Genomic DNA, 231,059 nt, shown 5'->3' with positions numbered 1-231,059 from the left:
CCCACTACGCTCCACTTTCACCGTAAGCATTCGCGATGTCACCCGTAATGTTGCACGATGGGAAAAAATATAATCATAACACAAATGTAAGGTAAAAAAAAAAAAGCAATCTGTTAATTTCTCTAAAATTTTATTGTGCACGCGGAAATATTGATTGACACAACATAGTAGATAAGTAAAGAATCATTTAATAAGAGTTATTGAATTAATAAACTTTGAACTTAAAATATAAAACAAATTTTATTTGGCATAAAACGGATATTTTTATTTCATGTTAAATAATATCTGATGTTTTAAAGATAATTTTGGTCAAATGTCCACCACAGAGTTGTTAAATCTGAGGTCCAATTTTAATTGGTTCTCTCATTAAATGAGCAAAGAAGGGTAAAAAAAATTCTACCCTGGTAACACTAACGAAATGTCCACTTTGATTTCTTCGACAATCTGACAAATGGAAAAATGATTCAATTTTTAAGTAATGTATTTGCTACTTACACATTCATTTGCTAATTACACATGAAATGTGATCTAGTCCTGTTTCTTTAAGATCCTAACAGTATTTCTGCACCTTAAAAGGACACAACACGACATAGTTGAATTCAAATCAGAAGTCGCGTTCTGAGCGACGTCTACAAAGAAACAAATGGGTCAACACTACTCATGTATGAGTAGTTTCGTCACCTTCTGTTTGATGCTCGTATACGGTTTCTGGACCATTCTTAATTCTATGATTTACATGTTAGTGTTGTGAGAGTCCTGACGAAGAGACATGTATGTCTCATGAATTGGTAAATATTAAAAAGTTAGTTCAGTGTTTTCTAATGTACCTAAGCCTATGTTAATGTGTTCGTGCCTGTCGGTGAACCAAGTAAATATTCCATTGTTTCTTGAGTAAGTACACACATTTCAATGATTTTGTTTGCAACAACTGTGTTTTGCTGGTAGTTATTTGGATCTAAATTTAACAGGTCATAATCCTTGTATATCCATAGACTTTGAAATTCCTTTCTCGAAAATGCTTTCCCTCTCTGTTGCAACAAATTAAGATATGTACAATTTTTTGTTACGCACACATGAGCAAAGTTCTTCGAAGTTGGTAGTATTGTAAATTTACTGTTCATTAGTCAAAATATTTTTTTCATCGTTGTACTGCCATCTCACGACAATCACGCTAAACTCATGAGGTTCGAGTCTTCAATGAAGGTTAAAATACTTAAGAAATATTTACTTAAACTATGTGCACACAGATGGCAGTAAAACAGCTGATTCTTGAAATGATACTTTCATAATACTATTCAACGGTTTTACATATTATAAAATATGACTGTGTAATAATATTATGTATTTGATTTACGACTTTGAAAGAGTCACGTATGTAAAATTTACTTTTTAAACAACATTCTTATGGAAAAAGTACTTAAATTTAGAATATTTTAATAAAATTGGGTGCTTCAAAATATTATGAAATGATTAACCGTTTTTAGAAGTCCTCCAACATATTCTCCAAAATTAAGCGGCATTGCCTGTAAATTTCAACATTTTATTTTATATTTACAATACTTCGGTAGTCAGATGGTAGAAGGAACCATCTGTATTTTTGTCTATGTTTAAGTTTTCAAAAGTTTTAATTCATATTTCAGTAAATACACGTAGAAAAAAAAATCAGCGTTCTTAGAATGGTAATTTATTATTGAAAAGCAACACTAAAATATTTTGGTTTGTGGAAAAGTCTTGAGATTGAGACGTATTTCAGCTCTCCTGAACATTTCTTGAAAATTACAGATGGTCCCTTCTGCCATCTGACAACCGACTTACTTATATTATATAAGCAATTAAGGTTAAAAAAAAAAAACGATTTGTAATATAAACAGGGTGTTCTTTAAACCCTGTCACATCCGAAACCACGATGATCAATACGACCGAGAAGACATATTGTCATATTAAAATAAAATTTTAGAACTTATAAAATTTACAAAAATAAAATATTAAAAAAAACAAATGGTTGCTTACTTCTGCAAGGGTGAAGCGAGGAGAGGGGAGAGGGGAGTCTGATACACCGTCAACCACATGGCCACGCCCCCTCGCTTCTCCCCTGCAGAAGTAAGCAACCATTTGCTACTTTTAATTTTTTTATATTTTTTAATTCTGCGTTCTAAATATTGTTTTAAATATGCTAAAATGTCTTCTTGCCAATACTGATCATCGTGGTTTCGGGTGTGACATGGTATAAAAAACACCCTGTATATATACAGGTATAAACGAAGACGGCTGGTCAATATAGTTCAATAAAAATATGATCTACCCATCGTGCCGATGCAATGATTGATTTAAAATTAATTACAATATTTTGATTCTGTACCAATGTTTGTAGACAAATACAGAGAAGGAAAACATGTTTGAGAAGGGAAAATGGAAGTCTAGGCATTTACACGGCTTATGATTTGTCATTGTCTGGTTTAACTGGCCACTTTACACACTGTAACATCCACCATTCTGCTCATGTTTAAACATCCACATATCCTCAACACTTCCATCTGTCGATTTTTGTGAAGTAAAAAGCTGAAACCTTCATTTCGTGGGTGAGATTTATCCGGGGATACTAAAACATGGCCAGAATGGTAAATGTTACAGTGTGTGTAAATTGGCCACTTAAACTAGCCAATAACAGGCCTTGTAAATACCTAGAGTTCCATATTTCCTTCTCAAAAATGTTTTCCCTCTGCGTTGCGACAAATTTATACTGTTTTAGATCATCTTAAATGGATTTGGTTAATTTTAACAGTGTATGGTGAATTTATTTATTAGTCCTTATGAACGGACATTAAATAATAATATTTAAAAATGTCTCATCATACGTTGCTTCTGATATAATACACCTAGATACTTTTTCAAAATAACAGTTCTTGCTTGTGTATTACATTAAAAAAAATATATAAACCATTCTTCAGTACAATGTTCGCCCATTAACACTTTTTAAAATGATTCTATGAATATTTGTGTACACCTTAAAATTAACTTAATTTAAATACAATCCCAGAATTAGTTACCTGAGTTGTGAAAATTAATGTAGTTAAAACTGCAAAAAAGCGAGAGGCCATTGTCACGGAGTTTGCCTAAAAAACAAAAGGAATAAAAAAAATTAAGAACAGGTACAAAATTAATCAAAATTTTTAAACAAATAACAAATTAAAATAAATTTACATGCATAGAAAACTATTTAATTTCATAATATAACATTTGCTTCTAATATCTGAAATAAAACACGATAATTGAAAACGTATTAATAAATTGGTCTCCATCTTTGTTCTAAAATGTTTATTTATTTTTTTATTATTAATAAATTTCATAAAAAGAACATTTAAAAAAAAATACTTTTACACATCTAGTAAATGTAATCACTGTAACTCTTCAAAAAAAGAGACTAACTCTTGTGCTTGGGGAGTGACTTACACTGTTTTAGTTTTTTATTTATAAGAGTTTATATAATTTTAAATACGAGTACATGAGAAAGAAAAATCAAAACATAGGATATTTAAAAACATGGGATATTTTTTTATTGATAATTTCATTTGGGGTGAAATCCAGTAAACATTTGAACATACTCAAAATATTGTTGATTTAATTAACTGGTCGAAGAAGAATTATATGTCCGGGACACTAGTTGCAGGACCACGACCCGGCTAACGAATGAATTGAATTAATAAATACAAATAAACAAGAAGGCTGGGAGTGCATATAGTGAATTTCTTACTTTTACGTCATTATTTAAATGAAAGGTAATAAAGTTAGTTATGATAAAAATTTAAATATTAAAAAAAAAAACTAAATCCCGAATTTAAACTATCAGTGGAAAAGGTTAATTAATATAACATATACAATAAAAAAGCATTGGAATTAAAATTTTAACTTGAAGTTGAGCAATGTTTTGAGTATTTTCAAATTTATTTTATTTATTTATTTCATGCAAAAAATACACCATTTTACATAGACACAATTATGTTTTTTATGTCCCGACTTGTTAGACAATTCCGTTCCGAAGTCGGGACTCTTCGATATATGCTTGCAGACTGGCTGGATTTTCTCCTTAGGGATTTATTCATATACATATTTGTGAAACTAGGGAGGAAATCCAGCCAGTCTGCAAGAATTTGGACATACTCAAAACATTTCTGAATAAATTATCTGGTAAAAGGAGAAGTATATAAAATAGAAAATCAATTTCAGGCGTTGCCTAGTAGGTAAATCGGTTCAACTGGATGAATCTCACCCACATGATAAAGGTTTCAGCTCTTTTACTTAACAAAAGTCTACAGATGAAAGAGATGAGGAAATGTGGATGTTCAGACATAGGCAGAATGGTGAATGTTACACAGTGTGTGAAGTGGCCACTTAAACCGGCCAACGACAGGTCATAAGCCCTGTAAATGCCTAGACTTCCATATCCCTTCTCAAAAATGTTTTCTCTCTCTGTTGCACCAAATTGAAGTTTACTTTTAAATGTCCTTTTCCGATTTACTCAAAAAAATCTAAAATGAACTTATTATCATTTAGAATCATAGGACTTAAAAACGCCTTAACCATTATACAAAAAAATGCGATTAAAGGTTCAATTGTCCGTGTCCTGGTGGATGAGGAATACAATCATGTGAATGTGAAATAGAACCAGAAACCTAGACGAGTGTTTTGAACCCGATGGCTGCTCTCGGTTAAAAATCCCGAATAAAGAAATCTAGTGGAGAAAGTCCGCATCGTAGCGTAGGGGTCGGCTCGTTTGTCTACCAAGCTTGAGGTTCAGGGTAGGTTCCTGGACTGGCACCTAAAGTGATCGCTTTAGCTTCAAATTAATTAAATTGTTCCCGGTTGGCTGTATTTGGAGTACCAACGTAGTGCCCTATGCACCACTGGTGCAAATATGGAAATGATGATGATAACGGTTAAGTTGAATCTAGAATATACAGTTATTTAAAAACTCTTGAACCAAATAATTATCATTATACCAATTCGTTCCAATATCAATAAAGGATGAATTTCTAGCTAAATTTTTTTGGTTAGTAGACCACTGTAATTTTAAGGTGCGCTAAATACCCACTGATCTAAATATTCGGGCTAGTGCGTATTTGAGTTGGAAAACTTAAAATGATTTGGGTCTAAATACACAGTATTTATTGGACTATAATTAATATTGTATTAGTTGAAGACAGATACTATTTATTTAGGCCATCGTTTCTCAATCTTTTGTATTGCGAATCCCTAGGGAGTTATCAAAATTAATATGTAAATAACATGATTATCACCATCGTCCCCACCTAACGATGCATAGGGCACTGCATTGGTTCACTGAATTCAGCGTATCTCGATCATCTGTGTCGTAAAACTAAGGTTTTTTTTATTTTATTTATTTTTCAAAAATATTTACAAAATAGTCTTAAATTAAAGTTCTGCTAAGTTGCATAAATACAATTCGTCAGCTGGTTTTTATAAATTGCATTGATTTTTCACACTTAAACTACATTAATAATCATTTTACTTGAAAAACATTACATATTACATTATGAAAAATTAAAAATCACTAATACAAAAAGCTTTTTTCTACTAACCATAATTTGAGCAAACGTCTCACTCCCATATTAAACTCAGTATTTTTAATATTGTTTGGTAACATGTTAAATATGTTAGGTATACTGTATTGCAGTGTCCTTTTGCCATATTAATTGCAATATCTAGAAACAACTAGCCCTTCCATACTAGTAAACCTGGTGTTGTAATCATGTTATGAGCGATTATTGAGGCTCTTAAAAAGCTGAAACCTTTATCACGTGGATGAGATTTATTTGAGTGAGGTGATTTGGTTCAGCCGGATGAATCTCACCCACGTGATAAAGGTTTCAGCTCTTTAACTTCACAAAAGTCAACAGATGGAAGAGTTGAGGAAGTGTGGATGTTCATTTTTTTACTTTTTTTTTTTTTTTTTTTGCACCACAACAGGCCAGGAGGCCTAATTACAGTGGCGAATTACATCACAGAACACCCGGGCTTGAGAAAAATCACATTTTAATTTTTGTGTTCTCACCGGGAATCGAACCCGGAACCTTCCGTGCGTGAGTCAAGCGTCTTGACCACTACACCGCGGAGGCCGCCAAACATGGGCGGAATGGTAAATGTTACACAGTGTGTAAAGTGGCCACTTAAACCAGCCAATAACAGGTCATAAGCCCTGTTAATGCCTAGACTTCCTTATTCCCTTCTCAAAAATATGTTTCCCTCTCTTTTGAAATAAATTTAAAAAGTAATAATTATAAAAAAGTAAAATAATCAAAAAAATGTAAGCACGTAATTACAGTATACAATACTACCCATACAAAAGTAAACATAGAAAGCATTATAATATTACAAATATAAATTACCGTTTACCATCTTTGAAATTGTTAAATAAAGCTGATTTATATAAACATTACATTATGTTAAATATATCAGCAACGTCGGAATAGTTATTGCCGAGTACATGGAGTCAGTTTAGAATAGCATTGTATGAGTATACTGTTCGCGAATTGTTGCAACTAAACGGAGGTACTTGACGACCCCTTCGTCCAGGTACCTTAAAGTTAATGAGTGCTAACAGTTTTGGGCAGTCCTATGTAAAGTTAACAACCATAAATAAATTAACACTTATTTGTTTATAAATTTGTATAAACCACTTAATTTTTTTAATTACATTTCGACCGGTTTCGAGGTTACTACCTCATCGTCAGGAATTTAACTAACTTATAATTAGACGCGTTGCTATTTATATAATAAAATATTGTACGAAATTGAAAGAAAGAGAGAGAAAGAAGATAAAATAAATCATAACGGGAATAGTTTACAAAGAGGACTCAAATTTAAATTAAATTGATTATTTTTTATTTGAATTTTTGATTAATGGCTTTACTAATTTCAAATCGTTCTAAATTATCTAAACGAAAACCATTTTTATTGACATGCAAAATTTCTACACACGTTTCTTGATTAAATTCATGGTTTTCGGATATAAGATGATTTGCGAATTCTGAAAAATTATTATAACTCAGATTTTTTTTTTTTTTTATTTATTTTTTTATACGCCTCCACTATAACTCAGATAAGTTAAATTTAGTTAAATTTAGCTAAATTTAGTTAATCCATATTATCAAAATCCTTTCGTCACTCGCAAAATAGTCAGAACTTTTAAGGATTTATCGGCTATGCAGTTTACGTAACTGACGGAAGACAACTTTTGAAGAAAGATGACACCTAAATCTCGCATTTCAGAAACAGAAACTAATTTATCGTTTCCAATAAATTAATCCAACAAGAGAGGATTATTTATTTTGAAAAATCACATGACCTGATATTTTTTAATGCTTAGTTTCAGCTTAGTTGTCGAACACCACTTAAACAATTTGTCGAAAAAATTCTGTAGAGTTTTGGCAATCATTGACAGTGTTTTTTACTTTAAAATTATCACAAAGTTAGTGCTTCAAATACAAATTTATCTATCTCTGTTTATATTTTTATCGATATCCATTGAACATTTTGAGTAAAAAATATTCATTAGCACTGTATATAAAAGAAAAATTACTAACCTTTTTTGCAACGATAAAACCACTTATACTTTTTTACGCAAAAAACACAAATTAGACGTAAAATTACAAGACTAATTTTTCACAATTTTTTCAACCGGCAGTCAACTTGACCAGCTAAGTTGATCGATAAGAAGCAACTGGCGAACTGTCTACAGTATTTTAAATATGAGAACATATTATCTAGCTCCAAACATTTGTATTGAGTTCAGCCTGTAGTGGGAGAGGTGAAATGCTTGAATTTTACCAATTAAATTATAAATTTACTTCAATTTACACATCACTTCTGCAATCCTTATCCTAGGACGTCTAGTTGGTATTAAACAAATATTAAGCATAAAGCCCTTAAATTAATTATTATTTATATTATTAATATTCAAAGAATTAACTTTGTGGTCCAACATTTTAATATTATGTTAATAAAATTTGTATAAAACCACTCACCGCCTTATCTGTCTATCGGTTTCTTTTTTTTTTTTTTGCAAATCTACTATGGTGAAGGTGTGTAGTGATATTTGCATGTTGGTGTAGTGTTGTTGTCCTGACGAAGAGACGGGTTACGTCTCGAAACCGGTAGACAGATAAGTCGGTGAGTGGTTTTATACAAATTTTATTAACATCATATTAATTATTATTTATTAACTCTTGTGTGGCAATGAAGTCACATAAGTCTATACAGAATACATCATCATTCCTTTTCCGCACCTAATGGTGCATAGGGCACTGCATTGGTACACCAATCGCAATATATCTTGTACATTTTTGTTACATGACGATAAGATGATCAGGCTTACGCTTCAGGTACCAGTCCAGGGACTATGAAATATTCTAGTGTTAAAGTTTATTTTTTAATAAATATTTCACATAAACCATCTCAGTAATCGAACCCGAGACCTTTTGCATGGTGGGCCAACGCACTGACCACTACACCACAAAGCCGAAAAATACAGAATACAAGACATGATAAATCTTTATTTATAAAAAAATTATCTGTGGGTGTTACTTGCAAACCCGTCAATATCCAATATCTTAAAAAAGGATATAAACAAAAATAATATTTTTTTATTTATTATATTTCATTTACACCACAACAAGCCAGAACGCCTAACTACAGTGGTATATTACTTTGAGGAAGTTCAACGGTTTTATTTATTATTTATTTGTTAATGGACTTTTTGACTGTTTGGTTTCAATGCGCCCAGTGCACCCAGAATGATTAGATTTATAAATGAAAATCAAGATCTTAATTATTTTGATTACAAATTGAGTTTTTTTTACAAAAAGACTGAAATAATATTCCTAGTTAATTAACTTATATTTGTGGAATTAACCAGGATTCCATAATGCCTGTCTAATGTTTTGCTTGTCTTTGCTTTTCTTTTTTGTATTGCTTCTATTATTTGTTACTGTATTACTATTGTTTTTCGTTGTATAATTTGTTTATTTATTTTATTAGGTAAACAAACAGTATGTACACAAATATATCCAATTTCTTTTGTATATTAGTCAAAGACACTCACACACACACCAAAAAAATTGTTAACACTTAATACAATAATTTAAATTATGTTCAATATAATAAATGTAAAAGAAATGATATGAAAAAATATGTATACAATTATAAAGTAAAATATCTGCTTCTCTCAAAATTTCTATAATTTTTGACCTAAAATTACATACATATCAGCCTCGGTAAATATATTGTTATATTGGTCACATGTTCTAGGTATTGTAGATTGTTTAAAATAGTTTGTTGACGCGTTTTTAGTGTAAAACAGAAGATTTTGCCTTGTCGGTCTAGATGGCACACGGAATGGAAGTCTTTCAAGTAGGTTAGGAGAATCAATTTTATTATTTATATTTAAATTGGACATTGTCCGTAAATTTGTTAAATAAATTAAATGAATAAACTAAGACAAATAAAAAAAAAAAAAAAATAGATTGTTTTATCAGCGCTATGATTTTTTTAAGTTATGTATTTCTGAAATTACTCCGCATGTCACGTCAAAGGTTTTCTTACGCTTATTCTCGGTCAGTTCTGCCGATTGGTTTGCTGGCGGTAAATAAACCGGATATCTATCACAGCTCTCTTATGACTGGTTAACTTATATGAACTGGTGACGTCGTTCAAAGTAGTTTCTTTTCAATGAAATGTTTTTTATTATTTTTTCGTATATTTTCAAGAAAATTTGCCTAACAATTGTATGCTCCAATTTTTACAGCGTGCAGTTAAACATTTATTGTATCCGATTTCCCTTTGGCCTGAAGTTCTTCATTTGAGAATTAGTGTTTCTGTGTTGACACATTGAATTTATTTATTTTTGGTTTCAACTTAAAAATTATTGACTTATTTTTCTTTTCTCCTCTGCTAGAAGAATTATCATTTTTATTTAACTATGTTTAATTTTTCAAACTTTTTATATCACTTTCAGTTTACAAAATCAAACGTGAGACCCATATTTTATCTTAAATGTCTCCGTACGGTTCTATAATATTGTCAGCTCAAAAGTCTGCTTTATTTTTGAGAATCTTCAGAAACTTCAAATTATTAGGTTTATTGCAAAAATGGCACCCTTTACTTGAGAATTGCAAAGTTGGCAATCTCCAAAAGTAAATGAATTGTTTCATGACATAATAATAACTGTTTTTTTTTTACTTATTACGTGTAAAATATTAAAAAGTTATACATAAAATATCCACAAAAGGTTAAAGTTATTATTATTATTATTATTTTAAAAAGAAATATTTGGTTTCTTATTATTTACGCGAATATTTCATTTTGAAGGCCTTTTTTAACGAGTTGTGAATGACTCACTATTAGAAAATGGCAATCAAGTTGGGGTAGAGTGGGATTCGAACCACGAAACTTTGATCCGTGAGTCAGAGACACTAGCCATGGGACCACAACCCGATTCGTACTGTATCAGTCTTTTGTGATTCACTCTAAAAAAAAAATGCCGGGTTTGTAGTAACTGTGTATCCAGTTGTTAAGCATTTATCGATACTATTCCTGGCCGATTACCTTTCGTTCCCATCCTTCCTTTGACCCATCATTATGGTACCTACCTAACAACAAGATAGAAGATATTCAGAATAAGAAGATTCAAATTTAGAACAAAAACAGAACAACATTTTTGACTTCACCTAAAATCGGATAAAAAATGGTTGAAATCGTCGCGCGTCGTGGAAAACATTGTTATATTTTATAGTTCATATTGTGATCCAGTGCCAGAAATTGAAAAACATTCAGATCATATTAAAGGTAGGTATCTGTTCCATGTTTCTATTCTTTCTCAAATATTTCCTAATAACAAAATTGAATGAAATTCGTCTTTTATTTACAGTCCGCCTTTTCGTTAACACCCGCGTAGTCTTATGAAAAGAATATTAAACAGTACAAAAATCAGTTGGATATTTGTTTTTTAATACCTGCAACTCACAAATTTTTTTTTTTTTTTGAAATTTTGGTGACAATCTTTTCAGAGTGAATTAAACTTTGGTACAGAAAATACAAGTTACGATTTATGTTCCAGGCCGATGTTTTTTAAATACTTTATACGTGAAACAAAATTTCACAATTTGTGTTTTTATTAACAATATTTTTGAAATATTTTGTCTGTCAAGTAGCCGTTTTTTGCCGTGAAACAGATGCTAGCTCTTCCAAGCATATTTTTCATGACATTTTTGAAAACTTCTGGTGTTATTTTGGCAATTTATTTTCAGGTGTTTTTCTTAAGCACCAAAATTGTAGTTGAATATTTAGATTACACCTTTCTTTTCAAGTATTCAGGACGAAAAATCGGAAGCGGTCAAATCAGGGAATCATGAGGCCAGTCGATATCATCACTTATTTACATTATTCGGCCGGGAAAAGTTGGAATCACGTGTGGTGCAGGCCCTCGATCCAATTCGTATACAATAAAGTTTTCCGACATGTCACGATAGCGATCACTAGTAGCTGTTAGGGCGTTGCCTCTAGCATCTCCGATGTGCACGGCATCGAAGAGAGGTTCCCAGACGTTAATTAAGACTATGCCTCACAGCATCAGTATTTGCTGGTGTTTGTTGGCTTCTTTGTTGCCTAGACTTTCAGAGCCCGTATTCAAATGAGAAGTTAACTAGTATAATTGAGTGTTCATCATAAAAAAAAATATTTTTGGATTATTTTTTTCTAAAAAAATGTTCAATTACGGGTTACCGACGAAAATACACAAAATTTTCATACGAATACACATATTTTCGTACATGATTTTACTTTTTAGCGTCTAGATATGGCTCATGGGGGCAATTACAAACGCTATCTTCATCGGTAGGGTATAGGTACTTACCTTCTCTACTATCTCTCTCTACCTCGGGATGCAATACCGGCTTGTCGTCTATGACGTCATATTATGAAATTCAACCAATAAATGACGTCAAAACTTTACTCCACGTTCCTTGCTTAGTGAAAATTAAAAAATGTTCGCATTCATATTTTGAATAAGCTTCCGTTATAAGAACAGTCACTTTAAAACGGAAAAAAATAAATAAATATAAATTTAAAAAAAAAAAACCTTGAAAATGATTTTTGTACGACCTTTGACAGTTTTTAACGACATGTCACTAGCATGTCGCTTTAGTGCGTATATTTGTGTACCATGGCGAACTTGTCCTCTTGGTGCATATCGATGTACCTACCAAAAACTTGAAGATAGAGCACCGGTAGTGTATCTTCATAATCGTTCCGGAAAATTTATCTTCAACCATGACGTCATGCTAAAGATATGATGTCCTTATCTTCCGATTGTAATCGCGGCCCAGGAGTGGACAGGGTTGTAGGTAACGGTAGCAATAAACCTGCGTCCATTAATTACCTTGTAAATATACAATTCCTATTGAGTCACTCGTTTACAACGATTTTGTCGTGCTCAAAATGATAATCTTAAAGGGATTGTTGTTTCAAAGTTTTTAAAGGGTAGTTTACCCGTTTGGAAGTTCGATTCCTACTTTCAAGAAGAGAGATTTGTGTGTTTTGAACATGCCAAACTTGTAAGGGCGTAAAAAATAATGTTAACTTTCTTCTGAACGTATCCAAAAGTTTTGATTGATACGAAAACATTTTGACGAAAGAAAAATAACTTCGTGATACTTTTGTAAGCATTCAATGTACTTTATCATCATTCTGGATCATTTATGCCAAATAAAAATAATAAAAAAAATGTAAAATATTCTTCAAATGCAAAAAAAAAATTATGTGCGCAATTAGAAAATTCCTTTTACGGGTGAATAAAGAAGACAATTTTGTGTTTAAAATAAAACCACAGTTTTGAAAGAGAGTTTTGACGTGTTTGGCTGCCATTCTTGAGGTATTATGTTAAATTTCTTGGAGGTTGGATAGGCAGCATTAATTTTGAAGTGCAATATTTCATTGTTTCAGGACCTAAACCTGGAGCGTAAAAATGATCACCCTACCTTCTTGTAACAGATTATCAATATACTCTGCATTTGGCGTATCAATGCAGTACCATATGCAGTAAAAGGTGCGAATAGGGAAATGATCTTCTTCTTTTTCTTCTTCCTCTTGGTCTAGGTCGTATGATCTGTTTGCGGTGGGCTGTCCTATGATGATGACATCCAGCTGTCCTTCCACCTTTTTGGCGGCCTTTCTGGTAAACTTCCGCTGCAGGGGTTTTCAGACTTAATGATTTTTGCAAGCCTGGTATTATCCATGCGATTCACATAACCTCTCCAAAAGCGCCTTCTGCATCTTCTCCACCTCATTTCGTACCACAACACCACAGACAGACCTCATGGTTTTTTTTCTGATCAGATATCTAAGAGTTCTGCCGGCGATGGAGCGTAGGGTTATCATTACCACTACTCTGAGAAGCCTTTTGGGTCGGCTCTCACTTCTATTCCGTAGGTCATGATAGGTCGAACGGTTGTATTGTATATCCTGACCTTATATTCAGTTATCGTGTTTGTTTCCCCATGTGAGGGGGTTAAATTCAAAACCGCCACTTTCCATGATCACTATTTATAGAAAGATCAGCTGGTTTTATTGGTCTTCCCAAAAACAGCGATCATGGACAGCGGCGGTTTTGCATTTAACCCCTTCAATGTACTGTCTCCTAAGCAGCTAGTTTTGGCTGTTACATGGTGATATGACAGTAGGGACACGATGCTTGTAATACATAATAATGTTCGCCATGTGGTCTAGCGCGTTTTCCTACCATGCAAGAGATCCATTTATTAATTTATTTAAACACTTTATATACATTTACAGTTTACAAACATATGCATAAGGGCAGGCATATTGCCTTAAGGCAATTTCTCTCTACCATCCCAAACAGTTCAGTTTGAGAAAATTAGTGGTGTATGAACAATATGAACATATTGTTGGTTTATAAATAATTTCATTGTTAAACAAAATATTGATGAACATATATATTTTATTAATAAGGGGCTTTTACCTTCACAATTATAATAGATGATCAATACACGCTTTCAACGATGTTTTGAGAAGGTCCAAATGTTTGCAGACAGGCTGGATTTCCTCCCTAGAGCGTCATTCAGATCTAAATTTGTTGCAACAAAGGGAACATGTTTGAGAAGAGAATTTAAACGTCTAGGCATTTACAAGGCTTGTGACCTGCCATTGGCTGGTTCAAGTGACCACTTTACACACTGTGTAACATTTACCACTCTGCTTATGTTTAAACATATAAATTTCCTGAACTTTTCCATCTGACGACTTTTGTGAAGTAAAAGAGCTAAAACCTTTATCACGTGCGTGGGTGTCATCCGGCTGAACACAACTTTCGGATTTTTATACTTCCTTTAAATTCCAGCCTGTAAATATTTTGACACACTCAACACATTGTAAAATTGACTAACTGGTATTAAAAGTATGAAAATTGGAAAATTGTTTTCAGGCTTAGCCTGGTAGATGAATTAGTTCAGCCGAATAAATCCCACCTACATGATAAAGGTTTCAGCTCTTTTACTTCAAAAAATTAATAGATGAAAGAGTTGAAGAAATATGTATGTTTAAACATAGGAAGAATTATATATTTTACAGTGTGTAACATACAGTAGCGTGTTTCACAGTAGTAGCCGCTCAATTGTGGAATAATCTGGCCACTAATGTTAGAGACCTTCTTTATTTTCATTAAAGTCAAGATTAAAATGTCACTATCTATATATTTGAATTGTTCCTTTATTCTTCTTCTTTCCTTCCCACCCCCTCTCCTCTCTTTATTGTATAGTGTTAATTTTTAATTCTATGATTAATTTTTGTTTTTGATTTTTGTATAAAATTGTAAGATTCAATATGTCCATGTATTTATAATTTTCTCAAACTGAACGGTTTGGGTAGGTAGGAAGAAATTGCCTTAATGCAATATGCCCCCTCTTATATGTATTTATATTGTTTATGTATATAAAGTGTCAAATAAATAAAAATAAATAAAGTGGCCACTTAAACCAGCCAATGACAGGTCATAAACCCTGAAACGCCAAGATATCCATATTTCTTTCTCAAAAATGTTTTGTTGCAAAAAATTTAGAATACATGCTTTATTTGATTTTCTAATGCGTGTTCTATGCACCATCGGGTGCGGATGGTATAGTGATGATGATGGGATGGTGACCATCACGTCCAAATAATTATTTTTCCATTTCTCCTTAAGGGGCAAAATTTTTGGCAATGGGAAAAGTTTTCCCGCTGTAAGACACTTACGCCTGCCCAATCCTATCATTTCTTGGCTAGAATATCTTTTTATTCCCTAACCATCGCTTACCTTCACCTGACTCTAATTGTTGTTTGAAGAGAGCCGAGCGCCATTAAGCACTCTGAATAACAATATTATGTTCTAAGTACTCGACTTTACCGCACCCCATGGGATTCAAGCTTTTTTTGTTTAATTTTGAAATAATAATAAAAAATAATTTAACTGTTCATTTATTTATTTATTCATTCATATTTATCTCTAACAATAAAATAAACAATAAAAATAATGTGACCTCACTGGGGTTACCCGTGCCGAGGACACTTAACAATATACTTTTTTGAAATGTTTTTACATTAGAGAATAAGCAAAGAAGACTGACTTAATAAACAGAAATAATTAACAAAATATTTACAATATTTGAGTTTGTCCAAATGTTCGTAGACAAAAAACTGGATTGCACCCCCTCGGGAGTCATTAAGATTAACAAATTACAACAGGGTTGGAGAATACCTTAAATAAGGGAATATGGAAATATAGGCATTAACAGGGCTTATGACCTGTCATTGGCTGGTTTAAGTGGCCACTTAACACAATGTGTAACATTTACCATTTTGCCTATGTTTGAATATTTATATTTCTTCAATTCTTCCATCTGTTGATTTTAGTAAAGTTCAAAAGCCTTGTAAATGCCTAGATTACTATATTCTCTTATTTCAAATATTTACAAATTTAAAAACGAGGTATATATGTACATCCATATTATTTATATTACAAAACGAGAAATAAAAATATATACACTTGTAAAATATATATACAGTGTTTGGCATTTTGTTCCCTACTTTGGTTTATTTTACCAATTGCATGCACTATATTTATCATGTATGATACAACCTCTCGTGTGAGTTCTTTACTATCCATCACCGATGGGATGCCGCAAAGATCTTCACCCAGGCTTCTGCATAGCGCCTCTAGCTGTTGTTTTTGAAAATTAAAAAAACGGTAATGCATCACCAGGTGAGGGACATCTTGAGGAGTTTCATCGTCGCATGGGCAGCTCTCGGAGAACTTGAAGCGATGCAGGTAGCTCATGAACTCACCGTGACCCGTGAGAATCTGGGTGAGCTCGTAGCCAGCTTTCTGCATTCTCCTGAAATCATAGGCATGGAAAATTGTAGGGAAAAACATTTCCTTATAGTAATACTTCCGGTTGGTTCACTCAAATAACGATCGTTCCAGAGTTGAAGGGTCCTGCTTCTTATTTTTCTTTTGGCAAAGCTGAGCGGTAAATCGGCGGAAATTGGTGAAGTGTACATTATAACGATATTCTTGTGACGTAAAATTTATTATTATTATGAAATATAAAAAAATATATATTTATTGCTTATGCAGATAATTGTTAAAAGTCCATTTTAAAAATTGGTAAGGTATCCAGAATGAAACACTGTTATTGGATTTAATTCTAGGTTTGATAATGTCCTAACAAGATGAAACGCGTCACATATATTAAAACGAATACAGAACGAGTCATTTCTGGTGGTATATTAACTTAAGTGCCGTTAAAAATTCGAAGTCACCGTAACTAGGAATTATTATTTTTTCATACTAAATAATGAAAAATATACTACCCGTTTTGAAATTTTACATGTAACTGAGCATTAACAGATATTGTACGTTGCATCACATTTTTATTTTTTCCAACAATACGTTTGAGTTTCCAACTTCAGTCTGTAAATAAGTTGAAGTACGTTGTTAAGAGCGGTAAACAGAAAGTTTATTCTGTAAATCTGGAGTTAGCCCAGTGCCGAAGGAGGAACGACTTTATTCCCGTATTTTCTGGTTGTTTCACCCACTTCGGGAGCCGGGAGCATTAAAAAGACATCAGGATGGCAAATTCTCTACCTCCAGCGCTCCATGTATCCCTGGCACTGTAACTTACAAAGTTGTTACACATTCGGTACTCAAAATCCACTTCAAACTTATCCGGTAAATTATTACACGGGATAGAGACACTAGGCGGAAAGCAGTCGCATTAGGATTAAATTTAATATTTCGTTGAAATATTACGTGCGGATAGAGAGATACACAAAAAGGCACAATACCTCACCAAATCGTAAATAAAAATGGGCCTTACTCATTTACTTGGAATAAAGTTACGCCTAGGCGTAGTGGTGGAGTACGGAGGGGGACACCATGCTTATTATAGTGAATGTTATTCGCATGCTACCACTATGCCAAGGCGTAACATAATACCAGGTTTATAAGTGAGGCCTAGTAAATACAGTTTTCAAAACTTTATCCCTTTTTTAACAGGTACTGTTCTTGTAATTGCACTTTATTCTTATTTTAATTTAAAATTCTCTTAAAAATATTTTGGATATATCTTGAAATTTAAAATTTTATAGACATGGACTGGATTTAACAAACATCAAAAGATAGGAAATTGAAGGAATATAAATTTTCAAACATGGTGAATGGTGAATTCTACACAGTGTGTAAAGTGGCCACTTAAACCAGCTAATGACTCATAAGTTTTGAAAATGCTTCTACTTCTATATTACCTTCTCTAACATGTTCTACATCTCTGTTGTAATATATTATAGAAATGAAAGAAGAGTGATACTTTAATCCATAAATTTGGAATATCACTGTAGAGCAAATGAATCGTTTTCATGGGAAAAAATCTATTCTTAAAAAAAAGTATTCTGCAGAAAAATATTTCAATAATTTTTATACATTATTTACATTATGGGGTAAGATTATACAAAAAATCTACCAGTGTTGCAATTAAAAAATATTACTTTAATATTTTTGATAGAGATAGTTATTAATATGATTTCTATAGATATGGTATAATACTGTATTTTATGTTTCTAATATTATGTCTTCTTACTATTTAGCTGGTATTATATTATATATTGTCACAAAACTGTTTTCTTTTAATGAACTGTCCTAAATGAGCTTTTTTTATATCTCTTGGGAGTATAATATCATGTTCGTGTATTATATTTATGTTTTATCAATAATAAAAATAAGCAATTAAAAACATACTATGACAAAAAAAATATTGAAAATAAAATACCTGGGAGACCTTAGATCCGGGTAAGTTCAATTGTTTACGTTTGTGACGTTTATTGTTCCATCTGTTGTCGGGACGAAATGAAAAATATTATTCTGTGTGTGAAAAAAAGAATCTCGAGTGTTTTTGACGCGATGGCTACTCTTAGACTAAAATTCCGAAAAGGCAAATCGAGCGGAGATAAATTTACCTCGTAGTGTAGTGAGTAAAGCGTTCGTCAACTATGCTTGAAGTCCCAATATTTAATTTTCCTGTTGTTAAGAGGTTAAATTTTAGTATAAATATCCAAAGTATTACTTATGTGAATGCGTAAATGTTCCTTAGCCTCTTTTGGTCTTTAAATCAACACTAGATATTGCCTACGTCATAGCCATTTTAGTACGGAAAGCGAACAAATTCATTAGCATAATTTTACGATGACTTGTTTGAAAATATTTTTATTAATCATATCATGGAATTGACAAGATGAGCCTTGAAAATTAATGCGAATAAAAGTTATTTTAATGCATGCGGTTATTGAGTTCAGCGATCTACAAAATATTATAATAAAATAGAAAAACAGGTGGATATACAATAAATGAAATCATGTTAGTGTTAGAACGTTGGGTCGATAAAAGGGATTTCATTTTCAGAGGCATTATAAATTTTTGCAATTTATACGGTTTTGGAATCTAAATTTGTAACAAAAATCATTTGGTTAGTGGTAAAGATTTTTTTGTTTTTAACAAAACAATGTAAATGTCGCCGTATCTAATTTTCAGGTAGCGTGATATAATGAAACTAATAAATAACTTACCTTACTTGACCTTTCTACTGAACCATACGAAAAAAAAGCAAGTTCAACAAAAATTGAGATGATGCATTGGGAAGCATACAAGACGATATAAAAAAAATGCTAAGTGCTGCGTGTTTTAAAAATAATTAAAAAGTAGATTATCAAACAAACTAACTTACCAGAGACAACCTACATTTAATTAAAACCGCATTGATTTCACTTTTTTTCTAACACAAAAGATGAGAAAAGTATCTGTAATTATTTCAATGTCATGATTCGAATACACTTTCTTCAACAGACTCGTAAATTAGGATGTAAAATACATTCCATAATCCCTTCACGAATGTCAACCTTTGTGCGTATGAATGGAAAGATCCATGAAAAAAGAAATGCGTTTCGTAGTAATAAAAGAAGGTAGTTGAGGATAATTTGTCACTGTTGTAGAACAAAACGGGTAAATTAATGAATAAATCAAATTAGAAGATAAACACCAGCCCATCGTTCGCTCACACGTATTAAGAGCATATACGGTTCGAGAACGGTTAATAAATAGGAATTTGATTATTGTTTTTATATCATTCTCTCACATATTTCTCACGTTATAATTTTTTAAATTTAATTTAAATATTCAATTTAAATTTCAATTAAATTTGTTTATATTTATGTACATTATTAAGGAGTTGTTTTGGACTTAAACTGACATACGACGAGCATATACAGCTAAGTAATTTCAGTAATTTATTAACTGTATTATCTACAGGGTGTTCTTTAAACCCTGTCACATCTGAAACCACGATGATCAGTATGGGTAAAAATACATATTGGCATATTTAAAAAAATGTTTAGAACATAGAAAATTTGTAAAAATAAAATATTAAAAAAGCAAATGGTTGCTTACTTCTGCAGGGGAAAAGCAAATTTAAAAAAAAAATTATTCGTTCTAAAAAAATATTTTAACGTGCCAATATGTCTTTTTGCTCATACTGATCATCGTGGTTTCAGATGTTACAGGGTTTAAAAAACACCCTGTAGATAATACAGTAAAAAAAATTACTGAAATTACTTAGCTTCATCAACAGAATATCCTCTGATTTTACTAATGTCCGTACAATCAAAACTCTTTATTGCCCAACTGTTCGCCCTCTTCTAGAATATGCCTTCGTGGTCTGGTCTCCATTCTATGTCGATCGTATAAATCATATTGAATCAGTCCAACATCGCTTGTTTTGAAAAGTAGCGTAGATGCTTGGACTAGAGAGAGGTAATTATTCTTATGCTGATGTAGAGTCAATGTTACATATTTCTAGTCTACAAAAACGTAGAACTAATATTGATTCCATATATATGTTCGGCATACTAAATGGTATAATCGATGTTCCATCATTACTGGGACAAGTAAAATTCAATATTCCGACTCAAAGGTTGAGAAACAATGAAGTACTGTTCATCGATCAGCATAGAACAAACTATGGCCTTAATTCTTCAATGACACGTCTTTGTTGTATTTTTAACTCAAGACGAGATCTGGACTTTTTTGGTTTAAGTTTACATGTTTACAACGATTTAAACGAGCACGAAATAAATTGTCCAGATCTTGTCTTGATGTCCCTTATTTTTGTCAATGCTTCTTTTCTTTTTTTAAAAATTGTATACATGGACGATGTCCGTTAATAAATAAATAATAAATAAATTACATAATGGAAGATCTTAATTCATACGTAAATAAATCATTAAAATAATAAGGTAACATTAGGTATATATAAAAATAACAGATAAGAAGTAATTTAGAATGCAATTCAACAATTTGGTCACCTTATTACAATGTTCATATTTTAAAGTTAGAAAGATTACAACGTAAATTTCTTAGATTCATCAATTACAAACTTAATATACCCACTGAAAATATTGATAACGATAGTTTATTATTTACACTTAATATGTCAACTCTTTGTAAAAGAAGAATTATAAATTATTTTTTTAATTTATATAAAATAGCAAATGGCGTATTGGACGTCCCGGAATGAACGAGTGTTATCAGCATAAAAGTACCTGTTCGAAATACTCGGCAGCTAACGTTTTTTTTTTGATCTCCTGGGGCTCAATCACAAATGACTATCGACGTGCTAAAAAACGTGCTAAGTATTTGAGCGATCACAACGAACAATTATGAACATGCTGAAGTTATCGCGGTCGCGTTGCAAAACGCCAAACGCCTTCAACAATTGTTTAATTTAATAGCTTTCTTAATTTGATTCAAAACAAATAAATAAATTGATGATAAATTGTGAACAAAAAATAAAACTAAATTATTCTAATTACAGTTTACGAATATTCTCCATATGTACAATAATAAAATTCAAATATGTGATTGATTATGCGTTGCAAAACGTAAATATTTTGAATTTTGACATTTGATATTAGGTGTTGCCAAGCATCAAGTTGAAGTATGACAATATTGAAAAAATATAATAATCCCGATCGATAACTTCCACGGATGTTTCATTGTGACCGCGCATACGATAAACAACCACGGTGAAAAATTGTTATCACGCCGCTAATTAGCACGTCGATAGTCATTTGGGATTGTGCTGCTGGTAGTCATAATTATTATTACAATTCACCAATACCTAGACTACACCGGCGGTGGCGGGCGGCTAGGTGACGAGTATGGTGAAGTTAATATATTTCGTCTGTCTTTATATAAATATAGGTTAAGTATTTAAAGGTTATAAATTATTCTGTATAACAATGTTTGAGTATGTCCAAATGCTTGTAGACTGGCTGGATTTTCTCCCTAGGGAGTTATTCATATTTAAATTATTTCAACAGAGAGGGAAAACATTTTTGAGAAGGAAAGATGGAAGCATAGGCATTTAAAGGGCTTATGACCTGTCATTGGCTGGTTTAAGTGGCCACTTTACATACTATGCAACATTCACAAATGTAGCACCTTATGCTGCATAAGGTGATACATTGGTACACCAATAACAGAGTATCTTGATCATTTCTGTTGCATGAAGGTAAAATGATCAGTCTTTGGCTTCAGGTGTCAGTCCAAAGACTAGAATGAAATATTCTAAAGTAAAAACAACTTTTGAAATGAATATTTCATGTCAATCAAGTCGGGAATCGAACTCGAGACCTCTTACATGGTATGAAAACGCACTGACCACTTCACTACGAGACGGGCATGTATAATTTTATGAATTTTCCATTCATATGTTTTTAACGCTTAAAACACTGCGGTTAATATTCCCTTGGCGTGCGGTGATGTAACATCGTGTTACCACTAGTAAAAGACGGAATAGTCTAAAGTTCAGACATTTGAAAAAAAAACATAAGAGACGTACTGTTTATATTTTTTTTTCAATAATTTATACAAATCAACATATAATTTTGCCCTGTTGTAGCAAAATAAATTTGAAATCATAAATAAGCCTTTCATATTACGCGCGTGCGTCCCCCGCCACTGTCATCAACTGACTGAATACTGAATCTGTTTCACCTACCACCCGCCACAGAACAGCGCCTCTATCTTCCTTTTTATAAGTTCTATCTTCGTGCTCTCTCGTATAAAGTTGTGTTGTTGAATTAGCGGACATTCATTCTTAGTGTAGCAAAGATATTTTTTTTTGTGTTTACTTCCAGCATAGTTAAACAAATTTAATTTCCAAATCCGGTGTAAAAACGTCAATTTGAAGATTGAAAAAAATATGAGTTTATCATTTTTAAAAATAAGAGAGATATATCAAATCTTGTGTCCTATGTCGACTAGTGTAACATCACAGACACACGAAAGTTAACATAGTTCATTTTGCAACTTTATATTTGTGTTATATTGTTAACGCGTGCCTATTTGGATGTCAAGAATCAGCCGTTCTATACTGAATCTCAAACTGATTATAATTAATGTACAACATTTTTTAAAATCCCAAGACTACAACAATTTAGTAATAAGAATGAAATGACCTTTTTTAATGTCAAAAGCATAATTAAAGCCAATAAAACTCAAATTATCCGGATTAATCAGTGCCAGACGTTATGCGGATATGCAGACATTTGGGAAATTAGATTTATCATTCTTCTTTTTCTTCAGCCTTGTTCTCTCCACTGCTAGATATGTAGAAATGTCTCTTCCAAACATCTTCTTTCCTTATTATTTTCCGCTTTTATCATTCACATTTTACCGGCTATTGAGGCAATGTCGTCGACCCAACTTTTTTGTGGCCATGCTGAGAAGAAATATCGGAAGGCCATAAAAAATAGATTGATTAACCATTAATTTAAGGCAATGTTTTGAAAGAAAACACCAAATTTACTTTCGATCTCTTTTTAAGACTCACTTATCAAATTGGAATCACGTTAAAAACTTACTTAAATAATATGTCCAGCAAAGTTACTCATTGCAATAATAAATATGTATTAACCATGATAGACAATGTAGTTAATACAAAATAAAACAAATCTATTCATGGTTAAATGGTGGAATTATTGTCACAAAGACAAAGCATAAGACATTACTTTGATAAAGACCGGCAGCATCGTTTTTTATTTGTCATTACACATAACTTTTATTTTTTATCTCCTGATAACGATCCGGATATTTAACAATACGCATTACTAGAGTTCGGATAGACGGAGTTCTACTGTATTCATCGTTTAATTTGTGAAACATCTGCATTTTCGTGTGTTCAATAAACCGAAATTATAATCAATTTCAAATCTTTTATTTACTTATTCCTTTGGATTAAATTCATGAAATCATATTTTAAAATTGACCTCGAACTAAATTCAACATGCTTTAAGTTATTCATACTATGTAAAATATAAAAAAAATATATTAAAACTTTCACTTTTACATTTTATCTATCTTGATCATTATGGTAATTTGGAGAGGTTTTAAAAAAGCTTTATCAAAATCGAAATTGAATATTAATAATTAACGCTTTTCATATACAGTTTTCATTTTCATACTAAGATTTAAATAGGTGCATAAATTAAAATACAGCACTCTTATGATGAAAAAATAGCTGACAAGTTATCTCTATTATTTTTTATTCGCTTTTAGTTTCATAACTACTTTTAATTAGAAACGATATATTTTTACTAAAAAGTTTTTTAAAGAATGCACTTTTTAACCTTTTACAAACTGTGCGACAAAACTCCGAGTCACCGTATGGTAGGTAACCTGAGGTTTCTTTAGGTTAATTTTAGGTAACCTGAACTGAAGTTCAGAACAGCGTGTTCGGATATATTAAAATTAGAAGCATAAATATTTATTTCATCGACTTACCAGGGTTGAATTTGACAAGAATGCATATACAAAAAAATGAAAGGATGTTGTTTGTTTATTTTAAAAAAAAGTTTGTTTTTAAATGTTGACAAACAGCATTCGCTTTTTATGGATCCTAATCAGATTCTTTCCTTACATTCCTTTTAATTTCTTCCCATTTACTTATTTTTCCTGAACTTTTGGTAAAACTAAAATAAAATTAAATGACATTCAATACATTTTTGAAAATCGCATTCATGAATAAAGTGCACCCGTGTTGGCGAGAAGAGCCAAGTTAGACATTTGCGAAAATTATTTTATATTTTAAAATCAATTATTAAATGTTTTGGAACTCAAGCATAAACGAGTAGACCTGCTTAAATTCAATATTTGAATAAAAGTAATTTTTAATTTTAGAATTCAATCATAAACAAGTACCTAGGTACCTACTTAACAATGAAAAGTTTTTTTCCAAGCTAATAGCAGGCAAGCCAACGTTCGGGCATGACAACGTCTGTCGGGTCCGCTAGTTTATGATAAAATGTATTAATAAATAAATAAAATAAATGTAATAATCACAATAACTCCCTAAGGGGCGAAATGCAGTTCATGTATACAAAATTTTGGATAAAAATATTAAAACTCGCACTTACATTGTATTAAGCAGTTTTAATGTAATGTTGATTTAAATTTTAAATAAATAAGCGCTCTAAGTGCTTGGACTTTCATATTACCCTCACAAAAATGTTCATCATCTTTGTCGAAAAATCGAGTTAATAATTCTGTGTTAATTTTATATTGAAAGATCTCCTGAGGATTTGGAAAATCGAAGTAGCTCAACATGCTTCGCAAATTCACCAATGTAGCAAAATTATTGTCTATCAATGAGTTGAATAAATATTATCACAACCCCATTTCTGTGATCGAGCGTAAAAGTTGATTATAACATCTCTGAATTATTGAAAACCACTAATTTTGTTAATAACTGTAGATATTTTAAATAATATTTGCATATTTATTGCAGTTATTATCAAAAAGATGTTCTTTCTACGCGGATACATAAATATTTATTCAAGTTCATTCTGGTGAAACTTAAAATTCTATCATTTTTATACAAAATATGTCAAATGTTGCGAAATGGCTTTCTATATAATTTTATGAACGATACTTAGTCATATTGCTTTGAAATACCAAATAAAAATCGAAATTATTCTTAAGAGGGGAGTCCGATGAACAAAAAAATATTTTTGGGCATTCCTAATTTCTTATTTCAATGCCGTGAACATCAAAGAAATAATTGGAGATTGCCGAGTAATTTATTTTGTTTTGATTGAAATATTATCTTATTATTAATTTGATCTGCATTCACTTCTTAACACAGTTTTATATCACCCGTCGATGGGAGGATTGATCTCCTTAAACTGTAGTAGTGTTCTTGTAAAATAATTAAATTGTGTAACACTAATAACAAAGTTTTATTATCATAATAATATATTATCTCGCAGCATTTGTTAATATTCTGAAAAGGTTGTAGAAATGAGCAGAAAGAATAGAAGGCCATCTCTATATATATTCAAGTACCGATTATTCCTACATTTTTTTACTTTCAACGCATTTATAAAATGATGTGTTATTATTTTGGTTACTTACCCATTAAGTCTGAAATCTTCAGTGGACAATTTTTTTTCTAAAACGGGTTTATTTTTCACACGTACATATATATTATATTAATAATAATTAAACATAAAATTAACATTACCTAGCTAATAAATTCCCTAGCTTCAGTAATCTAAACTTACCTTGCCTTCACAAATGGCACATGATTGCGCATCAATTATTTATTTTTAACTAACTTAATAATCGGATTGATTGTGCCAATTTGCTGGCTGAATTAAAATTTAATACTCCTATTGGTCATCAATATCAATTAGAAATTTTTAAAATTTGTAGAGAAGATGTACGATCTGACTTATTTAACGACTCAGCGCTCCCCTATAAACGGGATTCCGTAATAAGATTTTATTCTCATTGACAATAATAATACTAAGCCTCTTTTTGAAAAAATATATTTAAAAAACGAAGACAATATCTGCTATACATATAAAACAACCACCACATGTAACACGTATCACTTCATAAGCCACACTCCATATTCACAACAATGGAGATACCAACACAAATAGAGTCATGTGTTTTACATATTTTCGATACATATAAATAATTAAAAATAAAATTAACAAATTATAGTTAGACGTCACTCCCCATTGTGTGCACAAGTTTTTTTTTTTACGTAATGGGAAACGTATATGTATTATTTTTTTATAAAAATTGTATTGAGAAGTAATATTGTGTATTTATATATTTTTACCATCTGAATCAAGTATAAAAAAAAGTATTATATATGGTGTTTAGTACGTTATTGGTGCCGTGTTGGGTTTATATTTTTTTTGGTACTACTATCATTATATTTTACCTACATAGTAAGCACTGTGTGCACAACAATAAATATAAATGAAAAAAACAAGATTTTTTTTTTAGCTAAAATAAAGTAAAAACGTGGTAACTATTTAGTTCTTTTCATTTCAAGATTTTAAGTGCTAATAAAACAATTTAAAGTTCGTTCTCTAAAATAATTTGTAATTAGGGTAACAAGCAGGGAACTCTTTTTTCTTATTTTTTAAACCTAGTATTGTAAATTTGGGAAACTCTTCTTAGAAAATTCTGGATCTACATTCAATTTGTAGTCAAAAAGTTGTTTTACCGGCAAGACATTATACTTTCAATCTGTCCATCTTCAAGTTTTTGTTAAATTTTGCCACGTCTTTCTTGATTCAAGTTGTTTTTAAGCTCATACACATAATTTGCTTGAAGATGAGGAAACGTCTAAAAAAATTAAAGATAAGTTGGACTATTGGCAGACATCAACAGAAAGTGCTTGTCAATTTTTATCTTTCCTTCCAATGATTATTAGTTGCCTTTACTTTCGAAGGGGTTTTTAGCAAACGATAAAAATTATACCTAATGAAAGATGATACAATTATATTACGAATATCTACACATAAAAAAAACTTTACTACTATAACTTTGATATTGAAACCTTTTTGGTATTTATTTAAATAAATATTTGCTTTACATTTAAAATAAAAAAATATTTTAAAAAATAAACAATTTTTTTATCAGTTTTAAATTTCAGGTTTTGGAAGAAAACAAACATTTTTTTGATAGTTGTAAATACAGAAATATTAACATTGCTCACATGTAATCAGATAAATTAATTTGAATAAATTAAATAATTCTTAATCATGGCCAAAATAGTAAAAAACTTATTAATTTACTCAATTTGTTATCATTTATTTTAAGTATCCATTGATTAGTACCTAAACGTTGATTGGTTGGTTGGAAGAAATTTCCATTTGGCAATAAGCCCGCCAATGTACAAATAAGATTATGTACAAAAAGTTAAATAAATAAATAAACGTGACGACTCCCCCTTCAAATAAAATTTAACTTTATCGATAAAATAAATCGTTAATATGTCTTTAAGTGAATGTAAAAAACATACCAAGCGTTAAATTTAAAAAATATGAATATCGTCATCAGAGATACATAATTTCTAAAATGTGGTCAAATACGATGACAACGGCAATTTTTTTTTAGTATCCAATGGATAGTTTTTTTTTTAAATAATATATTGATCCCCGAGTCATCGTTGGTTTTATAAAAATCTGATTTTAAAAAAATAATAAAAACTTATCGTTATTAATAAGATCCACTTAGTAATCCCACGGTTAGTGCGTTTACCTACCGTGCGGCAGGTCTTGGGTTCGATTCCAAAAATGATCGACTGAAATATCTATTCAATAAGGTGTTTTTACACTTGTGCGAGCTTATTATATAGTCCTTGGACTGACATCAAAAGCGGAAGACTGATCAACTTTCCTATGCAGTTACCTATGCACCATTAGGTGAGGAAGGTTGAACATCATCATCATACATCTTGTTCGCATCATCAGGTGGCGCAAAGAGCACTGCATTGGTACACCAAATGCAGCGAATATTGACTATCTTTTACATAAATGTAAGTCTAGCGCTTCCGGTGCTTGTCCAAAAACATAAACCAATATAAAAAATAAAGGTTTCAGCTCTTTAACTTTAGAAACATCAACAGATGAAAGAATTGAAGGAATATAGATGTTCAAGTATAGGCAGAATGGTGAATGTTACACACTGTGTAAAGTAGCCACTTAAACCAGTCAATGACAAATCATAAGCCCCGTAGATGCCTAGACTTCTATATTACCTTCTTTAAAATGTTTTTAATCGTTGTTGTAATATGTATATATTAACAGCTCTCCAGGGAGTTGAATCCAGTCCTTGTCTCTAAAAATTTGAACAAACTCAAAATATTGTTTATTAATTAAATTATTAATAATTTTTAATGCGAACTTCTAACGGATTAAAAAACATAAAAACATTTATACTGCTATATATAACACATGTGGAATGTACGTTAGAACATCCTTTAATTATAGGGGATCCTATAAATAAAATATTTATAAAAAACCTAGAAAAAAATAATAATTTATTAAAATACCAATTTTATTGTACACCAAATGCAATTCAAACTTTGGCGTTTAGAAGAGTGATTGCAGATCAATTATTGCTATTTAAACGAGTAAACAACGTCGTAGACTGCCCTTTACTTAAAAGTTCTTAAGAATATCTTGTTCCCAACAGAACAAGACTCCAAACTACATTCAATTTGCAGATACCTAAAACTAACCCAAGGAAAAATGATTTTTTCTTTAGAGCATGTCATTATTATAATGCCGTTCTCCTGGGTCACGCTATACGAAATATAGAAGATTCATTTTAGATATCTGGTACGCTTGTCTAGTTATTTGATGTCAGTAAAAATATTGTATGTACATTATGTTTTGTACCTTCTACAATATTTTTTTATAATAGTTTTTTTCTCTCTTTAAATTTATTGTGTTGTATTTAATTTTTATTTTTTTACTTTTTACTTTATTAGCAATATTGTTTACCTATAAGTATATGCAAATATGAATTTTTCAAAACGTTTCTCAATTTTCAAATTACTTTTACTTTATCAACCGCTTAAATCACTGTGGAAAATTTAAATAGTTTTTTTTTTACAATTTCAGACAGGCACTGTGTAACATTCACCATTTTACCTTTGTTTGAACATCCATATATTTTCAATTTTTCCATCTGTCTGATTTTTTAAATAGCTGAAATCGTTATTGTTGTGAAGAGATCATAAGCTCTGTAAATACCTAGACTTCCATATTCCCATCTCTAAAATGTTCTCCATAATCCTAATAACTCTCAAGGAGATGAAATCCAGTCTTTTGTCTACAAGCATTCGGACAAATTAAAAATATTGTAAGAATATATATTGCTTTTCTTACCATTAAGTTGTTTTTTAAATGAAATTTTATTTAATGTCTTTTTTTTATTGATGATTCTCATCTGTTATTTTTTTAATTCCTTAAAATAAATCAATATTTTTCCTTTTTGATGTTTTTTTTGAGCATATTTTTAATTCTTACTTTTAAAATCCTTATAGTTTTTACATTTTAATTATTATTTCCACTTATATTACTTACTGACTAGATATTTAAAACGTAACTTTTTTAAATATTATAATTTTAATTTAATTTTTAAACTTCTTTCAATAATGTATTTCCTTCCATTTAATATTTTAGTTCTTGCCAAAATTTAAATAGTTATTGTATAAAATAAGTAAGTAAAATAATATAAAAACTTTGCTGATTCGAATTAAGTCGTATTTGGATACTTGAAAAAATTGAAATTAAAAAAAGAAAAAAAATACGAGGTGAACTTATCCGCACTCGATTTTCTTATTTGGGGTATTTATTATTATATTTGCTCGCCAAGTATTTTAGTTCTATTTCACACACAAAACTGTATTATTAATCCGTTCGGACACAGAAGTTTTTGTGCACAGAATTAGTTGATTCATCATTATCATTATCATTTCGTCCGCTCCCTAGTTGGAGCATATGGTATCCACTTTTGCCTCCATGCATCTCTATCGGCTGCTAACTCCATTGCGTCCTCCAAGTCAGGTTCTCGTCCCGAAGTTCTGACATAAACTGCCGACAAACAGTCAGCAGTCCAGGACGTCGAGAACCTGATGTCTTGTAAAGTAGGAAAGCGTGGTTAAGGCTCTCAGGAAGCATCCGCAGTATATGCCTAGCCAACCGTATCGCCTTCGCTTGACGACAGTTGTCACCGGAGTTTACTTCGCCCTTTCTCTCATTACTTCCTCTCACAAAAACAGATTAGTTGATTAGGCATATATAAAAAAAAACCTGTTTACACATCCCTTGTATTCGAAATTACTCTAAACGCAGACGTAAACGGGGGTAGTTTTTCATGTTTTTGTTATTAAAAACCTTTATTTACTGTCGGCTCTGCGGTTGCCGTAAAATCTCGGTGTAAATTTGGTCCAGTAAATCAAAGGTAACAAAGCAATCTTGTATACTTATTACATTCACCTTTGTTGGGCCATTGTACGTTAAATGGGTTGCTATAGGGGTTTGTTATTCGTTATTTGTTACCACCTTTACGCATATTAATTTGATGATATCTTCCCTTTTTAAAATGTGTGTATTTTATGCAAGTGTTTATATTATACAAATATAAGGGTATTCGATATCTCCACCAAAAACGGAACATTAGATATTAATTCTAAAATAAATTATACACTTAGGGATCATAGTCCATAATTGATGACACACGCGTGCTAAAACGTTTCACCTGAAAAAATGTGATGACCAGAGAAAACAATGTCATCATTTTCCATAGAATTAAATTCAACATGTTATTATGCAACTCTAACAGTATTGCACATAAATTGGGAGCATCGTTCTGTAGTACATTCACATCGTCCCTACCATGAAGAAATGAACTACAGAGGAATGTCGCCTACAAAGAGACCTCAGGGCGTGGCAACGTCAGTCAATCAGCCCAACAAGAGCAGTTCAGTTTAGCCAATCCAGTTCAACGCAGTCACTCAGTTCCAGCATGTAGTTCTAGTGCAGTCTCTTCAACCCATCACCGTCGTAACACTCGCGCAACACAATTAACTATTAATTCACCATGTAATAAATAATCATTACACAGCAACTTCGTGTCTTTTCTGTCAATCTCTAACTGGGGTAGGAACTCTCACTCTCAACAACCTAATCCTACATACATAAAAACCTTCCTACCCAAATAATAGCGAAATTCAAAACCGATTCTAAATCTTGCAAAAACGGTTTTAATTATACTTCTTGACACCATCAAAAAGTTAACCAGATGCATAAAAGACATTTAATTATTCAATAAAAAGGGCGATAAACTAATTAAAAATATGATCCATAATCAACAGATGGAAGAATTGAAGGAATAAAAAATCGTCATCGACGGCCTTCCAGACGGCGTGCTTTCCCCCCACAGGAAAAAGACTTGTCATCTCTATCGCTTTTTGCAGAACCTTCCACTGCAAAAGAAGAAAGGAGGAGTGATTAAGGAAGAGACAAAATAAAATGCTAAAAAGAAAAAAAATGAATAAATAAAAAATGTTAAGGGAATTCCTACAAAACCCCGGAATGACAAAATGTGATCAGCATAAGACACTTACCTTAATATCACATGAATCTTAAATATTGACAAATACCATATTGAAAGGAGAAGAAAGAAGCATGGACAGTTTGTTCTCGGAGGATCAGTTTGGCTTTATAAGAGGAATGGGTACAAGAGATGCAGTATTGCCTTTGAGACTTTTTCTGAAAAAAATGAACCAGAAAGAACAAAAATGCATATATGGCATTTACTGATCAAAAAACTTTTGATAGAGTAGACTAAAAACAACTTTTTAAGATATTAAATAAAATACGAATGAATTACAAGGACAAAAGAGCTATATGGAGTTCGTACCGGAATGAAATGGCGGTAATGCATAAATACAAAAGTTGGCTAAGGAGTGAGACAAGGATGTTTAATGTCCCCGGAGCTGTTTGATCGTTACATACAGCACGCCATTGAAGAACTAAAATAAGATATGGTAACTTAGTCAGAGGTGAAAATACAAGTACCGAAGATAGAGCTGATAATCAGTCACGAATTTTTAAATTACTATTTTTTACTAAAAACATTAAATTTTTTAAAACTTAACGATAGAAGAAAAATTAAAGACCTTTTAAATTTATTCAAAATTTTAAATTCAATATGGGATTGCCCTGAACCTGATCTCTTATCAGCTTCAGAGTGCCTGGAAGAATGACTAGACTGGTGCCACCGTTTTGTAGCAATAATTCACGTACAGTGTATACTTGTAATGCCGTATTAAACAGACTTCATGAACTCAGCAATAGTTGTTCCCACGTATCTGATATATTTAGTGTAGGTTATTGTTCCTATAGAACAAACCTTTTTAACTTTTTCAAAGATAATTATACTAATTTATTTATGCATTTCATATTAAATACAATTGTTTGTTCACTTTGCCCAGCTGTATGAAACACTACTTTTGATTTTCTTGTTATATTATTATAAATATTTAATTATTTAATTTGTGTTTAACATTTATTCTTGTATTGTTTTAACTTTCTTCTGAATTTGTTGTATAATTTTTTGTTATTTTTTTTTATTTGTCTTGTATAATTTTTAGTTTTAGTTTTTTTATAAATCTTGGGTAAAAAGAAATTTTCGTATAACAAAAATTATATATATTAAGCCAAATATGTTAGTATTATAGTTTAATAATGCCTTTTAGCAGATTTGCCGTCTTTGTTAATAAAATAAAATAAAATAAATAAGGTATGCAGATAATATAGCACTGTTTGCTGACACTGAAAATAAACTGAATGAAGTTTTAAGTAGAATGAAAATTACATTAACAACAAAATATAACATGACCATTGATCATAAACAAAGAAAAAACTTAATTGATGGTCGTTAAAAGAAAGCGATCAAAGACAAACACTATACTAGGTAACACGAATATTAAATAAGTAAAAGATTTTATTTATTTGTCAATCTGATATAGTAAATCTTAATAAGCCCACTCTTTTGCATATGTATGTCGACTGTATATGTAGATAAAGTGTTTAAATAAATAATGAACAAATAATTTCCTAACGAGGTACAACCTGTTTTAAGGCAGACGTTTTTTATGTGGAGCTTAATAAACAAAACATAATTAGGTAATTATTAGGTACAAGTGACATTAATATAAAATTTTACAGTACTTTTAAAATTAATATCATTTTTGTTCTTTTTTATTTACTATCTTTTAACAAATTCTCTGACTTTTCTCTACCCCAGTCTGATGTAGAGTTTTATTCTCAAAGTATATCGTGTAATGTATGAAACGTAGTAGGAGTACTTATAAATTAAACAATGATTTTGGTATGCACAAACGTTTATAGACAATGCTATATTTCATTCTCTGGGGAGTTATGAATATGGTTATTAAAATCAACAGATCGAGTAGTTGAGGAAATGTTGTTGTTAAAACATTGCAAAATGTTAAATGTTATTCTGTGTATAAAGGTACTGTGTACTAGCTACGACAAATCGTAAACTCTTTAAATACCTAGGACTCCATACTCTCTTTTAAAAACGTTTTTTTTCTCTGCTGCAATAGATTTAAATACTAATAAAATAAGATTTTTCATTGTTGATCAGTGGTTTTTTCACTTTCTAAGGTTTGTTTCAGCAGCTTATCAGCCGGTGAGACATAAAGGATATCGAAGGAAATTATAAAAAATATATAAAACTGAGTAATTCTGTTTTTAATGATACAGTAGAACTCCGTCGGTCTTAACTTCAGTCATCCGGATTGCCAAATATCCGAATCATTATCAGAAAATAAAATTCACCAATCACTCAAGTTTTTAATGTGATCTCAATTCACTGTATTTTTTCAAAACCAACCACAAGTTTATTTTAGGTTAGCGTTTTCTTTCAAAATATTGCCTTAATTTAATTTTTATTCCAATTATCCAGATCTTTGCATATCCGGTTAACGTCTGGCTCCCATTAATTCGGAGAATCATAGTTAATACTGCACATTTCAATTACAACTGGCGGAAAACGATATATGTTTATTTCAGGGATAAATAAAAAAAACATAAAAACACACGATAACTATTGAATAGCTTTATTGGTTACATAAAAGGTTACATAAAGAAAATACATTGAAAAACATCCTTAGATACAAAGTGTTGAAAAAACATTTGCAATAATACGATAAAATTATAATCTCAATTTTTACAAATAATTTTGATTCGGACGGCTTATAAATATTCCCCGTGGTATGCGTGAGAATAATATTTTAAAACAAATTACTAAATATGCACTTAAAATGCACCCTTTAAATTCATTTAAACAAAATTGTTGTAAAATTCATTTAAACAGAATAAGAATGTTGATTTTGTTTAAGCATTTGTTTTCATAATACCACTGAAAAAAAAAATTGTTAATAATACTTGTTATTTGTAATTTTTCAGATAAAACAAGTAATTATATTATGCTGACATAAATATGAAGAAAAAATATTGTGGGGCTTTACTTAACCCTGTTTGTTTGAGAAACGTGATTGGTTGTTCACACACAGACATTATGGTGATTACCTTACCAGCCAAGGAAATAAGTTTTCTATTTCTGTTGAAATAAATATAAATTTTTAGTTTATTTTTCCATGAATAAAGTTTTTGGTAACATGTTACCAACAAATTAATATTCTTCCACATTTAGAAAACATTCCAATATTATTAAAAATATAAATAAATCAACCGTCTTCTTCTATAAAATTTGTAAACACCTCAACGAAAAGCCGTTGTACAAAAAATTCCATCATAAATCAGTTTTTTTCTTCTTTTTAAAGGCTAAAAACAAAATTTTTACACGTTCTCTACAACAAAAATTTTGGATTATTTTTAAATAATATATATATATATTTAATATCTATCTTAGCTTTAAAAAACATGCTTTTAACTACAATGTATATTCAATTTATATAAATACATAATATTATTTACAAATAAGTATCATCTGCAATCATTTTTTCAATTTAAAATATTTATTTTACTCGACTTACTCGTTATTGTTTTGTTACTTCGGTGTTGAAATAAACAAACGAACATGGCGTATGGTATTTAAAGACATTTGAATAATTGTAGATTACTAATGTAGTGTGCTTAAGTCAATTATTATGATTATTTGAAAATCAGTTTGAATTCAAAATTACTTTTAATTACTTTTTTTTTCGGTGAATCTATATAAAAAATTCATTGTTTGGTTTATATACAGTAATATTTAAAATAGCACCTTTGAAACAAGTCAGTCAAAATCATTTTTATAATGTTTATGAACTAGTCCAGTACATTTTAACATATCCGTTAAGAACGTTGTACTGAAAAAAAAACTGATTTTTCTTAATTGTTTTGGTAAATGTGAAAGTTTGTATAAAATATACTTAAAATTATAACAATACAGAATCAATCGCTAAAATTGTGTTTTAACATTTAACACATACATATTATATGGTTATAAATTGTTCCTTATTTTATTTCTCTTATCTTTATACATACAAATATAATATAAATTATTCATATTTTTATTGGTATCAATTTATATTAGTACGCGTAAAAACTATAAATTGGACAGGTTTTTAAGTATTTCAAAAAGAAAAATCGCCTGACAAAAGTAAGAGTTATCGAATTCGATATAAATATAATGATATACTTAATTAAAAATCTATCGAAAATACACTTCAATTCAAAACGATTTTTATTGTGAAAAGGTAGCTATGTCTTTTATTTGTTATATTTGAACATGGTAAAAAGTTAAATCTATTTTTTAATAAAAAAAAATTTAATAGTGATAAAAAAATTCGTCTTTATTATCAATTATATGATAATAACTCTTACATATAAATATTCTTATATTTTTCTAACCAAGATAAAATGATGAAATTTTATAAGCACTTGATGTATTTCGATCAATGGCTACCAAATGAATTTTTTAATGAAATATTTGAGCTCATTTTTGTTATTGGTCAGCTCTATTTTACAAGATGTGAGCTCTTTTGATCAAACATATAATATCACTCCATTAAATAATATTGTAAAAACTTCATCGCGAATGTAATTTAAAATAAAAATTTTAAACTTGACTCTGAATTAATTGTTTGTCCTTACATCTAATGAAAAGAGTTATTATGTACAAAATAATTACCTATTTAATAAAATAATAATGGTATGTTTATGTATTTTATATAGATATAATATTTGTTATAACTAGTTTTGATGAGCAAATATGGTCAATGTAATAAAAAATTATTACATCGTTTTAATGAGTAAAGATGATTACTTAAAGATACAATAAAAAAAATTATCTTTACAATTCATATTTCTCACTTATCGCCTATGTTAACTAATGGTAAAAATCAAAATAATATTTGTTAAGCTCACATCCTTAAAAAAAAATTAAATCATAACTTTTAACTTATGTTTTCAATGTACATAATAATAACATATTACAAAAAACACAATTTGTGCAGTTTGATCAATTAAATAAAGTAAAGAAAAAAACGAATCCAGAATTTATTTTATATTTAACTGTTTTGATTATTACTTTAAAATAAAGATTATATTGTAAAATTTTTAAGTAAATTGAAAAAATAATCAATCTCAATGAAATTTTTAAAAATAACTATAAATTAACCAAAAGCACAATTGCGTATTAAGTTCAGCCAATGTCAAACTATTTGACTAAAAAATATTTTTTTTAACTGAAATAATTTTAAAAAATTATGGCATTCATTGATAACTTTTTAAAAATCTCAAAATATTGTGTGTAGTATTTAAGAAACACGTCTATTTGGAATAGTTGTCATTTAAAAAACTCGCAATAATGGAGCCAATTAATTTTACAAATAATATAAATGCTGTAAGTTTAAATGTAAAAATATGGCTTTTTAATGTAAACAAAATGAGAAATCGTATAACTTCTCAAGGTTCATAAAAACCTTAAATATTTTTCCTAAGATTAATATTTGATATAATTTTCTTAGAGTTAGTTTATAAGATATAATGGAAACCATCACCGCTTTATATGTTTATATACGGACTTATGCATAATGTAATTTGCAATATCATAAATATATGTAATATTTAACAAAACAACACAATTAACTTTATATATTTCATATATAATTATAAACATTCTGTCTTACATCTAGTGTTAAAAATATTTAATAATTATGTTTGATATTGTTGTTAATGCTAAACGCTACATTTACTCCAATGTAGGTGCGGATCGATCATTCGTCAATGTTTTTCGAAGCTTGACTGTTGCAAATTGATTAACCCTGAAAATAAAATTTTAAAATAATTATTTTACAATCTATTTGCGAGAATTTTCTTGAGGAATAGAAAGTGGCTGTCAATTATTTTAAAACCAAAAATAGGAATTGTTATTACATGATTACATGATTTTTGTAGGTTACATTGACCAGAATAAACTAAGAACACATTTATTAAATAATATCAGAAGATCTGAGACTGATCCAAGGTATATCTGCTATAAAGCAAAAAAATATTATTATTTTGTAAATTTTCCAATCGTCAGACAACACCGGCTCGGTAACAAATACGAAAATATTGTTATGTTGTATTTTCCATTCTAGAGTAAAAATTCCTACCGTGATTAAATCTAAATAATTTTCATTATTCGAATGCTATAAAAGTCATTGTGACTTTTTCTGCTAACCTAAGTAATTTGAAATGATAACTACAATGAACTTAAATTTTTGAACACATTAAATTATATACAGTACATGGCATTATATGTGTCAGCATTTAGAAAGAGACCTTCGGCTATATTCGGTTTTGTAGAGCTTCGTCTTTGTCACACACGTGTCACGTGTAATGTCCGCCAATGGTCGTTCAGCGTTCTTAAGGCTGATTGGGACAGTTTCAAATGAACTAATAATAAAATAAACTTTCAGACTAAAATGAAAACTTTCAAACTAAAAATAAAATAAGCCATCAAAAGTTTCGATAGTTAAATAACTGTCAGCATTTTTATAACTGATGACTTATGAGATGTCAAACGTTAGAGAAGAATTGATCATATATTTTTGTTCGATTTACCAATTAATACGGTATTTTCAGTTTTACCAATTAGTAACAGTTAGTTTTAGTAACATCTTATAAGTCATCAGTTATAAAAATGCTGACAGTTATTTAATTATCGAACTTTTTGATAGCTTATTTTATTTTTAGTTTGATAGTTTTCATTTTAGTCTGAAAGTTTATTTTATTGATAGTTCATTTGAAATTGTCCCAATCAGCCTTAAGAACGCTTAACGACCATTGGCGGACATTACACGTGACACGTGTATGACAAAGACGAAGCTCTACAAAGCCGAATATAGCCGAAGGTCTTTTTCTAATAATTATTAGAAACCGAAAAACCCAATTTGAGGGTAATTTGTATACATGAAAATACCATATGAATTTGTAACTCGAACAAAATCCAACAAAAATAAACTTTCTATCGTTTGGCATCTCATAAGTCATGAGTTATAAAAGTGCTAATAGTTATTTACAATGTTATTTGTTTATCTATAATGCTTACAATTATAAGTTTGAAAACTTTATTTGCCCTGCTCTAATTCGAATTTGAATCGTGAAATAGAGACGACGCTTTACAATGTCAAGTTGATAAAATGACCGACAGACTCTTTCTAAGTGCCGATGTACGATATATAATCCCGGGAACTGTACAGTGGAGTGGGCCGATTATGTATGAAGTTTTTTATTTTTTTAGACACCACCTAAAAAGTTGCATTTTGAATCACATTGAACGTAAAAATTATTAAAAAAAAATATTTCATACTTCTTTTGGCCCTCAACCGAGGTTTGAAGTGTCTGAACATTTTGTAATTAAAAAAAAAAAAAAATTATTTGAAAAATAAATATTTGCGTTCTTACGATTTACCCAAATATTGAATTTTGAGGGCCATTTTCAACGAGTTGTAAATAACTCACTATTAGAAAATGGAATCAAGTTGGGGTAGACTGGGATTTGAACCACCGACCTTTGGTCCGTGAGTCCGAGACACTAAGCCACGGAACCACAACCCGATTTAAATCTATATTGATAAATTTATTTTTTTGTAAGAAAAGATATAACTCTATCTCATTACAAATTCGAACACGTTTTACAACTACCGAAATACAAAACGTTTACACCCAGTGGAACTGATTCCGTTGAGTGCCTGGCTAATATTGACGAAAACAATGGCCCATTAAATCAATGCTACCCATTTATTACAAGACAAAGTGCAACTCACGGCCTTAGATGCTTATTTAATAAGGTTTAATGCACATTATAAAATTTAATTGTACTGATTTTCTTACCTAAATACGAAATGACAGCTGGTTTAGCACAAAAAATCAACTTTTTCGAAAACTTCAAGCTCTGGTTGAGGGCCAAAAGTAGTATCAAATATTTTTTTGAAATTTTTTGCATTCCAAGTAATCCAAAAGGCAACTTCTTAGACCCCTTTTATTTCAAAACTCGGAAAAAAATAGTTCCGGCCCACCCCACTGTACAGTATTGTATATTTATATCAATAAGGCATAAAGTCATTCAATACATTTTTTTCGTTTGTATTGTTGTTTATTAGATAAATACCAACATAATAAACTCGTTACACCATAAAACTCTTTAATTCTATACCGGTCATGTAAAAGCCCTTTGGGCGTATTTAAGTAATTAATTATTAAAATAGAATATCAGATTATCCGGAAAGATGACAGATCATCTAGGATGATTGTTGTTATTGGGCGCTACTCGTACATCGGACGATTAAATATTTCTGATCTCGGATTTAGATCTCGTGGACAAACGGACTAAAAGAACATTAAGAGTACAACCGTATTAAATGGAGGAATCTCCACTTTTACTGTGACCAGTGGGTACTTTTCTTATCTCGTAACTTTGTATTACCTTAACGTTACCCTTTACCCGTTAACCGTTAACCGTTAACCGTTATCCATCTCAATAACAACGTCACATTTAACGGACATTTCTTATCCTTTTACACAACATGATAACCGAGTTAGCCACTGGATGAGGTTGCAATACCATTTCATAAAACGCGAAGTCCACAGTCCGAGTATGTAATCTTTGATTACATTAACAAATTACAACAGGGATGGTGAATACCTTAACTAAGGGAATATGGAAGTCTAGGCATTTACATGGCTTATGACCTGTCATTGGCTGGTTTAAGTGGCCACTTTACACACTGTGTAACATTAACCATTTTGCCCATGTTTGAACATCCATATCTCTTCAATTCTTCCATTTTTTTTTATTTCAGTGAAGTGAATGAGCTGAAACTTTTATTGTTGTGAAGAGATTCATCTGACTGAATTATTTCACATACTAAGCAACGCCTGAAAACAATTTTTCAATTTTTAAACTTTTTCTTGGGCCAGTTGATTTCATTACAATATTTGAGTTTGTCCAAACGTTTGTAGACAAAAGACTGGATTTCACCCCCTCGGGAGTCATTAAGATTAACAAATTACAACAGGGATGGAGAATACACGGAAAAATTGAAAAATTGTTACTTTGTAACTTATAAAGAATCGCTAGTAAAACTTTTATGTAAACTGTTTTAAAACAGTAAAATTAATTAAATGTTTTTAAATAAGATGCAAATAAAACAAAAAAAAATTATAGAGATTTTAATTAAGTAAATTGCGTTAAAAAAAACTGTAAGCTGCATTTAAAAGTTGTCATTTTACTTACATGTTTTAGTATAATTTGATTAATTATAATACATTAATTGAAAAATATTTTTTTTTCTATTGTCATCAAAAATGATCAAAATACGCTGTGATTGGTCTACCGATGCAGTGCCATATGCACCGGAAAGGTGCGGAAAGGGAATGATGATGATGATGATTGTAATCTACTTTAAATTTATTCAGTATCTTGAAGTTGTAACTTTCCATAAATGAGACTAGTTCTTGACTTGGATAGTGGCTTATGCTGTTGTTTGGTTTTTATTGCATGTTAAGTTATATTATTTCATATTGTAACGTATTTTTGAAAATAATTTTAAATGTAGAAAAAAAATAACTGAAGTTGTGCTCATCATCGAAAAAATCAAAAAAATGTTTTTATTTGAACATTAAACAATAAAGCTTCGTTTATTTAATAGATCCATTAAAAATATGGTTAAAGTATTCACGCAAATAGAGAAGGAATTATTTTCCATACAAAACAAACTTATTCAAATAATTTTAATTGAAATATTTATATATTCAAAAGGACATAATACAAACAAATATAACAGTCAAAGGTATGCTTTGTCGATAAATTTACTGAAAAACAAACTAGCTTGCTACAAATTAGAGGAAATAACAAATAGCGTCTGATTACTTGGGGCATACCTGATTACTTTCGGGGGCTTTGTTCTCGGCCCCAGAGGTCAAACCAAGGTCCGTAGGTATGTCCAGGAACTCCCACAAAGTCATTACTATCGTGTCCCTTAGTCCTCTCTCTCGGCGGTGATCTATACTCCATTAGTCCTATCTCTTGCTCGAACTTCATCACTGTCTGCATAGTTGGCCCTACGTTATTTGCCTTGAGTAGTTTGGTTCGCGGTAATAGTTGCGGCTTCTGCTGCTCAGAACTTTCGTTGTACTTATGATCATCAGATTGCTCGGAATAGTAACTCTGGTTGTGTTTACCATTCGTGTTTGAGTGTTCGATATAATGGCGACGCTGTTCTTCTTTTTGGTCGTAATACTTTTTGCTTTTCGCTGCCTTTTTGGAATCGGTTTCGTGGTTTTGGTAATACTTGTCATCCTTTCTGGAGTGCTCCGAATACTTTAATGTATCGTTCGAGTCTGAATACATTTTCAAATCACTTTCATTATCTTTAAAAGTTTTGAAAGTACTCATTCTCTGGGGGGCGTGATCCACTTGCGATTTGGTGGTGGTCTTTTGACGCTCGGATGAAAGAGTAGCTCGGAGATGGGGTTTGATTGGTCCATTATTATCGCTATCGCTTATTTCAGACATATTGTATTGTCTATCTCTAGATTTTTCTGAAGCTTTTGTATTGTAATGAGCTTGTTGCGCTTGTAGTCTCCTATTTTCTAGCTCTCTTTGTTTCCTCAATGTCATATGATCATCCACTATTATGCAATCGTAGGGATCCGTGCTTGAAGCTACTGAATTACGTTCAGTTTCACTACCACTTACTGATTCATTATCGTTATCGTACTGTTGCAAAATTTCTTTTCTCTTGACAGTTTTCACTACTAAACCTTCGCCGCTTTCGTCGTCGTAAAAACTGTTCTCAAAATTTGTTTTGATTGTACTCGAGTTTGTTAAATCAGAATTATTAGATTGCCGATCGTTACGAGAGTTGTACTCATCGTCAATTATTTGTTGTGGTGTTGGTTTTGCATTTTTAATGTTTTTCTGTTCGACTCGATTTTCTCCCCCAGCTTGAGCCTTTTTCTCACTTTTAATCAGATTCACTATTGCACTCGAACTTTTCGACTTTTGCATTTTGTATTTTTCCATCCTATCGAGAGTCTTATTTTCGTCCACACTCATTTTGGGCATATTGCGTTTCAGAGTAGTATCACTACCTTCAGACATAGTATTGCTGCTCACATTATTGGGTCTATATTCAACTGGAATATTCATATTGTCGATATCCGTGTACATTTTACGTTTGTACTGAGGAACAATGTCAACTAAATCACGATGCTTCCAAAGACTCATGCCTTCGAGAATATCTTCGGACGTAGTGCGTCCGAATTTCCAGAATGATTTCGTTCTTTTCACTTTTTGGCCATCCTTTTCTTCAATCATAGATCGCAATATGATTTGCTGATCGTCAGTAAGATAGGAATTATTCCTCTCGTTATTGGGGTTTCCGTAACTCTGGCCATTTTCGGGTTGCCTCGGGCGTTCGCGTTGCAAAGTTTGACTGTGTCCGTTACTTTGTCCTTCGTATCTTCTTTGACCTCCGCTTCTAACATTTAAAATTAAAATAATAAATACATAAATAAAAAATAAAATTGTAAAAAGCGTACGAAAGCATTGAAAACAGAAAAAAAATAAATACCTAATTAACAAGCGAATAAACGAAAAAAACTTTTTTTTAATTCAGCCTAAATAGCAATTAAACATAAACTTGTGAGTTATTACAACACAATGAAAACCAGCATAACTAATTTAATATTACATTATACCTGATTGGCACTCTGTGTCTAGGAGCATTTTCATCATCAGAATAGTCCACTTCGGGTTGTGGCGGAGGTTCGTTGGAGAATCCACTGTCGTTAGAACTGTGAAGTGATACATTCCCTACTGGGGCAACGCCTTTAGGAATAACTCGAGCTGCTTGTCCCTGTGCCCTAGCTGGAAGAGTTTGAGGTCCAAAAGACTTCGAATCTGGGGCTGAAGGAAAACCAGATGCACTAGAAGTGGAATTCTTCATTGTGGCTGACTTGGACTGGTTTGGAGCGGAGGATTGAAATGTAGCGCTTTGGGACTGGGGGATTTTCTTCTGGCCTTGCGAGTTTTGAGCTGGGGTGGGAATAGTTGAGGGTACAGTTGGAGTTGGTACCGGAGCTGGAAGAGTGGGAGGAGGGCCATGATTGTTGGCTTGTTTAGCGGAAGTGGAAGCCGTAACACGTCGAATCTAGAACAAAATAATATTATATTATTTTTTATTTTTTTATTATTTTATTGAAATAAACGCACTTTGTGCCTTTTACATATTAGTCGCATATACAATAAAATACATACATGTAAGTGGAATTATAAGTAAAATAAAGTTTGTAAAACAAGTTATTACGTAACAGTTATTTAGTTATAAAAATATTTTAAAAAGTAAATTTTTGGTCATATAAATATTTTGAACCATTAAAAAAAAGCTGAACTTTTTCAGTCAACACATATTTATTAAAAAAATAAATCGTTTTGAATAACACGAAACGATAAAAAAAAAGTATTATTATTTAAAACTACTACTTAGGTAATTTGTATGAATATACATATTAATACAAACTGATTTTTAAAAAATGATAAAAATAAATATTTTGTATCGAATCGAGTTGTGGTCCCGTGGCTAGTGTTGCGGGCTCATGGATCAGAGGTCCGAGGTTCAAATCCCAGTCTACCCCAACTTGATTCCCATTTTCTAACGGTAAGTTATTTACAACCCGTTGAAAATGGCCCAAAAAATCAAAATATATAGGTAAATAATAAGAACGTAAATATTTCCTTCAAAAAAAAAAAGGAATTGAACGTCAGTTAGCCCAACCAAGTCAGCTCAATCCAGTCACTCAGATCCAGCATGTGGCCCGAGTGTAGTCAGTTCAATACTTAATCGCCGTAACAGTTGCGCGACACAATCCGACTCATTATTTTTTCGCCAAGTAATAAATACACATTGGAACATTAACTTCGTGGTGTCCTCTGTCTAACAAAGGTGAGTCTACTCTCCACAACCAGCTAAATCCTACATTGGTGACCCAGATATTTTTACAAACTGAGTATATCATAACTATGCACAGAACTCTCCTCTGATTTGCTTAGCGCGTAATTATAATGTATTTTTCAATAACATAGACATATTTAACTGCAGTAAACTCACTTTTAAAACAAAAATTAAAAAACTATTATATAAAAAAAAAATATGTTTCTTTATAAAAAAAATGATATTTTTTACATTATAAATTTAAGTTGTTTCTATTCACTCATATCAAACACACACTCACCCTGTCCATAAACCCACCCTCACACCCATATAAACTCACACACATATTCACATACCTACCAAAACCACACCTCACTCACTTACACACGCATCCTCACACAAAAAAACTCGCACACATTCACTTCTATGAATAAATATCTAACTGAAATGGATTGAAATAATTGTATTTATGTGGACAACTGATTTGGCTTTATTTTATGTTTTTCTGAATAAACAAAATAAAAATAAAATAAAATATCACTTTTGGATCATGATTCTGACATAAAATATTTTTTTAAAGATTTTGTTGCTTGACACTTTTTTGCATAACACCATCCAATTAAAGAGCATCGTATCATCAAACGAACGTCTTTCAGAGATTAGGATGGTATTGATTGAACACTCACAGAGCAAACACACGTCGGGAATCACTCGAAGTTCCCATGCAGCCTCTATAAGCTTAGACGGCACTTTGAACAATTATAGCAGATTGCATTAACAAACCTTAGTAATTGAATCTGTCAAATTATAGCTTCGTAGATCGTCGACAGATGGCGTTTGATTCCAATTTATATGTACCTACGAGAAACCCGATTTCAAATTACGGCTGACGATCTATACGAACGCAGAGCTACCATTAAAAATATCTTAAATAGCCGATATAAAATACAAAATAAGTAACATCAAATCAAAAAGTTATAATTCTGTGGCTTGGATCTAAAAGGACCCATGCCGTTTTTTTACATGAAACATTTTGTAGAGGGTTGAAGTCAATTACAAAAAAAAAACTATTTTATTATTTTATTTGCACAATCATATGAGGCGCTAAGAGTCAAAGGACCTTGAGTGACCTTAGAACTAGAGGTGATTTAAAAAATTCAACAATTATTGTTTGATGGTTGTTTTGCGTAACAGTTTCACGAAACGGTTTAATTAATAATAATATCATGACTGGTTTTTTGTTACAACGATGTTTCTAAAGAATCACTGTTTATTTTTTTAACCATATCTAGTTTAAATGTTATTAAAGTTGCTCTGGCTCTCAGCGACTCGTATGATTGTGCATATGAAATAGTTTAATAAATAAAAAAATAAAAAATTACATCACCTCAATAAAAAAAGTTAGCAAGGAAATAATGAAATCTGTCATAGGAAAATGCCACTCTTTTATTACAGTTTTTGATAAAATGATTACCAAACTTTTATTACCTTTATTTTTTATATAAAATAACTAAACTACTATTTTTTATACTTGATGTTATGATTATTTCTTAAATTAAATTAAAAGGAAGTAAATAATGTAAACAAACTGACATCACATAAAAATTTGACGGTTATGTTTTTATGACATAATTTATTCTTGAAACTTAAGTTTCGCCGAACATACTTTTTTGTTTATTCGATTTCCAGCTTTACTTTGGTGCTTGAGTTAGCTCAAGACTTAGGATTTTTTTCATCTAACTACATACTTAAATTAGATTGATGTTGAATGACCCTAAGGCTCATATTCACACCGCCGGCGCCTTTGTCATGTTTGAAAATATATATGTATTAGTTATCCAAAACGAGAAGGAGTTTTTACTAACGCCAAAAACGGCTTAAAAAAATTAAACCCTGTAATATTGCAATTTACTAAATTGGCCCTTTAAAATCTAAACCATGATACAAATAAAAGCATAGTATAATATTTTTGATAAACATCAATCTTCAACTGTTTTAAAAAAACCGCTTTACGGATGAGAATAAAAATTATTTTTACATACGATATTAAATCATTCTTCTGGTTTTAAATATTTATGCATTAGAATAATGCACATATTTATAATTCATTAAATTGTAAAAAAACAAAACATACATTTTTGGCTTACATTGTCTTAAAAACGCTTTTAAATAATAATCATTATAATGAATAAATTAAATAATAAAGATAATAATCTAGAATTTTAAATTTATGCGCATCAAAATGTTAGCACAAGCATTTTTTATTATTTAATATTAAATTCAATGATAAAGTTACAATAGTTACATCCATAATAAGCCATTTAAAACTACGTATTGTTAAGAAAAGCATATAATATTTACAAAAAAATACGTATTATTTATTCAAATCCTTCTTAAATGAATCACAACCACCCGTTCTAAAATATAAACATGTGTAAATTTAATTTAAAATTATATTTATTGTCTAGTTAGGTAAGCAGTATGAATTTAACTCTAATAAAATAATAAATACCACCTATCAATATCGTTAAAATAATAATCCTTCATTTAGGTCAGATATCATCTCCTTTACAAGACCGTTCTCAATTAACAGCAAAGTCGATTATTTTGAATGAATGATTTACGTAGTCTGAATCTTCTATGGGAAAATCACATAAAGTAGTTAAATAGTCAGCATATTCTGCTCTGAAGCCTTAAGGCTAGACCGGATTTCCTACCAACCGCGTACTACCAGACCATGAACCTTTAGTAACCATTGATTGAGCTTTCGATCCAAGTCAAACAGACTCGTTTGATTTTCAATGCAGTCAAAATTAAGCGCTAGGGGAAAATTGGAGCTTTCATAGAGCAGCTTATGGGTGTAAACATTCAGCGCTTATACAGCTTTTGAGAGTTTTTTGTTCTCTTTACTATTGATGAAGGTTTTAATTTGAGTTTTAGAAAATATCGCGTCTTTTTTATCGTTATTAAGTAAATATTATAAAAACCTTTATCAAAATATTAATTTCTATGCTTGGGCATTGAGTTTGTAATATTTGTTTGACTTTGGAAACAAATAAAAAAATCTTACGCTAATAGAGCCTTAGCTTACGTTTTACCTTATAAAGAAATTTGATTTTTTTACTAGTGAAATACTTAAAAATTTAATATATTATACATTTGGGAATTTTAAAGCATCTACCCACACAAATACTGCTACTACTCTGATACATTATTCAAATGATATTAAAGCGCGGAATAGGAAAATATCACATTCTACGAATACCGATAAAAATATATGAAATGAATTTAGAATAATTGACAGATTAAATAAAAACAATTATTTGTCTGACGGTCATCTGATTCTGTCCTGTCTGTTTTTTGTGTTTTAGATGTTTTATGTACACAGCATAATTTCTTAATGTTTTTATTGGATTGGATTGATAATCTTTTTTTTCGGATGCATTTTTATGTCTGGAAGGTTTTTAATGTGGCAAGATGGCTAACATTTGGTTAGGTGACTTTTGTTTTTTTATCATCTAGATAATGCAAGCCAAAGAGATATAAAAAAAGGGAATATAATAAATAATTACAATAAAATTATGGTTAAAATTCTTCTTTGTTTTACTTTTTATTTTACAAATACCAAAACATGAAAAAAGGTTGTTGTTTTTAGGAGGATAACTGTCTTAACTGCGTAAGCTGTCAATAAATTATATCTGCCTTAGTGATTTATGCTATTTGAGATTTTATTGCGAGTCAGACGACTTATTTTTGCTAACAATAAATAAATTCGATTTATGCAAATTTTTTCTGTCTAACCTTGAACTCAGAAATGAATTTTTAGTGTAAGTAACTTTTGCCTGAACGACGACGAACTGGTAGTGTTTATATGCTCCAGGTAGGGAGTGAATGTGGAAAGCTGAAGACAATCTGACAACCACTGCAGATAAACAGTTCGCAGTCAACTTCCACGACTTCAAAAACCTAATACTTTCTACATAACATGGGTATCAGAAGATATTCACATTTAATGATTTATCCGAATAAACAAAATACTGCCTTCACATACTTGAAAATCGTTTTAGAAAACCAGGGTTTCCTTTTCATTTTTACTAAAAGTAAATAAAATCTTTTTTTATGAAAATCAAGTAATTTAAATTTTAAAATAAGAAACCGCGATTTTACTTGAATTTTAATCCACTGCTAGCATTGCTCCTTTCACTGTGAGTTTGGCAAATCATATCGAGGGCTAATGTCGGATATTGTCAATCTTTCTCATGACTATACCTGTGGTGTCGCGAAAAAATGGCACAAATCGGGTTTTTTGCTATTTTGAGTTTTTACTGCCATTTAAAACTTCATTCAATGACACACAAGGCAAATTGGTACCGGTTGATGTAATCCTCATTTTTACAATAGAAACGCGATTTTACACTTAGAATTTAGTCACTATTTGTAAAAAAAAGTGTCAAAAAAGACCTAATTTGAGTTGTGTCTTCTAACGACAGTAGCTGAACTGTTTATTTTTCTTCACCAGTGCAAAATCATATGGTACTTAATATAAATTTAACAACATTTATTTACATCCTCCAACCATGTCGAGAATGCTAAGTGACAGTTGTCTCTTACGACAAGTCGGTGGTGTATACGTTCTCGTTTTTTTTCGTTCATCACAAATTCAAGTAATCTCAAAGTCAAAAAACTTCAGAGATAAGACAACCTATTTGTAATTATAAATATATCTCAATATCTACAAGCTGGAAAACTTTTAGCCTTATGAGTTTTTTTAATAGTATTTAAAGCATTAACTTGGTACTCAAAATTTTCAAATGTAAGTAAATAATTGAAGACATGAGTAGATGAAGGTGTCATCTGACAAAAACAGAGATATCTGGGATTAAACTTTTAAACATCAGAACAATTGTTATTAAAATGACACCTCTATTCGTTATCAAAATCGTTTTTCTGCTACTTTTGATGGTGTTGTTTGTTTTATGTGAAAAGGCTTAACATACTATCTTAATTCATTTCAAAAAGTATATTTGCGACAAAACGGTTTTATACACATATGTGTCCAATCGTGCGTAATTATTTTTTTTATTTTTTGCACAATTTTTTATCAGTGCAGGTTGGTGTTGCTAACGTCACGTGTCCTGTCAGCAGGGTGGTTTAATATTCAAGTACGATTTACTGCTATGGTAAAAAAGTGTAAAGTTGGAATTGCATTTTAGTGTGATTAATGTTTTAACGAAGAGACAGGTACGTCTCAAAGCCGGTACACACTGATTACTTACTAACTTAAGAGTTCTATTTTCTAAAAGCATCTAGAAGCTTCTATAGGGCTCTAACTACCTGTTTCGAGCCCCTATTGGCTAGCAGCGTGTCCCCGAACATGCGGGGTGTAAGGTCTGGCTGTGGGCGCTGGGGGACGGAAGCGGGGGCACTCTGTTGAGGGGGGCCCTGGCTACCGGAGCGCCCGCTGGAGGCCGGGGAACCGGGGGCGGAGCCTGCGCCAGCTGGCTGGATGCTGCCCCAGCGGTTCGGAGAACTGGAAAACGAAAAATAGCATACGTAAAAAAATAATAAATATCATGTATCCAGGCGGATGAAAAATACGGTTTTTTGTTTGGTAAATATAACCGGAATCCCAGTCTTACGCTTCGGGTGCCAGTCCAGGGACTTTGAAATATAATACTGTCGACTACGTCGGAAATCGAATCCGAGACCTCTTGCATAGTTAACGCGCTGATCACTACACTACGAGAAAGATTAAAATACGGTACATAATTAATTTTTTTTATATTGGTCTAGTTTGATAGTATATTACAAATAAAAAATATCAAAATACTCCGAACTTACGTATTGTCTTTTTTCATGGTATCATTAAAAAAACTTCAACTGTAGACCGCATTTTTTTTTCCAAAATTAAAAAAAATGTAAAAAAAATTTTTTTTTGAAAACTGATTTTTCATATTAAATTTTATTTTTCAAAACTTTTGATTAATTTTGTTTTTTAACCATACCAACTTTATGCACCTTATTTAGAAATGTCCCAAAGCCTTTAATAAACAAAATTAAAAACATCTGTTTAAATCATGTTTGTAAAAAACATTTATAATTTATCTAATTACATATATATTTCCAGTAAAAATTTATCATCTCTGTATATCCCTAGGGAAAATGTCGTAATAAATAAAATCCAGTTCAAAAATTTAAGTAATGTAATTACTTAAATTTTTAAGATTAAAATATTCTTAAATTTAAGTAGAAAATTAGACTTTGATATATCGTTAGTCTTTTGGAAGAGCTTTACTTGAAAATTTAATGTTTAATCAACAAAATCTCAGCTAATTTTGTTACCTACTGAATTGAATTACTCGAGAAAACTAAAATAATTATTTTCATTCGCGTTCAAGCTTTTAAGATACCCTGGAAAAGGAATTTCATGACTACCGCGTAATTTTAATTTCAGGTAATGTATGTTATTTTGTTCAAGTTGTTCGTTAAATCTTTTTCTTACACGAAAACACAAAAAGCAGGCTTATTTTGTCACAATGTTGCTTCGTTCGTCATATATCCACCTCACTCCAACGCAATCAAAGTCGTATTTTGCTCTCGTTTCCGCTCATGCGATACAATTTTATTATTACAAAAACAAAACAAATCAGTTACAGAATAAGGACACTGAGTTTATTTATTTAACACTTCATATACATATACAATAAATATACATATAAGGGCGGGCATATTGCCTTAAGGCATTTTTTTCCTACCTACCCAAATCGTTCTGTTTGAGAAAATTACAAATACATGGACATACTGAATCTTACAATTTTATACAAAAATTAAAAACAAAGACGTATGAAACATATCGACGGCTTAATTCGTGAACTCGATAACTCCAAATTTGCAGCAAAAACGAAAAACATTTATCTAATATTAAAAAAAGTACTTTTTTATCTCTTTCAACACCTTTGTAGGCATAACCCGTGTCGAGGGATTAATTTATATTATTTTTATATTTTGTTTTAGTTACAGTGGTTGGCATCGATAATAATTTATGAACATACATGTATGCACGGATGTACACATAACTGTACATTTAAAAATGTTAATTATAAAAAAGGAAACATCGAAGACAAGGGATTTACAGAAATTATGACCTGTCATTGGGTGGTAGAAGTGGCCACTTTATACACTGTGTAATATTTACCATTCTGCCTATGTTTAAACATCCACATTTCCTCAACTCTTCTATCTGTTAAATTTTGTGGACTGAAATAGCTGAGACCTTTATCATGTGGGTAAAATTCATTCGACTGGAACATTTCAAATATAAAGAAAAGCCTGAAAGCATTTTTTTCATTTTGAATACTTTTTCTTATACCAATTTGTTTAATTAACAATTTTTCAAGTTTATCAAAATGTTGAAAATTAAACAGTGTGTAGAGTCATCACTTAAACCAACCAATAACAGATCAGAATCCCTGTTAATGCCTAGACTGCCATATTTCCTTCTAAAAAAAAATCTTTCTATCGCAACTAATTTCGATCAAAATGACTCCCTCAGGGGTTAATTCAGCCTATCTACAAACATTTGGACAGACTCAAAACATTGTTAATATAATTCCAGCCAACCAAACTTATATAAAAACAACACAAAACTTTATTTTATGATCATAAGTACACTCACGCTATGTATTATTGTTTCATCATATTCTTGTGTTAAAAAAATATTAACATCAACATTGTCATTTCGTTGAATGCAAATGATATTCGAACCGGGTTGTGGTCCCGTGGTAGTATTGTGGACTCACGGACCAAAGGTTTAAGGTTTAAATCCCACTCTACCACAACTCGATTTCCATTTTTCCAGCACAAGTTATTTACGACTTTTAGGAAATGGTCTGAAAATTTAAATATTGAGTTAATAATCAGTTTTTTTTCTCTTTTTCTTAAAAAAATTAAGTTAAATACATGTGTTGTTACCTAAATTCTTATTTCATAATGTAAAATAAAAAAATAATGAAAATTTAGGGTAGATTTCTTACAGTCCACGCGCTCTGTAGCTGAAAGACGTGCTGTAATCTAGCTCCTATCTGTTGTTGAAATCGATCATAATTGAACTAGAATCCCAACCATTTACCCGCTTTGTAGCTTCTAGACGTGTTAGAATATTTATGCATCGTACAGCGCTCTTGGGGTGATTTTCACAAAAAACGGCGCGTATAAATTACACAACTATTTATTTATTTATTAACGGCCATTATCCATGTATACAATTTATGGGGTTTAAATATTACATTAAAAGAATAGTTTAAAACATAAAAAAAAGAAGAATTGACAAACATAAGGTATTTCAAGACAAGATCTGGACTATTTATTTAGTGCTCGTTTAAATCGTTGTAAACTTAAACCAAAAAAGTCCAGATCTTGCAATACGACAAAGACGGGTCATTAGAGAATTAAGGCCATAGTTTGTTCTATGTTAATCGATGAACAGTACTTCATTGTTTCTCAACCTACGAATAAAAGAATTTTAAAATTCATTTACTTCGCCTTAGTACCATAATAGAAAAGCAGCGAGTTTTTTTAACTAATATTTTTTAACAAATTTCTGTTTTTTTCCTGTTTATGTTGGCTGAAAAACTAGTTTGATTGAACATGTTTGATTGGTGTTTAAACCTCGGACTTCTTGATCCGGATTCGCAACACTACTCATGGGACCACAAGCCGTCTCTAATTCTACGAGAAACAAGTTAAAGTATACGATAACGTAATCTCTCTAGAATCTATCTACCGAGCCTTTCGTATCGCAAGTTCGTCTAACTTCTTGACTCCAGATTCTGCCCCTTGGGGTTTTCCCAGCGATTACCCTTAGTTCTTTCATCTTTGACGTTCTGAGCAGTTATTATTTTTTTATTTTTTTTGTTCTTCCATACTATCCTCGTCTTATTGCATACACCATGTTTGATCTGAAACACGTTTTGTTTATCCTAATCTTGCTTCCAATCCGTATTTGTTAATCGTGCCATACGACATTTCATGCTGCCGAGGCTTTATTCGTTTGTTCCCTCACGTCGGAGTTAAGGACGCTGTGGCTTAAGATTTTAAAACCTTAATATTTCAAACCATTTTTTTTATTATTTCTTTTGGGTTTTTTTTTCATAAATGACAACTTGTCTAAACAATTATCTTATTACACATATTTGTTTATAAATTTGTATAAACCACTTAATTTTTTTTTAATTACACTTTGACCGGTTTCGAGGTTACTACCTCATCGTCAGGAATTTAACTAACTTATAATTACACGTACTTATAATAAAAAAAAAAAATAAAGAAAATAAATGAATAATAATAAAAAATATAAAAAAAGTGGTTTATACAAATTTATAAACAAATAAGTGTAAAATGTCATACCACAAAGTGAAAAATGTTTTTGATAACAAAAATAAATTATCTTATTCCCTACCATAAACCTGCATTTTACACAACTAATAACAACGGAATATTGTTAAAAAATCATCAAGTCAAAGTCCCTAACTTTTAATATTAGACAATATTTTGAGTTTGCCCAAATTTTTGCATACAAGGACTGGATTCAACTCCCTAGGGAGCTGTTCATATTAACATATTACAACAGAGATAAGGAACATTTAAGAGAAGATGATTTAAGATAGATGTTCAAATATGGGCAGAATGGTGATTGTTACACGGTGTGTAAAGTGGCCACTTAAATTAGCCAATGACAGGTCATAAGCCCTGTAAATGCCTAGAATTCCATAATCCCTACTTTAAGGTATTCTCCATCCCTGTTGTAATTTGTTAATCTTAATGACTCCCGAGGGGGCGAAATCCAGTATTTTGTTACATTTGGACAAACTCAAATATTGTAATAAAACCAACTGGTCCAAGAAGAAGTTTGAAAATTGGAAATTTGTTTTCAGGCATTGCCTAGAATGTGAAATAATTCAGTCAAATGAATCTCCTCACAACATAAAGGTTTCAGCTCTTTAACTTTACCAAAATCAACAAATGGATTAATTTAAGAAATATGTATGTTTAAACATAGGCAAAATGGTAAATGTAACACAGTGTGTAAAATGGCTACTTACACCAGCCATTGACAGGTCATAAGCCCTGTAGATGCCTAGACTTCTATATTACTTTCTCTTAAATGTTCTTCATCTCTGTTGTTATAGTTTAATAATATTTTTTCTGAATTCGCAAACCATCTAATAGAAAATAAAAATAATTTCAATAAGGACGATGGATTAAAAGTTCATTATGATGAAAATAAAATATAAAAATTAGACAAATTAAAAAATACAAAAGCGATTCATAATAAGAAAAGAAATCTAATAATAATCTAAAATAAACAATATTGCCTTTAGTCAACTTCTATCTCAAATTACGGTTCTCATTATTATCAGACAAGGTGACTTGATTTATTAGTTCCATACGAAGCACAATATTGATATGACAAAATAGGATAGAATTAATTATTTGAGTATACCTTGATAAAAAAGCTTGTTTAGCTTTGAAAACTGTTGGTAGAAAATAAAAGAACGGTTAAAAACAACGTTGTTTTATTTATTTTATTATAAAAAAACTTTTTGTTTTACAAACTGAGACAGATATGTTCTCATCATCAGGAATTGTCACTGTCACTATGATTGCATCGTCTGCGTAGCATGTGATGTTAATGACCTTGTCTTCCTTAATTTTAGATTAACCACTTCTGTTAATTAAATATGTGTTTATAAGTTAATTTTTATAAAGTCCCAAATGAGGTTTTGTCTCCTGGGAACGTAATTGACTTGTATGATGCTTCGTATTTTATAATTTACAAATAAATAAATATATTTTTAGAAGAATAGGTACAAAGGCGTATTGATAATCAAACTATCTAGCGCTAGATGGCAGCACAAACACAGAAAAGATTTATTTTTTCCAAATTGCAATCTGTCGAACGGCAGCTGTTAAAATGTCACCCAAATTGAATCATCACAAACAACTTTTGTGTTTCTTGAAAAATTTGAAAAAGCGAATTTTGTGCAGTGATTAAACACTATTATTTGAAAGGGAAAACGGCAAAAGAGACAAAAGAAAAGCTCGATAAACATTACGGTGAGTCTGTTTCGTCAGATTAAAGGGTAAAATATTGGATTGCTGAATTTAAACGCGGCCGAACAAGCACTGCAACAATATCATAAACAGGAAGGCCAAAAGAGGTGGTAACTGAAGAAAATATCAAGAAAATCCTCGATATAGTTATGAATGATCGCTGAGTGAAGTTGCGTGAGATTTTTGAAATAGTAAACATCTCATATGAACGTGTGTTCAACATTTTGCATGAACATTTGCATATGAAAAAGCTATCGGCAAGATGGGTGCCGCGTTTGCTCAGTGACAAACAAAAACGAGTTCGAGAGACCACTTCACAGTAGTGTTTGGACATGATAAAGCGTAATCTTGTTAATTTTTGACATCGATTAATAACTGTTGATGAAACGTGGGTGCACCACTATACACCTGAAACCAAAAATCAATCAAAACAATGGGTAGACGCTAGTCGAAGTGCTCCGAAGAAGGCAAAGGCAGTGAAATCGGCTGGCAAGGTTATGGCCACTGTATTTTGAGATGCACTCGGAATGTTGCTCATTGATTACCTTAAAAAAGACCTACAATCACAGAAAAATATTATCGTGCAATATTGAATCAATTTAATGATACAATCGAGGAAAAACGACCACATTTAAAGAAGAAAAAGTGATTTTTCTTCAAGACAACGCACCGGTTTACACAGCATTAGATACGATGCTAAAATTACGTGAAATTCACTTCGAATGGTTGATCCACCTTATAGTTTAGATTTAGCTCCTAGTGACTTTTTCCTATTTCCAAACTTGAAAAAATGGCTCACAGGAAAAAGATTCAGCCCAAACATAGAAGTGATAACCGAAACTAACGCGTATTTTGAGAGTTTCCCGAAATCGTATTGTTCAGATAGTATTAAAAAGTTGGAATATCGTCTTACTAAGTGTGTCGAAATAAAAGGAGACTATGTTGAGAAATAAATGATTTTTGAAAAAAAAAAAGTTTTTTTTCTACTTAGGTACTTCATTTTTAATCCGCCCTCGTATACGTGTATAAACGTACTTTATGAATATAGTTGCAAAAGAAGTCACGCATCGTATTTTTAAGAAATCTTTGTGTTAGAAGAACCTTCTGAAGAGGGGAATCGTTATGATCTTATCTGAATTATAGTGTCTGAGACTCGACAAAATATGGAACTATTGGGTGGTTGCAAACACATTTAAAGCAAAATTTGAAAATATTGCATTTTGTTGTGGCCGAGGTCAATCATATGAATATTACGCAATTTATGATCACTTAAAACAATAAATAACATGTTATAAGTGACCATAACGTTAAAACGATATATAAAGCGATTACATACTAGAGTTTTAATTACAAATGATAATTATAATCAGTTCAACGTCGATTTTTAAGAAAGATAGGCTGGAGGTTGGGCTTATCCAGAAACTAATATACGTATAAATGATTAACATTTTACAACAGAGATGAAAAACATTCAAGAGAAGGTAATATAGAAGTCTAGGCATCTACAGAGCTTATGACCTGTTAATGGCTGGTTTAAGTGGCCACTTTACACACTGTGTAACATTTACCATTCTGCCTATATTTGAACATTATATTCCTTAAATTCTTTCATCTGTTGATGTTTGTGAAGTTAAAGAGCTGAAACCTTTATTTATGTGGGTGAGATTCATCAAATTGAATTATTTCACCTACATACTAGGCAACGCCTGAAAATATTATTTTTTCAATTTCTATACTTCTTCATGGACTGGTGTTGATAAATTACCTGGTCCATGAAGAAGTATAGAAATTGAAAAAATAATATTTTCAGGCGTTGCCTAGTATGTAGGTGAAATAATTCAATTAGATGAATCTCACCCGCTTAAATAAAGATTTCAGCTCTTTAACTTCACAAACATCAACAAATGAAAGAATTGAAGGAATATAGATGTTCAAATATAAGCAGAATGGTGAATGTTACACAGTGTGTAATGTTTACGTATAATGAGTGAGAAACTAGCTTAAATATACTCGTACCTTCTCCTTAAGACCGTCAAAATAAATTCGACCTTCTCGTCCAATTCAACAATTTTACTTCAACCACTGATGCGCCTGAACTATTGAGCTCAATAAAATTAAATATTCTTACTAAAAACCTCAGACAAAACTTACTCTTTCATACCGATAACCATAGATTTAACTATGATTTTCAATTTTCTATGCCAAAAATTTTTAAGTCTGCCAACAAACATACCAGTCTTGGTTTTTTTGATAGCAGGTTGTCTTCTTTCATACGATCACTGAATCAAATTTAATTATACACACCTCTCTCCCGTTTCCACTGCCACCAAGTCTACTAAGTACCATTGTGTCTTTCTAATTTCTTTTATAATAATTTTCAATGTTTAAATATGTCCTTAAAAATGCCCATTGGGCGTATATATAAATAAATAACTAAATTTGTTTTCTCTTGTTCGAAATAATAAAAAAGGAAACGCTGATCTAGGGTTAATCCGTATGGATCCGCTGGCAAAAAGATTTTTGAAAACCGAGTAAACAAAAAGCTTATCTTTTCATATGTTCTTTTTCATTATTATAACATTAATGTCAAATGTTTTTACATGTGGAATTATGTAGAATAGCTTATCACTGGTAAGTTTTTTCTTATTTAGTATAATGGCTGTTTTTTTATCTTAGTAAATAAATAAATGTATTTTTAATTTTGGCCTGGTAGATAAATAATACAGTTTTGAGAGTGAAAGAGAACCAGAACCTTGGACGAGCGTTTATAAATAGATAAAAACTCTGAGGTAAAAACCCTAAAAAGGGGAAATCAGGTAGAGCTAATTTCACCGTATTTGTCTACCATTCTTGAGGTTCTGGGTTTCTGGGAGTGCGAAAGTAAAATATTAATTTTAAAGGTTTTTTGGAACTGCAATATTTCATTGATCATAGACGTAAAACTGAAGCGTAAGAATTATCAGTATGACCACCTTACCCTAAAGTAACATATGTTCGTACTAAGCTGTATTTTGGTTACATTTGCAGTGCCCTATGAACCACGTGGTGTGTAAAGGGTATAAAATAATATTTTTGTCATTAATTTTCAAAATACAGATCTTTTAGAAAAATAAGTTAGTAAAAGTGTGAATAACAGCAGTGGAAATGATTCAATGAAATATAATAATCACGAATAGGTAACAAAATATTTTTTTTACATAATATATCTACTAGATGTAGGTATTTATAATATTATATGTAATATTACACAGTGCGTTGACTGGTTTGTCCGCCTCGTGGTCTTATGGTGAGCGTGTTTGCCTACTTTGCAAGAGGTTTTGGGTTATATTGCTGAAATAAAATACTTTTTGAAATATTTTTTTTAAAAAACAACAATTTTTAAATTAGCATTAGGAAGCGCATGATAACAAGTTTGACAGAAAACCATTTGTTTACATGACCCAAACGAAATTTTATGAGCTCCTCAAACCTGACAAAATCATCACGGGAGATCGATATTCACTAAAATGGATGTGTTTGAGCCGACCATTGAAGAAAAAATAGTCGCAGAACAAAGAAAGGCATAGAAAAAGTAGTTTTGTAGCATGACCCCACTCGTGACATGTTGCAAAGCCAGTCAAAACATACTTGGATGCCTCAAATGATAAGTCCTATCTCACCCGACGTATTTACTGGACATTGCTTCTTTCAATTACCACTTGTTCCGATCGATGACTCATAGTCTGGTTGAGTAACACTTCCGTCCCCATGACGATGCCAAATTGTGGATAAACCTCAAAAGATGGGTCGTCCTTTTGAGATGGTATTCGTATGCTGCCAGAAAAATGGGAGAAATTAATCGCTAGCAATGGACAATACTTTCAATGACATATTCTTTACTAATCAAAAAAATAAGGCATTTGTTTTCGCAAAAAAACAGCAAGAACTTATTCACATTCTAATAAATCATCTTATGTATGAAGCGTATGTCAAATCGAAAATATGTCATATGCAACAACTATGGGAAACAGGAGACCAAATTGACTACTACGACAGCAAAATAAAATATTGAAGCTAGTAAATGACCTCCCGTATCTTACACCAATTTAAACAAGACATAAAAATGAAGAATTATGAAAAACAAGATATTGTTTAATGGATCCACATATGTGGATGATTTTAGCGTGCTCCTTAATTCAACCGAAGTCGGATGTCATGTTAACGGCGTCTGCGCTAACAATATTAGTTATGCAGATGATATGGTATTATTGACTCCATCTATTTATTGTATGAGATTGTTGTTCAATATTTGCGAAAAATATGCAATTGACCACAAAATGATAAACAATGCCAAAAAATCTGCCGTACTTTTATTTAAACACAAGAGGTCATTTTTTTAATTCGTGCACCTATCACCACCTGTATTCCTGGACAACAACAGTTTAACCGTAACTGCAAAAGTCAAGTATCTAAGGTATATACTAACTGATGGTTGAAAAGATGATCAGGACATAAAGAGACAGAAAAGATCCATTAATGTCAGGGCCTCTATGCTAGCAAGACGCGTCTTTCAGTGCAGTGACGAAGTGAAGAAAATCATCTTTACATCGTATTTGACGTCCATGTATACAGCGGAACTATGGAACAATTATACGCAAGCACCATGGAATAAATTAAGGTTCACGTATAATAATTCATACAGGCAATTATTCGGACTGCCTAGGTACTGCAGTGCCTCCGAAATGTTTATAGCTGGACGGGTGAACACCTTCGCTGCCCTACTTCACCAAAGAGCCTGGAGCCTATGGGAACGACTAAATAGCTCTAATAATGCGTTTCTCCAAGCCACTGCAGGGTGGATCCATTCACCGCTGTTTGTTCGATGGCGGGATATGCTACGGCCACCATAAGTGCTTCACATGTAAAATTTTGTTTTATGTATATGTTTATATGGTAGAATTGACTCTGCGCTATGTAGCCATTTTACTGGAATAAAAAAAAAAAAAAACAAACAATTAAATTTTAATCAACATTTTCAACTAGAATATTTGAATTTTTTTTCACAGGTTAGCCAATGATTTTATTATAGACAAAGAATTACAACTTGAGAAAAAATGTAATAAACATGGACATAAAAAAAATATCAGAACAATATCACTTACAACATTCCAAAACGAGAAAAGGATAATGAGACAAATAAATCAGGGATTGAAATTAAACAATAAATGACTAGACAAAACTAAACCAAAGACTCAGAGAAACTTTTCAAGATTTATATAAAAACTATTACTATCAACAACAGCGTATGAATATAGAAGGAATGTATATTTGACCACACATTTTTATCGATTGTTGCGCGGTATGATCGATGATTCTGAAATTATGATGAGCATTGGTTTGTATGTTCCTGATAATTACCTAAAACAGCGTCAGCATAGATTGTTTCATATTCCGATATTCAAGACCAACCTGCCTATGGTTATGCCTGTTAGAAGGGCTACCGCTATGCTGAACAACATCGCTCTGGATATTGATCTGTTCCATGTATCCGAAGGAGTTTTCCGGAGCAGGATTCTCATACTACTTTGACATGAGTCTCTTTCGTGTATTTTTTTTTCTTTTTTATAATATGTACGTTTTGAATGTAATTTTGTTATGTATATGTTATTTTTAAAATAAATTAATTGAATTGAATTGAATTGAATATAAAATTTTATATATTTTAAATGAATGTAATAATCCGTAAGGGTCAATGAATAATTTTCAAATATATATTTTTTTAAATGCATAACTCCACTTCATTCATCATCAGAATTATTATGAACATTTTTGAATACCCTATGGTTGATAGATCCTGCGTTCTACGTATCATTCAGACTAGAGCAGTTTATTTTATCGTAGGTTTTATTTACAGGATCCTCGTTCCGGGCAGAGGAAGGGAGAAATGTTGGAATGGGAGAAGATACAGACAAGTGGTACACAATTTAAGAGAGGAGATGAGTTTTCCAAAGAGAATGCGGAATTGCGTATAAACTCTTTAGACTCTGAAGATGTACTCACACTCGTTTAGCAAAACTCATTAAAAATAGTGGAATAGTTCAGAATAATGCAATCGTATTTTTACTAGAAACATTGAAAAAGCATCCGTTTTATATCAATTTTCTCTCGAACCGAAAGTAAAAAATTGAATATCCGTATATTTATGCTACGAGGATGTTAAAAGTGATAGTATGTAATGGCAAAAGTCCCAAATTTTCGTTTTTAAAAGGCCATTTATGCATGGACAATACAATATTAAATCTCTTCGTTCTAGCAACGAGAGAACCCTTTTAATACCCTTTCATTGCTATAATTTTCCTGCCTCTTCTTTCACAGTAGTTACTGCTTGATTGTGGAATAATCTACCCACCAATGTTAGAGACGCCACTTCTTTATTAACATTTAAGTCAAGATTGAAATGCCACTATCTAAATATTTAAGTTGTTCCTTTATCCTTCTTCTTTCCTTCCCATCCCCTTTCCTCTCTTCATTGTATAGTGGTAATTTTTTGTGTATTTTTGTTTTCTTAATCTTTGTTTTAAATTTTTTATTAAATTGTCAGATTAAATATGTCCATTTACTTGTAGTTTTCTAAAACTGAACGGTTTGGGCAGGTAGAAAGAAATTGTCTTAAGGCAATATACCCGCCCTTATATGTATATAAACTGTTTGTGCATAAAAAGTGTTAAAAGAATAAATTAAATATTGTTTTGTCCTAGGAGTTGACCATTATTCACTTGTAAACAGCAATTTGTAGGACTAAACATTGTTCCGAGATATTATCATGGAGATAGGCAGGCTATCTTCGTGGAATAATTGAGCGTAAACCTGCAGAAAGCATCCAATTATAGAAAAGTGAAACTAAAAGTGAAACTTGGAATGTTTTTGACTTTGACCAACGATAAACAATGAATAAATAAGTTTTCAATATTACACACAAGAACCCTTTTATGTTTTTGACCAGTTAAATTGATTAAATATACTTATTTTATGGTATTCTATTAGATTTTTCTCGTGAGAAATGCCGTTTTTGTGATCGACACTGTTTTCAAAAGGTGATTATTACAGTTTTTTGAGCGGTCTGGCTGTTTTAAAAAGAACATTACTAAAAGACTTTACTGCACCCGATAACACCAATATCTTATTTTTCCAAAGTTGTGGACTGGCTGCTTTCAGCAGAACTACTTTCAATTTATACCCCCTCAACTGCGGGCGGCCGCATTGTCTTCCGTGAACACGGACGGAGATGACCTTATGACAATAGCGATTTGCTGTTGTCTCAAACTTGAAATGAAGGCAGAAAAAAATCATTTCTATTATTTAGTTCTTTCTTTGACATTTTTTATTTATCTTGGTATGAAATAAATGATGCGCCCTCGTGTATTCATTTTTGCAGCGCTCACGTGTGAACAGCTGAACGGTAACCAAATGTTCATATTGCTCTACGCAGTCGAAGTTGTTCTCAAAGCTGGGACAGAACAATATTGTCCTATCTTTTGCATTGTCCCCATGTAAACGATATTTTAATTACAAACATAAGTATCCAAAAATAATGTTCCTAAATATACGCACAATTAACGGCAAGATACTTTAAAATATAAGTGTTGCCTTAAAAGCATTTTTTACTATGTTTTTCACTTTGTTCACTACGTTTATAATTGTTTGTATATATAGATTAGTGTTTTTATATACATTTTTGACTGTCTTAGAACAATATAAATAACCCCGGTTAGATAGCTAAAGCAACTTTGTTCAATAAATTGTAATTATGTGTATTTATTATTATATGATATAATTTGATAATAAATAAATAAATTTTGAAAACTGTGCAGTTCTCCTTAGTACAAATAACCCTAGTGAGAAGAACTCTTAAAATATTTTTATACCAACAAAATCGTATGGGATAATCATTCAAAAAAATAAAAAATCTGAATAGTTCTCGCAATATTTTTTAAAATCAAATTTCGTGAACATCTGTGGCCTTATGCTGTAAATTATTCGTTTCGTAAATTCATTCGTATCGTATGAGACGGAACAACAGCAAAATATGGTTTTGATTGCGCTAGAATGAAATGGAACGAACAAACTTACTTACAAAACGAAATTGTGACAGAAGAAGCCCACTGACCCAAAAATCTGAAAAGTAAAGATCTAGAATTTTCTTTGTCATTACGCACACGTTTCTCTTAAACAAATGTTGTAATTTCGAAAACTTAGTTTTCGTTGGACATATTTCTATGCTTATAAATATTTATTAAATTTGCAAAAGTTGACCTCAAACATAAGTTTTTCGGGTCGGAGAAGTGACGTAAAATTATCCATAGTAGAAAAGGTTCAAAATACTTAGCACAATTGTTAAAACTGGGTCCCGTGGTAGAATTGTAAACTCACGGACCGGGGTTCAAATCCCACTCTACCACTAAATATGTTGTCCATTAAGATCTTCGAAAATGACAAGAGTACCCTGATACAATTATATTAAACATTATATTGAAAGAAAGAGATGTTAGCTAATTAGATCACTAGGCAAGACACACATAATTTTATAATTTAAATAAGGTGAAAAGAGCCAGTGATTAGCATATCATTTCCTAACCTCAGGTTCCCACACAGTCACTCAAGGGAGTTTTTTCACACATAATATTGAATGTTAAATAGAAGAAAAATAAAGAGGAAAGACATGAAAATAAAATAAACAAAACATCTTCGTTTTTAACGACTCATCTTTATTTTTTCTACAGACAAGTTTCAAAGCTAAACAAGCTTCTTTATCAAGGTAAACTCACTAATAACTTAACACTGATGAAGAAGCTTGTCTATCTTGAAAACCGGTAGGTAAAAAAAATAAAAAATAGGTGGTTAAATCAGAGCTGTTTTTATTTATTTAATAAAAATGAATAACTACGAAGTTAAAGCTTTGAATATAATTTTTTTTAAGGTCGTGATTTAAAAATGCGCTGTAATTTGGAATGGTGGAGAAGTTTTGAACAAGATGATTACATTAAACTACAGTGTTTTGAGTATGTCCAAATGTTGGATACAGACTAGCTGTTTTACTTCACAAAAATCCTGAGGAAATGTGTTTGTTTGAACTAAGGCAAAATGGTGAATGTTACACAGTGTGTAAAGTGGCCACTTAAACCAGCCAATGACTGGTAATAAGCCATGTAATTCCTAGACTTGTGTATTCCCTTATCAAACGCGTTTCCCCTCTGTGGCAACAAATAGAAAAGATGTAAAGATCAAATACGAGTACAAAATAAAAATATCTTACCCAACATCTGTTTCAACTGTCTCAGTATACGCCAGCGGGAACCACCCTGTCAACTGTGTCCTCAAATTCTCTCCAAACTGCCATCCCTTAGTGCGTTCTCCGAGCAAAGCCAGAACGTCCCCTTCCAGGAAGCTCAGCTGGTTGTCTCCCGAGGATAGGTACGCGTACAGCGCGCGGGCTAGAGGCGGCGCAGGCTGCGGGGGCGCAGCCTGCGGCACGGGGGTGTGCGCCGGCAGGGGGGCGTGCTGCCACGGAGGGCGCTGGCTGGGCAGGGCCATGGAGCGTGGGCGGCGAGTCGGTGTTGCGTTGAGAGATTCTGAAATAAATAAAAATTAGTCAGTCATAGACAATATGGAAGTTATTGGCATGATAAAGAAAAATTAATACCACAAAATTGATATTAATCATTACTACGTATTTTTTTCGCAAAGTATCAATAAAAAGTAACGTATTAATGTTTGCATATTGAATATCATATTAATATTATGATGTATTTATTATTATTACTTTCTTTACAGAAACAATCAGTCGACATTAATATAAAAACTTAAAAAAGATACTGTTTAAAGACAGACCAGCGAAGTTTCTAAATAAAAATTATACACATTAAATTGTGGTACAACAAAAGGATGGGTTTATGTGTATTTGTATGAGAGTAGGTGTAGAGGTGTGTTTTATAAATAATTAGATACAATTACACCTTCTTGTCATATTTTAAGTATTTGGTGGTACAAATAAAAACCAATAAAAGTACAAATTGTTTAACAAGTCAAAAAATCTGCTACAAAATCATTACATGTTATTGCAGTCTCTTTGTATTGCTGTTTTTGTAAAGGTTTTACTCCACAATTTCTACCTTTACAAGAACAACATGACAAAAAGACTTGACTTATTAGCTTCATATATTTTTATTCAATATAAAGAGGGCATTGTAAAAAATAAAATAGGATAATATTCATCAGTAAATTAAACCTTAGCAACTTTTAAACCTGAAATGGTTGAAAACAGAGTTGTTTTATTTTTTATTTAATTATTTATCTTTGCTGTGCCAGGAATACATGAATATTTTGTAAATTTTTCAATTGTTAGACTGCACTGGCTCAAAATGGGCGTGGAAAAATAGGTAAGCTTCGTTTTTCCTTTTTTTTCAGTTTTTAGATTAAAAATTCTTACGCCGATAAAATCAAAACAACTTGGATTATTTGAATGCTGCAAAAATCAGTTTAATTTTTTGTATTTTACTTACCTACACTTAAATAATACCGATTGCAAACTTACTTTTTTGGTCTACAACTGTTATAATTTTTCAAAAACATTAAATTTAATACCAATCTACTTTTATGTAGTATTTTATAAATATTTTAATATATAAAATTTATGATGTAATAGAATACTTTATTATTTTTGGTTTTTAAAACGTGTTTATTGAACCTACCAACCTATTGAATTGTTATAACATGGTAAAACATGAAATGTTTGAATTTAATTTACTAAAAATTAAGGTCAAAAATTAAAGAAATTTGGAGAGAAGCAGATATTTAACTTTATTATTATTATAATTATATACATATGTTATTATTTCGTTTCTTTTACATTTATTATATTGAACGTAATTTAAATTATTGTGTTAAGTGTAAACAATTTTTTTGGTGTGTGCATGAGTTTCTTACACTAATATACAAAGAGATTGGCAATATATGTGTACATACTGTTTGTTTACCTAATAAAATAAATAAATAAATAATTGACATGTCATTTAAATGGCGTATGAAATCAAAATAATTGAATTATAATAAATAAGCACAAAGTTTGTGCATGAAATATAAATTTAAAGTATTTTTAACCAATGCATATTTTAACAAGTAGTAATTAAACCGCAATTACCTATTGGCACAATGTGTACAGCAACAACGTTATTAGTTAAAAACATATTAAAAGTTGATACAGTGCTTTATTTATTTAGTTTTTTATTGCTTAGTTCTTGGCATGAACACTTGACAAACTTACTACTATGCTCTATTTTTTATAAATTTATTGATATCATTCTAACTTTGCTAGAATTCCACTCGTCCATGCGCTTTGTAGCTGCACGATGATTGGTTATCTAGCTTTCATATACCAACTTAAAAATACCTAAATTTTATAAATGGGGTCTAGAATTCCAATCGTATATGCGCTTAGTAGCTGCAAGACGCGTTGTAATCTTACTCCTTTTTATTATTCATGTTATTTTTTATTTTTTTTAGTATCATTAATACACTAAATTTATTTGTCAATTTTAAAATGTGTAAATGGGAGCTAAATTTCTAACTGTCTATGCGCTCTGTAGCTGCAAGACGTCCTGTAATCTAGCTCCTATCTGTTATAATTTTTTATTGATCTTAATTGAAAACGAGGAACTAGAATCCCAACCGTCCATGCGCTCTGTAGCTGCAAGACGTACTGGGATATTTATTAATTGTACAGCGCCCTTGAGGTGATTTTCACAAAAATGGTGCTATATAAATTATCCAACTATATATATATATAAAACTAATAAAACAACTTCGGACAAATTTTATTCTCAACACAATCGGTTATGAGAAATTATAAAACGTATTAATATTACAAGTGTATTTTGATGAATACTCTTGCGATTGAAATATTTCTCAAGTTACCATCTTCCAGAGAGTGCGTGCTGGAGTTGATGTTGAAGTCGGACTTAGCGCGGGACATGTGCGCCGGTGACGGGCTGGCCGCGCGGTCCAGCGAGCGCACGTCCAGGCAGGAAGCGTCCATGCTGCGCGTCTTGCGGAGCTGCGAGCTCATGGACAGGCGCTCCAGCTCGTCGGCGGACACTGCGCCGCGGTCGCCGCGCCCGCCGGGGCTGGCGTACACGTCCTCGTCGGCCCAGAAGGACACTTGCTGAAATCGATCGTAACGCCATATTAAAAACATCAAATTTGCCTTTGAGATGTGATGCTAGAGGCTTATACTAAGAATACCCTAGACCGCGAGACAAACCAACACCCCCATTCTTCAGGAACTGAAGCTGAGGGACAGACTCTAGACCATATACTCATATTAATGATATTATTAATCAGGCATACAAAATGCTTGGTTTTTTAATGCGAATGCGACTTCAAAAATATTAAAACATTAACACTGCTTTTTAACACATATGTGAGAAGTCAATTAGAGTGTGCTTCTATTATATGGAATCCCAATATAAAATATTTATTTATATATACGGCGAGTGTTTATTTTTTCTGGAGTTTAGCAAAGTTTTATTTAAAAATTTCTCTGGTATTTTTAATTTTTTCAAAGATTTTTTTTTAAAATTTGAACGTTAGAATTCAAACAAACATGTTTATTTTATCATTAAAAACATCAGTTTCTCAATAAAGAAATTGTCAATGATGTAAATTAACATAGCTATTTTCTTTAAATCATACTTTTTATGTTATTAAGATTTTTACCATTATTTTTCCCTAAAACTTGGAATACACCATAAAACAATTTTTTTAATGTAATACAAAATTCAAATCACGGATGTAAGGATTCATAAGATCTTCTTAGGAATTGATTTTATATTGAAGAATAATAAGTATTTAACATTACATGTGCCACTTTGGAGAACATTGATAAAAAATGTCGTTTGAGGTAATTGTGGTGTTACGATATATTTTTCGAGATCGTTTCACTTATGTAATATTTTTATATTATGTGTTTGTTTAAATAAAATGTGCTTTTAATTTTATATGAATGAACAATACTTTTAAGTCAGAAAAGTTGAAGGGCAAACAATATAGATATACGGAATTGAATGATGCACTTACTACACAAATGGGATACCATCTATTTTTCTTGCTCTCGCAGGAAAATGGCATATTGAATATAGATCATAATCAATTACTATATAAATTTAAATGCAATTCCACCACCAAATATATTTAAACCGAAAAACATCCAAATATAATAGTCGAGCACACTTGAATGAAGAATTTTGGTGATATTGCTTGGTTACAAAACCTACCCTCATTTTGCTGATGAACATAGCATCCACCGCTGGTGGAAGACCTTCGCGAGATCTTGCTGCTTCTTGCCAGTCATCAATGGCAGTTCTATATGCCTGAGCTCCAGCTGCGTGGTAGGCCATCCAGTGACGAGCAAGGGAACATTGGCGTTCCAGCACAAATCCATAACGCCTGCGTTCTTGGGTCATTGCCTGTAATATAAAAAATAAGTAAATGCAATAAAACCATGTTTCCATCATGTGAAATTATCTTTTACACTATACAAATTATTCCCTCACCTAATTTCTTTCTTAATCGTGGTACGAAAATAAGTATTTCAATGGTTTATCAGGCTTTTCTGGACACCAGTGTAACTTTCGAGAGGGCTTTCTATGTTTAAGAAGATGGTTTAAAAATACAGAGACATCAAATGATAAAGGTGGTACCTAGAGTTAACAAACCAATCGCCCCAGATTTTAAGCTTTGGAAGTACAGGACTTATCACCTTGCCTTTTAATTCGACTAATAACAAAATCCTCACCGAATGCTTTGGACATCAGCATCTCTCAAAACTGATCTGGCTGAGTTCCAACAGAGAAGTCTGGTGGAGTAGTTTTTATGATACTTTGTGCTACATTAGGAGCAAAAATAAATTATATCTCAAAGGTAAGTACTTGTCTAAAAAATAATTTGAAAAATTCTTATAGTATCAATATACTTTTACTGTTTATTCGTAGTGAGAATTTAATTCTTAAGTACCGTTTACTTGTTTTTACAATTAATTGTTATAAAACAGAAAATGCCCTATTTTTCAAGCGGTTAAAAGGTAGGCTTAATTCTTAAAATTTACCGTCGTGAAACATAAATCTTTCTTGAAATTTAAAACGCCTTTAATGAAAAAGGATGGCTAATTATTTATTGCTTTACTTAAATAAGAAACGGTTTTTGTAATGCTGATGAAAAAATATTCTTATGTTATAAATTATTTTTCTCTTCACATCCAATTTTTTTAACTACGTAATAATAGTTTCAAGAGGGTTGGCTCTTGCTCGGGTAAAAATTATAATAAAGTAAATTGAGTGGATAATAAGTCCGTCTCGTAGTGTATTAATTATCACATTTGTCTGGCGTACTTGAAAACCCGAATTTGATTCTTGAAGCTTGAAAAATATTGGTTATAAAGATGGTTTAACAAACCAATGTTTCACTGTTCCTCAACTGGCGACTTAAGCGAAAGCCTGATCAAGATGCGCTATATTTCACTAAAAAATGCAGTGCCCTATGCTAAATTGAGTGTCGATACAGTTATGATGATGATTAACTAAAATAAAATATAATTTAAGGACTAATTTAAGGCGACCATAGAATGTTAATGAACGTCAAATGATTAATCAGCACAGAATATCCAGGTTATGAGTAATTTAATCTTGGTTTCGTAATCGCCTGGAAAACAAAATCAACTTAATATCTAAGATCATAATGACAATATAAAAAAATTTGAAAAATCCAAAAACATACTTAACACTTATATGAGTAGATTTTCAAAAATGATCAAATAATTAAAAACAATGATAAAACCAAATTGAATCAAACATATTGTTTAATAAATATATTATATAAACATTGACCATTCTTAGTGGAATTCAACTGTAATGATGTAATAACTTGTATTTATATATCAGTAACAAAATAAAATTTTGAAGCTTTAAAAAATTTTTAGAGGGTCGAATAAACTGGAAGTGTACCAAGAAATTTTAATTAGTAACTTACTTATAAATATAAGTTATTAAATCATACTCTTAAGAGCTTAAAATAATTTTAAAATATCTAAATGTAAGACTTAAGTATTGCAAAAGAACTGTTAATTTAAAAAGTAAGCAAATTGTTAATAAGAAAAATATTTTAATTAACTCCCACTAGAATTTTTTTTAATATATGATAAAACCGAACAAAAAAATAAACTAAATAGACACTATTTGTCCTAAAATACAATATAAAAATCTTAATATAAATATAACATTTAACATAAAATTTTAAGTGTAATCTCCTTTTTCAAAGACAACGTTTTTTCTCTTTTTTGGAAAGTTATTACGAATTTAAAAAATAAATTTAATATGGAAATCCATTCAATCAAAATATATATTTTTTTAAATTAATATGTCTAAACTAAAATTGTGGATATTTTGTTAATAAATAAATAAACAATAAAATTAAGTGAAATCTTAGAAGAAAGTTATTTTTCCCATAAATAAAACACCCATAAATATATTTCATTACGACTTACATTTTTCAGGCTCTGTTCGCAAAAGGCATCCAATTTAGTTTTTTCCTCTTCCAGTATTTGCATGTTCTGCGGAAAAACAAATCATTTAAATGAATCTTTAACCTTGTTTTGGGTAAACATCGAAAAGGAGTTATCTATGTTTATAAATACGTTGCATAAATCAAAATGAGGGGCGATGAATCATTTTGAGGGGTTAAATTAATGGTACATACCGATTCTTGTAAAAAAAGTAACTTAATTTATAGACCTTTGAATAATTTTTAATTTATCAATGTTTTGAGTATGTCCAAATATTTGCAGACTGACTGGATTTCCTCCCTAGGAAGTTATTTAGATCCAAACTTGTTGCAACAGAGGGAAAAACATTGAGAAAGGAATATAAAAGTCTAGGCATTTACAGGGCTTAAGATCTGTCGTTGGCTGGTTAAGGTGGCCACTTTACACACTGTGTAAATTTAAATGACTTTTTATCTGGTAATATGAAAAATAATAGATTCAAAATTCATAAAAATAAAATTAAAAAAAAAAACAAGGTTAATTAAACAAATTTCTCTGACAAATGCGGATTCAGCAAGCAAAATTAAATTTGAATCATTGATAATAGCTCCTGTATTTCAGTCAGTATTTATAATTAGATTTTTTTAAATCTATGTTGCCTTTATGATAGAATGACCAAACTCTACACACCCGAAAAACATTTTTAAGACCGAGAGTCTTCTAATCGGTTACACTCGTATTAAAAAAAACAGTTTTTTTCTTTTAATTTAGACATTTATTCAATGAATTGTGAAGCTATGTGAAAAATCATCTAAGGAAATATCCACAAAAAAGCAATAATGAAAAAAATAAAACTGAGATATAAATAAAAATAAAAAATTTCTGACATAATATATACGTGGATACATTTGAAAAAATTATAGGGCAAAGCACATAAAAAGGAGTTTTTTTCTGTATTATATGTGCCCAAAAATGTTACACAAACTATGAACCAGGGGACCGGAACGCACTTTGAACCCACATATATCAGCATGTGCATGGCTCTACTAAAACGAAGCAAGTTATCGATATTAGTATTTTTACTCCAGGTACTAAATGAGAGTGGATGTGATGTTTTAAATCGCTATGAGATTGATTCCGTTATCATCCAATCAACCACGCAAATATCAAAGTTATGCTTGATACCTTAAGTTCCTTGTCCATGGCCAATCCACTAGTCTTGGTGCTCTTGGTATTCTTCTTCCTCTGTCTCTTCATAGCTGCAGCAGCCTTACTGTAACTCTCCGAGCGGAGCTTGTGCTGTTGGAGGAATCGCTTTTGTTCAGACTGGAAAAGAAGAAAAAAAATAAGTAGTTTCTAATCCTCAAAACATAAAAACAAAATATAATTCTATCTCGCTCGTTGGTGTTGGCTACAAACGTCGTATAAAACCAAAATACTGACGTAGTGTTCGTCAGCATTTTGGTTTTATAATTTTAGGCAACTTCTACTTAGGTTAAGGTGTATAGTGGGCATTGCATGTTTCGTAATTAGTGTCCTGACAAAGAGGCGGGCTCGTCTCAAAACCAGTAGACATAGAAAAGTTGGTCAATGGGCATATATAAATATTTACCAACATTGAATTAAATATAGGTAATTAGTTTTACGACGTCTTATTGTGATAATTTACGTGGATGTGGTTTACCTACAGTTTTATTGAATAATTTATTGAAATAAACAACAATGTTTAATTATAAAAAATGATAAAATATGAAATATAGTACACTTATCCAATTGAAGTTTTTCACGTATATAATAAAATAATATGTGACACAATAAAGAAATAAACCTTTAGGTTTTTAAATTATTTATAAGTTTTAAAAAAGGCACTTTAATGAAGTGAAGGGCTGGAGGTGAAAGAATTTTTAAAAATATATTTGACCAACTAAAATTTTACTTATGACAATAATATAAACATATTCACAGAGACATAAATTATTTACATACTGACAATTGTTTCATTTTAGAGTGTTTCAAAAGTTATTTTTAAGTTACGAAATTTAGGATTAAGAATATCAAAACAGAGACAAAGTAAGTTAAATTTATAACAGATACGATAGATAAATTGGTTTTCTAAGAAGGTGGTACCGTTATCTATCGGCCGTTATATGCCGTGATGCGGTAGGCGTAACAAGACGGCGCGGCGTCTTAAATCGGAAGTTAACAGAGTTATCTTAATTTGCCTATTAAGTAAAATAAAAATTTCTGAATGAAAGTGTGTACATGTATATTTTAAAGGTTTTTCTTGAAACTGGTTTAATTACAGGTTACCGAAAAAGACTCTTTAAATTATTTTACAAATATATACATTTTTGTATAGTAATTTTGATTTTATCTTCTAGAAAATTAAAGACAACTCTGTTACCTTTCAATTGCAAACATGGCCCAATGATTTTAATTTAGAAAGAGCGGTCCCCTTATCTAGCAACCGTGGTAGCTTAATTGTATTAATTTCTTTAAAAAAAAAAAAAAACGAAATATTTGCGTTCTTATAATTGATCAATATATTTCAATTTTGGTGGCCATTTTCAACGAGTTGTAAATAACTCACTGTTAGAAAATGGAAATCTAATTTGAGTAGAGTATGGTTCGAACATCGGACCTCTGATCCGTGAATCCGCAACTCTAGCCACGGGATCACAACCCGATTCGATTTTAATAAAACAAAGACGCACTGCGGTAGTAAATGAACGATCTAAAAAAAACTTAGCATTATAAGTAGATATATTTGGGAGATAAAGAGTCATCGGAAGACGAAAACTATAATTTGAAGGAAAGTGAGATATTTAAAAATGGTCACCGCTTCATATCACTATGACTGCCCCGCTGTTTGGCGTTCTTCTCATTATCAACGCTCTCTATGAAACCTGTCATCCGGTTTGTATATGCAACATTTTGTTGATATCACCCAACGCTTCACGACTGTCACTTGATGGCGGCACCGCTCTTTTAAGAAACCGTAGTTTCATATTGTATTGTTATACATTGTGTGATTTTTTGTACCAAGGCATACTCATAAATACCCGACGCTCTTTTCTACGGTACTTTAAGATCCACAAAATGCCACGGTTTCCCATTCGTTCTGATTTGGATGTCTGTAAATTTGAATAATGGATATATCAAGGCGTCTGAGATTACGTACGAGATACAATGAACTTGTGTTTTGCGAGCACGTAGATCCTTATTGAATTATTGATTTGGTATTTCTCAAAAGTTTTTTTGGGTTTTATTTCGTTGTTCAAGTTTTGGCATGAGTTGAAAAACTCAATACTGTTTGAAAATCATCCGGGAAATGTTATTTTGTCGTTAATGATATATGTATCAGAAGATTTTTGTATTTTTATTAATTATAATATATGTTTATTTAAAACTTTCATATCATTTTATTAAAGGAATAACCTGCTCAGCCACTATTAAGAAGCTTGTCAGCAGGTGGAATAAGGAAATATGGAAGGAGATAATGACATATTTGTCACAACACCCAGACCAATCATTAAGAACACATTCTCGCTTTAAAACGAATCGGGTTGTGGTCCCGTGGCTAGTGTTGCGGACTCACGGGCCAGAGGCCCGAGGTTCAAACCCCACTCTACCCCAACTTGATTGTCATTTTCTAATAGTGAGTTATTTACAACTCGTTGAAATTAAAATATTTGTGTAAATTATAAGAACGCTAATATTTCTTTTTATTAAGAAAAAATAAATAAATAAAAATAAACCAGCCAGTAGCCAGACTTAAAAAAAATGAGCAATGCTGATTAACAACGTATAAAAAAAATAGAGACGTACCTTGGGATTCCAGCAACAAAAATATAAACCTGCTGCTTTTGACTTTCGGTAGGTACAAGAATAAAAAAAATCTTAAAATTCGTGTTTATTTCAATAAACACCCTAGCTGAAAGGGTTTAAAAACGAAAATAATTTCAACGTTTATTTTTGAAAGAGCGGGAGCAATTGACATACAAACAATATCAAAAGCTTCCCTTTCCGTAATATTTGAACGTCCAACGTTCGTGCCAAACAGAGTGAAGTAGTTAAACAAACACAGGTAATGCAACCGTATGCACAGAGGCTATGTATAATGGGGGTGGTTTTATTTGCAGTAGGTACTTATTCAGACGAATGCAATAAAACACCCCTTGCTGGCACAATCGTGACATTCAAAGCCTCCGTTTTGCTGAAATCTCTTGGCACCGACTCTGGGAACTTAAGAGTCGGATCGAAATTATACTTTATGACTTTATTTTTGTTTTATTCATTTAAAAAGCACAAACTACTTTCTACGTACTAGTTGAAAAATACAATTTCATCCAAACAGGTAAGTAGAGTTAAGTTAAAACGGTAAAAGTAACAGGTAGCATTTAAAAATTGATCAATACTAACAGTTATTTACAAATTAAGATGTATGAAAAAGTAAACATTATAAACAGAATATTAATATAAAAAAAAGTAAAAAAAAAAATGATAATTAAATATATTAAAACAGAGACGAAGAACATTTAAGAGAAGGTAGTATAGAGGTCTAGGCATCTACAGGGCACTAGGCAAAGACAAAAGACAACACTTCTGCTCCCAAAGAAGAAAACAAATTACGGACAAAGACATTATACTTTTCTGGCCCCTAAGCTATACAACATTTTAAATAAGGACATATTGGCGAACAAAATGAAAAACAATATTTTCAAAGCTAGAGTACATAAATGGATTGCAAAAAAGACTAGACAGGAAGCTGAGGAATATGTTTCATATATAAGTTTGTAATTTTAGTTTCTTGAAAATACTAGATTAACATATTACAACAGAGATGAAGAACATTTAAGAGAAGGTAGTATAGAGGTCTAGGCATCTACAGGGCTTATGACCTGTCAATAGCTGGTTTAAGTGGTCACTTTACACACTGTGTAACATTTACCATTCTGCCCATATTTAAACATCTATAAACCTTCAATTCTTTCATTTGTTGATGTTTGTGAAGTTAAAGAATTGAAACCATTATTAACGCATTGCAGTTTATGTCAGTTATTAATAAATGTAATGGTCTAAAATATTATTATTTATTATATTGAAAGAAAAACAATATAAAGGAATAATATATTCAACTATAATTTTTTCAACATTTCAAACGACACATGGTCTACCTCGTGGTGTAGTGGTCAGCGCGCTTGTCTACCACACAAGAGGATTTGATTCCCGGTTTCCCGGTATGGTTGACACGAAATAATTTATTTACAAATGTGTTCTTACTCCATGATATTTGATAGTCCCTGGACTGGCTCCTGAAGCGTAAGACTGGTCATCTTACCTTCATTAAAAAAAAAATATAAAGAAAATAAACTGCGATAGGCGTACCAATGAAGTACCATATGTACCATTAGGAGCGGAAAGAGGAATGATGATGAACTACACATATCTTTTAAAAATATTGTTTATCCCATGCATTTTTTCGTCGGCTTCGTGGTGTAATGGTCAGTGCGTTAGCCTGCCATGCAAGAGGTCTCGGGTTCGATTCCCGATATGGTTGATATGAAATATTTATTTAAAGAGGTGTTTTCACACTAGCGTATTTCATAGTTCCTAGATTGGTACCTGAAGCGTAATACTGATCATCTTACTTTCATGTAACAAAAATGAGAAAGACACGCTGCGATTGGTGTACCAATGCAGTTCCCTATGCACCTAATGGTGCGGAAAGGGAATGATGATGATGATACATTTTAAGAAAATAGTCAATTTTTGTAAATTTTCTTTTCAAATTAGTCGTTTCATAATTCGTATTTACATTATTTGGCTGCAAAACTAAATGAATCAAAGTTTTGGTGTGTTTATTTTTTTTGTAAATAAAAAAAAAAGGTCGCACAATTTATAGTTTACATTTTTAACTTAATATTAAATGAAAAATCACTTCCATGTTAAACCAAGGTATTAGCTGTTTTAAAGCGAGAAATCACGTATAAAATACTTATATTTTTAATAGGTGTATAATTTTGTAAATATGTCTGTTTTTAAGAGGATGAAAAACACAGAAATCAACTTTTTTCGTAATTATATTTATTTAAGTTGAATATAAAATCTGATGTCCACATTGTTTTAATGCAAAAAACATCAGTCGTCCCAGATACGTTATTTTAATAAGTACTTTATCATTTAAAAAAAACATTGTTTTATGTTGAAAGTTTATGGAAAATAGAAATTTTGAAATTTTTTCGATTTTCATTGAAAGTTTTCCATATGTTAAAATTATTTCGTTTGCGTCAAAAGTTATTATGTTTTGAAAACTGTAGAATCGCAAAATCAAGTTTCCTGTACATTTCGTTCAATACGACGCCCGTGCTTATTTCTTCAAGGTACAGATATAAACATTTACATATTTAAAAAAAATATATTTAAATTCACGATAGTAATAGTCACTTATAAATGCTTGAAAATTTTCCTCTGTTTTTTTTGTAAATTAAATAGGAATGTGAAAGTCACTTGTCTCATGTCTGCCACAACACAAATACTCTCATTAATGGAACGGAAAGTTCGAAAGGGAAGCGGAATTAATTTCAACGGTATTTCTTTTTCCAAGAAAAGAAGAAAAAGCTTTATTCAAAATGTAACCTACCATTCAAAGAAATGACTACACTAAGCTTTATCATTATGATTTTTATCTCTTTATTAATTCTCGAAAATGAATTCTCATGAAAAATAAACATTTTTTTAATGACAAACATTCATAATGATACATATCAAATCGTTCTGAGGTTGGCTTTTTTTTCTTGAAAGCCTCTTAAAAATATAAAAGAAAAATCAGTAAATTTTGAATTCGAATTAAATTCTGATAAACTGTCAATTTTGAAAATGAACACCAAGATGGACAGATAATGTGACAAGATTCTGTCCTAATAACATATAAGAGCATCTAGGCATAAAAATACTGCCTCTATAAAAAATCAATTCAATTCTTTTATTTTTTCCATCTGTTTTACTATATTTCTGAGTGCACGTATCGAGACGTTAAAGAAACCGGCTTTGTAATTGCTTGCGACATAAATACAGACGATCGTTAAGCATACCGTCTTGGTAAATGTCAAAAGTCACATAAAAATTATGTTCAAACGATAATTTTTCGCTTTAGTGGGGATTTTTTAGAGTTTATAATCGCTTTCAAGTAACCGTTTTTTAACACAGATGCCTATTTAAAATATAAATGAGAACTATTTAAACTATTAATTAAGAAAGGAAGGTTGAACTCGAGCATATGATGTCGAGATGACAAGTCGGTAGGACATACCGAGATAGATAGAGATAGTACACAAATTAAGTAAACCGACTTGGTATGTACCGATGAAGATAGTCTTTATAATCGCGGTCCAGTAGCTCAGTCACAAAACAAATATCGACGTGCTTAAAAACATGCCAAGCATTTGAGCGATCACAATAAACAAAAATGAACATACTTAAGTTATCGCAGTCATAAGTCGACGCGCGTGTAACCTCTAAGTTAACGCTCGTGTTGGTTTGTTTTTTGTTTTCCGCGTAAATAAATAAATACAGTTCACCAGCAAAAAATCGGCGTTTACTATAAAAAAATAATACAATTGATTGCATTTGAAAAATTGTAAAAAGTATCTAATACAAAAAGTGAAAATTAGGTTTAAATTTCTATGGCGATTGCTTTTCTTGACATTTAGCTAGCCAACCGCCAGCTAAATACAACAAAGGGCATAATAAATAAAAAATAAATAAATGAAAATAGCAGTTTTGGAGTGTTTTTTATATTACACCGGTGAAATTTAAATATGTGATTGCGCAGCAAGATTATACGACGCAAAACATAAATATTTTGACATTTAATATTAGGTGTTCATGAATGTTCCATTGTGATCGCGAATACAATAAACAACCTTGGTGAGATATTTTTATCACGTCGTTTATTAGCACGTCGATAGTTATTTGTGATCAAGCTACTGGTTTTTATCGCAATATCACTAACATCCTGTTCAGAGTCTAAATCACGACTTTGTTCATTAATATGGTCGACTTCATCCGAAAACTCAGAAGAAACCCTTCTGGCAAACCTAATAATCTTGTTTGTTCTTCATTAAATAACATTATGTTTATGTTAGGGCTTTTCGGTGAACCAAGTAAACATATTAATTTCGTTTGTGATAGTGGGCACACTAGAATATGTTATTTAAAAACGTTTTGTAAGCACACATACCAAAGTTTATTTTATAATGTGTTGATGTGCTGTTTGTTTCTACACAATTATAAACAAACATGCATTAACAGTTAAATATTTCTAGTCTACAAAAACGTAGATTTAATATTGACTCCATATATATGTTCGGCATACTAAATGGTATAATCGATGTTCCATCATTACTGAGACAAGTAAAATTCAATATTCCGACTCGTAGATTGAGAAACAATGAAGTACGATCAGCATAGAACAAACTATGGCCTAAATTCTCCAATGACCCATCTTTGTCGTATTGTTAACTCAAGACAAGATCTGGACTTTTTTGGTTTAAGTTTACAATGATTTAAACGAGCACTAAATAAATATTCCAGATATTGTCTCGATATCCCTTATGTTTGTCAATGCTTCTTTCTTTTTTTTTTAATGTTTTAAACTATTCTTTTATTGTAATATTTAAACCTTATATATTGTATACATGGACAATGTCCGTTAATAAATAAATAAATATTATTTTTAAGATCATCCATTCATAATGCAACGCCAACGGTAAGTCCAATATGACACACCAAATTGTAGAAGAACACGCCTTGATACGCACTGAAATCAACTAAAATAAATAGCAATTTTTGTTTATTGAAACCTCATAGACAACTATTCGCTCCTATAGTACTCTTTGTTGTACTAAAAGTTGACGAAAACGTAATTAAAAAATACCTTGATTTATTAAACCCAACCTTACTGACATGGGTTTAATATCTGTTTATTTTAGAATCAAAAAGCCTTAGGAAGACACATGCTGCGGATGTCTCGGGGAAGCCTTAATCCAAGTTACCCCCTTTTTATACTTGTGGGCAGCCGCGCCGTCCTGAAGGGTTGACGATTACATTTTTGTTGACTTTATATTTGACAGAGCTCAAGGACGCGGGATTGACGTGGCAGAAAATAACAGGTCCGCTGGTGTCCAAGTGCTGCAGTTTGGAGTGGATGTAAAAAAAAAAGTTAACGTTAAAAAAAAGATGAAGAACATTTAAGAGAAGGTAATATAGAAGTAATAATATATCTACAGGGCTTATGATCTGTCAATGGCTGGTTTAAGTGGCCACTTTACAAATTGTGTAACATTCACCATTCTGTACATATATAAATAACTATATTTCTTCCATTCTTTTATCTGTTGATGTTTGTGAAGTGAAAGAGCTGAAACCTTTATTTATACGGGTGAAATTCATCAAATATAATTATTCCACCTATATACCAGGCAATGCCTGAAAATGTTATTTTTTCAATTACTATACTTCTTCATGGACCAGGTGGATTTATCAACAATATTTTGAGTTTGTCCAAAGTTTTGTAGACAAGGACTGGATTCAACTCCCTGAGGAGCTGCTTATATTAACACATTACAACAGAGATGAAGAACATTTAAAAATGAATCCAGTCCTTGTCTACAAAAAGTTGGACAAATTCAAAATATTGTTGATTTATTTACGTTTTTTATCCTTCTCTTTTTTGTACTTATTACTCGTATTATTGTATAAAAAAATTGTTCATTGATAACCTTAGATATAATTATAATGTAATATGGAAACATCACTAGTCTATTAGAGTTAGATCTAACTGTGTAAAATATAAAACTATGTAAACGCACTGTATGCTTCCCGAATAAAAGAAAATAAAAAAAAAGTTTACTTTTTGAAACCTTTATTTTCTCCATCTTTGTTGTAATGGCCTAACATAAATAAATGTTGTTTAAAAATTGATATCGAGGTAAAAAAGGCATTTAAAATTTTGTAGTTTATGTTTACAAATGGAAATAATATTAAAAATAAAGAAAAAATTGAAGAAATAATTCATTGATGTGAATGAGTTACTGACTTATTATTTAAGGACGTTTTAGCTAGAAAAGTAAATTATGATTTTACTTAGATCATCAAGAAACATTAAAGTAAAAAAGACTTCTGAAATTTATTTTATTAAAAGGTAACACATTGTTGTAGCCTTTTCAAGAGAATTTCGATTAAAAACCAAAAAAAACCTTTTGGCAAGCTTAACGTAATCATAACAGGAAATGACGCGTTTCATTCAACCTGTCCAAGCGGAAGTTGGACGCGTACGTCCGTAAGAATGTTCTCTGTCAACCGGAAGTCGGTGATTTCCCGTGAGTGCAATACAACCGGAAGTTCCGGACAGCTGGAAATGAAAGGATTCGACAAAACACATTGTGAAAAATGTGTCCGTCGTTTCAGGAATAGATATTTATATATATATAACTTGAAAATCGAGGGTAAATAATTGAGCCGGAAATTTTGGCGAGAGAAATTACTAAAAATCGGTGTACAGTTCAATAATTTACTAAACCAAATAAAAACGAAATGTTGATTGACTGATGTTATCAAATATTTCAAAATAATAAACGAAATCGGATCGTTATATTCAGAATAAGTTGATGTGGTAATTTTTAAGGGGTCTACAAAAAATACGTATTTAATAAATTTTCTGTTGTGTAAAAGCGTCTAATTTCTTTGATTTCAATTAACGAATGAACATTACTTTTTTACTAAAAATTTAGACGGCTAAAGAAGTTTCATATTTTTAAAAGTTATGTTAAAGTGTCTTGACTTGTGGGATTTAGTTAATGGCTAATGAGTCTCTGAGAAATGCATTTAAATGAAGAAGTTCAATGTTTATTTTTATTTTTATCACACATTTTTGAGAAACTCCACTATTAAATTAAGGGCACTAATTTTTACTGCGCTCAAGAAAAAAATTTGATGTACAATTTTCCATTGTGCTGAATATTTTCAATACTGAATAGTTCTTCTTTTATCTGTATTTATTTTCTTATGCCATCCAACAGGCTCACAAGAGCGGCTATGGATTTGCACTATACATTTATACATTGTCTGAAATTAGTTCCAACAATATCAGAAACTATTTAAAAGTTCAGTAGGTATGATAATATCATATTTTAGGTGGACATGACAAGTTTGTCATCTTTTAAGCCAAGAGTGGTAACACCGGTTGCTTTTATAATGCTGACCTACTTATGTATACATCGAGAACACTGTTTGGAGAAATTTTGTTCAATATTCTCGATTCTGAGGATCCTTAAAGAGGAGGTAAAAGGATCAAACGATGGTTCTCTAATTTTCTACAGCAAAAAACGTATACGTACATGTCAATGAATTTATATATTTAATATTATTTATTTAACATAAACAATGTGTACGCCGGCAGATTGCAGGCAATCGGAAGGATAAAAGGTTTTTCGAAAATTTTTGCGAAAACCTCACAAATCTGATTTGATTTAAAGTTCCATCCCCACAAGTTGAAAATCATCCAGCAGTACAAAAAAAAAACAGAAAATATACAAGGAAAAATATACTTTTACAAATAAATAATCTCAAACTTGTTTTGACGTTGAATTAACTATTTTTCAACGATTTCGATCAACTAATATTATTTGATACTGTCATAATTATGCAGTTAAATGCACATATATTATGTGAATTTTGAACCGACATCTTCGAAATAGGGCTTTTAAATATTCTTAAAACAGTTTTTTGACACGCTTTAGCGAATATGTTCATGTTTTATTTAAAATTCCTAATAAATGTATTTGAGGTTACAAAATGCAAAAGTTTGCTGTCCTCGGCGCCTGTTTGTGACGTCAAAACATACACTAAGCCACAAAACGACGTCCGCCGTCGACATCGTGACGCTGTTATCACAAAAGACGCTTTTAAAGATCAAATGCATTTATTTGTTTACTTTTCCTACACTATTTCTGGAGGAAAATGTTAGCGTATCGCTGAGATTTTTAGAGATTTTCCCTCTTTTTCCGGTGAATCAAAATAAAACCTAGTTTTATTTTATTTGCTTATATGATCATAAGTATATCTATAAGATTTAATAAATAATGTAGCATATCTTCAACTAAATGTCTAGATCAATTTGCTTTTACAGAGATATTTTTTAATGCGCAAACATGCCTTTAGGGAATAAATAATTTTTAAAAAAAAGGAAACAAAAAAAAATCTAATAAAAACGCATTACTTCGAACGACGCGATATCACTAGTTCATACGAATCAACCAATTATTAGATAGTTGTGAAGATTTTCGGTTTGCGCTAAGATAACAGGCTAATTAGCAGAATTGACGGAAAAAAAGCGGAAGAAAACTTAAGACGTCACACGCGGAGTGATTTCAGAAGTACAAAACTTTAAAGAATCATAGCGCTGATAATATGATACATACAAATATATACATGTGTATTTTATTAGCTTAGTTTTAATAGTATATTAACAAATACAAAAAAATATAAATAATAACGCTGAAATTTCTCATTCTTATGTTTGTAAGTACAAAAGCATTATTTTTAATTTTAAAATAATCTTTGGGTCGGCCTCGAAGTGTAGTGATTAGCGCATTTGCTTACCATACAAGACGTCTCGGGCTTGATTCTTGACATGGTTGATTTGAAATATTTGTATAAAGGTGGTGTTTTCACACCTGTATATAAAAAACTTATGCACAAGTATAAATTTGATGTTAAATTAATTGAACATAGTAACACATAAGCAAATCAGCATGGAAGGAACAGATAGACACATTCTTAAAAAAAATAATGAAAGTTAAAAATAAATGCATTCTGCAAATAAATCATGTATTCGTAATACTCGTATCAGCATATGTTAATTTAGTTTTTCTTTTCTTTTTCTTTTCTTTTTTTTTCATGTTCATGTAATACCATTTATTTATGCTATTAAATTTTTAATAATTAAAAAAATATTGGCCCACGCTCAGACGCTGAAGTCTTTGTGGGCATTTTTTCTTATTCATGTTATTGCTTAATTTTAAGATGTATTTTTCTAAAGTGTTTTTTTGTAATTATATATTTTTGTAAATAATATGTGTAGGAAAAAATAAAATAAAAAAATAAAAAAAATAAAAAAAAAATAAAAAAATATTTCACATTACAATGATATTTGCATTTCATAAAAAATCTTGAATATCGAAAAAATGTATCAAAACCAACATGAGCAGGAAAATCAGACTTCTATTTACAAAAAAATACAAAATTATGATGTGGGGAAAAAACATTTATGAAGAAGAAAAATATCAGAATTCAAACAAAACGTTGAAAAATATGTGTTAAATAACTTATATGTGAAATATTTGTACATTGTTATTATTAGAACACACATCAAAATGTGTTAATGTGTGCCCTATTTCAAGATTCAAAATAAAAAATAAAAATCGAAACGACGAAATCAAATATAATGTATTTATTTACCTGAACAACTTTTGTGTCCTTCTCTAAATTAGTTTCCAGGGGCACCAGAAGATCAACGTAAAAAGCCTTGAGCTGAAAAAATTAAAATAACCCAATTATTATTCATTATTTAAAGCATTCATGACGAAAAGCTGTATCAACATGCAAATAAACAACTTGTTGTAAGTATACCAAAGAAGTTATAAGTAATCAACAATGTTTTGAAGACAAGGACTGGATTCAATAAAAAAAAAATTTCAGGCGTTGCCTAGTATGTAGGTGAAATAATTAAATCAGACGAATCTCACCCACAACAAGGTTTTAGCTCTTTAACTTCACAAACGTCAACTTTTTATGAAGTTGGAACTTTTTAACACTACTTATTTTTATACCAATGTTTTAAAATAAAAAATATTTTTGGAAGAGACAAAACCAGTTAGAACACGCCTTCCACATACCCAAAAACCATTTTAAAGACTAAAGGTTTTTCTATTAGTTTCACTCACAGTAAAAAAACTGTTAAAACCAAAAATAAATTAGCTTTCGAGAATAATGCCGGATATTGTCATTTTTTCTCATGACTAAATAGTCATTACGCAAACAGTTGCAAAAACTGTTTATTTACTTGTATAAAATAAATTACCATTCTTTGTTTATTATCCTCCTTATATTAAAAAATAATCTAATTTTACCCACGGTTTTCATACAAATTGCCATAAGATTAATAAAATTATCGTGCAAATAACATCGTTTATTCAATTCATTTTAATTTAATTTTGTTTCAGTAAAAAAAATGTGAGTGCTTTTTGCATTTGACAATCTTTTTATTAATAATAGTATATAACTAATATAGGCAACACAACTTCCCTCCAATGAAAAAGAACATCACAAATAAACATAAGTTAAGTTCATACTCGGTGACATTGGCAAGAGAGAAGACTGTTCAGATAAACAAGATCTTAAATGATCACTACGATTGCCCCCAACGAAAAATGTGTCAATTCAGTTCAAACACCCATTGAACCCACAATTTATTCTTCTTGAATATCTATCGTCGTTAATTTCACCTTAGTATCAAGAAAAACATTTCCTCTCTAATAAAGCGATTTTTAACTGGAATAACTTATCGAACATGTTTATCTATTTTATAACAGTGGTCATCCAATTTTAAAACTATTTAAATAATTTCTGAAAAAAAGTGTAAGGATGTAAATAAAAGTTTCGCTAGACATAGGCCCATAAGCCCAGTAAATGCCCAGACTTCTATGTTTTCTCTCGAAAATGTTTTTTCTCTCTATTGGTTTCGGATTCATTATCTTTTTATTCGAGTGTCAAGCCATTCCTTCCTTTGATTCCGGTGGTCCTTATTTTAAATTCTAGCGAAAAACGTACCGCTAGCGTAACAGTGATTCGAATCATCGAAAACATACACGAAACGTAAAAAAGTTATTTGTGTAGACGAAAACGGTGTTTTTCTGGACCAGTGCCAAAGGAAGGGAATCGTAGGTCCTTACCCCTTTCATTTATTCCAGGATTGACACTCAAAACCATAACGTCAATTAGTTTACATAAAATCGAAAGTTCCTTGTTTTCTTCGAACACGCGTATCGTGAAAGGGCAGGCCTTGTTTACAGTCCCGAGGTCGAAGGAATTGAGCATCCAACACTAGTGCTATTCGAACAATCAAATTTCAATCCTAATGATAACTCCCTGGGGAGTAAAATCCAGTCTTTTCTACAAACATTTGAATATATTTAAAGTATTGTTGATATTTACGTTATTTAAAAGCTAGACAAATAGTCAAGTTTGCGTCTGAGGTGTTATTATTGATACTAAACTAATGTTCGATATTTACTTTTACTCTGTCCTGAAAAAAACATATAAAATGGTTGGACTTATCATGCGGTAATCGAAACCATTTTAACATGCAGATACATATAAAAAACTTTATAAAACATTTGTTCATCCCCAGCTAGAATACTGTACTCCTATTTGGTCACCTCACTAAAATGTTCGCATTAACAGACTATAAAGGGTCCAACAAAAAAAAAATTAACAGGTCACTTACCTGTTAAACCTTAACTTCTCTAACTATGCAGAAAGTATGCAGTACCATGAAATAACTCTCTTAAAAATCGAAAAATAATGAAAGACCAGCTATTTTTATACACATTAATAAATAATAAATAATCGATTTCCCTAATCTATTTGAAGAATTCCATTCCGTGTTCCATCTAGACATCTATTTTGTTGGATTTCAACTTAATACGGGGCTTTTGGTCTGATGCAGTTCATATACGTTACTTTTTTATGTACCTAATATATGCAAGTTCTGTTGTTATGAATAAAAGTCAAAGCCATTGGTATAAATAAATCAATATATTACATATGGTACAAGATATAAGGTACAAGTTTATACGAACGGCTTCGCTCGCATGGTATTTTGGAGAAGTAAATTGATTAATTACTTTTGTCGTTTAACAATAAGAAATTTACCCAAGATATGTATATTTTTGCAGGGTAAAAAGCAGCTTGTATTAATTGCCGATTTTCCAATTACCGTTTGACATATAAAAAAAACGACTACTCGTTAGTCTATGGTGACGTAGCATGGTTATTTTTTTATGGTATTAATTTATTCTTCCACTAAAAATTCTTTTTTATGAGAAGAATTTTTCCGGATGTGTCATATTTTTTCAAAATGAAAAGTAATATCTGACACTTTTCAAATGTTTGGCTATTATTATGCATAAAAATCACGTCAATCGGTCGCTCCGTTGCAAAGTGAAAGAAGAATTCATTGTTCCACTTAAAATTTTTCAAAGAGAGTCATATTTTTTTCGGCATGAAAAGTAGGTTATGTCACTTCTTAGCTCTTTGGTTATTCTTATACAAAAATCAAGTCAATCGGTGCCTCCGTAGTGACGTGAAAGAAACACAAACAAACGTATAACGTACTTTTGCATTTATGATATTAATATAGATTATACGAGTCCCTATTGCATTACGAATTATGATTATTAAAATCAATACTATAGAAATATTTTTTTTTTTTTACCTTAATATTCACAAGCATGATTATCTCCAAAAAAATATGATTAAAGAATAGGAAAAGAAATGAAAACTTGAAAGTATTTATACCGAACTTAAAAAGTAACAGTACATAAACCATGGAACTTTGAAAACAAAGGCTAAAAAATTCGATAAATGGTGAACAATTTTGTTTTAATTTTTATACAAGCTGTTTCTTTTGTACTTGTTTGAACTGTATTCAATTAAAAATTGCGAGTTATACCCAGATTTCTGTCATTTTTCCAATTGAAAAACATTTTTAAAACAATGGATTTTAATGCCCAGGTTTGGATTTTTGCGCTATATTGGACTGAAACTCATTTGACAAAAAATCACGCAAACTTTCAAGCAATTGTGATTTAACAATACATGGTGGCTTTATCATTAAAACAAATTAAATGACCACTTAAAAAGCTTATCATAATAGTTTAAAATCAACAAACTAAAACTGGATGTTGGAAAATCGAAATAAATGGAAAAATAAAGAAAAAAACCAAGCATAATAGTGATTGTGAATCTATCAAAAAAGTGGATGAAATTAAATATTTAGGTATAACATAAAACTCGAAAAAACTTAGAATGCAAACTTTGACCATGTTTTTAAAAAGTAATATTTAAAAAAAAAAAACTTTCACGGTAGATAGAGAAATAAATTGGATATAAATATCGCAGAACTCACATATAAAACTATAATCATTGGACATAAAGATTAACAGTGTTATTTTTAGTCAATTACGGAAATTTGAACAAATTTGAAATACTTCAAAATAGAGCCATGAAAATAGTGCTAAAATAAGTAGATTTAATAAAAAAGAAAAAATGCGAGAAGATCTTAATTGGATAGCAATAAAAATAGACTGATATGCATAATATTATGTTTGTTTTTATATTTAAATTTTTAAACAATCAAATGCCTAAATACTTATTTACTGAATAAGTGCTAAATAAAATTTTTCTTAATTATATAACTAGAAATAAGGAAAGAATAAGGCTGACATTTACAAGAAAAACAAAATCTCAATATTGTTTTATGTATAAAGGTTTGAAAATGTATGAAGAGATGCCAAAATGTATGAAGAATGAAAAAAGTTTGAATGAATTAAAAAATAAATCTTATGTGTACCGTAAAAGTATGTTTTTATATATGTTAGTAAAATAAGTGTAAATATTAGTTTACATACTATGTATTGTAATATAAGCAAACTTAAGAAATAATATTTTTTTAAATAAAAAAATATGTTGTTTCAAATGCAAAACAAATAACATTGATTTAGTATTTTTTTCATATGTTTCTTGATGTAATTGTTGTATTAGGCTTAGGCTTTATACATATTTTAATAAATAAATTAGTTATTTAAAAAAGCTTATAAAGAAGCCACTAATGATTGACCTAGCAGTGGTCGTACCGGGTACATATTATATACACCCACTACCATAAAAAAATAGAATATCTCTTAATCAATGTTGTAACTTGAAAATCTGTAAACTTAAATAAGAATATGTATTTTCCCCGCCAGTGATGCCAGCTTGACTGATTTTTCAGTAGATCTACCGATGTTGGGATAATCTACCAATCTTCCAAATTCAATCGTAATTCTACCGATTTTTAAAAAACATCTTGAAATTGACTATTTTTGTGACACAACAGCAGCCACCCCTTCTTTTAGCTGTTTATTTTGATTTTTTAGTGGTTTGTGACATGCGAAACTGTTTCTTAAATAACAGTTATTGGCAGCTTGCCTCATCACAAGTAACAGTTTAATATTTTTTTGTGAATATGTTTCAGCTGATCTACAGATTTATTTTTCTGAATCTACCAATTTTGACTTGATGGAGGTTGGTAACTCTGTTCCCCGCTCAAGGTGTGTCGTGATTTGGAGACCCTTGGACGCGTCACGAGGATATCATGAAGTTTATTGTGTACATTTGTTACCCACGCGACTTACGTGTGTATTTTTTCACAATATATTTTTCTTGTACCTTATATGCATATTAAATTTTGTAAACACAATTTAATTAATTTTAAGTTATATTTTGTTTATATTTGGTGCAATATAAAGTTTATTATGAATATTTTATGTGCAGCAAAACTGTAAATAAAAGGGAAAAGCTCAAATTTAACCATGGTTTCGTAACGCGACAACGAAGAACTTTATTTAGTGGATCCAAGTTCTGATGAATAGCAAAATTTCCTCAAGAACAGCTTTATCAATCCAAATCGGAGAAAGAAGCAGATGACGAAGGTGAAATACCTCTGGCTAGCCCCGAACTCTCAAAAGGTTAGGTGCGGATAGAGAATTTTTATAAGGGCGTTGTCATTTGAGTTGTTTAGAATCGAAACTTGTATTTTTCAAAATACGATTTTGAGAAAAATGCGATAACCCTATGTAGAAATAACCTTATTATTTATTGCAAAAATGATTTTATAATTGGATTTTAGTCAAAAAATGTAAAGGATCTGTATTTCACGATGTTAAAATGATATTTATGAAGAAATTGAGATAATAAAAATAATTATATTTCTCTGATTTATATAACGTCATTTTTGTAAAAAATCACCTCAAGGGCGCTTTACAATTGTATACCTAAACTTACATTCTAACTAAACTAAAGTGATATACATATTATATTTCCAGATTTAAAATTGAGGGTATGATAGTCTAAAGAAGTGGGATTTGAGTTGGGATCTGAACTCCTTTAAAAAAATGGATAACGTGAGTTATGATCCCAAATATTGGTATAATGCAACTTTTTATTGTGAAGACAATAAAAAAATAAGGCTTAAATAATCATGTAATATATATTAAACAAAACCCTGTTATGGTTTTTGGCCCAACAGTATGCAGCTATTGAAACTGGTGTCATAGAATTGGGTCCCATCAGTTGCAAGGAAAATATCCAAGATTTTTTTTCTTATTTGTCTCAATATTAAAGTGTACGTTTCATATCTTTTTTCCATATCTTCTATTGATTAAATGGAGGAAGTTTTGACACCAAAGCCCATTTGTGTAGCGCTCTTCTACGGTTAAATTATACATTTTTACCACAAAGTCCTGTTTAATAGATAAATAGCGCGAATAAAAGTAACTTTGCATAGTTTTCTTAATTTGCGTACATTTTCAAAATGTAAGTTTTATAATTCCACACAACTTATTTCTATTTGGTTAAAGAACGCACCATCAAGTAGAAGAAAAACACGTCAGCATAACATTGTATTTGTATAGTACATTTTACCTAAGGAGTTAGCTTGACAGACAAACATCGAGCAAGACTGTTTATGTATTTCTTGTTGGTTGTCCCAAATTTGCACACAAATGTATTATCTAAAATATCTATTTTGTAACAGAAACGTAAGAAAGAAATCTTTTTTGTGAATTGGTTTGGGATACAAATTAAATGTTGACATAATTTCGATTAAAAAAACAATTATATACAAGCGTTCCATTTTCAAATCCCGAAATCAAATCGGGTGACATTTGTATTCCGCGCGACACCTCGCGTCACATATTGAACTGCGACCTCTGTGGGGTTAAATAACATTATCTGAGCATTAAACGATTTTTTTAACCGCAACAAAGGGTTTTATTTTTTCAAAATAATAATGAAGTGTTTTTAAGGTGAATCTTAATTACTTTTATTCATTACCATATTACAACAGCGATGAAGAACTTTTTAGAGAAGGTAATATAGAAGTCTAGACATCTACAGGGCCTATGACCTGTCATAGGCTGCTTTAAGTGGCTTTTTTACACACTGTGTAACATTCACTATTCTGACCACATTTGAACATCCATATTCCTTCAATTCTTTCATCTGTTGATGTTTGTGAAGTTAAAGAGATATAACCTTTATTTATGCGGGTGAGATTCATATAATTTAATTATTTCACCTACATACTAGGTAACGCCCGAAAATTTCTACTGTGGCCACTTAAATCAGCCAATGACAGGTCATAAGCCCTGTAGATGCATAGACTTCCATATTATCTTCTTTAAAATGTTTTTCATTTCTGTTGTAATATTTTAATGTTACCAGCTCCCCAGGAAGTTGAATCCAGCCCCTGTCTACAAAAATTTGGACAAAATCAAAATATTGTTAATTTTATTCAGTTGAAAATAGTTTATACATTATTATCTTTTTACTCTTATTCGCACCCCACGGTGCATAGGACACCGCATTGCTAAAACACATGCAGCGTATCTCGATCATATGTATCCTAGGCTTCCGACGTCTGTCCAAGGATAGTGAAGTACTGCATTGTAGAATCACCTTTTGACCAAATACTTACAATTCCGATTTTCCGGGAATCGAACCCAGGATACGGTAGGCTAATACGCTAATTACTACACTACGATACGACCCTATCTCTACTTTATTTTCATTGGGGATTTTTACTTGACAATTGTTATCGAGTCAAATGCTTGTCCAGGATTTTGGTTTTATTTCACACACAGAACTGTTGATTTTTTTACCTCGTGGATACAGATAAAAATATAACTATATTTCAAATAAAGACACTGATTTTTCTTTTTTTCAAAACTGTGTATTTTGGAAGATAAGTGATAATTTTATTTATTAAACTCTCTCTAAACAAATATTTTTTTGTACTTACAATATTCATTTGCTGTTCTTGAATTTCACGGTAAACCTCAACAACTTTCATCAAAGCGGTCCCTGAAACAAAAAAAAACAAATTTAATTGAAAATAATAATAAATAAGTGTCGAATAGTAAATCTGAAAGGGTATCAATTAAAATAAATTATTTGATTTTTTTAATATTTATAGTTACACAATTTCTACAAATAATGCAAAACATCCGTTTTATGTATCTAATATTGTATTTTTTGTATTGGACTATTTTGGATTGTATTAACTGATATTAAGTACTGTAACAAAAATGTTTTCTTTTGATGCACTGTCCCGAATAAGTTTATTTTAAAACTTCTGGGAATATAATATATTATTTATGTATTATATTTTTCATTAACAATATCGGCATATATATTTTTAAATTTCAAATTATCGCTTTATTATTGATTACATGTGGACACAATATTCCAAAGGGGTAAAAGTAACAGTTCGAAGTTTGTGAGTCATTTAAAGCTTCTTACTGTTTCGATTATTTCATAATTATCTAAATTTGTTGCAATAGAGATCTGTCACTTTCCGATTTAAGTGGCCACTTTACTTTCTGTGTACCATTCACCATTTTGCCTATGTTTAAACATTCATATTTTCCTTACCGTTTTAACACTGAAAAATGGTTAATGGTTAAATTAAACCAGCCAATGACAGGCCAAAAGCTCTTCAAATACCTATACTTTGATGTTCCCTTTTCAAAAATGTTTTTCCTTTCTGTTGCAACAAATTCAGATCTAAATAACTCTCAACGGAGGAATCTCAGCTTCTCTTCAAACATTTGGACATACTCAAAACATTGTTGTTTTGGTTTTAAATATGAAATGCGTGAACTTAAGAATAAAGTACTCGTATGTAAAGCCGTTTAATTCATATTTTGTTTCTTCTTTTATATATATTTTTAATGTTGTTAAAGGAAATTTGAAACAAATTAGGTACATGTACTTAATTAATGTTATTAAATACATTTTTTTTTCCACTTTCCGACTTTTTGTGTCTATCGGCTTCGAGACGTACCCGTCTCTTCATCAGGACACTCACTACACCAACATGCAAATACGGTGGTGTTTTCATTCCCTTTACATTTTAACATTTTTAACATTTTTTTTTTGCACCACAACAGGCCAGGAGGCCTAATTACAGTGGTGAATTACATCACAGAGCACCCAGGCTTGAGAAAAATCACATTTTTAATTTTTGTGTTCTCACCGGGAATCGAACTCGCAACCTTCCGTGCGTGAGTCAAGCGTCTTGACCACTACACCACGGAGGCCGCCAATACTCTGCATGTAAATGATATATTTTATCATGTATACTTCGGTGACGGTATAGGTGAAAGTGAAAGTGTATATAGATAGTATCTGCATGTTGGTGTAAAGAGTGGCCTGATAAAGAGACGGATACGTCTTGAATCCGTGAGACATAAAAAGTCGGTAAGTGGTTAAACACTAATATTTACTAAGGTTAATACAAATGTTTGACCACAAAGTTAATGCTTTAAACATAAATAATACATGTACCTTATTACCAAATAATACTTTCGAATTATACCACCATTATTTATATGATCATTGAAAAACCGTATTGAAACGTTTTTTTTTACAAACTTGTATCTCATCAACCAACCTTCAGCATACCTCATAGAGTTAAACTGCATACTTAAATCTTTTTATTTATTTAAGCATATACCTCTTTACCTGATTGCCAAAGATTTATTAAATTTTATTAGTTAATGTTATTTTTATTTTTTAATGTTAAAAAGTCGGATTTGATTATTATTATTTTTTTTTTTTTTCCACCACAACAGGCCAGGAGGCCTAATTACAGTGGTGATTTACATCACGGAACACCCGGGCTTCAGAAAAATCACATTTTATTTTTTGTGTTCTCACCGGGAATCGAACCCGGAACCTTCCGTGTGTGAGTCAAGCGTCTTGACCACTACACCACGGAGGCCGCCATTTTGTTTTCATTATTCATCATTATCATTCATCATTATCATTCATCATTATCATTCATCATTATCATTCATCATTATAATGCCATTGAAAGGGTACAAAATAAATTCCTGCCCTTTATAAACCATAAATTAAAAACACCTGTAGAAGCCTTAAATTATGATTTTCTTAGAAGTGAAATGAGATTACCTGAATTGTCAGACCGAAAAGTTAAAGCTGATTTGTTATTCTTATTTAAAATAATGAAATCAATTATTTACAGCCCTGCTTTACTTGAACTAATTCAAATTCGAATACCTGGTAGGTGCACTAGAAGTGAAGAATTTTTTTTTTAAACAATTCTTGTATCAACTTTAAAATGCATTCACCTATATCCAGGATACATAGGTATGGAAATAAGTTCGAACAAATATTTGATATTTTCAATACAAACTCTGTTAATGCATTTAAATGTAATATCAGATACGTATTTTTGTTTGTTTTTCATATATATAAATTTTACATTTATTTATTTCCAATTCTGATAAAATAAAGGTGTTATTAGGATTATTCAAGTTTTCATATTGCTCCAAAAAACGTATTGTTTATAAAGTATAATTGTAGCATTATTTTTCTTTTTCATTATTACCTAGCTAAATAATAGCAACTTAGGGTTTATGTTAAATTATTCTCAAATTTACTTTGTAATATTTATATATTTGTAAATATTAGACCATTAGATTTTCTCACGTTAATTGTTATCTTTTATTTCTCATCTTAGATATGTTAGGTTTCTTTTTTACTTTTTTGCTGTTTTTTTATTAAATATTTTACTTTCATTTTTCAACTTTATTTCATATTTTAAATTACATAATTAATTGTTCACTGCTGTGATAATTTCTATAAAACTTTTTATGGTAAAAGATTCTTTAAACCGTCAATATATGGCGGCCTCCGTGGTGTAGTGGTCAAGATGCTTGACTCACACTCGGAAGGTTCTAGGTTCGATTCCCGGTGAGTTGGGCCTCCTGGCCTATTGTGGTGCAAAAAAATGTAAATTTAAAATGTAAAATGAAATGTACACTATGAATAAATAAATAAATAATCGGCGCGCGTGCATGATAAGAAATGTGAGAATGTAGAAGTAGCGAGATATGTATGGTATTATAGAGTGACGTGGCGTTCTACCATCGCTGCCTACCCTTCCGGGGATACGGCGTGATGGTTGGTTCGTTTGGGTGGGAATGTATATTTAGTGCTTGGGAAAAAACGTGGGAATGTATATTTAGTGCTGTAATGTTTATACGTAAGTAATTTTTTTTTTATTATTTGTTTTTTAATGAAAATAAATATTTGCGATCTTATGATTTAACCAAATTTTTCAATTATAGGGGCATTTTCAACGAGATGGAAATAACTCTCTATTTCAAAATAGGAACCAAGTTGTGGTAGAGCGGGAGCAAACACTGCGTACCTCGGACCTCTGATCCGTGAGTCCGCGACACTAGCCACTGGACCAAAACTCGGTTGAATTGTATATTTATTTAATTATATATTTTTCTTTATTTATAAGAAGTTTAGTCTGTAAGAAAAGACCATAATTTTTTGTATTTTTTTCAAAGAAACAAAATCTACAAGCAAACTATTATTTGTAAGTAACAAAAATGAAATTTTGTGTTAGTTTTCACGTTAAGCTTTTGCCAATTTAAGCGTTTTCTTTATCAGTATGAGAAAGAAGCAAAATAACCGGTGAAACAATAAACTTTTTGAATAGACTTTACGTTTTCGATAAACTCTTCTTATCTGCTTTTTATCTTAAGATAAACTTAAATGAGTTTCATTATTCAATAGAGCCCTTTTGGAATAAATTTATAAACATGCCAAAAACCTGAATGTATTCAAGGTGCAAACTAGCCATCACAAAAGAACAATAAATTGCAAAACATTGTTGTTACCCTTTATAATTAAGCGTACTTTTTCCTTATTATAAATGGTTGAATTGTGCTATTCACAGTGTATAAAATAGATTACGTAAAATGAATCGGGTTGTAGTCCCGTGGCTAGGGTTGCGTATTAACGGATCAGAAGCCCAAGGTTCGAACCCCGCTGTACCAACTTAATTTCCATTTTCTAATAGTGAATTATTTACAACTCGTTGGAAATGGCCACAAAATAGTGTGTGAACGCTTTGATTTCTCATTATTTGAAAAAAAAACATTATTTTTGTATTATTATTTTACATATTTGTAAAATAAAAGTATAACTAAAATACGACACACATTATGTCTGTTGATTGTTTGTTAAATTTTCCACTAGGCGTATATTGAAGAATCGCAAGGATAGTAATTATGTATGATTTTAAGAAGTGTAATCGTATTTTATGAAATGCATATTACCTTATATGTTTTAAGAATCATTCGCACTAAAATAAAATTGTTTATGTGAATTTTTTTTTTTAAGTGTGTAATATAAAAATTTTTTTAGCATGTCCAAATATTTGTAGACAAGCTAAATTTCTTCCTTAGAGAGTTGTTAAGATCTAAATTAGGTTATTTAAGTCATTAGCCCTGTAATGTCGATACTTCCATATTGAAATAAATTTAGATGTATTATGTCAATGTTTCTATTGTTTAAATAAACACATTTTTTTATAAAACTGTTCCAAATATACATACTAAATATACATACATTTGTTTATTAATAAATCATTTTATTAATATTCAAATGTATGTATTCGTATTGATCTATTTTATAATACGTTCATTTAAACATATTACAAGAGAGATGAAGAACTCTTTAGATAAGAGAATATAGAATACTAGGCATCCACAGGGCTTATGACCTGTCATTGGCTGGTTTAAGTGGCCACTTTACACACTGTGTAACATTTACTATTTGTTGTTTGAATATCCACATTTCCTCAATTCTACTATCTTCTGATTTCATAATAGTTAATTTATTGTTATAAAAAGTTAAAAGTCTGAAAAAATTGTTGTTTGTCAAATTTAAATAAACCACCAGAAACACTTTATTTTGTGTTGCAAGTAATGAATTTCCCCTTTTGAAAGGATATAAAAAAAACAATATTCTTTGAGCTGGACTGCTGTGATGCTTTTACGTTTATAAGCTGACAGACCCTGATTTATTTCTCTAATTATGTGCTTTTCCATTACATTTCCTTTCGTTTCATTTATTTATTCATTGTAAGCATTGAAAACATTACGCAGTATTTAATCTCAATGCATTACAAAATATACGAATTAGATTAATTAAATAGAAAAAAAAAGTCATTAAAAATGAACTTATATTAAAATCATAAAATTGCTTTCCTAAGAAAAATCTCACTGTCATGAAATATGTACATCATTATCCAAGGCAATACTAATGAATAATAAGATTGCTCCACCTACCAGCCTACCATTGGCAGGTTGGTTCTGCATTGTGGTAGTTAAAACAACCTGTATTTGCACGATCAAGTCCATCAAATACTTGAAGATGGACATGTCAAAAGTAGGAATAATCGGCGTGCGTGCATAAGAAGATGTATGAATGTAGAGGAAGCGAGGGCTGTATGCCAAGATAGAGTGTTATGGCGTTCTATCCTCTCTGCCTACCCCTACGGGGAAACGGCGTGATAGTTTGTTGTTGTTGTTGTTGTATTCCCTTTGTCAAAGACAAAAACGAAGTAAACCTTATTAACTGAGAATATTTGAATTATGTACATTTTATAATACTAACATCCGGTGATCCTCTTGATTTAATCAAAGCCTTGAAGTGGAATGGGAAAAAATCCATTAACGTAAAATTTTAACTTCCTAAGTAGGTCCAATACTAAGCTTCTTTTTAACATAACAATTAAACAAAAAAAGCCGTATCTACGAACGAGCTTTCCAAGGTAATTTTTTATATTCGTCGGGTGTACAGGCTTTTTGAAGCCCTTATATTTTTCACTCTAAAGTCGAGCTTTGCGCCTAAAATATTAGGGGATTTTTGTCAAACATTTCCTCGTTAAAAGGGGATGAAAGTGTTGGGCCTTCTCGAAGGGCGTTTCGAAGGGTAGTTTTAACGTTTATTGTAACAAATCGGTTATTTTAATTAAAGCTGAGTACATAATATGCTTAATTGAGTTGTTAAATGAACCGTTATTATGAGAATTAAACATTACAAGCTTAAAACGCTCTTGCAAACTGTAAAATTGTTTAAAAAATAAAAATTGAGATGGAGAACGTTTGAGAGAAGGATACATGGAAATCTAGGCATTTACAGGGCTTACGACCTGTCTTCGGCTAGTTTAAATGGCCACTTTACAAACTTTATAATATTCAACATTTTGCCAATTTTCGAACGTCCATATTTCTTAAGACTCCTTTATTTTTGTAAAAAGATTAATCTGATTGAATTATTTCACGTACTAGGCAAGGCCTGAAAACTACTTTCCAATTTTTTTTTCCTCTTTGACCAGTTGGCGAGATGCAATATTTTGAATGTGTCCATACGTTTAGAAAAAATCAAAATTGTGTGTAAAATTATTTTCTTGTTACTGAATGTCTGTCGTGAATATTTTCTTGAGCTTCATTCTATTTAATAAATTATATTCTATTTAATGACATACGTATGCAAATTATTGTAAAAAAATAAAATATTCAACAACGACCCATGTATTTTACTAATAGGTTTTTTTAGCTAAGCAACCAGAGGCGGTTCCTTAGTATGTGCATAAGTGCAGTGCACTGCCAAGTAAAAATATGTGGAAATAAATTAGTCATTTTATTGATAGTAAAAATATGTTATAAGTGGGTAGAAAGAAACAGGGATTCGTTGCAATATTATACTCGTAAACATCACAATATTCAATACTAGCGCCAAAAGATCTAGCGAGATCGACTCTAGCGGACGATTTCTCATCTTGTCTACACATGCGCAATCGTCCCTGTGCATATTCTGTTTTGCACAATTCTTTACCGTGAATTTGTATGAAATACGTCATTTTTAATAAGATTGTCATTTGAGCGAGATAGACAACGCTTTATACCGGTGAATCGTGCGTTAGAGGAAGAAGGTCGTAGACATACTCCGGGCATTTGAAGTTTGAAGTTCGTTTGCAATGTCACTTTGAACATGCGTAATGACATGATATTTTTACGAATTTAGATGATTTAGTATCCTATAATGTGCGTTTAATGTTAGGCGAATTTAACGTCCCTGGTTCCGATGCGCGGGCTGTCATCTGTCATATTATTGCCCGTTTATCACGTCAGACCTGTCATATTATTATAATATTATTGAACTTAATTTATAAGTTGACAAAATGTAAAGAAACGCACTGCCCATGTTTTCGGTCAGAAGCTGCTAGTGTAAGCTACCTAAAATACTAAATGTTTCAAATAAACTAACTTGAGTTCATAAATGTTTTCTTTAAAACTTACAACAGTAACATGAATAAAAATATTACTCATCGGGGAGTAATTTTTTCAATAAGTAAATTTACTATTTGATTTTACAACGAAGAAAGTAAAAGTAAACGTAATTCACTGTTTTATTCATATTTTTGTAAAAACCACTTAAACTTTAGAATTATAAGTCAACCGGATTTGAGGCTACATCCTTATAACCATGACTTGAACAAACTTAGAAATATGTAGCGCGAGTAATTGCGTTGCTATTTATATTTTTAACTCTTGTGTGGCTGAGATGTCACACTAGTCGACATAGGACACAAGACTTGATATATCTCTCTTATTTTTTTAAATGATGAATTCGTATGTTTCGTAATCTTCAAATGGACATTTTTGCACCCGATTTGGAAAGTAAAATTTGTACAACTATGCTAAATGTTATTACAAAAAATATTTATCCTTGCTACGCAAAGAATGAAAGTCTGCTAATTCAGCAACACCTCTATACAGATATCTTATATAAGAGAAAAACGAAGATAGAAATCATAACAAAGAAGACAAAGACGCTGTTCTGCGGCGTGTTGTCCAAAACAGATTTACTTTCCAGTCTGTTGATGACAGTGATGGGGGACGCACGCGCATAACATGAAAGGCGAATTTGTGATTTTATATTTATTTTGCTATAACAGGGCTAAATTATATGTTTATTCGCATTTATTATGGAAAAAAAATTATTAAACAATAAAATCTCCATGTTTCTTTTTTTACAAATGTCTGAACTTGAGAATAGTCCGTCTTTTACTAGTGGTAACACGATGTTACATCACCGCTCGCAAAAGGGATTATTTACCACAGTCTTTAAAGAGTTAAACATTGTAAGAAAGAAGCAGAAGAATGAAAGGGGGAGAGAAAAAAAAATGATTTGAATCATATCAGGAATATTTTTAAAAAAGGACTAGAAATTCAATTAAACTGATTATTTATTAAGGGGAATTTTTTAAAAAATGGCATGACTTGATCTTAATTTTTCTAGATTGTCTAAACAAAGAACATTTTTATTAATAATAAAATTTCTGCGCCTGTTTTTTTTGAAATATTAAACATAAGTATAACCGGGATGGAGAATACTAAAAGAAGGGAATATGGAAGTCTAAGCATTTACAGGGATTATGACCTGTCAACGGCTGGTTTAAGTGGCCACTTTATATACTGTAACATTCACCTTTTTGCCTATGTTTGAACATCCATATTTCTTCAACTCTTTCATTTATTGATTTTAGTGAGATTTGAGAGGTCCAAGAAGAAGTTTAAAATTTGGAAAATTGTTTTCAGGCGTTGCCTAGTATGTGAAATAATTCAGTCAAATGATTTTCTTCACAACAAAACAGGTTTCAGCTCTTTAACTTAACTAAAATCAATAAATGAAAGAATTCAAGAAATATGGAATTTCAAACATAGGCAAAATTGTGAATGTTACACAGTGTGTAAAGCAGCCACTTAAACCAACAATTGACAGGTCATAAGCCATGTAAATGCCTAGACTTCCATATTCCCTTCTTTAATGTTTTCTCTATCCCCGTTGTAATTTGTTAATCCTAACGACTCCCGAGGGGGTGAAATCCAGTCTTTTGTCTACAAACATTTTAACAAACTCAAATATTGTAATAAGTATAACCATTGAACAAAAACTCCCCATGATTCGTAATAAATTAAATTTAACTTAAACGTATAAGTGTTTTATGCAAATTTTTTAATTAATAAGTTATTATGTCATACCATAAAGCGAAAAATGTTTTTGATACTAAAAGCAGTTTAAAAAATAATTTAAACACTGTCGGAAAAATAGTTGAAAAGACTTTGGAATAATTGACTTTGTGAATTCGTTGTTTTGAACCAATAAGTATTTATTAATTTTAATGTTTAATATAGCTAATTATATATTATCTATTGTAATAGTTGTTTTTAGAAAAGTCAACTAACTTTAATTTGAAAACAAACTTGAGTAAAAGGTAAATTAACTTATTAATTTGAAATTGAAATAATTAGGGAAAACTAACTAATTTGAGTGACGCTATCCCGAAGAGAACCTCCATAATTTATTTCTTATTAATTATAACATGGCCTAATTCGAAAACGTATTTATGTTAAAGGATAACAGATTATGAATTTGCTATTATCCTTGCTTGCCCCAAATAATACAATTTAGGAAACCATATAAAGGAAAAAGGAAATACTGTTTATTTAATTAAGCGTACCTTTGTAACATTCTCTTTTGAGGTTGAGGAAAGTTTATTAATAATTTACTCTCCTTTGGACGTGACACGAATAAATTGGCCCTCAGATAACTATTACATTCATCATCATACCCCCCTCGTCTGCACTGGATGGCGCATAGGACACTTTATTGGAATATCAAATCCTGCCTACCTCGATTTTTGTAACATAGAGATAAGGTCTAATGTAAAAAATAAATCCAAAAAGGTTTCTAAATTAATATATGGGCACGCACTCTCGCCGCATTTTTACACCGCCCAAGACACACCGGAACTGCCCGACGTCGGCACGATCGGAGCTTGCCAGAATTTGCGTAAGCTAGGTCGGCTTCGGTTCAGTTGGTTTTTGCTCTCTCTTTCTAAAACTTATAAGCACCCACATCATGTAAACTTGTGTCGCGGTTTATTTATTCAGTGTTGTATTGAATTAAATCACATCTTTGTTTATCTTGTATTCATCGTATTATAAATTGTATAATATTTAATCTCAGAACAATTTAAGTTAATATTTTATTTAATTTTCGCAACCCTGCAAAAAAACTGCGGATAGTCATACCAACCATTTCATTTTAACCAAATATTTCACTACATAATTGGTCCAATTCACATTAGAGTCGATTTAAAATGATCCCTGGACGAGCGATTTCCACTCGAGGAATGCTCGAATGGTGATAAATCCGCCTCGTAGAGTAGTTACAAGCATTAAAAATTGGATTAAAAGATAATCTTCACTGCAATTATTATTGCTGTTTTTTTGCACCACAACAAGCCAGGTAGTCTTTTTACAGTGTTGAATTACCTTACAGCACACCCAGGCTTGAGAATAATCTAACTGAATTTTTGTTTTCTTACTGGGAATCGAACGCGAAACCTTCCGTGCGTGGGTCAAGTGACTTAGCCATTACACCACGGAGGCCAAAGGCAATATTTTATCGTTACTACACCAGGCACCCGAAGCGGAAGACAGACTACTTTTTCTGTTATAATATAACAGAAATAAATCCCCGTATTTATATTTTTTTTATATATTTTTTTATTTGAAACACCAGCTTTGTGATAATTCATTTTAATACAATAAAAATAAAACAACTTTGTTTTTAAACACTTATTTTTATTTTTTCTACCGACGGATTACAAAGCTAAACAAATTTCAGATACGCTCCAGTTGGAGTAAAAATGAGGGCATTAGAAGCAAATTTAAAAATCACTTTGAAGGAGTTACTTAGATATTTGCTAAACTTTGAAAAAAAAATAGTGAGATTATTTATTATGCTATACAAACTAAATAAAGAATGCTAAGTATAAGGTGTCAAGTAGTATGATTGTAATCTGTTATTGCAAGATTTAGAGACGGTTTTGAATTAAGCCATTATTTAGTTAGGTAGGTTTTTATGTAGAGTTTATTTTGGCATAAATAACTAATTTTCAGTTTTTGGTGGAGATTTCTAAGTTTGCTTTTAAAACCCTAAAATGCAGTCCCCGAGTGCAGATGACGATGACGATTTTTTTTTGCGTTGTCGTTTAATGAAAAGATTATTTTAATCGGCAGGGGAGAGTTAATTTCACAAACAACTAGGGTTGTAGGACAATAGCGTGGAAGTGCTACAAAAATATGAGGGTGCTATTTGCAAACTCGGTAAAATATGTTTTTCCTTATTTTTAGCAAATCACAAAAAACTAATTCAATAATAATTACATCTTAACGAATAAAAAAATTGAAAAAATTGTAATTAAAATTTTTAGTATAACTAGTTAATATTTTTAATGTAAATGGTTATGAAATAATCATAATTGTATCAAGAAACAATGGTAAAATAATAAATTTCATTTTGGACATTGCCAACTTTGTGATACTCAAGTAGAGGTTGCCATTGATGAGCTACCGAAACAAGATTTTCAGAAGAAACCGAAATTATACGTTCAAAGTCACTTCAAAACGCTCAAAGTTAGGCATTTTTATTGCTAAACCTTGCGAGTTTATTAACTTCTGTGTGGCTGTGATGCAGAGGCGAATCGTGTATAGAAGCGATTATGCGCAGCTTACCATTATATTTGACTATCCATAATAATGTTTAACTGCGACTTTATTTACAGAAAAACAAACAAATAATTTCCTATAAATCATTGGCACCATTCATATGTTACTCCAAATATAAATAAAAATATTAAAAAAGCGCAATATTTTAAACATTATTTCTTAAGGACTATTTTTCTTTGAGATGATACTTTTGACATATGACTCGCAACACACGTTGCGCTCGACGCGGCCGTTTTTGTCATTATTCATTTTTAGAACAAATCGGCCAGTTGACATTTCAATCGTTATGAGAATACCCAATAATGACTGAATTATAAAATTTTTATATGAGTTATGTGTTAAATTATTTAACAATATAGCTACACAATATAATATATCACAAAGTTACGTAGTTTGAGTTGATTTCATAAATGAAAGTTGTTGAATCCTACAGAATCACAATATAAATTTAGAGTAGAGTACATCATAGTATGTAACTACTATGTAGGTACACAAAAATTATATTTTTTTAATGCTTGCCTGTAAATAAAATCACCGTTGCCACAGCTGTGATGTCACACTAGTCTTTATACGATACAAGACACGACATTTTTCTCTTATTTTTTTAATGATGAAGTTATTTATTTTGTAATCTTCACATATACTTTTTAACACCGGATTTGGAAAGGAATATTTATATAACAATGCTGGATTTTTACACAAAAAGTATTTATCCTTGTCACGTGAAAAATGAATGTGACGCTAATATAGCAATAAATATACACAAAAGAGAGCACAAAGATAGAACTCGTATTACGAAAGACAGGGACGCTGTTCTGTGGCTGGTTTTCGTAAGAAAATATTCAGTCGATTATTGACGGTGATAAGGGATGCACGCACGCACGTAAGGTGACCGGCGTATTGATGAGTTTTGATTTATTTTGCTAGAACAGGCTAAATATCGTGTCAATTTTTTTAAATTATGGAAAAATAATTATTTAACAGTATGTCTTCATGTTTTTTTTTCAAATCTCTGAACTTTAGAATATTCTTCGGTTTGCTTGAATTAACACGATTTTACATAACCGCGCGCAAAGGAATTATTAACCACAGTCTTTTAAGGGTTAAAATAAATTTCAAATAAAATACCCGATAAAATAAAAGGCGCAAATAAAATCAGTAAATTTGTTTGTTGTAAGCGCTCTTTGATTCGTATTTATGTTAAACATACCTTTTCAACCAGAAAGCAATTACAAAAATATGCGTATGAAAAATTTTATAACTACTGAGTGTAGTCGACAAATCGCAAAATCAGTCTAGTTTTTACGGTTTATGTTAGACAATGGCAATACCATTATTTGAATGGACAACAATCCAAGATCTCTAATAGGGAATTATCACATACTACGAATATCAATAAAAATATATGAAATGGATTAAGAATAATTAATCGTATATTCAAAAGCCATATGGATACTGTGAAGACATGTTTTCATACATAAATGTAAAAAAAAAATACGTTGCAAGAAAAATGCGACGTGTTTGGCCTTGGTTGTTGTGAAGTCGAGATTCGTTATAATACCCTTAAAACTCTCTTTCGTTACCTAGTTTGCCCGCACCTAGAGTATTTCTCTGTTATCTGGTCTCCATAGTATGATGTTCACATCAAAAATATTAAATCAGTTCAACATCGATTTTTTAGAAATATAGGCTTGGGGTTAGGCTTTTCCCGATACCAATATACGTATAATGAGTTAGAAACTAGCTTAAATACATCTTCTCTTCAAGACCTTCGAAATAAATCTGACATTCTAGTCCTATTAAAAATTCTCAACTCACTCTTCAATGCGCCTGAACTAAGGAGCTTTAAATATCCCAACTAAGCCATATAACTAACTATAGTTTTCATTCCCCTATGCCCAGAGTTCTTAGGTCTGCTTTTTTTTTTAGTCTTGATTTTTCTTAAAGCAAGTTGTCTTCTTCCATACGATCACTGAATCAAATTAAATAATAAACACCTCTCTCCCGCTTCTACTCCCACCAAGTCTACTATATACCATTTTGTCTTTCTATTTTCCTTTATAATAATTTTTGATTCATAAATGTCCTTAAAAATGCGCATCGGGCGTTTATACAAATAAATAAATAACTTTCTAAACAAATTTCAATGATCAGGAACAAATGAACATGAAACGCGACGCATAAAGGCCCTGGCTAATATAATGACAGTTTTAACGAAAAAAAGTTATATTTCCCTATTGTGCTAATTTTCGTAACGAACGTAATCATCTGCCGAATTTTCTGCCGAATCCGAAATTGCAGCCAAACTTGTGCGATTAGCCAAAGCTGAAATTTCAGTTAGTCACTAGTTGCTATGTTTGTAACTATCAGAAATTTGAATGCCTAGATTCTCACAAATAAAGCCGTTTTTTGAGCTGACAATGTTTTGATTATTGCATATCTAACTTTGAAAGATTTTAGATTTTGCCGGGTTCGCAAGTAATCCCCCCCTATATGACTAGCTTGCAACCTAATTAAGATGTGGGTACATTACAGGAAAATTCACATCCACTGCGCATGTAGATTTTGATCTTGCGAGGGATTGACAGGAAGACAAAGAGCACAAGAGACCACTCAGTCCGAAACATTAATCGGAGTTAACCATAAACAATAACCAGAGGGGTGGGCGCCATCTTGAATTAGGGCGTTTTGGCGGGAAGCCGACATTTTGCGCGTGTTCACCCAGTGGATATTCACAACTTGTCTGAGAGGAATCACACTTGACAATTGGATATATTATTATCATTGTTGTTAGCACCGGATAACGTATTATTCAAATCTTAGTGAAATGGTTTTAAGAATGCTTTGATGTGTTAAAAAATATACCCGCATGTTTTGAAAATGCTCCTCCAATGTTCTGGTTCCATTTACACACGGAAAATTCAATGAAAGCACTCCCTTAACATACCACATGTAACTATCTTTTTCGGTTTTAGCTAATCATAGTATGTGTCCTATGAGCATCTTGGTTTTATATTTTTGTGCAACACTCAAATGGTTAAAGCGTACGGTGGAATTTTCAAACTAGCGCAATTTGGTTCCTGACGAAGGAACAGGTACGTCTCGAAACACATTCATTGAAAAGCATTTTCAAATGCAGATATGTCCGGTTCGTAGTATAGTGGTGAGCACATTTTCCTTCTATGCTTTTGGTTTCAGGTCCAATCGTAGGTTAGGTAGACATTAAATATTAACTATGTAAACTTATAATAAATTAAATCTGATTAGAGTCTACTGAACACTTTATTATATGTTTACATATTTAAAAACAAAAATTTCGTGACAATTGTTTTGCCTCTTTACGGTATTTTCAAATGAATGCAAAGTTTAGACGGATTAAAGGTCCTTATTTATAGTTTTATAGTTCAAGGTACTTAAGTAAAAAATTAAATAAATCCCATGAACAATAGCATGTACATTAATCATAATTGTGGTGATTATCTATTTGGAAACAAGTATTTCAAACATTATTTCTGAAGGACCGTTTTTCTTTGATATGATACCGTTGACATACTCTGTTTCACATAGGACATGTGGCGTTTGCAGTGGCCGTTTTTGGCATTATTCATTTTAAAAAGAAATCGACTAGTGCTCAGTGTTGACAGCCACTGCTGAATGTCATTGCGGTTAATTTTGTACAAATATATTATTAAAATAGTGTAGAATAAAGCTACATATATCGCGTGGTTAATTTTTTTGTTTGAGTTGATTCTCACTGAATCACAGATAAAAACAGTCATTTATGATTATAATACTGACAATTTATGTACTTATATGTATAAACAAATAAACGTATTTTTTTTGTAAAAAATTAAAAAAAAAAATTCTCTTAAGAATTTATTACAAGTAAATTAAATGTAGGTATTCATTTTGTGACAATAAACGCCGCTTGTCAACAGGGAAACTGAATTTGTTCTTATTTAAATTTATTTCAACAGAGTGAAAAAACATTTTGGAGAGAAGGGAATATGGAAGTCTAGGCAATTACAGGGCTTATGACTTTACACACTGTGTAACATTCCCCATTTTGCCTATCTTTGAACATCCACATTTCCTCAACTCTTTCATCTGTTGACTTTTGTGAAGTAAAAAAGCTGAAACCTTTATCACGTGGGTGAAATTCATCCAGCTGAACTAAATCACCTACTAGGCAACGCCTGAAAACAATTTCTCAATTTTTATAATTTTTTTCTTTCACCAGGTAGTTCATTCAGAAGAAATCCAGCCAGTCTGCAAGCATTTGGACATACTCAAACATTGTTGAATTCATTCTTGCTCTTTTTTTATCACGAGGAACAAACTAATGTTTAGATTAAAAATCAGGCTGAGTTGACCAATACCTCTAAGTTCACTGGGCTTAGCGTAATTTAGTAAAGGAAACAAGTAACAAATGAAGGCATCTGGCGATTCGGAAGGAAATATCTTGTACCTCCGTTCTACAATACCATTACGTAGCCACTTCCACTACAATACAACATCCCCCTCTGTAGTTCTACTAAAGTTTATAGGAAAGTTCTAGTCTACTGTACCGTATGATACAACAGAGTATGTATGTTGCACTCGTCCCAAAAAGCTATTATTCAACTCGTTAATGGTTGCTCGTAAAATATCTAGTTTGTATACATTTTAGTACATTATTGGGGGTGTAAGTTTGGACTTTCATGATCTGATTCGGTCAACAAAATAAACCATAACTTTTCTGGATTCCCTAATTACCTAATTGAAATCAAATAAACTTTTTATAACGAAAATGAATGAAATATAAAATACTTGTTACAGCCATTAAAATTGTTATAAATTACAAAACAAAATCATTTAGACGAACTCAAAATAAAGTCGGTTAAACCAACTAGTTTCAAGAGAAATATAAAAACTAAAAAATACCCATCCACCTACATTTTACTTTTCATTTTCAGACATACTCAATAATTATTGGTAATAGTTAAATTTTTATTCGCGCAAAGCTTCAAGATTGTGAAATGTATTTATTCTTACTAAAATTTTATTTATTTATGATTTATTAGTAATTTATTTCGGAGTAATATTCTTTAAAACGACGTATTGTAGGGACGGGGTTGTTAATTTTTTTATAGTTCGAGATTAGCAATTAACAAAAATTTACAAAACTGCCTTCCTTCAATACTTTTACTTTTTATATATCTTGATATTTTTATGTTTTTTCATAATGTATTTTTGTATTACTTAATTTAGTACGTAATATTATTTAGCATATTAGTTCTTACTCCTATTTCTTAATATAGTATTGAGCGAGTTTCTAAAAAACATATCTCAATTATCATTTCAATTATATTTTAATCTCTTATTTTAACTCATAGTTTTTTTTTAATACTACTATTTTCAACCATTATTTTGTTGATTTCAATGATACCATTATTTCGTTTATTTGATTATGTGTGAATTTTAATTTGAATTTTAATTTGAATTTTAATCTGATTATCTTTTTTGCATCGTATTCTTTGGAATTTTATTATTTCTTACGTATATCCTTTTTTCTAGATTGTTATTCTATTGCATCACATGTCATTATAATTTAATTTAATTAATTTTCCTACATATTTTTATTGTTAATTATTATGGCTTGACACGGGCATAGTCTAAAAAGCCTTAATAAGTTTATTTATATTGAAACTAGTGTAAATTAATAAATTTTCTTGGTTATAAAGTTATAAACCAAAACAATGTACTTATTTTTTTTTAATACGTATCTTACATTTAAAATGGTATTATAATATAATTAACTTTATTTTTTTATCTTTGTTTTAATTGCATCGCTTTAAGTAGATACACCCGTTCCAAGCTAAATGCAAGTGCTATGATTGTGTGCCGATTCCAAGACGGTATGAGTCTACAGGCTTAAAGAAGAGGCAACTAAGGTTAAGGTTCTCCTAAGGAATGCGCAGCACGTGTCTAAGCCAGATTCATCGCCGCATCCTCAAGATGCTCGTTATAGGAGGCTGCTGCGTCCGTTTTCTGACTTTAATGTTAGTTATTAAACTAGACTACCTTATACCTAATATTCTTCTCAACCACTTTTTCTCAAAACTCAGAAGTTTGGTGCTCTGAGCTCGTATCCCGAGTTCTGAGTTACAGACAACACGCACCATGTTAAAAAAAATTAAATTGTTTTAAAATTAAAAATAAATAAATAAAAAATAAGTGCATACACGGAATTCCCAGAAATTAAGAGAACATAGGTTTACTGATTATTTCAAAATATATTATAAGTAAATTGTATTTTATTGATTGCGTGAATCTAACCCCAATAAAAAATAATAAAGGTAATCCCAACCTAATCTATCTGCGCGACAAAAGAAAAAAAACTATTCTAGAATCTTTTTTATTTAGATTATAATTTTTCCGCTTTGTACTAAGCGGCTCTTTCAAAAACCGAACAAAAAAATTCCGGCTCGTTCATAAACTAAGCGCGAAAATTCATAATAATAGGCTGCCTGTTGAAAAAACCGTAAACTTGTGAATTATAATCTCGCGTTAGTTTACGGGCTGGACATGTGCCGCATTGTTATAAGTGTTAATAGAATGTTGAAAGCGGGAAATTTCCTTCGTAATTCAAACACGCCGAGGTGTAGTCAGACCGTCATGAAGATGGGTATGATTTATCGTGTTTTGCGCTACTAAAGACCCATTAAGTGGAAGGCAAGACGAGGGTAGTTAGTTGGCTAAGGAGCTACATTCATTATTTGAACACTGTGAATATAACGTTCTTTGAGTAAATAACATACAGATAAGAAACATTTATATTTTTCATTTATTTTTATGTGGCTTCACTCCTGCGGCTTCACTCACGTGGTATAAATGAAAAATTATTAAGGCAATTTACGAGTTAGTTAGTAATTTAAAAACCTAAATTGAGAGAATAAGGGTGTTAAGATAAATGGCATGTATTTGAGTCATCTCATATTTGCAGATGACACAGTGTTCATACGTAAAGACACGGATGAACAAGGCTAGTGGTCGGCCAACTCATTGGTCAAAAGAGCCAAAGATCAGCATTACGACGATTTCCTTTTCAAAGCCAACGAATCTTACTATTCAGTGAAGATCTCCGTATTTACTCTTTGTTATTGAGTAAACATTCTTTAAATTAGTGATGTAAAGGAGATTTACGACAATTGTGTTGATATTCTCAATCACCAAATCCATAACAAATAAAGTTTTTGCCTCTTAATGAATGATGGAATAGTGAAAAAGCATCTAATAAATAATTTTTGCTTCGAAAATAGACAAAAAACCGTTCTCATTTTAGTAAAATTATTTTAGCTCCATTTGTTGAAATTGAAATAATTTCATCAAATTTAATATGATGTTTCTCCATGCATTTGATTACAGTATTTGTAATATTCTCAATGATTCAAGAGACAATAGTCCTAAAAGTTTTGCTATACAACATGTAGACTAAATTATTTAAACAAAAAGTGTAACTTGCGCTGAGCCGCATTCGAATGGCTAAAGAGCCGCATGCTGCTCGCGAGCCGCAGTTTGCCGACCACTAAACTAGGCGAAACGATTATGGAACTGCATGAGGTTTAAAAAAAAATGGCTAAGAAATTAATATTCATAATAAAAAGGTTATGAGTCCAACCAAGAGATATATACATATGTCTAGGACACAATGTAAAACTTGGTGAAGATAACCAGACAGCGGAGTTAAAAAAATGGGGCTAAGTTGGGCTGCTTTTGGAAAACTAAAATATATTTTTGAAAATAGACAAGTACTAAATTTTATGAATCGTGTATATTGCTGGTGACGGTATATGGACTAGAAACCATGTCTGTAACACAGAAAAATAGCCAGAAACTAAAATGCACGCAACGATCCATGGAAAAATAGATGCTCGGCATATGTCTCAGAGCAGAATAAGAAATGAAGAAATAAGGCGCCAAACTAGAGTCGTGGATATCATGGATCGAGCAGCAAAATTCAAATGGCAGTGGGCAGGACACTGCGAGACAGAATGATGGCAGATGGAAACTCAAAATAATAAATTGGAGACCATGGGAAAACAAAATAAGTTTTGAAAGGCCACAGAATTTTGATGATAGGTCGATGACATTGCTTTGATAACCGGTAAAACATGGATGATGAAAGCAGGTGATAGAAAGGAACGAAGACGTTTTAAAGAGGCCTTTTTCCAGCAGTGGAGAGAATAAAGTTGAAGAAAAATTAATAAGCTGTGGCATTTTTCATTACGGATTTTGGTTTATCAATTAGAATTTTTCCGATGGAATGATATGCTTTGACGGGATTGAAAGTAATTTAGTCTTACAACTATTGCACATAAAGAAGTATCATGATACGTTAGTTTATGGTGACGTAGGATCGTTGTTCTGTTCACAAATCCAAAATCCTACTACAAAACCAAAGCGAAAAACAAACCAAACTAACCATAGATACAGCAAAGTAACTATATAAATATGAAGAATTAATTTCAAACTGATTATTTTTAACATCTCGCCTTACCGTTTGAACATTTTCAAAATGTTGCCCAATGTAATGCCTATTTCGAAAAAAAATTAAGTTCTATTTCAGCAGATTTGCATTTTGGTCTGTTAGATAAAAACTAACTGAAGCGACGTACTGTTATGGCGAGAATAAAACAAACAGACGAAATAGCGTTGTATAGCAAAGTTTTCGTACGCATCTATGGGTTCTTATAGGGACAATGCCTGTTCTAAGGAACCGATATGTTGCGGAAAATAATAAATTTATATTTGTGTGACGCGAAATGCAAAACGTGATGATAAGTGTCAAGATTGAATTAACTCTATATAATATTTAGAGTATGGTAAAATGTTTGTAGACATGCTTTATTTCCTCTCTAGGGAGTTATTTAAATCTAAATTTGCTGCAACAGAGAAGGAAAACATTTTGGAGAACGGAAAATGGTCACCATTCTGTTAGGTTGAAACATTCACATTTCCTCGACTATTTGATTTGTTTTACAGTGTGTAAAGTGGCCACTTAAATCAGCCAATGGCAGATCATAAGCCCTGTAAATTCCTAGTTATAAATATTCCCCTGTCAAAAAATGCATTTTTTCTTTGTTGCGTCAAATTTAAATTTAATTAACTGCATGACTGATGTTAATGAATTTATTTTTATGCGATTAGTTTCACTAGTCATTTAAAAATATTTTTGTATTTCATGCTTGAACCCGTTTTTGATAAAGTTTGACTCTAAATTTTATATGAATAGGTATGTTCTCACATCACTGACATATTGTTTCAGTACCTACAGCAAATATATGGCGTTAGTTTCGATTAAGATGGCGGCCGCTGATACAATCGGGTAGCGCCCTTAAAATTAACGAACATCAAAATTACCATTACGCATAATGAAGGGTTATTAGCATTAGGAAAACGAGCCTATTTGATCGGTTATCGATTAAAATCTCCAAAGTTAGTTGACAAATTTTAGACGAGATAGACGAGAATTAACGTGACTTTTGAATTATTTTAATGGCATCGTATCTATGCATAACTTTGAGATATTGACAATGAAAGTGTTTCACCTATCAACCAATATTTACGTGTATTTTTTTCATAAGGGTTTCTTTGAACGATGGGTACATTCCATCAACATATTTCATAGCCATTCAATTCGGGTTGTGATACCGTGGCTGATATCTTGGACTGACTGATCAGAGATCCGTGGCTTAAATCCCATTCCACCTCAACCTGATTTTTATTTTCTAATAGTGAGTTATTTGTGACTTGTGGGAATGCCCCATAAAATAAAATATTTGAGTTGATCATAAGAACGAAACATTTAGTTTAAAAAAAATATATTATTAATACGTTTGAGACAGAAAAGTTTCTTATAAAATAGACAAGCTCCGTAGCGCAGTTGGTTAAACGGCCAACTGAGAAACTGGTGTCACGGGTTCAATGATGAACTTCAGCCCTACAGGAAATCAGACACAAAAAATGTTTTCTTGCGCGCGGTAAATATTAGAGCATTCAATTCTACTGCAAAGTTTCTTGAAAATGTACGAAAAAAATCATAAAAATATTTTATTAAAAGCACTACTTTGATTGACGTCACTGGTTCATATGACCCAACCAATGATGTGAGAGCTGTGAAAAATATCCGGTTGGATTGCTGTAAGCAAACCAATGAGAAAAAATAACACAAAACACAGTCAGAGTTATTTCAGAAATACAAAACTTTAAAAAATCATGGCACTGATAAAAAAAAAAAATTTTGGCTTAGTTTAATAGTCTATTAAAAAATAAAAAACTTAAAAATAATATCATATACAACCTTCTAAAACGAGAGAAGAACAATCGAGATTAATAAACCGTGGACTGAAATTATGCAATAAACTACCAGACAAAACTAAACAAAAGTCTCTTTACAAAAGATGTTAAAAATATTATTATTTACAGTAAAATGTGAATTTATAAAATAAAAATATTTTGTTAAATGTTTGTAACTCGTAAGGGTTTATCAATGAAAAATTTTAATAAAAACAAAAAATATATATTTATAAAAATACATTGAACTTCCTCATTTCCACCAGGTACATACAAGAAAAAATCCTACAAAAAAAATTATCAGTAAGTCTGGGTGTTGTGGTGTAATTTTCATAGTTTCTTCAATATCCTCACTTCTCACCCGCTGACAAGCCTCTCAAGTAGAGGCTCAGCGGGTTATTACTTTAAAAAAAATATATGATTGTGCGTGCCTACGCAAACAAAAACAGAATGTTCGATTGATTTTTTCAGACAAATACATTAAGTGGAAACGAAGTCTGTCTTTTCTTCGTACAAATATACACTCGTATTTTCTCCCTGGATTATGGTACTCGAGCAATGGTTTTTCTACGCACTATAATTATTTACCATTGGCGTGTCCTTGTATTATTTTAATAAAAAATTTATGATGGGAACTAGGACTATCCAAAAAACCTTTAAAGCATCCTGTTTTATCTTTCGTTTTTGAATGTGCAAAATGAAAAAAGGATAACTATTTTTGAAAAATACAAAGGGCACCGATACAGAAAGTTTCATCCTGATTCTACTATCAGGTATAAACCGGTTCAATTTTGGGTACTGAAAACGCGATAGCTAAACGTCGATTTTGTCGATTTCAGTTAAGCATAATCAATCTGACGTGACGTGTGGCTGTATTGTTTGTACAGTATCAGGAAGGCGTTTGCGAGAGAGTGGCAAAAAAAATGTTCATGTTCTTATTCATCATATTTCCCAGCCACCGCATATCAAATTACATAGGTTATTAAACATTTGAACGCTCTGACCTTACTCTCAAAAGACAACACATTTAAAAAGTATGATTGTAATGTGCCTTTCAGAAAATTTTTTTTTTTCCAATTACATGTATATAATGTCGAATTTTTTATACTCACTAATTTCGTATAATATAAAATTATTTATTTTAAAAACAATATAAAAAAACCTTCTAAAAGATGTCGCAGAAGCAAATTTGTGGACTTAGGTATCACTCGTCTTTTATTTTCTATTATTAAATATTGATCAAATAAAATATACTTTGTATAGAGCTTCGAGAAAAATATTTTATAGGAAAATGTTTTTTTTTTTAAATATATAAATTTAACAAATTATGTATGTAACTAACATATCAATCTGGACTACGTGCCCCTGGAAGACCACCCAAAAGATGGAAGGACTATTGGGCATAAGTCGATTTTGGTCAAAAACATGTTTATTGTTGCTTTTAATTGAGTTTTTTTTTTTATCTTTCAACATATGAAACCCTTTTTTTGATAAGATAATTGGTATTCAAGATAGCCATCGATAGATGTACAGGTAGGTATTATGAAGGCGGAAGTTAAATTTACTATATGAAGTAAATACATTGATAATATGCTTCGAAGTGCCAGTCACCCAATCCAACAGCATATGGCAATAACTCATCATACGCCTATTAAATATAAGAGGTAAATAAATTTACTATTATGCTAAATGTTTATTTTTGAAAATTTATTTGTAATTTTAAGTTTCTAGAATTTCATTCGTGCGTGCACTTTGTAGCTGTAAGACGATACGTAATCTAGCTTCAATAGGTAAAAGTTTTCAACTATCAAACATTTAAATTAAGTAAATGAGGTCTAGAATTCTAACCGTCCATGCGCTCAGTAGCTACAAGACTTGTAATCTAACTTCTATTTTCATATAAATTTTTCATATTTCTTTTTTTTAAATATCACTTAAACTCTAAACTTCATTGTCTAATTTAAAAAAAAAATATGAGAATAGGGACTAGATTTCTTACTGTCCGTGCACTCTGCAGCTGCAAGACGTGTTGTTATCTAGCTCCTTTATATCATAATAAATTGTTATTTACCATAATTGGAGACGAGGAACTCGAATCCCAACCGTCCATGCACTCTAAAGTTGCAAGACGTGCTGTGATATTTATTTATTGTGCAGCGCCTTTGAGGCGATTTTCATAAAAATGGCGCTATACGATTTATCCAAACGAATACTTATATAAACTTGTATTTTAAATAAGAACGTTACATGTTCTACATGCACCTTGCAAATAATCAAAAGTAAACAAATATTTTTGAAGCAAATAGACGTAAAACATACATAAACCCTCATAGTTTTACACAAAATGCGAAACATACTGTCTTATTTTCAGATGCGATCTTACTGCAAAAAAATTTACAGACCACGAGGGCGAAAAAACTAAAAAACGTCAATTTGTTTTTGTAATTTTAATCTTAAAGGTCGTTACTATTATTAAGTCTTTATTTAACATAGTAATAAAGGTGAGACGTCAAACAGAAAATTTGTGAAAAAAACATTCAATTAACGTATTATTTTTACTTTTTTTTTTTTAATTAACCCTAATGGCAATCTAAAACATATAAATGTAATTTTAACGTGTATTTACATATAGCACTTGATGTAATATATAAATTAATGATTTCGTTTTTTCACTCTCCTGAAAACTAGAAAAATCAAGTTACGCCTTAATGCGTCTGACCGGAATAAATGTATGAAAATAAAGATGAGATTGTTAATAGATCTCTTTACAAAATTTCCCTATAGAATTGTTTACAGGGCTGTAGAATAAATTAGCATGTTTGGTACACAGATTATTCAGCTTTAAGGTCAGTACATAGAGCGTAAGTAAAGTATTCCATGCAGAGTACATATAGCCATCTGGACTAAGCCACAGAGGTCTCATGATCCTGGACATTAATAACCATTATCCTTAATTAACTTTCGAGTCCTTTTATGCTGGGCCTAATTATTGTACTGACTTAAGAGAAGAGTATCCTACCCAACTACACTTAAAACAGCTTTGAATTTACATTTTAAAGACGTTAAAATATAACATTATTTATGAAATTAATATACAAATGTATTTTTTTTAAATTTACGTTACAAGCCATATTTTTTTATTTACAATTTTAGAGTCCCAAATTTTGAATTAACAATGTTTTTAGTTTATCCAAATTTTAAAAGACAAGGATAATAACCATATTACAATATTTGAGTTTGTCCAAATGTTCATAGACAAAAGACTGGATTTCACCCCCTCGGGGGTCATTAAGATCAACAAATTACAACAGGGATGGAGAATACCTTAAATAAGGGAATATGGAAGTCAAGGCATTTACAGGGCTTATGACCTGTCATTGGCTGTTTTAAGTGGCCACTTTACACACTGTGGAACATTCACCATTTTGCCTATGTTTGAACATCCATATTTCTTCAATTCTTTCATCTGTTGATTTTAGTGAAGTCAAAGAGCTGAAACCTTTATTGTTGTGAAGAGATTCATCTGATTGAATTATTTCACATACTAGGCAACGCCTGAAAACTATTTTTCTATTTTTAAACTTCTTCTTGGACCAGTTGGTTTCATTACAAGTACAAACCCTGTAAATATCTTATTTTTTTTTATAACTGTTGTAATAAATAAATGTTAAATTATTTAACTCCTGTGTGGCTGCGGTGATACACGAGTCTACATAGAATACAAGACTTGACATACGCGGGCTCCTCATGCTGACAAAAATCATTCTCGGCTCATATCTCTCATTTATTTCAATAAAGATGTTTTATTCTTTGTATACTTCATATTATCACTTTTAAAATAATAATTTGTATAAATTTGCTGGATTGAAATACAAAAAATATTTATCCTTACTATGCAAATGAAAGTGATGCCAATATCTCAAGGAATCTGTTTTTCTGTATGAGAAGTAGTAAGAGAATTTAACTTTTAACAAAAAAGACAAAGACGCTATTCTGTGGCCAGTGTTTGTGTAAAAGAGACAAAAACAAAAGAAGAAACTAGTTTAATTAGTCAGTTATTAGCAGCTAGCGAAAGTGTGCGGTAGTAATATGATCGGTGTATTTATGACATTTATTTTATTTTGCTAGAATAGGCTTAAATTATTTTATAATTAAAAAAAAATACGCAAAATGAATTTCTTTTAAAGCAACAGGGAAATATCTCTGAAGAACACGTTCTGAGATAATCGGACTTTGAGATGTGCTAAGGGTCTGCCTGAATTGAATTATTTTAAGTTATGAAAACTACATTTTTACATAATTTAACTATCTAACAACTTTATTTAATTTATTAAAATATTTGCATCTGTATCTCAAAATCAGAAATTTTGGGTTTATTTCACTGTTGCTTTGGACAAGCAATAAATCTCTTTTTTTTTTTAATATCTTAACTTCAGAATATTCTGTGTTTTGTTTGAAGTAACACGATAAGACATCACCGCGTGTGAAGGAATTTTGTAGCACAGCATTTTAAGAGTCAAAAGTTTTTTCATGATGTGCCTACAATGTTTAATAAAAAATGAAATAATGCCATGGCTCGATCTGCGATAGAGAAATTGAAAAAAAATTAACAACAAAAAAGTAACACCAAGTTTTCAAAATTAAAATAAGTAATAATTCAAATTTTACACGGATTCTTGTACGCCGCAGAAATATGGACCTTGAGAGAAATAAAATGAAGTTAGAAGTGTTGTGCTGGCGTAGAATGTTACAAATACCATGGATAATTCATAGCACTAATGTTTCCATAATCCTAGAATTGGGTATTGAACAGCGTCTTTTTTCTAATATTCAAATCTATGCTCTCTTATATTTCATTACAAGGCAAAGAGATAACAAAATAAAAATAGTGGTGCAAGGACGAGTGGAGGGATCTCGATCTCGCGGAAAAAGTCCTACAAGATGGACAGACTTGGTGACAGAAGTACCGGGTGTCTCTTCAGCAGGCCTTCAGAAACACTGAAGACAGAAGCAGAAGGAGGTGGATATTAGTGTGGTGTTTCCATCCTGCAAAAAAGCCACGACAGCGTTGTCAAAAACAAACTACAAAAAAGAGGAATAACCACAAGGTGAGTGTTTCAGACATAAATTTCATAGTAAAGAAATCATGTTTAATACGTTTTTTGACACTTTTACATTAATGTATAAGCAACTTACCCTCACTGACGACGTCACTCTCACCCTCACACGCACATTCACCTTCTCACAATCAATATTATGACACGAAGAGCTAAAATTAACCGATTTATATTTCATGTATTTTTGTAAATATATTTACAATCTATATACCCAACAAATAAAATGAAATCGAAAACTGGTGATCTGATCTTTAAAATGTTTTACAAAATTTGATTATGCTATAACTATCATTACGCCATTGTTCCACAGGGGTAAGCAGAGAAAATGGACTTCCACACACATCTATCCTGGCGAACATTTTTAGCTTCTTGCACATTCATACATCTTGTCATTCATGCCGTTCGGTTCTATATGCTTTTGGTAAGATCAGACTTAAGATTTTGGTCAAGCTGATCGTGCCACGTCTTTCTTGGTCATCCTTGTCCAACGTTACCTTTCATTCTTGCCATGTTAACCTGTTTTACCATTCTTTCATCATTATCACTAGAGCCCTTAGAGAGCACTGCAGATTGAACAAACACCTTGCTTGAATGAATCTTTCTGAATCTTCCAGATGTAGAATTTTGCAACGCAGGTGAGGAAACACCTTTACATGTTATTTGTGAGTGTGATGCTTTGCATCATAAAAGGAACTTCATCATCGGGGGACTTCTGGTTAAACCTGAGGATGTTAAAGAGCTAGCCCCCTACCTAATAGCTTGATGCTCTACGGATCTTGGAGGGGGAGATTTAGCAAAATGTAAACGCTCGCCTTCCACACAGTAGCCAGGCTCTTGATAGACCTGGGCTTGGAGGGCGAGAACTATTCACGAAGACCCATCACAACAGATGTTCATAGGTTGCAGTGACGTCAGAAGCTTGCATAGCACTGACCCCCACCTCTAAAAATAGGAATATTTTTTTAATCATTTTTTTATTTTTTTTTTTTTTTTTTTCTTATTTTGGAAACATAAAGTACAGTTACAAAGTTTAATATTTTACACAATTAGACTTAATTCTAATGAACCAAAGAAGTTTCCATATTATAAAGCAATTATATGTTAGGTTAATTATGAAAGTATAAAATAGAGAAGGAAAAAGAAAAACATAAATGAAAGTTGTTTAAAAATTAAAATTTAAGTGAAAAAAAGATATTTTAAAGTTTGTAGTTTGTAGTGAGTATTTACAATTGGAAATAATATTGAAAATGAAGAAAATTTGTAAGAGTAATTAAAAATTGAAATAAAGAATGAAAAACATGCTCAGATGTAAAAATAAAATAAAATAATAAAAACATTTTTTTGAAAAAAGGAAAAACATAAATATACACATATTTTTAAGGGATTCAAAGAAACGATGAGAAGAATCTTTAAGTGAAATATAAGACGCTTAATTTAAATCAATTTAAAAAACATCTTCAAAATTAATGACACATTATAGTAAGAGCAGCAATATATTGATTTTATTTACATATATAATATAAGTAATTAAAAGTAGTATCTTTTCTTTCTACATTACCATACTATCTCAGACCACCTTTCTTAATCTTATCAATTATATCTGATTTAGACTTAAGCTAGGGTTTCCTAGGACAGCGGTGCCCGTATTTTAACGGCCGTAGTGAACGGTGATGCAGTGGACAGCCGTCGTAAAGGTGATTAGAGAGTGGTTTCCTAGGAAAACGGTGTTAAATAGTGTTGATAACACCGTTTTCCTAGAAAACCACACTCTAGTCACCTTTACGACGGCTGTCCACTGCATCACCGTTCACTACGGCCGTTAAAATACGGGCACCGCTGTCCTAAGAAACCATAGCTTTACACCCTTGCCCGATTTCATCATTCGTAACCCTGTCATTCGTTGATTTCTCGCACACTAGTATAAGAGATCGCATTTTGATCGCGTTCACTCAGTTTTTTTCTTCCTCTACCAGTTCCATGTTTCATTTCAATACACAAGTATTGAGGCTAAAACGTTGGATAAAAAAAAAATAAAGACATATTTTATCAGCAATTACTATGCTCAGTGCGCCGTTTATTTTGTTGCCCGCATTCACTCTCTTTTCAACATTTTTTCTGCTTTCCGTCTCTTGAAAACATATTTTTCAGATACACAAAGAAAATTTAATTGATGGAGCAAACCTTGTTGTTTCAAAATTGGTAAAACCACATCTCTTCAAATTTGTTTTCCATAAAAAAATAAGTTAGTAAAGGTGAGTAGCAGCAGTGTTTTTACACGCATAGAGATAACGTGTACGAAAAAGCTAAGCATGTTTTACGATCTGCGGTACAAATGATGAGTTTCCCCCTGACGAAATAAAACAACTTTATAGGTATGATTTTACAAGGGTAAAAATCCTAAACCTTGACAAGGTTTTATTTTTGAATAAATCCTTTCTTTTAAGTTAAGTGCCCCGAGAAACCTTAAAAAATACGACCTTTAATGTTTTCAAGCTTCTTTTAATAATGAAATACGAAAAAAATACTCTTCAAAAATACTCCTTTATTAATACAGGAAATTATTAACTTAACTTTATTTTAAATGGTGAGTTAAAAATTAAAATTTCAACAAAAAAGGCTGTCGTTGTAGACCTGTTGAAAGGATTGACATTTTTTCCAAAGTAAAAAGAAAGGGATGATATATTATTTTCACTTGAACCAGACAATTGATTTATTTATTCATTTTACGGGAACAATAACAGAAATCTGAACATATAAACATCGATAACATACAAGATATATTAAACTATATACGTATGTTGATTTTTATAATTACAAGATATGTAAATAGTATTGGACCCGTCAACGTTGATAGAAGGGAAATATAATGTTTTTTTTAACATTTTTTAAGGTCTATAAAATACGGTCCGGTAAAAAAAAACAATATGGTATTTATTAGTAGCATAAAATATATTTTTTTATTCATGATTTTTAATTCCGGCTAAAACAGTCATTTCATTGGCCACGTCCTTAATACGTCACGATTTATGTTTATTTATTCCTACCCATTGAAATTTATTAAAAACGTTGTCACAAATCTCGGCGTCACAACTACCAAGGCCAAACATGTTGCATTTTTTCAGCAACGTATTTTAATTAAATTTATTTTTTATATTTATGTATGAAAACATTTCTACACAATATCCATATTGATTTCGAAAAAAAAAATATTAAACCAAACCTATTTCATATATTTATATCGGTATTCGTAGTATGTTATGTTTCTCTAAATTACAAATAAATAATAGTAATAATAACGTTAAAACGCCAATGAAACTAATTTTTCAGAAAACAAAATTGAAAACAATAAATAAAACATTTTGAAAGTAAAACTCTTAATAAAAATATAAAAAAATGAATAAAAAATACACAAAAATAATCGTAGAAAAAATTATATTATTGTAGAATGTAAAAATTACTTAATAAATTATTTTTTAATTGATTTAAAGAATCCCCAAAAATGTCTATATCTACACCCATGACTCGACCTGTAACATTCAGGTTGTAGTCCCGTGGCTAGTATTGATAACTCACGGATCAGAGTTTCAAAGTTCGAGCCCCACTCTACCCTAACTTGATTACTATTTTCTAAAAGTGAGTTTTTTTAAACTCGCTGAAAATGCCCCCAAAATTGAAATATTCCGTTTAATCGTAAAAACGCAAATATTTATATTTAAAAAAAAAAAAATGTATAAGCCCAATAAATAAATGTCCTCCTTGTCCAGGCGGATGCAGTATGGTGTGTGAAATAGAACAAGAAACCTAGACGAATGTTTTCAACTCGAGGGCTACTCTCAGGGTAAAATCTATATATAGTCGAGCGGTTGGTGTATTTGTCTACCACGCTCGAGGTCCCAGATTTGATTTTTGGGAAGATCGGCATGAAATAATTTTGGTTTTACACTGGAGTATTTTATTGTCCTAGGACTAACTTAACCTTAGCCAACTTTTTTGATCGGTTAATCGAGATACTCTTATTTAATAATTTCGTGCCCTATGCACCATTGTGTGCGAACAAGGGTTCGATGATCGATGATGAATTTTTCCAAGGACACTACAAAAAATACTCAGTATTTGTTATTGCGTCCATCGTTATAAAACGTATTTTATTTCGTCAAATTGTTCATTAAATGTAATTTCATTTTTTATTACAATGAACGAAGAACATTAAATTTTGTTCCGCGTTGAAAAGAATTCTGTTTAAAGGCTTAACTCGAAATTTATAATTAAAATAAAGCTCTTTCATACAATCACACAATTAAGTCTTTTCATTATTAATCGTAATAAACTTAAAGCTCTCATTCTTATTTTTAATATCCTTATATTTAAAATGATGTATAAAAATACGTGACATTTATAAAAATTACAATTTGATTAACCCTTTGCTCCCTGGTGGTACAAATTTATTTTAGTATACTCATATATTTATTTATTTGACAATTGTACCCTGCATTACTTAACGGGCTGTTTAACTCATCTCGTAATGCAGAACGTTAACATAAGTTATAAGTTAACGAATTAAAATCAGACAGCTGCTAATCTGCCGATACGTACAAAAAAGGTAAACGTGAATGAGGACATTTTTCCTGAAATCTGAGTGATGCGAAGTCTGAAATCAGTAATCACAATACCAGAAGTGAAGAAGAAAGGGAAAATTGTGCCTGAAAACAAAGACTCAATTGACAATGATGAACAAATTCGAAACAGCAATGCTTTTTATGGTAGAAACAGATACAAATGGTCGAAAGTACCACCATCGCAATCACGGGTTCCAGCACATAACATTATTATTAATTTAATTGGTCGTAGGGGTCGTGCACGAGCCAAGATTAAATGTCTCCATTGGAAGCATGGTCATGTTTATTTACTGAAGATGTGATTGACAAGTTTCTCGTGAGGTTGGTGTTGAGCTACCTGAAGATCAACCTGCAGAAAGACCGAGCCAAAATAAAAGAACTAAGAAATCGCGCTGTCATTTGTTGCCCTTGACTCAAAGACAACAACACTCCAAGAGTGTGGTCCAAATTTACAAATAATGTGTGTCGTAATCATTCTATAGACGTAAAAGTATGTGCCAAATGTCAGAAAAAATATTATTACACTATAAACATTATTTTGAGAGAAAATATTGAGATTGAAATAAGGTTGCTAAAGTTGACTGATTTTTGATATTTGCTAAGTACTATGTGCATTTGTGCATTCCCCTCGTGATTTTAGATGTTTGAGTATTTTTATGGGTGTTTTGTAATTTAGAAGATAAGAGTAACTACAAAAAGACTTTATTAATTTTTTTATTCTTAATTTTAATACAAAACTGTTTTCTATAGTTAACTCTTAACATTTAACGTGATTTTTGTAACTTGCTTCGTTTGATGCTAAAAATGTCTATTTTAACGTTTAAAGTTATAAATAAATGCTCTTACGACATTTGTAAAAAGTATTTAATTTTTTTCGTAAAAAAAAACCAGTCAAGTGATAAAAAATATTACTGATACATAATTTTTCTTTTTGGGGGACCACGATCCCCACGTGTAAAGATGCGTGGCCAGAAAAAACGTGTGGTGCTAAGGGTTAAAATGCATGTCGTGTTGCTTTTATATTTCTTTGCAACAACTGTGGCGAAAGTGTATATAAAGTTTTTCATGTTGATTTAATTGGTGCCCTGACGAAGAGACGGGTACGCCTCGAAGTAAGTAGACATACAAAAGTCAGAAAGTGCAAATAAAATAATAAATGCAGTGAAAGTACAAATATTTAGAATTAATAAGTACTTTGTAAAAGTTTGAAATTTTTTCAGTTTAATAACTTGAAATTGTGGAATTTTTTCCTGAGTTAGAGACTTTTCATAACTTTGACAAGAGTGATCTTAGTAGATTGTCACGTTTTCCAGGTGATAAAAAATCTAATAATACAGATTGATGGCAGGCTCATGAAAATCACAGGGTAATTTGAACCAAATTTGTAACAAATCTAACCGTAAATTTACTACAAACATTGATCTTAATGTAGAACGAAATCCTTTTTTAGAAGAATTTTTTTTTTAAATTCTATTAATAGAGTTTATAATTTATCACTGGCTGGTCCAAATAATCGCTTTACACAACTACGATTCTGCGATATATTAAAACATTTCTAACTTTGTTGTGCTCCATTATTTATTTATTTATTTATTGTGCATAAACTGCATGAATTGCTGGATTTCCTAGTGGGGAGTTATTTAGATCTGAATTTGTTGCTACAGAGAAGGAAAATATTTTTTGCAAGGTAATATCAAAGTTAAGGCATTTACAGGACTTGTGACCTGACATTTATTTATTTTTTATTATAAACTTATAAGATACATATACAGTTTACATACGTATGCATAAAAGTGGGCATATTGCCTTAAGGAAATTTCTTTCAACCTACCCAAACCGTTCAATTTTTAAAAATCAGTGGTATATGAAGATAATATTGTTAGTTTATTGATAATTTTCTTACAAAAAAAAATAATATTTAAAAAAAATTAAAAATTGACTAAATGTCTACTCTATACTATAACGAGAGGAGGGGTAAAAAGGAAGGAAAAGGGAAAAACTTAAATATACCGGACGATATATTTTATACGTGATTTCAATGTAATTAAGGGGCGTCTCTGGCATTAGTGGGTAGATTATTCCGATTATATCGAGCAGATACTCCTAGCTGTAAAAGAGGACTTTAGCTAATTTTTTTTTTAAGGAATAACTCGCTAAGCCTCTATTTCAAGGCTTGTCAGCAGGTAGGAAAGAGGGGATATGGAACGAGGTAATAAAAATACACTACAACACCCAGACCAATTAAGAAATAAATCTTTATTGGATTTTTTTGCTTGCAACTGGCGGGAATCAAACCCGCGGCGCCAGTTTCACAGTTGGCCGTCTAACCAACTGCCCCACGGCTCCTTTCAATTTCAGTAGACACATTACACTATGTGTAACCATTCACCATTTTGCCTATGTTTGGGCTTTTATATTTCTTCAATCCTACATTTTTATGCGAGTGAAATTCATCTGATTGATTTATTCCACCTACCTACCGAGCACAGGCAGATTTAAAAAAAAAAATATACTTCTCCTAGAATTTGGACTTTTTAAGGCGGTTTTGAGTTTTTCAAAATGTGTGTAGACATGAACCTTTTCAAATGTGTTCTTCGTCTCAGTTGTAATATGGTGTGGAGTAAATATCTGGTCTCCAGACAGCCTTCATACTGTTAAATGATAGTTAAAAAAGTGTCTTAATATAATTTTCTGTTTGATAGGAACACATACGGAGCTTTTAAAATATTACAGGGTTTGTGATAAAGACAACGACGTGGTTCGCAAGTACATGCATCCGTAGTGGTGCATTTGTGCTGCAATTAGCCGATAATTGACCGCAGTAGAGCAACGGCTTTAATTATTTACATTTCCCTATTTATTGACTGGCATCTAAAGCCATCACCCTACGTTTATGTGAAAAATGATAATATTTTGGTCAATAAATCAATAAATATTAATTAATTTTTGTACAAACAGTGAGACCTAGTACTTGCTTTACATTACTTCATATTTTTGTAAACCATATGAAACCGTGTTTTGTTTTTTCTTAAAAAAATATTTCGATAAAATAACCGAAATATCTCAAGAAAGAAAAATGCCTTTGCCAAATACTTGAGATAAAAACATTTCAGGAAAACACGGAACTCCTGAAACATTTCTCAGGTGTAACGAACCTGAAACGTTGTGAAAAGATGTGAACTAAACGCCTTCGCGGATTGCTTATATTATTTAATTATTCTCAAGTGAATCCTCGCTTCGGAATTTCACTTGATTCTATGAAAATAGTTAACACGAGTAAACATTTCAAATTGTATCCATTAAGTACTTCTTTGAATTGCTGAATTCAACGTAATATCTTTTTTTCGTCATTTTAATAACTTAAAAAGTAGGTAGGTAATTGATATGCCTTTCCCAAAATTATCTTATATTTAATTACATAATTATTCATGAAACACTTTGTAAACATTTTAATTTTTCTTTTTTACTAATTACAGTAATATTATTATCTAGTTTGGTCAAGATTTTTTTTTAAATCAATTTTGTTTGCTACTTCATTGAAACTGATTTCTCTGGCATACATCATACTGTATGTCTAATAAGATGAAACCTGTTTTAAGGCAGACATTTTTTTATACAGGCAAAAATTAGTTGCCAAACACGACAGTAATAAGTACAAACCGACGACTTTAAAATAAAAAATAACAATTATAATACTTTCTTATAATTATAATTAAATTAAAAATAACTTGTTTTTAACTACATATATTTTTAACAATTTACAACAGGGATGAAGAACATTTAAAAGGAGAAAATATGAAAGTCTAGGCATTAACAAGGCTTATGATTTGTCATTGGCTGGTTTAAATAGCCACTATACTTACTGTGTAACATTAAACATTGTGCCTATGTTTGAACATCCGTATTTCTTTAATTCTTCCTTCTGTTGATTTTAGTGAAGTTATAGAGCTGAAATTTTTATTATTATGAATAAATTCATCTGATCAAATTATTTTGCATGCTTAGCAACGCCTTAAAACAATATTCTTTTATAAATATATATTTGGTTTAATTACAGATTAATGTCTGCATAAATTAATGTTTAAAAGCATAACATAAAAATAAAAATACCTATATTGTATATTTTTAACACTGACTAGCTTAATCTTATCAATGCAAATATTAAAAATGCGACAGTACTTGTTTCTTTTTTTGTTTTTCCTTCACGTCTAAACGGAGTGACCAACTGGCATACTTTTTATTGATATTCGGAGAGATGAAAGCAAAATATGAAACGTATTTAAAATAAAATATTTATTGAAAGTGAGAAGGCGGTAAGGTGGAATCTCAAAAATAATAAATTTACATTTATTTCAACAGAGAGGGAAAACATTTTTGAGAAGGGAATATGTAAGTCTAGGCATTTACAGGGCTTATGACCTGTCATTGTCTGGGTTAAGTAGCCACTTTACACACTGTGTAATATTCACCATTCTGCCCATGTTTGATAATCCCCATTTCTTTAACTCTCCCGTCCGTTGACTTTTGTGAAGGTTTCAGCTATTTAACTTCACAAAAGTGCACAAAAAACACGGGCAGAATGGTGAATGTTACATAGTGTGTAAAATGTCCACTGAAACCAGCCAATGACAAGTCATAAGCCCTGTAAATGCTTAGACTTCCATATTCCCTTCTCAAAGATGGTTTCCCTCTCTGTTAAAATAAATATAAATGTAAATAACTCCCTAGAGAGAAAATCCAGCTAGTCTGCAAGCACTCAAACATTGTTGTAAAAATAAATTATTTAAATAATATCTAAGTTGACTTGCTTTATCTATGGTTAGTTTGGTTTGATTTGGGTTTTGGTTTTATGGTCGGATTTTGAATTTATGAACAGAATAAAGTCGCAAAGTTGCCATAGTCTAACGGAACGTCATATATTTTTTATTGCGATAGTTGAAAAACCGGCAATCGCTAAAAGCTACTATTTGCCTCAAAAAAAATATTTCTCTATCAGGGAAATTCTTAAGGCTTAACCACAAAAATAGATGAAAAGTGTTTATAAAACTGTATTTTAATATGTCAAGTTTTCCGCGAAGTTCATTTTTTATCGCATAAAATACTGTTTTATTATTATATTTTATATGACATCGCGCTCGTCTCATTACTACACGTTGAATAACACTGATATAAAGTCAAACAATCCGTTAACGGAGAGGTGCGGTGGAGAGTTGGGAGTAGGATGCATGTAAAATCTCACATACGAAATCTGGATTTTTGTAGTCATTGCTGAAAATAAACGACCAAATACCAAGAAACACACGTGCGAACTGACTATCGTATAAAATACTATTAAACTGCAGAGCGATGAATTGTAATGTTTGCTGTTTACGCGGGTAAAACCAAAAACAAACGACAACTATTATTGAAATAATTCGACCAAAAAAATATTTAAATATTTTTTATGCATTCCTTGGCACAAAAATTAAAATGAATCCTAATATTTGTGTCAGTCAACAACATTGCTTTATATAACACACGAATGACGGTTTTTTGTTATATAGCGCTGACGAGGATTAGACAAATAGTTTAAAAACAGGTTCTAAACCAGCTAAATAACGGTCTCAAGCCCTGTGATGTCTAGACCTCAACATTCCCTTCCCGAAAACATTTCTCTGTCTCTCTTGAGATATCAATCTACGGAGGAAGATTGTTTCTAAACGAGTTCACTCAATGTGAGGACCTATCTCCATTCCGAGAATCTGTATTATAGGGGCGCATAAATAAAAAGCCAGATAAAATAAATGAGCCATCGTTTGGTGAGCGAAAGTGACTGGGAGTAAAAAGTGGCGCAGGAGAGGGAAAACTTAGAAATTAACAAGGGCTAACAAAATGTGGAACGAAGAAAAAAGTAAACACTTTTGAAAATAAAAATTACGACAAAATCATCATTATTTATTTATGCTTTCACGATTTTAATATAATTCGTTTTACATTGAAGATAATGGAGTGTCTCTCACTGGGGTATCCCGTTCCAAAAGAATCATTTTATACAGTTTTAAAGGATGCCTTAAAAACATCTTCTTCTTCTCTGTTTCTGAACGTCCCGGACGTCCAATGCTGACTGTTTGTCGGCAGTTTATGTCAGAACTTTGGCTCCAACGAGGGTGCGGACATGGTACGATAATGACTTCTCTATTTAGATCGGTTGATCTGTTATCGACTAGAGGGTGTTTTTCATAAATATATAGAGTTCGTTCAGACTGAGACTTACAGAATATTTTTTTCTGAAAGTTTTATTCATTTCCTTTTCCACATCTAGTGGTTCATAGGGCATTACATTTATAAAACAAATGAAAAGTATTTTGATAATCTGTTCTGTTCAGATGCCAATCCTGGACCATAAAACGTAGCCGTGTAAAAACAATCTTTAAAATAAAAAAAATCATATCTACCACGTTGCGAATCAAAGTAGAGACCTCTTGCTTGGTAAGCAAGCGCTCTGAGCATAAAACAAGGAGACGGACATTTTTTAGATAGTTTAAAAACCTTATTTTAGTAAAGTACATATATTATATAGTTATAGTATTTGTTACTGTCCAAAATAATACGAAAAAATTCCAAGATAAAAAACTTTGATCAAACTGATCCTGACATATGACTCCAAAACCTGGATGTTTAATACTAAGGGAATTATCGCAGCTTTCAAAAGAAGGATCCTTAGAGTTGTTTATGGCTCTGTGCAAGAAAACAACCATTGGCATCGTCGCTACAATAGGGAGCTATTTGAAATTTACAGAGCGCCCGATGTAATTAATTACATCAATATGGGATGCATGAGGTGGGCAGTCCATATAATTAGAATAGACGATGAAGACCGGGAAGGCCCAAAATGTAATGGATGACTGCATCAGTGCGGATACGACAAAGTTGGAAGAGAGGAACTCGAGAGGAAGGGCCACAGACCGGCGAAAGTGATGGCGACGACTGAATACATGGGTATTTTGAACCACCGCCCGGATTTCCCTGACTTTTTGCCTTCAGATTATCATCTTTTGACTTTTTTTTATGGATGGAATTTAATTTTTAACCGTTGAACAGGTGCAAACAAAAGTTTCGAAGGAGGGAAGGAGCTAACTGAAGATTTCTTAGAGGAGGGCATAGAGAAGCTTGTGCCACGGTGCACCACATGCATTGAACGAAATACCATTTTTGTGAAAAAATAGTCAACAGATGTATAAATAATTTTCTTTTATTTTTCCAAATACCCTTTTTAAAATTAAAATTAAATCTACTACACTTCTTTCTACATGCTTCGTTGAAAAGAGAAAAAGAAAAGTATAACGTTAAGTAAATAAATAAAATAAGTGAGGTGAAAAAATCCTCATTTTTCTCCAAGATTTATGATTCTGTCAAAGGTGAAAACCAATTACAAATTTGTTGAATCCAGAATGGAATTTTATCATCCCTGAAAAGGGGAGGTCGGGAAGAATAAGCCAAGTTTTGTTCTTGTCACGTAAGGCGGGGGAAAGATGCCGTATCCGAGTCAACCTAAATATCCCTCAAGAAGTACAGTTAGAAAAATGGGTATTAAACACAGGCACATTTTTCGTAATGTAGAAAATAAACAGTTTAATAAAAATAGATGAATGAAAATTCGCAAAACAATTTTTTGAACGGTTTTTAAAAAAAATATTTATTGCAATAGCGTGGAAAACTTCTTCAGGAATATGTAAGACTAGGCATTTACAGGGCTTCAGATTATCACTAACCGGTTTTAGTGGAATTTTTTAACTTTTCGAACTACGGGACGCGAACCTGACTTGGGAAAAGACACAGAAGCTGGCACCCGACAAAGTTGCCGGGAGCCTGTTTGTGGACATCATATGATCCAACTAGGGAGTGGACATGGAATTATGATGTTGAATAAACAGGTGATCAGACGATTTCTCGGTGAAAAATGAACGCATCTTTTCTCTTCTACGGATACGAATCGTGGCACCTAATTAAGGACCACAACAACAATCCACAGGTCATAAGCCACATCAACGCCTAGACTTTTTTTTTTGTTCTCTAAAATGATTTTTTTCATCTCTGTTGTAATATGTGAATTTAAATAACTCCCGAGAAAGTGAAATGCAGTCCAATTTTAGACAAACTCAAAATATTGTTGCAAAATATTCAGTTTTAAGGCCTAGTTCCATTCATCAATTAGATTTAAAAAATTGCAAAAGCTTTTAGGGTAAGTATATATATTTTTTTATGTTAATGTTGTACACACAATGTAATGTTGATGTGCTATGCTGTGAATTGTTTAAAAATTATTACAAAAAAACGTAAGTTTTACATTGCGTCCACAACTTAATATATAATACAATTTTCTAACAAGGTCAACAAGATGTAATGAGAAAACAGATGATGTAATTTATGTTTGTGTTATTGTTGTTTTGCGTGTTTAGAGTGTAGAGTCGGGAGTGAGGTGTGTGTGTTAAGGTAGTTGATTAAGTTTGGATAAAAAATAGGAAAAATAATCATTATTATTAATCAGACTCGTCTTCCGTTTGTACATAAAGGTTAGTTGGGTCGTTAAACAATTCGAAATCTAAGATTTGAACTTTTGAAAATGTACTTATACCTTCACCTAATGCTGAATTTTGAGCTGCTTTGGCGTTTTTTAATGCAGCGCGTCGAATCGTCAAGTGCGAGTATTGAGCTTTATTTTAAAACAAATCATTCAATTGTCTACACCCTGTATACAATCATATTGCTTTCGAAAATTTGATATTCAGGTGTTTCGAAATAGCGACAGATTATGTGACACGTATTTATTCATCAAACCGTAAATTCATCCTAATCATCCCTTTCACAGATGATTTATTAACAATATCCAAAACAACCCCCAACTCCATCGGGTTATGTGTTTCTTAGTGAAATTAATTTAATTAAGTACATAGTTATTAATCCGACACACCGATAATAATAATAATTATCACCTTAATACACTTAAAGTAAATTAAGATCTAAATAACTGCAGGCATAATGTAAAGTGAAATTTGTAGGTTGGTGATCCAGTTCTTTATGGAAAATATTTTTAAGGGCTCGTGTTTTTATTCAGATTTTTCATATTCACAATAAAAAAAAAAATGTATACTAATTAAGTGAAAATCTAATATTACAATCAAAAAATGGCTCAATATTAGACCGCGGAGAGACTATCACTCCCTCTCACTTCTGTCCAATGTACTTCATAGTCCTAACGCTCCTTTATACCTCTGTGAAAAATTCCAACGCTTATCAGTTCATGTTTGACCTCTTTGTTCTAATTCTCAAAGCGCTTTAATACCCATCCACAATTCTTCTTTCTTGGAATCATCTCCCGTCCACCATCAAACATGTTACTACAGTATCTCTATTTAAATCACGCCTGAAAAAACATCTCCTTTCTCTTTTTTAATCTCTCCTTTCATGTTTCCTCTTTTTTCTTTTCCCATTGAGTTATGGTATTGATTTAAGATAATTCATACATAAATACATTTTTATGTATTTTATATGTCTTTAGCTATTTTTTTATATTTTTTATTGAATATGTTTTGTAACTTGAATTATAAAAAGAAAACTTTTATTTCATTGGTTGGTTGGAAAAATTGCCATTTGGCAATAAGCCCGCCAATGTACAATTACTATTATTATTTACAAAAGGTTAAACAAATAAAAAAAAGCCAAACTATACGAACTTTACTTCTTAAAACTGGTCCTATTTTTAATTTCTTTATATTGTATTTTTTTAAATTTATGTTGTTTACATACTCATCTTCTTTTTTTATACCAACTTTACTTCAAAACACGATTCTATCTTTTATTGCTTCATGTTGTATTTTAGAAATTTTGTGTTATTTATATACTCGTTAGGGTGAATCGATCTTGTATGGAGAAAAAAAAAATGAAATTATCAAAATGGCCTTATGCGGAAAAAATGTTCTGTAGTATGCAGAATAAGCGAAAAATAAAAGTAAACAAACTTTTTAATGGTAAGATTTGCCGCGAGGGTGTTGAATTTTAAATTTTTTATTGAAAAAAGCCGTGTTTTGGTAAGACGACTTTGGATACAAAATTAATGTTCTTCTGCAATAAAAATATAAATAATTTGTAATCATTAATTAAATAATACATTACAATTGCTTTGATTATGGACCTTTTCCCCCCATCCTCTCAAATCAGTTCGTAAAACTGCATTATTCTGAGCGAACGGCCGTAAAAATAGCATGCGCAACCGCTATTCCCGATAAATAAATTACCATTATACTGTATGAATTGTGAGTCGATAAACTTGAACTAGTATAGCAATATTAATAAAATACATGATTTGCCATATTTTCGGGCCGGGTCGTGATATGCCGCCAAATATGCTTTCTACCTGTGAAAACGAAATACGTATTTTGGCATTTAAACCGACATACGACATAAGGAAGAAATTTCTGCACTGTGTAAGTAATTTTTTAAGAAGTTAGACGATACCTAACAACAAGCACCGGTCCCAAAAATTAAGTACAATATCATTTTATTATTTTATTTTATTGGGTAAACAAACAGAATGTACAGTAACATTGACAATATCTTTGTTAATTAGTGTATGAAACTCATGCATACACCAAATAAATTGTTTACACTTAAGACGATAATTTAAATAATGTTAAATGTAACAAATGTAAATAATAAGAGAAAAAATATGAGCAAACGGAACCAGCGTATGAACGAGATTTTTGACTTTCCTATACAGTTGGATATTGTTGAAACCCCATCCTAAATTCTCAAAGACCTCACACTTGAAGAACATTAGATCAATGTGGCGTTTCTGATCAAGCAGGGGTAGCTATTGTGTCAGCTGCACTTCAAGATGTTTGCTTTATTTTTTTATTTTATTTTATTTTATTTTGGAAAGCCAACAGATTACAATATTTATTAATTACAGTGTAGGTTAAATTATATATTAAGATCCAATTACAGGCCTTCTCGTAAGCTAAAAGATAAATATTACTAGAAAAGATAAATATTACTAATAAGAAGTTAAGAATAGATATTAAATTTAGATATGTATGTACATTTTACAGTGCGGATAACATAATAATAAGTATACATACATATGCAGCGAGTATAGCATCACGTATTCAGCGTGCGAGAACTAAAACAAGAACCACTTTACCATCTCAGCCAATTGTAGCAAATTCTGATCTGATTAATTTATATTTTTACCAATGTAAAGACAAAACCATAATAGTAAGAAAAAATGGAAGAAAAGTCAAAACAAAAAACACATAAGTCTGGTAAAAAGAACTTGAGTCCGAGTATATTGAAAAAATATTTGAAAAATTATTTATATTTTTACCAATGTAAAGACAAAACCATAATAGTAAGAAAAAATGGAAGAAAAGTCAAAACAAAAAACATATAAGTCTGGTAAAAAGAACTTGAGTCCGAGTATATCGAAAAAATATTTGAAAAATTGTAAAACCCAAGATAAGGTCTGATATTGTTCTCACAAAGCTGGTTGCGAATGGATTCGATAAAACAGTGGTTTGTGTGCCAGTCACATGGCACTAACTTTTCACATTGTCTTTAATAACGCTTCATTTTTTTTTTTTTTTTTTAATGATGGATCAGTCTACTTGAAACTGGTTTGATTAAATTAAATTAAATAGTATTCTGTGCTCTTTTGAAAGGTAAAAAATACGAAGATAAAATGCAGTTATAGTTTTCGTAGCACGCACTATATTTCTGCTTACCTCCCCTTCTCCCACGGGGAGACTTTTCCATAGTGACACCAATACAGCGTAAGACAGGATAGAGTCCCGAGAACACTCCGGGAATATGAAATGTATTTTATGATACCCAATGTCATCAATCTTTTCCGGAACTTCGTAGAAATAAACCGTGTCTTCTGAACGAATTTGAGGAATTTCGTTCTGTGATGTGAAAAATTGTTTTAACAGAAATATCAGGGTGTCTCGGCGAAAAATAGTAAAACTTTATAACAGTGTTGTAAAGATTTATCTTGTATGATCTTTGATGCGCCTGAACTGCTGAGTTTAATAAAATTGAATATCCCAATTAGAAACCTCAGACAAAACTAACTTTACCATACCCAAACCATAGAATTAACTATGGTTTTTATTTCCCTATGCCCAGAATTCTCAGGTCTGCCAACAAACATACGAGTTTTGATTTCTTTGATAACAAGTTGTCTTTTTTCATACGATCACTGAATCAAATTTAATTATAAAAATCTCCCTCCCGCTTCCACTCCCACCAAGTCTACTATATACTATTGTGTCTTTTGCTTTCTTTTAAATAATTTTCATCGTATACTTACGTTCTTAAAAATGTCCATTGAGCGTATATATAAATAAATATAATAAAATAAATAAATTCAATATTTTAAAACACGTTAAATCTTTATTCATAATACTTTGAGTATGTCAAAATATTTGTACACTGTTGCAGTAAGTATCATTCCTACGTCTAAGATACCAGTCCAGAGACAAAGAAATATTTCTGTTTAAAATCACTTTATGAACGAAAATTTCTTACTTACCTACCCGGTAATCGAACATGAGACTTCAAACACGGTAGGCGTACGTGCCAACATATACACGAAGAGGTCGACTTTACTTTATCGGATTTCCTTGAGCAAGATTTTTAGCCATCGAGTCGAAAACTATATTTCAGGATTTTGATTCTACGAGTATTTCACACTGAGAACTTTATTATTTAGGACCCAGATATAATATGACTTGACGTTTTTTTTTGTATCATAAAAGTTTAGAAAGCCTAATAAAATTATTGTGTGGAATTTTAACACATAACACTTTAGCTTGAAAATCATATTTTAATTTGTGTATAATAAATATTGACCTAATGTATGCACATAAGTTAAATATGTAAGATGTACTTATAATATTATTTCGTTTTTTTTTTCTTTTTTTTCTTACTATTATTTATGTATATATACTCGTATTTGTGTGGATTTAAGTATGAATATGTATTTATTTATTTATTTTATTAGGTAAACAAACAGTATGTACATATATATTGCCAACTTCTTTGTATATTAGAGTAAGAAACTCATGCACACACCAAAAAAATTGTTTACACTTAATACAATAATTTAAATTAAGTTCAATATAATAAATGTAAAAGAGACGAAATGAAAAAATATTTATATAATAATAATGTTAAATGTCTGCTTCTCTCAAAATTTCAATAATTTTTGACCTAAATTTACATACATTGTCACAAAAAATATCAGCCTCGGTAAATATATTGTTATATTGGTCGCATATTCTAGGTATTGTAGATTGTTTAAAATAGTTTGTTGACGCGTTACTGTATTATTTTATGTTTATTTTTTAGACACTATAAGTATATTTTAAATCAAGTAAATGAATCCCTCTACACAGGTTGTGCCCAGAGGGGTATTCGTGATTAAAAACAAAAGTGATAAATTTAATTAGTTGATAAATCCTTAATTTTAATACGAAAATATATCAGAGATGATAAATTAACAATCAAAAACTATTCCACTTATAAAGAATATTGAGTATATAAATTAAAAGTACGTAAGTATAAAATATATGCAGATGTGAGTGTGCGTTTGTGCGTAGTAACAATATGGTAATCAGCAAGTTTTAGAGATTGCTTCTAAAACCTTCTAGTTGTAGCTAATCTTAGAATAACATCCGATTTTTCCTGTGTTTATGCCAGGAATCGAACCCAAAAACTTCCGAGCGTGAGTAAAGTATAATTTATTACTACAAACATTAATGAATATTAAATTAAAGCAATGCGTTTATTTATTCAAAGACATTTTCAACAAGTGCCATCTACAGACGCTGAGAGAAAACAACCTTCAAAAAGCTCCCTGGCGACTTGAATCTGATGCTCTGACAATGTCAAAGGCCGTAGAAGGAAGTGTATTTATTTTTCCTTCCGGTTTCTAAGCTAGAATGCCATCATCCATAGTATGGCTCCCCAGGGATGTTTTTACCCCTGAGTATTTTTGTGGCTCACGTCAGTGAATGTAGAAACACCCCTTCACAATTTATTTATTTATATCTCTTACCCTGTTCTCTCTGTTTTAACTTCCAGTGGAATGCCGTGTTAGTGTTAGCTAGATTTTTACTCATGAATAATAAGTTACCTTAGTTGAGTGTGTACATTTACTTACAATGAATCAGTGTCCTTACAAAAAGGAATAAAAATATGATATTTCAGACTATTCAACAATATTTCACAATTCTTATTCAAAGAATTTTTAATTGTTTTTTTTTTTTGTGATAAATTACCTGGTCCATGAAGAAGTATAGAAATTGAAAAAATAACATTTTCAGGCGTTGCCTAGTATGTAGGTGAAGTAATTCAATTAGATGAATCTCACCCGCATAAATAAAGGTTTCAGCTCTTTAACTTCACAAACATCAACAGATGAAAGAATTGAAGGAATATAGATGTTCAAATATAGGCAGAATGGTGAATGTTACACAGTGTGTAATGTGGCCACTTAAACCAGCCATTGACAGGTCATAAGCCCTGTAGATACCCAGACTTCTATATTACCTTTTCCTTAATGTTCTTCATCTCTGTTGTAATATGTAAAATTAAATTATTTGACAAAGCAATTTTTATTTTATAAAAAAAATAAATGAAAATTTATTTCCTGATCGGTTTCGCCGCACTGATCTGTTGACAGATCCATTTTTGGTGCCCGCTAATTAAAAACTGTGAAATTGTATTAAAATTTACAATATAAAGTTCATTTTTATGCCTTGACAAAGGACATTCATGTTTCGAAAGCGAGCGAAATATTCATTTTAATTAATTGATTTTGCATTTAACAAATTAAGAGTTTGATTATTCAACAAAGAGTCAAAATATTTACGTACTTGGATCACGCACGACAAGGTATGGTCTAAGGTCTCTGCTGTACCTTGCTTGTAGTGAGAACAACAGGCTACCGGACTCGCTACCGGACTATAGCACGCAAAAAATTACTGTATTCATTTAAAAAATTACTATTTGAGTAGGTATGGGGGAAGTGAAATTTAGTTTTAAGTTCTTCTTTTTCCTCAAATGTTTCTTTCCTATAATATGTTCATATTTCATACTAATTTTGATTATGAATTGTTTTAATTTCTTTGTATTATATACTTGCTTGGTATCTTATTTCAGTATTATGAACATATTATTACTTGTTACTACATTATTATTATTACCATGCCTTTATGTAAATATTATTCTGTCTCAAAATGAGTTTGTTGTTACTCCTGGGAGCACAAAAAAAATATTGTATTATTTAATAAAATAAAAAAATCACGCAAAATAGCTTAGTCAGTGCGTCAAACATTATTGCGCGGTCTGAATTTTCTTTGCACAAACGTATTATCGTATTTTCAGACCGGATTATGGCACTAGAGCGATGATTTGTTTTACGGAATAAAGATATTCACCATCGGCGTAACCCTGCGTTTTTTTCCTTCTTATATATAGTTTAGTATAGGAACTAGTACCACCCGAAAACCCTTTGAAGCAACCTGTTTTATCTGCCGTCTTTGAAAGTACGGAAAACAAATATGATAACTATTTTTTAAAAACGTAAAAAGTACCGACGCAGAAAAATAATTTGAATTTTATTTTTTTAAATCCAAATCATTTTCGTTGCGGAGTGCCAAAAATGGGAATACATTACCTCGACTTTGTCGATTAGGCATAATCAATCCGGTAAGCAGTTGTCTTTTTCGCACAGTATTTGGGAAAACATGTGCGAAAGATCAACAAAAAAAATTAAATGCCTATTTATTAAACCACCCCTTGCCGTAAACCACTTAATTTTATGGTAATCATGAAATATTATTTATAGATTGAATTAAGCAAAATACACTAAAAAAAAACAGCACCCTCGTCTCTGCCCTATTTAACCATCTTTTCGTGTGTGACGGCATACGCAATCTGATAACAGATAAGCCTCTCATTGTAACACTAAAAGCCGTTTTGATAATCAGAGCAGATAAAGTTTGAGAGCTTGCTTCTAGAACCTTATTGTTGCGGCTTATCTTAGAATAACTTCCACATAATTTTCCGTATTGATATTGTTAATTAAACAAAAAGAGGATTTATTAAGGATGTGTTGAAAATGTTGGTTGAATTATAAACTGCGCGTGCCTACGTTTTGTGATAAATTACTTGAAACTTTAACAATTTGTGAAACACGATGTATGTTTAATTTATTATATAATCAGGTGAGAGTGTAAATCTGAGTCAGGCATAATTGATAAGATTAAGAACTTTGAGACCGTTTGGTCATATAGAACGAATGAATGACAAAAAAATGGTAACACAAGTATGTATGGCGAAAATGAACGAAAATGAACGCATGATCAGATAAACCAAAATCTTAAGTCTGGTCATGTCAAAAGCAGACAGAACCGAAAGACATGTATGACAAGATGTATGAATGAGGAAGATGCTAGAAATGCATGCCAGGATAGACGTGTGTGGCGGTCCATTATTTCTGCATACCCCTAATGGAAAATGGTGTGATGATAGTAGTAGTAGTAATAATAGCATTTTTGAACTGTTCTAAGTAATTTTGGAATATGTAACAATTTATTAGTTTAAGACATTTTTTTATTATTAAACCCACCACTTAGGCGTAAGTTGGTTGTCTGGTTTCTAAAACCGGCATTTATTTGTATATTTTAGACCCTACTGAAATTTTGATTTAGAAAATAACATGCTTAATGTAAAAAATAATAAATTAATTGTCGTAATAGAATTTCCAATTGGTAAAACTGTATCTTGTCAAACGAATGATGACTGTTTATTTAACATTTGTGCTCTGTAGCAATATTCAAATTGATAACAGAAGAGGAAGCCAGAGAGGCAAGCCCAATGGATCGGCTACATTGTGCGTCTCGGGGGTCTGCTGCATGACATAATAGAGGGAATGGATGAGGGGACGAATCACAGAGGGCGCCCCCGACGGGAGTATTAAGAACAAGTGGGTGAGGACTTGAACTGCGTCTCTCTTGATGAGCTGAAGAGGGCTGCAGAGAACAAAGTGCAGTTGAGAACGAGATGCAGGACTTTGCTGCAAGCCAATCCCCAGGATTGAGACGGCGAAGAAGAAATGAAAAACAAGTGTGTTTTAATGTATTAAACTCTTATGTTTTAAACAATAGTGTTTTTTTTACAAAACTGATTCGAATAAATAAAATAAAAATTTGATCTAGTGTTTCGTCTTTGCAGATTAAAGAATCCACAAATTAGTATTGAGATGAATTGTGTTACAGTTCTTGTAACCCTTTTACTCCGTATGTTCCCAATGTGTGAGAATCCTTAAATCACATGTCCAATAGTTTTCTTCATCCCTTAGCAAGCCAATTCACTGACAATGCGAGATACGCACTCGAATCTTCAAACCCAAATCTTTTATAGTATAGTATAGGGTAGACTAAATTTATCGTGGCGAACTGTTAGTATTTTATTTTTAAGGGACCAATGTTTAGAAAAATAATTTAAACATAATTACAAAAAAATATGTAAACATGGAATATTTTAAGTTTAAACAATTGTAATTAAAATTAAAATTAAACAACTTGGTTTTTAACCACTTTTTAAACATTTGCATACCTTTTCGTTTCGAAAATACCCAAGCTAGCTTATCAAAGTATAATTTAAAATTGAATACTGTCCTATTTTATAGTAAATTTCAACAATGTCAAGTAAATATTAAATATTTATATGCAGGAGTAATAAGTCAAATATGTTAGTATAGTAGTAATTTATTATTTGGTATTCTGTATTCACCGTTAAAATTATATCATAGGAAATTCATAACTAAAAAAACCTTCATAATGAAGCTTGTGTAGCTTTAAAGTGGTCAGTAATAAAATAAAATATAAATTGATTAAAACAAAGCTGTTTTATTTTGATAATAAATAACCACAAAGCAAGTGATTCAAAGAAAAAGGAAAATAATTTTTTCTTCATTTAAGACATCGTCATGTTCATATATAAAAGGGATACTGACATATTTGCCAAAATGCAGTTATCACTTAACTCATCCTATAAGTCTCTATAAGCTCTGTAAATGCCAAGACACTCAACAATCTCAACAAATTTGTGTCTGTTAGAATTATATAAACCATTGATATCAATCCCACCGTAGAAAAATCCAAAATTAGTCTACAATGATTGGGACAAATTCAAAATATATTTTTTTTATTTTATTTTAAAACATGTTTGTTTTTTTATGCAGAGAAGCCGAATCCGCGGATTAATTGAACAATATCTCTCAACCAACCATAGTGTTTAATAAATGAGTACTATATAGTACAGTGTGTAGGTATTAGGTATGTATAATGTTTTTGTTTATTTTATTATATAAAAATACATATTACAAAAAAATAATAACTTATTCCTAATTCTATGAGGCTAAGAGTCTTGTATTGAGTTGGGATACAACTTTTATAGAAAATGGGAGCATGCGTATTATTAATGAATACTACAAACAAACCTTATTACATAAACATAAATTTCAATAAACGTCTGGACAACACGCTTATTAGTACTGTTTATAAATCTATGCAATAATACATTAAATATCCTAATATAAATAAATTATAACAAGCAAGGGAAGTGTAAGAAATGGGAGAGGGAAGGGATTAAATTTCTACAGAAGGATAATTATGTTTCAGACATTTATTTTAACAAACTGACAATGGAGCATCTTGTTATTTAAATACTAGCTTTTACCCGCAGCTTCGCTAGGGTTGTACTAGGGAGAAACCAGTTAATGAATTTGTTTTGTCGTTTTACCATAAGATTTTTTCCGATAGAATGACATATTTTTTCAAGATATGAATCATAAACGTATAAAACAGATATATATTTTTTTTAGAAAAAAAGTAGTCTGCATGGATTGCCGGTCCTACACAAATCACTATGCAAAAAATACGAAGATCCGATAGTCCATTCTATGGCACCGTAGCATCGTCATTCTGTTTTAATTTTTAAAAAAAATCCTGAAAAAGTTTTTTTTAGTAGGAAAAGTATTTTTTAAAATTGTCAGACTTCGGCTAACCATAATCACGTCAATCGGTCGCTCCGCTGTGACGGGAAAGAATCATGATTTTTTTGGATGAGAATTTTCCGGAGGGAGTGATATTATTTTTTAGGAAGAAAAGTAGCTCATGACACATGTCAGCTCACCGGCTATCCCTATGAAAAGTCACGTTGATCGGTCGTTGTAACGTGAAAGAAACACAAACAGACTTGCTCACTGTCGCATTTATAATATTAGTTTGGAGAGTATGGATTGTTAAAACTTTTTGTAAACTCTCCAAAACTAATTTTGAATTCCTACAGATTTTGGTGTTACTTTGTCAACGCGTAAAAATAAACTCACACTATAATATGCATAAAAAGTGTATATTTTTAACCTATTGAATATCAACATAATTTAAATACATCTGCCAATATATTTTTAGTGTTTTGGGTAAGTGGTAAATACTAAGTATAAGATCAAATTATTTTTAATTATCAAACGTTTTTAATAGGGAACTCTTATTTATTTAATTAAGTTTAAATATCAATGTGCACAATTTCGTATAATACCGGTTGGCATGAAAAAGTTATCTTTGAGATTTTACACAAATCACAACATTAATGCATTCAAAATTCATTTCATGTATTGTTAAAATTACCGAAACCGTTATTTTTTCTGATTCTAACATTTATCTTAATAAAGTTGTGTTTTTCAACGTGAATAGCGAAGAACTGCTGACTTTGTCGAAGGTAAAAAAGTTACCGAATACCGTGTAGGTACAATATACCTCGGGGTAGTTGAATATAAGGGCGGTTTTGGGAATTTATTGCGACATTATGTCCGTGCAAAGACCAGCCCGACAATGGTCAAGTTGTAACTCACTCCGCACATTTTTATACGCGACAGAATATAGAAATGGACCCCCAAATGTCTGTAAAGCTCGACAAAAATTCTAAATTGGGAAAACGAACTTACCAGAAAAATTTTCGCATAAGCTTAAACGAATTCGAGACATTCGTTAGCATGTGAAAAAAATTAAAAAAATCTCACTTTATGTTGATTGATCTAACACTAAAAGCATGTAGGTTTGTTTCAAGTGACTGTTTTGATGATAATTATTGAAACAATCTCAAAGTGACGTTGTGGCTAAAGTGATAAAGAAGTACTTTAGTTAAGTCATATTATTTTTCCCTCACACACTCAACATAGTGGTGACGCGTAGCCTATAACTATCAGTTTAAATACTGACAAATTAATTAAACTAATTAAAAATAAATAAAATAAAAATAACAAAGAAGGGTAAAAAAGTTGCAATATGCATTATTATTGAAAAAAAATAATATCCGTTCAAAGGTTTTTTCTTGAAATTAGAATTATTACGAATCTGATCTTTACTAGTGGTTAGGCGAGTGGTTGGTGGGATTGAGTGTTTTGTGGCTGGATGGACCGCCAGTTGATGAAAATCCACCTATCCTACCTATCCTGTGATTTCCCAACTTCAAATATTTATTTGTTCTCCTCGTCGCTATAGCCATGGGTAGTTATAGTTGCTGTGAGAAGAATTTTTCATATCCATGGCAACTAACATTAACAATATCGTTTTTTCTCTCTTCATAATTTGTTTTGTCAACAACCGAATGTATCATAATTTATCTGCCCGCATCCGCTTGCCTTATAATCATCTTTCCGCATCCGCACACCTTTACATCTTCTGACCGCCGCGCCGCCATATTCATCGATATATTCCTCACATAAACATAGTGAAAGTACTGTGTTTACCGAAAAAATTACCCAGAGCCAGGACATGAAGATTTAGCATCCGGATTTTTGTCCCTGATCCCCTTTCCTGACTTCCCAAAGGCAGGATTTTTGTCTGCTGTGGTTTGTTTGGCCCCATACTGTTTTGTCCGCATCTGCCATCATCGCGCAAACAATCGCAATGTTTTACCTTGCCAAAATGAACACAGATCAAAAATTCATTTAAGTAATGCCCAAGCAAATTGTAAATCGCTAGCCCTATTGGATTTTCTTTTTTCAGTATTTTTACTTATGAGCAGCCATCGATTCGAAAACACTCGTCCAGAAAAGTGGTTTTATTTCATACTCTGAACTGTAGTCTTCATCGACTCGGTCGCAAAATATATTTCTACGATTGTATTTGTGATTTCTGTGTTAATAACTATATGAATCGTTGCTCATTAAAAGTAACAATCATATCACAAACCTTACAAATTCCTAATGGATGTTTCACTTTGGCGTTAGTCCTTTTATAATGATAATTAAATGGAATCCTAATGCAAAATAGGGAAACAGTTATATAATGAAATAAAATATAAAAAAACAACTTTGTTTTTAATCAATAATATTGGTTAAAAACAAAGTTAGTTTATTCATTTTATTATAATGAATAACCACAAAGTTAGTGCTTCAAATATAAACTTTATATAGGTAATATAATGATTTGGCTGGATTAAAACAACCCGACCGAAATACATTAAATTGGATTATCTAAATATTGTACACAAAATATGTGAAACGCTCTCATTCGCATACTACCAAATGCCAATAAAATTTATTTTTAAATAATTATAATAAAACAAAAAACACAGTTTGGCAATAAACAAAAGTTTTTATTTTAATATTGTAAATTTTTCATGCTCTTGGGGCATTTACATTGGTGGGTTTTTAAATTAATATTTTGTCAGTCATTGAATAGTTTAAATATTTGTTTTAAATTTTCTGTAAATAATGCTAATTGTACATTAACGGGCTTATTACCAAATAGCAATTTCAATCGACCAACCAATATAATAAAAGTTCAATTTTTGTAATACAAGTCGCAAAACATACCTATTCTATGGAAAATAAGAAAAAAAGCTAAAGAAATAGGTACAAAAAACAGAAATAACTCTTATGTTAGTAAGTATTAGTAAATAACCACTTACTGACTTTTTTAGTGTACCGGTTTCGAGACGTATCCATCTCTTCGTCAGGACACTCACTACACCAACATGAAAATACTAAAATACACCTCCACCTTTACCATCACCGTAGTATATATATATATATATATATTGTTTTCAAAAATACATCAATCATAGGCAGATTTATAGAGATGCGAACGCCACTGTGTCTAGTCATGCACTGAGCTTAATTAAAAAATATTTAATTTTGTATTAAAGAAATAGTAAGAAATAACTCTATTTGTATATAAATAACATTAAATCAATCATACTAGTCAATGGGAAAAAGGAATAAAGAAGAAGTAGAAAAGGAAGAGAGATTAAGGAAGAGAAAGGAGATCTCTCTTCAGACGTAATTTAACCAGATATATTGTAGTAACATTTCTGATATTTGATGGGAGATGATTCCACAGTGGAGTTGCATGGACACTCCGTGAAATAGAAGAAGTAGGAATTAAACGTAGTTATGCAGAAAGCAGCCAGTCCACAATTTTGAAAAAATAAGATATTGATGTTATCAGGTGCAGGAAGGTCAATTCTATGTTTTGCTAAAAACAGACCGCTTTCGTACACAAAACTGTATTAATCACCTTCTGAAAATGGTGTCGATCACAAAAAAGCATTTCTCAATTTGCAGAAAACACCCGCATCTCTAAAAAAATCTAATGTTTTTTTTTAAATCATTAAAACTGGTCAAATACATAATTAGATTCTTGTTTGTAATATTAAAAAAAACTTATGTATTCATTGTTTATCATTTGTTTAAGTCAAAAACATTCCAACTGTTGTTTAGATTTTATAATTCACTCATTTCACAAAAGTGCTATTTTCTCAGTTTCATTTTTATATAGCTGACTGCTTTCTGAATAACAACGTTCAGTTGTGGATGGGTATTAAGAGAGTGTTTTGAGTATGTAATGTAAGAATATTTAAAAAAACATTATTATGTTGTTAGCTTATGTCTAGTATTAAGGATTCAAATCAAAATGTAAGTCTTGCAAATAAAAATTAACAACAGCAATAAGTGTGTTATTTATGCTTAATTACTAAGGAGTTTTATGTGTACGATAAATTTCCTTGTGGGATATTCAAAGAACTCATAAATTTAAGTTGTTCTGAGTAGTAAGAAATCAGTGAGAAACTCAGGTAAATAACTTAGACCAACAATTAATCTTAACTAAACAAGGGTTAGTATAAATCTTTGTTCTACTTCAAAACCTTCATTATTTATATTTGTTAACGAAAAGGCGGACTGTAAATGAAAAACGAAATTTCATTCAGTTTTGTGATAGGGAAATATTTGAAAAAAGGATAGGAACATGGAATGGATACCTACCTTTAAAATGATATGAATGTTTTTCAATTTCGGGGACTGGATGACAAAATGCATTATAAAACGTAACAATGTTTTCAACGACGCGCGACAAACCCAAGCGCTGCTTATGCAATTTTATGTGAAGTGAAAAATGTTGTTTTGTTTTTGTTCTTAATCCGAATGTTCTAATTTTGAATTTCTTCTATCTTGATGTGAGGTAGGTACCATAAATATGGGTGAAGGGAAGGATGGGAAAGAAAGGTAATCGGCCAGGAATAGTATCGATAAATGCTGTTATTTACTTAACAATATTCATGACCAACATTTTTTTTACTCAATTTATTTTATTAATATAATGATACATTTTTAAAGTTTTAACATTTCAATTTTCATATTTTAACTAAAATTTAAATTTCACCAAGCCACTTTATGTAGCTTGTTGGTGTAATTAAGATAGTTTATTTAAATTTATAAACAAACGAGTGCCACAAAGTGAAGTGTGTTTTTTATTGAAAAAATATTAATTTAATAAATTTACTAGCAAAGTATACCTACATGAGCTTGGATCAATCTCAGCTTGAATTTTGGTTGGTTACATTCCATCTAAGATTGGATTTCATTACAATTTTAAGCATTACATTTTGTAACTAAGTGGTTTTGTCCATTTCCAGTACAGTAAACTTTAACTGTGGTTATTTCTTGAGTTGACGTCAAGAGACGAGCGCATGCATAAATGTACAAATAAATGGCTTTACCATACAAACTTTACCATGTAAAGTTAACTCATGCATTGAAGGAACTCGGCTTTATGTTGATGTCACTTGAAAAATAGGGATTAAAATCTAACAAACTTAAAATTGACAATAATTTAAATATTTTAATATGTTTATTTATTATGTCTCTAGGCAAATGAAAAATAAAACGTATTTTTTTTTGTTTTATTTTAAGTCTTGAAATAGTTTCTATTCAATTCAATCATTTAAATAACATCTATAAACTAAAATTTCAGACGTACATTTTATAAAAATACTAAAATGCATAGATTCTTGTCAAAATAGTGGGAGAATCCTGCTCCGGAAAACCCCTTCAGATACATGGAACAGATCAACATCCAGAGCTATGTTGTTCAGCATAGCTGAAGCCCTTACAGCAGGTATAATCATCTGCAGGTTAATACTGTACATTGAAATATGAAACCATCTATGCTGACGCTGTCTTAGGTGATTATCAGTAACATACAAATTAATGCTCATCAAAATCTCAAAATTATCGACCATACCGCGCAAGAATCGATAAAAATGTGTCGTCAAATACACATTACTTCTAGCCTCTAAACTGTTTTAGCCGCAATTTTAATTTAAGGTTTCTTTTAAAAAAAAAAAAAAATCATTGTACAAATGCTTTAATTTTTAGAGCGACTAAGAAAAAATATATATCCGGTTTCCGTAACACTGAATGTTTACATTCAGTGAGATAAATCTCGTCCGCATATTTTAATGTTTTCAGGTTTTTAAGTTCACAAAAAACAACATTTAAAAAAAATCAAAGAAATATTTGTGTAAAAAGGCTACATTAACCAGCTAAAAAGAACTTACATGGATAGCTCTGTAACCTAACCAATATATTGTCTTCTCTTATTTTTTCTCCATCTATGATGTAACATAATTATTTTATACACGTGATTTTAGTTTAAAAAATACCCCTGGCAGACATTAAATAAAATTTATTATTTAATATGAACAATTTAATTTTGAAATCCAGGAAATATTGGGTTAATTTTGCTGTACTCGTATTTCCACATAGAATGGTTTTCATTTCTGAACGCTTAAAACCGCGGATTAAGCTGACCTGTTATTAATCGCCTCCCCAGCCGGCCCGAGTTTAATGGAAACGGGGTTGATTTAAACCGCGGTTTAACCTTTGGCAAATGGACACTGAATTTCGATGTTAATGAAAATCGTACGGCGCGGGTGGTTTAATATAGATTATTAGAAATATGAACTATAAATGAGTGAACCCTTTGGTTAATTTAAATGAATCTTGATATAAGATATTTCAAAACAGTGAGAGAACGCTTTGGAAATGGAAATGAATGCATGATTGTTAAAACACCCTTTAGACCATACATAAAAATAAAAAGAGTAGAATGGATCAGCTCGCCGTACAATGCGTATTGCTGTTTGTTGGGAAAATATCGTAGATCTGTATCATTTTTCATTTTTTAAATGAATGTTTCAATTTCATGGAAATAGTGTTTTTTAAATCGCAGTGCCTGAAAGGTATTTTTAAAGTAAAATTCTAGGCGTCTACAAATACACTGTTACTAATTTTTTATTTAAAACATTGCTTTTACAATTGTCAATGTTTTTTACAATCATTTTTTTGCTAATTTTGGTCATGTAAGTTTTAACGAAAAATAATCTTGTTTCTCAAGTAAAAGGGGGATATTTTAAAATATCAGTGCCAACCTACGTAATCTAATTATCTGAAGGCCATAAATATTCCCTGCGATTTGGTTGGGGCAGTTTGTTATGTAATTAAGCTGCCATCAAAAACAAAGTCCCTTAATGGACCTTTGCAACTTAAGCAACTAACAAGGTTTGAATATACTTAAATGATTTTATTTCATGACACTTAGTTAATTAAATAAATTATTTTATTTTATTTGCCTCTGTTGAGATATCAGTCATATCAAATGAAAACAAAGCTTCAACTGTATTACCATAAAATTTTGTTAAACTATTGGTTATATTGTCTAATTACAACTTATTTATTTAGTTCGTGTATTTCGTAGAACTCTGAATTCGAATCTAAATATTCAAATTGAACACTGATTTGATTTTAATATTAAGATTTGTCACTATTATTTGCAATTAAGTAAAAAGAACTTCCCTGGGATTCTGGTTTTATTTACACAGACCTGTATTTTTAATTCACCAGGACACAGATAAACACTTGTGTAAATAATATATATAATTTTAAAATAAAAATATAAGTCAAAAAGATATCGCGAAAGCGATGAAATCGTTACAGGTTGCTTCAAATTTGTCGACTTAAGTAACAATTGTATTTTATTTTTCTAATGAATTACTTTTAACTTCTACCAATAATGATTTTTTATTACTTGCCAGCGTATCGTAAATTACTCAGCAACAACGGGTTTTATTCATCAGTGATATATTTAACTTTTCAATTCGGTTTCATAACATCATAATGTTGCTTTGTTTGTGATATTTAAGTTGAGCTTTACCTGTAACAAAGAAAAGTAAAAAATATTAGATCAATCAATAACAACGGCTCATAATTTATGGAAAAAAATAATAAATACAAATAAAAAAAAATAAATACACAAATATCTAAACAAAAAATATTGAATAATCAATAAATGATCAGCAAAACAAGATTAAAAAATGACCGATTAATATTTTTTACATAGATGGATATTTCTTCAAGAAGGACCACACACAGTACCTACATCTAATGAACTGTCATGAATTTTTGCTATAAATGTAAATAGTCTAGAAACAGAGGGATATAAAATGAGTAGGGGAAGTTCCACATTTTTTTAATATCAACTTATCGGCAATATGACAAGTGTTGAAAGTAATCTCTGTTTTCCAAGCATTTTAAAATTCTTACAAATATTTTTTCTCGCAATACATCGAATTTTGCTCAAGACTATACGATTTCTACAATTAATAAAAAATTAAAGTTATTTTTTACCTAAGAGAGGTAAATAAATATGATCAATGGAAACAAGAGAACGGTTAGCAAAATTAAGCTAAATGTGATAATTAAAACGTAATAAAAACAAGTAAATAAAACAGTAATAAAATAAATTATAATATGTGAGTTGTCATTTACTAAGCAAAGGTTTTAATACCCTCCTTGCTTGATGTAAGGAGGGCGATAATATATGTTTGTATCCCTAAAAACAATGCATTTATGTTTTGATAATTTCACATCTAGTGTTAAGAAACTCATCCCGATACAATCATTAAAAAAAAATATTGTTATTACACTGTACGTCTTACCGTTTCTTAGTTACAAAGATCATTGATATGCAATGTTTTATTATTTATAATGTTTAAAACATCTATGTTTGTCGATAGTGCAAATTCAAAATTTCATTTCTGAATTCAAGATTATTTAAACAGTTTTATTTAATTTTGATAATGAGTTTTTAACTAATTGAATCCTCCCTTCATAATTAGTTAATTAAAGGAAATGGGAATATACACATGTACATAATTGTGTCAGTCTAGTGTCACTCAATGTCCATCATTTGTGTCAAGTGCGTCCCTAAATGATATTTCCGGTGTATAATTATAGGGTAAACAAGTATTTAACTTACAAATTGATGTCCAAATGTACAACGTTTATTTTAATTAATTAAAAATTAACTGTTTTAAACTATAAACCGTTATTCTACAATTAAATAGATCTTGCCAAATAAGAAATAGTCCGAAATCTTATTTTTGGTTTATTAATTTGTACAAAACGCTTCAATTTACAATTGATATAATAATTCTCATTGTCAATTAAAATAATTATATGCATCTTAAAAAAAATAATGTTTCTCTTAAAATAATTATGTGCATCGCTAATTATGTTTAAAAAAAGTATGAGAAAGGGATTATTGTTCAAAGAAAACTTAATATTTAAAGGAGGATAAGTACCGGAAACAGGGTAGACGGTGCACTAAAATCAACCTCGGCAAATAATATTTGTCGCAGGGTATTAAAGTATCAATTCACAATAGAATCCTGTTTCCAACTCTTATTTATGAAAGCTAAGAATAGAATCTGAAAAAAACTAGGATGAAAAAATAGACTGAATGATGTTGAAATATTGATCTTTCAGGCAAATGTGTGTTAAAACTATTTACGTTTTTTTAATTTTAATTATTTATTATTAAACCTTTGTTTATCTCGAAAACAATACAAAATAAAATTTAAAAAAAAAGGAACGATTAAGGTTGAACTTGCCTAAAAAGAGTCAGGTTTTTGTTTACTATGTCAAGATTCGTTCATTATGTAAGGTTGAGGTAAGCATTATGTAGCATTATGCATTATATAGTCGAGAAAGGAGTTCTGCGATGAGTCGGACATGTAGAGCAAATGGACGGCAAACACACGGCTAAGATTGACAATATTGATGGATGCAGAAAACGAGATAGACCGAGAAAGACAAACTTTTAAATCAACGTGTATCGTCAGAACTTGGCATAATCGGTGTGCGTGAATGAGAAGACGTATACAAACTTTTAGGTTATTTTTGGCCAAATAATCACCGAGAGATAATTAGATGGCGCATTATTGTTATGCAAAAACTAAAAGTTATCTTTCCATAAATCTGGCGAAAATTATTTATCAATTTATTTCAACAGAGAGAGAAATCATTTTTGAGAAGGGAATACGGAAGTCTATGCATTTACAGGGCTAATGATCACAAAAGTCAACAAATGGAAGAGTTGAGGAAATGTAGATGTTGAAACATGGGAGAATAATGAATGTTACACAGTGTGTAAAGTGGCTACTTAACCCAGACAATGACAGGTCATAAGCCCTGTAAATGCCTAGACTTCCATATTCCCTTCTCAAAAATGTTTTCTCTCTCTGTTGAAATAAATTTAAATTTAAATATGAATAACTCCCTAGGGAGGAAACCCAGCCAGTCTGCAAGCATTTGGACATACTCAAACATTGTTGAATTACTACGTCGTAAAAAAAGAAGTATAAAATTGAAAAATTGTTTTCAGGCGTTGTCTAGTAGGTGATTTGGTTCAGCCGGATGAATCTCACCCACATGATAAAGGTTTCAGCTCTCTTACTTCAAAAAATTTAATGGATGGAAGAGTTGAGGAAATGTGGATGTTGAAACATGGGCAGAATGGTAAATGTTACATAGTGTGTAAAGTGGCCACTTAAACAAGCCAATGACATGTCATAAGCCCTGTAATGCCTAGACTTCCATATTCTCTTCTCAAAAATATTTTCCCGATATTAATTTTAAAATTATTTATGTTTGTTTATGTCAGAACTCTGGGACGCAAATCTGACTTGGGATTATGAACAGGAGCTAGCAGCTGGCAGAGATGCCTGGAGGATCTTTATGAACACCATATGCTCCAACTAGGGAGCGGACATGGAATGATGATGATATTAAAATTTCATAATTGTAATAAATAAACGAGCTTAGATTCTGTTTTTCAAAGAGTTTTTCGTTTGAATTTGAAAATAAATTATTTCGCACGTGTACAGTTAAATATATATAAAAAGGCAAAATAAAGTCAGAATATTATATTCTTTTAGTTTCCATTTCAAAGTGGCATATTTATATGCAAATGGCTGAAATCCTTCCATAAAATGACATATGAAGACGTGTACTTATATTGCCGCGTATTTTTTGTTTTTCATGCTGGAAATACGCGATCAAAAATATCATCCCTTATCTGAATACGTGGGGGTAGCTGGCTGTATTATCATAATGTTATTGACTTTGTGTTCTGTCTGTTGGTCTTTGTACACGGGAAATATTTGTACTGTAAACCAAAACTGAAAAATTGAAAATGTGGATTGATTTTTATTTTAAATCACATGAATGGGTACGCGAAACAAGGTGGGTATTTGATAAGCTGTAAGGGACAAAGTGTAAATTGCTGAACACTTACTTCCACACAAACACATTTCTACACGTATAAACATAAACATACATATAAACATAAACACAACTTTTTGTGGTACAGCAATTTAATTTGTATGATTTTTATTTCAAAACTTTGCTGGTCTGTCTTTAAACCATATTTTTTATGTTACCATATCATTATTGACTGTTTGTTTCTTTAAAACAGATAAATAAATATTACAAAAAATAAAAAATGTATGAATTTACAGGATTATACAACAGCGCTTTTGAAAAAAAATTGTTACATTTTACGGTCTGTATGTATTGTTAAAAAAATACTTTCTATGGTATTAAGTGAAAACATGTTAACTGAAATTTGGGCAATTTCATGTTACGTGTGAATATTACCTATTTTATACCAATATATTCATTCAATCAAAGCCAGTTTACTTTGTTCTGGTTAAGATAGCGGAGTTACCAAGAAAAATAGGGCTAAGTTGGGCTGCTTTCAGCAAACTTAAATATATTTTTGAAAATAAACAAGTCCCTATATGCTTGAAAAGACAAGTATATGAATCGTGCATATTGCCGGTGACTATAACACAAAAAAGTAACCAGAAATTAAAATGCACGCAACGATCCATGGAAAGAGAGATGCTTGGTGTATATCTAAGAGACAAAATAAGAAATGAAGAAATAAGGCGCCGAACCGGAGTCGTGGATATCATGGATCGTGCAGCGAAATTGAAATGGCAGTGGGCAGGACACTTGGCGAGGCAAAATGATGGCAGGTGGACACCCAGAATAATAAAGTGGAGACCGTGGGTAAACAAAAGAAGAGGAGTTGGAAGGCCACAGAAAAGATGGGTTGACGACATTGCCTCTATAGCCGGTAAAACGTGGATGATGAAAGCGGGTGATCGGAAAGAATGGAGACATTTGGAAAAGGCCTTTATCCAGCAGTGGAGATAATAAGGCTGTAGAAGAAGAAGAAGATGACGTATTATTAGCTGGTTTGTGTGGCCACTTTACACACCGTAAAACTTCCACATATCTTTAATTCTTCCATACTTTGACTTTTGTGAAATTGTGGAGAGCAACACCATAACCCGTGTGGTTGGCAGAGCCGAACCCCGCTTAGATCCGCAACGCGTAATCCGCTTTAACGTCAGCTCGGACAAGATATTAAACATCGTGTAACGAAAGAACATTTCACATTTCGTCTTGACACAACAATTGTATGGTTTTACCTCGTGTGTATCTTCAATTATAATCCATCTTTCTTATTTAAGCTCAAATCAATTCACGCGCACCCATCCATACAAATGGAGTTCGGCTCTACCAACCACGTGGCTTTTGGTGTTACTCTCTACAAAGTAAAATAATGTGAATTTCTGTTATAGAGTTAAGAAAATGTGGATGCAAATCAGCCAATGACTGGTAAGCCCTGTAAATGTTTAAACTTCCATATTCCTCTTTCAAAAATGTTTGCTTGCCACTAGCAATAAATGTCAATTTTAATAACTCCCTTGGGAGTGCAATCCAGTCTTGTCTACATTTAGTCGTACTCAAAATATTGTAGGAAAAATTTGTTTTCGTTATTTTTATAATTCTCAGTGGATTCCCATTGTAATAATAAAATGATAACTTATATTTTTAAATAAGTCATGATTAAAATGCTCGGTATGCTTTCACATTTTTATTTACCCAATTAGCGCTTTCACTCTCTGCCGGACGTCTTATGAGTGTCTTTGTATTACCTTGTTTTACTGTATACTCATCGCCGGATTTCTGGCACAAGTTGGTAACTGCAAATTATTATCGAACAGTGAGATCTCGTCATAACTCGCATCAAATAATAAATATAAATATTTCATATTATATGAATACAAAAAAATAATTAATGATATTCTGCTTGTGGTTTATTTGATTTTCGATTTAGGATGAGTTTTTCACTTTTAAAGTTGATCGTACAAGTAGTGAAATGATAGTTACCAACTTATTCCAGAAACCCAACGACATGCGAGATAGAGGATTATAATATTGGAGAAGAAATAATGAACTATTGAGTATAGCCAATGGCCTTATGCTGTAATTCATTCGTTTTATTTTACCGGAGACGGAGCTATGAGAAGTTATCTATATACATAGGTTTAAATTAAGGAATGATGACTATTGTCCATGCGATGATATTTCTTCACAGGGTGTCGAACATCTGTTATTTCAGTGCCCATTTTTCAGTTTGCAATGCCATAATCTTGAAGCAGAAGCAGGAAAGATGAAATATCCTTAACAGATATCCACACTGTAGTTAAAAGTAGTTATCACGCGCCATTTTTCTTAAACTTTGCAACAATGGTGATAGGACTCATAAAGGTAATAAACCAAAATCAGTGATCGAACATCCCATTTCCAAGACAAACAGAAATGATTTTTTCTTACCTAAGGCCCTGTACATGACACTTAAGGATACTTAATACAGGGGCCCAAATATATATATATTTATTTTTAAATTAAAAAATTCATTCGTTTCGAATATTCATTCGTATTGTATGAGAGAAAAAAAGAGCAAAATACGGTTTTGATTGCGTCAGAATGAGATGGAAATAAGACGAGCAAACGAACTTACAAAACGAAATTCTGACAGAATAAGCCTGCAGATTACGTAGTCGTGGGTTAGGTAGCGGTTTTAAAATATTGTTTATAGTTTTTTCGGTAAATTTTTCATTTGAAAATCTAATGCTTGTGACGTCACGTGTGGATTTCAGAGGGGGTAGACCACAAGACTAATGGAATTTAGTGAGGATCGGAATTTGTACTGCGCGGTATTCTGTACAGGAAATTCAGAGCGGGAATCTCTCATCCGATCACTAGAATTAGCACAAAAACGTACAGAACAGTCTGGGATCCGTGAGAAATGTCACGTGACCATTTTTAATCCTTCAGTTCAATCACAATGGCCGCACTTATTTAATATTTAATTCCATAATTCCGTTTGAAGCATATCGTACGAATCTTACAGATCATAAAATTTAAATTGTTGACATTCATCAGCGAATTGGTCCCTTTGCTTACATCGTTGTCTTTCATTACCAAGACTTGCAGGTCTTCTTTGTTGCTAGCAAGAAGCACGGGACCATCAATGTAAATTTTAAAAATAAATAAAACAAACCACAACAAAAAAAATATTTCTACTACAAAAACAAAGTTAAAAGAATGAATGCTTTTAATATCAACAAAAAAATAAACGTGGTATCTTGGTTATCTTAGTAATACTAGGCTAATTTTGTTGAGCACTGTGCCAAAATTTCATAAACTTCTGACCCTCTGAAACCCGCAGAATTTAAACCTAATAATTAATTTGGGAATCGCCTCAATAAGACAATGAATTGTTTTTGCTTTCAAATTATACATTATTGAAACATGAAAGGGTTCATTAATAAGCTCGCGTTGGCTTTCGCATTCAATTATTTTACAGAGAACCATACTAATTTGGATTGAAGTGATAACTAATGTGTATTTTATCAAATTACATAAATTAAAAAAACTTTATATAAAGTTTATATTTGAAGCACTAACTTTGTGGTTATTCATTATAATAAAATAAATAAAACAGCTTTGTTTTTAACCACTAATGATATCAGATTACCACCCGTGTAAGAAAAAAACACTTGATTTATTGGGTCCATGTGTGGTATTTAGTCATGATAGAAATAAAATAAAAAGGAATCAATTCATTAGTTACATAAACTTTGACAAAAAAGCTTGTTTGCTTTGAAACCGGTCGGTTAAAAATAAAAAATAGTGGTTAAAAACAAAATTGTTTTATTTATGTACTTAAAAAAACTTTATTGTCAGTGACACTTTAGTATTTTGAATTTAATACACTTTAGTAAATTAAATAAATTTTTACTTCAATGCTCGCGTGGACTGCTATAGTAGGCCAAAATAGTATACGATTTGTTATTGTTTCGGGTATTTTTTTTAGTAAAAAAATTCGCATCATAAAATATATTTTAATTTATTATTAATATTTAAAGCATTAACTTTGTGGTCAAACATTTGACTAAATGTTATTCAATATTTGTATATAACCATTTTTCTATGTCTACCGGTTTAATTGGTGTCCTGATGAAGAGACGGGTACGTCTCGAAACAGGTAGAAATAGATAAGTCGGTAAGTGGTTATATACAAATATTTAATAATATTTAGTATTTTTATTTAAAGAGAAAAAGTAAACAACGACCAATTCTAAAAACATGATAAAAAACGGTATTTTTGGTTTTATCAGAGATTAAAAACCTCGTTTGTTTCATAACTTGAGTACATAATATTACAACTTGATGATCCTGACATGCCAACTTCCCATATGTTTTACACAATTTTTTTGTGGACCAGTTAAATGTTTTGTAAGTTCCTTACAATTTTCTTTACCTAAAATAAAAATAAATATATCCATTGGCTCACTTCTATACAGAGATTACTAGAAACAACTAGTTTTAAGTAATGGCTGACCAAAGCTTTGACAGATCTTAATTGATTTGTTACAAATAATTATTTATATCACCTTAAGTGAAGTGTGTATATATATTATGTTTTTTTTAAACAATAAAATAGCATACATAATTGTATAGTTGTTCTCGCAAGACCAAGGATTGTCTGTGAGTTAATTTTTTTTTTTATTTGTATATAATGTTTTTTTTTAAAGGATTAACCCGCTAAGCCTCTATTTTGAGGCTTATCAGCAGGAAGGATAGAGGGGATATGAAAGGAGGTTATGAAAAACCCACAACAAAACCCAGACCAATTGAGAAAAAAAATTATTTTTTTTCCTTGCAACTGGCGGGAATCGAACCCGCGACGCCAATGTCACAGTTAACCTTCTAACCAACTTAAAATAATATTTGAATATTTAGTGAAATATTTATGTAATTGTTTTTATTTTATTTTTTGTACCGCAACAGGCCAGGAGGCCCAGTTACAGTGGTGAATCACATCACGGAACACCCAGGCCTAAAAAAAACCGCATTTTTTTTTTTTTGTGTTCTCACCGTGAATCAAACCCGAAACCTTCCGTGTGTGTGAGTCAAGCGTTTTGACTATTATATCGCAGAGGCCGCTTTATAATATATTCACAATGATACATACGTAAAAAAGAATTCTATATTTGAAAATGAATTATTTTATGTTTTAGAATTCAACTATAAAAAAGTACTTAGGTACCTACTGTTTGATGAAAAGTCTTTTTCCAAGGTAATACCGGGTAAGCCAACGTTCGGGAAGGAGAGTAGAATAAAGGTATTTTACGAGTCTTCAAAATCATGCTTAAATACAATTGTGCTTTTTAATACTGCTATAAAATTTGTTTACATAAGTATTGGTACTCATACGTAGGTACGGTACATATCTAATATTCCCCAAAATTTCACATACCTTTCAAATATCTTTTATCTTAACAATATCTTATCTTTGAGTATATCCAAATGTTTATAGACAAGGCTGGGTTTTGCGCACCAGGGATTTATCAAGATCAAAATTTATTGCAATAGAGGGAAAAAACATTTTTGAGAAGGGAATATGGAGTTTTGAGCATTAACGGGGCTTTCGTCTTTCTTTTTGATTTTCTTTGTTTGTCTTTTTTGTCTTTGGCTAGTAAAAGTTAAAACTTTACACACTGCGTTAAATTTATCATTATGCCTTAGTTTTAACCTCCACTCCAGTATTTTTTTCAGCTTTTTTTTAAACAAGTTAAAGAAAAGTTGAGGATAAATTATATTTTTTAAAATTTTATTTAGAAATTTATTGCAAAAAAATAATAAACATACTTAATAACAGGGAATCTATATAAAACCAATTAATGTAAAATGAAAACGGAGTGTTCTCTGTTTATTGAATTCAAACATGGTAATTGTTACACAGTGTGTAAAATAGCCACATTAATCTCTTAATAACAAATTGCAAGACCTGTATTCCTTTCATAAAAATCTTATTTCTCTCTGTTGCAAAAAAAATATTTGTCATTTTTAATTCAATAAAAATATTTATTTAAAATTGTAAAAAAAAGTACATTATAAAACTAACGTTAAAAGTTGTTGCACTTTATATTTAAAATCATCGTTATTAGCATTTCACACCTAATGGTATACCTAAGGGCACTTCATTGGTACACCAATCAGAGCGAATCTGAATATTTTTTGTTATTTTACATGAAGCTAAGATGATCAGTCTTAGGCTTCAGGTGTCAGCCAGAGATTATGAAATATTCTAGTGTAAAAAATCTATTTGAATAAATATTTCATGTTAACCATGTAGGGAATCGAACTTGAGACATCTCGCATGGTAGAAAAACACGCTGACCATTTCTCCACAAGGCGTATAATTATCATAACAATAGAAAATAAAAAATATCAAGAATTTTTTTTGCCATTATATTTAGAAAAATATAATAAAGATTTGTAATTTGTCCTTCTACTCGATTCCATTTTAGGGTGATACAAAATACAAACATCCCTCGTTACTCACCCTAGAAAAGGGGCTTTCACTTTTACTCTCAAACCGATTCATTATACTGGAAGCGTAGTTATGCCATTAATAACAATATCGTGAAACCAGGAATCAGGTTTTATAGGCATCTGTCGAAACATTAATTTGGTGGAAATGGCATACTAGATAGTTATCAATGCTTGTGTCGAAATTGTACTAGCCTACATTATTCTTATATAATATTTAATACCTTCAATTAATTATTATTTATTAATTTAATTTCACTGATTTGTTAATCAGTATTATGATATAAATTGTTGTTTGCTGATAATTATTTGCTAGTGAAGATTAATTTCAGAAACAGACATAACTTTTTATTGCATATTTTCAATAAATGGTAACGAGCGCTTTTATAAAAATAATCAAAATTAAACGTCCTGAATAAAATTACATTAAAGAATCTAAATAAATTAAAATTCGATGTTTTTTTTTTTTTATGTATTTTTTTAAACCACCAAAGGCCAGAAGGGCCAGTGCGAGCGCCAAGACTGAAGAAAAATCACATTTTGTTTTTCCGATCTCTCCGAGAATCGAACCCGGAACTCTGTAGATGTGAATGGTAACATGTTTAGCCATTATAAAAAAATACCTTTAATCTGATCATTACAACTTAACCTAGACTTCTATATTACCTTATCTTAAATGTTTCATCACTGTTGTAATATGTCATACAACTGTTATTAGATTACATACAATTATATACAATCATGATATACAACCCCTGCTTGCACTTGTATATAACATGGAAATTTGTTTATTATTCCAACAGTCTAACGATGTCGGTCAGGACGAAACGCGTTCACTGGTAAAAAATATAAATAATATTGGAATAAAACAATAAACATATTTTTATTGTTAATATTTAGAGCATTAACTTTGTAGTCAAACATTTTAATAAAAATTATTTAATATTTGTATATAACCACTTACCGACTTTTCTAGGTCTACCGGTTTCGAGACGTACCCGTCTCTTTGTCAGGACACTAATTAAACCAACATGCAAACCAACGATCAATAATCAAATAAACTTTCAATATAGTACTTTATACGATGTTCCACTGTAATAATCACCCTGTAAAACCTATTAACCTTATCCCCTCCCTCCATTTCCTTACTTTTTTCATAAATTCTCATACATGAGAATATTTTTTTAATTTAATTAGTGCATGTTTGTCCTAATCAGTGCATGTGCTTATTAAAATGCATGTCGTGTTGGTTTTTTTATTTTTGTGCAACAACTATGGTGAAGGTGCATAATGTTGGTTTGCATGAAGGTTTAATTGGTGTTCTGATGAAGAGACGGGTACGTCTCAAACCTGGTAGACATAGAAAAGTCGGTAAGTGGTTATATACAATTATTTTTATTATTATTCACAAAGTAAATGCTTTGAATAAAAACAATATTACGATATTTCCTTAAATTTGATTTGGTATAGGTATCTCGATCATTTTCAAATTCATCTTAAGAATTTTTCCCATCAATTTAGGAAAAGTGTTCCTTATTTTTGATATTGTATAGAATTTTGCTGATTGGTATGAAAGGGAACTGAGTTTCCTAATACCATTCAGCAATTTTCTTAATAAAATGAGCGAATTCTTATCAATAACGGTCATTAATCATTGTACAATAAATCTTATTAGCTTCTTAAGGAGCGGAAATGTAAGGGACACATGTCACGGAGGATAGATAATCAAAATATTATATTTTCTTATACGACAGTCCTTATAGAATGCAACTAGGGGAGTGTCAAGCCGGTGTAAAGACAGTGGCGTGCTGTTCTAATCCTCAACAAATATATATCACTGCTGAATGAGTTTTTTGCATTTGAAAACCACCTTAAAATCCACCTGAGCCTATTTTAAACAAATTGTTTCTCATAAAATGTACCACGACCTGATAAAAAAGGGTGGTTCACTGATCAGTGATATAAGGACAACAAAAATTCACCGCACATCCCTGGCATAAGGGGTGCTGTATGTACCTAACCACTATATTTTATATGTGTATATGTTTCTTATAAGATGGAAATCCGATGACGCGCGTATAAAGCAGAAAGATTTATTTAAGAAGGGGACGTCGCGTCATTTGTCTCACTGCAAAATTACTCCTCTAAAAAACGTTGTTTTCCTCTATTGTATAGTAAACAAATGTAGCGACATGTTTTGTTTTTTCTTGATTCTCTAATACGTGAATTCAGTGAGTTCGGCACTGAATTTTGCACCGATTCTAGAGTGTCTAAAAATTTAATTTACACCACATATAGTTTTATACAAATTTGCCAAGAATGTGTTGCTTAAGTTTAGTCAGAAATATTCCTTAACTGTAATATTTTATTATTTCTAAACTTGGACCTAAAAATGACGAATAATCACGGTACTTTCCGTGCAACAAAAATAATCCGGATACGCTGTAATTTGAGAACGAATGCAATGATTTTGCCCACTGGATGCGGAAAGGGTAAAAGTGGAATGATAATGATAATTATGATTAGAGTGTGGTGTTAACGAAAATCGAATTTCATTCAATTTCGTGAATCGGGAAATATTTGAGAAAGGAAAGGAATATGGAATGAATACCTACCTTTAATATAATCTGAATGTTCTTCAATTTTTGGCACTGGATCACAAAATGAACTATAAAATGAGTCAATGTTTTTCACGACGCGCGACGATTCCAACCACTTTTTTATCTGATTTAATGTGAAATCAAAAATAATGTTTTGTTTCTGTTCTAAATCCGAATCTTCTAATTTTGAATATCTTCTATCTTGATGTTAGGTAGGTACCATAAGGATGGGTCAGAGGAAGGATGAGAACGAACGGTAATCGGCCAGGAGTAATATCGATAAATGCTGTTATTTACTTAATATGTGGAGTCATAGGCTAGAGAAGAGTTAACAAGACGAATTTACGTCCACTTTTGAACACCTTAAAAACAATCACTAAAATTATACTAAAAAAGTCAGTAACTTCACTTTTAAATTTAGTTATTAAAGAACTAAATGTACCTTAAATTGATGGCATCTTCAAAAAGCATATATCATACAAACTTAAAAAACCCACAAATAAACAATTCTACATAGATTTTAATCATTAATCATATGTTGGGAAAAAGGCATTAATAATCTTCCAGAAATCTTAAAAGCAACATCAAATATTAAAACATTTAAATCTTAATTTTTAAAATACACGAAATCAACCCTATCCTGAACCATGTGCAGAAGAAAATTGTTTATCGTTTAGAATATATAATCTGATTTTAAAGAACCTGTGTTGTCACCCAGAAGAATAGCTCACAACCTAAAGTCCCCACTAGAAAATAATCTGAATACTTAATAATTACTATTTATAAGAAGGAGCACCCTTAATTTTCTAGTCAGTAAGTTACTATAGTAAAACGTTTACGCAGTTACTCTGTTAATTCGAAATGTAATAAACACACATCAGTGCATCGTTTTCTTGTCACCTCCAACTGGTTAGGAGTTCCCATGCATTAGCAAGCATGAATTCTACGTTTACACCCACCATTTTCTATTTCATTTTATATAAAGTAAAGCGAACAAAAAAGCAACAGATGCTACATTACTCATTTTCGCTTTTGTGTCATATTTTATGATGACAAAATTCACAAATGGAATATCAATACTTCGTAGCATTTTCGGTGGCAGATATTAAAAATATTTAATATTTGAACATCTCTTTCCAAGCACAGGAAACTAAAAAGCGGATATTAAAAACTGAAAGTTTCTGGAATATAATTTTTAATTTAGTGGGTTTATTCAGAAAGTCGAACCAATATTTATTTTAACAACAAGTAATTTCTCAACCCTTCACGGCCTAATTATTCTAATTTTAACTAAAAATACATATTTGTGTCTTTTTTTTATGTAGATACTTTTGTTTTCACGAAAAAAAAATTTACACAAGTTATCAGTGACACAGAGAGACATGGAAAGGAGAATGCTGGGTATTTCGTTGAGAGACAGAAAAACCAATACATGGATTAGAGTGAGAACAAAGATCACCGATGTGGTCCATAAGGCTGCCAACCAGAAATGGAGCTGGGCTGGTCATAAAGCCTGAATCACAGACTCTAGATGGACCAAAAAAGTCCTGGAATGGTGACTCAGAACGGGTAGAAGAAGTGTCGGTAGGCGTCAGACAAGGTGGTCTGATGACACAAAGACGAGTTGCAGGAAGTGGTTGGATGCGGTTGGATGCGGTTGGCTCAGGATAGGGAAATATGGAGACAAAAGGGGGAGGCCTATGTTCAACATTGGACAAGAGACGGCTGATGATGATGATGATGATTTAGTTTAATAATTTCAGCACGAAGTGTTAAAAAGGCAGTGAAAACTCAGGTTCAAAACTAATGTTGCACTTCTATCCTACCAGGAATTAAACCAAGGATCTCAAGCATGGTAGAAGAACGCGTCCACCACTACATCACTAGGCGAACTTATCTCTACTTGATATTTTTTTTCAGGATTTTAACCTAAAATTAGCCATCAAGTTACAAACGTTTGTCTAGGGTTCTGGTTAAATTACACTCAGAATTGTATTTTTTTTCAGCTCGAACACTGAAAATAAAAATTAAAATGAAATTTAGACACATTGATGTTTTACATTCCGATGATTACTTTTTTTTTTTTTTTTTAATTGTCTAGGTTTTTGTTTTCTAACGACTAAAATACGTTGATTTTAACATTATTTTAGTTTTCTTGAAAGTATTCACACCGTGAACGATGATGAAACAGCAAGAAATAAATAACTGCAGAGTAAATCAATATAATATCAAAAGTGAAACCCCATTAAAGTAGAAGCGTTCTCCCCCAAGTCTAAGCAAGGTGTTAATGCAAGGGTCGTTAGCCCTTTCCTCAGTACGTAAGTCACTTTTCATCCCTTCAAAGATACTTAAAATTGATATGTCGCCCAATCGCAATAAGCAAAGATATCCAAAACTTTATTTATATATTATAATTCAAACTCTTGCTAAGAAGTTCTAAAACTTTTTAGTGAATTAAAACTTTTTTTATGAATCAATTCACTTGTATTTTTTTTTATTTATCGTTTATTTAGATTTGCATATAGGCGGACTTATAGCCAAACAGCAAATGCTTCCAACCCACCAACAAAACAAATGGTTTTATTATTGAATTAAAATAAAATAAAATAATAATAATAAAGTAGACCTAACAATGTGTGCTACTATTACTACTACCATCACGCCATTTCCCCGTAGAAGTAGGCATAGAGAATGGATCGCCACACACGTCTATCCTGGCATACATTATTAGCTTCTTCCACATTCATACATCTTGTCATACATGTCATTCGGTTCTGTCTGCTTTTGACATGACCAGACTTAAGATTTTGGTTTATCTGATCATGCCACGTCTTCCTTGGTCGTCCTTGTCTCGCGTTACTGTTCATTTTTGTCATATATACTTGTTTTACCACTTTTCTACATGATCAAACCATCTCAAAGACCCTCTTTTAATATTATCACCCACGTGATAAAGGTTTCAGCTCTTTTACTTCACAAAAGTCAACAGATGGAAGAGTTGAGGAAATGTGGATGTTCAAACATGGGCAGAATGGTGAATGTTACACAGTGTGTAAAGTGGCCACTTAAACCAGCCAATGACAGGTCATAAGCCCTGTAAATGCCTAGACTTCCATATTCCCTTCTCGAAAACTTTTTCCCTCTCTGTTGAAATAAATTTAATTATCAAGTATACTTTACTCAGATTTACGCTCTCGCCTGATTTTATCATTTGTAACCCTGTCATACATTGCTTTTCCACACATTCGTCGAAAAAGTCGCATTTCAACCGCGTTTACTCGGCTTTCATCCTCTTTACGTCAGTTCCATGATTTACTTTCATACATAGGTGTTGAGACTAAAACTCCGTTGTTCACTGCCAGTTAAGCTTTGATTGACAATTTTTTTATTAGCAATTACTGTGCTTAGTGCACCGTTCATTTTGTTGCCCGCATTTACTCTCCTTTCAACATCTTTTCTACTCTTCCATTTTTTGCAAACATGCTTCCCAGATACACATTTTTTTCTATTTGTTCGAGACATTTGTTGCTAATATTTATTATGCAGTCAGTAACCTTACTTCCCCTTTTAAATACCATAACTTTTAACTTACTTTCGTTCATCGCCAATTCGCTCTCCAGGCCTATATAATAGATTTTAAATACTATTTTTGCAAATCCTTGTTGCTGCTTGCTAACAGAACTGCATCATCAGCATACAACAAGCAGTTTGCTCAAAAATTATCCATTTTTGCTCTAATACCCATACACTATATAATATCTTTCATACAGTTGTCCGTGTATGGATTAAACAACCATGGTGACATTACACATCTCTGTTTCACGCCTATTAAGCTCGCAAACCAAGATTTGAACCCCCCATTAACTCTTTCACGCATATAAATAAACATAATATTCAAACTTGTCATTAATAGGAAAAGGAGTGAAAAGGAAACGATGAGAGGAAAGTTTAAGGTCAAGATAGGTACCATCTATGATAGTGGATGGGAAATTATACTAGTCTAGCCGAACGGACATGTGAATGAAATTTATTGTTTCGAAATTATAAATATATCACTATCATTTCTCTATCCACACCCAGTGGTGCATTGATAACTGCATTCGTTCTACAAATTATTGCAATGTATCTCAATAATGATTCATGGACATGTAATCAGTCTAACGCCTCATGTGCAATAAGCAGTGCAGTAAACAATTATTTTATATTGACACTGCTGGGTATCGAATATAAGATATTAAGTATAGTAGGCGTGCGTGTCTACTACTACATTACGAAACAAACTTAGTCTTATCTTTACTTGAATTTTTGTACCCTGACAAATTTATTTTATATATTATTATTTTACAATATTATAAGGTTATAGCAGGCTGTCACATGGTATTAAAAGATCCCCTTTGAGAAAATATACCAAATAACTTTTGATTCAGTTTTAGTTGACGCTGAAAGATAAAAGAAAATATTTCAAGATGTTTAAAAAAACCTTAAAATCGAAACAATATATATATTTTATTTTGATAAAATAACATTTCATATATAAGTCGTTTTATTTATTTATATATTGTTACAGTTATACTTCTATAAAAAGGTCTTTTAGACAAAAACAATAAATTAAATTACTATCATATAATTTTTCATTCTTCCTTACTATTTTCGTATGAAAAAATATACCTATTTTAAAAATAAATATTGCCATGTTTTCAATTTTATATATAAATTAAAAATAAAGTGCCGGGTTTTAAAGATGTCACTAAAGTTATGAAATTGGTTACTGGTTATTGTAAATTCCAGGATTTGAGTATTACTCGTCTTTTATTTTCATAACCATTTTTTTATCAAATTTTGGTGACTCAGCATTTGAATAATAATATTTGTGTCGTTTCATTGGGAATCATCTTTGTTAAACGTATTTTAATGATAAAAATAATTGAATAAAATTGGATGATACATATTTTTCAAAAGACCATAGCTTTTTAACCAACTTTTATTGCATAGAAAAACAAGTTATTTCATTAAAAAACGCGTCTTAAAGAGATCTGATGTTTTTTTTATAAACCAATTTTGCTTTTTGGTAGAGTTGTTAGTCTTTCAGTAACAAAAAGAAATTCACTTTACATTTTTCAATACATTGAATAGAACGTTGGCAAGCCCCTGGTTTAGGGGCTGTAAACATAACCTGGTACTGCCGAAAGCTCGTAATAGATTTCTTTTAGCTAAGAGATTGCTAGACCAGGGGGTGTCGAAGTGTAGAACGTGGAAAAGTGTAGGTACAGATGTAAAAGCTTAGAAGTGTGAAGCGGAGAATGTATAAGGTCTTAGCACGGATTCGGTCCAATTGATTCGTAGACAGTGAGTAAGATTGGAAAGGTTAGCTTGCAAATTTAACCTTTTGTATCAAAGATTTACGCAACCGTAAAAGCCATACAACCATCATCAAGTATTTGTTAGATTTGGTCATGCCGTGTCTTTCTCGGTCTCCTTTGTTTTCTGCATCCACCTACATTCGCATGGAAAATGTAGGTGGATGCAGAAAACGACCCTACGGTTGGGCCTAGTTGTGTACTGAAAACCAGTTAGTTAATAAAATAATTCAACATGACATTGGCAAAAGCATCAAGTTTATTATGCAACGATATTTTATTTTTCAAAAAAAGCTTAATTTATCAGCATGCGTCGCACTCCGAGTATAAACACAAATTGGTACATGATTACAACACCAGGTTTATTAGTATGAAAGGGCTAGCTATTCCTAGATATTGTAATGAATATGGCAAAAAGACACTGCAATACAGTATACATAAAATTTTAAACATGTAACCAAACAATATTAAAAATACTGAGTTAAATACAGGCGTATGCTCAAATTTAGGCTCAAGGAAAAAAGTTTTTCGTATGAATAATATTTTTTAATATTTATTTATGTCATAGAATATGAATTTGAATATAAAATAATAGTCTTATTGTAGTATTGAAACCTGGTATAGATCTTTAGCATACAATCAAAAATGTCTTACCAGTTATATTTCAGTTTCCACTTGGCTATATTAATATCGAATAAGTATTTTTTTATTACGTCCTTTAGTAACGAATCACCCTGATATAATCGAATATATAGTACTATCTATATTATATATTATATTACTACATTATCATCTTAATCCGCTTAGAATCCTGACATCAGTATAATCCTCGGCGTAATAATCACTCGAATGTAGAGCGATATATACGGGTCGTTGGCCGAATATAATTATTGTGTAGTTAAGTATCTATGCATCTTCTCATGAATCTAATTGGATTGATTTAAAGTATATATTTAAAGCATTCACTTTGTGGTTATTCATTAAAATAAAATAAATGAAACAAATTTGTTTAATATTTCAACATAAACAATATTTATATTAGTCTTTTCCTGTCTAACTTCGAAAATATTGATATCAAATTACCACCCTAAAAGGAAAGGAGTAAGGAAAAAAAGACATGATTCATTGGGTCTACGTGTAGTATTTAGTGAACATGATACAAATAAAATAGAAATTAATTCATTAATTACGTAAACCTTGACGAAGAAGCTTGTTTGCTTTGAAACCGGTCGGTGGAAAAAAATAGTGGTTAAAAACACAGTTGTTTTATTCAATTTATTTATGGTTTGATTAAAGTTTAAATAAACGTGAATTTTCTTTTATTTATAAATTATCAATTAAAATAATATGAAAAATAGATTTATATTGGGTTGAGTGCATTTCGGTGCATTAAGTAAAAACTCGTGTTGGACGGAAACATTTTACATAAGAAAGAGTAATTAAATTTGGTATTTGACTTATTCATCGTATGTTTGAAATAATATTTCTTGAAAACTTCTAATTAAAATAAATAAATACCATTTATAACAATAACAAATTATATAGATCTTAAATTAAGACATTGGATGTGGACGACGCAGAATTACGTGCGGAGGAGACAAGGATTGGCCTATATTCTGCAGTGGATTAACATTGGGGCTGATGAAGATAGGCTAGAGGTCCTAGGTTCGATAGAAAATTAAAATGAATTAAATGTAATTTTTTGTAATAAGTGTACTTTTTTTGTTACAAAGTCGAGTTCCGTTTAATGATTAACGCATTTGTATACGATTAGTTGAGTTTTTTGGGTTGTATTCCCGACATGTTTGACATAAAAAATGTATTTAAATAGGTTTTTTTTACCTGTTATCTTTTTGACTTCTTTAATCGACATCATTAAATTGTTTAGACTGCCTTCAATAGACTTATCGGCAAAATTTAGTAAGAATAAGCGGAAGAGAGCTTGAGAGGTCACACGCAGAATAATTTATGATACACAAAACATCTGACTACCGAAATAAATGTATATATTATTACTTGTTCTATATACATGTACATTCTGATCTTTCCAGCTATTAGTTTATATCTGTTATTCATTGTTTTTATAAATGTAAATAATATTATTTAAGTCAGTATAAATATAATCTCCACCAACAAGCTACAGAAAGTGGGTTGGTGGGATTTTAGTTTTAGTAAAAAAATATGTAGCATTTGAATTTTTATTAAAATTGTTAAAATGTAAAATTATATTATTTAAATAAAAAAATATAAAATCATTGCGCTGATTAAAATCAAAATCACGGTACATTAAAATGTAATTTAAAAAAAATATATTTAGTTTAGTAACAAACAAAAAAACTATTGAACTTATTGATTTAATTAATGACTGATTTCAAACAAAAATACTAGTTTTAAAAGATATTAAGGTGTATATTATAGTTTCAATATATGAAAATACCTTATTGGTGAAAAAATATGAAGCGCTTTGCCCCAGCAGGTAGCTATAGGCCTTAATATTTTAAAACATCGTAAGACTGATTATTTTGACTACATGTAACAAATTATTGAAATACGCTGGGGTTCATTTACCAATGCAGAGTCGTTTACACAAGTCTGTGTGGATATAAAATTATTCAGATTTCGTCTGAAAGTTTTCAGTACCAAAGTTGTAAAAACAACCCTCTTTAAAATTATAGATTATACTGTCGTAAAATTTCACCCTCCTCTTTTCATCATCTTTATCCTTAAGAATTGTAATAAATGCAGATCACCAAAAGTCCCTTAAAACTATAATCAGAAATATGTAAAACACCATAATTGTCACATAAAACCCGCGCTGAATTTTCTGAACCCGAATTTCAATACTTCTCAACAACTTTAGAATATCTTTTGCATACTTCGTTTTAAACAGGGCGTCAAATTGATGAATAAGATGAACGGAACTTTGACGATACATATTTTTAGGGGTAGAATCCGTTTTGAATATACTGAATCTTAATATCCATTTCATGCGTCAAAATACTGCTGCAAAACTATTAAGTTGTGGAATTTGCTTGAATAATCGACGATTTAAGTTTTAAAAGTGACACTTGAGTCAATTTTTAAACAACTTAGCTCATTCCATCGAAAAAGTATGTTTTGAATAAAAAAAAGTTGGTATTCTTTTAAATGGGCAAAAACAGTGACTATAGCTTACATTTATGTATTTTTGATCTTCACTTATATGAAATTCAATGCAATTTTATCCAATACAATGCAATGCAATACAATATTACTTTAATTGTCATTATTATTTTTTTTTTTTTAATTATTTTTTTTGAGACAAAATAATTTAATTGTTTTTAATATACTTTTATTTTGTACCTTTTCAAGAAAAATAAACATAAATTATTTTCCTTTTAAAAATTTATTTGCACACATTGTTTAATTATTTTTTATATCTAAATATGTTTTTTTATTCAAAACTGCTGTGTTACATATATAGTATTTATGTAAAATAATATTTTTATATTTAATTTTTAAGTTTTCCACATCTTGAAATTTTTATATTATTTTTAATATGTATCTTTCAAAGGTAAAAGGCACTGCGTGCCGTGTATGTTAATAAATAAATAAATATCTATGCGACATCCCATCGGTGATAGGTAATAAAGAACTCACACGAGAGGTAGTATCATACATGGTCAATATAGTGCAGGCAATTGGTATAATAAACCAAAGTAAGAAAGAAAATGCCGAACACTTCTCCAGTGGAACGGAAGGCCTGATGACTACTGCCAACAGGTCGGCTTCTCTTGAAGAGTTTAAGTGGTTTCCTCTCCACGTGAGCAAATGCTGAGAAGTTCCTGATTAGCCTACATTAATATATCCCTCCTGATCCCAACAGTTTAGCTAAATTTTAAGATATTATTGCTTTTTACACCTAATGGTGCATAGGGCACTGCACTGGTACACCAATCGCAGCGTATCTTGATCATTTTTGTTATATAAAAGTAAGATGATCAGTCTTACGCATCAGTTACCAGTCCAGGGACTATGAAATATTCTAGTGTGAAAACGCCCTTTTAAATAAATATTTTACATCAACCATGTTGGGAATCGAACTCGAAACCTCTTGCATGGCAGGCTAACGCGCTGACCATTACACCACGAGGCCTAAATTTAAGACATTAAGATATTTAATTGTAGAAAAATCCACTTTTTTAAATATAAACCGTGTATATTATAAGCAAGGTAAATAATAAAACAACTCCCAAATAAAAAAAATACATGAAAAAAATACAATGCAATACAATGCAATACAATGCAATACATTGCAATGCAATAAAATTTTTTTAGACAAGTAATATAAAAATATTTCAACACAGATTAAGAACATTTTGGAGAAGGGAATATAGTATATGTTCTTCATCTCTGTTTTAATGTGTTAATATAATTTATATTTTCAAATAAGGACCATTCATTGAATATCTATCAACTCAACAACTATACTAAACGCATCAATATTTATATGATAATTTAACCTGCGATCAGATGTTCCTAAACATTGCATGAGTTTACTAATTAATCAATACATTTTCATTGTTCAGTTATAAATTGGCCAAGACACATAATACCTAGACCTTCATAGTTAAAAACCTACAGTGGGCAGTGTTTACCTTTTAGTTTACCTGATATTCGTTTGAGTAATAGGCCTTAATTTGCATTATGCCTGCAAAGGTATTATTACATGTATTTAACCATTTTATTTAGTAGAAAAATCAAGCCCAGCGGCAAATCCAATTTGCCACCGGCCAGTCGTTATGCAAGAAGGTCGATAGTTGGCTTCTGCTGCCACGTGCAGGGTCGTAGAGTAACTTCTCTTTAATATCATTTTATTCATGTACTTCATTATTCCCTTTCCGAACCAAACGGTGCATAGGGCACTGCATCAGTACACCAATTAAGCGTAATAATTTTGCTTTATGAAGGCAAGTTTAACAGTCTTACGCTTCAGGTGCTAGTCCGCCCCGTAGTTTAATGATCAGCGTGTCTGCCTACCATGCAAAAGGTCTCGGGTTTGATTCCCGACATTGTTGACATGAATCATTTATTTAAAAAGGCGTTTTTACACTGGAAAATTTCATAGTTCCTGGACTGGCACCTGAAGCGTAAGACTGAGCATCTTACCTTTGTTTTACAAAAATCAATCAAGATACGTTGCGATTGGTGTACCAATGCAGTGCTTTATGCACTATTAGGTGTGAAAAGGGAATGATGATGATGAGAATCAGTCCGTTGTGATGTTGTCTTTTTTACACAGTAGGCAGGCATATGCGAGAGCGACATAAATAGTATATGCAAATATATATTCAGCAGAAGCGTGCAGAGAAGTTTTTGATTAGAAAGATATCATCTGTTACTAGATACATACATAGGTAAAATTTATGCCTACTACAAAAGAGTTATATTCTATAGTTTAATATTAAAAGGCCATTGTGTCAACCGATTTAAGTGCTAAACTTGTTATAAAACCTCCAGAATACATAGAAAATGAACCTGAATGTGTTTGTAAGAAGTGGTTCCACAGATATAAAAAATCTCGGCTTGCGCATGCGCGGACTTCTGTTCTCAGGTCCTACCTTAAAGAAACTGAAGCACTTACGTAGTTCCATAATTCAGAAACAGACAGAGCGCGGTGTATTTTATACCAGTTTGCACATGACTGCGCTGTCGAAAGGTTGTCTGTGGTGTTGTCGCAATGTTTTATTTATTTATTTATTATTATTTATAAATTTATTGCAAAAAAATATATATAAATACTTAATAACAGGGAATCTATATAAAACCAATTAATGTAAAATGAAAACGGAGTGTTCTTTGTTTATGATAGTCTCCATCTAACATGGCACAGCCTGTTCTAAGATGGAGATTTTTTATATTTAGAGCGTAAGTATTCCTTTATTAATAAAACAATAACATAAAAGAGAAAAACTAAAACTACTTTTTTACAAATGCCTAGCTAATCAAATGTAAGAAATTAAAAATCATTTTAATACAAGTATAAAGTATATATATGTGCCAAGAATACATGTTACTTAAACATAAATAATATGGTATAATATATAATAAAACAAATATAAAGCAATGAAATACATAAAAATATAAATAACATGATTACCAATTATATAAAGTACTACGTTTATTGATTTACATATATTTTTCAAAAAAATCTCTCGCTACAATATTTATATGTGCAGTTATTTTTATTTAAAAATTTGTTTTACATTTTGAGTTTTTTATATTTGGCAATAAATCATTAAATATTTATGGAGCAATTACATTGTACTGCTTTTTACCAAAGACGATTGAGACAAATGGGACAATACAGTTAATTTGTGTTGCTGAACGAGTGTTTATATTCTGTTGGGTTATTTTGACCTCACTTAATTTATCATAAAATTTAAGTAGTAGGCACCTTACAAACAATTGTCTTACATCCAATATCTTTAACTCAACGAAAAGATTTTCCGTTGAATACCTCAAGGTGTTTTTGAGAATGATCTTCATGATCCATTTTTTTGCTATTTCTACTGGTTCAAGGATTGAACGAGAGCAACCTCCCCAAGCTAAAGTGCAATATGATAGTTTGCTTTGGCAAAAAGCAAAGTAATTTTGTCTCATAAGTTGAGCATTCAAAATATTTCTTTAGTAATAGTTATAAGTTAATTATAATGAACGTCAAACTTCCTCAGATGGGTTCGATTAAAACTATAAACCAAAAACAAAATATTTCTCGTTCTTCTCTCTTTTCTCTCTTTTTTCCTACCTACCCAAATCGTTCAGTTTGAGAAAACTATAAATACATGAACATATTGAATCTTACAATTTTATACAAAAATTATAAACAAAGATTAACAAAACAAAAATATGTATAAAAAAATTAACACTATACTATGAAGAGAGGAGAGGGGATGGGAAAGAAAGAAAAATTATAAATGAACAATTTGAATATTTAGATAGTGACATTTCAATATTGGCTTAAATATAAATAAAGAAGAGGCGTCTCTAACATTAGTGGGTAGATTATTCCACAATTGAGCGGCTACTAATGTGAAAGAGGAGGCAAGAAAAATAGAACGATGACAGGGTATTAAAAGGGTTCTCTCGTTACTAGAACGAAGAGATAGTCCGTGTTGTGAAAGAGGTTGGATGAGCTCTCTCAGATAAACAGGCGAAGTGGGATTATTTAAAATATTGTAAAGAAGTGATAGAATGTGAATGTTTCCTATATGTCTGATACTGAGCCAGTATAGTTGCGTGCGATACTCGGTTGTCTGTTTTTAATAAAAATTCCGACGTTTTTGTTTCTCTACGCCTCTGATAACGGCGATCCGTACAGCCTGGCGGCTCGTTACCGCCTTGGGCCGAATCCAATATGGTTCTACCACCGCTACGTAACGGATTGTAACAGTCTAACGGGCTTAGTAACGCGTAGGGCTTCAGATACGTGAGCGAGGCTTCGTTACCTAATTAGGTTATCATGTCAGGGAAGGAGCTGTCTTTTAAATACGGAAAATGGATTATCAATAAAGCAGGAAGTAACTTTACGTACGTACGGAAGGTACGCATATCATATTTCCTCCGGATTAACCTATTTAGGGTATTTTTTCAAATATCATTTACGACATTTTGAATATGACATTTGGACACACTAAAAACATTGTTGGTTGAACTAACTGGAATAAGACGAGATATAAAATTGAAAAACTGTTTTCAGACACTACCCAGTATTACCCAAAATTCAGGTAGATGAATTTTACCAACCTCGTCAAAGTTATATTACTTTGATACATTCAACAGAAAGCAGAATTGAGGGTACTACTTACAAACCCGGCAAAATCCATCTTTATTTATTTTGAGCAAATCACAAAAAACTGTCACAATACTTAACTTAAATTTTTTTAATCTAAATTTTTTTAATAAAATCAGTAAATATTTTATACGTAAGCAGTGATAAAATAAGCATGATTATGTCAAGAAACAGTGGTGAAATAAAATAAATAAATTATGTAATACCAAATTTGCAATACTCAAATAGAAGTTGCCATGTTTGCAACATAGCAGATAATTTAAAAATGAAATCTTACAAATTAAGCCATATTTTTAACTGGCAATGTTAACAATAAGTTTTTCTGGGTTATTATGCCGTGTGTCGTTCGTACTCTTTACCGAGGTTTCGGATCGCGTTACAGCGTCCATCAATAGGGTTGATGTCAATGCATATTTAAATATTAAATTAAATGTTACTTTGATGTACACTATGTTTAAGATAATATTTTGACCTTTGTGATTTTTAGTGCAAACTAAACAAAAAATTTAAGAAATTTTTGAAACAAAAATGTCGATATCTAAAAAACTTGTAAAGTAGTTGAACTCTCAAATATGCAAGCAACATTCCCGAAAATCCATATGTAAGAAGATGGTAAGAGTTTAGTAGAAAGGGCGAATAATCCAATTTTACAGGAAAAGCAATTTTAAATTTCCGATTGCTTTTTGAGCTACCTAATGCAAAAATATAAAATGTGCTTTTTCTCACATTATAGTTAAGGCATATAACTTGCTATTGAACATCTTAAAAAATGCGGATGCAATAATCTGTGGTAGAACAGTTTTTTTTTATGGATAATATATTTTTCCTAGAAACGGCTTATTCGTCCTACCCTTAAAATAAAACACCAACCATGTCCAAAACTCCTTTAAACTGTCAATGAGTGATAGTGACGCTGCATAGTAGTAGAAATTTATTAATTTATTTAAATGTACATAACAGCACTTCTGTCAATTACAATAAACATAAATTATATAATGAGGTGTCTACAAAAATACGATAAAAAATTGAAATAGGTTATAAAGGTCCATATAAACAATAGTAAAAAAAGACGGATAAGTCACTAATACATATTATGATGCATAGTTAGAAGGGAAGAGTCTAAAACTAGTAATCCCAGCATGGAAAAGATACACCTCTCTTGGTAGGCTGTTCAACAGACTGATCATTCTCCCCATAGGCATCAACAACGTTCAATTTGCCCTGCATTCTGGAAGAAAATTTGAAGTGTTGCCTAGCTCTTAAAAAGTTAGAAATGCTAATTAAAGGATGTTTTTGTTTATCCATACAAATTGATCCAGATGATTGATGTTTTCATAAAAACATTGTCGATGTTGTAATGAATTTAAGGTACCTAAGGATTTGTCAGAAATATTTAGAAAGAAGAACTGTATAGACGCAAATATAGAAAATAAAAAAAATCCAATAATACCGATTTAAAACATTTTTGACATGGATGTTTTTAGAACGAGATCTTGTATTTTTTTCAAGATACGAATTTTCACATGCATAAAATTATAATAAATACATTATCCAACCCGATTAACATCTGTTGATAGTCGAATTGTGCCAAAATTTAACAAAAAAATATAAATTTTTAGCCCGCTTTCATTAGAGACATCCATCGGTACAGTACTCGATCAAAAAATAATATTTATATTGGATCTGTGAAGTCTACGAAGTTTGGTACTAGATCTTTACAATACATAGGTTTCAAGGAATTTAATTAATTGCCACAAAAATTTAAAGTACCAATTTCAAAATATAGAAACAGGACGTGCGAATTGAAGAATTATTTTTTCCAGAAGTACTTTGAATAAATAATGTTAGTTTATCCAGAGAATGCGCATCTTGAACATATATCTTTTAATATTTTACCGTTTTTGTTTGTTTATGTAATTTTTAATACTATTTAAATGTTATTTGTGTTTTTTATACTTTTTTTAGCTTGTATACATAATTTCAATACGTTTTTGATAAAAAAAAATAACCTGTATTGGGTGTGCGCATATTTTGTTAATTAAAAAAAAAGATTTTATTTTGTACTAGTTCAGTATGTATATATATACATACATGTAATTTTTAAACTTTTTAAATTTTCTTTCCCAGATTGCATAATGTAAACATTATTTTGAATTTATTTCCATGCCTAGTATTCTGTTTATTTTGTTATTTTCAAGTATTTTTCATACCCTTTTTAATTTGTAGTATATAATAATTTTAATTTTTCTGCTTTTGTAAATAATATTATAGTTTAAAATATAAAAACGTCTTTAAATAAATTTGTTATCTGTATGTCCCTAAATGAGTTTTTTTTTAAAAAAAACTCCTTGGAAATATTTAATATAATTATAAATAATATGTTTTCAATTTAATAAAAAAAAATTAAAAAAATAACTTTATCAACAACGTTTTAAATATGTCCAAATGTTAAAAGACATGCAGGATTTCCTCATATGTACATTTTTTCGTAAACTTTACCAAGCTAACAAGGGTACATACCCCGTTCCAACTGTGTATTACATTTACATTTTAAGTTATATTATAAGTTGCGTATGTTTAGTTATTTTATGTAATGTTTATTTTTTATGTGACAACATTTACAATATCGGAAGCCTCTAATTGGATTTTATGAAATGCATTTATAATACAATTATCTTGTTAATTCATAAATGTCTTTTACTTTTTTAAAAAATAAAGTAAAAGAGGTTTCATACAATTATTTACTAACATTTTATAAAATGTTCAATCCCAAGGTAATTGCTTAAAACATTAACAATATTTTTTTAAAATTGAAACATTTGATTTAATATATAATTTCAAAGCTGAACATATCTTCGATAAGTCAAAATCGTTATTTATTCTTCAAAACAAAATACTGAATGACGTATCTACGGAAACAGGGATTAGTTAGTACCTATACGAGCCATAGCCTTTGGAACAAACAAGTTCTTGATTTATGGGATAATATTCATCCACGCAGTAAAAAAAATAATGACCCTTCTATTTCTTTTACGGTTGGAAAACTAAATAAAACTGGGCCTTAAATGTGATATGGGCGAAGTATCAAATATCTGAAGATGTGTATTGTATATGACATAAATAAATATTTTACAAAATATACAAAACACAGGAGCACATCCGAATTTATTTACTCTCAGCCAATATCAAAGGACAAAGTCTTTTGATGCCACTGATATGATGAGAAATATCATATAGTGAAAACATCTGAAATAAATTTCTCAAATAAATCAAATAACAATTTCCAGTACGGCAAAATTTCATCCCATTTAAAACCTTTGTAAACATTTTGTTACTTAAATATTTTTATAACTAAAACACTATAGCATAAAAGTTGAAAATGTAAACAATTTACCAGTCATGCCTACTTGAACGAAAGCGCTCCTTGGTCGAATCGAAAAATGTAAAACTTAACTAAGGGATCAATATTATGTATCTTATTTGGGTGATACCGTGTATGTTGGATTTGATCCGACGTTTCGGCTACCATTGCAGGAGCCATCTTCAGGGAAAACTGTGTGTTTTATAAAGAAATGTATGTGTTTATGTACTAGTAATTTGTACCGTGTCACAGTCAGCAGTAGGCACATTTCTAGTTTTGTAGGAAAGAATAATTATGTTTATGTACTAGTAATTTGTACTGTGTTGCAGCCGGCCGTAGGCACATATCTATTCGTTTTTGTCATATGTAGTGCTGGGAACCATGTTGAATTTAATTTAAGCCCGTCGTCATTGTTTATATTATCTGGATGTCTGTGTATTTCAATTGCCTCTTTTATTATTCGTGCACTATAATTACTAGGTTTATGTAGAATTTTTGGTTCAAAGGCGAAAAAATGTCCTGTGTCTATAAAGTGTTCCGCTATTGCGGATTTGTCTGGATGCCCATGTTTACAAATTACTAGTACATAAACATAATTATTCTTTCCTTCAAAACTAGAAATGTGCCTACTGCTGACTGTGACACGGTACAAATTACTAGTACATAAACACATACATTTCTTTATAAAACACACAGTTTTCCCTGTAGATGGCTCCTGCTATGGTAGCCGAAACGTCGGATCCAACATACACGGTATCATCCAAAAAAGATACATACTATTGATAACAGTGACCGTGAAAACCTTCGCACCTATTTAACTAAGGGAATTTAAAATCATGTTTTTATCAAAATTGTAAAAATAACTATAGAATTACATGCGTAAATATTTACAAAAAAACGTCAATAAAATACTTATTTTTCTCGAAATTTTGATGTTATATTTAAACCCTGAACAAGCACTTATTATTAAATTTTTATAACTATGCAATTAACTACAAAACTTTTGTTTTAAACGTGATTCAACACTTCAATATTTCGCTATACCTGGACTGGTTCTTGAAGCGGAAGACTAAATACCATCCATTCATGTAACAGATGATCGAGATTCAGTGTATTTGGTGTTTTCATATAGTGCCCTATGCACCATTGGATGCGGAAAGAGAAAAGGTAAATTATTATAATGATAAAACAATTATTTGAAGTGGTACGAGTATTTACTTTGTGGTTATTCATTGTAATAATATTTATCAACTTTTGTGTTGCTGTGATGTCACACTAGTCGATAAAGGACACAAGACTTAATACACCTCTCTTATTTTTAAGAATAATTAATTCGTATTTTTCGTAATCTTCAATTTGAAATTTTCAAACCCGATTTTTAAAGTTTTTTAAACTATGCTGGATGTTAAAACAAAAAATATTTATCCTCGAAGAATGAATGTCCGCTAATTCAGCAACACATCTATACAGATACCTTATACAAGAGAGAGCATGAAGATATAATTCATATCAAGGAAGACAGAGAGGCTGTTCTGCGGCGGGTGTTGTCTAAAACAGATTCAGTCTTCAGTCGGTTGATGACAGTGATGGGATACGCGCGCGCGTAACATGAGCGGCATATTTGTGATTTTTAATTCATTTTACTGTAACAAGGCTAAATTATTTTCTTTTTTTATAAATTATGAAAAAAGAATTATTGAACAGTATGTTTCCCTGTTTTTTTTTTTCAAATATCTGAACTTTAGAATTTTCCATCTTTTACTAGTTGTAACACGATTTTACATCGTATTGATATTCGCTTCTCAAAAATGTTTTCCTGGTCTATAGCAATTAGTTTCAATATTTTTTTTTTTTTCTTTGGTCTGTCAGAAAAATGTTGAGTGACAACAGCCAGCTGATACCATGCTTAAGTAAGTTAAATAATTTTAGATGAAAAAAATATGCATAATTATCTTATTATCTTATTAACAGCAATTTTCAAGTAATTTATACAGCACTATAGTAATGCGATAAGATTTCAAGCTATTTCATTAGGAAATTCGAGTCAGTTCTACCCTTATGCCGATTCGAAACATTCTAGACACCCCTTGAGAAAAACAGAGAAAGCAATTATCTTCTTTTGTTCGTCTTCAGACGATAAATTCATTAAATATGAAGAAGATTAATTCCCATTCAAAACTTATTTGAAACCCGACAAAGCGATTTGATTATATCGACATGGAGAGTCACACCTTTTTAATCTTAAACAACCCTGGCATACTGTTGACTCTGTTGTGAAAATATGAAACTTAACGCTTTTTTTTAGAAATTTGTTATTTTTAAATCCTTTTATTATACCTCTACACATTTATATTGTGTAAAATCTTCTTATTCATCATCATCTATTGAGAGACTCTTAGATCTGTGTGACAGAAAGCTTATTGTTGTCCTGAGATCATTACGTTCAACTGTTCCTCCATCTCTTGTATGGTCTTCTAGATAGACGTTGTCCAGATGAAATTTCATTGGTTAAAGAGTACGCAGGTTCGGGATCTGCCCCATCGAATTATAGCCTCTATTTCACACGTATCTCTAACTAATTATAGTATTACGGAAGACAATTTTTGCCCAAAGACACATTAGTTTTGTTGAACCTCGATGTTTTAATAAGCTACCTCAAAAAATTTCTCATTCTTCCAAAAAAAAATCCTAGATGAAGTTAAAGAGTGGCTCTTAAAATTCGGAAGAATTCAGTTGGATAAGGTTTTTAAAATAAGAAATTAATGCGGCGGGGGTTGTACGGCATCTATCTTAAAGCCTCTTAAAACTTCACAGAAATTATTATTGAGAATAATATTCGGGTGCCCTCCAACATACCCATCAGAGCAGTTGTTCCAATACATGAAGGTGCTGGATATGAAACAATTGTACCAAAAAGAAGCACCTTCACACTTCTAGTCGAACAACATGAAGAAATCTTAGCAAAATGTTCATACAAGGTTTTCCCGGAGCACAAATTATGTCATACCCAAAACCCGTACGACTTTTGCTCAGAGACGTCTCTCCTTTATCGCACCGACAGTGCTCAACATTTTGAAAGAGCGTATTAAGCTCTCAAGGAAAAAAACTATTTACAACAGAGGAATTATGGACTGGACTTTCCTTAGTGAGAGGGATTTAAGTGGGAAACTCCTTGATGATTTTTCTAATGCTTGAGTTTACTATTTACCATATTGATGTGCAATATATTTGTATTTTTTTATTGATGTGTTTCTGATCCAATAAAATATTTGTGATGATATTATGTAACTACTGCTCGTCCTAACTCACCACATGACTTTAAGTTCCATGGAGTTGGGACTTATGTCTCAAATAATGTGTAGTAACTGTCTTTAAGTGAATTAATAAATAAATAAATGCTGCCCCTTAATTTTCGATAATCAATGTCTATTTTCCATTTGTTTGATTTGTTTTATCAGTGGCATTCTTTATTTTTTTGTATTATTGTTTAATTAAGACTGTTAGTAACCAATTTAAAAAAACATATTTTCTAATTTTTTTATCTTTTTTTTCTTATCTTTTTTAAGATTACCAAAAATACAACTTCATCATTTAAGTTAAAAAGAGATATGTAAACTCGTGTTTACATATCTCTACAGCCACACAAAAGTTAAAACAAAAGTAACTATAATGATGATGATTTTAGTTTGTTTTCAAAAATCTTCTGCTATGTAACGAGGTTTACCTTCCCAGTCGAATGATAATGTATGATCACACCTCCTGGCTCAAATCCCTTGATTCGCTCCGTAGTAATGAACGGTATTGTTCAATGATTGATCCTTTCATTAGAGGCCTATACAGGAAGGAAGGAACTTCTACTGCGGTGAAGTATTCTAGGGCAAAACATCAGTCACGTGATTGGTGTCTGATCACGTGATCGACGTGGAGGAGTGGGGATTATTGTAATCACGTGCAAATAAAATTGAATTATTTATCACACTCTAGAGCATCTTTTTAGCTCAACGCATCAAAAATCTAAAAAACTTTGATTGACCCGGGTGTCGTGTGACATGTCGGAAAATTAATCATTTGTACAGCTCTAGTAAATGAAAGAGTGTTGTTTTTTAACTTTTTATCAATCATTTAAAAAAATCAAAAACAAATAAAAAAATTAACACATTACAACAGAGATAAAGAAAATTTAAGAGAAGATAATATAGCAATCCAGGCATCCGACAAGGCTAATGATCCGACATTGGCTGGTTTAAGTGGCTACTTTACACACTGAGTAACATTCGCCATTCTGCCCATATTTGAACATCTTTATTCCTTCAAATCTTTCATCTGTTGATGTTTGTGAAGTTAAAGAGCTGAAACTTTTATTTATGCGGGTGAGATTCATCTAATTGAATTATTTCACCTATAAACTAGGCGACGTCTGAAAATCTTACTTTTTCGTGGACCAGGTGGATTTATCAACAATAGTGGCCACTTAAACCAGCCAATGACAGGTCATAAGCCTTGTGGATACCTGGACTTCTTTATTACCTTCTCTTAAATGTTCTTCATCTCTGTTGTAATATGTTTATGTTTACAGCTCCCCAGGGAGTTGAATCCAGTCCTAAGTTACTAAAATTTGGACAAACTCAAAATATTGTAAATAAAAAAAAGTTTTCTTCACAAATAAAAATTTGATAAATAGCCCTTTCTCAAAAAGCTAACTACACCCTAAAAAAATAGGAAAAACATGATTTTGGGAGAAAATGAACTTGTTATTTCATCAGCAATTAAGGACACAGATAGAAGAACAGCCCAGTGGGTCGTTCATCCGGCCAATAAATATGTAGTATTTTGAATGCCTTAGCTATCACTGTACAAAAAAAGTAATTTTAGGTTGTAAAAAGATGTTGCTGTATGCAAAAATATTAACATGCCTCTCAAGTTGGTCAACATATTACAACAGAGATGAAGAACATTTAAGAGAAGGTAATATAAAAGTCTAGGCATCTACAGGGCTTATGACCTGTCAATGGCTGGTTTAAGTGGCCACTTTACACACTGAGTAACATTCACTATTTTGCCTATATTTGAACTTCTATACTCCTTCAATTCTTTCATCTGTTGATGTTTGTGAAGTTAAAGAGCTGAAACCTTTATTTATGCGGGTGAGATTCATCTACTTGAATTATTTCACCTGCATACTAGGCAACGCCTGGAAATGTTATTTTTTCAATTTCCATACTTCTTCATGGACCAGGTGGATTTATCAACAATATTTTGAGTTTGTCCGAATTTTTTTCTTGTCTACAAAAATTTGGACAAACTCAAAATATTGTTGTTTAGATTTAGTGTTATTATATATAAACAAATAATTGCCAATCTATTATTATTATTATGAATAACTTATTTAGCGCCATTTTCGTAATAAAATACCTCAAGGGCGCTTTAGGACTTTTATCGGCCTGTTGACTGGCTAAAAAAAAAAAAATCACTGTTCATGTTTTGTTGCTGAATAACATTTGCTTAATCTTCGACTGAAAGTTAATATTTTGTTCATTTTCAACACAAGCAGTGTAACAAATTTCATAATTTTATTGTTTGATTTTATTTAATTTAATATTATTTAACAGTCTTATAAAAAAACGCAGATCGTCCGTACTTGATACGTGTCAACTTAAATGTCTTAGCGTGTCACCTGTGACACGTGTGTCAGAGGTTACCCATCAGTGACCGAGGGAATAGAATCCTATTGTTATCTACAGACATTTTGACGCAATAAAAGTATTGTCAATTGAACCAAGAGATCAAAAAAAATAAAGCGGTTTGAGGCGTTGAAAACTAGGTTAAAATTATTATAAAAAATCTGCTACACATTAGAATATATTTCAGATCTTTTACTTCACAAAAAAAACTACAGATGTAAAAATTGAAGAAATATAAAGTTCGAAAGTGGACACAATGGTATATTTCAAACTTTCATGTACATGGAATCTGTAAGTGGAAATGTTGGCATTTTTAGTTTTTCTCTCCTGCCATTGGCTTGTTTAAAGGTTTAGCAATTTGCTTCACAAAAATAAACGAAATCAAAAAATTAAGTAATTTTTTTGAAAGAATTTATTTATGGTAAAATAAAATGTTGTTTTAAAATTATATGAAACAAATATAGAGAATGGTTAATGTACCACAATGTTTTATTTATAAATTTGATTTTACGAACGTAATTTTAATGGCGGGCTTATTGCCAAATGGCAATTTTTCTAACCAACCAATAAAATAAAAGTTTTATTTTCAAGATACAAAACACATATAATTGAAAATAATTTTAAAAAAAGCTGAAGATATATTAAAAGAGAAATAACTGTATTCGTATAAAAATAACCCATCAATACTATTTCTCAATGCGAAAGAGAAAAAAATAGGCAAGAGGATAGGAAGAGAGATTAAGGAAGAGAAAGGAGATTTTTCTTGAGACGTGATTTTAACAGATACTGCAGTAACATCTATGATGGTGGATGAGAGATAATTGCACAATCGAGCCACATGGACACTATATGAGTTAGAGAAGAAAGAGGAATTGTAGATGGGTATTAAGAGAGTGCTTTAAGAAAAAGAACAAAGAGGAAAACTAAGATAAGAATTGAAAATTTTCACGGAGGTACATACAAGCGTTAGGACTATGAAGTATATTGAACAGAAGTGAGAGGAAGTGATTGTCTCTCCGCTGTCTTATTTTAAGTCATTTCAGTTGCCTACGATAATCACAAATGTGGTCATACGAATATTTTCTAAGTCATATGTCTTATGTGACTATTTTTATTACTATGGATAATTCACAATGCGTCGTTTTTGGTCCTGTACAATACATATCCTTACACATGCAACTACAGAGCTTATTGTTGGTTAGAAATCTTGCTACTATTTTTTTTTTTTTTTAATTGAATACGAATTGTTTTTTTTTTTAAATAAAAGTTTACGAATTGAAGCTAGATTACCAAAGACCTACAAATTTCACAAATAAGTATAATTATAGTACAATAAAATACATCAAGCAGAGTAGTAAGTATGTGAAGTGTTCGTGATAAAAAATAATGTATTAAAAAATAATAAAGCACTATTTTAACGTATTTTGGAAATCACTTGTCAAACAAGCAAATGTCAGCAAATGCCTAAAACTTCATAGCCTTGAGGGTTTTTTGAACTTTTTAAATTTAAATAAAGTCCATACTAATAAAAAACATTTTTAAGAATAAATTATTTTTTTAAATATACGAAGATAAGAACCGTATATAACCTATAAATGTTTTGTTTTGTTATTTAGTTTTATTAATTGTTGTGCACAAAGTTCTATGTTGGTAAAAAAAGAAGATATTATTACAAAAAAAAAAACATAAATATAGAACCAATTACGTACACAACACAATATTTATATAATACGATTTCTGAACAGGACAACAAGATGTAACGAGAATATGTATTACACGTTAGTCTATTTGTGTTTTTATCTCCATTGTTGTGAATATGGAGGGTGAAGTGTGGCTTATAGAGTGATATGTGTAAAATGTAGTGTTTTTTTTGTATGAATAGTAGATTAAATACTTTTTGTCTTTGTTTTTTATGTTGATTATTAATTTTTTTCAAAAAGAGGCTTGGTTTTATTATTGTCAATAAGACTCAGCTTCCGCTTATAGTGGAAAGCTGAGTCATAAAATAAGTCAAGATTGGTCATCTTCTCAAATTTAAAAAAAAATAGTAATTGCTCTTTCTAACAGAGAATTTTGAGCTGCTCTGGTATTGCATTTGTCGTTGTACAGTAACGTTATGCGTCTAGTGCAACAAAGGGAAATATTGAAATTTATTTCAGCCAGCAAATTGCCACAATTGGTGATTCTATTAAAAAATGCGTAAGCTTTCATAATTTCCTTTTCAAAAATATTTACCTATTTTTATAAATATCAGCTTTATAGCTATTTAGCAATTGATATAAAAACATTATAAACAAGAGTCCTTTTAAAAATATCACGGTAAAGAGTGTGCAAAAACATTGATAAAGATTTACACCAAGTTATTGTAAAGCAAAAATTGAACGCTGTTTATAGAATCACTGCCAAATTTTTTATTCAGTTGTTTTACTTTCGAGTGAAAAAATTCGTTCCGCCTTTACAAAATCGAACCAAAACCTTCAAAAGCTCGGGGAATTCTGTCTTCGAGTAAGACGTTAGTTCACTAAAGAATTTTATCCAGAATGTATAAACTGAAAGCACCCTAGAGGTATAAACATCATCCCTATGACACATTAGGCTGTGGTGCTCGAGTAATTTAGTGGCAAGAGCCTTCAAGAGATCTAGCAACCCCTAAAGACGGGAACAAAGGCAAAATGCTATTACTTCATATTCAAATTTAGGTAGTTTTATTATAGGGGTGTGTAAGATGAAAATGCGCCCCTTTGTACTGTAAAAAGCCTTTGAATTTTAATATCAACTTAACAGTTCGCATATTTTACGCCAAATACTGCGAGGTGTTGATTTTTGTAATAAACCAATTAATCTATGTTTTGTGAATTATTGTTTCAAGTGGAAAACAAGTATATTTCCGTGCACCTCATTTCACAGAAGTAGCTGTTTGATTGTAAAATAGTATATCCACTAATGTCAAAAACGCTCCCTTCTTTATTCAAATTTAAAACAAGATCAAAATGTTTCTATCTTAATATCATCCCCACCCCCTCCCCCTTCTTTTTTCAAAGTAAATTGAATATTTTTACGAACTTTACATTTTAAGCACTAACTTTGTGGTCATTTATTATAAAAAAATAGGAATCATAACAATAAAAGTATCGTTTTTGAAAACATAACAGTTTTAAGATTAAAATATTATCAAAGTAGGTTGTAATAGAAAAAAACATATATTATTCATTAAAATAAATAAAGAACACATGTCTGTTATTCACGACTTTCCTTTTTATTTTATTTTTTAACTTTAGTTAAGTATACCTTTAGTTTAGTATACGTATACTCCAGTTAAGTATATTTTGATTAAAAAGCTAGTGTAGATTTAAAACTGATAAGTACAAAAAAAATAAGTGGTCAAAATTTTATATTTATATTATGTCATTTTCAAGTTTATTTTTGTTTCACATTTTGTATAAAAGTATAAGATTCTCTATTAATACCTAGAATATGTCTACATACTGGAAGTTTTGGGTAGGAGGAAAAAAATACGTTTGAGCAATTTTCCCGTCCATATTTGTACATAAAGAGTTAAAAAAATGAACACATAATTAGACTATAGTTTTAACACAAAGAGGCTTAGTAATCAAAAATAAAGCTCATAAATAAACGAGGAACTTATGATTTGTAATCTAACAATAAATATCTGTGCAAATCCATTATCTCACCCCAACTAACAAAAGCACTTGTATTGATTCCATAACATGTTTCAAAATTCAAAATATTACCTAGCAAAACATTAGAAAAGCGTTCCTAAGGTAATTTTAGCTGACTTGGCCCAAAGTTTCCTTATTGAAAACTTGGCAGAGTGCATTTAGACGAAAAGTTAATAAGGGTTCCTTGTCTAAAAAAACTTTGTGATAAATGATTTTTAAGATAAAGCTGCAAATTGGTTAAGGGGACAACGAAGGAGAAGAAAAAACGAAGCTAATTGAATTATTGCTAATTTTCTTGTGCTTTTTACAAATATGAATAATAAATGTAAAGTAAATTTATAAAATACAAAGAAAAATCACAAAAGCTTTTTAAGGGTGTAGAAGTTCATACTGAAAAAAAATATTACTCAAATAACTCAGTTAGGCCGGTGATAAGAGAATAAAAAATGAACAAATAAAATAATTATAAAAAAAATAATAACAATCAAGAGAAAATGAAAAAGGAAGCGTAAAATAAACTATTAATAATAATCTTAAATTATCATATATGTTAACGGATCTGAAAATTCGCAGGTATTAACATCATCATTTCCCTATCTATACCAAGTGATGCATAGGGCACTGCATTGGTTCATCGTCATCGTCACCTGAAAAATACATCTACCTTCTCTTCTCTAAAATGTTCTCCTTCTTTGATATGATATGTCAATCTTAATAACTCCCTTGCGCCCTAGATCCAGTCTTTGTCTACAAAAATAAGAACAAACTGAGAATATTATTGATTTAACCTACAAGTCATATTTTTAGGCACATCGAAGAAGCACGAATGTTACGAGGAGTGTAAAGTAGTCTTTTAAACCATCCACCAACAGGTCTGAAGACCTGTCCAGATATCCAAGATATTCATGTTTTTTTTTTCATTTGTAATGTGGTATTTCTGTTGTGATAACATTAATTAGTAATAAAAAAAAAACAACTATTTCTGATCATGCGGATTAAAAATACAGTTATGTGAGTTTGCAAACTGGAACCATTATTCTTGGACAAGTATTTTCAACTCGATGGCAACTCGCAGGCTAAGATCCTAAATAGAAAATCGAGGAAAAAAAGTCCGTCCCGTAGCGTAGTAATTAGCGTGTTCGCCTACCATGCTTAAGGTCGTGGGTTCGATTTCTTGAAGGGTCATCCATTCCATTTGTTGATTTTAATGAAGTTAAAGAACTGAAACTTTTATTGTTATGAAGAGTTTCATCTGACTGAATCATTTCACATACTAGGCAACGCCTGAAAATAATTTTCCAATTTTTAAACGTCTTCTTGGACCAGTTGGTTAAAAGACTGGGTTTCACCCCCCCAGGAGACATTAAAATCAACACATTACAACAAGGATGCAGAACACCTTAAAGAAGAGAATATAGAAATCTAGGCATTTTAAGTCTAGGCAATGGTGAATGTTATACAGTATGTGAAATGGCCACTTAAACCAGCCAATGACAGGTCATAAGCCCTGTAAATGCCTAGTCTTCCATAATCCCTTCTTTAAGGTGTTTTCCATCCCTGTTGTAATGTGTTAATCATAATGACCCTCGAGGTGGTGAAATCCAGTCAATTGTCTACATACATTTAGACAAGCTCAAGTATTGTAAAAAAAAGATGTTTGTTTGGTTATTATAAACTGCTTTATTTTATTGTCCCTGGATTAGCACTTGAAGCGTAAGAATAATTACCTTACCTTTCTGTAACTCATGATCAAGATATGTACTTTCAATGTAGAGCCCTATACACCATTAGGTGTGGATTTGATAATGATGATGTTGATAGTTTTTTTATATCTGACAAACTATTTTTCATATTAATAGAATTTCGAGTTAGTAACATTACCTCTCAATGAAACTGACACTCCAACGCGCTAACATTTATCTTGAGCACGTGTCGAAACCTAAACTAGAGTTATATTATTTGTCTCTTGGAACCACCCCATTGCGTCACACGAGCTACGTGATGGGAAAAACGCAGGGGTGGCATTAAAAGAGGCACAGGAAGTGAACTTAACGACCAGCCTACTGAGCCTCCGTAGGTTCTACAATTGTATAATGCAACTCCTACCTCTGGGAACGAACGCGAGAGTGAGAAAAGCTCCCGGTTTAGGGATGATTCTCAAAAGCTCAGAAAATGAAATTACTTTATTTATTATTATTTTACTGAAAAATAAACGATAACATGGTCATAAATTACTTAATAAAAGGTAGTAGATGTAAAGAATGAAAAAAAGTGCGTTTTTACGATTCACCCAAACATTTTAATTATTTTCAGTAAACCCAGAAATAGACTAGTTAAAAGAAAAAATTGGTCTCAAACCTGGATTGAAAAAACGTATATATATATATATATATATATATTTGGATAATTTAAATAGCTCCGTTTTTTGTGAAAATCACTTCAAGGACACTGTTCAACAAATAAATATCCCACCACGTCTTGCAGCTACAGAGCGCATGGACGGTTGGGATTCTTGTTCCTCGTCTGTTTGTAAATACGCATAATCGATTTAAAATTACGGTTGTTTTTTAGTGTACTGATAAACTTCGCACGCATAAACTTATTAATGAAAAATTCTTATTATTTGTAAACTACTCCTACTTTTCTCATAATATAATGAGAAAAGTAGGAGATCGTAGTTATGCAAAAAGCAGCCAGTCAATAATTTCGAAAAAATGAGATATTGTTGTTATCGGGTGCAGTTAGTTTAATTCTATGTTTTGCTAAAAAAAACAGCCAGACCGCTTTCATACAAAATCTGTAATAATCACTTTCTGACAAAAGTGTCGATCACAAAAAAGGCATTTCTGAATATGCAAACACCCTCAGCACTAGAAAAATCTTATGATTTTTAAAAAATCATTAAAATTAGTCAAATGCAAAATTAGATTCTTAATTGTGTTGTGAAAAAACTAGTGTATTTATTGTTTATCATTTGTCAAAATCAAAACATCCCAACTGTCGTGAAGATTTTATTATTCACTCTTTTCACAAAGGTGCTATTATCTCAGTTTTACTTTTCTTTTTTTTAATGTTAAATTACTGAGTTATTAAGGAGACAAAAGAGGATTCAGAAAAGTAAAGGAATAAAAAAAATTAAATAGTAGATTATGTTTATTGGTTATTTTTAAATTTTTTTTTTTCTGATTTGAGTATGTTCAAATGTTCGTTGACTGGATTTTCTACATAGGATCAGATCAGATATGCAACAGAGAGAGTAAACATTTTTGAAAGGGGAATATGAAAGTCTAGGTATTTACAGGGGGTATGACCTGTGATTGGCTGGTTTAAGTGACCACGTTAAGGCTTGATGAAATATGGATGTTTAAACATAAGTAGAATAGTGAATGTCACGCGGTGTATAAAGTAGTCACTTATACCAGCCAATGACAGGTCATTCGCCCTGTAAATGCCTAGACTTCCATATTTCACTCTCAAAAATGTTTTCCCTCTCTTTTTTAAACAAATTTACATAAAATTAGTTTGTAAACGGTTTAAAAACATATGTTAATATCAACAATATTTTGAGTTTGTCCAAATTTTTTTAGACAAGGACTGGATTCAACTCCCTGGGGAGCTGTTTATATTAACAATAATCAACAGATGAAAGAATTAAAGGAATATAGATGTTCATATATAGGCAGAATGGTGAATGTTACACAGTGTCTAAAGTGGCCACTTAAACCAGCCATTGACTGGTCATAAGCCCTGTAGATGCCTAGACTTCTATATTACCTTCTCTTAAATTTTCTTCATCTCTGTTGTAATATGTTTATCTGTTAATATTTTTTATTTTTTTTATTCTGATTTTTCAAATATTTATTAGGAATGATGGCGATTGTGAAGCCTACCAAAGGAGCGAAGCAGCAAAAAGCCGAGTGAGGAAATGTATTGTGAACCAAGTACTACATTTTACATTTTGATATATTAAAATGCACCCGTAAAAAGTGCAAATAGGTCCTACCCAACCTGAAAAGACCCGCTACGGAGTAAAATAACATTCGAAATGGGAATTTTCAATGCCATTAGCGACTACTCTTTGATAGATTCAAAGATTTCATGCTATGTAAATGAAAGAAGATGCCAGAAAAATCTTTCATTGTAAAACACACATTGTAATAAATATTGTACTCATCAAATTAAGATTTGAAAAATATGTTCGTTGCCAAAGAACATGTAAAATGAATTTTTATTTATATCCCTACAGAGATGAGGTAGAATTTTTTCAAATTCAGGATTATGGATATTCGAGCGTTTACAGGGCTTATGACCTGTCATTGGCTGGGTACAGTGGCCACTTTAAGTACTACAACATTCCCCATTCCGCTTATTGGCGAATATCCACACCAGGTAACATTTTTGATTTTTGTATTTATGTTACGAATTTGAGAAACCATCCACAAGCGAGTTGGAGCGCCATATATGTATTGATATTGAAGTTAAGTATTTTTAATTAAGCAGATTACTTTATTTTTATGTAGTTTCTACCTCATCTCTGTAGGGATATAAACAAAAATATATACCTACTCCCCCTTGGGAGAAAATCCAGATTTGTGTGTTCAAGTAGACGTACCAAAAATAATGTTATGTAAAATGAATGTAGTATATTAAACTTACTGAATTAAATAAAATAGAATCGTTATTTGTCAAAAACAGTTCAATTGATAAAATATATTTAATGTGCTGAATTTTATATAACCGATGTATTATGTAGGTATAAAATATTATAAACTGGCAAAATGTATCTCTTTGGCAAGGAATTTTCTAGTAAGGAATACGTTATAATGAAATCATGTTTACTTTTTATCGATGAAATACTTAATATTAAAAAAATGCAAACTACAATTAAACGTAGTTATGCAGAAAGCAGCCGGTTCACATTTTTGAAAAAATGATATATTGATGTTATCAGTTGCAGTAGGATACAGTTTTAAGTTCTGCTAAAAAAATCAGACCGCTTTTATACAAAAAACTGTATTAATCACCTTCTGAAAACGGCGTAGATCACAAAAACGGCATTTCTTAATTTGCAGAAAACGCTAACAGCACTAGAAAAATCTTACGGTACTTTAAAAATCATTAAAACTGGTCAAATACGTAATTAGATTCTTGTTTGAAATGTGAAAAAAACTTATGTAATCATTGTTTATTATTTGTCATTCAACTGTTATGTAGATTTAACTATTCAATCATTTTCACAAAAGGTTTAATTATTTTAGTTTCTCTTTTCTCTTGCTGGCTGCTTTTTTGCATAACTACATTCAATTATAGTTTAATTTTACCGGAAATTTTTATTACTTTAAATAATATTTGAAATTTAAACAATTCAGATTGAAATTTTCTTTTATTGAAATATGGTAGCCTCCGTGGAGTAGTGGTCAAGACGCTTGACTCACACACGAAAGGTTCCGGGTTCGATTCCCGGTGAGAACACAAAAATCAAAATGTGATTTTTCTCAAGCCTGCGTGATCTGTGATGTAATTCACCACTGTAATTTGGCTCCTGGCCTGTTGTGGTGCAAAAATAAATAAATAAATGAGCGTAAAATTTGTTAATTCGAATTTTTTAGTATAAATTGTCGTAAAAAAAAGTGGTGAAAAAAAAAAGTTTATACAATATGTTTCAGAGCCCGACCGCGAAACTGCATAATAATATTTCTCATGGTATTTTTTTTTTTAAAACCGAAATATTTTTTTAACAAACGTTTTTTTTATTTAGCAAAAATATTATTGGAAATAAGAAAAGTCTTTATGTCTAGGACAAGCATCCTTTCCACAATATTCTGTATCGGATAAACCATATTTACAAGTAACTTCATGCAAAACACCATATTTTTATATTTTGACTACTTGGCAAATCATATTCTAACGTGTTATTTTTTTTTTGAAATTTTATTTTTTTTGCACATAAAGATTTATATCACAAAAAAAAAGTTTCTTGGAATTTTTTTCTACGCCATTGTAGATATTACTTTTATCTTAACACAATATTCATTTTGATGATTTGTGGGTGCGTTCAAAATACTAGGAATTCTAAGACGAACATCAAACCGAGATGGCTTAGCCGAAAATCGATACAAAAAATATAAGAGACAAAATTACACTTCGTTGGGGGAAATGTTCGTAATATTGCAATAAAGGCTTTGACATGAAAACGGTTTTTTCCTCTCCGCAAGGGGCAATGACTTGAACAAGATTTTACTTAAACCTATCCAGTTAATGACTTGAATAAACATAAAATAACAGAAATATAATTAGGTGCTGACAGAAAAATTGGAAGGGGTCCTGAAAGGAGTTTAAAAAAAACAGGGTTTGTTGTAGGGGCTGCATTTATTACTTTTCTGCTGTAATAATTAAGTAAAAGAGCCGAACCTGAACCCTTACTGATTTGGTTGAAAGTCATCTGACAATGTTTGATTATGTCCAAATGCTTGCAGACTGGCTGGATTTCCTCCCTAAGGAGTTGTTCATATTTAAATTTATTTCAACAGAGAGAGAAAAAAATTTGAGAAGGGAATATGGAAGTCTAGGCATTTACAGGGCTTATGACCTGTCATTGGCTGGTTTAAGTGGCCACTTTACACACTGTGTAACATTCACCATTCTGCCCATGTTTGAACATCCACATTTCGTTGACTTTTGTGAAGTAAAAGAGCTGAAACCTTTATCACGTGGGCAGAATGGTGAATGTTACACAGTGTGTAAAGTGGCCACTTAAACCAGCCAATGACAGGTCATAAGCCCTGTAAATGCCTAGACTTCCATATTCCCTTCTCAAAAAAAATTTCTCTCTCTGTTGAAATAAATTAAGAAAGTCATCTGAATTATTCATATGATAGGTACGTTCGAAAATAATTTGCGTGTTTCTGTGTATGGTTTGATTAATCACTTGATATGTCATTTAATAAAATGTTTCAAAATAAATCAGCCTAGGACTTCAAACGGGCAGCTACGCCAAAAAAACTGCATTTTAAAAGTTTTATTTAAAATCGTTGTTAGGATTTCACAAAGATAAATAAGAAGTATGACGATAATAGTATTTTGACGAAAACGAACAGTTTTAAAACATTTATTTGACGTTAGGTAACTAACAAGCCATCAAAAGTGGCCATTTGTACTTTAAAACCCACAATGCAAAAATAAAAAGTTCAAAAACTACTAAATCTACGTTCAGTGAACAAAGAGTTAAACGTATAAAGAGAACACAATTTTTACGAGTTGTTTTTTATTTTTTTTTAAGTCCCTACTTATCTCCGTTTGATGATCAAATTTTCCACAAGAGCCCAAGATCGCTTTACAAATAAGTATCGAAGGTCAATCACCTGCGAAATATTTCCGAAAAAACGGTTTTCTTTTTTAGATGAGATTCGTAGCGCGGGAATTTGTTCACTAGACGTCTCTTATATCCGTTTCTATGGTGTCGGCTTATTAGCCTAGTAACGGCTCTGTGACACTATACCCCATGTCAGATATAGCTTTTCGAGAAAATATAATATTAGGGACGAACACTCCATTACGCCTGTATTTTTACAATACGAATTTTCTCCGCTGAATGACGGTCTTAATAAATAATATAATCAAATATTTTCTTAACCATACATTGAGTTTGGCCAAATATTTGTAGCCAAAAAACTGGATTTCACAGTCCAGGAAGATCAACAAATAATAACAGAGATGGAGAACATTTTAGAGCAGGAAATATGTAAGTAAATAATTTATTTAAAAATAAAAATAAAATGAAAAGTGTATACATGACATAAATTTTAAAAAAATATATATAAATAAATTAAATATAGAACTGTGTTAAGAAGTTTAGTTGGTTTAAAAAAAATAAAAATAATAATATATGTTAACAAATAACAACAGGGATGGAGAATACCTTAAATAAGGGAATATGGAAGTCTAGGCATTTACAGGGCTTATGACCTGTCATTGGCTGGTTAAAGTGGCCGCTTTACACATTGTATAACATTCACCGTGTTGCCTATGTTTGAAAATCCATATTTCTTCAATTTGTTAATTTTAGTGAAGTTAAAGAGCTAAAACCTTTATTGTTGTGAAGAGATTCATCTGACTGAATTATTTCACATACTAGGCAACGCCTGAAAAGAATTTTTCAATTTTTAAACTTCTTCTTAGACCAGTTGGTTTTCCGAGGGGGTAAAATCCAGTATTTTGTCAACGAACATTTGGAGTTCAAACATAGTCAAAATGGTGAATGATACACAGTGTGCAAAGTGGCCACTTAAACCAGCCAATGACAGGTGATGAGCCCTGTGAATATAAATAATAATAAAAAGGCTAAAGTGAGTACGCTCAACGTTTTGGAAGAGTGTATTTAGCTTTCGACAAAATCAATTTTCTAGAGAGGGTTTCAGAACTGGATTGTTCTTGGGAAGAAGGATTTGAGTTGGAAACCCCTTGATGATTTTTCAATGATTCAAGTTGTTTTCCTAATGTAAATTTTGATTTGTTTATCTTTAAACTTTATTTTTCACCACAACTCAACATAGGACTAAACTTCCAAAAAGCTTCAAATAATAAATTCTTTATGCATAAATAAATAAATCAACGGGAAGTCGGGATATTTTTTTTAAAAACATGATTGTATTTATTTACTCTATTGAGTTCTGAGTAGCCCGTTGGTACAAACAGTATCCGCCTGCGCTTTCACAGCAAACGTCATGATGGATCTCACACACGTCTCGTATATTCTGACTTTGCTATCGATACGTATTTCATTATTTCTCCATAGTATTTTTATTATCATAGTTGGATTATTTACTTTTTTTGTGAAAATCACCTACTATATTAATTAAACACCCCGACAGAGTTGATGCTATCAACATCTGTTCTCGGACTTCAGTGTACAAACCGCTAAGACTTGAGATTTCTACTACCGGATATCTAAAACTCATGGCCTATTCCACTTGCTTGTTGTCAATAGTCGCTTTACACCACATAGGTTGTCTGGATTACGTAAGGCTTTTTATTTTGCTGACTGATATTGACAAATTTAGCTTGTGTGATGCTAGGTGAAATTCATCCAACATTCTTTGTAGATCATCCTCAGATTCGGCAATTATAGCTGCATCATCTGCATAGAAGATCATATTTATTGTTCTGTTGGCCATTTTGTAACTCAGTCCTAAACCAGTCACCTCTTATTAAGATTAAATAGATAAGGGCTAAGACTATCTCCCTGTCTAATACCGTTAGTTGCTGAAATTTCCATGGATAATTTACTATTAACTTTAACTTTTGCATTGCAGATGGTATAGAGATCTTCAATAGTATTAACTTTTATATTGGATATGCCTTAGTATTTTTATGATGTCTTTTAGCAACATTCTGTCGAACGACTTAGTCAAGTCCACAAAACATATATATGCCACTTTATTGTATTATATTACCTTTATTCTTTATTGTAAAAATTACGTTTTTTTTTATATTGCAAAAATAAAAAGACATTAATTAATAATACTCGTGTTTTATTATAAGTACCGATAACTAAAATAAAGCCATTTTTATAATATGTTAGTCGATTGCGACTATATAATTGATTGCAAAATCGAAGCCTTTTTTATCATTAAGATTGAATAATAAAATGGACAAAGTTGTAGTGTTATTAATTGAGTAATTGTTATGAAAATGTATCATTTAAGGAATGATATGCAATGAACAAGTGTGATTATTCGTATATCATTAGATAAACCGAATAATTTCCTTTGGAATACCAAATATTAAGCCTATTTCCTTTAAACCATAATACGTTTACAAATTGCTTCCCAAATCGGAATGAAATTCAAACGTAAAATTAGATTTTCGTACAACCAAAACAACCCCTTAGTGAGCATGCAAATTTCAGTTAAGGGTTGAGTTTGCATGTTTATCATCAAGGAAAGCGCCCAAATTTATGAAATTTACATTTAAATCATACATACTGCATAGATGAACACACTTCAAATAAATCCATATTTTAAGGAGACGTTTAAAACGAAATTGGAAACGTAAAAAGAATATGCGATGCCAGACGATTTTGATGAATAAGTATTAGAACATTGTTTTTCTGCTACTCTCACGCAAAAGTCTGCGTACTACTTTTTTCATTTTTGAAATTATTTGTCATATTTGTGTTGCCGTACGTCCTACTACAGATGAAACGAAGACAAAGACAAGCAGATAAAACTGGGCGTTTTTTTTTTAAATTTCGGATGGTCCTAGCTCCAATAAGAAATAATTTATTAAAAAGCAAAACAATGGAAACACGCCAATAGTTAATATCTACGGAGTGTAAAATAATAAAATGAAATAATTGCTCTAGTGCTATAGTCCGGGGAGAAAATACGAAAACACGATTTTATGAAGAAAAGTAAGGCCGCGTTTCCTCATAATGTTGAAACAAGCTAATATTTTAACGGTACATTGAAAACGTCCATATATTTGTAGATAAGACTGAATTCCACCCATTAAGAAATTACTAATTTATACATTTATTCTTCTTGTTTAAATTTACTGATATAATAAGTAAAAAAGTATTTTCCTGCGTTTTGCTAATAGATTGAATATTTCACTCAGATGAATTTTACCCACATCAATAAAGGTTTTAGGTCTTTTGCATCATGAAAGTCAGCAGATGGAAAATATTAAAAAATGTGGATGTTTAAACTACACTCAATTATTTATTTTTTATTTATTATGAAGGTTATTAATCTTTTAAGGACAAACTTTATCTTCAAGGGACCTATAAAGAACAGGATTTAAATGGAAAATTCTTTGATGATTTTTTGATATCTGATAACCTTTTTTTTCTCCTATTTTTTATTGAATATAAACCAAATGTTTGAGTTTGCTGTTGACCATATTTTTTTACTAAAAAAAATAAATTAAATACCCGAGTTCTAATTATTTACTTAAATATTTAAATTTTTAGACCCTTTACCAAAAGTCAAAAATAACTTGTGCTGGAAAAATGAAAATCGAGTTTTAGAAGAGTGGGATTTGAACCTCGGACCTTTGGCCCGTGAGTCCAAAATGCTTTCACAGGACCACAACCTGGTTTTCAAAATTGATATTCCATTTTTTTAAAATTTATTAGTTTGTGTTTACGATCCTTTATAATATTTGTGGTGATATATGGCTAAGTTAACATTAAAACATTAAAAAATGACCAAAAATATATGTTAAAAATAAAGTTTTACAAGAATCGCACTTTTCCCTCTTTCCAATTGTTCCTAGAAGCTAAACTTTTAGACATAAGACAAATATATTGTTTTCAATGTTTCAAATATATATTAAAAAAACAAAATTTATATATAAGTAATTCAAATATATCAAGTCAATGAAGAAATCGTGGGTTAGAAATACCACATTGTAAAACGAGGCTCGCACAGAGACATGCATATTTTATAGGCCCAAAAATATTTAATTATTTTTATACTGATAACATTTCATTGATTCCAAACTTTCAAAATTTTCATTATTTTATAAAAAACACGCACTTTCTGGATTCAAACTAAAGATATGAACTATTTTTTTCTATGATATATTTGGTTGCCCTTTCATAATAAGGATTGTCTTTGTTTTTTTAATATTTTTTATTTCCTTTTTCAATAACTATAAAAAAATACCATGTTATCTTTTACAGAATATTTTATATTCTCCCAAAAATACTATAACTGTCTATTTATTATAAGAGCGAAAATTCATTAACATTTTCTTATATCCCCCGAACAGGCCATGCCTTTGTAGGATTTTTTGTTTACTATTTTAACTATCAATATGTATTTTATTGCTATGTAATTATCCTTAATTTTTTAATACTCTGTTTTACCTCTTATGTATATTTAAAAAAAAAAAAACATTTTTTAAATATAAAAGATTAAACAAAAGTAGATACAACATTATCGAGTTTTTTTTTTAAATATCAAAAATTTTGTTCCAAAAACCGAACGATTCTAACGTATGAAGTCTATGTAAAAACTAAACTATATTATATGCAACTTCTATGAGGTACTGGAAATCGAAATGACATAAACAGACAGCAAAATAAAATATTATAGTTAGTATGATCAGCCTTATCTAATAACAACCAAAGAGCTTTTTGAACAAACTAAACAAATAAATGTTACTTAACTTTTTCAACTAGAATCCTTAAAAGTATTTTTTTTTTCACATAAGCATTCTTCTTAACATTTTTTTTTATTCCCGCCAAACTGCAAAAGCGGTTTTTTTGCAGGGATTTCTCTCTTTTAACATTTTGGTAACACAATATTATAATGTTTACGTAAAATATTTTTAAAAAATCTTAAAAATATCAAAGTTAAAAAAAATTAAAAACAAGCAAATCAAGTCTTTTTTGATAACGAAATATATAAAAAATAATAAACAAACACTTTTTTTGACACTGTTTTAAATTGTTTGGTTTCCCCATTTTTTATAAAAAAAATTACACACTAAACTTAGAATTTAAGAGAAAGATTTTCAAAACCAATTTTACTTTGTTTTTATTCATATTACTATTCTTTATTCCTAAAATTCCTAAATTAGCCACTGGGATAATTGTAAACAAAAAATTTAAACGTCAAAAAATTGTAGTAAACATGGACAAAGTACGAGAACGAGAATATCAAAACAATATCGTAAACTACTATTTTTAAAAAGACAGAGTTGTTAGAGAAAGTCCAGAAAAGAGCAACTAAAATGGTAGGTTCTCTAGGAAATAAATCATACAAGGACCGCTTAAGGGAGCTTGGGTTAAGTTCACTGGAAGAGCGGAGGCAGCGTGGGACTCGATTAAAATGCTTAAAATCTTAACTGAGCAATATTATATACCCATGTTGAAATTTATGTTCACTATGAATGAAAACTGCCATTTCAGAGGTCATTTATTAATTTGCAACACTATTTTCTTCTCATCCAACGCCAGGAAGAACTTCCTGACGAAACCGAGTTGTAGAGAAATGGAATGGCCTTCCCGAAAAAGTGATTGGTACTAGTTCAGTTAATGTGTTCAAAAACCGCCTAGATGCACACATCAATTTATAATGTTTAATAACCATGTACACTTGATAGACACACATATCAGTATAATAGCTGCTAGAATATTATTATTATTAATAATAATAATAATAACTTTCTAAAACGACCAGAGGCAAGGACAGTCAAGACTAATAAACCAGTGATTGAAATTATACAATAAATTACCAGACAAAACTAAACCAAAGGCTTAGGAAAACCTTTACAAAAGATGATGAAAATATTATCATTAACATTAGAATATGAATTTTCAAAGAAAAAAAATGATTTGTTTAGTATATACGTGAGGGTTTATGAACGAAATTTCAAATAAAAAAAATCCATTTTCACAAAATTCCTTACTTACTTATTAATAATAAAACAATATTTATATCCACTTAAATTCATTTAGGTCTGAAAAGATTAAATGACTCAGTATTTAGTAAATGTTCTGATAAGTAAAATGAATCCGAAAAAATACACAAAATTTATATGTAACATTTTTAAAATGAATATTCCTAAATAAACTTGTTAAATTGTTTTTCATTTTTGTGCGGAGATGTACAGCTTAAATTTGTTTTTTGTTATTTATCTCAAATTTATTCAATTCTGCATTTGAATCGGTGCTTCTCGTAAGCGGTGCAAATTCTCCAGATGCAACGTAAGCCATAGAAACAAAGTCCCTGTTAGGTCGGATAAGGGTAGCGTAGTTGCTTACCTATATCAGCCGAACCACCCCATGTCCCCTGCTGCGCCTGTCTCCCCAACTTCGTGATAGCTTCCACGTACAACCTGGAAGCTGCAGCGGCGCCTAAAAAGAAAAAATCATTTTAAAATATAACGAAAACACATGGATTTTTTTTAATGTCTACAAAATTCAAACAAAACATGTATGATAAAGTAAATATAAAACAATTTTGTTTTCAACCACTTATTTTTTATTTTCTTTGCCGACTGGTTTCAAAGTTACATGAGACTTTTATCAAGGTATAACCAAATAATTAATCTTATACTATTTTTTTCAACAGTTTTTACAAAACATTAAATTTAAACATATGGAGCTTATAAGTCGTCTTTTTGTCAAGTTATTCTCGTTAAGATGAGCCAAATAAGAAATATTTCATTTACTTCACTCCTACGTAGATTTTAAAAATCTATCTCACGTCACACCTCCCATCTTAATTAGAACAATATGACAAAAAAACTTGACAGATTTGTTCTGAATATTTTGATTCAATATTTAGTAAACACTGCTTAAATAAAATAAAATAAGATTTATTACCTTGAAAAAGAAGCTTGTGTAGCTTTAAAACCGGTCGGCAGAAAAAAAATTAGTGGTTAAAAACAAAGTTTATTTTTTTTGTAAAAAGAATTGCATCACAGCAGACCAGGAGGCCCAATAATAGTGGCGAATTAAAGCATATAACACCGAGACTTGAGTAAAAGCACATTACGTTTTTGTGTTCTCACTGGAAATCGAACCATGAACCTTCCGTGCGTGATTCAAGTGTTTTAACCATCACACCACGGAGGCCACCTAATTTAATTATTTTATTTAGTAAACAAACTGTATGTACACAAGTTAGCGTAGGTCACTTATGCACACACCAAAAAAATTGTTTACTCTTACGACAATAATTTAAATCATGTTAAATATAACAAATGTTAAAGATAGGTAATGAAAAATATTTATAAAACCATAAAGTTAATTAAATATATCTGCTTCTTTCAATATTTCTATGATTTTTTATCTAAATCTACATACATTGTCACATAAAATATCAGCCTCGATAAATCTATTGTAAAATTGGCCGCATATTCGAGGTAATGTAGATTATTTCAAATAGTTTGTTGACGCATTATCTGTATAAAACATAAGATTTTGTCTTGTCGGTCTAGATGGTACACGGAATGGAAATCTTTCAAGTAGATAATATGTATTGTACAATGATAACTATTACAAAATTAACAATAAATAAAATGTGTCCGTAATAACTCGATGGTGGCCAAAGAAAAGGTGGAAATTTCAGATATATAATTTAATATTTAAAAAATTTGTCCTTTAGTTAGGGAGCTCTTGCCTCATCCAACGTTCCACGTAGCTCCGCCTACTTTTACGTCATGACTGGCACCGCAGCGACTTCTCTTGAGCAGTAAATGTCATTTCTTCAATGCGGTATGTTAAATGAACACTTTTTAAAATTAAATATTTTAAATGCTCAGACCATTTCCTCAAAGTCATAAATAACAAGAAAAATAGGAATCGATGGGATGGGATTTGATTTTTATCCGTGAGTCTATAACTTGGTTTTTTTCTGCCTAAGAAAGGCCGAAAATCAACCTTTACATTCGTTATACATTATCAGAAAAACCTATCGGTCTTTATTTGGTAAAAATCTGATTCATTTATCTGTTTACAAACTACAAAATACAAATATAACGATGTCCAATTTGGCAGAACAAATCTTTGAAAAAGGCTATTTCCACTAAACTAGGGTAAAATGCCCTTACCTCTAAAAAGAGGACCCATTACAAATGAAATATAAAGACCCAATTATCATAGCATTAAAATAAAATGAGAAGTTAATTGCCTCTCGCTCGCGCACAGAAAGCGCTAGTAAGTATACTAGTATAATTTTCTCGTAAATAGTTGGCACATTCTGCCACAAGGCGGCATTTCCTACCAAGATATGCCTTTTATCTTAGCCTTACTTGATTTAAAAAGAATTCGTATTTTCCTGTGTAATTATTGTTTTATCAGGTAAGTACTTATGGAGGTACATATTATATAAATTCATACACACGGATTTTTTTTTTCATTAAAAAGATATAAAAAAAACGTATTTATTTTACAACAATATTTTGAGTTTGTCCAAACTTTTTTAGACAAGGACTGGATACAACTCCCGGGGAGCTGTTTATATTAAGATATAACAACAGTGATGAAGAACATTTAAGGCGTTGCCTAGTATGTAGGTGAAATAATTCAATTAGATGAATCTTACCCGCATAAATAAAGGTTACAGCTCTTAAACTTCACAAACATCAACAGATGAAAAAATTGAAGGAATATAGATGTTCAAATATGGGCAAAATGGTAAATGTTACACAGTGTGTAAAATGGCCACTTAAACCAGCCATTGATAGGTCATAAGCCCTGTAGATGCCTAGACATCTATATTACCTTCTCTTAACCAGCCATTGATAGGTCATAAGCTCTGTAGATGCCTAGACATCTATATTACCTTCTCTTAAATGTTCTCTATCTCTGTTGTAATATGTATTTATTTTATTTTATTTTGAAGTTTAAAATGGATAAATTTTTTAAATTTTTTAATTTGAATTTTAGATGAAAAAACAATATTTGCGTTTTTATGATTTACCCAAATATTTAATTTTAAGGGCCATTTTCAACGAGTTGTAAATTACTCACTATTAGAAAATGTAATCAAGTTGGGGTAGAGTGGGATTCGAATCACAGACCTTTAGTTAGTGAGTCCGAGACACTAACCACAGGACCACAAAACAATAAATTAAATGCAATTTGTAAGTAAGCATTGGTATCATTCTGCGTATACCCATATGCTCATTTATAAAACTCCACCATTTTTTATAAATAATATAAAATATGTCTGTAGCATAATTAAATAAATTTTAATATTAAAAAAAATTCAGTTTAAGATAAGACTAATGTATGTTCAAACCATAAACTTTGTAGTTACACTTTTTTTTTAAAAGGCTAATCAACAGGCTTAAGTAAGCCCCAACAGATTGACATTAATGAATAATACTTAATCTAAACATTCTTAAATTCATTTTAATTTACAAAATTAATGTTGGTAAATATTTGTATATAACCACTTATAAACCTTTTATGTTTACCGGTTTCGAGACGTACCCGCCTCTTCGTCAAAACACAAACTACACCAACACGCAAATACTAAATACACTTTCACATTTAACTTTTAAAAAATGTTTTTGACTTGATGTCAAAAACATTTTTCGATGGTTCTGGTTCTATTTCACACACGGAACTATATCGTCGGCTAATTGCCAAAGTCGCGAATGTCCAAATATATGATTTTTAGATATTGGGGTTAAAAGTTTAGAACTGGTGTCATAAATTTAAATATTTTACATATATTGTTACTAAATAAGCTTTTTATCGGTAGTTAAATTTAAAATGTTTAAAAAATCTATTAAAAAAGATAACTGATGAAGTTATTGAACATTTAGCTTTATTTTTATCACTTCTTTGATTTTAGCAATGCAAGATTTGTTGGAAATTTATTATTTGTTTTTTTTATGGAGTTTTTGTATGCGTTTTCGACTTTTTTATATTATCATTTTATTTTATTAACATGAAAACTATTGGCTAACGTATATCAATTGCAATAAAAAAAATGCCAGTGTGGCTACTTGAACCAGCCAATGACAGATCATAAGCTCTGTAAATGCCTAAACTTCCATATTCCCTTCTTAAAAATGTGTTCCCTCTCTGTTAAAATAAATTTAAATATGAATAACTCCCCAGGAAGGAAATTCAGCCAGTTTGCAAGCATTTGAACATACTCAAACATTGTTGAATTAACTACCTGGTAAAAGAAGAAGTATAAAAATTGAAAAATTGTTTTCAGGCGTTGTCTAGTAGGTCATTTGGTTCAGCCGGATGAATCTCACCCACGTGATAAAGGTTTTAGCTCTTGTACTTCACAAAAGTCAACAGATGGAAGAGTTGAGAAAATGTGGATATTCAAACATGGGCAGAATGGTGAATGTTACACAGTGTGTAAAGCGGGCACTTAAACTAGCCAATGACAGGTCATAAGCCCTGTAAACGCCTAGACTTCCATATTCCCTTCTCAAAAATGTTTTCCCTCTTTGTTGAAATAAATTTTAATGTAAATAACTCCCTAGGGAGGAAATCCAGCCAGTCTGCTAGTATTTGGACATACTCAAACATTGTTGAAATATGTACTCGATTCCAAAGTCTCGAAAGAAACATTCGCGATTTCAGCATAGCAAAGAAGGGTATTTAGTCAAATTGGTGAAACGGTAGCTAGTCAAATCTCGTTCCAGTTGCAAAATCTCAAATTCGATGTGTTGGTAGTGTGTGCTCTGTTCGAAATTAAATTTCGCTGTATATCAACTCGAAGCTGGCAAAAATGCAGATTCGAGACTTTGACATTGGTCCGACGATATCATTATTTTTCCGCGTTGGGCAAAAAAAAACTGACGGTTATTAAAAAGACATCTGAGGCAGATTTTATTTGTCTAAGAAAATATGTTGACTGTGTAAAATCATTCAATATTTTGTGTGCTGAGTTAAATAATATGGAACTGCCAGACACCCCGTTTTATTTTTGTATTTCCTCGTACGGAGTGATAAAGCATTAATCTGAATCATTTCCGACGGAGGGAAGGAGCAAGCGTAAAAGTCTAAAAGCGAGTTATCTCGCGTGCACACAGTTCACGACTGTGGCGCGATGTAACTTGTCGCTGACTTAGCCGATATCACCCGTGGGCCAAATACGCCCCGGTTAAGAAATGGTTTACGGTCAACCCCATTAACCTCGAACCCCTTTTTTCAACTTTTTTTATATTCATTCATGTTTAAAACTTAATTTTATTTAAACTCTTGTGTGGCTGTGATGTCACACTAGTCGACATACGATACAAGACTTGATATATCTCTCCTATTTTTTTCGGGTTGTGGTCCTGTGTCTCGGACTTACGGATCAAAGGCCTGTGGTTTGAATCCTAATCTACCTCACCTCGATTCCCATTTTCTAATAGTGAGTTATTTACAACTCGTTAAAAATGGACTTCAGAATCAAATATTTGGGTAAATCATAAGAACGCAAATTTTTATTTTTATTTAAAAAATAATTAAAAAATGATGAGGTTTTATTTTATAATAATCTTCAAATGGACATTTTCACACCCAATTTGGAAAGTAAAATTTATATAACTGTGCTTGATTTTAATACTAAAAATATTTATCCTTGTTACCCGAAGAATCATGTCCAAAAATATGAAGATAGAAGAGCATGAAGATAGAACACATAACAAGGAAGACAGAGACACTGTTCTGTAGCCGCCGTAGCCGGTAATGTGTGAAACAAATTCAGTTGGTTGTTGACAGTGATGGGTGCCGCACGCGTGAATTATGCCAGTTAGCCACTGATATTATTGTAGACAAAGAACTACAATCTGAAAAAAATTATAATTAACGTGGACATAATACAAGAATATCAGAACAATATAACTTACAAAATATTTTAACACTTGCGCAATAATATTTACACGCCTATCCACCCTCATTCCGTTATAAAACCATTATGGTACTTTAAGTTGATGTATACTTCATAAGTGAGAAGTCAGTTAGAGTATAACTCTACAATATGAACTCCTTACTACAACTGTCACCAAAATTCTCTTGAAAGAGTCCAAAAAAAATTCTTACGGTATATAAATTTTAAACTTAGAATCAGTCATGAATTTTTAAATTACGATTTTTTACTAAAAACATTAAATTTGTTCAAACTTCACGATAGAAGAAAAATTATAGAACTTTTAAATTTATTCAAAATTGTAAATTAAATATGGGATTGCCCTGAACTATTATCTCTCATCAACTTCAGGGTGCCTGGAAGAATGACTAGACAGGTGCCACCGCTTTGTAGTAACAATTCACGGACAGTGTATACTTGTAATGCCGTATTAAATAGACTTCATGAACTCAGCAATAGTAATTCCCACGTATCTGATATGTTTAGTGTAGGGTATTGTTCCTATAAAACAAACCTTTTTAACTTTTTCAAAGATGGTGAATGGTAATTATATTTATTTATTCATGCATTTCATTATATATATTTACAGTTTTTTGTTCACTTTGCCTAGCTGTGTGAAACAGTACTTATAATTTTCTTGTTGTTTTAATGTAGAATGTTTTATTATTTAAACATTCTACTGAATATGCTGTATAATTATTAGGTTAATTTTTTAAATATAAATCTTGTAAAAATTTTGGTTTAATTTTTTTTTTAAATAAATCTTGGGTAATTCATGTTTTTAAAAAAATATATCTATTTATTAAGCCAAATTTGTAAATATTACAAATGTTTGTAAAAGGCAGATTTGCCGTTTATGTTTATATAATAAAATAACACCCACTCACCCACCTTCCTTCTCAAACACTTACACTCACACAAACACACTAACATGTATCGTACGAGTATTCCATGTATTTTTGTATAATCTGTCATTGGTTTTGTTCTCTGTTTATTTTATTTGTTATATTTTTTATTTTTTATTTTTTTTCATATTTTTCTCTTACAAACTATAAATTAATAATAAAAATAATGTGACCTCACTGGGGTTTCCCGTGCCGAGGACACTTAACAATTTAGTTTTTTTTTTTATTACATTTGAGAATAAACAAAGAAGACTCACTTAAAAAACAAACATAATTAACAAATATTCAGACAGTTTTAAAAACAAGGTATTTATATACATCTATATTATTTATATTACAAAACACACAATGAAAACAACAAAAACCTAACATAAGCCATACAGTTGTGGAGCAGTTGATTCAGCATTGGTATGGGCGAATGAGACAATCCATTTTACTTCTACCTAGCTCCACTGTCCATTTTTTTATAGCCTTTTTAAACATTTTCTCATTACTAATTGCTTTAATAGATAGTGGAAGTAGGTTATAGATTTTAATTGAATAATACTCAAAATCCCTTTGTCTGAAAGTGGTATTAGTTTGTATTTGTTTAAGTTGTTTATGTGTTGAGGATCTAGTGATTATATTATTTGTATGTGATGTATTGTGGGGGTTATGTCTTTCATTTGAGTAAGAGTAGTGTTTGAATCTATAAGTGAGTATTGTTATTTATTTTACATGTATTACTGTTGATATCCGCAATAAATAAAATTAAAAAATGAACGTTCCGAAATAAGACAGGGACAATCGATACTCATAAATCAGGGACTGAAATTATACAATAAACAACTAGACAAAACTTAACAAAAGACAAACTTTTCAAAAGGTGTAAAAAATATAATTTTCAACAACAGAAGATAAATAAAAATTGATTTATTATTTTTGCAAAATGAATCTAATGATTCTTAAGGGTTAATTTTACTGCGACATAAGCCCTGTAAATGCCTAGACTTTCATATTGTCTACTTTGATGTGCTCAATCTCTGTTGTATAACTAAACATAAGAGCTAGAAATATAGAAAAAAAAAAAGTGTTATTGATGAAAGTGTTCAGTCAGTCAGAAAAACGTCCATGGTTATTTAGATATCATAAGAGACACAGTAAATACTTCTATTCGCAATATTACAAACATCAAAACAAGAAAGTTTGACGATATTTCTCATTGTTATTTCAAATATCCGCACATTACGACTTCTAAGTTGGAGTCCTGCCAAAGTATCTGGTATTAGGCTGACATCGGAACGAAAACGGTGGAAATTGAATTGGAAACAAGAAAAGTTTGGCGTTGCCACGTCAGTCTTGGATACAAGAGAATAGAAGAGTATCGAAGAGAAGAGAAAGAATGGATAGACAATTGCGCTGATTCTGAGCTTAACTCAGCCCGAAAAGTTGCACAAAGAAAATGTCGATTTGTCAGCACTGCATTTCGTAATTCATTCGAAACAAATCAATTTAAAAGAGCAATTTGTATCTTCAATTTGAAAAGGGTTTCCACTTTAAATCAATGAGTGGAAAATTCCACTTTGAAATTAATTAATAATATCCTTTGAAATCTGATTACAACCATCGAGTTTTTTTTATATTGCGTTTTGCAAGATTCCGGTTTCTTGTTTAAGTAAAACGACTTTTTTCACAAACATGAATATGTTTGTATCATGGTGAAATGATATCGTCAGTAGCTCAATCGCAAATAACGATCGACGTGCTAATAAGCGACGTCATAACAATTTCTCACCACGGTTGTTTTGAACGGTTGTTGTGGTGAACATCCGTGAACACCTTATATTAAATATCATAATATTTACGGTTTGCGATGTATAATCCTGCTGCGCAATCACATATTTGAATTTCACTGGTGTAAATATGGAAAATATTCTAAAACTGCTATTTTAATTTATTTATTTTGAGAAATCCAGATTTTTGTATGTACAAAAATACACATACCAAAAAATAATGTTGTGTAATAAGATCTGGTCAAAATATAAGTATAAATAAATTGCAGAATCATCTGCAGGCGATTACTAGTACTTAATTTAACTCGGAAGAGTCTTAAATACATAAAATAAAGTAATATGCTAATTAAAAATACTTAACTTCAATATCAATACATAGATGGTGCTCCAACACGCTAGTGAATGGTTTCTCATTTAATAAGATATATACAAGAATCAAAATGGTACCTGTGTCGATATTCGCTAAAAGCGGAATGGGGAATGTTGTAAAACGTAAAGTGGCCACTCAACCCAGCCAATGACAGGTCATGAGCCCTGTAAACGCTCGAATATCGATAATCCTGAATTTGAAAAAAATCTACCTCATCTCTGTAGGAATATTGATAAAAAAAATATATTTATTTTGTATTTATCATGCTATTAATTGCATTTAGCCGGCGGTTGGCAATCCAAATGTCAAAAAAAGCAGTCGCTATAGAATTTTAATTTAATTTTAACTTTTTTGTAAAAGATCCTCCTTACTATTTTGCAAATACAATAGATTGTATTATTTTTTACAGTAAACGCTAATTTTTTGCCAATGAACTGTATTTATTTACGAGGAAAACAAAAAACAAACCGACAAAAGCGTTGACCTAAAGATTACACACGCATTGACTTATGACTGCGATAACTTAAGCATGTTCATTATTGTTCATTGTGATCGCTCAAATGCTAAGCTTGTTTTTAAGCACGTCGATAGTTATTTGTGATTAAGTTACAGGTTTCTGGCACTACTTGTTAGCTACAAATTATAACGAAATTAAATGTCTTCATAAATGGCATCAAATTTTCGGCCTCGTGGTGTAGTCGTCCGCGCGTTTATCTACCATGCAAGAGGTCTCGGGTTCGATTCCCGATATGGTTGACATGAAATATTGATTTAAAAGGGTGTTTTGACTCTATAATATTTCATAGTCAATGGACGCTGTACGAAAACGCAAAGTACGCTGCGATTGGTGTATCAATTCAGTGCCCTAAGCACCATTAGGGGAGTAAGAGATAGTGAAAAAAGTTAATGAAAAGCCCTCAAATAATCTTCATTTAAAAAGTTAATAAAAATAATTCATATTTAAAAACACAAAAATGCAGTTGATATGAGTTGCTTTTAACTATAAAACTGAAATATTTTACAACTAGAAAAATGTAATTACCAGCTTGCGCCAGATACTCGATGGTATTATAAAATCTTAAAGAATTAGCTTTGTGGTCAAACATTACAATAAATACTGCCAAACATTTGTACAAAACCGCGTACCGATTATTCTATCAACCGTACCCGTCTCTTCGTCAAGACATTTATTACACTAACGTTCAAATAAACTATACACCTTCGCCATAGTAGTTGACTATGCGGGTGTATGTTGTCCAGATGCTAGCTCTGAATTACTTGATAAGATAGAACGATTGCAGAATATTTGTATTCGTTATATCTTTAATCTTCGCAAATTTGACCACATAACCGAGTATCGCACGCAACTACACTGGCTCAATATCAGGCATAGAAGAAACATTCACATTCTATCACTTCTTCACAATATTTTTAATAATACCGCTTTGCCTGTTTATCTGAGAGAGCTCATCCAACCTCTTTCACATCACGGACTATTTCTTCGTTCTAGTAACGAGAGAACCATTTTAATAACCTGTCTTCGCTCTAATTTTCTTGCGTCCTCTTTCACAGTAGTGCCGCTCGATTGTGAAATAATTTACCCACTAATGTCTTCTTTATTTACATTTTAGTCAAGATTGAAATGTCACTATCTTAATATTTAAATTGTTCCTTTATCCTTCTTCTTTCCTTCCTCCCCCCCTTTTCTCTCTTCATAGCATAGTGTTAATTATTTTTTTTAATTTAATTTTTGTATAAAATTGTAACATTCAATTTGTCCATGTATTTATATTTTTTTCAAACTGAACGATTTGAGTAGGTAGGAAGAAATTGCTTTAAAGCAATATGCCCGCCCTTACATGTATATATATTGTATTTGTATATAAAGTGTCAAATAAATAAATTAATAGTTTAGCAAAAATATAAAACTAGGACAGTTGCTACTAAAAACTAACATTAAAAAAATATACTATTATATTATTGCACGTTGGAAAAAGCTGCACAGTTTCGAATGTTATATTTTAGAGGTACATTTCCTTCACTGTCGAGTGACGTGTCGACATTTCTCGAATTATTGTTTCTTGAAAAAAGACAGTTTTCGAATATAAATAAACATCTTAAATTATGCAATACTCAAACAACAAAAATACTAAATGTCTAATTTGAACGAATAAAATAACAATATGTTTAAAAATAACCTTCTGATTTAAATACAAAATACATAAGAATTTCGCGTTTCCAGTATATTCTGAAAGAAGCCGTGCTTTTGAAAATTCGCTGGAAATTTCAGTCTGTTCGGGGAATAAATTTTATCCTGAAAATTTAAGTTAAAAGTGGCGCAGCTTTTAAAGCATCTCATTTCAGGAAAGGGTTGAACAAGTTGGTATGTACAGGAAGTTGGAGGTAGGCTGTAAGCGTAAAGAGAATCACAAAGATTTATTCTGGAATTCCATAACGAAGATATACTTTTGTTTGCCTTAATTTCTTCTACATTTGTTGTCAGATTACTTCTGTAAATTCCTTCTCGAAACAACTTTCTGACTCCTCTGATTGATTTCACTCTTATTAAAATGTAAAACAAACGGATTTTCAGGGAAATACGCTTCTAGTTTTTTTAAAGATCAGCATCTTTTAAAATAAATTTTCTTCTAAAATAATACCTAAACGTTATTTGTAAGAATTCATTTCAGCGCGTATTTAAGTTGTGTGTAAAAAAAATTTATTTTGAATAAAACAAATCAACACTCATGTCACCTTCACATTGAATAAGGAAGTGAAAACGCTCCTTTTAATTAATTAAATTAATTATGGATAACTTATATAGCACCATTTTCGTAAAAAAAATACCTCAAGGGCGCTTTACATGGTGATTCTATTGTTAAATTAATATAATTGAAGCTTTTAAATTTGTAATTTATTTTGTTGTCACGTGCTACGGATTTATTCAAATGATTTAGAGAACAAGTGGGTTTTAAGTTTTTTCCGAAACATTACTTCACTTTCACAGCCTCGCACCTCTGCTGGGAGAGCATTCCATGCCATAGGACCTGCGAACGCAAATGCGCGTTCACCAAATTTAGTGCGCTGTTTGCGTAGAGGTATAATAACTTTTCTTCTCGCCGTAGACGTAGCTGATCTAAGCGTGAGACGCCTGTCAGCTAGTTCATCTGGAATGCAAAGTTCCCTTAGATATTCCGGAGCCGAGTTGTGCAGTGACTTATACATAAGCCAACAGAGTTTTGCATACTAAAAAGTCTTTTTTTTGTCAAAAATCATTATAATAAATGGTTTTTAATTTTAATTTGATACACAACGATCTAAATATATTTTGACTCAGCTGATTTCATTGCCTCTTTCACCATTTGTCAAATTGTATGAAAAGTTTATGTCGGATATTGTTATTCTTCGTCATGAGCATATTGCAATTACACAAATGGTAGCAAATGTCGTGCTTATTTGTATTTAATTCAGTTACAAATATCTGTTATGCAGGATTAGGCAGAAAAACAGGATGCTACACTATTCTGTCTTTACATACTCATTGTTTTCTTTTTGCATGCATTTATTAATCTCATTCACGTACGTCGATTAATTTTTGACGTCTCCAACTTTAACATTTAGTCACGTCATGTCTTTCTCAGTCTTTTTCGTGTTTTGCATTCATCAGTATAAGCACTGTTTATATTTTTAGTCGCCCTTTTGCTTTTCGATCTCCTTACATGTCTTAACCAATCCAGCGCCCGTGTTCGAACCAACTCTCAACTTCATTTGTATCTACATACTCGTCCTTCCCATTTATTACGGTCCAAGCTGGTTTCAGCATGCGTCTCTATCTGAATATAGAAATAAATTGGAGCATGTATATAATACTTGGTTTACTAGTGTATATAGACTAGCTCGTCTTTAATTCAATAATCAATACGGGAAAAGAACGCCAGAGTACAATATACCAAAAATATAAAATAGGTTCCCTTTAAATATAAAAAAATCCAAAAAACTTATCTGGCTCAAAAGAAAGACGTCTGCTGAGGACTTGGATTTAAGAACGTGGTTTTTTATATTGAATTTTTATGGTTTTATTTTTAATTAAGTCAATTTTTTATTTATTTTTTTTTATTTTCGATGTACTTTTTTTCATTTTTTTTCATGGTAATAAAAGTTTTTATATGTTTATTTTAAGAGATCAAATTATGTTTATATATTAGAACTTAACTATAAACAGCTCCTGACGAACAGCATTTTATGCAGTTCAGTAGGACTTGATAATTTATATGTTAATTTTTGAATGCTTTTGATAAATAAAAAATAAAAATTCAAAAAAATATTTCGAAGATAAACATACATTTTAGAGATATAATATTGTTGATAAATCCATTTAATCCATAAAGAAGTATAGAAATTGAAAAACAATATATTTTCAGGCGTTGCCTAGTAAGTAGGTGAAATAATTTAATCAAATGAATCTCACCCGGATCAAAAAAGGTTTTAGTTTTTTAACTTCACAAACGTCAATAGACGAAAAAATGAAAGGAATATAGAAATTCGAATAATAGTGAATATTATACAGTGGGTAAAGTGGCCACTTAAACCAGCCAATGAGAGGTCATAAGCCTTGTGGATGAGATTTCTATATTTTTTTCTCTAAAATGTTCTGCATCTCTTTTGGAGTATGTCAACAAATAAATATAATGATTGAACTACGAAATGAAAACTTTAAATGTTTTAAATTTTATAAAAATTATCCCATTCTGCAGGAACTTATTTTGCTCCGAAACAAACAAGACAAACCAAATTATAAATTATTGTATTTTATGCAATATTTCGTATGAAATTCTCCCCTGTCCCCTGAATCTGCTCTATCCATCTTCTTTAATACAATTCAAAAACTTATTTGTTCGAAGTTCCGCTTCTGATTTCTTCCTTTCTCCTTCTTCTTATTTCTTCTTCTCCTTTCTACCCCCACCATTTCAATTCCATGCACCTCCATCACCCTTATCCATGAGATAATTTCATTCAGTGCAATCTTGCTACTTTCAATTTTAAATTGTAACTCGTCTGACTCTTTCACAGCCCCTTTATGCATGATGCCCCTAATGAGAGTGTCAAGTTAAATTAATTAAATTAAAATTATTCAATGAAACCGTGTTTTGTTGCGTCTTAGTGTTTTTCAAAGTGAAAGAAATAAAAAAATAGAAAATTCCTCACAGCGTTTTTACTCGCATGTTGAGAAATTACAAAATACTATTCCTTTTTTCATCACAAAATCATTCAAAATCTTCTAACCCAAAATTTACATTTTTTTTATTACATTACATTTTCCAAAACAACAAAAAAGTAAGTCATGCCAATATGCTAACATTTAGTTGAATACAAACACCTTTTTTTCTAGAATCTGTTGTCTGTATTTGAAACATTAAACGCGTGTTGCAAATGTATTTAAGATACTTTTAATTTGATAATTGCTTTGGTCAGATTCAACCCATGAAGTTTTAGTTTATTTTTTAAACTTTAACTAAAAAAAATTCGTGCTCTGTACCAGGTCACAATAAATATGAGATAAAATTATAAATTTGTTAGTTACCAATATTTGTTTCGATGAAATCTGAAATGACCCGATCAAGGCTTAAGCCTGAAAAAGCGCAGCAACGCTGATAACTAACGTTAAAAAAACCACTACAAACGAGGTGATTGGGTGGCAAATGCTTTTAGAAATGTATTTATTTAAAGAACTTCATAGAGGCTGAACTTGCATCGATAGAGTGGAAGTTGATAAAATCTGTGGAAGAAAAGGGCATTAATCTTTGTGCAGATGTTTGAAAGATTAAAAAGCACGCGTGCGTAGAAGCCATCGATAATAGCGGAGTGCACGGGCAGAAAAAGTGTTGCCAAAACAATGATTTTGTCGCCTGGCATGGCAACTTCATTAGCCAGTTCGGCTAACACACGATTTCTGGTTAAAACGTCATCAAAATAAATTTTCCGCTCAACAACTGACCATACTTTTCTGATGATTAAAGGACTTTAGTAGCACAGCCTTTTAAAAGTTAGTACAAAAGTATGTAAAAGAAAATACTTAAATGAAAACGGTTTTTTTAAATTGGAGTATTAAGCGGAATTAAAGAGGCGTTGCATTAGCGGCAATATGTGGACTTGGCAGTCAGAACAACGAGAAGCCTATTAAGGTTTAACCTGTTCTAGTAACCTATATTTATATAACTTGATTCTCTGCCAACTCCCATATTATATGATCGATGTACGTACTACATAAGTTACGTCCATAAACCATTATGATATTTGGCTTCATTTCGTTAGTACTCCCACAAATACAGGGATTAAAATTTGCATATTTTCTGAATAAAAACAGATAGAATTGGAAAGATCGGAAGAATAACGATTAGCTTCCCAAATTTTATCGGAAATTCCAATAAAAATTCGGGAATAGTCAAGAAAAACTTCTAACAAGTCAAATGATTCATTTTATTCAAGGTATGCGAATAAATGTTCCTTTTATCTATATTTTAAAACAATATCATTTCTACTGGAAGAAAAAGAATAACATTTGTATTTAACATACATTTTCGCAGTGTTTGTCAACCTGGAGGGTCGTGGTAAAAGTAAAGAACAAGGTCTTAGATTTTACAATACAGTAAAAAAATATATTAATTTTAGTGAGAAGGCTATGCAAATTTAGTTTTTATCAATTTTAAAAAGAGTCGTTTATTTTTTCAATTGCAAAAAAAAACATTACCTATTAATTAGAATATTTTTGTATTTTTTGTTATATGTCCACATTGCTCACAAGAAAAACGTCAGTTCACACATATACATATGTAGAATGTGACCAAAGGCCATAACGAACTTAAAACTTGCTTTACCAGCTCTTGATATTTTTCTTTTATCTTCAATCAGAAAACTTTAATCATTACTAGAAAAAAAAGTAAGAATGTAAGAAAAAAACGTAAGAACTTAGTAAGATAGATCTCACATAAATAACCTAGAAAATACCGATGCGATTTCTAAAAATCTTTGGAAATTTTTAAAAATATTAAATCACGATTATAATAAATATTTACCCAAAATTTATTTGAATGGTCAAATTGTCTCCAGTATGGAAAAAAAAATCAATCTTTTTGCTGACTTTTTTAGAAATATTTGCGACCATACCCTCCATACTACATTCAAAAATCTGCGTATTTATCCAACTGTTGCATTGCATATACATCTTGCAAAACTAAAATAATTTCTATTGGGTGATATTTCTTCTATTTTGCATGTAAATACACGAGATAATACGGCCGCGAGAGCGTTTGGAATACCAGCCCTGAACATAAATAAATCCACTAGGCCAGATAACATTCCTCAAATAGTTTTACAAAAATGTGCTCACGTAATTGCTAGACTAAATTTTTCAACCATCTGCTTACCTCTGGAAAATATCCTTTTTGTTGGAAATTTAGTAACATTACCCCATCTTGAAAAGGGGAGATGAATCTAATATTAAAAACAATAGCCCAATTAGTATACAGTCAGTATTTTCCAAATTTTTTTTATCCACCGTATTGGAGCAAATATATCCTGAGATTTTGAAATGAATAGACAAAAAACAACATAGATTTGTTGAGGGTAGAACATCCACAACTAACTTGCTACTCCATCCGGATCATATTAAAAGTTTCTCAAAAAACACCAAGTTGATAGTGTACGTGTAGATATACGGATTTCACAAAAGCTCTCGATAAGATTTCACATAAAATTCTACTTAAAAAATTTTACTCCTTAAGTATAAACGGTCCATTGTATTAATGGTTTGCAAGCAATGGTTTTATTTGGCCAACAAATAATTATTCGTTAAAATAAAATCGTGTCCATCTCGTGCCATTTCCGCTACTAGTGGTCTGCCACAGGGAAGCCAACTGGGCCAGCATTATTTTTAGTTTTTATTAATGATATTGTTGAATGTTCTATCGATGTCAACATTTTACTTTTTGATTATAACATAAAGATAAACAAGGAAATAACAAATAAAAATTACTGCCACACACTTCGATAAAATTAAATACATTAAATAACTGGTTTATTTCTAATAATTTGTTTGTAAATGTTGATAAATGTAAATAATTATATTTTTGTAGAAATATATGAACAGTTTTATTTTCATATTTGATAAACAATGTTCAACTGAAAAAGGTCACAGAGATTCGAGGTTTTAGTGTAATATTTACGAAAAACTTGACTTCAAAAGCCACATCAACCGCATTACTTCTAAAAGTATGAAAACTTTAGGATTTATTTTTGAATGATTTTGAATCAATTAAAATAATTAAAATCTTGTAAATATCCTTGATTAAAAGCCAATTAGAGTACAACTTTACTAGATGGTCCTCTTTTCACAAAATTCACATAAATTATTTTATTTTATTTTATTTTATCTGGGATTTTTACAGCTATTACATAAACGAAATAAATATAAAAATATTAACAATACTAGTACATTGGCTCTAGTATTTAAATTGTAAAAAAATCCACTGTAAATCTAATGACACATACTATGTAAGAAAAGAGTTTACTTAATTGTATGTGTGTGACGTTTGTATTCATGTGTATGTGAATGTGTATATGCGTGAATGAATGAGGGAGAGGGTACATGTGCGTGTGGGAATGAATGAGGGAGAGGGTGCATGTGTGTGGGTGGGTGTGTGGTGGCCTCCGTGGTGTAGTGATCAAGACGCTTGACTCACGCACGGAAGGTTCCGGGTTCGATTTCCGGTGAGAACACAAAAAAAATATTTAAAAATGTGATTTTTCTCAAGCCTGGATGCTCTGTGATGTAATTCACTACTGTAATTAGGCCTCCTGGCCTGTTGTGGTGCAAAAAAAAAAAAAAAAATAAAAATAAAAAAAATAATTATAACAATAAAATAAAAAAATTAAAAACAAAATGTATCAAAAATAATTGTTTAAAACTTATGATTATATTAAAAATAGTACAAGAAAGAGCTAAGTAATAAGTTTGAAACATTTTTGTTAAAGTTCAAATCAAGAAATGTTATAAATTGTATTTTTTTAAAGTATGTTAAATTTCAAAACCATATTCTAAAAAAATTTATTTGGTTTAAAAAATTTAACTGATACACTCTGATCATAAATTATGTTGAAACAGTTGATCGAAAACTTTTGAGATTCGATTTAGATATAAAGAACAAATTAACTCCGTGTTTTTGTTAAATTCTTTGAATTTACCGGCTCTGGAGGATCGCAGGACAATTAAAGACTTAATACTTTTTTAAATATAATCATTAATTCTAAATTCGATGCTACGAACTCCTGGATTTAATACATTTTCACATACTAACACGTAAAACGAGACAAAAAACTACCTCTGTAACTCTCCTATACCGCGTATACAAAGACTAGAAAATGAAAGAGGAAGTCTCTGTAAATTAAAATCATTTCTTTATAAATATTTAATGATAATCTATAGTAACGATAAACGATTAATTTGCAAAAGCTACTCGTGCGAATGATCTGCTGTTAACTCATTTTATGTTTATAACTAACCAATTTTTTTATACCTTTTGTATGCTGACATACATATTTTTAATGTTGTTATTTATTTCTTTTTACATATTTTTACATGTTTTCATATTGTTTTCTTTTTTTGTAAAACTGAACTCAATATTATACCGTTATATTTTATATCGTAAAAAATACTTGTGCCCTATAATAAATAATTAAAAATAAATAAGTAAATAAAATCCTAGGCACAGTGACATTAGAGCGTGTCACTTTGCATCATTGCACGGGGTGTTGCAGTAAAACGAAATATTATTTTAAGTGCTCTGGATTAAAAACAAACCGCTCTACAGCTGCGCTACACACACAACCCTCCATACAAATTCCGCTGAAATGCAGCGACGCTGTAGCGCAGTTTGACTTTTTAGCATGCCGTCAGCAGCGAGATTTCTAGGATATTCGTTTTCATTTGATTTCTTAATTTTTATAATGCGGTCTCAATAGAAAAAAAAATAATACTTAAAAGATTTTTTTTACGCAAAAGGGGTCGTGCGTTCAAAAGGTTGAAAAACACCGGGTAAGTGCATCAAATGAAAAGTGTTAGAGGAAAAACATCATTTAAACTTTTTTTAAATTGCATTTGTACTCTTGTATAAATTTAGTATACGGGTTTTGACTTTTAAAGCGAATATTTTATGTGATGGGAACTTTTGAAATCCAATAACTGAGTAATTTTTATTCCCAGTCAGGGGATGATTTGTAATGAGATCCGTTGCTGGATGCTCTTTGATAGGAAGCTTTTAGTAGAAAAATTTACATCAGTATTTGCTCATGTTTAATTCAAAAGTCATAATATTTAAAAGCATCACTGTTAAAAAAAAAAGTATTCACTCAGATTCAGGGTTCGAAAAATGTAAAAAAAAAATATTTTTTTTAATTTCATACTTATTAATATTAACATTACATCATCAGAGATGGAGAACATTTAAGAGAATTTAATGTGGAAGTCAAGGCATTTACAGGATTTATGAGCTGATTTAAGTAGCCGCTTTACACACTGTGAAACATTTACTACTCTGCCATGTTAAAACATTCACATTTTCTCCATCTGTTGATAATCGTAAAGTTATAATAATATAACGTGTTATTTTAATCGATCCCGCGGATCGATTAAAATAACACGTTATATTCGCTCGATTTTGAAGAAGGTTTTTTTGTTTTTTGTTCGATATAATATGACAAAAAGGACAGTTATTTTTTTACTTGATTTTACCGGATTTCAAAAGATAGCATGGTTTGATACTTGTTATAAAATACACGCTAGTCCGAAACACGAATACAATTTCCAGTATTAAATGAAAAAGGTATCTTCCGTTTTAAAGTAGTTATTATAGAACTTTAAAAAGCTGTTAAATAATTAAAAATATTTTTTACACCATAACCAGTCAATTGGTTTCTTTATTCTGTCATGATTAGTAAAATACGACATTAGTTCATTGAAAGCTATTGAACTCGAGATTTAATAATCAGTCGAATAAATTGTAAGTACCTAACTAGAATGAATAAATTTCATTCAACGACGTCAATAAGTTTTTTGATTTTTATTAAAAAGTCAAAGTACTGCTCAATGCAGTTCTTTTCCATATATTTTTCAGAGCCCGGAAGTAATCTGAATGAATATGAAATGGTTTTCTTAGTCAAAGAAGAAGTTATACACAAAAGATGTCGCTTTTTCGAGCGCCGAGGGAAACCGATGAATATCTCGGGGTTTATTGGATCGCCTGGACTGCCAAAGGAAGTAATTAGCAAAGACTATTGTTCGAAGTAACTACGCTATGCAAATCTCAGAAAAGTGATTCAATATAATCACTATGATCATGCACACATATTTGATTAATACGTTTATTTAATATTTGAGCTCTTATAATTTCCATGCATTTTTTTTATTTACTGTTTATGGATGAATCTGTTAAGATTCTTATTATTAAAAAAAATTGTGTTAGATTTCAGGAAGGTTTCAAAATTTCTCTTACTTCACTCAGGAATCTCTGAATTGTTGTTAACTTTAGTATGAGTGATAGGCCATTTTACAATTCCAGTCCGTTGTTCCGAAGTCAAGATTGTCTTATTTTTGTTTTTGCAGTCTGTATAATAATTTGGAAGAAGCTAGGAATTTATGCTCGGATAGACGTGTGTTGGCGGTCCATTCTCTCTGCCTACCCCCACGGCATGGTGTGATGATAGTAGTAGTAGAAGTTGTAGTCGTATAAATACGGTGATAGTAAAAAATAATAAATTTAAATTAATGTGAAGTTTTCGTGTCGTTTGCGCATGTTGTTTACGAAAAGGTGGACTGTAATGGAAAAACGAATTTCATTCCGTTTTGTAAGAAGTTGGGACTATTTGAAAAAAGGATAGGAACATGGAATGGACACGAACCTTTGATATAATGTGAATGTTATTCAATTTCAGGCACTGGATGACCAAATTCACTATGATATATGTATTTATTTATGATAACTATAGAACGACGCGTGACAATTCAAGAACTTTTTTGCAATGTGATATTATGTCAAAAATGTTGTGTTTTGTTCCAAATACAAATCTTCTCATTTTGAATGTGTTCTATCTTGATGTAAGGTAGGTACCATAAAGATTGGTCAAGGGAAGGATGGGAAAGAAAGGTAATCGGCCAGGAATAATATCGATAAATGCTGTTATTTACTTAACACATGTCAGATATTTTTGTTAGTGTGATTTCGTCATATTTAATGTAGCCTAGTTTGAGTTTGTGTATTAGTTTGAGGGTTTTAAGATTCATTAATTTAGGTTCAAAATTATTGTGCGTGTACAACATATTCTGTCTACTGCGTAGTTCACACGAGGACAAGAAAACACTGAATTATCCCAGTTTTGAAAGTACAATCCTAGTGTGGATTGATATTTGCAGGACAAGACATTGTACCAAGATATTGACCAAAACATACACAGGCAGATTATTTCCGCAGGACAATTAATAGCTTACCGCAGTGCGTGTTGTTGTGTATCCATTTTTGCAACGTTCCGCGTTTGAACTGCGGTCGAATTGTCGTATTATCCCACTGTTCTATCATGGCTGTTCACTGAGCTGAGATAGGACAGTATTGTTCTGTCTATTGTATTATCCTTGTCTGAATTCTACTTAACTAGGGTACGAATCTACTTAAAACCTAACAAAAAAAAAAATAATCTTTAAAAGTGTGTTAAATACAATTTTAAATATTTAAATTATAATAAAACTAATTTTATCACACCAACAAGCACGCTCTTCACCAAATATGTATATGGATCACACATAAACAAATATCCATATTTTCACGTACTTTTCAATTTTTACTGCAAAAATTTTAATGGTCAAAACCGGATTTAGAGAAAAAAATATATATACAAATTAGCGGCTTTATGTGAATTTAAAAATAAATGTGTATTATTGTTAAATATGGTGTTTGGTTTTTTCAAGTAAATACAATAAAATAACCATTATATTGTTCATTGAAATTGGGAAACTACATTAATCGTATTTTAGACGCAGCTCTACATCCAAATAAACTTATATTGGTCAAAAATGTATATACAATAAAAGTACATATATATCCTCTGTACGGGACGTCCTTGTGTGAATACATCAATATAATTATGCTATCTAATTTCATTGATTTTCTCCAAAATTTGACGCCGCACTGGTAAAATCAGGAATCGTTATATAAAACTTGGAACTAAAAAAGCTCTTAAATTGTTTGAGTCTTCTATCGAGATGCGTTGACCTTATTTACTGATTAGTCATTTAAGTGTTTTATTCTCCAAGTTTACGTGCGCGTGTGCAGTTTTCAGCGTCTATAATTAGAATATTAACTATTTTAGTATAATATTTAATCAGTGGTAAAAGTACAAAAAGGATTTTTACTTACTTCTCATATGGTTCGATAAAAAAGTTTTAATCAACAAACCTATCAATATTCTTTGATACTGTCACAAAAGTTACCAGTAATGAAATAAGGGTTTTGGCTTCACTCCAAAAAACTATAAAACTGCAGAAGAAAAATATTTTAATTTAATATACCAAGTGCTACAGTTATAGATTTGTTGATCCGTCTAATAAAAGTCTACAAGCTCAGTCGTTTGTTTTATTCACTACTTCAAATAGATATAACTATTTTACGGCGAGTACTTTGCGAGATTTTCCACCCACTCACGCCGGGACACATTACCATTTGAATGTCGCACAATTTAGAAAAAAAAAAGTATTTGGATCCTGTAAAATCACCACTCTTTTATTCCGTTCAGCCTTTAAAAAGAACAGTTTTATGAGAACAAAGGGTTTCTTGAACGATCACTGTCTCCCCCCTCCTTCACATTCATCCTTTATTATGACAAGTAATAAAACAGTAAATTAGTTCGCAGATTCACCTAATGATGGCGCTATCACAATAACCAGACCTACAATCACTCTTTATCAAATGATTTATTTCATTCATTAACACTTGCCCCAAATTTTTCATCATCACCCAATTTCTATAGTTGGCATTGTGACGTAAAAAATGACAATTACAACAAAAATATTTTAATGAATATTAAATCTAATATCGACTTGTAGTATAAAAATAATGATAAACTTTTGCCTTTAAAATACGAGAATAGATTCCTCGATATTTACTCTTAACCATTTATCTTAACGTGAAACTCATAATATGCAAAAAAAAAAGTTTTCAAACCTTGTTTCATATAAAAACGTTTCCAACGAAATAACTTCCGTTTGAAGTAAATGTTAGTAAAAAATATTATTGTTACAATGCATTAAACGTGTGGTGCATATTTTTTCTTAAGTATTGACCAACTTATCGTGCAACTCAATAAGACTTATGTAAATAATAACAGTAATATGAATTATTTTATTATGTTACGCGTTAAAGAAATTCAAAAGGAATATATGAGGGTGCTTTTTGCAAACCCGGCAAAATCCATTTTTCATTATATTGAGCAAATCACAAAAAACTGATACAATACTTAACTTCAACTTTTATTTGAAACAATTTTTATTATAATCAGTAAATATTTTATACGTTAGCAGTGATGACATGACCATTATCATATCAAAAAACAGTAGTGAAATAATACATTTAATTTTATACATTCCAACTTTACAATACTCAAGAAGAGGTTGCTATGTTTACAACAAACCCGATAATTTAAATGTCAAGTTCTTACAAATAAAGCCTTTTTTTTAGCTGAGAAGGTCATAATTATTGTAAAAAAAAATATTCTGAATAAGTTTCAATTAATATCTCACTTTTTTTTGATTTTGGATTTTGCCGGGTTTGCAAGTAATACCCTCACGTATTAAATATTTTATAGGTACATAATAAATTAACTAGTAGGTAGTCATTTTATTGTTATTTTGCATAAAAATGTCTGCCTTAAAACAGGTTGTATCTAGTTAAGCAGACTATACATAATCCAGAAAAATATATTGCCTTAAACATGTAGAAAATAAAACGTTTGTAATTTTTGTTAATAAATTGTGATTATTATTAATAATAATATTGAAAACATCATATTATATAAGGACAGAAAAATAACAAAGAAATATTTTAAAACACTGCGAATTTTTTATTTCTATTCAAATATTACTAACATTATAAAATGTATTTAAAAAAAAACTCTAGGAACATTAATTTAGGGACTGCTGTTATGGAGTGTGTCGGCATTGTGGTGTAGTAGTCAGCGCATTTGTCTACCATGCAAGAGGTCTCGGGATCGATTCTCGCCATGGTTGATATGAAAAATTACTCTAGAAAGGTGTTTTTACACTAGAATATTTCATAGTCCCTGGACTGGTATCTGAAGCGTAAGACTGATCCTTTTACCTTAATGTTACAAAAATGATCAAAATTCACTGCGATTGGTGTTCCAATGCAGCGGCCTATGCACAATTAGGTGCAGAAAGGGAATTATAATAATGATGTAATGGAGTACAGATTGTAAATTTGGTTTGGCTCATAGCCTTTATTTAAAATATAAACGCGTGTCAATCCCTGTCTTAATTTGTGTCAAATATTCAACCCAAAAATAAGGTATTTTAATAGATCAAAACATGAAACAGCATAATCATATTAACGAATCAGTAAAAAAAATAAGAAAATGCATACTTAAACATATGAATTAAAGACAACATAAACAAATTTTTCAGATCACTCATTTACTCCAGTATGGGATTATTGGGTGAGGTGGAGCGTATGATAACATAATGAACGCTTTAAAAGTAGTACATAGAACAACTTTTGAAGTAATACTTAGGAAAATGTGAACTTTTTGGATGAAATTACTTTATTCATTATGCAGGTTCTTACGTTGATAATATTCACAAAAAAACGATTATTTAGTTGATAAAAGGCAGTTTGGCAGCAAAATTTGTCACAAGCACATCTTTGCGATTTCAAAATAATTTCAACCAAAAATGTCCCACTAAAAAATTCTGGCAAAATAACTTTTACTCAGGCATAAAAAAACTGTAATAGCTTCCTTAAAAATAAAATAAAAACAAAAGACATAAATGTATTGAAAATTAAATTAAAAGAATACCTCACAAAAAATAACTTGATGATGTATAAAGTACTAATAAAATATATCAAAATATTTTTTATTTTTTATTTTTAAATATAAAATACTTATTATACTTAGACCTTCTATTAACTCAGTGTAAGTCCTTCTCCAAGCACAACATGTCTGTTTTTTTGGAAAGGAAAAGCATTTCAAAAAATTAAATTTATATATAATGTTATATAAATGTGTAATAAATGTAACTTAATTATACGTAATATATTTTTGTAGTTTTGTGGTACCACCGATTTGGAGCAACAATTCACGGACAGTGTATACTTGTAATGCTGTATTAAATAGAGTCGATAAACTCGGCAATAGTTCATCCCACGTGTCGGATATATTTATGTATTTATTTTAGGATATTGTTCTGAAAAAACAAACATTTTGAATTTTTTCAAATATGGTGAATGGTAATTAAAACTTTAGTAAAATTATTACATGAAACATTACTTTGTGATTTTTTGTTACATTAATCGCTTTAAAAGTTGAGTTTGATTTTCAGATTCATTATAAAATTGTTTTAAACTTTTACACGAATTATGCACAATTTTTAGGTTTAATTTTCGTTTCTAAATCTTGGGTAATTTTTTTTTGTTTTTTGAAAAAATAACTCAACCAAATACGTTCATATTTTAACGTTTTAAGTTTTTTAAAAGGTAATTTTGCCGTATATGTTTAAAAAATACAAATATTAAATGAATAATTTTTAAAAATATACTTATTTCTGAAACCTTATCATAAAAAAGTTAAAGCCCCATGCTCTAGGGTAAATAAATCAATATAATTTTAAGAAAAGCGTTATAGTGATTGAAGTTTTTTTAACTGTCAAAGGGGTGTCTAGTCATTAACATTGTTATTCTGTTTCCGTCTGATAGATGGGCAAATACCTCAGCATCAAACAAAGGTTTCCCGGTAGTATTTTCAGAAATCTTGTGCTTGGACCTTTGACAACACCTAGAAGGCGCTTCATAGACTCTAGAAGGGTAAAAAGCATTGAACCACGGTAGCAAAGCCAGCTTAAAGGGGTTGGATATCCCATTCCTCGGGAAAACGAATGCCTGCACTTGGCATTCAACAATAAAAGTCTGAACCCTTTCAAAAACGATGAATAAGCACGTTTGGCTTCTGTAAAATGAGAAAAATATCCTTGCAAGTCTCGTTTTTATTTGAAAAACATAACTTGTGATCTCTAAGCAGAAAATTGGGTAATGATAGAAATAAATGCACATTTATTTATTTATTCATTTAAAATTTTACTAGTTTAAATGTAAATGAACTTATTATGGCTTTTTAGGCTATGCCCATGTCAAGCCACAATAAATAACAATAAAAATACATAGTAAAATAATTAGATTAAATTATAATGACATGTGATGCAAAAAAATAACAATCTGGAAAAAAGGTAAAAGTAATAAATAATAAAATTCCGAAGAATACAATGCAAAAAAGATGATAAGAAATAATTTTTAAAATACAAATTATACAAATTAATAATCACACATAATCAAACATAAAATAATGGTTTTATTAAAATCAACAAAAGAATAGTAAAATGTAAAAGTATTTAAAAAAATATATGAAAAAAAACTAAATAAGAGTATCATTGAAATCAACAGAAAAATAATATATATATATATATAAAAACATAATTGAAATGATAATTGAGATATGTTTTCTAGAAACTCACTCAATACTATAGTAAGAAATAAAAGAAATAGGAGTAATAAATCATATGCCAAATAATAGTACGTACTAAATTGAATAATACAAAAATACATTATGAAAAAACATAAAAATATCAAGATACGTAAAAAGCAAATAAAAGTATAAGTATGGAAGAAAAGCAGATTTGTAAATTTTTGCTAAATGCTAATCTCAAAAAATTGACAACCACACATTGTAAATAAAATAATAAATATCCAAGAATAACAATACCAATGAAAACAAATAATTCAAGTATTTTTCTTTTTATAACGTGATTTGCCTTTTTGGGACATGACATTTTGATATTTTGGAGGATTTAACATACAAACAAGGAGCATACTGAGATACTAAGGAACACGGCTTGAGAGATGAATTTTTAATTTTTTTTATTTGAAATTATGGATTAAAAAATAGAATTTATATACTTAGTCAACATCATTTGTGTTTTAATTTAAATTTCTTTTTAAAAAAGATGATGCTCAAAATCCCTTAATGACACACCATATCATAGAAAGGGTCAAGAGTTTCAAATACCTAGGAGTATATTATGTCAAAGAAAATGGCAGCTTTAAAAAAAACTGGGAGTGCAGTTACGAGTAGCAGACGCCACATTCAATCGTATGAAGGCTGTCTGGAGATCGGATATTTACTTAGTGAAAACCAAATGCTGCCTATTTTATGCCTGCATAGCACCTATTCTCCGCTACGGATGCGATCGTGGCACCTCACTAGAACCCAAAACAGTAAAATTCAGAGTTTTGAGAAAAGGTGTCTCAGAAGAATGTTGGGTGTGCGGTGGTTTGACTTTGTGAGGAATGAAGTAAAAAGTTTTCAGGCGTTGCCTAATATGCAGGTGAATTAATTCAATCAGATGAATCTCACCCGCAACAACAAAGGTTTCTGCCCTTTACAAATATCAACAGATGGAAAAATCAAAGGAATATAAGCTTAGACTATACCCTGTCTGTAAAATCTGTGTGAAGTGTGAAAGCACTACAATTGATGATATGAATCATAAATGTATAATATATATGTTTGAATAAAGGCAAAATTGTGAATTTTACACAATGTGTAAAGTGCCCTTTTAAACCAGCTAATGATATTATTTATCTTTTTTGGGTAATACCGTGTATGTTGGATTTGATCCGACGTTTCGGCTACCATTGCAGGAGCCATCTTCAGGGAAAACGTCGGAT

The 231,059-nt window shown here is 30.9% G+C and overlaps 1 protein-coding gene across 1 annotated transcript; it reads right to left on the bottom strand.

The window, feature by feature from the left end:
• Window positions 1-37,712: 37,712 nt before the first annotated feature.
• LOC148275004 (uncharacterized) lies at window positions 37,713-203,473 on the bottom strand. Its single transcript, XM_088236283.1, has 12 exons — window positions 203,386-203,473; window positions 92,870-92,931; window positions 85,207-85,278; window positions 72,871-73,011; window positions 71,689-71,754; window positions 69,425-69,616; window positions 68,067-68,313; window positions 65,410-65,725; window positions 50,340-50,535; window positions 43,774-44,225; window positions 41,953-43,553; window positions 37,713-37,847 (listed from the first exon to the last, which is right to left on the bottom strand). Exons 2-11 carry the CDS (start codon window positions 92,918-92,920, stop codon window positions 41,957-41,959), a joined length of 3,330 nt encoding a protein of 1,109 aa, XP_088092409.1. The 5' UTR covers window positions 92,921-92,931; window positions 203,386-203,473; the 3' UTR covers window positions 37,713-37,847; window positions 41,953-41,956.
• Between the last annotated feature and the right edge of the window lie 27,586 nt (window positions 203,474-231,059).

This window comes from Micrasema longulum, unplaced genomic scaffold (assembly GCF_059751315.1).
Source record: "Micrasema longulum isolate JH-2025_06_02 unplaced genomic scaffold, ASM5975131v1 h1tg001532l, whole genome shotgun sequence".
Taxonomy (NCBI): domain Eukaryota; kingdom Metazoa; phylum Arthropoda; class Insecta; order Trichoptera; family Brachycentridae; genus Micrasema; species Micrasema longulum.
This window is presented reverse-complemented; position numbering and strand designations above follow the sequence as displayed.

Excerpts from the sequence above, each read along its gene's own strand:
- LOC148275004 (XM_088236283.1), bottom strand. The coding sequence starts at position 92,920 with ATGAAAGTTGTTGAGGTTTACCGTGAAATTCAAGAACAGCAAATGAAT. Across the intron at positions 69,617-71,688 it reads GCGAACAGAGCCTGAAAAAT|GCAATGACCCAAGAACGCAG; the intron begins GTAAGTCGTAAT and ends TTTATATTACAG. Across the intron at positions 50,536-65,409 it reads ACAGTTGAAACAGATGTTGG|TTCTCCGAACCGCTGGGGCA; the intron begins GTAAGATATTTT and ends TTCGTTTTCCAG.